At 41.2% G+C, this 288,358-nt stretch overlaps 5 protein-coding genes and 1 pseudogene across 10 annotated transcripts; 4 read left to right on the top strand and 2 right to left on the bottom strand.

Moving 5' to 3' along the window:
* Positions 1–80,418: 80,418 nt before the first annotated feature.
* On the bottom strand, positions 80,419–98,733 carry abhd5a (abhydrolase domain containing 5a). Of its 3 annotated transcripts, none has more exons than XM_051956433.1 (9): positions 98,598–98,733; positions 97,707–97,787; positions 92,121–92,219; positions 91,678–91,763; positions 90,526–90,901; positions 85,382–85,536; positions 84,601–84,712; positions 84,272–84,458; positions 80,419–82,769 (listed from the first exon to the last, which is right to left on the bottom strand). In XM_051956433.1, exons 1-9 carry the CDS (start codon positions 98,627–98,629, stop codon positions 82,680–82,682), a joined length of 1,218 nt encoding a protein of 405 aa, XP_051812393.1. In that variant the 5' UTR covers positions 98,630–98,733; the 3' UTR covers positions 80,419–82,679. The 3 variants fall into 3 exon arrangements, with proteins under 3 accessions (XP_051812393.1, XP_051812394.1, XP_051812395.1); XM_051956434.1 differs by having other exon boundaries at positions 92,121–92,192; XM_051956435.1 differs by lacking the exon at positions 92,121–92,219 and having other exon boundaries at positions 98,598–98,732.
* A 105-nt stretch (positions 98,734–98,838) lies between these two features.
* Positions 98,839–144,317, top strand: ano10a (anoctamin 10a). 2 transcript variants are annotated; one of them, XM_051956418.1, is made up of 16 exons: positions 98,839–98,930; positions 100,942–100,997; positions 104,313–104,467; positions 104,556–104,753; positions 105,805–105,939; positions 107,243–107,362; positions 107,685–107,869; positions 110,624–111,008; positions 111,750–111,805; positions 111,930–112,004; positions 112,306–112,494; positions 112,621–112,812; positions 113,284–113,412; positions 128,906–129,022; positions 131,366–131,382; positions 142,625–144,317. In XM_051956418.1, exons 3-16 carry the CDS (start codon positions 104,332–104,334, stop codon positions 142,671–142,673), a joined length of 1,983 nt encoding a protein of 660 aa, XP_051812378.1. In that variant the 5' UTR covers positions 98,839–98,930; positions 100,942–100,997; positions 104,313–104,331; the 3' UTR covers positions 142,674–144,317. The 2 variants fall into 2 exon arrangements, with proteins under 2 accessions (XP_051812378.1, XP_051812379.1); XM_051956419.1 differs by lacking the exon at positions 131,366–131,382.
* A 1,337-nt stretch (positions 144,318–145,654) lies between these two features.
* On the bottom strand, positions 145,655–224,795 carry snrka (SNF related kinase a). 2 transcript variants are annotated; one of them, XM_022218848.2, is made up of 8 exons: positions 224,533–224,795; positions 223,055–223,768; positions 178,855–178,996; positions 164,575–164,787; positions 158,281–158,415; positions 151,501–151,702; positions 150,893–151,002; positions 145,655–150,496 (listed from the first exon to the last, which is right to left on the bottom strand). In XM_022218848.2, the coding sequence occupies exons 2-8, from the start codon at positions 223,641–223,643 to the stop codon at positions 149,308–149,310; spliced, it is 2,580 nt and encodes an 859-aa protein (XP_022074540.2). In that variant the 5' UTR covers positions 223,644–223,768; positions 224,533–224,795; the 3' UTR covers positions 145,655–149,307. The 2 variants fall into 2 exon arrangements, with proteins under 2 accessions (XP_022074540.2, XP_022074541.2); XM_022218849.2 differs by having other exon boundaries at positions 223,055–223,764.
* Positions 224,796–231,292: 6,497 nt separating this feature from the next.
* pomgnt2 (protein O-linked mannose N-acetylglucosaminyltransferase 2 (beta 1,4-)) lies at positions 231,293–260,675 on the top strand. Its single transcript, XM_022218846.2, has 2 exons — positions 231,293–231,612; positions 256,957–260,675. The coding sequence occupies exon 2, from the start codon at positions 257,051–257,053 to the stop codon at positions 258,857–258,859; it is 1,809 nt and encodes a 602-aa protein (XP_022074538.1). The 5' UTR covers positions 231,293–231,612; positions 256,957–257,050; the 3' UTR covers positions 258,860–260,675.
* LOC127536371 (uncharacterized) lies at positions 242,144–250,312 on the top strand. 2 transcript variants are annotated; one of them, XM_051956421.1, is made up of 8 exons: positions 242,144–245,228; positions 246,303–246,538; positions 246,624–246,803; positions 246,883–247,395; positions 247,608–247,709; positions 247,866–248,068; positions 248,301–248,418; positions 249,714–250,312. In XM_051956421.1, exons 1-7 carry the CDS (start codon positions 244,989–244,991, stop codon positions 248,342–248,344), a joined length of 1,518 nt encoding a protein of 505 aa, XP_051812381.1. In that variant the 5' UTR covers positions 242,144–244,988; the 3' UTR covers positions 248,345–248,418; positions 249,714–250,312. The 2 variants fall into 2 exon arrangements, with proteins under 2 accessions (XP_051812381.1, XP_051812380.1); XM_051956420.1 differs by having other exon boundaries at positions 242,151–245,228; positions 247,866–248,064.
* A 2,752-nt stretch (positions 260,676–263,427) lies between the features above and the next one.
* Positions 263,428–267,364, top strand: LOC110968843 (6-phosphofructo-2-kinase/fructose-2,6-bisphosphatase 1-like; annotated as a pseudogene).
* The last annotated feature ends 20,994 nt before the right edge of the window (positions 267,365–288,358 follow it).

Genomic DNA, 288,358 nt, shown 5'->3' with positions numbered 1-288,358 from the left:
AGGAAATTAAATCTCCTCTAATGCCTTTAATACAGTAGCGATGGACTCAGACGTAGCTGACTGCAGAGGAATGAATTCAAAAAATCTTTCCTGCACACTGTGTTTGTCATCAATGTAGCGTAGTACAAGCACAAGTTGTGGCTGTGTTGAAATATCTGTTGTCTCATCTGCCTGGATTGACACAAAAACACTCTTTTGGGCTTCTTTAATTATTTGCTCCCTTGCAACAGACAACATACAGTCCAGGAGCTCATTTTGGACAGTTTTTGAAGTACCCTTAAAAACAGTGGCAGTTTCAAGGTGCTCTTTCAAAGCTCCATCCAGAGAGGCAACAAAATCCACCAACCCACGAAATATCCCAGGGTTAACGGAGCTCTCACTCTCATCATGGCCACGTAAAGCCAACTCAAAGGCCCCACAAAATTTCACACAGTCTATTATCCTGGACAGTATGTGACAATTTTTTGTCACCTCTTCATTGTGCTTTCTAATGCCAACTCTGTAGCCCTCATCTAGTTTTTCAGCAATGCTAACATGGCCAAAAAACTGTAGCTTCATGCTGTTGTCAAGGTGGCTACGGCTACCTTCATGCCGTTTGCATTTTTCAGAGAGATGTTTCAGGTCTCTGACCCCCGTTGTTGTCCACAGAACTTCAGTGCCAACACTTTGAAAAAACAAGCAGGGAAAACAATACAGAGCATTGCTAACTTCACATCCAGCTAGCCAGCTGTGTTTAGCATAACACAGGCGGGAGAAGCCCCGGGTGTAACTCCGTCCACGGTCACTTGCCTGCTGCTGGATTTGTAAATCAGGTTGCTCTGGTCCTAGCTCCTTTATCCTTTTTTTTTCCTCCAGCGAACGCCTCGTAAAAGGATTATTTCGTAAAGAAACAACCAAATTTTCTTTTGCTGCCACCATCATCTTCTGTCTTGTTGTTGTGGTCTGTTTGTCTTTCTCCGTATGTGTCTGTGTACGCTGCCAGGGGTGACTTTGATTGACAGGTATCATCAATCAATCAGATCAGATGAAAAATGACCACCCAAACACGCTGATTCGCCAGGGACGCAGAGAGCTGTGCCAGGAGGACAATCTTTAAGTAACCAATTAGAGACCAGTATTAAGTCACATGAAAGCCAAAAGTTTTAGAATGTACATGCACGCTTATTTGTCAGGCGCCCCTCGCTATTGAAACGTGTAAAACAATCCCGAAAAAAAACCCCAATATGGAATGGAAAGGCTTAAAAAAAATAAAAATGAGACCCATTGTATGAGTGAACACTGTGCAGATGTGTTAATTACTTTAAATACGTATTTATGTTTACTGAGTCAATACCTTTTTCACAAAATCTTGATGGGGGTGGCGCCCTAGCGCCCCCTATTAACAAGCCGCCACTGATTGGTTCTTCACGGGAAATTTCAATGGTTATCATATAGTTCAGCAATATGATTAATGGGTCATTGTGTAACAGCTGGTAATGAAATATTGCTGCTGCTTTTCTCAGGTTTTATAAGACGTTTTTCATAGCTTGCTAGCTTAGCAGCGGCTAGCTGGTTAGCAATCAATAGTCGACCTCTGATCACTGATCCTGTGTCCGGACCACGTTGGCTGGCGAAACATTCATACTATTGATGTGGATCTGTTGTAGCTAACGTATTCGTAGTCATCTACCAGCAAGGTGTTTGAGAAATAAAACTTACCAGGATAGGGTACGCAGCTTCTTGTTACGCGTGAAATACAATCTGCATTTTACAACGCACGCACGCACGCACGCACGCACGCACGCACGCACGCACGCACGCACGCACGCACGCACGCACGCGTAACATAATAATCATGCGTGTACACACACGTTGCTGCGAGTTGCTTTGATTGTTTTGAATTGATTCTGACGCCATAGTGGGTGTGCGTGTACGTGTGCGTGCATGCGAGTGCGTGCGTGTGTGTGCGTGTGTGTGTGTGTGTTGGGAGCCAGACTGAGGTCAAACTGCTAAGTGTAGAGCATTAGCATCATGTCTCACTGTTTGTTTTGGACTGGAAATTCTCACAGTCCAGTAAGCATCTCCCCAGATACCAGGCTGCTGTCTGCAGTTTAAGGCATGAATCATCTGTTTCATCGCTGTGTGCCGGTGTGTGTTAGCCAGCGCATGTGCTTCAGTGTCTGAACTTGTGTGTCTGTGTTGGTGTGGGTGGGTGAGTATTTTTCTTGCACACTCTCTGTTGGTGGATTGTCGCCCCTTGTCTGAATCACAGCTCAATACTTGCAGTGTTGGGGGTTGCGACACAGAAAACCACACAGCTATTAAATATGGACACTGACTCACTGGTACAGCAAATTAATAAAGTCTGAAACACACACACAGACACAGAGCTGAGGGTGCTCAGGCTGCTGTCTAGAGCTTTTATTTCACTTCCACTAGATGAAACATTTTTCAAGTGACTACATTTCCAGGTTTTACCCTAAAAAAAAAAAAAATGTCAATGGTGCTGCTGTCATTTTGTTCATCTTTCTCTGGCAAGGTTAATCACGCATGCACGCTTTACTCAATGCCTTGCTGCACATTTGAATAGTGACATACATTCACACCTGCCTATAGTGCAGCCAGGAGACTGCATTTCAGCTAGACATGTTTTTAAGAAACAGTGCTGCTTACAACTTCTGGGTGAAGGTAAAGCACATATAGGCAATCAAGCATTACCTCTGGGATGTATTTACAGATTCAGTTGGGACATACACTACCAGTCAAAAATTTGTACACACCTTGTCATTCTTTCTCATTCATTTTTATTAATTTCTACATTTTAGATACATACTGAAGACAACACATCTCTGAAGCAAGATAAATGGAATTATATAGATTATATAAATATATATATTATATTTTAGTTCCCCAATGATTCCACCTTTTGCTATGATTACTGCTTTGCACACCGTTTGCCTTCTCTCAATGAGCTTCATGAGGTAGTCACCTCAAATGGTTTTCACCTCACAGGTGTGCCTTGTCAGGGTTCATTTGTGGAATTTCTTGACTTCTTAATGGGTTTGGGACCATCCGCTGTGTTGTGCAGAAGTCAGGTAGGTACACAGTTGACAGTAATATTTGACATTAGAATCCATATTATGGCAAGAACCAATCAGCTAAGTAAAGCGAGTCCATCATTACTTTAAGAACTGGAGGTCAATCAGTCTGGAAAATTGCGAAAACTTTGAATATATCCCCAAGTGCAGTCACAAAAACCATCAAGAGCTACGACAAAACTGGCTCACCTGAGGACTGCCCCAGGAAAGGAAGACCAAGAGTCTCCTCTGCTGCTGAGGATAAATTCATCTGAGCCACTAGCCTCAGAAATGGCAAGCTAACAGCAGCTCAGATTAGAGCCCAGATAAATGCCACACAGAGTTCTAGTAGCAGACACATCTCTACATCAACTGTTCAGAGGAGACTGACCAATCAGACCTTTATGGTCAAACAGCTGTTAAGAAACCACTACAAAGGAAAAGCAACAAGCAGAAGAGATTAGTTTGGACCAATAAATACCAGGAATGGACATTAGACCAGAGGAGATCTGTTAGGATGACCATATTCTGTTTCTCTGAAAAGAGGACACACTTCCAGCTCGCGCGCGACAAAATTTTCAGTGCCGCCCCCCCCCCATTTTTAGGGGTTTTCTGTGGGTCAGGGGGCTTTCTGTGCTTCAAACTCAGTTAAAAAGATATTCTGAATTCCCCAGAAAAGAACACTTTACCTGGATATACAGAAAAATAGCCCAAAACACTCACAAACAGTTGCTTTGTGGAGATGGAACAACGAGACAGCAGACGTGAGAGAGTCGAGGTAGTTTACTAATTTATCTCCACTTCACAGCACATCTGAACTCAACCAACCTGCGTAGTTTTTGCGGGAAAAACAATAACAACCAGCTTAACCCTGGAACCGGAATAACGCACTACATTCACTCCAATCTTAAAGGCACAAGTCCTCTTTGGTGAATGTCTCTCATGTCTCACAAAGTGGGTCCACCACACAGGCCCCCCAGAATTCACCAAAACCAATACCAACAACAGTGCAACCACAGCAACCGTAAAGTGCAAACTCACAATCACATGAACAGACACAAAAGAAACAGTCAACGTTGTGGGGGGCGGACCACCCGGCCGAAACGGCTACATGTCACTGGAGGGGGGTCGCCCAAGGCCGGGACCCCGACCGCCAACGGGGCCCGGTCCGGAGCAGGAGGGCGCCCCCGCCACGGGGGCAGGGCCAACCGAACCGGCTCCCCCATGTCCATGTGAGCAGGTTTAAGACGGTCAATCGTGACCCGCTCTGGCCTACCGCCCACGTCCACGACAAAGTTCTTAGTGCCTGCCTGTAGGACACGGAAAGGCCCGTCGTAGGGGGGCCTCAGCGGCGTCCGGTGGCCATCATGTCTGATGAAGACGTACTTCGCAGACGGCAGGTCTTTGGGGATGTAGGACTGGGGAAGGCAGTGGCGAGACGTCGGAACAGGAACGAAGGCGTCGGCGACGCCACGGCCCTCAGCACGGTGGGAGGTGGTTGACCAGGGAGTCGCGGCGTCCGGAAGAAACTCCCCGGGGAGAGGCTGACCGTACACCAGCTCGGCGGACGAGGCCTGGAGGTCCTCCTTGGGGGCCGAGCGGAGACCAAGCATGACCCACGGAAGGCGGTCAACCCAGTTACCATCCGTAAGACTGGCCTGAAGAGCGGCTTTCATGTCCCAATGGAAACGCTCACACAGTCCATTGCCCTGCGGATTGTACGCTGTAGTGCGGTGTATCTTCACCCCCAGGTGGTCAGCGACCGCAGTCCAGAGCTCAGACGTGAACTGAGGGCCCCGGTCGCTTGTGATGTCCCCAGGCGTGCCAAACCGGGCCACCCAGCACCCGACGAATGCCCGGGCAACGTCCGCTGCCGTGGTGGAAAAGAGGGGGACAGCTTCCGGCCACCTGGTGGACCTGTCTACCATTGTGAGCAGGTGAGTGTATCCGTGGGAGGCGGGCAGAGGGCCAACCAGGTCCACATTCACATGATCAAATCGCCTCTCAGGAACCACGAAAGGTGCCAAAGGGGCTTTGGTATGTCGGTGCACTTTGGCACGCTGGCACGGCACACACGAACCAGCCCAGGCCCTAACGTCCTTCCGAAGGCCAGGCCAAACAAACTTGCCGCCCACCAGTTTAGCCGAAGCCTTCACGCCGGGGTGAGAAAGACCGTGGATGGCGTCGAAAACCCGACGGCGCCAGGCAGCAGGCACCAGAGGGCGCGGACGACCGGTGGAGGTGTCACAGAGGAGGGTTGCGTTGGCCACGTCGAACTTCACGTCGTTCAGCTGCAGGGCCGTAGGGGCTGACCGGTATGCTTGTAAGTCAGAATCCACAGCTTGGTCTGCTGCCATGGCAGCATAATCAAGCCCCAGGTGGACAGAACCAACGACTGCCCGAGAGAGGCAGTCGGCAACAAAGTTGTCCTTGCCGGACAGGTGCTGGATGTCGGTGGTGAACTCTGAGATCGCAGAGAGCTGCCGCTGCTGACGGCCAGACCAAGGCTCCGAAGACTTGGCCATGAAGAAAGTCAGTGGTTTGTGGTTCACGAAGGCAGTGAACTGCCGGCCCTCCAACAGGAATCTAAAGTGTCTGGTGGCGAGGAAAAGAGCCAGCAGTTCCCTGTCGAAGGTGCTATACTTGCGTTCGTTCTCCCGGAGCTGCTTGGAGAAGAAAGCCAGCGGCTGCCAGGCCCCGGCCACCCACTGCTCGCACACCGCCCCCACTGCGTAATCAGAGGCATCCATTGTGAGTGCGACGGGGGCCGTGGGAGAGGGGTGCACCAGCAGAGCAGCACTGGCCAGTGCGGCCTTGGCAGCGTCGAAAGCTTCGTCCATTTCAGCGGACCAGTCTAACACGTCCTTAGGCGCCTTGCCCCGCAGAGCCTCATAAAGCGGACGTATGAGGTGGACAGCACGGGGAAGGAAACGGTTGTAAAAGTTCACCATGCCGTTGAATTCCATCAGGGACCGTACTGTGTGGGGGCGGGGGAAATCGGTGACGGCCTCCACCCTGGCAGGAAGGGGGACGGCTCCCTGTGGCGTGACATGGTGTCCGAGAAAGGTGATGGACGACAGGCCAAACTGGCACTTAGCCGGGTTGATGATGAGGCCATGGTCGGTGAGCTGCTCGAACAGACGCCGAAGGTGTGTCATGTGCTCCTCCGGGGAAGCGCTGGCCACAAGAATGTTGTCCAAGTACACAAACAAAAATGGCATGTTGCGCAGCACAGAGTCCATAAGGCGTTGAAACGTCTGTGCCGCGCCTTTGAGGCCGAACGGCATGCGTAGGAACTCAAAAAGTTCAAAGGGCGTGATGACAGCCGTTTTCGGCACATCCGCTGGGTGGACCGGCACCTGGTGGTAACCACGAACCAGGTCCACCTTGGAAAAAATGACGGCCCCCGCCAGGTGGGTAGAAAAGTCCTGTATGTGTGGGACGGGGTACCGGTCAGGGGTAGTGGCGTTGTTCAGGCGACGGAAATCGCCACAGGGACGCCACCCACCATCAGCCTTGGTAACCATGTGCAGGGGGGAAGCCCACGGGCTGTCCGAGCGGCGCACAATGCCAAGGCGCTCAATGGTCGAAAACTCCTCCCTGGCGATCGCAAGTTTGTCTGAGTCAAGATGTCTGGCCCTGGCGTAGACAGGTGAGCCCACGGTGGTGACATGGTGCTCCACGCCATGCTTAGCAACAGCAGACGAGAAGGTGGGTGTAGTGAGGTCGGGGAACTGGGCAAGCAGGCGTTCATACTGGTTGCCGGAGGCAAGTGTGTTCACCAGGCAGAGTGCTCCCGCTCCCCCAAGCGTGCAGGGGTAAGAAGCAAAGGAGATCGCATCGATCAGGCGGCAGCACTTAACATCCACAAGCAGGTTGAAAGCACAGAGGAAGTCTGCACCCAGGAGCGGTGTGGACACAGCAGCCACAACAAAGTCCCAGCTGAAACGGCGCCCGCCAAAACACACATCCACTGACCTGGTGCCGTATGTACGTATGGGCGTCCCGTTGGCGGCGTCCATCTGGGGTCTGTGCTCGCTGGCCAAGGTGTCCGCGACCTGAGCCGGCAGGATGCTGTGCTGCGCGCCTGAGTCGACCAGCAGCCGCCGGCCGGACAATGAGTCTGTGATGAACAGCAGCTTGCAGCCACTGCCGGCGCCCAGAGCTGCTAACGAGCGCCGGCTCCGGCGTTTCCCCGTACCTTGAAACTGCAGGGCTGGCGGCACTGTTTGGCTTTGGCTCCAAATCTGGCATGATAATAACAGAATCCGTCGTCTCGGTGGTGTCGAGCTGTCACCACAGCCGCGGTGTCTGCATAGTCCTCCGTGGGCGGTGTAGGAGCGTCCTGGCGGGGCAGCAGGGCATGGACGAACTGCTGGCAGTTGGCCAGGAAAACCCTGTCCGCTTCTGCAGCTAGGGCACGATAGTTTTTGCCGGAGGATAGAGGGGAACTGGCCAATGCTGTGCGAACAGGCGCCGGGAGTTGACGCAGGAAAACGTGTGTGAACAGGAACGAAGGATCAGCCGATCCTAGCACAGCCAACATCTTCTCCATCAAATCCGACGGCTTGCCATCACCGAGGCCATTGAGAGAAAGCAGACGGTCAGCCTTCTCCAACTCCGACAGTTCGTACAGCCCCAGAAGGAATGTCTTTAATGCATCATACTTGCCGGCTGCTGGCGGAGCTTCCAACAGCATCATTGCGCGTGCTGTGGTGGAAGCATCCAACGCCGCTACTTCGTGGAAGTACTTGGTTGCATCCTGCGTAATTCCCCGCAGCTGGAATTGGGCTTCGATGTGCTGAAACCACGGCCGTGGGTTATGTTGCCAAAAGTCGGGCAGCTTGACTGTCGCAGCATAGATGTTGTTAGCTCCCCCGCTAGCCGCGTCGGTAGCGGCGACTGGTACGGGAGCTACAGAGGCGGCGTCGTTGTCAGACATCGTCCGTACACGTCGGGGTCACCAATGTGGAGATGGAACAACGAGACAGCAGACGTGAGAGAGTCGAGGTAGTTTACTAATTTATCTCCACTTCACAGCACATCTGAACTCAACCAACCTGCGTAGTTTTTGCGGGAAAAACAATAACAACCAGCTTAACCCTGGAACCGGAATAACGCACTACATTCACTCCAATCTTAAAGGCACAAGTCCTCTTTGGTGAATGTCTCTCATGTCTCACAAAGTGGGTCCACCACAGCTTTATAAATAATATATTTATTAATTTAAAGCAATTCTCCTAAACAATATAATCAGTCACATAAAAATATGGCATGCTCTAGTCTTTAATAGTTATTGACTCAAGTTGTGTAGGAACACATGTATTCAGGTGTTTAACAAAATAAGAAATAATCATCTCTCTTAAGTCTGAAACTTACACCTTAGTTAGGAAAAGTGAGGTAGAGTACCATTCTTCAAAATAACCTCCCAATTATCAATTATGTAAAAATAGAAATAATGTGTCAAATATTAAACAAAAAGAAAAAAGAGAGGTAGTCTATTCTTCAATGTTCAGTTAGCCCATTCTTCAAAATAATGTGTCTAATGGCAAATGAAAAAAATATAGAAATAATGCCTCAAGTCAACAGTCCTTTTTTCCTTCTTTTTCCTTTTCTTGTTAGCTACAGAGACATAAGTCCCAGCTTTGCAGACTGTACATTCTGCCTCCCATTTGACACGACCCGGACGAAAACAGGGGTACTTTTTTCGCATTTCATCAGTGAAATGACATTTGCGTTTCGGCATTTTCTTTCAGTTCGAGTGTTCTCTCGCAGTGTGCCTACCTGCCTGTCAGCCTGCGAGGAGTGAGTGAGTGTGGAGCGTTCCGGGGTTCGGCTCAAACTCCGCCTCTCAGAGCGTGTTTCCAAAGGAACCATTCAACGTGAATGATTAATACACTGGTCTGTGACGCGCTCAAGCTCGGCAAGATCAAAAACACGGACATTTGAAGGACTTTATAAACGCCGGCCGGACAGGCCGGACAGCCTCTCAAAATAGGACATGTCCGGGCAAAAGAGGACGTATGGTCACCCTAAGATCTGTGCTTTGGTCTGATGAGTCCAAATTTTAAATCTTTCGTTCCACCTGCCGTATCTTTGTGAGACCAGAAAAGGTGAATGGATGGTCTCTACATGCATGGTTCCCCCCGTGAAGCATGGAGGAGGAGGTATGATAGTGTGGGAGTGCTTTGCTGGTGACACTGTTGGGGACTTTTTCCAAACTGAAGGAACACTGAACCAGCATGGCTACCACAGCATTCTGTAGTGACATGTCATCCCATCCAATTTGCATTTAGTTGGACCATCATTAATTTTTCAACAGGACAATGACCCCAAACACACCTCCAGGCTGTGTAAGGACTGTCTGACCAAGAAGGAGATGAAGGAGTTCTGCATCAGATGGCCTGGCCTCCACAGTCACCTGACCTAAACCCAATCCAGATGGTTTGGGATGAAATGGACCTCAAAGTGAAGGCAAACGGGCCAACAAGTGCTCAGCATCTCTGAGAACCTCTGCCCGCTATCCCGACAGCACTGCCCACTGTTTTCAAGTCACTCTGCTGCTTTGACATATCTACTGTTGCCATGACAACTACATACCACATTTAAAGTGATCATTTTAACCTGAACCACAAGCTTTCCATAAACCTTTTGGAAAGCACAAATTGTGTTGCGTGCCACACTATCTAAATACATTTACGCTATAAGCAGTCAAAATGGAACTACTGCAGAAACTAGTCAGGTCACATAATCTGATGAATCACAGAATGGGCGTAACACCTGTTGTCATTTAACTCCAGTAACTCCAGAGTGTGTGACCAGACACTTTACCAATGAGTATTTCTCACACGGTACACAAGCCCCCACATGCCAATTAAATGTAACATTTGTTCACGCAACCAGTCTGTGGTTTTTTTTTGCATGTAGCAGCCATTTTACACATGGATGTGACAACAGCGAGTGTTGAAACATGCACAGATTTGACATCATATCTGGGCTGTCATGTCAGTAAATATGAGTAAAATACAGACTTTGCTTATCCTGAGTGAATGCACTGCCAGAAACACAGACGTAGGGGGGTAATTCACAAATTACTGGAGATCCCCAGGTAATATTAATCCTGTGCAAATAGAACATAAGTTTAAATGTGTGATATGGAGACCGTCACCCATATGACGCAGTTTCAAGGCAGGAATGCTCAGCAGTGGGGTTAAGTGCACAAATGTCTAGTTATATTTCAAAGCTGGAAAAAGTCTAACAAAGACGCAAAAACAAAACTATTTCCAAAAAATTATCTGAAACAACTAATTTAAAAGCAAAAGGTGCAGCATATTTAAAAGCTTTCCCTCCCAACACCCCATCGTATGTAAGATGACACTAGAATACTCTTGTCGGGTTTGATTTTTGCACATAATGTAATCAGGTAAGGAGGAACTGATCTAAGGGTTGCTCTTTAAAAGCTAGCAAGTAGGAGTGTCTGCACACATACAGCAATGGTCACTAACAAAGTGCACAGAGCACTGAGCTACATGAAATAACTGCATCCTGCAAGAGAATGTAAAGTGGAATGATATGCAGAATAACGTGCACCTGCATTCTGTAGCAGCTCATCACCATAATCCAGGAAAGGTAAAAAACAAAACAAAACAAAAGAAGGTTGCAGCTATGAGATGTTCCCTTGTCTTGAAAAGGATTAACTTCATATTAATTCTAGCTTTAAGACAAGAGATTCAGGGATTCACTGTAATGCATGGTTTTCTGTTACAAATGACGTCTGCACAGCAGAAGAAAACAAGACTACGCAAAACACAAGTAATAATTGGGCCTTTAACATAAAATTTTTTTAACAAAAACTCCAAACTCCTAATTGTTTTTCTTAATACTGGACACCTATAAGACAGTGTGGTTTGGCTGTCTGTCTCTTTGTGTAACCCTGTGATGGACTAATGATCAGTCCTGGGTGGTCCCTCACCTTTCACCCATTGGAAGCTGGGGGAGGCTCCAGTCCCCTGTGACAGGATAAAGCAGGTAGAGCTAATGGATAATGGCTGGAGGTTGCTTTTTTTCTTCAAAACACAATGCAGCATGGGCGTAACGGACGCGGGGTACGCGTGGGACATGTCCCCCGCACTTTTTTCAGCCGTTACAACAGCTAAACCCGTTATTAGCATCCAGTAACGTGTTTTCCCGAGCCGTCTTTGAATGCACCATGAGCGCATGGTAACGCCGGTGTTCCACAGCAGACGTGCTGCTGTGCTGAGCAGTGTTGAACGTGCGTCTGGAGTAATGTTTAGCAAACCAGTCAGAGCCAGCAAGAAGCAAAAAACTTTACACAGTTCTTTCCAAACAAACCATGTAAGTTGTGTGACCTTGTTGGATGCAAACAATGTTAGACTTGTTAGCTAAATGATGACAAGGTAAAACGTGGCAATATATCAATATGTTAAGCTAGTTAACAATAATTTAAATGTGGTTGCTTCTGTTACATTACTGCTAATTAGTTTATTCTTGGAATAAACCCAGTCCTCTTTTATTTCTGGGCAGAAGATGTGCTCACAATTGCTCTCCATGTATTTAAGTCTTTTGGTCCCAAAAGAGGAGAGCCAGGGAGGAGAAAAAAAGAATAGGCTTTCTATGGTATAAAAGTGGTTAAATTTACAACTATTTTTACTGCTTCTCTTTCAAATTCTATCTCAGAATTTTGATTTTCAGATTTTTTTTAATGATTATTTCCATAACAAAGAGCAGAGTCAGGCAGGAGATGGACCAGAGGCAGCGGCCAGCAGTAATGTTGACCATGCAGGGTCTGCAGAGGTGAAAAAAAAATATATATATAAGTGGCTGAGAAAAAAATATGTATCTATGGGTTAAAGTGATTTTGAGGTTAAATTCTACTGCAGTTTTTACTCTTCCTAATGCTATTTCAGAATTTTTCTTACCACATTTTTTATGTTTATTGCCATAACAGAAAGAGCAGAGTCAGGGAGGAGATGGATCAGAGGCCAGCAGCAGGGACAAGGATGTAGGGTCTTTACAGGTAAGGAGAGATTATAACTTCCCGAAAATAAGATATCTATTGCAGGGAGAAACCAGGCAGTACTGATCATTTCATGTTCAGTGTTTGGCACCTTTGGCTACTCGTCCAGTAGATGTTGAAGGGACATTGTTGTCAACTCAACTAGAGTTTGGCCACTAAAACTTTAGATTTTATAGTTTAAAGTTTTATACTTTATAGTTTAAAGAACTAGCCTAGTTGGTCCCCTGGTATTGTACTGTGGCTGTTAGGGATTATGTGGTTCTTTAGCCACTAAGGACGGTGCAATTAAATGTAAGAGAATGATAAATCGCTCTGAAAAATTTGTCTCCCTCACTTCTGAGATGGTGGTTACGCCCATGCAATGCAGTACAATAACTACTTGTAGCTGTTTATTTATTTGTTTATTTTATGACTGAATCCATTGAACCACCTCAACTAGTTAATATATATAGTCATTCATTAATTAATTTAAAAACTGTCTAAAAAACTAACTAGATGATTGTATAATTACAGTGTATTGAACTCTAATTTCTACAGGACGGCTGTGTACAGTACATTTAAGCATCAGCAGATACTGCCAGGAAAATGTATTGTATATCTAAGGAAAGAGGATGCTGGATACTGTTCATATTGTAAAACTCATTGAGACAAATGTAGGATTTGGAGAAATATCAACAAAACTGCAGTGATTGGTGTAGATAGAGCAGCATTTTCTTGGTGTTTATTTTTCCTTCCCTGTGTATTTCTGTAGGAGTGTCAATCCAACAGTGTGCTACAATTTTAGTATGAAGATTGTTTGGCTTGTCTGCTTCATTTTCCACCCTCCCCAAGCTGTGGGCAATTCTCTCGTATTCAGACAGCAATGCCAGGAAGGCAGAGTGAAGATTAATGTCGGATTCTTTCCAGCATGTTGCAGCCATATAGGGCAGCCTTTCTTTTTCAGCTGATTAACTCTCTGTTCAGCCATCTGAACATGATGAACAGGTATGTGTTCTATCTGCAGCCTTTAATGAGTGACACACATTGTCAAATCATTGTTACACATCCCAGATCCACTGGTGACCTCGGTGATTAAATCTCTGGCAACCAGCTGCAGGCTCCTGGAAAAAACCTAATGGCTTTCTGTGCTCTTGCTGGCATTGCCTATGTCTTGATTCTCTACTGTAGTACTCTGCCTGCTAGTACATGTAGCTTCCAGCGCACTTAAATATAATATATTATGCTATAGCAGTGTATCATGGTCATGTGTAAGTCAACACAGTGCAACATTTATAGTCTCTGTGGATGCTTTGGACATTCTGTTTAAGGCCAAATGGCTAGCACATAGACCTGAGGGTAAACTGTTGATCATTATTTATTGCTCATAGGGAGCCTGGTTTGCATCATAGAAAACAGATGCAATTAGTGTTTGATTCAGAATCCATTGTCCACTACCGGTCAAAAGATTTAGAACACCCCAATTTTTCTAATTTTTCATTAAAATTCAAGTAGTTCAAGTCCAATGAATAGCTTGAAAAAATGCAAAGGTAAACTGCCAGAAGTCAAAAAGGTAAAGTTACCCAAAGCTGAAAAATAATGTACATTTTAGAATTATACAAAAAGGCCCTTTTCAGGGAACAAGAAATGGGTTAACAACTTAAAGCTTTTCTGCAGCAATGAAGCTTCAACTTTGAGAGTTGATGCTACCAAATCCTACAGGTGTCCCAACTTTTCTTGATTACTTACAACGTCCTCTGTCTGCAGGAGGTCTGTCAAACAACATCCTGATACCACCCTTAACCGCATGATCTTCTCACTACCGTGAAGACAACACAAACAACCATGGAGAGACACAAGAACAGAGGTAATCTGATGGATCCGGATCAAGGCAAACTAACTGTTAGGGATAGTTTGGTCTCGGTGTTTTCAGTGTAAGTGAATCCTGTATTTCAACTTCTTCAGCACTGTAGTTGTTTGTTTTTTTTATGGCAAGCATCCCCAAGTTCCATCAGAAACAGTTCCATAACAGTGAGACCACGATACACAACATTAGGCTCAGTAGATCAGAGAATTTTAAATTGCAGTGAATCTCATGTTCCCTATTACAAGGCCAAAGTCAGATCTGAAGAACTCTAGTTGACATTTTTATTCTCGTCTAATCGAAACTGTAAACTCCAACGTGAAGAACTGTGATGGGCCTGGCTGTACTTCCTCTTCTTTCCCTGTGTTTTCCCTATTTTTGTGTCTCTTGTGGTTCTTGATCTATCTTGCAGTCTTTCTGTGTGTGACTTGTAGGTATGTTGCTCCAATCTCTCTTTCTCCTGGTTGCGCACCAATCAGTACACAGCTCATTATTTGCAGTGTGTTTCCACCAGACTGTTCTGCCTGCTACAGTGTTGTTTATGGTTCAGCCTCTGTGCTCTGTTTTCTCCTTGTGTTTCTGACTTTAACTAACTTAAAGGTCTTCTATTGTGATCCACTTCCTGCCTGCTCTGCTCAGCTTAGCTGAACTCCAGTGCTCGCCTCAGACTCCTATCTCCAGCCTGACTTTCTCACTGCCAGCCAACCACACCACACTCACCTTGCCATACCAGCCACCTGTCGTTTGCCTGCCAGCAATCAGCTCATCTTGCCATTCCTCCAAACTCCCAGTCTGCAAATCTCCTTGGCCAGCTCTTCCGTCTGCTACCCTAGTTTGCTGCCTGACAGCTGATTCCCTACCAATCCATTCCATCTTCTTTGTTGCAACTTTCAGCATTTTACAAGAAACCATTCTTAATCAGTGCCAACCTGTGTGTAACTTGACTTCTGCTTTTGAATCCAGAAAATCCCATTGAATGTAAAAATAACAGCCTTAATACAATGGTTCAGCCTCGTCTTTGCATGTTGCATGCTTGGTAACCTATTGAAAATGACAGCAGGTGGTGTTTTAATACCAAATAAAATCTTGTCCTACACACCAACCTACAATTCTTTCGTTATCATTTACTCATTCAGGAAGAGAGAAAGCTGAAACTGAGAATCACCATAGTATGAAATGCAAAGTCAACATACAACAGTGGTAATAGTGCTGTAAATCATGAAATTAAACAAAAGTGTTGGATATTACATACTCAAGGGCAATGCTTGTTATGCTTACACTGATTAATTTAGGGTTGAGACTTTAAAGCGTTACTTTTTATTAATTAATTACAGAAAAAATATTGCGTGAAAAATATAATCACCTCCATAATATAAGTAATCACACCTTTCTCAGTTCCCTAATTTTTGGCACACTGGTAACAGTGATGCACACTCCAGCCCAGTAGGTGGCGGTAATGAACCTAAAGTCTGTTTTCCAGCCATGAAGAAGATACACAGGATGCCTGAGTGATGTCAGCACAAGAAAGTTTGGTGATGGAAGATGAGACGCATTGAGTTTAAAAAAAAAATCTTCCTGATGACAGCTTGAATAATAGCCTGGTTGTATGCAAACTGTGCAACTAAGAGTTGTCTGATCACTTCATCCCACGATATCACCTCAATGCAAAACATGTTGCTGTTAGCACTAGAGCTAAAGCTTTGTGTTCATTTTCTCTCCCATGGAAATGAGTCACATCTGAATATTACGCACCTGGTGGGCAAGTCACTTGCAGGCCTATAGTGGTCATATGACAGCCCCTTCAGACCTTCAGTCCAGTAGAAGCATTGGACCAACATGGCAGCTTGGTTACAAACTTTCTCTTTTATTACGAAAGCCATTCAGCAAAAAAATATTTCTGAAAGCATTTGAGGCGAGAAATAAGCTGCTTAAATTGTCCTCGTTTTAATTCAACGACGGCTAAGTGTCTTAGGAAGGAGTGAGGCCACCATGTGAACCTTGGAACTGATTCTACAAGTGTCTGGAACTCAAGAAATTGACCACCAATTTTCCCAAATTCATCCACTCATTTGGTGTTTTGATTATGTTGGAAAGAACTGTCTAACACTTCAGTCCTAAAATTTTCCTTAGAAGTTCAACTGAGTTGAAATGTGGTGATGCAAAGTTACTCTGCTAACAGATAGCCTTTTCGGTAATGACCCTTTGTGATCGGCCCTAATGTGGAGGGATTCAATGATTGTCTTCCGGATAACATTCAAGTCAGTACTCTTCCCTATGACTGTGGTTGTATGTACTGAACAAGAATGAGACACTATGTATTAATTTGCAGTGACCCTTTCCTCTAACAGTACAAGTGGACTCTAACCATGTCAACAAAATATTACCCACAGTTTAACACAGGTGCTAGGTCCTATCAATGTAGAATATCAAGGCTTAGTTTTCTTCTTCAATTTGTTACCCATCTGCATATTTTTAAGTGTGGGAACAATTTTACCACCTGTTGCACTCAAACAACTGAGGAGCAAGCACTGAATGAAAAATGGATCCTCCACTGATGCATAACATTCAGTGTTTTTCCTGACTAAATCTCAAAAATAGTTTCATTACTATGCATTCTAATACATCAAAACAAGAGTCAATACTTGCTTTCTTTGTTAAACTTCAAAAAGCTACCGGAGCAGCTGATTCACCTGCTCAGGAGTCTGCAGGGAGTCACAGAGCACCGGACTGTTGGCTTTGCAGTCAGAAGTTACAGTGGATGTCATCAGCACAGGCCCTTCTACTACCATCAGGAGATTCCGAAAAACAATCTTATCCTGACATCAAAGAACACTTTGACTCGTGGCAACAGTGAGATTTAGACTTAAGAACTTCTTTTTTCAATTTGTTTTATTCTTTGATTTGCATATGCACAGTTTATGACCATTAGTACATTTTGTTGGGCTGTAGTTTCCAATTGACCTTTTCGGGAACAACAAGTGCACTACTCCAAATGGTCCCAGCATTCTTATTCTGGTCATTCACAAGTTATTTTAGCACTTAAACCAGCTAAATGTTGATACAAATCCCTTCTTAGTGAAATCAGTTGAATGCCACTCAGGTAAGAGCTGTTTTTGATCTGGAAGAGCAGCAAATGATGGGAAGATGAATAAGATTTCCCATTAGGGAGAGCAGAGTAAGCAGTAAGTTTTGACTGGATAAGTTTGATTTGTTTACACTGGGAAGCGTCGTCTCTCTGTGTGTTATAATGCTGCACCTGCTTCAGCTTCAGATTTTGGAGCTGTTAATCAGTCCTGCGAATCAAACCAGCGTGGCTCGTAAATGATTGAAGCTGACTCGGGACTGATTTTAAATGAGTGTTGATGAAGGTTAAATGCAAAGCTACTACGCTGCTTTTAGTTTGCATGGTCCAACCTGCTTGAATACTCTGCCACATCACATGAGAGGACCTCCATTATCAACATCATTTTAAGGCAGTTTAAAACAGAACTTTTCTCCTTCACACTTGATCAGCTTTATTGCTTTTAATGTTGTTGAACTTTTGCTTCCAGCCTTACTTAAACTGTATTTCACTGTAGGATTTCTGATATATGTTTTGATATACGTTTGTAAGGGTTTTCTCCAACAATTATAATCATAAGATTATAATAATGTTTCTCCACCAATATTAATGTAGGGTTAATGTTTGCTCAAATGAGGTTAATTAAGGGTTTTATACAGAATTATTATCTAGTCTACCTGATATTCGACCAGCAAAGTATTTAGATTAGACAAATATAATAATTAGCAGATGAAACACTTCTTGTTGCGTGTCAAGAAGAACTTCAGGAATTATAAGGGGAATTATTTAGCTTGAGAGGTTAGGTAAAAAATTGAGGTAGCTGGAATCTATACAAGTTAGGGACCAAAATGTGAACAACAGAACAATTGAGGCACTGAACTTATATTTATGTACATTTATTAAACTAAGCTAAACAATAACAACAACAACAACACACATTAAGACGAAAAACAACACAAAACAAATAAGAGGGTTAAATGTGAATGATGGAAAAAGGGAAGGAAGAGAACACAATATTTCAACGTAACACTGGGATTAATATTACACTTGAAATATGGAGTTCTGAGGGAAAAGGGATAAATAGACCACACCTGAAAGCAGCCGTCAATTTGATAGTAAGCTAATTTGTTAGCCTGTAAATATTATCTTTGAAAAGATAATTTGAGAAAGTTGCACCAAGTTCCAGTGACTGAAAGGTACTTGCGTGCCGTGATGATGATGATGATGATGCTGCCTTGGTGGATGGTCCGGTCGGCCTTGGTTGATGTGGGTCGGAACAACAGTGGACTGAGTGGAGCCTCAGAGTGATGGATAGCAAGTCGACTTCAAAATTCAGGAGAACTCATGAGAACTCAGAATGGTGCTTTCAGATGTGGTCTTTTAAAGTGTGCCTTTGCATATCATTAACTCAGCCGGGGTCTGGTACATCCTCTGTCAGGGAAGGCTGAGGTCCAGAGGTTCCCTTACAGAGTTACATTTTCAGGAAATTTCTGCAACTTTCCAAAATATTAAAATTTGTTGAACATGGTTTATCTAGGAGCATTACTGATAGATAGCTGATTAAAATGGTACCAAACATGCTCATATGTGATCGGTAGACATGTTAAAATTCTGACATTGATACTAATCAGGAGGAATAAAATATTAAAAGTAAGGCAAGAGGTAGATTAATCATGAAGTCATTGACAAGATCACTTGTTTGGTGAAATGGATGTACATAAAAGAGTTTTGTCCAGAATTGGGAGATGATTGTCTTTGTTAGTTTTGAGGTGAGTCCAGAGTTCCTTTGTCTATGAACGGAATGTCTTTGAAGTGGTCCTCCAGGTTCCTGAGCTTTTTCCTTTCTGTGGTTAAGGAATCAGTCAGAATTTTTATTGCCATCAATTTGGTTCTTTGGAGGCTTGGTGGTACTTGGGTGTTTTGAGCCAGTCTCTTGCTAAGACAGGTCCAATACACATCCTGGAGGTCTGTATTGGGGGGAATCCTTTAAAGTCAGCTCTCGGCCTCGCTTTCTGCTGACTTGGTGCTTCGCACCCCATGCCAGACATGTCCCACATCTGGCATGGTGTCCTGGTGTCCCTCTTGCTTCGCTGATCAAAAGGGGAGCCCGTCTCCATCCTGTAGCTGCCGAGGTGCTAAATCTGTTCTTGTCCTGTTTCACTGTATAATGATGGCTGGTGGATCCTACATCACCATGCTGAGTACTACCATCATGAGTGCTTTAGCCAGTCAGATATTTCACAAACTTGGAAAAAATAGAAAACACACTTAACAGTACTTAAGGCATGTGCAAAATAATATTTCACAGTTCGTAAATGCTTTTTGTGGTCAGTCTTTGACTTCCTAAATTAGGGATTTTGAGCGACTCTTTCTGGCAGGTCACCTCAATTTCTGACATATTTTTAGCATGTCTTGTGGGCAGTGGCATCTTTAAGATCTCCCCACAGATTTTTACTCATCTTCCAACAGGGGCCTGGAAGTTTCACTGCAAAAGCTTCCCCTTGTACTTCTTGGTTGTGAATTCTGAGATCTACTTTGGTTCATTGTCCTCTTTTCACTTTCTTAACTGGCTGAAAGACATCTGCATCCAAAATTTGCTGATATTTAGTGGAACCCATTCTTCTCTGCAGTGTTCCTGCATGTTTAAGAATTGGCTGACTTAACTGTGATGTCCAAAAGGATCCATTCCAACTTCATTTGGGGCACAGCACCTGTTAATCTTGTTTACATGTTGCTTTGCAGTGTTTCAGCATTCTACCATGTAGACCCTGTTTGTGCTGCTCAGTGGAAGAATGAACTACCACTCTTTTCTTCCATGTGTATAAAGGCTTTGTGGCCTTTTAGGTTTTCATCATGACTTCCATAGTTCCCCTCAGCTGCTTCAGAAAGCTGAGACTGGAAGCTGAAGGTACTTTGATATCTCTTCATAGCTCTGCTCTGCTTTGCAGATTGTCACTTTGTTTCATTTTGAAATCCTCAGTCAAGTTGCTTCGAGGTAGTTGTTGAGTGTTAGCATACGGTTTAAATCTATCAGATTTGCAACTGTCATCAACTGACAGCTCCTAATGGCAATTCCTGACCTGCCTCACAAGTCCTAATGAGTCATTTACACACGTGGACAAAATTGTTGGTACCCCTCAGTTAAAGAAGGAAAAACCCACAATTCTCACTGAAATCACTTGAAACTCACAAAAGTAACAATAAATAAAAATTTATTGAAAATTAAATAATCAAAAACAGCCATTACTTTTGAATTGTTGATTAACATAATTATTTAAAAAAACAAACTAACGAAACAGGCCTGGACAAAAATGATGGTACCTCTATAAAAGATTGAAAACTATTTGACCAGAGTGACATGATTAACTCAGGTGTGTCATTTAATTGACATCACAGGTGTTTCCAAACTCATAATCAGTCAGTCTGCCTATTTAAAGGGAGACAAGTAGTCACCCTGCTGTTTGGTGAAAAGGTGTGTACCACACTGAACATGGACAACAGAAAGCGAAGGAGAGAATTGTCCCAGGACATCCGAAAAAAAATTATAGACAAACATCTTAAAGGTAAAGGCTATAAGACCATCTCTAAACAGCTTGAAGTTCCTGTGACAACAGTGGCTCATATTATTCAGAAGTTCAAGACCCACGGGACAGTAGCCAACCTCCCTGGACGTGGCCGCAAGAGGAAAATTGATGACAAATTGAAGAGACGGATCGTTGGAATTGTATCCAAAGAGCCCAGAGCAACCTCCAAAGAAATTAAAGGTGAACTCCAAGGCCAAGGTATATCAGTGTCAGATCGCACCATTCGTCGTTGTTTGAGCCAAAGTGGACTTCATGGGAGACGACCAAGGAGGACACCACTGCTGAAAAAAACTCATAAAAAAGCGAGACTGGAATTTGCAAAAATGCATGTTGACAAGCCACAAAGCTTCTGGGAGAATGTCCTTTGGACAGATGAGACCAAACTGGAGCTTTTTGGTAAGGCACATCAACTCTATGTTCATAGACTCAAAAACCAAGCATACGAAGAAAAGAACACTGTCCCTACGGTGAAACATGGAGGAGGCTCAGTAATGTTTTGGGGCTGCTTTGCTGCATCTGGCACAGGGTGTCTTGAAAGTGTGCAAGGTACGATGAAATCTGAAGACTATCAAGGCATTCTGGAGAGAAATGTGCTGCCTAGTGTCAGAAAGCTTGGTCTCAGTCGCAGGTCATGGGTCTTCCAACAGGACAACGATCCAAAACACACAGCCAAAAACACCCAAGAATGGCTGAGAGAAAAGCGTTGGACTATTCTAAAGTGGCCTTCTATGAGCCCAGATCTGAATCCCATTGAACATATGTGGAAGGAGCTGAAACATGCCATTTGGAGAAGACACCCATCAAACCTGAGACAACTGGAGCTGTTTGCTCATGAGGAGTGGGCCAAAATACCTGTTGACAGCTGCAGAACGCTCATTGACAAATACAGAAATCGTTTAATTGCAGTGATTGCCTCAAAAGGTTGTGCAACAAAATATTAAGTTATGGGTACCATCATTTTTGTCCAGCCCTATTTCATTAGTTTGTTTTTTTAAATAATTATGTTAATCAACAATTCAAAAGTGATGGCTGATTTTGATTATTTAATTTTCAATAAATTTTTATTTATTGTTACTTTTGTGAGTTTCAAGTGATTTCAGTGAGAATTGTGGGTTTTTCCTTCTTTAACTGAGGGGTACCAACAATTTTGTCCACGTGTGTAAGTGCAAATGAGTGCTTCATAATTTATCCTTCTATGTTTGAGAGTTGCTAATTCTTTTAATTAGGCCAGTGTTGTACATTTTGCGCTGTCGAGAGTCTGCTGGGGTTTGTCTGGCTTCGATACAAGGTTGAGTCAGTGAGTCTTACATTCATGTATTAGTCAATCAATAAACTGACTCCTACATCCAGATTGTTCATTTCCCCACACAAGGTAGTGGGCCACAACTTTTCCACATGCCACAAATATTGTTTCCTTTTTTTCTGTTTTGAACTTTATAGAATCAAGGGATTGTTACAAGGCTTGTTTTTTTTCTCATTTTCACTTCAAGAATCCAACAAGATATGCAAGTCACTTAAACAGTTGTTTATAAATGAGCTGAAAGTCACTATTAAGCTCTGTGAAAACAGAGGGGAGCTGATAGCTCTCTGTAAATCCATCTGTCCACCAGAAGCCCATTTCACAGTGTCATGCTGTTTCCACATTGTCTTCTGTTACACTGTTATCATAATATATATATATATATATATATGTGTGTGTGTGTGTGTGTGTGTGTGTGTGTGTGTGTGTGTGTATATATATACATACATATACACACACACACACACACACACACACATATATATATATATATATATATACACGCATAAAAATGCTGCATTAAAGATTCTGCCTTGAAAGAATATCAGAATGAACCGTCAACAAAATCCACCATGTACAATTTGTTTCTAATTTAAGATTGTACATGATCTTTGGCCCTCAGGATACGTCACTTCTGGTGAAAGTCGTAAGAAAGTGAAGGTTGAGATAAATGAAAAGCTTTCATAAGTTCTGTTAGATTAGCAATTCTTTGTTGCAGACAAAGTTAGTAAGGGTGAGTTTTTTAACTTGCTGACATGTTTGGACTACATCTACAGTCTTCCTCAGAGCATCATCTGACATGTGATGACGTGTGGTTTTTATCAGGTGTCCGGCCTGACAAATCTGTCAGAATCTCTCAGGCCGGTCACACCCCCCGCTGTCCGATGGTCTCTGGAGGATGGAGTCTTAGGTGTGTGAGATAGAGCAGGTCCCCTTGTCCCAGTTCATGAAATTATTGGCCAGCTGTTTGATTTCAGTGTTTTTTTAATCCACCTCTTGTGCTTGTTGGTCTCCAATGTTATGATTTTGTCCTTATCCCACGTCATCACACGTCAGAGGACTCTCTGAGGAAGACTGCAGACGTAGTCAAACATGTCCGGAAGGTAAAAAATTCACCTTTACTAACTTTGTCAGCAAAAGAGAAATGCTCATCTAATATAAGAAAACAACAAAATGAGCATAATCAATCTATTTAGTATGTTCTGTTAACTTGCATATGTGTCTCTACATCTGCCTGTCTGTCACCAGCCAACATTCCTGCTTTCAGCTGGGACTCCCCTGGTTGCTATGGCAACCCCATTCAGGAGGGTGAGGGGGATCTCAGCGCTTCTCACCTGAGCAGTTCCAGACTGACATACGACGATAGAGACAGACAGACATGCTGTGGGCAGGCGTGTCTCATCATCATTATCACAGCCATGGAGATATCACCATGGAGACCTGCGTATATGTGGGCGTGTCGTCGTGGGTGTTGGAGAGCACTGCCTCGCCTGGCAAACGTTGGAGTGGGAAGCTACACACCTCACCTATACAATATCATCGCCATCATGTATTATGGATCCTCCCCACCCCCTTTGTTCGTCGCTCCCCTGCTGTCGATTGGAGTCACAGGGTATTTTTAGGCGTGTATTTCTGTTTTCTCTCTGCTTGCACATAACCCGACACAGTCAGCTTCACATTGATTTTGCCGTTCGAGATTTCTCCTGCTCCCTCTCTGTCTTCTATCCCTCTGTCTCTCTCCAGCGTTCCCTCTCCACATTTCTTCTCCTTAGATTTCCCTTCCATCTGTTTTTTTCAGCCACCATCCCCATCCTTTCCATTCATTCTCTCCGCTTCTGGCACTTTGCGGTCTTTCCAGCACTCTTTCGTTTCTTCTATTCATCTCTTGCCTTTGTCGCTCCTTCCTCTGCTTTCATATTCCCTGTGCCATGTCACAGCAGCTGAGGCCTGCCACGAGCAGAATATGTGACTACCTGGATGTGTGTGTGAGAAAGAGAGAGAGCAAGAGAAAAAGGTAGAGAATGTGTGTGCACAATAGGACCAGCAGTCCTGTGGGGTGGGAGGCACAAACAACATCCGGAGGGCAACAAACGGCATTTTTACACTGGTGCTAAAACATATTCAGAGAAGAAAGGATGGATGTGGAGGGGTGGGGTGATGGAGGGAAAAAGTATGAACAGAAAAACGCGGCACCTTTGGACGATCTTAAAAACATCTCTTTTCCAGATGCTTTTTATTCTTGTCTTCATTTTTATGTTGCCTGTGCTCACATTTTTGTAGGCATCTGTGGCACTCTTCAAGCTGTGAAATCCCACCAAGGATGGCCTCTGGATAATTTAGTCTCTTTTCATGCTGCAACAGTCAGCACAGGACTAGACCACAGCTGTATTGACATCCTTGCCTGGTGTATTTAAAAGGAAAATCCATTTTGCAACACTTTTAAGCTGAAGGAGGAAATAACCTCTGGGGGATGTACCATGCATTTTTTGTTATTTTTGTTTAGAAATGAAATATAGATGTAAAAATCTTTAAAGTAAACTACAATAATATCTATAGAAGTTTCTCTACCACCACTTTTGTGGCTATACATTGTACATATTGTAATCACATAGGTATCAACCAAAGATGGGATGGACATTCAGACTACAACGCAGTACAGGAGAGAGAAATATTGCATATTTGTCCATTTCATGTGTTCAAACAACTACACAAAAAAATAAAAATATAAAACCCCAGAAAAGTTCCTGTCTTCCAGTTATATGTAGCTTTTACTTTAAGGACAGCTGACTAAATCCCGTAAGAATGATAATTGTTGAAATTCTGATGTGTTGTTTTCCTGGTTGCAGAAGGTCAGTGTATTATTGTTCCAATTTTACAAAGTGTAGTTAAAGCAGCGGACAGTGAAGTTGTACTAAAATTACCTTATTTTTAAGGGTGATGTCAGTTGTAAGTGCTGTCCCAAAATGCAACACAATCATGTTGTTTTAATCAGTTTATATATTTGTATTCACTCACTATGTGCTTCAGGTATGTAAGAACAGGTCTTCTGTCATTTGATAAGATACTACTACTTTTTGATATTAGCCTTTATATGAAGGTCAAAATGCATCATGAAAATATATTTTAACATGTATCTCACCATAAAATGCTGGCAGAAGAGGTATCTTTTCATGTGTGTGGCATATTGTGTGGAATCCTTTAGGGAAATACATGCACTTATTTCCTTCATTGACAACCAGTAGCCTCACTGCAGAGGCAGCAAACACTGACACTGTACCTCAGGCCTGTCAAAGTCTAAGATCACCACTGCCATCTTGCGCACAGGTAACCTGCGCATCATCATTTAACCACTACTTTTGAATCACTGCAATGAAAAGAAAATCCATTGTGCTGTGCCTTTTTGTCATACAAAGTAGGATGTAATGTCAGCTCTTTGTTGGAAACAATGTGGGAATTTGGTGGAATTTCAAAATTGGATTACTCTTTGTTGCACATAGAAATGACTAGTATCATCAGGCAGGGTAAGTGCTGCCGTTTGTTTTTATGTGCAGTCTGTAGGCCTACATTAGGAAGTGAAATGATTTTGTGACTTCAACTGAAAAGCAGGAGTGTCAAACTGAGTGAGTAAATTTGTAAAGATATTACTTTGCAGAGGTGTAATGTGTCTTTATAATACGCAACAAGAATAATTAAGAGCTCTTTTTTTGTGATGTGACATTAACATACTGTAGATATTAACATATCTATACTGAGTAATTCAAGCAAAACTAATAGCTGTAGAGAACACAGAGCTGCTGAGCTGTGTGCAGGTTGCAGTGATGATTAAATTATTTTCTCTCACTGATAGTGGAACTGTTGGAAAGGTCAAGCCATTTAGTTTCATTTGATATGCACTACATTTCACAGTAATAAATTCTTGGAGAGCAAGTAAACTGAGAAGAAAGGATGTGGATGCTAAGTGTGCCGTCAGACTCGAAGAGTTAAGTACAACAGTAAATGACAGCATCACCGTTTGAAGGCACTTCAGTGCATACAGCAGAAGGTAAACCACAGAATGTGTGAAGCAGCAAGCAGTTTGTTTTGGTCACAAATCTAAGCTAAGAGAACAGTTTTGACTGGGGAGTGACACAAGAAACTTAATTTGAGTACATGACTAACATTTACAGGGCTGGACATCAGCTTGGTGGTTTGCAATGTCACCTTGCACCTAGAAGATCCCCGGTTCATACCATGACCTTCCCAGGATCTCTCTGCATGGAGTTTGCATGTTCTCCTGGACATGCGTGGGGTTTTCTCCGGATACTCCATCGTCCTCCCACAGTCTAAAAACATACTATGGTTAACTGGTGATTCTAAATTGTCCGTAGATGTGAATGTGAGTGTGATTGTTTGTCTCCATATGTAGTCCTATGATAGACTGTTACCTGTCCAGGGTGTCCACTGCCTTTCACCCTCAGTCAGCTGGGATAGACTCAAGCTCCCCATGACCCTAATGAGGATTAAGTGGTGTGTAGACAATGAATGGATGGACTAACAGATACAGCATAATCAGCAGGGTAGCTAAAAGGCTAGATACACAGAAAAATGCATATAAAGTGTGCTAAGAATAGAAACCATGAAGACGATAAATATTTACTCACCAAAAAATTTGATGTCAGAATTCCTTGAGAGTCTGTTTGTGGATTTAACTGAAAAACAAGCCATGATAGAAAAATGAAAACTCATGAATACATACTAACAAAGAGCAAAAATGTGTCAGAAATGTCTATTCTGTCTGTTTCAGCAGAGTCAAGATAACAAGCATGCGATTCAAGTTTGTTGGTGAATGACTTCTTGACTGTCTCAGCTTATCAATCAATGCTTATGGCACAAAAGCACAACACATAAATACTCCAGTGAGACTGCACTCAGTCACAGAATCTCTGCGGCTGGCGAGAGCTCTGTCCTACTGCTGCTGGACTTGTCTGCTGCCTTTGACACCATGAACCATCAAATCCTCCTCTCCACACTCTCTGAGCTCAGCATCTCAGGTTCTGTCCTGTTGTGGTTCAAGTCCTACCTCACAGGCAGATCCTTCAGAGTGTCATGGCGAGAGGAGGTGTCACGGTCACATGGCCTATCAACAGGGGTCTCTCAAGGGTCAGTGCTTGGTCCCTTACTCTTCTCTCTGTACACCACCTCACTTGGTGCAGTGATCCGCTCCCATGGCTTCTCCTACCACTGTTACGCTGACGACACTCAGCTTTTCCTCTCTTTTCCACCTGACGACACAACAGTTTCAGCTCGTATATCAGCATGTCTGGCTGATATCTCCACATGGATGAAGGAACGGCACCTTCAGCTAAATCTGTCTAAGACTGAACTCATGGTCTTTCCAGCTTGTCCATCTGTTCAGCCTCAGATCAGTGTCCAACTTCACTCAAGCCTACTTGTGCCCACAAACTCAGCCAGAAACCTGGGTGTCATGATTGATGACCAGCTGACCTTTAAGGTTCACGTGGTCTCAGTTTCTCGATCTTGTCGTTATGCCCTCTACAACATCAGGAAGATCAGACCCTTCCTGACCCAACAGGCCACAAAACTTCTGGTTCAGGCTCTTGTGATGTCACGCATTGACTACTGCAACTCTCTTCTGGCAGGTCTCCCTGCATGTACAGTCAAACCTCTACAGATGATCCAGAATGCAGCCTCACGTCTGGTCTTCAACCAGCCCAAAAGAGCTCATGTCACTCTCCTGTTCATCTCCCTTCACTGGCTTCCAGTTGCAGCCAGAATCAAATTCAAAACTCTCCTCCTGGCTTACAAAACATTTACAAGAACGGCCCCACTACCTGGATTCCCTGATCCAAGTCTACTCCCCTGCACGCCCACTTCGCTCTGCGTGTGAGAGACGCCTGGTGCTTCCAGCCCAGCACGGCTCGATATCTCTAGCCAGACTCTTCTCCTCTGTTGTTCCCAAATGGTGGAAAAAACTACCAAACTCTGTGCGTTCTGCTGAGTCCCTTTCTACTTTTAAGTGACAATTGAAGACTCAAAAGTTCAGAGAACATCTAGGCACTTCATCCGACTCCACCTTAGGGGAAGAATAAGTCAGGTGGTCCAAAACCCAGCACTTATTTAGCACTGACAAAGTTGAAATGACAAAAAAAAAAAAAGGGGGTGGGGGGGTGGGGGTGGGGTGGGGTTGGCACTTCGTCTGCAACTTGATGGCAACACCTTTGACCAATCGCACTTGAAGCACTTTTTGCACTTACTAAAGGTTTTTCCTTATGTCTGAATTCTTGCTTGCGTTGTACGTCGCTTTGGACAAAAGCGTCTGCTAAATGAAATTGTACAATTGTAAATAAAAACAAAAAAATGTCTTTGGTAATGGCTTTCAGCTTTTACTCAACATTACCTGAAATACATCAGTTGTCATCCCTGTACCTAAAACTCTAATCTCTGTTATAATGAAATGTTTCTAAAAACTGGTCCAAAACAATTCTTCCATACATTACTATTCTTGGATCTTCTCTAATTTGTGTATAAGCTAAAAATGGGCTCAGATGATGCAGTGGCCTGTCTTTTGGTAAACCTGCTAAAATACCTCAACATCCCTGGAAACTACAGTCCCTGACAAAAGTCTTGTCGCATAAGGATATAGTAACCTTAAATGGCATATAACTTTATTTCTAATCAATCAGTTCTCACAAAAAATGGTTCATTTTAATGTCAAGGGCTTTCACATTAATAACTGGGTGCAAAATGAAACCGTCATAAAGTGTCCTGATGTTCATGTCTTGGCAAAGCCCATGACATCTGTTTTTGCAAGGACAAAAGTCTTGTCGTGTCTTTAAATGATTCAACCAATCACAGATTAGAAGTTCACCTGTGACAAATACTGTAACTGACACATTCCCAGGTGTGTATAAAAAGAAACCCAAGACACAAGACCTTCATATGAAGCCCAACCTGACCCTGACAGCATGCCAAAGATCCAACCACAGACCAAAGTGCTGATCATCAAGACCCTGAAAACCAAGTCTGCTGCTGAGGTGGCCAAAAGCTTTAATGTATCCAAATGTCAAGGATAAGAAAAAGATCTGAAGAAACTGGTGACGTTTATGACAAGCCCGGATCAGGCAGACACCTGTTAGAGAAGAGCATTTGTTGCTTCGACAGTCCAGGGTCAGCCCTTTTTCAACTGCAACAGAGTTACCCGTGAACTGGTCGCCAGAAATCCCTGTATCTACAAGAACAGTTTGTCAAATTCTCACACGCGGTGTTCTCCATTGTCAAATTAGTGCACAGAAACCAGCATTAAACAGAAGACAACAACAAATCGTGTTGCATTTGTCAAGGTCCACAGCTTGCAGGAAGGTTGGACAATGAAAAGTGGCAGAAGGTTGATCTTTCTGATGAATCATCCATTGAACTGCATCCCAATTAACACAAATCCTGCAGAAGCCGCACTGACCCAAGATTCACCAAGAAAACAGTCAAGTTTGGTGAAATGAAAATCATGGTTTAGGGTTACATTCGGTATGGGGTGTACGAGAGCTCTGCAGAGCGGATGGAAACATCAACAGCCGGAAGTATCAAGAAATTCTTGCTGCCCATTACATCCCAAACTGTAAGAGAAGGCAAATTCTGCAGCAGAATGGCGTTCCTTCTCATACTTCAGCCTCCACATCAAAGTTCCTGAAAGCAAAGAAGGTCCAGGAGCTCCAGGATTGGCCAGCTCAGTCACCAGACATGAACATTTTTGAGCATGTCTGGGGTAAAATGAAGGAGAAGGCTTGGAAGATGAAACCGAAGAGTCTTGATGCACTCTGGGAGCCCTGCAAGACTGTTTTCTTTGCCATTTAAGATGACTTTATCAATAAGTTTTTTGAGTCATTGATGAGACGTATGGATGCAGCCCTCCAAGCTCTGAAAGTCATACACAATATTAATTCTTTTTTGCAAGACACCATGACTTAATGTTCTGATGTTTTTATAGCATATTTGTGTATTCAGAATAAAGTATATGTATAATTTCAACATTATTTTTGTATGCAACAACACTTTTATTCAAGCAAAATCTGAGCTTTCTGTCCTAATTAAATGATAAAAATCAATGAATAATACAAAACTTTATTTTGGCATAATAAATATAATCTAGAGGGCTTAGCCATTAATGTGAGCCTTTTGTGATTCCAATTGATCAATTACAAGTCCAGTTGTTGTTTGTTGTTCCTACAACTTAGGAGAAGCAACAAGACTTTTGTCAGGGACTGTATGCTACACTTCTCTTTGTTGATTTTAGCTCCACCTTAAACACAATCCAATGCCTTCATGTAATCAAGAAACTAGAGTTACTACAGGTTCTGTCAACACAAGTATAATGGATCTATAACTTTTTGTCTAACAGATCATAAGCAGCAACGGCTGCAAATGTTCTTTCAGTATTATTCTGAGTACCAGCACCTCACTGGGGTCCATCCTCTCTTACCCTCTACTTCAAACATCCACATGAAATGGCCATCCATGCACAGCTCAATAATAACAACGACGCTCTCTCTGCCTATCAATATTCCATTTCACAGTTTACCACATAGTCAGAAAGTAGAAGTGGTGGAGTCTTTCAGAATCCTTGGCATTATACCAAAAAATAGCTTCAGCTTCAATCGGCATCATTTACAACAAGTGTTGTCAGCAAAAACTTACAGTCACAAATCCCATTGTGTCACATCTTCACTGATTCACAACTTGCACTTTACCCAGATTCATTTTGGCTGTAGGTATTGGTTACCAAGTGTAGAAGGGCTTGTTTTAGCAGCTCTATTCCTATAAACATTCATCCATTCATTATCTGTACACCGCTTAATCCTCATTAGGGTTGTGAGGGAACACGCTGGACAGGTCACCAGTCTGTCACAGGGCTACATATAGAGACAAACAGTCACACTCACATTCACACCTACGGACAATTTAGAATTACCAACTAACCTCAGCATGTTTTTGGACTGTGGGAGGAAGCTGGAGCAGGGAGAACATGCAAACTCCAAACAGAAAGATCCAAGGCCCAGGGTACGATGCAAAACAGGGATTTTCTCAGGGCCGTGCAGAGACCTTTGGAGGAGCAGGTGCTCAAAGTTAAATCGGCATATTATATTTATTTTGTCTGTACATACAAATGTTCTAAACAAATACTGATATCTTTAAATGAGAGGCTGAGAAAATCCCAATTCAAATTCTTATAATTACTAATGTTATTGTATTTATACTGCAATAGTCCAAAATTATGTGAAAATGCATTTACATAGTTTTAGTTAAATAAGACAACCTATGCCTCATTGCCTCTAGAAACAGGAAACACACTGCAACTCACTGACAGTACAATAATTCATATCTCTGATGCACTTTGCCCATGACAACAGGAAAAGAAACAAAAAGAAGTCTGGCATACTTTAGCCTCTCAGCATGATGTGTGGTTAACTTGTGGCTATAACTGAGGAGAGGTATGTGTAGAGCAGACACACACACAGGATGATCATCAGTCATCTAGAATACATCGTACACAAAGAAGTCCCACTGCAACACCTCCTCACCATCAGGACCATCAGTTGTTGAAGTCCTCCCTCGGGTCTCCGGTTTCTAGACTAGTGGCGCTAGCGCTGAGCTACAGGGAACATCTGGACACGTCAGGGCAATGAGGGACGTCTATGGGGATCATGCGACCAACCGAGGGTAGATCTGAATTATTCTTATTTCTATTTTTGTTTTACTTATTTATTATTTTGGGCCTCAAATGTTTTTACACACACACAAACTTACAAATAAAAAAAACAAAATTAAATAAAATTAAATAAAATTTAAAGGCCGTCAAGGGGCAGGTGCTTCAGCCCCCTCTGCCCTCCCCTGCACGTGCCTGCATCACATGTTTCATTTTTATCAGAAAACCACAACTTGGGGTTTTCCCTCTTCTTCAGTGTGTTACTTTTTTAAATCCATCAGCAAAATCACAGCAGCCAGAGCCCACGTCATGTGAGTTATTCTCTCCAACAGAAAAAAAAAACACTGCTGGAGTTCCTTTTTATGAATTCTAATATTAAAACGGTGTCATTCTGCACATCAAACATTTCTGAGTTCTCTCTACTTCTATTCACAGTTGTGTTGTTTGCACAGAGGTGATTTTATAAAGCAGAGAAAAATTAGCCCACAGTGAGCAAAAAATAAAATAAAATAAACTATAAACTCTCACATTCTTACCATGGAGGGAACAAATGGCACAAGGCTTCCTACAGCTCTGCATGACGTGGAACAAACCCCCAAACCAGCATTTCTGAAACAAAGAAATGTTTTAAAATGCATGAATAACTCAGTCAAACATTAGGAAGAAGAAGAAGTGATCCGGCAGAGTGTGCATTTACCTGATAACTGTTGGGTAGAGTTTAGATGTGTAAACGTAGGCGATGTTGAACGCTGCACTGACCATCAGTTTTCTCAAAAGTGCTAAACATGTAACACTCAACAAAGTCCCTATAAACACAAATACAACTGTCTCATTATTCTCAAAACATCCTGCAGGCAAACACAGAGTGAATTCCATTTTGTACATTTTGCCCAAAGCCTTGACGAAGATGCAGAAACAAACAAAACTTTGTCCAGCTACTGGGAAAAAAGTGGAAAGAGGTCTTCACTAACCGTTTTCAGTTCCACCAGTAGGAATAATTACTCAGCCAAGGAATGCGGGTTATGTGACGATCAACGTTTGTGTGTCTGTCTGTCTGTCCGTCAGCAACGTTACTCAAAAACAGAAAAACAGATCTGGATGAAATTTTCAGGGAAGGTCAGAAATGACACAAGGACCAAGTGATTAGATTTTTGCAGTGATGCAGCTTATAGTCTGGATCCACAGATTTGTTTAAGATTTCTGTATCATTCCGAGATAGCAGCATGCATCACTGTAACCATGACAACAAGTGAACACTATGTCAGCTGCCTGCTGATGATCATATGATTGAGATCCTACTACAATTTGAAAGCTGTGGACTTATCAGGACTTATCCATCAAAAATGATAAAAGGAACAACTGATTAAATTGTGGGAGTGTTTCTGAGTCCCATCAATTCTGCTACATATTTAGGTCATGCAATGTGGAATCCGTACATAACATACACATGTATAACACACACACCTGTGCTCAGCGCAAAGTCCTTTTTTATCAAACATTTCATCTGTTGGAAATGATACGACTGAGCAGACATGGTGAAGTACTGCTCTCTGAGTGCTTTTATTGTTTCTTTATGTCTCATGAGGTTGAGACATGAAGACAATGAGAGAAGTGAAAACAGCTGATCAAATGTTCGTCACATCACAGAGAAGTCAAAAACCACCTCAAGCAAGCATGAATTTTGTTTTGTTAACTTGTGAAGTTTATTATTCTGCTGTTCCATCAACCATTTCTAATGCAATTCCTTAAAATAGGAGAAGCACTCAGAGAGCACAGTACTCCTCCAAGGCTGCTAATTCCCCCTCATGGCATTGTCAGAAATGCATCTGTAAGGATACCAAATCGCATACTAACCCTAACCGTAACAAGAAAAAGTACAAATCCTTTTTTTTCTAGCTTCTTCAGTATGAATGTTGTCCTATTTTTATACATATCTGGAATAAAGCTGCAACGATTAGTTGATTTATCGATTAGTTGTCAGCTAATAAATGAATCATTAACTATTTAGATAATCAATTAGTAAGTTTAATTCAACAAAAAAAGTAGAAATCTTCTGATTCCAGCTACTAGACTCAGATTATATATATTATTTCTTTACACATTTTGGAAATAGAACTGCAACAATACATTGACATGTCAATAAGTCGATTAATCGATCAATTATTAATCATCAACGATTTCAATGGTTCGATTAGTAAGTTTAAGTAAAAGTCAGTGGAAAACCTCTGATTTCGGCTTCACATTGAATATTTTTTTTATTTTTAACACACACTGGTAATAAAGCTGCAACAATAAGTTGATTAATTGATTAGTTGTCAACGATTAGATTAATCATCAACTAAGTTCAACTAAAAAAGTAGAAATCTCTTGATTGCAGCTTCTTAAATCTGAATAATTCTTAATTTCTTTTCATATATTTGTAATAGAGCTTCAACAATTAATTAATTAATTGATTAGTTGTCAGCTTTTAGATTAATCATCAACTACTTGGATAATCACTTAATAAAGTTCAAGTTGAAAAAAAAATCCTCTGATTCCAGTTTCTTAAATCTGGTTTTATTTCTTTGCAATTGAGCTGCAATTATAAGTTGATTAATTGATTAGTTGTCAACTATTAGATTTATCAACTATTTCCATAATCAACTAAATTCAAGCTAAAACAAAAGTAGAAACCTTTTGATTCTAGCGTCTTGAAGCTATTTTCTTATTTCTTTTTATACATATTGTAATAAATCTGCAAGTGTAAGTTGATTAATCAAATTATTAAATTATTCAACTATTCACTAATTAATTGATCAGTTAAAGTAATATATTTCCGTGTTTCTTTACCTATGTCTAACAGAGCTGCATTGATAAGCTGATTAATCAATTATGTGACAACTACTTAGTTAATCATCAACTGTACATGTGAACATTTTCTGATTTATTTCCTCCCATATGACAGGAAACAGAATGCAAATTACTCTTTGTGCACAGAAAAGACACACAGGTATTAAGACACCCTGATAAAATAGTTGTTTTTTGCTCGTATCAGCACTTGACACTGTGACATTTGGCCATAAAGAGCTTTAAATCCCTCTTGTGTGAACTAAAATCACAAAATTTCATGACTAAAGTTAAGTAAAAAAGGGTTGGCATTAGTTCAATTTGCATTTTGACAATAAGAAAAAAAATCTGATGGATGAACACAGAATAATTTAATCTCTAAATTAGGGATTTATTGGGGTGGCCAATTATCAGGGCGTGTTATTAGTATTTTTAATGAACTGATTGTGAATATAACATTAACTACTACTGTGTTCTACGGTGAAAGTGACTTCTTGTCATTGCAACTTTGTATTGGAACTTATTTTGTTGATGCTGCTAGGCTAACGCTCTCCGTACAGAATAATATTGCACAGGATATTATAAAAATACAGAATATTCATCATATTTTACAGAATAAAACAGTAGAACTAATCACAGCATAAAACACTCCAAAATAAATCCAACATTATGAAAAGTAAAAAGTCAGATTATCTTTGAAGCCTCATTAAAGCAACAAATTGTCAAAAAATTCTCTTAAAAACATTTAAAACTTGATTATTTAAGATAGTCTCCTCTGAAAATAATCCTTGGAATATTTAGAAGCTGCATCACCTGAAAATAATTCAAATTCAGCTAATTTTAGGAATCTTCACACACACACACACACACACACACTGCTTTGTCAATGAATTCTAGAGCAGAGTTCTAGAATTTTTCTAATGTTTTTCAATTCTCTGTTCATCCGATTCGTTTCAAACTGGATGTGTGTGAGTCTTTGGGACTTTGAAGAAGAACAGTGTTGAATTAATTTCTTCATTTTAATGTGGAACCCCTTGATTTGGCTTTTTTGTTGAGAATATAAAGAAAATGAACTTTCCATTTAGCCAAAGATGCATCTACTAAACACTGGTTTGTAAGGGATCAATACTGATGCAATCGCTAATTTGACCTTTTTATATTGTACAGCTGTTGACATTATTTTGTTAAAATCTGTCTTCACTTTGATAGGAAGGAGTCATATTTTTGTAAATGCTTACTGGCTCACTTAGATTCTCAAGATTCAGTGAAAATATCTGGAATAAATGTCTCAGAAGATAAGACAAAATAAGCCTTTAGTAATCCAGCATAGGGGACATTTGCATTGCTATAGCACCAAAGATAGTGCCAACGTTTTTGAAAAAGTAGTACAAAAATAAAAAAGAACAAAATAATGCAAGATGTACAAAAGTACTGATTATAAGAGTAACATTATTGCACATGCCAGTGGTATTGCACAGTTGCTTTCATAAATGGAAATGTTGACACAAGTATCAAGATTACACAAATTATTATCTATTGCATACATTTTATTTAAACAGAAAATACCTGTGGAGAATTTGTCCTCTTAGCATATGTATACCAAATAATATTGCACAGGATAATATTTCAAAAGTACAGAACATTCATTATATTTTACAGAACAGCAGGACGAATCACAGTATAAAACACAGAAAAAATGTTGTTTGTCTCCACTGAAAATAATCCTTGGAATATTTAAAAGCAGCATCACCTGAAAATAATTCAAATTCAGCTCATTATAGGAATCTTCAAAAACCAGAAAACTCTGAAATCAGACATGAAGTCTTCAGATCTGATAAACACATATGCAGAAATATATATTTTTTGTTTTATTTTTAGTTTTTTTTATAGTTTTTTTAGAGGTTGGAAAGGAAAGGAAATGGGGAATAGAAATAATAAAAGATGGAAGGAAAGGGAAGAAATAAAGAGGATGAGGGTGAGAGGATGAGGGTGAGAGAGGTTGAAGAGGTGAGGAGGAAGGAGGCAGAAGGGGTGAGAAGTGGATAGGTACTGATAATAAGGGTGCTTTCACACCTACGCCTTTCGGTCCGCTTAAAGCGGACTGGAGTCCGCAACACCTGCAAGTACGGTTCGTTTGGGCTGGTGTGAAAGCAGACCAGATTTTTTTATTTCGGACTAAAGAACCGGACCGAGACCACCTCCCGAAGGTGGTCTCGGTCCGCTTCTATGTGAACTCCAGTTCGGTTTGCTCCTGGTGAGAACACAAACCTGTCTCCATTCAGACCGGCTTGATGGCGCAGCAGACTTTTTGGTCTACGGGAGCTTCCGCAGCAACCTGCACAGGGAATTTTGGGATAACGATAACGTCTTGCAATGCATCTTCTCCGTGCCAAAAACGACTGTGTAATGTTCTCGTACCGAATGCGAGATTCATGCTGGAACAACAGCAGTATCTGTGCTTGCTGCATAAAGCAATGATACGAATATATGGCAACAAGAACGAACAGGAGAGCATAGTTCATTGTTTACGAATAAACCTCGATCCATGGAATAAACACAGCCTGTTGTTTTCTTCCGGGATTTTTCCCTCTTCACATGCTGAGCCAATCAGCGTTCACCTACATCATCTAAAACACCTCATTTTGTGAACAGCGCCGCCAAACGACTGGGGGGAGATATAACATTCATCGTAGTTGGTTCAACTGCGAAAACACTGGTGTGAATGCCAACTGAACATGTTGAAAATGGCAACATTGTAACAACTTTTGGGTCCAAACGAACCACTCTAACGGACTAACAGGTGTGAAAGCACCCTAAGTGGATAGGTAGTAGTGATAGGGAAAATAAAAGATAGAAGGAAAGGGAAGAAATAGAGAGCATGAGAGTGACAGGTTGAAGAGGTGAGGAGGAAGGAAGCAGAAGGGGTGAGAAGACGGAGGAAGGGGGAGGCTATGGTGAACTAAGCAGCCTCCTGTTGTTTTCTGTCGCCTTTGAACCAACTCCAGAAGCTCTTTTTCTTTTTCTTGGCCTTCTTCTCCTGCTCCTGTTGTTGGTCTCTCTGCTCAATCACCTCTTCAGAGAGACTTTTTGTTTTTCTTTTGGATCCAAAGGTCCTGCAGTTCCTGATTATTTTGTTCCAGTTGTCTGATTCTTTCTGATTCTTTCATCTGTCTCTGTTTGTTTCCTGAGCAGCTCCTGATTTTCTTGTTCTTTCAGAGCAACATCTCTCCTGAGCTGCTCTAAACTTTCATGCTCCATCTTCCAGGTCTGTTCTTTATTCTTCATCTCATCGTGGGCTTCCTGCAACTGCACCTCAGCTTTGAAGAGCTCAGTCTTCCAGATCTGTTCTTTCTCCACCATCTCATTGTGGGCTTCCTGTAGCAGCACCTCAGCTTTGAAAAGCACCGCTGAGAGGCTGTCATTGATGTTAGCGATTCAATGAAGTTCCTGGTCTCTGACGGCGATCTGCTCTTTCAGAAACTCGACGCGTTTCACCATCTCTTGATTGCGGTGAGATTCTTTGGAAAGCAGATCCCAGATCTTCTTGTCACAGTGCTCTTCAAGCTGGGACTTCTCTCTCTGGACTGTTTTAATGTCATCGCTCAGTTCCCTACAGGCCCGTCTGAGGGAGTTGTTGCCGCGCTCAATCTGCTGGAACTTCTCCTCCAGTTCTTTAGTCTTTTCAACCACTGCTTGTTTGTCCTTCTGCAGTTTGCCATTTTCATCTTTCAGACTATTATTCTTATGCATCAAAAATTTGACTTGCATTTTCAAGTCCTTGTTTTCTTGGTGGTCACGTTCTCTGCGGAGGTTTTTTGCTTCCTGCAGCATTGCTAGGAGGCCCTCGTTCTCCTGCTTCAGCTGTGAGACTTCAGCTTCTCTTCTGTGAGATTCTTGGAAAAGCATTTTCTCCAGACTTTTGACCTGGAGGGATCTCTCATTATTCTGGTCTTCAAGCTGTGTCTTCTCTGTCTGGAGTGTTTTAATCTCATCTATCTTGCCCCTGATGACTTGTTTGAGAGAGGTGCTGACATTCTCAATTAGCCCGATCTTCTCCTCCAGTTCTTTACTCTTTTCTACCACTGCTTGTTTGTCTTTCTGCAGTTTGTTGTTTTCTTCCTGCAGATTTTCGTTCTTGTTCACCAAGAACTTGACTTGCATTTTCAAGTCCTCGTTTTCTTGGTGGTCAGGTTCACTGTGGAGGTTTCCAGCTTCCTGCAGCTTTGCTAAGAGGTCCTCATTCTCCTGCTTCAGTTGGGAGACCTCAGCTTCTCTCAGTCTAAGCTGCTCTCTGACGTCATCTTCTGCTTCCATGATATCGGCCCAATTCATGGTCGTAGTCTGGGTCTGGGAAGAGGCCTGGTCTCGCTCTGGACGACCGACTGTTTCACCTCTTCTGCCTTAACGACATCGGCCGATGTCACGGTCGGAGCTGGTGTCTCTCTCAGGATGACTGGTTGTTTGGCCCTAGCTTTGCCTTTGACCATGTTGGCCCATGTCATGGTCGGAGCTGGTGTCTCTGAAGAGGCCTGGGTGTTTTTGTGGTTCTCAGACTCCGGCTTTTCTCGTGGCTGCATCATTAGCCTACTCTGCTGAGTCAGCAATTCTTCCAGTTTGCTGGATCTGGCTTTGCTGGCTTCTGCCCACATGAGGAATTGCTCCTTTTCAGCGAGGAGCTGTTGAAGGCGTCAACCCATGTTAGTTGCTCACTCTTTGAGTTTCTCATTTTCTACCAGAGTAGAAAACTTTCTATGAAATCCAGGCCGCTTACTGGCATGTGAAGCAGCCTGTTCAGGAGTGATGGTGAATTGAACTTTACGTTCTGCTCGTTTTCCCTGAGACATGGTGATATAAATAAGTCCTTAATCTCCAGAAATAAAGAAATAATGCAACTAGAAGGTAGTCCTGTAAACGATTGGCTCGTCGTAAGGTGGTAAAATCTCGCAGTTTGTCGATGCTGGTCGCCATCCGATCGTTTGAATAAAACAGCTGCAGACTATCGAAAGTACGTGATAAGTTCTGACCTGCCCTACATTTAAAGACTTCAACACTTTGTTTGCTGTTTGTTGGCTCCCCAGAGAATCACTGAGTCTGAATAAATCTGCATGTGCGGGTGACTGACTGTCTGTGTAAATGTGTGTATATACACTGCTCAAAAAAATTAAAGGAACACTTTGAAAACACATCATATTTCAATGCGGGGGAAAAACAAACTGGATATTTACATTGATATGGACTGGTATAATGTGTTAGGAATGAAAAGATGCCACATTGTTTGATGGAAATGAAAATTATCAACCCCCCAGGAAGGCTAATTTCAAGAAATTCCAAAATCAAAGTGAAAAACTGATGTGGCAGACCGGTCCATTTTCTGAAATTCGTTGGCAGCAACTCAAAACGGTACTCAGGAGTTTGCATGACCTCCATATGCTTGTATGCAGCCTGACAATATCGGGCAAGCTCCGAATGAGACGACGGATGGTGTCCTGGGGTATATCCTCCCAGATCTGAACCAGGGCATCACTGAGCTCCTGGACAATCTGAGGAGCAACCTGGTGGTGTTGGACGGAACAAAACATAATGTTCCAAAGGTGTTCTATTGGATTTAGGTCAGGTGAGTATTGTGGCCAGTCAGTGCTGTCAATTCCTTCATCCTCCAGGAAGTGCCTGCATCCTCTTGTCACATGAGGCCAGGCATTGCTGTGCACCACAAGGAACCCAGAACCATTGCACCAATATAGGGTCTGACAATGGATCCAGGGATTTCATCCTGATACCTAATGGCAGTCAGAGTGCCGTTGTCTAGCCTGTAGAGGTCTGTGCGTCCCTCCATGGATATGCCTCCTCAGACCATCACTGACTCACCACCAAGCCGGTCATGCTAAACCATGTTACAGGCAGCATAACATTCTCCATGGCTTCTCCAGACCTTTCCATGTCTGTGACATGTGCTCACGATGAACCTGCTCTCATCTGTGAAAAGCAAAGGGCACCATTGGCAGACCTGCCAATTCCTGTGTTCTATGGCAAATGCCAGTCAAGCTCCATGGTGTCAGGCAGTGAGCACAGGACACTAGAGGACATTGGACCCTCAGACCTTCCTCATGAAGTCTGTTTCTGATTGTTTGGTCAGAGACATTCACACCAGTGGGCTGCTAGAGGCCATTTTGTAGAGCTCTGGCAGTGCTCATCCTGGTCCTCCTTGCACAAAGGAGCAGATAGCTGTCCTGCTGATGGGTTAAAGATCTTCTGCAGCCCTGTCCAGCTCTCCTCAAGTAACTGCCTGTGTCCTGGAACCTCCTCCATGCTCTTGAGAATGTGCTGGGCAACACAGCAAACCTTCTGGTAATGGCACGTATTGATGTGCCATTGTGGAGGAGTTGGACTGCCTCTTCAACCTCTGTAGGGTCCAGGTATCGCCTCATGCTACCAGTAGTGACAGTGACCCTAGCCAAATGCAAAACTATTGAAAAACAGTCAGAAACACAAGAAGGGAATAAAATGTCAGTGGCTTTCATGTGTAAAACCAATCCTGTTTTGAGGGGTGTCTCATTGTTACCCCTCGAGTGAATCTGTTGGTAATTTCATGAACACCAAAGCAGCTGAAGCTGACTAAAAACCCCCTCTTTTACTTACTTGATCAGATCAGTATCCCACATGTTTGACTGATTTGATGCAATACTTAGATTAAAAAGTGTTCCTTTAATTTTTTTGAGCAGTGTAGAATATTTTTAAAAATAATAATAATAAAAAAAACAATTTCCACAGACCACACCACCTATGCCTGGCATTCCCTATCCATGGGAGAGGTGTCTTTATTTGCCGTTTAGTAATTTTCTTTGCCATAACAGCAGTAAGTACTAAGTCTGTGAGTGTGGGCGCAGCGCTCAGACACCACCCGTCTGCAGCTGTTCTGCACCCACAGCGATTTAGAAGAAATGCTACTGGTTGAAGCCACCAGTCACCATGCAGTGCTAGCATTAGCTTCACTATCTGGAGCTCCAAAAATGGTGTTTAACAGAGCCCTAGAAATAGGTGGCTTGCAAACACGTGACTTTAGCGGTGGCATTAACTTTCCGGTTAATTCAGTGGTGGTCAGGCCAACCAAAATGGCTGCCACAGAGCAAGGAAAACGCAACTCTTTTTTGGAGTATTTTTGTGCTTTAAATTCTAATTCTCAAACTCGATACATCGAAAAACTCAAATTTTGTGATGGCATAGATCCGTATGCGTTATCCAAGAAGGATTTGACCTACGAGTTGGAAAAATATCTGCCAGTTCAGTTCCCTGATATCTCAAACTATCTGGTGCTACAAACAAGCTTTTGCACTGCTAAACAAATGAAGGCTTGGAAAAGCATGGATTCATACAATTTCTTTGTCTGTGGATGGGTTAAAGAAGTCAGAGTTAAGATCCTGAAGGACAAATCCTACATCATAAAAAGGAAGACAACTTTTACTTTGAGGAGGAAGACATCATGGGAATCCTACATAACATCCTCAACCACTTTGTCCGGATGCTGGAAAACCTCTTCCAGTCTAATGCTGGCAAGGTGGGCTTTGATGCCTCATGGAAGGCATACCAGAGTGAGCTGGCACTTGAAGAGGTGTTCTACGGCCACCCGCTGTCTCCCTGTGACACTCAGCTCAGTGCTGCACTGGGAACGAGCACCACCAGGCCAATGTCCCTGACCTACTGGAGGGGCTTCATCGGTGTCTTGCCTCACTCGGCAGCTGCTGCGTCCTCAGATCCTCCGCCGCTGTCCAACTGGACGAGGGACGACCTGCAAGTGCAGAGGATTGAGCAGATTTGGCCACTCTGCGACGTCTTGCAGGCGGAGCCACTGCTGGTGGGCGAGGCACTGATGAATGTTTTCTTTCAGGACCTGTACAAAGCCAACAGGGGCTTTGTGCTTGGCAACCTGAAAGTGGGCCAACCTCCTCCCGGGCGCATGAAGGGGACCATGATGGTGGCCGCTCTGTCCAAGGACCTGGCAACCAGGGACGCCTTTCCCACACCCTTCGTCTTCCGGCAGGCAAGACAGCTGGTTGAGGGTGCTGGGAAAGATGTTGCAGAGTGCCTGCAGCTGGGCTTTGGAACCCTGCGACTCAAGTACTTCCCGGCCATCAAGTACAGAGATGTCAGGAAGAGGAAGATCCTGACCTGGAACTTCCTCGACTACATCAAGCTGTACGATGGCAGCGGTGCGCCCTCCATTGCGGGCCTGGCAGGTGCACTGACAGGTGACGTGGCTCTAGAAATAGAGCGACAGAACCTGTCATACCACCAAAACCTTGAAAGGTACATTGAGTACGGGATGCCCTTGATGAAGGCCTGCCTGACACGACTCCCTAAGACCCTGGGACGTGCAAAGACCCTCAACATCCTCACCTTCCTGTCCGGGGTGGGGATGTTGATGAATGGGGACTTTGTGTGCTATAAGGAGTTGGGCAGGCTCCTCCAGGAAATGGACTTCTCCCAAGCTCAGCTGCAGGCACTCCACATACAGTCAAGATTCCTGCTGCCGAAAGTCTTTGGCCTCTCTGTGTGGCGCCTGCACGACCTCATTCCATACCGTATGGGCCCTCCTCCCAAACCTGTCGCTGGAAGGATATTCCACGAAAAGGAGGAGGAGGAACAACTTATGGATGATGATGTGTAAGCCATTAACCCGGATGAGGTCCGGCCAGATACATCCAGGGGGGTGTTTCTGGCCGCCAGTTCCAAAAAACATTGGACAGCGGCAGAAATGGCCATCATTGATTTCAGCCTGAGCAGAGAAAAGGCCTACCATAAGTACTTGCGAACGTGCAAGGAAACAGGTGTCCCCGCAAGGACCAAGAGTGCCTTCACTCACAAGTGTCAGCTCATGAGGACAAAATAAAGAGTCAGATGCCCCACAAGTTTCCCTTTTGGAGACTCTCTTTCAGTTTTTGCTTTTTTATTTATTTTTTTGCACAGATACACAACCCTACACACTGACATTTACAGACACTGCACAGACCCACTTTACACTTTTATTGGCACATAACTGTTGTAGATAGTTGTAAATTTTTAGCATTTTTTGCACAGATACACAACCCTACACACTGCACACACTCACATTGCACTTTTATTGGCACATATTCATTGTAAATAGTTGTAAATTTTTATTATTTTTTTGCACAGATACACAACCCTACACACTTACATTTACAGACACTGCACACACTCACATTATACTTTTATTGGCACATATTTGTTGTAAATAGTTGTACATTTATTGTTCTGTTAAAAAAAACACAAACCCCCCCCAAAAAAAAAAAACTCCTCCCACATTGGACTCTACCTTGACGAGGTGTGGAGGCTTATGTGTCCCAGTGGTCCTGTGGACTCTAGTCATGGCCTCAACTGAGCAGTCTACTCTGCTCAGTAGAGACCATAACTAGGGTCCACAGGGCCACTGGGACACAACCAAAGAGTCCAGGGCTACCTGCAATAATACTTACCTGAAAAATACTTACCTGTAACTTAATTGCAAACAACGGCCTCCTAGACGAATCCTCGACCTACGAAAGAAATAGTCAGATTATTAAATAAGTACAGATTCGGTCTCTAAGACAGATATTGCATCAGAGATATACACACTCCAATAGTTAGCCAGTGCCTTACCTTTGCCCTACCTTTTCCAAACTGTGTCCTTTGACATGGTGGTGCCATCGAGATAAAATTCCTGAAAAGCTAAACATAACAGTTTACAAAAAACTTCACTACAAAGGAAGGGTTTGTAGTGAAGACACTCAGTCATGTCAGACACTCAATCAGTCATCTCACTCACTCATGTCACATATTGCACTCACATGCTAATTACTTGCTTCACTTACCTTTTCTAAGCCTGGGCCTGACTTTTTCCTAACCTTAACCACTCTGCTCTTCATGCTGGACACTGGACAGATGCATGGAAGCTCCCTGGCACCACCTACAGGAAACACAAGTTTTCAAAATACTTTACTTGAAAGTACTACCAATCGACTCCCAATGACCTGAAATGTGCTCCTAAACACTTTCTGGGGAACACTTTTTGCCTTACACACTTAGGCAAATTTCCGGTTCCGACCGGATCCCATTCATTTCAATTGGAAAATTTCCGGACCCAATATCTCTGGAACCGAACCTCCTAGAGACTTGGAACCAAGATCCGTCTGCCATAATACGACCCTTCTGAACACGCCAGTCTTTTCCCGAGTCTCGACGACCTTCCTAGCCCGAGATACAGATGAAGGACTCATTTCAAAGTGGGTCTTTTGGGAATAACTCCGCCCCCTTAGGTCACAAAAGCACCATTCACATATCCACGGATAGATCACGGATAGAGATGAGACGCATCCACAGACACCTCAAACATCCATCTATGACATTCCTATCTAAAGCTATTCACGATTGAAAATGAAAAAACCCACTTGGAGTGGGTTTTATCCTTATACCTAACCCTAACCCTGACCCTTCAGATCTAAACCCTAATGGGGCGCTAACCCTAAATCCTAATTTGCTTTGAACTTCAAGTATTAATTTTAATTCATGTTGATTTATATAAAAAAATTAAAAAAGGGTTTGGGGTTGAATTAATATATTACTACATTAACCCGTTAAAGTACGCCGGCCCGCGGGCGGGCCGTTTTTTTATCGGTATACGCTTTTTTTAAAATAGAAGGACACTGCAAACACGATTATACAAACACTATACACACATAGAAAGCTGAGATTCTCATGAATCCGCCGGTATAAACCACTTTCAGATGTGATTACCACAGCGGGTAATATAAACACATTTATCCAACAAACAACAAGTCATGTAAACGTGCACAGCTCACCTGTCGACGCAGTTTGGACGCTCGTTTCTGGTCATAAAAGAAGATAATCCACAAAAACTGGCCAGAACCCAAGCTTAGCCATCCAGAGGAAACAATCCAGTATAATACTTTGGCCAAAACATGTCTCGAAATAGGTAAAAATCCAGAAAACGATCGGCTCCGTGCGCGTGCACGCGGCGCGTGGTGGCGCTGTGCGTTTCATATTCACTGCATCTTTCTATTATAACTTTATCATACACGGTCCTATTCCCTTTGTTCGCGATTCAAAATGGATACTGGAGGCTTCTTTTCCGCTTCAAACCGGACTTCAACCAATCAGGTGACTCGTTTCCGCCTACTTCGGCGATATAGCCAACCATGGCCGAGTCTGACAGATATCGATTATATCACTTGATTGACTTGTTTCTCAGCAAATCACGCCGGAGGAAACGTTAGATTGACAGGCCTGGTAGCCAATGAGCTTGCTGAATGGCTTGAATATAAATCCCGCCTCTGCCAGCGGCTTTATATGATATTTCATTCGTGAGCTCCGGGCTCCACCTGCTGTTTCTCTGTATTCCTCTCAATCTGTGTGTGTGATCGACACTGAAGCCTATCTGAAGTGATTTTTTGAGTTCTTTATGAGTTTTTGGAATGAAAATAATGTGAAAATGAAGTGAAAATGAATTTATACCATTCTGTAAAGAGTGTGCACAGTGTATAAAGAGTGTATCCAACATTGACAGGGGCGGAGCATATCAGTACAAATACATGTGTGAAACACTCATTTCTTGTAGTATTGCTCTGAAATTTTGACCTGAACTATGTAAGACCCCAGGCTTTTGCAATATTGTGTTTTCAAGCTCTTACAGTGCTGCCACACTGATTTTCAGGTGTTTTATTAGGGAAAAAATGTAGGCGAGAAAAATATTCATTCTAATTCAGTGTGTGCCAACATGAAATACTCTGTGCCAGTAGCACCTAGAGTAATTCTGACTGCACTGGGTGAAAATTCAGGTTGTCAGCTTTCAAATGAGACCCCAACCATGCATGTACTCCAAACAGTTCAAGAACAGCATTCAATTTACTTTCTGTAAATCTCAGTAGAAATTTCGGGCGGAAATTGCCCAGACCTTAATGAATACATCAATAAACAGATTGTTTCATTTCATAATAGGACCAAAGGGTTAAAAACAGGATTAATATTTTGTTTGGGATCATGTTTGTTAAAAAATTACATTGGCAAATAAAAATTACAAAAATACGTTAATATATATTCAATTCATAAATTTATTGCATGGACAAATTCATTGAAAAACAATACATAGGCAGTCAGGGGTTTAAAATGCATTTAAATGGCCATTTGGATACATCCACAGTTTAAAACTGAAGTTTGAAAAGGCGAAGTTAAATAAATTCGAACGGAAAAAACCAGAGGTTATAAAGGGAAGGGAGGAGCTGACAGAGCTCATTCTGCAGCTGACCATCGTAGAGGCAACAGCTTTCCAACCAGCAGCAGATTTTTGAAGTGTGCTTACCTGAAGAAGACTGTATATCGTCGAAACGTTGTTTTAACAGCACACTCTTCTTTTGTTAATTGTTTTATTGTAAATTAGTTTAATTTCTTTTTTCTAAAAAAACAAGTTTTAATTTTTATTTCTCATTTCTCGTGTTTTATCCTTTTCGTACTCGAAAAGCGCCCTCAGTTGTTTAATGTCTTTTTTAAAAAAGAACAAGTTTCAATTTTTATTTCTCGTTTATCGTGGTTTATCCTTTTCGTACTTGAAAAGCGCCCTTAGTTGTTTGATATTTATTTTTAAAGAAAATCCTTCTTTTGAAAACTAAAAAACTAAAAAAAACTACAAAACATGGATGGAGACTGGACAGTGGTGCGCCGTGGCAGAGGGCGCCGGCGCGCCCGCCAGCCACAATGGGATCAGGGTGGTGGGGATTACCGTAGGTGGGAGGACCGTGCACCATCCTTCTCTCCTCTGGGAGGGGGACATTCTCCTATCCTAACCCTAACCCTAAGCCTGACCCTCTCCCACCCACTCCCTTTCTCTCCCCGAAATGGGTGGAGTAAGATGAGTGCGTGGGCAGGGGGAATCCAGCCAGGGCTGGTACGGGCCCCCTCGACACTCTTCTTAACCTTCAAGAGGACCCCGAAGCACCCTGGCCTCAATGAAAAACATCATAACAAGAGATTTCAACCAACAGGAACCACCGACGAAGATGGGAGAATATAAAAAAAAATTTCACCAGAGAATGAAACACGAATTAACAAAAACTCTCTTTACCTCTTCCACCCACTCCCTTTCTCTCCCTAGAATGGGGGGAGTAAGATGAGTGCGTAGTCAGGGTGGCTGGTCAGGGCAGACCACAAGGGGGAATCCAGCCAGGGTTGGTACAGGCCTCCTCAACACCATTCTTATAAGTTTTTTTTACATTTTTTTCTTTGTTGGAACAGCAGCCCCTGTCAGGGTTCAGGAGACATACAATGCTCAATTTGAGCTCTCCCAGATTTAAATTTTGCAACCCCGAGATAGGTAAGGTACCTTGCCTTTTCAAGGCTACCACTACTGGAGGAGAGAAGAAGTGCAGTGCTCACTTTGAGCTCTTTCCCCAAGGGGGGACAAACACCTCCCTGTAGCTTGCTTTCCCTGGCCAACCTGGAGGCTGAGTCCCTTCTGGCCGTGAGACTCTCAGTCATGGTGCCGTTTTTGAATATTTGGGGGCGGAGCTTGGACCGCGGGGCATGCTGGGAGATGGCCCCTCACCACAAGCAGACACACCTACTCCTGGCCCGACTAGATGTTTGGCGCCTAATTTGCATACAAGTACACATGGAAACCAGGAAGTGGAGGGAAAGCCCTTAAAATCACCAATACAGGACCAAAAGACATAAATGACACCTCTAACTTATACAGAATTTAACCAGGAGCACAACTAAGGCGTTACTGAAACCTCAAAACTCACATGGAACAGAGGAGAAACAGAAAGAACCAACATCACCTTGGGAACACCATAATAACAACTGGTCTTGACAAAATGGACCCGGACCCCAAAACCTAGACCAAAAACATCTCCACGCTGTGAGAGACAGTCAATTGACTGAGATGACCTCTGGAAGCGAAGCGAAGCGCAGCAGCGGCAGCAGCGGCAGCAGCGGCAGCAGACCAGTGACAGAACTGGCGGCAGCGGAACCGGCAGAGACTGCAATGACAACAACGGCAGCAGCAGCAGCAGCAGCAGACCAGTGACAGAACTGGCGGCAGCGGAACCGGCAGAGACTGCAATGACAACAACGGCAGCAGCAGCAGCAGCAGCAGACCAGTGACAGAACTGGCGGCAGCGGAACCGGCAGAGACTGCAATGACAACAACGGCAGCAGCAGCAGCAGCAGCAGACCAGTGACAGAACTGGCGGCAGCGGAACCGGCAGAGACTGCAATGACAACAACGGCGGCAGCAGCAGCAGCAGCAGCAGCAGCAGCAGCAGCAGACCAGTGACAGAACTGGCGGCAGCGGAACCGGCAGAGACTGCAATGACAACAACGGCAGCAGCAGCAGCAGCAGCAGCAGCAGCAGCAGACCAGTGACAGAACTGGCGGCAGCGGAACCGGCAGAGACTGCAATGACAACAACGGCAGCAGCAGCAGCAGCAGCAGCAGCAGACCAGTGACAGAACTGGCGGCAGCGGAACCGGCAGAGACTGCAATGACAACAACGGCAGCAGCAGCAGCAGCAGCAGACCAGTGACAGAACTGGCGGCAGCGGAACCGGCAGAGACTGCAATGACAACAACGGCAGCAGACCCGACAAACAAGAACAGCACCGGCAGAAACAATAAAAGCTAATTCTATTCTTAGGTGAGATCACGACCCCCACCTCCCTTCCCTCAGTCTCCCCTTGCACACACACAACAGGAGACAATGATGGGGGACAGAAAGAGACCGACCGCTACATGACTTCCTACACTCCAAGCCTATCTGGACAGGTCGTGGCAAACCTAGCGGTGATAACAAGCGACCTGTTTCCGTGTAGGCGGTAAGTATGCGACCCTCCTGGGTTCCGATTCTAGGAACAGCACGCAGGATGTGGTGGTCCAGGGCGGCAGGACCTTAATTGCAGCCCAGTCTTCTATGAGGAGTAGCCTCACTCACGCAGCAGCCCACAACGCACCACACACGCTGGATCTGATTTTCTCCCCCTTAAACCTCAATTGGACTCCTTCAAATTGTCACAAAAACCAAAAAAATTACCATCCCCTGGCTCACATTAGGCAGCCAGGCGTGGATGCACCGGGACTTAGACCTACCACCATCAGGACATTCACCGCTGGATTTGAAGCAGAAGAAAATTATCAGACGTGGCTACGACAGGACCCAGACCAACCCCCTTCAGGACACACACGGCTGAACTGGGACCAGGGGAAGAGAACTCAGCAAAATCCATAGGATAATTATTTAAACAACTGGAAGCCAGGACCTGGAAGAAACCCACAAAACCCTTAAAAAATATATTTAAAATAGACCTAAAATAGAAAATCCAATTGGCTATGGGACACACCCTGGGGCTTGATCAACCTCAGCGGGGCCGGCCTTGGGTGAGAGTGTCTAGTGATAATGGCTGAAACACTCTGTGATCCTAAGGTTCACTACTGATGACTGTGTCCTAAAACTCTTAAACGTCTAGGCCTAGATTAGCAGCACTATTAGCATCTTGGAGACCAATAATGACGATCCAGTCTCCCAAAACAGGCTATAGATTCAATAATAGGTTTAGATCAAAATACACTGGGACCGTTAGCCACTTACCTTATGGGCTCAACCCCCTAACCTTAGAACTTAAACCTAACTTATCTTGAATCAAACCGAAACCCAGGAACCAAAAAACCTAACCTTAACCATAATCAGACTTTATGCGAACTCCAAATTGGACGCCTGACCCCAAGTAGCCTCATGCTAACCCTGACCTGGAGGTCTAACCCTAACTTTAACCTACTGGAGCTTATGCGAACCCTGGAAGAGATGCCTAAACCTAGACACATTGGACCTGATTCCAAGCAACCAGACGCTAACCCTGACCTGGTGATCTGACCCTAACCTCAACTATAGTGGAACATATGCTAACCCTGGAAGAGATGCCTAAACCTAGATGCATTGGACCTGATGCTAATTTCAAGCAACCAGATGCTAACCCTGACCTGGAGATCTGATCCTAACCTCAACTACAGTGGAACATATGCTAACCCTGGAAGGGATGCCTAAACCTAGATGCATTGGACCTGATGCTAATTCAAAGCAACCAGATGCTAACCCTGACCTGGAGATCTGACCCTAATCTCAACTACAGTGGAACATATGCTAACCCTGGACCTAGACGCATTGGATCTGATGCCAATTCCAAGCAACCAGATGCTAACCCTGATCTGGAGATCTGACCCTAACCTCAACTACAGTGGAACATATGCTAACCCTGGACCTAGACGCATTGGATCTGATGCCAATTCCAAGCAACCAGATGCTAACCCTGATCTGGAGATCTGACCCTAACCTCAACTACAGTGGAACATATGCTAACCCTGGACCTAGACGCATTGGATCTGATGCCAATTCCAAGCAACCAGATGCTAACCCTGATCTGGAGATCTGACCCTAACCTCAACTATAGTGTGACATATGCTAACCCTGGAGGAGATGCCTAAACCTAGACGCATTGGACCTGATGCTAATTCCAAGCAACCAGATGCTAACCCTGACCTGGAGATCTGACCCTAACCTCAACTGTAATGGAACGTATGCTAACCCCAGAAGGCAGGTTGAAGCCTAAACCTAATGGGCCTGATGCTAATCCTAACCTGGAAATCCCCAATACCGATCCAGAACCCACTAGGAGGAATCGAATAGGATGAATGAAATGAAAGTCACGTCCACCGCCTTTGCAAAAGAAACCACCGAGAATAATACTTACCTAAAACAGGGCTTACCTGGAATAAGACTCACTGCAATAATACTCAGCTGGAAAACCACCTACAAACAACAACCTCCGAGACGAATCCTCAGCCTAAAAAAGAAATAGTCACATTATTAAATCAGGACAGATTCGACCTCTAAGACAGATATGGAATCAGAGATGTACGCACTCCAGAAGTTGGCCAGTGCCTTCCTTTGGTTTACCTATTCCAAACTGTGTCCTTTGACATGGGGGTGCCATCGAGATAAATTTCCCCTAACCTAACCCCTAACTCCTAACCCTAACCTGACTTTTTCCTAACCTTAACCACTCCACTCTTCATGCTGGACACTGGACAGATGCATGGAAGCTCCCTGGCACCACCTATAGGAAACACAAGTTTTCAAAATACTTCACTTGAAAGTACTGCCAATCGACTCCAAATGGCCTGAAACGTGTTCCTAAACACTTTCTGGGGAACACTTTTTGCCTTCCACACTTAGTCAAATTTCGGGTTCTGACCGAATCCTATTCATTTCAATGGGAAAATTTCCGGGCCCGATATCTTCGGAACCGAACGTCCTAGAGACTTGGAACCAAGATCGGTCTGCCACAGTATGACCCTTCTGAACACGCCAGTCTTTTCCCCGAGTCTCTACGACCTTCCTGGCCCAAGGTATGGACAAAAGATTAATTTCAAAGTGGTTCTTTTGTGAATAACTCTGCCCCACCACGTCACACAAGCACCATTAACATATCCACGGATAGATCTCCTCGAGACAAATCCAGAAACACCTCAACCATCCATCTATGACATTCCTATCAAAATATATTCACGATTAAAAATGAAAACCATCACTGAGTAGCTTATATATATATATATATATATATATATATATTAATTTTCAAGCGAAAAATTTTTTAAAAAGCGATTTAAACAGTATAGATTACAATAAATACTGCAGAAAGCTCATTTGGAAGCTGACTGCCAATAAATACATATCTCTTCCACTGCAGGGCCAATTTCTGTTTTTTTCTTGAGCTTTTTTTTCCTGTGTACATTTCTACCTTTTACTGCACTGTATTTACTGTATTTTGCTGTGTGTATTTCTGACTGTTATTGCACTGTATTTAGTGTATTCACTGTACAATGGAGTGGCAATTTGTGGCATATGACAATGCTGAGGAGCTCAGCAGGCTGTGGTCCAGGTCTGGCAACATGGAGGACTTCTTGGCCAAGGAGGAGCAACAAGTGCACAATTAAAAGCGCTGCAGAATGCGATGATGGGGGTGTGCATAGCCACCACAGATGGGGGCTACAACATAAACCTCACCTGCGTTCCAAAGCGCATAGCGGGCATCCTGGACCCCAGGTACAGCAACCCCATCTGGGCAAAGAACGCAATCCTTGAGGTATTAAACGGGGTGGTGGAGAAATTTAAGCAGCTGCTGAAGGGCCTCCCCTTGGAGGACAAACGCAGGCCGTCCCTTCAAAAGACGGTCTTTTCAGACCTGGCTCATGCGGAAGTGCTCCATCAGGACCAGCATTTCGTCCTGTCTCTGCTGGACCAGGCTGTGAGCCTGGCATCGGCTGACTACCACTTTGATGTGGTCGTGACCCTATTGCGCTTCGGCCAAAGAAGCCCAGGCATTAATGTCCAGGAGATAGTGGACGTGGAAGGGGTCAGGGCCATGTCAGTCCATGCCGCCTGCAACATCACACCGGTGGACCCTACCTTCATGCTGTTGTGGTCCAGGGCAGGCTTACAGGACCTGGCGGGGATGGCTGGGAAGCTATTCAGTGTGCTCGGGATGCACGAAGCTGCAAACTTCCAGTCCAACCTGGACGGGAAGCCTCTGGATTTTGCTCAGAACCTCTGTAGGTTGTGTGTGACGGACAAGATCCAGTTTTTGCAGTTATATGTTGACTCCCCACATGTGTACCTCAAATCCCCATTTAAACACCCAGTGTCTGGCACCATTGTAACTGCGGGATAGTCACACCCACAGTTCAACAAGGCCATGATGAGACGGGCCGCAACTTACATCGAACACATGAGGGACCTGGTTGACAAAGTCCCGTGTTCCATGGCCCTCCGCCTTGAGATGGTGGCCTTATTTTGGGGGACGGAGGGAGTCCCTGTAGTCCTGGACCCACAGGAATTTTTTAGGCGTGACCTACTTTACGGTCTCCTCAGCAGAGAGCCCATGATTGTCCCCTTCAAACTGAAGCTCGGTGGATGCTAAAACGTGTTTCTGCTGTTCTTTTCAGGTGAAACATTCGCAATGTTTATCAAACACACCAACTCATACCTGGTTGTTGATAAAAGAAGATGGAGAAATAATAACCATGCACTGCGACTGCATGGCAGGGTAAATAATCCTTCAATGTGACAGTTTTGCTAGTGACAGTGTATATATGCTAGCCACATCTCAGTTCCTGCTTTAATTTGTGTTTCATGTTGGTCTGTTTACTAAGCACATGAAGATGGTAGGATTAGATATTATAGATATTACTCGGGTTAAAATCGTACTACTCTGACTGCTTCGTTTGCCTATCAACAGAAACCATCATTTTGGACGAGAGTAAACAAGCTAAAAACAGTGAACGTTAGCTTGTTAAATGGGTAGTTAGTGTTACCAATCTTTAAAGAATGGGTCTTAAAACCAACACAGAAAGGCTCTAAGCATGTATATCATAATAATTCACTAACCTTTAACGAAGTGATCACCACAGACTCTTGCATTCTTTGACTCCGCTCCCTTCGAACTTAAGGAAATGTTAGCGAGCCATTTTTCTCTGCGTCTTTTCGTAAAATCCTTAGTGCGAGGCCCTTTTTTAATCTCTTCACGAGGAACCCTGAAGTATCCTTTATCAATTTCGCGATTTGATCGATTAGAACAACCTAAAACAACACACGCAAAAGGCATTTTTGACCGATGAGTGAACGTTAGCCACGCTCGCTGCAGTCAACAATCAGCTCTGCTGACCACCATTTCATGATTTTCATAGGTAATGAGGCGGATGTGACGTCATTTTCAAGCCACCTATTGAATCTGTAAACCCATCCATACAGAATCGAACGGGAACTACAAACAGCGCTGCTAATGATTAGCTGGCATGTTAGCATTAGCCCGACGCACAGCTAGCTGGAATTTCCTTGGAAATTTCTACAGTAGCAATAAAAAATAAATAACAGTAGCAGTAACAAAATGAAAATAATTAAAATCCTACTAGAAAACGATCATGAAGACAACTCTTGAAGATAATATACAGTAGAAACCTCATTCGTCTATGAAATATACTTTGTAAGGTTAGCCGTTTTTCACTACACCACATTAAGCAACATTACTGACCTTGTGGCCTACAATACTGGCTAACGTAGTGGGAAAACAAGACAAGCCATGCTTCTGCATTAAAGTCGGGAATGAATATTGCAGCAGGCTCATGTTCATTCGGCTTAAACCTATTTTTGAGCAATGAAAACGGTTACTTACATGTCTGTAGCTTCTCTGTGAAGACTAAGTCAACCGAAGGAAGGCGCCAGTGTTTGAATGATGCCCGGACACGTTCGTCCTGCAGGATGTGGGCATGCCCGAAAGCTGTAGTTTTAGTAAACTCTCTAAAATTGAGTTTGCTTAATCGATTTTTTGAGAAGTTCAGTAAAATCAATTTTAGGATAGAAAATTTTAAGTTGGTTAAATATTCACACTTATTACTTATCTGTAACTTTCAGAAACACAAAATAAAATTTAAATTGAATTATTGGAGTAGATATGTTTTGTAAAAATAAAGTAATATGAACTTCACCAACGAACTACTATTTACAGTGTAAACATCTTCTAGCTGTAATGCTTTGTTGGCCTAAGCCTCTCTGTGGATAATGCATCATCTCACCTTCACATTTGGGGCCACTCTATGAACATGAGCCACAAAACCAGTCATGCTCTTGGTGTAAACTCCAATATGTCTAATCCTGTCTAATTTGAGATCTTTCAATTTTGTGTCTACCATTCTGAAAATGTCCACTCCCCCTGTTATGTGTGTGCAGCTGGTCACAGAACAGGAGCTCCTCTCTGGTGTCCTTCCCGGCAAAAACCACTGACTGGGGAATCCCAGCAACATGAATTTGCTGCAGTGAAAATTGTTCCAATATTTTATCTGTAACTGAGTTTCAAATGTTCGCTGCCATGTCTTTGTTTCTGACTCAAGTCTGTTTGTTGTTTCCTCACCTAAGACACAGAGAAACACTTCTTTTAAACATGGTTTTATCAGCTGCTGACTGATGGAATGGGGCTTCTTTGTCTTGGCAACATAGAGGCTGACTATAATTATAATCCTTTCAGTAAAAAAAATTCATCTCCACATCAGTCACCCATGTGAAATTTCTGCCATTCATCCAGCATGATAACATGAAAACACATTTAAAATCTGTGTAAAGGAAATTCATAGATTTGTTTCTAGACGCATCATACAGTTCAGGATTTAACTGCTGAAAACAAAAAACTGTGCACTACATAGCACTGACTTATGGAGTTGACTTGGTTAGTAGTGAGACCAAAAATCATTCATAGCATGACGACTCTCCCCCTAATACCATAACACTGTATAAACTAGAAAAGCATTTGAAGAGTTCATTTCCAAAAACAGGTAACTCCGTTTTTAGAAAACTAATTTTTTATTGTTTACTTCTAGATAATAATAATAACACTAATAATTTTTTTTCTCTATTTTGTCATGTATTTTTGTACTGAGTCAAATCCACTAAACTTCAGTTTGATTGATATTATCTTAAGTAAACTATTAAAAAATGAGTTTATTTATCAAAATGGAGTTTTCTGTTTTTGCAAATGAACTCTTCATTTGGAGAGCACAGTACTCCACCAAGGCTGTTCATTTCCCCACATGGCATTGTCACAAATACAGCATCTTTTTTTTCTTTCTTTTTTTTTTTTTTTTTAGAAATGTAACATTTGTTTATTATGTGTTTAGAAGTTGATCAATATTCTTTCCAGAACAAAATATATTGGTATCATCTGCAAATAAAATAAAATGCAAAAGGTTAGTCACTTTACAAATATCATTTATGTAAAGTAAAAATAATTTTGGTCCCAAAATTGAACCTTGTGGAATTCCATATACTATCTTTTGTAACTCTGATTTATTGTTTGATATTTGAACATATTGGTACCTATTTGTTAAATAATCTTTTATCCATTTATTTGCGATTCCTCTAATTCCGTAGCGTTCTAATTTTTTCAACAGGATATTGTGATCAATAGTGTCGAAAGCTTTTTTTAAGTCGACAAATATTCCTATTGCATACTCTTTGTTTTCTATAGCTGTAGTTATTTTTTCTACCATTTGCAGAATAGCCATTTCAGTTGATCTATTTTTCCTAAAACCGTATTGGTTGTCTGTTAGAATGTTATATTTTTCCAGAAAGTTTGCTAGTCTTTGTTCATAAAGTTTTTCTAAAATTTTTGAGAACTGAGGTAAAAGGGATATTGGCCTATAGTTGGAAAAACTATGCCTATCACCAGATTTGTAAATGGGTATGACTTTTGCTATTTTCATTTTTTCCGGAAATATACCTGATTGTAGTGATTGATTGTAGATATAGGTTAGTGGTTTGACAATATGATAAATAATATTTTTAACTAATTTCATATCAATATCATTGTAATCAGTTGAGTTTTTACCTTTAAATAATTGGACAATTTTGAGGACCTCATGCTCTTCAACATGTTTTAGAAACATGGAATTTATATTATTTTCAATAAGGTCCAATCCCACTCCTTCTTTAGATTCAGGTTCTTTTATTGTTTCTGCAAGATCATACCCCACTTTAGCAAAATACTTATTAAATTCATTAGCAATCTGATTTTGTTTGATGGTACATTTATCTGTACTCTTAAAATATGTTGGAAATTCCCTCGTACCTGTTTTCCTTTTAATAATTTTATTTAATACATTCCATGTACCTTTTGTATTACCTTGATTATATTCTAATAAATCATTGTAATATTGTTCTTTACTTGTTCTCATTATTTTCAGAAGTTTATTTTTGTATTGCTTATACTTGACATTAGCCTCTTCAGTTCTAGTTTTAACAAACTGTTTGTATAGTAAGTTTTTCTTTTTAATTGCATTTTGCAATCCTTTTGTTATCCAAGGTTTTGCATCAAATTTTGACTTTTTATGCAGATGGACAGGACAATGTTTATCATAAAGAGAGTTAAAGATTAACAGGAAATTCTCATACGACTCATTTGGATCAGTTGTTTTCAATACTTCATTCCAGGACTGCATAATTAAATCATTCTTTAAAGCATTTATTGCATTGAGTGATTTACACCTCATAGGCTTTTTATCATGTGATTGAGGGCTGCCACACTGACCTGTATTATTAAAAAACTTGTTAACTCCTATGAAGACCGGTAAATGGTCACTAATATCATTAATTAAGAGCCCACTGGTTATTTTACTGTCCATTACATTGGTGAAAATATTATCAATTAAGGTTGCACGAGTAGTTGATATCCTTGAAGGTTTAAGGATTGTGGGAAAAAGACCCAGGCCGTACGTGGAGTCCAGAAAATCTCTATTTTTCTCCGATTTACCCATATCCATTAAATTAATATTGAAATCTCCACATACAAACCTGGGACCTCTACCCCCAACCCTACCAAGTAATTCCACCAGTGTGCTATTAAATAAATCAATGGTAGCTGTACCGGGGGTTCTGTAAACACAACTCATTAACACTTTTTGCAAATTTTTAAGAAGCATTTCAACTGTAACACATTCCAAAATATTATCTACTGCGGTAGACATTTCTTTAACAAGGTAACATTCAAAGTTTTTTATTACATATATAGCAACCCCACCTCTCTCTTTATTTTTCCTGTTAATAGCAAAAAAATCATAACCCTCTCGTTGTATATTGCACTCTTTATCATCTTTAAGCCATGTCTCTGTTATTGCTATTACATTAAATGCATCAAACTGGTTAAGGCAGTGTATGATTTCATCTAAATTTGCTTGAAGGCTACGACTGTTAAAATGGATGATGGATAACGTGTCATGTATTGTCACTTCAGTTCTTAAATGTTCTGGTGTGTAGTACTCACAGTTACAATTGTTGTTTATGTTAAAGTTATCTTCCGGATCTATGTCTTTTTCCATGTCATACATTTTATAATTAACAGAATTCCCTTTTTGTATTCCTTTTACGGTTTGGTAATCCATGCGTCTCATTAGAATCTCCATCCTCTCCGTGCATAAAACGGAGAACTCGTCATTGTACTGTTCCACCATATGAGTTTATTTTCGCCATGTTTATTCCAAAAGGTGCTAGTCAACTTGTAGTGTTATTCTTTCATTATCCTTGTCATTTGTAGCAGTCCAGGTCGTGCAAATTCCTAATCCATATCACTTTTGTTGACTCCGGAGGTCCATTGGTTCGAATCATAACTTTACCATTTCTAGTCCAAGTTGCATACAGTTTATACAGTGGATGAGAAAGAAATATTGGATATAGTTAAAGAAGGTAAAAATAAAAATCTACTGATGTGAATGACATTGATATGATATTAGTGAAAAAAGTCATCGAGGGGATTTCAAAACCTTTAACATAAATCTGTAACTTATCATTCCAAACTGGTTCATTTCCAAACAAAATGAAAATAGCAAAGGTAATACCTCTATACAGACGCGGTTTTACAATAGAGGCAAGGTAGGCAACTGCCTGGGGCCCCTCCAACTGCAGGGACCCCCAGACCAGCAGCCCACTCTCCATTCAGCTGGGAATCGGGGCCCTGTGGACAGTGATCCCCAGCCATTGCGTTTTTAAATAGTAAATTTGTATGTTTAAATGGGAAACAAAGACAACAAACTAAAATACAAAGAAATAAAGTATCCGTGTACACTCCTCCCATTTCTTTTAATAATGGACTATTCCATCCAGGCCATGATCGCGAGTGCTTCAAAAGTGAAAGACGGACGCGGACATGATAGCAGCCTGCACAGTGTAGCTGTAACCATCATAGATATACTAGATGCCTCGCCGGCCAATGAGCGATGCGTCAGTGCGCCGCCATCTTGGAACGGGAGCAAGCGGGAGTAAACAAACCAGCGATAAGAGTGTTTATCACACACCGAATGCCAAAAAGCTCAAAATGCCACAGTCTTGTGTGGCCTGGGGCTGCACAATACAACGCAACCCAAACACAAGGGCACAAGGAATCACATTCCACAAGTGAGTATGTCCTTTCCATTGAACTTTTCACAGATTTCACCAGATATTGTAGCAGAAACCTATGGTATGATACCAAGACGTTGTCAGTCTGTCACTTCTTGATGTGGCTATATCTTTGGAGAAGTGCACACAGAGATGGCAAATTGGGTTTCAGAAATAAACTCAATACTGAACTTAGAAAAGGATATATTGTTTTTGATGAGCAGTTAATGAAATCAATATTATATCTAGCTTTTTTTCATGCACGCATGGAACACAAGTAAATTGAAGAATTTAGGCATGGTTCCAACTTTGTGCCAGCTATAGACCTTTTCGCAGTGACGTCAGAGTCTGGGACACGTGACCATACCTTCCTTAGCAACGCACGCCGCCATTTTAAGAGGGGGCAACAAAGTCATTAGCAACCGTGATTTGACCGCCGAAACCACGCGGTTTTGACCCGGAGAAAAACGTTTGGTGATTATTTCGGAAATCTTGAGCCAAAAGCCAAGCTAAGATATAAAGAAAAAATAGAACTGGTTGGTTTGCAGTCATGTCCGTATGAAATTGCACTGGGATCATGGGAAAACGACCCTACTACGTGTCCAGATCTTCATTGGCACTCCATTTACGAGTACCTTATCAACAGCCCAGGCATCCACACAATGGAGAAGATGAAGACTTATAAAAGCCTGGACTCATACGTTTTTTTGAGGTATGCTTATATTTATACGTTTTTGTGCATACAGGTCAATGTCAGAATGATAAATGCCTTGTAAGATATGGCTACACCAGCTCCGCTATGCTAAGCTAATGTTAAGCTAACGGGGTGAGCCATTACACCTTTTAATTTCAAGTGGAAGTAGTGTATGTATATTAGTTAGATGTGCATTATCAAAACTAAGAGTCAGATACCTGTAAATGAGCTCTACCCACCCAGGCCCAAGGGTATGAGGTGCTAACAATAATGAGGACAATGCTGCTGATTACAGCATAGTAGTTAGCAGAACGAAAGGGAGGAGAGAAGGTTTAAAAATAGCAGTGTGAGTATAAAGACCCCTGACTTTTTGTGGGAAGCACAGCTAGCACTAGCCTAAGCTAAGTAGCTAGCCCTCAACATTTCAGATAATTATAGACATCATAAGCTGCAGTCAATTCCAGCCGCTTTCAGTACAAAAAAATCGCTAATATTCTATTTGTAAATAAAAATATGATGAGAAATACAGGGAATATTGGACGGGCATCGCGAGGTGCATTTCCTTGAAAACGACCTATTCTTGGTAAATATACCGACTAGACAACCCACAGCAACAAATTTAATTCTCTGCCAGGGTGGGTCTAGTTACCCTCCATAAGGCTCGAGGCTGGATTCTCCTAAAACTGGTCGGACCAATCACCATGAAGTGTAGAGTCAGAAGGCGGGTGTAACGAAGTGACGACAGAGGCGTGATGATTCTGACAGAAACAACCAGTGCACAATAAACAGTTATCTTTCGACTCGGCTTTGACCACAGCCCTTAAAGATTTGAAGCTAAAATTCAACTTGAAAGATAAACAAAGGACGGCATTTAAGTGTTTCATTGAGAAGAAAGACGTATTTGGACTTATGCCGACGGGATATGGCAAATCTTTAATATACCAGTTGGCTCCGCTGGTTGGGAAGCTAATGGGACTTAGCCACAATCCACCGGTGCTCTCGGAACCCTATGCTCGGAACTACGTTAGCCTATTCGTTGCGTTGATTGGTTGTATACCTACCCAATTGCTGCAGAGGGATTTGATAGACAACCTTTTAGCCTGCCTCCCTCCCTGTCGAGCTTCCCTAGACCCTTGTGCCGTCAGAAACATGGGTATAGCATGGCTAGGCTATGCATATGCAGTATATATATATAGATATATAATATCCATTCTTTGCTCACCTGATACTCGTGTTTACATATTCGAAATAAATATCTCAATCAATCAATCAATTAGTTACCGATGATCAGAAATCACAGCAACATAGAATATGTCCATTTAATATAGATGTCCCCACAATAAAAAAATGACCTTGCGCTGAGCACAGGTGTGTGTTCTACATGTGTATGTTATGTACGGATACTGAATCGCATGAGCTAAATCTGTAGCGGGTGGCGGGTATTGATGGGACTCAGAAACACCCCCACAATTTAATCAATTGTTCCTCTTGTGATTTCTGATGGATAAATCCTGGTAAGTCTGTAGCGGTTGATTTGTAATAGGATCACAGTCATTTAATCATCAGTAGACAGCTGACGTAGTGTTCACTTGTCATTGTTGCAGTGACGCCATGCCACTATCTCGCAATGATACAAAAATCTTTAACAAATCTGTGGACTATAAGCTGCATCATTGTCAAAATTGGCTCACTTGGTCATTGTGTCATTTCTGACTTTCCCTGAAAATTTCATCCAATTCCATTTGTCCATTTTTCACTAATGTTGCTAACATACAGACAAACAGACAGACAGACAGACAAACCAACGTCGACCGTCGCATAACTCAATTGCATTCCTTGACGGAGACACTAGTGCATGAGTAACCACACCTATTACAGTCTACAGTTTGCTAGGTAGCTATGCTAGTGCATTTTCTCTGGATGCCACAATTTACAGATAAACTCTTATCGATGAAGCTCATGTCCATATCTAAATTTACTTAAAATAATAAGATGAAGATGTGGATTGATTTTGTGAGGAGCCACATTGATGGATAGCTGAGGATCACCACCAATACCTGCCTCTGCAGTAAACATTTTAAAGTCAGTAGTGTTACAATAATCTCCCACCTCAGCCTTCATCCTATTCTACTGATATCTGACGCCATCATTGACAGTACACCAATGAGTAGAATCTAACTTGTCTGCTTAGTTTTTTTTTTATTGTAGGTACTTATTTATTGTAGGCCTGGGATCTTTCTGCATGGAGTTTGCATGTTCTCCCTGTGCATGCGTGGGTTTTCTCCAGGTACTCCGGCTTCCTCCCACAGTCCAAAAATATGCTGAGGTTGATTGATTACTCTCAATTGTCCGTAGGTGTGGATGTGAGTGTGATTGTTTGTCTGTATATGCAGCCCTGTGACAGGCTGGTGACCTGTCCTGGGTGTCCCCTGCCTTCACCCGGTTTTTCGCTGGGATAGACTCCAGCCCCCCCCCCCCCCCCCCCCTTAGGTAAGCATAAAGCTCTATGTATTAAAAAATGCCTCCTCTAGAATTAAAATGTACAGACTCTTTCTTTCTATATTTGTTTATACATCATTCACACAATCAAGAATGAGGGAATCACAGAAGACACAGGATTACAACTGCAAGACAGCACAATCATGTTTTCAGGTTTAATTTTATTTTTATTTTAAGAGTTTTATGCAGCTGTTGCCCAATAGAAACAACCAAAGAACAATTTAGGGTCATAACCCTAAATTTGAGAAAATCAGCACTAATGGATGGAAACAGATAACATTAATTCTAAAATTTCATTTTACTAGCTTTAGATGAAAACATAAAGCCATTTCCTTTTCCCTAAACATTTTAAAATGCCAGTCTAGAAAATGTATACGAGATAGAAGTAGACAAAGCTGACTGCAGGAGCTTGCCAAAAATATTACATAAGTTTGTATGAACAAGACTGCATTAAATTTCTCCATAGTGATGATAAAACTGTCCAAGAGTGGATTTGACTAAAACCCCGAACAGATGAGGTTTTGCTAAATCCAGGACCAAGTCTGATATTTATTTCGATGCTGAATGTCAGCTTTCCACACTGCTGTTTACTGTCTGTGTTTGTTTTCCACATATCATGTCGCACAACACATTCTGTGAAGCAGCTGACTGATTTTAAAACTGTATAACCACTGACCGCCAGTTGAGTTATTCTGTTCATAAGGCCACCTACGCCACAGTACATCGTTGCTGCTCTCCAAGAAGAGGGTTCCAGCAGAGTAGAGTCCTTTCTGCTCTTTAGAGTAAGACTGAGCTCCATCAGTCATCCTGGCAGGAAGAACATCTCCACATTTCTCTACACAGCAGTGCCTGGACTCCATCACAGGACTCCATCAGTATTTTATTAACTTGAAAATCCTTTCCTGCAAACTCTTAGTAACTTGAGTCACCTGATAAAATCTTGACATCCATCTTTCGCTCAGCCTCTAATTGAACCTCAGCTGTGTTAGTAGTGGTCAGTGTTGTCTACGACAGCATTTCTTCTTTGCTAAAACCAATAGGAAATGTCAGTGTGACTAAATCACAGTGAGAAAATAATCCAGAATTTACAAATTCATCACCAAGTAAATTTGATGTTGTCCTCTGTTTTTGGTTCATTATCATGTCACAGTGATTGGTTGCCAAACACAAGGAGACTAAATTAATCGTGTACAAATACTTGCATTTACTCATTGTCACTTTGGTTCAACAGAAGTTAGTTGAATACCATATTTCCCCATAGTTATCTTGATGTTCAAATAATACTTTGATGTGTGAGAATTATGCAACACAACACTCATACTGTCCTCTCTGAATCCCAACTATGGAGTCAAAGAAGACAAAAAAAAACCAATTACACTTGACAATACAAAGTAATTAAAGCATATTGATGATTTTGGCTTAGCATTAAAGGTTCCATTTTGTGATTTTCTGCAAACTGTTCAAAATATGACATCACCATGATTTTATAACCCCTGGTTTTAGGGCTCTAAACAGGCTTTTTGCTCTGAAAACCAATGAACTTTTGTTTCCGCTCCCTTCACAAAGAAATAGAAATAAATAAATCATTCAGAACTGTAAATTACCAATGGCTGTCACATCCCTTCTTCATCCCTGTATCCTGTGAAAACATCATCTGTTTATTTTGTTTGGATGTTGCTTTACCTCCTCACCAAATTGTTCCAGAGTTGTACCCCGCAGAATGAAATCCAGAATCTTTTTCTGTTTGTACAGATTTAGTGAATTTTGAAGTTGTATTTTCCTCTTAATTGATGTCCCTCTTCTCCATTCCTAAACTATTTCTGCGTATTTTGTGGCAAAACATTATCTTTTAGCTTTGTACATGATTTATTTGGTTTGGAATTTGACTATATCTGTGAATTTTAAACATTTTGACTGTATGAAGAGCGAGTGAGTATGATCCTGATGGCAGACATTGTGAATAACCCGTGCTGCCCTTTTTTGAAGAATAGTTAATGAATAGATTGAACTTCTGTAATTATTACCAGGATCTTTACACAGTAATTGAAATATGGTAAGACAACGGAACAGTCTGGGATGCGTAGTGATTTATGGTCAAGAACATGTTTTGCTTTGTCTAAAACCGAAGCACTTCTTGAAATATTAATATAATGACTGTTAAGGTTTTGCAAAGGAGCTCAAGTGCAGGAAATAACAGACGGAAGGTAAGATGTTTAAAGGAGATTTATTCTCAACTCAAAAACTACAAATCCCCAGTAGGGAACTACAATCAAGTTATTCTCAACTCAAAACTACAAATCCCATGTGAGGAACTGCATTCACTATTCGAGGAGGTCTCAAGAAGAAATGCTTCAAAACAAGACAGCACAAACTAGCGGATTGAAGGTCAAATAACCAGTATGGCTAATTACAAACTCCAAGGTACTCAAAATGGTTCCGATTCTTGCGAAGGTCCAAAAAGTCAAATTCTAATTAATCAAACAGTCTTAGCTTTCAACAACGAACAAATAATTCTAGGTTCCAAAACTTAACGCAAACTCGGATGCTCGGACTGGGTTCCAGCGGTGGCGAGCAGCTCAGCGGCCGAATGGTTGGAACGGCTGGAGAATGCGGCCAAAGGTGAGTTGTACTGACGCAGGAGCAACACAGTTGAGTATCCTCTAGTTGAAGACAGGCAGAGAAGTTTGGTGGTGATCCTCGACGATAAGCAGTTAGAGACAGCTGGTCTGGGAACTGAGATAGAAGAGCAGAAAATGGAGTTAGTTAAACCATTACTTTGACAGAGGTGAGAATGGCTGGCTGAGTGTCTTTACAGAGTGGGTTACAATCCAGCACTGAGGAGTGGGAGGAAACTGCTTAAAAGGCCGAGCAGTTCAAATCTGATTGGACGTCACCAGCTGCTTCAGCGTCACTTGATCACATTGATGAGATGAGGAACACCTGTTGCCTCTCCAGCCTGTCAAGCCAATCCTAGAAGGGAGAAAGATAGAGGGAGAGAAGCACAGAGCAACACTAACTAGGACCAGCTGTAGCTGGCCTGACAATGAGAGTTTTCACTGTATGTCATCAGGCACTTCACATAGCAAGTTGAAGACTCCAATATATTTTAACGAGATACCCATCAAATCCAAATAAAAACCCTCTTTTTCAGATGAAAGGCAGCAGGAGCAGATTCCACAGATCAGAAATGTATCGCTCTTCAGCCAAAGATCCCTGCAGACAGGACAAAACACAAACTACATGAGAGAGAACACACAAAGTTAGTGACATGCTATCTTTTGCATAATTACCTAAATACTAAATGACAGTATTCTTGTTAGGCCAGCCTTTCTAAGCTAGATGTAACAGGGTGCAGTGTATTGCAGAGTTACTGATAATGCTCGCGTACACTGTGAGAAGCAATACTGTGTGACAATTTGCCACTGACAGCACACACCATAAACACAACGTGAGCCCATCTGCATGAAATGGATGAAACCTGATACCTAGTGACACTGCGGCTCGCTAGCCGTCCTACTGTTTCGCTACGTGGGTCGATGCAGAGACGAGAAACTCCTGGATGTGAATTTCAATGCTTTTAAACAGAACTGAAAGTAGCTTGCCACAAAGTCAAAGCTTAAGACAAGAGATGGGTTTGCATTGTGTGTGTGTGTGTGTGTGTGTGTGTGTGTGTGTGTGTGTGTGTGTGTGTGTGTGTGTGTGTGTGTGTGTGTGTGTGTGTGGCCAGTGAACTAATTCATTAATCTGGTTGACAGTTCTCTGTGAACTCGGCAGTACTGTCGGTGGTGAGGAATTGCAATGAGACAAACTCGGTGTTGTTTTCGGCAGAGTAGTGATGCTACCCTGACATCTCCGGCACCGTTAAAGGCTTTTAAAATGGTAAGATTGTGTTTTGGAGAAAGCGAGGGAAGACAAACATGAAGACAGACCAACAGAAGAGCCAAGACAAACACAAAACACCAGAGAAGACTGGACAAATGTCAAGAAATGCACAAAAACATGTCAAAATATTTATTCACAAATATTATATGTCTGCTTTTTGATATTTATCATTGAACTGAATCTGATTTTGGTTGAAGTGTTTCACAGAAGACATTTTATCAAGTCACAGTGAACAAACCACAGGTGTGACAGTAAGAATGGCTATGTTACATTTTCATGTTCCAGTTTCAGAGCACTACCTCGTATTTGACCTTACTGACACACTTGCAGAGCCATTGTGAATGCTGGTTGTTCTGCATGTGCTTCTTCTACAAATACATGTTCAAATTCCTGCTGAGAGCAATTTTGTTGGCTGTCTACATTATTGACATTCTGTAACTGCCTCATTATATAGTAGCTTTCATTGTTACTGAGTCTGATGTCCTGGGCTGGACTGTGCACCCACACATACTGTGAAATTTCAGATTATTTAAAAATGTCATATTTTCATGTAAACTTGGAAATAATTACACAGAATTTTGAAACATTTAGAAACACAAGTTTGGACATGTAGACGAAAGAAGAAAAAATCAGATTCTGCACTAGTTTTACATCAGCAATCCAACTAAAGCAGATGAGTCCTCAGATTTCCTCCAGTCCGTCCACTGAAGCATCGATGAGATAACACTCGTCAGAGGTTTGTTCAAGTTAATCAACTTGTAGTCATTGTTCAGCTGAAGTGTTTCAAGTTTTCTGTTGAACATGGCTTGTTAAGTAGCTTGACGTCACAACTTTGTGGAAGGGTAAGAAGTGAGTTATTGTTATTTTAACCAAAGAGTTAGTTTGTCAGCATGAAATCATGACTAGATTGAAGGTTTCTAAGGGGGTGCACTCTAAAAGACTTCACAACTCATACTGCAATTCATACTGCAGGAGGATAATGAGGCCAAACACACCTGGAAGGTTTGAAGAAGCACTCAGCGACCAAAAACTGCTGAATGAATGGACTTTCCTCCACCGTTACCAGAGATTCAACTTTTCATTCAAAATCTCAAGCTGTTATTGACATTTGAAATGACATGAGTATCAAAGTGTGAGAAATGTGAAATGACACTGTTGACTCTCTGACCCATTTTGTCTTTCTTAAAGGGGAACTTCGGGTTTTTTCAACCTGGGGTCTGTTTTCATGTCATTTCATACATGTGAGTGATGGAGAAATTAATTTTCGACATAGCTCCAGGATTTAGCCAGGCAGGCAGCTTAGCAGCTCAGCTAGCAAAAAGTATGGGGCAACTTGCCCGCCCCCCTCACGTCAAAGTCCGCCCTAACGTGCTTTTTTTCCCCCACACTCACCGGCTCGGATAGTCTCAACAAGTGTCCCACAACATACTAGAGATGAGAAGTGAACGAAAACCTCCAGATTACTTGGCGATCACTATTTGTTGTGGTCTGTATCCAAATCTCAGGACGCTAGAAAGCAAATCTTGTTCCGAAATTGCGCGATAGCTCACGAAATCGCACGATAGCTCGCACCAAAACACTGGTTTTTGCGCGAGCTATCGCACGATTTCAGAACGAGATTTGCTTTCTAGCGTCCTGAGATTTGGATACAGACCACAACAAATAGCGATCGCCAGGTAATGTGGAGGTTTTCGCTCACTTCTCATCTCTAGTATGTTGTGGGACACTCGTTGAGACTATCTGAGCCGGTCAGTGTGGGAAAAAAAGCACGTTGTGGCGGACTTTGACGCGGGGGGGCAAGTTGCCCCATACTGTTCGCTAGCTGAGCTGCTAGCTGAGCTGCTAGCTGAGCTGCGAAGCTGCCTGCCTGGCTAAATACTGGAGCTATGTCGAAAATTCATTACTCCATCACTCACATATATGAAATGACATATGAAAACAGACCCCAGGTTGAAAAAAAAACGAAGTTCCCCTTTAAAGAAGTGTGAGTGCATGAGTCCTGATTTCTTTGGCCTTGTAAAAACCTGAGCAAGTTTTGTTCATACAAGATACACTCACACACACCCACACACACACACACACACACACACACACACACATATATATATATATGTATGTGTGTGTGTGTATGTCTGTGTGTGTATGTGTGTGTGTGTATGTACAGAAGTTTCTCTCTTCTCTCCTTCTGTTGCATTTATGATAGAGAAATGGCTGAGGACATGTCCACTGTGGTCTATACATGTGTAATTTCTATCAGGTGGAGTCAAATCAACCAAAAGTTAAATCCTAGATGAAAGAGTGTAATGATCTCAGTTATGCAAGCAGCTCTGTGAGGCTGTGTAAGTTAAATATTATGCTAACTTACAGTCAAGCTTTAAATCCACTAGTGGCTGGTGAGAATATCAATGTTAGTTTTGCAAATTTTCAGTTCCTTACCAGAATACTGGACAGAACTGTATACTGGAGCGAAACCAGAGACAGTATACAGGGTGTCTCTAAAGTCTGGACTCATAGGAAATCTCATTAACTATAAATTTTTTTGGCTCCACAGATTAAATATGGTTTTGTCAAAAGAAGAGAGATTGGTTCGTCTCAGTGGATGTGAAGGACAGACGTATGGAAAGATAGCTGATGAATTTTATGCATCTCATCCAAGGAGGATTCCACTTGGCTTTTCCACGGTGGTGAAGGTGGTTAAAAAGTTCAAAGAAACGGACAGTGTCACGAACAAACCCTGTTCTGGACAACCAAATGTATCAGAGATTTGGTCATGGCTAAAATTCATGCTAGCCCCAAAAAAATCACTTCCCTAACTCTTATCCTAAGCCTGTCTTTCTATATGTCCATCCATGATGGCACCAGAGGAAAGCAACCAAGTTATGAGGGGCTAGTAGTGGGGGGTTACTAGTGTGCAGCCACATTATACTCACCTACCAACAGATCACTCTATCACTGTGTAACTATCATTTGCAGCAGGCCTGCAGACAACAGCTGGTCCTCCTTGTTTCACTGCCATTAAGCAAGCTGTCAGTCACAAAGCTAGATTACTGTTCGTCTGTCATTCTTAGCTCAAAGACAGGAACAAATACAAAAAATCATGCCATCTGACTGTCTTCCTTTTAAAGTCACTGGATTGAGCACCTTTAATTGAGACAATTCACCTTGTGAGTAAGCTGCACGAGATGTGCAAGACCACATGTTGATACTACCAGGGAGGTAGGAGCACAATAAAGAGGAGTTATTGTTCAAAGCTTCCTATAACCTGTAATCATAAATAATAAAGGTTCAAACCTCTGTTTAGTCAGTGGCTGTTAAGTTCCCATTTTATGTCTTTAAGATCTCCTAACACTCATGAAAGCATAAGAAAATACGCAGACAGAGAGATAGAAGAACACCCACACCAGTTACTACATCCTCTTATTCCAAAATTTTCAAGCCTTCCCATCCTTGGAGGCATTATGCCAGTAGGTGGGTATTATTTCTCTTTTTCATCCCTTCAGATTCTGTCATATACACACAGGAGCACCTAAGGGTAGTGATGATTCATAGAAACCCAAGCCAGAGTGGGATGGAATAGGTGAGAGGATAGATAAAAATCCTTGTTTAACAAGCATTTTAGTAGCTCTGTATTCCTGGGTGTCTGATGCTTTGAGGCTCTACATCTCATTCGGGGCTGCAAATGGGTAACGGCACCTTGGGGTAACCTGCTGCCTCCCTACTTTGCTGTGTCACTGTGGCTGACAAAATGATGACTGAGGGCTTATGCGCATACGGTGGTAGCACTGATCTCATTCTGCTGAGGTCACCATCAGCTACGCCCTCGATGATAAGAAGAACCACATTTGCCCCGGCGGGTGGTTGTCTTCTTTCATGGCAGCTGGATGCAGAGGGCGACTTCAGTGCTCCTCTCTATTTCATGACTGTAAATTCCAATTAGAATGAACATGCCCAGCTCTCTGTGTGGACGAACAGCGGCAGGTTTGTGTGTGTGAGTCTGAGTCAGACAGAGAATGATCCACACACAGCTGGCAGCAGAAGACTGACACACATACAGACACACACTGTCTAAGTGTTCCCTCATTACACAGCCGGTCCTTGCTCATGACCTCTGCTGACCTGTGATGAGAGCTGCTGCATGACTGCCATCTTGAATGACACAATAAGCAAAAACAGAACATTAATTCACTTCTGATTCTGAAATTACAAACACAGTATCAACTGTAGATTTCAAGGATCATTCAAAACATAATGCTTCTGACTCTAGGGGTGTGATAAGGCATCAGTTTGCCTTATTTTGCACATAGATATAGTGTGTGCTAGCTATGACTCGCTAGTTTGTGCTAAGCAAGGCAAAATAGATGCATAACTTATATTAGAGGTAGCATACAAATGAATTCCTCTTAAGCATCACTGAATTAACACTCACATTAAGATAAACAAAGCCACCATAAAGATCAGTTGTATTTTATACAGTTCAGGCTGCCTCCTCTAGGCCTGAGAAACGACAGGCAATGCAAAGTACCAAAAAATGGAGGTCAAAAGTTGTAGCTGAAGTTTAGTGACAGGACACAGACTCCACTTCCTGTCATAGGTATATAAATGTCTGCCTGCCTTAGACACCATTTTATTCTTATTTGCTGCGCCTCTCCTACTTCTACTGCCTACCATTTGCCTCTCTACATACTTTGGGGTCTGCCAGCCTAGGAGCTGTTCCTTATCCGTAGCCTTACCTCTCATCAACATAATCCTATATGCTCACTTTGAGGCTGGTTCTCAAAAGTGAGTCAATCCCTGCAGATCCCACTTTAAAATGCCCAGCTTTACAGCAGAAAAAACACGGTTAAAAGAACTGCTTTGGCTAATTTCCCTCACCCTAATGCAGCTAAAAGTTATCATAATTAAGAACATGGCTGATGTCAGGTGGGGGCCTTCATAGGACAGTCCATGGTTGGGGTCACTTAGAATTGTCCTTATTTTTGAAAAAAAATGTTTTTTTTTTAAAATGAAGATAACATTAGATGAATGATAGATCAAATCTAGACATTATTAATGTGGTAAATGACTATTGTAGCTGGAAACAGCTGATTTTTAATGGAATATCTCCATAGGGGTACAGAGGAACATTTCCAGCAACCATCACTCCTGTGTTCTAATGCTACATTGTGTTAGCTAATGGTGTTGAAAGGCTCATTGATGATTAGAAAACCCTTGTGCAATTATGTTAGCACAAGGACAAAAGTGTGAGTTTTCATGGAAACCCAAATTTTTGAACGGTAGTGTACCATGTTCATATTGCTTGCACGAAATAAGTGAGAGTTTGAGCATCTGCTGTTCAGCGACTTCTACTTTACCTGAAGACCATGTTATCCAGAAAGCTCCACTCCAGAACAGGCAAGTTATTTGATTGCTTTGTCAACTACTGCTCGCTGTGTTGTCAAGGACAATATGTTATTTGTAGATACAGAAAAAGTTGAAAAGTTAGTAAAAATGGAATACTGACAAAAACGTGGTATATGTGCCACGCTGAAGGTTCCATACTTGAAGGACCGGGGCCTTCGTCACTCTGTTTTGCCACAATCGCTTCATCCGGGCCAAACATTGTACTATGAGGGTGCCTTTTAAGTATGGAACATGTACTATTCAACCCTTCTCCTCCTCAAATTTGCGTCAGATTACTGTTTGGGTTTCTTTCCTCACCCCTGCTCCACCATTATCTTGACTCCAGTAGGGGGATACTCATGCATGGTGTAAGTACCCACTTAAAATGATCGCAGCATGGTGGGGTATAATCACTGAAGATATGCATATGTTTACCCTTTTTCTCATTTTAGTGTCTCCTGGTTGAAAAGCATCTACCATGTACTGTACATGCCTTTTAAAAAGTTTTTAAAAGTTATACTTATCTTTACTAAGGATTGGTAGATCATTTAAATATCTCAGTGATTATTTCTAGATGTTATGGTACAGCTTGGGCTGTTGCAGTTACGCTTTTGCGTTTGATAACTAGATTTTTACATGCAAAGGCATTTAATCATGCAAATTTCACTCTGACTTTTGACACATTTTTTCTGCTTACAAATGAAAATTTAAATTCATTAGAAAGTAAATGCTGTCCTGCCCAATTATACCAGAACTTACAACAACCTTACCATTCCAACAAAAGCTACAAAGTAATGTACGCCAGAGGAAATGCACATGCATCATTAAAGCAATAAAAAAGGATAAGCAAGAATAAATAGAAGAAATTACAAATGGAATTCATTATGTAAGGCTCTAGTTTTCACAGCTTTAAGGGTTGTACAGCGTTTTAGCGCATCCTGGCAGGACTGTTAGGGAAGACATGGCTGGGTATATGGACTTCTTCAAATAAAGACATACAATTACTGGCATACACATTCTTATCAGGCATTTCATTAAAAACAAACAAGCAAACAAACAAAACGTTAGAATTTTAGTTGCAGGTTCAAATGTCCATTTAAAAAAATATATTAAGATGTTATTGTTTTATATAACAATGGTTTCATATTGCAATAACTCAGCATTGGCAAATATTTAAATTGTATCTTCCAGTAACCCATATAATATTTTTAAGCTGTATGTGAAACACATGACAAAAAAATCCAGATTTTTCCAATTTGTATGAATATACAGCTAATTCCAAACAAATTTGAAAGCACATTTACTAATTGTGCCACAGCGGATAATTTTCCTTCTGCTTTTAATAATAATTTGTCCACTTATTTACTTTGGATAATATAAGGAAACTTTAGGTAAAAGTTCCGTGTTTGTGACTTGCTTGAGACAGTCTGGAGACTTTACGATTTATCGACGTGTTCAAGTTTGGCTCTTTTCACAGTTTTAGCAGCAGAACTGTTCTGTACAGGTATGAGTCACCGTTCTACAGGAATAAAATCAGAGAAGCTCACACGCTGTGCTACCATGGGCATTGCTCAGACTTCACACCTCAACACTGCACTTAAAGACCTTCTTTATAGGTTATCCTTTCTATGCGCAACTGATGAGATGACATTTGGCTGTGATGTAACCTAGAAGCAATGGATGAAAAGCTATCAGAGTTCCTTGAATGGTACAACCGCCTTTAAGTCATTCCACTGTGTTGGCAGGAAGACTAAAGAGCGACAGAATGTCAGCACTCAGACAAAGCTACTGGGCTTGTGAGTGGGCAGCTAGTAAACTATGGGTGTGTTCATGCGCCCGTTTTTCAACATTTTCAGTAAAATCTCTGACAGAGAGTGCTAAAAACTTGATTTTTAAAAAAAAAATATTGCAAAACTCAGTTGGATAAGCTAGTGTATCACAAAAAGCAAAATGCAACAGAATGCAATGAAAACTTGCACTGAGGCTTCCACACATCTGATGAGAGAAAAATAACAGACGAAACACAAATGTTTGCGGAGCAATGAAAAAACCCTAAGCTTCTTCACATTTATATATGAAACCAAACTAGGTATTATATTTCCGTCATGTTTTCTACATTGTTTTCCCCACTTGAGAACAGACTGGTGTTTCTTTAATGGGATCGTGTTGTTGCAGCCCCTTTATTGAAACTGATGAATCTTGACAAACCAACTCATGCAATTTGCGTAAATGCAGTCAGTGGAAACTGATGTTTAGGTTTTTTTACATTTTCTTTTGCAGATTTTTTTTTTTTAAATTTTCACATTGCTGTAGATGTTATGACTCTGAACAAGGGGAGAAATAACCACAGCAATGATTCAGTGTGAAGTCTCCTCAACAGACAACTGTAATGAGGAAAACTCTGCGATTTCTCGGGAAAGTGGGAGGAGCCAAAAGCAGCTGATCTCAAACTAACAAATTGAGGTGCATGTAAATGGTAAATGGACTTGCTCTTATATAGCGCTTTTCTACTCATCAGAGTACTCAAAGCGCTTTTACAACAATTGCTCCCATTCACCCAGACACACACACATTCACACACTAATGTGCAGGTTGCTAATCAACCTGCAACATCAGTCAGTATACATTCACACACCAGTGGAACAGTCACTGGTAGGCAATTCGGGGTTCAGAATCTTGCCCAAGGAAACTTCGGCATGCAGCACATGACTAGGCGAGAGCGGGAATCGAACCGCCAACCATTCGATCATTGGACGACCCGCTCTACCACCTGAGCCACAGCCACCCCATGTGGAGAGCACAGGTCATGATCATGGTCTACATTAAACAATACAGGACACAATGTGAATTCAACAACATTCTAAAATGTTTTTACCCTTTTTAAACACAATTCTTTACCAATTTAAGCTAAAATTGGTAAATGTTTTGCCACAGGCTGAAATTTTTTAATTCCATCTGTTTTTAAGCCTGATGTCGTTCATTATGCATTTATCTCATTTGAACTTTTAGCAGATCACAATAGTATTTCCATTGAACCTGTCATGTACAGTACAGAGTGTTCTGAAAAACACAACTGTTTATTACAGATTCTCCTGATGCATATTCAAACATATCACATAGAAACTTTTCCAAAACCAAACTCCTCCTAGGTTGGCTATGTTGCATGCAACCCTTCACCTTTTTTTTAAAGCAACATTTTAGCATTAACTGTTATCCTGTCATTACTGTTTGTGACCAGTAGCTGCTGTAGCCAGTTGTTCTTAATACCTTTACACAAAATGTAGTTCAGTAAAGTGAGGCTGAAACACCGGACACTCCCTCTGAAACCAGTTTATATACTTCCTGTGATACACTCAACATGTTTCCATCTGAAAATAAAACACAGCTCTATTCCCTGGCAACAGCACTCAGAAGTGTTCTCTCTGTATACCCATTCCTTTATTGATTACCTGGAACGTGAACAATCATTGATTGGGTTGAAGATAGCAATGGTGATGTTGAATAATTCAGGCAATAAGCAGAGCAAAGTGCTTTGTAGTGAGAGGCTGATGCATCAACATTAGGAATCTAGACTCTGAGAGCAAAGCGAGACAAAGTCACAGTCTAAATGGTAATGTGGTTTGTGTGAATGTGTGTGTTTACATGTGTGTGTGTTTTGTGTGCTTGGTAAGTCACAGAAGGTCTGGCCTGCCTGAGGGCGGTACTCACAGCTCGGTGTGAAAGATATGGGGGTGGCACTGCCGCACAGCCTGAGAGGATACGCTGTCTGAGGTCTGAGATGGAGGGAGGATGGGAAACAGAGAGAGAGAGAACGATATTGCCACATATATACAGAGGCAGCTGTGGAGCGCCTGATAGAGTGAGGGGGAACGGAGAAAGAGTGAGGAGAAGAGGGGAGGGGAGGGGAGGGAGATAAGCGCCTTAGAGGGTGGGAAAGATAACGACAGATAGGGAAAGCAGCATGGAGGCCAAAAGTGAGCGAGCGAGACAGACACAGGAAGAGAAAGAGAGAGATATAGAGGAGGCGAGAGGCTGAATTTAATAAATTAGATCAGGCGCCTCGCTGGTTTCCTAGCAACCCAGACAAGACGAGCCGGGTCTGGCCTGGTCTGTGCTCCAGAGTAAAGGTCTTTCTCCTCTGCCTTTCTTCCTCCTCATCCTCCTCTCACTCATATCAGCACACAATCATAGTCTCAGTCACTGTTACAGACGAGTACATTTAGAGGCAGATTCATGTACTGAGGTAAACGGTGTCATCGAGTACAACTCACGGACAATGTTTTTGCCGCATAATCCCAAAATCTACAACGTGACCACTTACACAGCAAGGACAAAATATAGCTTTTGGGTACTATTTATAATAACTCAAGTATTGATATGCACATTGTCACACAGTGATGTCAAACTACAAATCTGTTGCATTAGAGGAACAGCTCTACTATGTTCATTTTCCACACATCAAAGCTTGCAGGAGACAAATGTTGAATGAAACTACAATAAAGCTTCAGACAAGGACTAAAAAGTAGATCAAATTTTGGCTACACAGAAGAAAAATGCTACTTTTTAAGTGAGTGGTTACACAGTCAAATTGGGACACGCCCACTGACTAAAGGGTCTTTCTTTAGTTTTGCTATTTTCAATTACATAGAACAGAACTGCAGACAGCAAAACTAAGATGAGGAAACATGTAGTGAACAAAGCAAAATGTGTTTTTTACTTTAGATTCTTCAGAGTAGCCACTGATGACAGCTCTGCACACTATTGTTAGTATTTTAACCTGTCTCTTTGGGTTGTCTGATGGAGTGCCTTCCAGTTTACAGGTTAACTGGTGGAATTGCAAAGTAAGATTTGTATGTACAGACGTGGTGCTGCTGTATAGCTGTATGATAAGTGACGTTATGGCAAATCCAAACACAAAAACCAATGAACACTGTGATGAAATTGGCTCTCATGGAGACTGTTCATTAGATATACCATCCCTTTGAAGTCAAAAGTTAACAGCATCTTCGATCAGAGACCACACCAGATGCTTCCCAGTATTCAAGCACCTCAACATCCACTCCTGGTAGAAGACTTTGTGAATCAGGCCTTCATCGTAGAACAGCTGCCAAGAAACCATTACTAAAGGAGACCAGGAAGAACAGAATTGTTTGAGAAACACAAAGAATGGGCATTGGACCAGTGGAAATCCAGACTTTGCTCCAAAGGGGAGATTTTTGCCTGCAGAGGAGGCAAACGGATGCTATCTGCATGTTCAGTTTCCACCATGAAGCATGTAAGAGGAGCTGTGATGCTGGAGGGGGGATTAGACGGTGACAATGTAGTACATTTATTCAGAGGACAACAATTAACCAACATGGCTACCACAACTTTCTGCTGGGACTCCAAAATCTGTTATGGAAATTTCAGATGTGGAAGAAAGACTTGCAAACAGAAGCGAGTCCTTTCTGAGATTTACTGGATGCCCCTTAGCAAGTAGACCCAGTCAGTCACGGTACAGTGGCTGAATGACTGCCTCAGCTCCCTCAACAAACATCTTTATACATTTGGATGGAAGTAATTGCATTACTAAATTAGTTATTTGGCTCCTTGTCTGTCCTTCAGATCCTCAGAAGAAAACTAGCTTTATGTAATTTCCGCCCTTCCCAAGTGCATTTACTTGGGTCACAGACTGGTCATCTTGTGGCTAAGGGGTCAGTTTTATCATGTTTGTTGCCCAATAAACAATGTCCTCTATTGCAGACATGAGTTCTTATGAAAATCTAATTGTCAATTAGCTCATGCACATACAATCCAAGGCTGACGCGCAGTGTTCTTGTCTTTGTACTGTCAGAACAGGCAAGTAATCAGGAACACTCACACATGTCCAGCGTGAACAGTGCCTGTCTTACTCAGGTAAATGATAAACTGAGCAGGTAACATGAGTAGATCATGAAACGCAAAATTTCCCTCACAAACACCATTCCATCTTCGCAGAACCGTCATTTTTATTTCAGCAGGACAATGAGCCAAAACTCACCTCCAGGCTCTGTAAGGGCCGTTTGACCGAGAAGCAGAGTGATGGAGCGGTGCCTCAGATGACTCCTCAGCCCCCCACCGGAACCCAGCTTAGATGGTTTGGCATTAATTGCAGTGCATGGCGGCAGCTGTTAAGCAGTGATTATATAGTTTTGTTGTTGTTGTTAGCATGGTTCTACAGTACAGAAAAAGTAAAAACCAAGAAAAAAAAACATTGAAGTAGCAGGTGTGTTTTAAAAAGACACACCTTTAGACTGCTACTGTATACAGATACGACTACTTTAAAATGCTGTCTATTCAGCTTCAACTCTTGTCAGTTGTTTCCATTGGTCTTCTATCTGCATGTTATGTCTATATAATTTTTCTTGCTCCTGCATTTGTGACTAAAAACTGAGCATTCTCCTCTGTTGAACTGTACACTCTGGTCGTGTATCGCTGTCACATTGCCCAGTGCTAAATGATACCAGATGGGTAAAAGCATTATGCTCTACAGGAATTTCATTAATGTGACTTTCATTAGAGAGGTTTAGTGACTCAGGATGATTTAAATGCTGTTTCAGAGACTCGTCTGTCCAATGATGGTCAAAATTCTCTCCTACTGGGGAGATAAAATGGATACAGCAGTGAACCAAATACATTTAATGTACAATGGAGTTCTCAGTTAAGGTTGAGAGACTGGCCCTTAAATGCTCAAATCTGCTCAAAGTAATCCAGTGTGATTCTGTGTCATACTTGTGAGAAAATCTGCCACTAAAACACACACACACACACACACACACACACATATATATATATGTATCCTCAAGTGCAAAGCTGCAAGTCTGGGTAATTTGAATTGAAAGTAGGTTTAAATAGTTTTAATGTAATGATGAAAACAGCAAGACATATGAGCACACAAGTCTGTAAAGGACAAAAATATATTTTTATGAAATATTTAGTCAGACTGGCTTTACATAGTGTGATGTTAGCTGAACCAGAAGATAATCAGGCTGCATGTACACTCGTATCAGTTCTGTCTTCTCCTGTGGGGGCTCACGTCAGCACTGGACCTGAACAGCAAAGGAGGACAAACCGTGTCTGCGATCTGCATGAAGCTGTTATATAGTTGTCTGCTGGAGAAGCTTTATGGCATGACACAGCAAAAGACTTCTGAAAGCTCTGCTCTCTTCAGTGGTACCGAGTATATTCTCTGCCCACTGCTCTGACTCCGTACCTGCTCCATTATTACCTCAGAGAATCAGCGACCTTCATTCTGGACCTGATTTTCTGATGATGATGCACATCCTCACATCTGATTTGGCCATGCCTGGATAAGTCTTTGAAAACTCCAGCTCCAGTAATCAATCCTGTGATTCATCAGTGGGATATTCTCAGTCAGCAGAGTGACTCACATGTTTGTTCTGGCCCCACCCTGCCACGTTGTGTTTAATGGTCTCGTGTCAGAGGGATGGCATTACTGTAGCTTTATAGCGCGTACCCTGAGGTGTGCTCCCAGTTAATTGCTTGATATCCAACTAATGCCACTCATACACCACCCAGGAAAGCTCTGGTTTCGCTATCTCAGTGGGTGGGGATACATTTTCACGTGTAATCAGTCAACTGAGGGCTCCAAATAAATTCTCAATATGAGGCAGAAACCTTGTAGGATGTAATATTCTTATACAGATGCATATCCTTGATGAAGCTAACTAATAAAACAAATGGCATTCCTTCTGTCTCCGAGGCTAATCAACAACTGCTGTAGCACCGAGAGGAAACTTCATTACACCCACTTCAATCATTCTCCAAACAGCTGAGTGGCACAAAACTGCCCCCACTGGCTCCATATGACTCGGAAATACTTTCACATGAGCTTGCATATTTCCCCCTGTATCGATCAAAGGGTAGGGAGAATAAAAACAGATAGGATGTCTTTTACGATCGATGTTTGTGTTAATGTTGAGTCCGGATCTAAGCGTTGGAAACAGAGAGGGGTTGGATGGGTGTACATCCGCCTGACATCCTCCTTCCATCTAACACTCCTTTCCAGAGGAGGTTCACTGTCCTCACTATCCTCAGACAGCCTTTTGGTAATTGCCAATGTGGAAACATATCTCATGTCACATGTTTGGTGTCTGTCTGCTTTCTCTGCAAATGAAATCAGTACGTGGAAATGAGTAGAGATGTTGGTGCATTAAAAAAAAGTGGGGAAGACTCGACATTGCCACAAGCTGCACCTCTACATATGAGTGCTCTCTAGTGGCAGTGAGGGGAAACAGCAGAGGCTCTTTGCAGAACACGAACACACTGGAATGATTTCTCTCACTGGCAGAGGGCTGACAGCTCCAAAATGATAAGGGGAGCTGGAGGAAAAAATATTGATTCATCTGTCAGCTTTGCTCCATTAAAATGAAAAGCAAAAGAGGGGGAGAAGCAGAATGAAAGTGTTGCATCGCAGATTAAACATATGATGCAAACCCAAGGTAGAGGAGAATTATTCATGGGTGGCAGAAGACAGGGGAGAAAGTAAACCACGATCATACTACGGCAAACATTTTATTTGGGTTTACATCTTCTGTACAGTTAAAATAGGGAAAGACTGTTGGAGCCAAAATAATTAACACAAAAAAGATTCTTGTACATGTTTACAATGGTGTGAAGTGAGAAAAAAGAAAAACAAAAAAATGTTCTCCAAGAAACATCCACATTACTTTGTTCTTAAGGCCTCTTTAAACTTTCACTCTCTGCCCTTCATATTATCGACAAGGATAACGTTGGAGCATTTAAAATAGGATCCATTCAAAAAACCTCCTCGGCCTAAATATAGCCTTTCTAAACCAGCACTACAAGGCACGGAAGAATGAGAGTCTTGTGATTCTGTAAATGTAAAAGATTTAAATTTGCATTGAATCTTCAGTTGCTGGCATTAAGGGACATTACAGTGATTTAGTATTGCACCTTAATGAAATAAGGACAGGTTTACAAAGTTGCCTACATCTTTTGGTAGGGCTGTCCTGCCTATAAAATCCTACTCACTCAGTGTGTTTTCTGCTCCTACTGGAAGCTCGACATGTTTTTTTGGTTTACTTCAAACAAAACTAACCATCATGCTGACATTTTAGTACTACAGATTATGGATATCAGGACAAAAATATTTTTTAAACTTTGCATCATTTACTCAATTTGTCTAATATTTGTGTTTACAGATTTTACCAAATAATCACTATTATCAAAATGCTTATTGGTGTTAACAGTAATCTGATATGTGCTATGTTCCTGAAATAATTTGAAGTCAGAATTTTTAATTAGTCGCAATTGACTATAGAAGCAAAGCATTAGATTTATTTTTTCCTCACAAAAGGATATTTTTTTTCAGGTTAAAGTCTTGCCCACACTCCTGGTCTCAAGCAGCAGGTACAAATATCCACCAATCAGAGCCTAGGACTGTAGAGTCGACATCGCCTGAGAGGTTAAACATGTGAATCACCACTGCTCATAATTTCCAGAACATATTATGGAGGCTGGTGTGGAGTAAGAGGATTCTGTTCAGAGACATTTAAGTGAGCAAAGTGGATGACATCATGTCAGAACTGGCTCAATAGCCTCCCCATCAAAAGGCATTTGGGGTTCCAGTAGAGTTCAGCAAAAAAGTTTTTTTTATAGTTTTTACTTTAATGTATTGAAAATAGAAATATAAGACCTAATCTCCATTGAGGGTTTAGGAGAAAAAATCTGCTGAGACTAACCAACCTATAAATACAGGCAAATACGTTGCCATTGTTGCAATAATACTGTCTGGTCCACTGCAGCTCAGTAGAAAATCTATGGCCTCTCTATGCTGTCACACAAGCATATTGTATTTGGTGTGTGAGTCAGGGAAAAATAAAGGCAAAGATTGTACACTAGCTTCAGAGGGTATAACATCTGAGTTCAAAACAAAGCCCCAAATACATGCACAGAGGAGAGATGCTACAGAACAGGCTACTGTCGATAGCAGAATAATCTAAAGCCTCCTCCTGGTGTCGATGCAGTGGTACTGTAATCTGAAGAGGTTACTTCCTATGGAATCATATGGATAAACCGCAAACCACAGCACAGAACAGGAAACATTGAATTCATGCCACTGTGACTGCTTTTAGAACACCGATAGTGTTTCAGTCTGATATGTAACTAAATTATTTATTTTTTATGGCATTATAAAATTAGTCTCCTACACATTAAATGTAACTGTGTTTATTTTACCAAAATGTACAAAACTATGATATGCGTTTATATTTGAAAGAGATTTACATTATTAAAAAAACTGTTTTAGAAGCTTTTTTGTGCATGTTTGGATCAGATGACCACACCAGCTATAAAATAAAAATAATGTACGTTCACTGAACATTAAGGCTTTGTGGTTGTGTTCAGCAGAATATCTGATCTTCTTCACTGCATTTGAGTGAGGCAGTTCTGTGGATACTGTGTAACTAATTCTTCACTTAACTGACCAAGAAGCTATCACACTGATTATCTTGGTGTTTCACAGTGGAATGCAAAAGAGGCACGTGGCACATTCCCATGGGCATTATTTAAAGATTCTGATAAAGAGCATTAAATAGAGGACTTGGTCAATTACGTTAACACAGAGCCTGTATCCGTCACACTTCAGTGATGTATAAGTTAAACTCAGATCACTGCTCATTTGAGAATATTTTTATGTACAAACACTCCTGAGGTTCCACACCAGCTGATTCTGTGATCTCTGTTATTCATGCTCCCCTTTGTCTCCAAAGTTCAACAACAAAGTTCATCTCTGCAATCAGTCAACTTTATCACACACTTGTAAAACTCTATGGTTGAAGTCGTCAGCCTGGTCAGCGTACACGTAGTGTCCAGCTCCACGGATTGTCTGCAGACAGGATGGAGAACCGGAAGGAAAGCAGGTGATTAAAACAATAGGAAATACACAAGAGACGTCATAAAAGAACAAGTCATGTTTTTACTAGACAGAGTTGTGTCTAACAATTTATTGCATTCACTAAAAAACAAAGAAAGAAAGAATTGGAGCAGCTTTTCTTTAAGAAACTATGTAGTTGGCTAGGTTTCCTCCATCCATATAGCATGATGGTGCCACCACCATGCTTCACTGTAGGGATGGTTTTATCCAGGAGATGAGCAGTTCCTGGTGTTCAACAGACAGTGCTTAAAGCTCTGTCCACATACTAGTGGTCTCTCAGTAGACCAGAGAACCTGGTCTGAGCCTAAGCAGGTCTTATAGCTTTTACTCAGCAGCCTCTGTCTAGCTGCTCTACCATAAACACCTGACCGATGGAGGCCTGCTAAGACGGTCATCCTTCCAATCAGGTATTTTGCATCTCTAAGGTCTGTTTAAAGGACTATTTGCTGACCATAACTCACCACACACACATAGAGGTCTTCAGAGAATTCATGGGTAGTGTTTTGTCCTGGCATGCAGTGTAGACCGTAGGATTGCTTAGACCTTATACATGTGCCTTTCTTAATTATGTCCAACAAATTCAGCTTGCTAAAGGTGGACTTCAGTTGAAATTCTGGACATGTCTCAGAGACAGTCCAAGTTAACAGGATGCATTAGACCACAATTTCAGCCACAACCCATTGTCTCAATAATTTTGTTAATGACAGTTCAGTTTGTGATTTTTACAAAATTGGGGGAAAAAAATCTGAAAGCAGGTTTTCTTTTTGTCAACACTGGACAAAGATTTATGCACAAAAAGTGAAGGGGTCTGAATACTTTCCTAAGCCACTGCACATGCATTACTGTATGATTATATATACACTTACATAATTAGCCAATGCCCTAGTGCGAGTGTATGATGGGACAAGATACACAAAAGCTATATGAAAAAGAATACAAATTTAGCTGTCTCACAAGTTTGTGTCACAGGTGATTGGGCATAACTTGTTCGTGTGACAGATGGATTTTAGAACTAAATCTTTACTGGTTGAAGATGAAGAAGGTCAAGGGGGTCACAGAAAATATAGTGATAAGTACAAGTAATTGTAGGAGGGAGAATTTTAGATTTCTTAAAAAAACAGTAGCTGCAAATGTTTGTAATGGCTCTTTTTACTTTGTATAGTCTTAAAATAGAGAGAGCTTCATTTTTGATATACCCAAATCCATTACAACCAAACACATTTGATTTGATGTCCAATTAATCAAGTTGAAATCTCAGCAAAAAGTTAAAAGTAGGCTTTTCAGTGAAAAGTATTTTACCACATTTCTTACCATGCAGTAAGTTACACAAATACATTAAATAAGAAATACAAGACAAAATTTTAGCCAATACTGAGATTTTTATTTTTTTTTTAAATGTATAAAGAGTAAGGATAGAAGAAGGAGAGCAAAGAATGTTACTTTAATAAACTTACTATGATCTCCACATGAGAGTGTGGTCTCATGTCTTTGATGCTGCTGCCTGAGTTGCTGTCTATGCTGGAGCGGGAGCCGTAGATGATGGTGATGGGGATGTCAGGATGCAGCCGGTCTATCCTATGCAGCATTGGCCTCTTTGCCCAGCCATAGGGACCAGTCATGTTCTTAAAAGCCGTTTCTCCACTGGGACAACACAACAAAAATGAACATTTAATGGGCACATAGTACAGGATAGAGACATTTAATTAACTGCTGTGCAGGCATTGAATAAATTACTTTCATCACAGTTATTAAGAGGAGTAGCATTAATGAGAAGAAGACAGACCTGGGGGTTTGCACGTTGAGGTGGTAGATGTACTGTGGCACGGTGTCATCACTGAACATGGAGGAAAACTTCTTCTTGAAGTCGGGTCTCAAGGTCTGGACCAGAGTGGGACCTGCGAGTTCCACAGAGAAGCAAGTAGCCATGAAGACATGAGGCAGCTTCATGGCATTTTGTAGGATTATTAGCTAAGAGGAAGGTTGGAGGATCAGGAGTAACCAGGGCTTGATTTCATTTCTATTCCGAGTTGAAGCCAAAACGTTTTAAATCAACATGAAAAGATTGGTTTTATCGTTTCACAGCCTTTAATCATCAGTACAGCTGGTTTTATGAAGAGAACATTTACAATAATACAGTATCATAGCTTAAATACTATTAATATTTAATGTCCCATCTCTCTTTTGTCTTAAAAAACCCTTATTCAACTATTTCGCGATACTTATTATGAGCAGTTTCATTCAGTTTCATATTGCATGCATTAATTTTCTTTTTTCTATGCTCCAGATGTTCAGCCACTCTTTTACATGCATACATCTTCTGGTCTCCATTCTTCTCTTTTATAAATAAAGTAAAATATTGTGATTGTCAGCTCTATCATGTTTGATACAACTCTATTTGTTCTATTCCTTATCATTGTGCCTTTTCCCCTCTGACCACATGCCACAAGAGGCACCGATTTCTCCTCAGGGATCAATAAGGTTTTATCTAAACTAACTGGTTGCATGTTTGCTGTCAGAACTGTGGTGCTGTGTTGTCTTTTACCACCTTACTTCTCCAGTCTTACCCAGTGGTCCTACCAGCCGTAGACCAGCCAAGGGGTTGAAGGGCCTGAAAATAGCACCAAGGGCTTTGATCCACACAGGGATGGGGCGGTCAGGCTCTACTGAGACCGGACGCTCAGGGAAACCCCAGGGTTCCACCAGGATGATGTGCTTCACTCTGTAGGTTGGACACCAACAAACACACATCAGTTCACCTGTTCTTTGTTGTTTAACCCACCACTGAGCCTTGCCATGATGCTACTCTGGTAATGCCTAGATGTTAAATATGAAGCTTTATCAGTTTAGTTCTGTCATGTTTCTTTTCCTTTCCAATTTTTTCTTTAATTTACAACCGGTTTCCCATCAGTCATTTAAGATAAGGGAATACAGTGGTGGAAAAAAGTTGTCGACAGACTTAAAATTTTACACAGTCTGAAATATTATCATGAAATATTTGTGGAAAAAGCTTTTTAGTGTTTCTAAAGGTGTGGCTGCATTAGACAGACACAAACAAATAAAAATTCTATGTTTTTTTGCTTATTATTTACAAGAAAAACTAACAAAATTAAATTCTACCAACATGACCCAATATTTAAAATTTCTTATTTTTATGGAACCAATCCATTTTAAGTTCTGAATGTTTTTTTCCTTAGGATTTGTTTAGTATTATGGCTGTGATTGTACTAAAAGAAACTGCACTTGAAGACCTAGGAGTGATTCTTAATGCAATACACATGCAAATGCATGGGCTGTCTGAAGCACTGTATAACATTTAGCTGATAAAATCTACAGAGCCTGTGACTCAGTAAGACCAAGCATCACAACCGTCCTTTATGACTAGTAGCAAAACCAATTGCACAAGTGTTAAATCACATTATTTAAAAAAAAAAAAAAGGTACAGACGAATCTAGGTTTATTGATATGTTTATGAACACATCTAAGTTACAATTTGCAAACATGTTTTGTAATATAAAATTGTGTACATAATGTACAGAACCACTTACAGCAGGTATAGCAGATAAAATTCAAGCTGGACTGACATTTACTTTAGAGATGTTTTTGTAAACGAGCAGGTCGTTTTCTATTTCACCTCCAAGTAAGTGGATTTGATATTACAGCTGGACTGAGGAGCTGATTATATGCTGTCTAATGTCATGCGTTGTTGCTTTAATGGACTGTACCGGCAAAGACTGTGCCACATTACTGTTCTACAGTCCATGTGGTCAGTACAAGGTTTTGTTATCCACCAGGAATGATAGTAGAAACTAAGAAAATAAAACATAAGCAGTGCAAACTGAATTTTCTCGTAATTCAGGGACACCTTTAGTATTTTAAGCAACACAGATAGACTAAATGACTAAAGGTAATGTCAAAGGGTTGCTCACAGTAATACAAATGAGAGAATTCTCATCAGATTGTGATGCTCCTCTCACCTCTACAGAACATTTTGCAAAATGTATTCTGATTCATTGGATGTAGACTGGGGCTAAACGCCTGCCGTTTCCACGACCAATCACATCTGGCTTTTTTTCTCTCCTTCCACTATCTGCGTTACTGTTTTCAGAATCCCCTTTTCAACAGGAAGCAACAACAACACATCTGAACAGTGCCCTTCACGCTGGCAATGGGGAGTTTTGAAGAAGATTTGGATCATGCAGTGCAGCTTGCCTGCTTGTTTATTATAATGGAATTAGATACTTCAATGACAGCGCTTGCCTCGAGTCGACACATGAAACAAAACAATACTCCCCGACACTTTTTGGCAGTGGCATGGTCATGGCATCTTGAGCCTAGCACCAACATAATTCTGACTGAGTGGAGGAAATACAAAAAAGCCTCAATGTTACTTTCCCTATAGCAGAATCACACCGAGCTGCTGTGGAGCACAGTGGAGATACCGTAGGTCCGGCTATATGAGACCAGGCGAAATGTGAGGTCAGGCTTGTGGTATTTATGATCAGAAAAGAGAAAAAAAGTGAAGTAAAATAGTATGGTGAATACCTTACAAAGTCATACAGAACAAATCCAAAGTCTCCTGTAGACTTTGAGCAGGTACTTTACAGCAGTGGGAAGAAAAAAAATCCCCTTTAACAGGAAGAAACCTGTGAAAAACTAGGCTCAGGGAGAGTTGTAATCTGTCTTGACTGACTAGGGCTAGGTTAAAGTGGATATGTATTCAGCTTGATTTCCAAATACTGTAAAGTCGTTTCGATAATGTGCTTAACCTGTATTCATAGCCTGTCCATGTGACCGCTGTTTGACTGTTGTAGCGATGATAACATGGTCCTTGATCGAAACAGCTCAGGTTAATACAGTGCTGCTGTTGTTGCCCAAGCTATGAAAATGAAAGTTGTTTTTCACTTTAATATGTGAGATATGAATGAATAGCTGTACATTCGTCTCTGCGCGTCCAAGGAGCAACTGTCCTCACATCCACTGAACACCACACTCAGGACACGCTGCACCAGATGCCATGCAAATCTCTGCCAGCTGCTCTACACAATCTATCATGACACACAGTAAGAATGGTTTTTACTGTAGGACCTCAACAGTGTAAGTATGCACCAGGATTTCTCCTTAGGCCATAACATTAACAAAAAGCACAGTTCAGCTTAAATAAGGACATACGTATGTCCCTGATCAAGAGCATCTCAAGTTATAACTTAAAGGCCATTTGGAACACTGAGATAACAATAAGAAGACAGGAAGAGGGAGTTTTATTCAGCGTTACTGATGATGGAGGGTGATAAGGGAATGAGGACATTTTATCAGACGTCCCTTAGGGAGAGCTGGGCGCCTGCTGGGAGCTCAGAGCTGGAGACGCAGTGAGAGGAGATGATTCAGGAGAGATAGAGTCTAGTGGGAGGAGAGGGAGGCTTGGAGGACACTGCTGTTATCACGAGCTGCCAGCACCTACAGGCACACCACTACAGCTGTATCCTGTACCCATACTGGCATGTTATACTACAGTCATGTTAACAGCAAAAGGGCAGAAGCATTATTCAAAACACTGTTCAGTGCAGAGTCATTTTTCTCCTCTGAGCAGAACCTGAGGCAGGTTCTACTTCATTTGTTCTTAAGTCTGCTTACTATTAACACATTAAAGGATTATTCAGATTTACTACAAACTTTGGTATTTACTGTGCAGTCTCCACGCCAGCTCATCTTGCTCCTACCCAGTTTAAATCTGTACCTGTTCAGGCTCATATAATATATGAAGTAAAGGCTTTGGAGGAATTTAAGAAAAGCAAATGGATGTCTTTGTGTTTGGTCAATGGATTCAGAAAAATCACCCATGATAGATGCTTCGAACATAGACGTTGCTGCAAAGAAGCAGCAAATTCTAAAATGAGGATGCTTCACACACATCTTCAGATCTATAGAGTCTCCACAGCTTCAAGGTGAGCACCCAAGATTAGTGCCACCAATTCAGCATCTGACTGAAGGTGAAATATGGACACACAACCTCACCTTCCTGAGTTACTGCATTGAATATTGGCCAGAGAAGTGTTTTTGCAGGAAATTATGATGTCCCAATAAGGCTAACCTTTGGCCTTTTACATCTAAAATGTCATCACTTCATCATCACCTGAGTTTGGGCTGAAAACATGTTTTATTAGGTCAGCATCACTTTTAACCACCAAGTTCTAATGGTTTTTATTGAGGCAAATGAAATGTTTGCGTGAAATTTGAAAAGAGCAATTACGATCACAAGCCACATCTGTCACCATGGCAGCGGCAGATGAAATAACAGCGCTACCCAAAATTTCCTGCTAGACAAAGACTAAGGAAAATGTGTTTTGTTGTGACACAGTTATGACACAACCACTGAATGCATTAAGCATCGTGAAAGAGTAGCATTTTTTGGTACACAGAACGCAGATGAAGAATAAGAGCGTGTAGAACAACATTCTGAAAGAAGCTTCAGAGCAGAAAAGGTAGGAATCCCTTCTTCAGGTCAGAAATTTACAAATAAAAAATTCAGTACAAACAAGTTCCAAAGATTTAAGAGTTGCAACCTTACCGTTAGGGTGAAGTGACAGACTTTGTATCAAGGTAACATATATACAGCTATTTATGTGATCACAACCATATCTGTGGGAGGAATTGTGATTCAGGTTGTGGATTGTTATTCTACTCCAAACACACCATTATATGATCTTCTGGCCAGCTTGCCCACCATGATGCTTTGCTACGTTCTCCAGTTTGCTGCTCAGTAAGTAGTGTATAGTCCGACTCATTGGCCGTATTAACCTATCTTTTTTAAAAATGGGAGGCATAATGATAATAATGTCTTGGATAACTACAGCACATAATGCTGAACTGTGTCATAATCAATGCCAACATTTGTCACTTTTAACAATTTAATGACAAAATTCTCAAGCTGGGATATTGTAGATCACATTTCTCAAGTCTATGAACGAATTACTGATCTAACTGCTGAAAAAGTTCAATAAGAAAAAGAGTTTGACCTTTTATAGTGTACTTCACTGCTTCAGTAAATATTACAAGCTGAAAGTTGAATTGATTGACTGATTATGTGACCAACGGAGAGTTAATACAGGTAAAATCTTATCGAGAGCCAAAACACCAAACATCCTCTGGAGCTTGTTTTTCCAGTTTAAAATATTTTTCTGAAGTTTTCTGCTGCATAAAGAAATAAACTCAGTTTCGCTTAGTTTTTAAATGTTGTTCAGAAAAAAGCTGGAAGAAAGAAATTCATAACAAAAGTAATTGCAAATTGCAGCCCCAGGAAAATCAAGATAAAGTCAGTAATTCTTATATATAATTTAGTGATAATCATCATGGTATTATTTCATCTGTCACTCACTCCTTCATTTAACAATTTCTTTGCTGACCACCAATGAACATTTGGAAATGGTGAGCTCCTGTGCAGTGCACCTCATACACCCACAATGTAAGGCTAAAACAACCTGACTCAAGCTAATGCCACAATTCTGATCTTAAAATATTTTTAAAAACCTGCCATACTTCAGTATTAGTCAGTAAATGCAAATCCTTTAAAGTTTCAGATGGAAAAACATTCACATTTCCTGACTTTAGTGCACCAAATGCAGCCCATATCAACAAGATCAGCAGCAAAGAATGACTGATCCCTTTTAAATTACTACAGAAAGATAAGAGAAATCCCATAAGCTGCACCCACCTGCCTGGATATCGAATAGAATATGCCACAGCCAGGTATCCTCCCAAGTTGTGGCCAAGCAGTATCATGGACTCCAGACCCATTTTAGTCCTCCACTGCTCAATAGACTCCACAAACTGATCCTCTGCTCCCTGGGCCTCTGTGTAGAACAGAGGTCTGGTGCTCTGACCGAAGCCCAGCAGGTCTAGAGCGAAGACGGGTCGACGCTGGGAGAGAGCATCCAGGTTCTGAGCCCAAAGACCAACACCACCTCCAAATCCATGCAGTAGAACCATGGGAGTTTTACTTTTAACACCCTCACTGCAAAAGGTAAGGGTCCAAAGCAGATTGCCACTGGAGATGGGGATGAACTGTTTGGTAAAAGCACTGCTGACACCTGAAAAGAAAAGAAAGCACAAGAGAAGAGAGGAATATAGAGGTAAAATTAATATAAGTTTAAGATTATTTCTTCTGTCTCTAGTGTAGCAACACTCCCCACGATTTAAATATTCTGAGCATTATGATTCACTGAGGGTTTGACACACTGCTGTAACAGCCTTGTCTGATTGTGTTTTGGATACAGCCGATCCATTTTCCACAAAGCTGTGATTTGACGTAGAGAAAGCTCTTTTTTGCTTAGAATAACAAAGGAACTTTTGACCTTCTTCTTTAGTTCTGATAGCAAGTTTCACTCTATCATAATGCTAATTAGTCAGTAATGCTCTACTGGAAACTTAAAGCAAACTAAACAGGTGAACAGTGGCGGCAAGTGGAAAAGAGTCAACATGACCAATGGCACAAATTTGCTTACATTTGATTGCTAATTTTTAAATTACACAGAGTCAGAATTAGTTCTTATTTTATTTGTTAGAATTTGTGTTTTGAAATATTTCTACATCCTCAAAGTTTCTGATTTCTTCTAGGTTTGACATGACAGATTTTTGACCACCATGTAATAAAACGTGGAAGTTATTTGTTGTGGGTTTTGTGATGCAAAATAAAGTGCTGTGGTGACAGACCAGGAGATGTCCAATATGAATGAGTGACCACAGCTGGAGTGTAAACGGTTATGGTGGCACAAAATGGTAATGGTAAATTGCTAAATAAAGCACTAAAACACACTAAGATGGTCTGATGTGAAAACTAAAAGTCAATTAAGAAGTAAATCCTTACATCGCAGCATGCTGTCCTCTGCAGTCTGCAGCTGGTTCATAGACGTGGGACACCATGATGGCAACCAGTTGGGGATCCAGCACCACCTGCACACATGCAGAGGAGAAATCCTTTCATAAGTATGGATTGGTTCCCTTAATTTCTTCCATTTAAGACATATTTTTACTGTATATATTGCATATAAACAACAAACAGGTGCTCTGGTAACCTGACGGTTAGCTCTTGTGCTGTCTCACTGCTCCACCTCTCTCACCTCATTTCCTCTGCCTCTCTGCCAAAAACTTATGAAAATGAATAAAAGCATGAATGAATGTGTAGCATTTTAATTTATTAATGGCATGAAACGTAAACTTAATTTCATCATGTTTTGTCATCATGCCCAAACCAGACAAAATGTCATTTCAAACAGATGAAGGTTATCCATCCATCCATTATCTACACACCGCTTCATCCTCATCAGGGTCATGGGGGGCTGCAGTCTATCCCAGCTGGCTGAGGGTGAAGGCAGGGGACACCTGGACAGGTAACAGTCTATCACAGGACTACATATACAGACAAACAATCACACTCATATTCACACCTATAGACAATTTAGAATCACCAGTTAACCTCAGCATGTTTTTGGACTGTGGGAGGGAGCTGGAGAACCCAGAGAAAACCCACACATGCACAGGGAGAACATGCAAACTTCATGCAGAAAGATCCCAGAGACATCTTTCTGCATGAAGTTTGTATGTTCTCCCTGTGCATGTGTGGGTTTTCTCTGGGACACGAAGCGGGGATCTTCTAGCTGCAAAGTGAAAACAGCTAACCACCACGTCACTGAGCAGCCCAGATGAGGATTAGGTGAATGAAATGTTGTTTTTGTGTGGATGCTATGGAGGATGTGATACTTTCATTCTGGTTTCATCTTCATGATATCAGAAAAAAAGCTTGTATTGTAATTAAACGCTGTGGTTCTGTTGGGTAACAATTCATATTGGACTCTGGTGTCTTCCTGCTATGTTATACACAAAATGATAAAAAGAAGATGTGCTAATAATTTTTGTGGGATCAAGAATTATTCATTTAAGAATTATGAATGGAATCATTCAAAGTTAAGGCACAAGTTTAAAAAGCACATCATAAATCAGCAGATGACTGCATCAGAACTCTGTGTCTAAATGGCGACATTTATTGTGAGAGCATCACATCTCATGACCTCTGCATCAGCTGCTTGATGTGGGGAACTCTGTAGAAAGCATACAGTCAGTGCTTGTTTTGGGAACACAGATCTTCCAGAACACAGAGAGGGTATTGTTCTGGTGAGACAGTGGAGAGAAAAAACCATGGAACCATCAAAAAAATCCACAGTGCCTGGAGAACATTGGACAACGCCTAGACGCTAGCTTTAAAAATCAAACAAATCACCTTATTTACATTTGATAATTACAGCACCAACAATAATTACTTAAAATCAAGAGATTAAAGTGTATGGACACAGCGGTTTGCCACAGAAACTCTCACTTTGTCTCTCTCATTGACTGTCCCTTCACTGCCCTGTGTTTTCCCTTCTGTCTGTGGATTGGCACGGTGTCTGAAAATGGAATAAGGGCTAAAAGCCTTCAGCTAAAACCTAAAAGTAATCCAACTATTTCTCTACAACTCAGTGAGGTGTTCTGTCTGTCTTCACACACTTCCAGTGTCACTGCCTGATCTGAGTAACTGACATCAACAACAAATGATTTATGAGTAACTTCAATTCAAAATAAAAGAAAGACAAACTATATAGCTGATACTGAGGTAAAACATGAAATGCTTTACGTATCACTGTGTTACAACTAATGTTACAAAACACTGCTTGGTAATTTGAGGAGAATGCCACAACAGTCACTGCTGAGGAAAGAAATGAAGCAGCAGCAGTGGTAGAAATAGGGAGGCAACCTGGTCCTATCAGGCCTTAACTTCATTTTCTCCTTTCCACAAGCTTTTAAATCGGTGTCATGAAACAAACTAATTTCACATGACATTCCCTACCACGTCCGTGCACAACCCTCCCACTCCCTGCAGCATTAAGTAGTAAATGTTTGCATGCAAGCCAAATGATGGCTTAATGTGATGCATATGGTGTGTCTTATTTAGTGACAGACACAATCATTGGGAGACTTTTACGGGTACAGTGCTGTGAAAAAGCCCTCATGTTTCTATTTTTGTATATTTCTTGCACTTAAATGGTACAGATCTTCAAACGAATATTTATTTTCATTTAATATTAGACAGAGATAACCCACAAAACTGAAATGCTGCTTTACATGATGATCTAGTCAAAATGTATTGAAAACATGTACCACTCTTGTGAAAACGTAATTGCTCCCCTGAACCTAATAATAACTGGTTGGGCCTCCCTTGACAGCAACAACTGCAGGTAAATGTTTGTTGCAGCTTGTGTTCAGTCTTTTACATCACCATGGAGAAATTGTGACCCACTCTTTTCTGTAAAATAGTTATAATGTGGCCAGATTTGATGGTTGTTGAGTATTAACTACACTTATAAGGCCTTGTCACAGCATCTCAATTAGATTCAAGTCCAGACTTTGACTCGGCCACTCCACAACCTTAACTTTGTTCTGTTTGAGTCACTCAGAGGTGGACTTGTTTATGTGATTTGCATCATTGTCATGCTGCAAGAACCCATTTGCGCTTGAACTTTAGATCATGAACTGATGATGGGATATTCTCCAGGAGGATTTTCTGATAGAGAGCAGAATTCAAGGCTCCATCAGTTATAACAAGTTGTCCAGGTCCTGTGGAAGCAAATCAGCCCCAAACCTTTGCACAACCACCACACCATGTTTCACTGTCGGTAAGATGTTCATTTCATTTCAGTTTTATCTATAGTGCAAATTCACAACGTATATCATCTCACAGTGCTTAGCATAGTAAAGTACAGACCTTATGAATTCTAAGCAGAGAACGAAAAACCCAACAGATATTTTTTTGCAAATTCCAAACAAGCCTTTATGTTCTTATTGGTTAGGAGTCGCTTGGACTTTGTGAGAAAATGGCATCATGGAAGAGGTGCAGTGTCTTCCTTATTGTGGAATTTTGTAGATGGACAAAACAAATGAGGCCTACAGTTCTTCTGAGGTTTGTCTGGGGTATTTTGTGACCTCCTGGATTAGATATCAACGCACTCTTGGAGAAATTTTGGTAGGCCGCCCACTCCTGGTCCATGTTTTCTCCAGTTGTGGATAATGTGGTTCTCTGGAGTCCCAGAGCCTTAGAAATCACTTTGTAGCCTTTTTAAACTGATTAATGGCATTGATTTTATTTTGCATATGTTCTCGAATCTCTCTAGAACGTGGCATCGTGCGCTGCTTAAGCTACTTCACAACTCCAGACAGGTTCTATTTAGTGATGCAAAGCCGTTTGTATCATATATGATGCATGAGTTGCTGAGACCTCTATCTCATCAACATGATAAGTAATTTCCCTAAAAACCTTTTGCATGTAACCTAAGCATGTTTTCTGCCTACTTGTGCATTATCATTCCACTACTGGCAGCTGAAGTCATACTTTACCCTTTTTCAAAATGGCTACTTTCATAAAATCCAGGCATGTAAATACATATGGGATTAGTCCATATGTTCAATGTGAGAATCTACTGGGAGATGGAGAAAAAGCTTCCTGAAGTTGTTGTTCTGTTCTTTCTTTTAATTTTATCTATTATTACATATTTTTTTTTGTTATGAAGTGTGTCAGATCACTCAATGCTCTTAGTAGACTGGAGCAAATGGAGTTTCACTGGAGAATGTTGTGAGCAAAAAGTTGCCCAAAACGCCTAATGTATCATATATGATGCAAACAATATATCATAAACAAAATGGCACAGCAATTTTTTTTTGGATTTTGTTAAAAGGAGTGATAAACTTGTCAATTCCAAAAATGTAGAACTTTCCGGCTATTTTTTGATGAGTCAGGCTTTACAGGGTTAAATTCAACAGCCCTGGCAGTAACCCTACGTTGGTGTGGATGGTGAAAATGAACCCAAAGGCTAAATGAATTTGGTCCTTGGTAGATGGGTAGCTCATGGGGAAATGACTTTTTCACATACAGCAAGGTGGGTCTGGACAGCATTTTCCCTTTGAGAAATGAAATAATCCTTTAAAAACTGCTTTTTGTGTTTTCTTGGGTTATCTTTGTCTAATAAAAGTAGTCTGATGGTCTGAAATGTGTAAGCGTGAAAGATTAAAAAAAACATAAACAAGAAGATATCTGTAGGGGGAGAATATGTTTTCACAGCACTCTACACTACTGGTCAAAAGTCTTGAGACACTTTGTCATTTAAATAAATAAGGACCTGTCTCAAACCTTCTGACCAGTAGTGTCGATGTTTTTTATGTTTATACAACACTACAACCAGTAATGGTTGAACACAAATGTCCATTATGTATCATGTAGTGTTAAACCTAGCCAATATGTCTGTCACCACAAAGTCAATTTGCAACTATTTTGATAATTAATTAATTGGCCGAGTCAGTTTTTCAAGTCAAACATTTCCTGCTGAAATGTATTTTTTTTAAAAGCATGATTGTTAAATGAACACTTTTCCAAAAACCTGAAAGTAAATCTTATTGCACGACTGTTGTATTAAACTATATGTACACCTAACAAACTGGCAAATGTAGGCATTTATGTCCTATCTAGATGCTGGAAAGTGCATTGTGATAGCACCTCAGTAACACCAATTGCTTGATAAATCACTGAGTTATTATCTTGTAGGTTCCTATTCTCTACCAGCAGTAAAGCTAAACCAAACTTAGGTGTATATTAATGAGGTTTCTCCCTCAGAAAAATACATCAGTCTGCATGAATTGGAAGTTAACTAAAATAGTACTCAATTTGTGACTTAAATATCCCATATTGTTAACCTTTTCAGCATTAATGAAAGTCTCACATGACCCCAAAATGTATCTTCGAATTTCTCAGCTTTAAATATTGCAAATATAGTTTAATTGTTCTGTAACTGGTTGTTTCAATGTCTGTAGCTATAAATACAGCTAATCTGCTGCTATAAATGCCCACATCAATAAGAACTCTCTTAAGGTCTGTGATTGACAGCTGACAGACATGACTGTGTGTGAGATCAGAACCTTCTATGGCTTAAAAAAATGTATTTCCATCATAAGTTTGTATATCGAAATTATAGTTATAAAATCTGTATTTTAACACGGCAAATGAAATAGCTGTAAAGTGATCTCTGGCTAGCATACAGCCTTAATGTGTACAATTCCAGGCACTATTTCATATTTGTTTCATAACTTGTAGGTGAGAACAAATTTATTGGGAATGGCTGTATTAAAAAATATATATCTGAGCACAAAGAGCAGGAATTTAGTTAACTGATGCAAATGAGTGACACAGCCGTGGTTAGGTTTAACACAAGCACAACAGCCTGCATCTGTTTATCGGCAGAAATCAGTCTTAAAGTTTCTATCATCTCTGAATGTCCCCAACATTATAATTTCCACATAGTTCTGACCTGTAGGTATACAGTCAAAGTTAAGGATTTTCCTGTTTTTGCGGTGACATGACCACCAACAATAAAAGTAATCCATCAGTACTTCAGTTCCTCAGATGCTTCTGGTGCATGAAGACTCTTGTGTTCACTCTAGCGGCCAACAGTGGAACATTTGGTGTGCTTTGACCGGCTGAGACCTTTCAGAGTTAGCAAAATCAGCTCTAGAAAGAAAACAAACCTAGAGGACTGTGAGGCAGCAGAATATTTTGTATGGGTCACTTTGGAAGTAGCAGACAGTGAAGGAGCAGGTTTGTGCAAAGTTTGAGCTGAATGACTATCGGTTCATTCACTGGAATATAGTAGCTCAGTAAAATTCTTACTGGCTTGTAAAGCTGAGAGGCTAAATGGCTTCACATCTTTTACTCACATCTCAAACTACAAAAACAAAATAAAAAATGGATTTCCACCATATGAGGCCTACATCCAGGGTTAGTGGGGTCACTGTGTGGATGGTAAGGACCAGCATTACCTTATTGTAGTGTCCACGTATCTCCACAGGCTGCTGGCCAGGCTGTGTACACCAACAACAGACACCATTCTCTGAACAACCCTGAGGCCAGAACACATTGAAACCAGAAGCGGTTTAGGGCAAAGGACACTGATGAGAGAGCAGTTACCAGACAACACTGGTGAATCTCCAGAGGTCAACAGTAAAACATGACATTAACACTTTGTTATCTCCTCTGAAAGATTATAAATGGTTGATTAAAACGAACTTTTGTACACAGAGTCCATTTATTCAAAATCTACAGAAAGATGGAGAACATAATATATTCAACACCATGTTTCTGTTTAGTGTCATAATACTTCTGAGCATTTTGTATGTGGTCGTGATATTTGATCACTCAACCAACTTAGATGTTTTCTTAATTTGTTATTTATGTTGTTAGAACAGCATGCAGGTCGTTCACTTAGGTTATGTTTATGTTGTAAATCTTTAAAACCTCTTTCAACCATGTTAAGACATTTTTGCACCTGTTTCCAAATGAAAAGTGGATAAATTACTTATGTTTTAGTGCCACTGAAGAAACATAATTTCATAAATGGCCACAAGACTCCTTAAGGCTCCTGAAAATATCCTCAATCGTCTGCTGATTGAAAAAAACATTACGAGCTCTGGCCCGAATACATGCCAACACACGACAGGCAGCAACTGTTTACCTCAACTTATTCACTGCCTCTTGACAGCTTATTTTAACTTCGACAGCTTATGACAACAAAATGTGGGTACTTTTTGGAGTTTAAAAGAAAACAGCACCACCGTCACATGAATGAACTGCTGGATAACATATCTGCATAGTTGTGGTGATAGCGTACTTCAACATACACAGACATGAGGAGGGTCAGTGGAAATACTCACCCTCTGTTTGCGGTGCCCCCTTGCTCAGCCATACTCCAACAACCTCTGAGAGGCTTCTGTCGATCACATGGTCACTGACACAATCTGACGCGAGTTGATGTAATTAAGGGCATTTGATTTAAAATTAGTGGCAATTCCACCGAGCGGTGCTTTTGCTACTATACGCTGTTAGCAACTCTATGACTCGTTCTTACCCGCCCACCGCAGTGATGCCTCTCCGCTTTAAAAGCCGACACAAACGCACCCAGTTACCGAGGCTGAGGAAATGCGGAAGTGGCTTCTCTGTCAAATATCTACTGTAAACATTGCTGCTCAGGAGAGTAGAGGGCTTTGGTAAGTAGTTAAATGACATTTGTGCTGCTGCTGTACTTCATTTGAGTATTTCAAATGTAGCACAAGAGTATTTTCTGGGCGCTGACAGCCTTTGTACACCGTAAAGGGTTCCTTTTGGCATAAAACCGTAGTCTTCCTGCAAGTCATTAAAAGTATTAGCTAAATTCTTTCTCAGGGTTTGGTTTAGCCAGCCAGACTTTTACCATTCATGTCATTAAAGGGCTTTTCCATGCCCCCTCGGTGTAGTGTTGTATTTATGAGCTAAGTTTAAAAATATGCAAAAGTTTAATTAATTTGTTTTACCAATCTGTAATCCTATATTATTATGTAGCTTTCATTAGAAAAATAGTACAACAAAGTAATTACTGTAATTACTTGTCAACATAAAAGTATTTTTAAAGTTATTTTTGGAAATGTAATTGCTGCAATACGTGTGAATCAAGCTGGGGGGAAAAATAACTATTTTGACATATTGCAATTTCCAAATGAATAAAAAATGTTGTTACAGGGTCCCAGTATCACACTGGGTCACTGTCAGAGCTTCCTCCTTTCCCCATGACTCAAAAAATATTTGGTTCATTTGTCTTCTTTCTGCTGTCTATGTTGACTCAATAATAAGGTTTACCAGGATGCTTACATGGAAGAGTGGCATAATTAATCCTATTAGTTAAATCTAGTCTTTTCCTGGTATGGTGGGTTACAATGAGTGTGTTGTGAAAAAGTGTACATATTCCAGACAGTACAATGAGCAAAATTTACAAAAACAAAAGCATTACAGTCACAGGGATGATTTACTTTGGATGCCAACAGAAACACAACAAATAAACTGTTTTGTAACTGTTGTCATGTTACAGTTACATTTCCTCCATTAGATATTAGTATTATGTTATCAAATGAAACTCAGCTGTCTATAATTACTTTGTAATATATAAAAAAAAAATCACAATGTTTCATTTGAGTATGGAACTGAGTGCACATGGACAGGGAATTTTACACCATTGACTGCAATGGATATATATGAGCAAGACAGTCAAAGTTTAAGGCGCAATGTAATAAACAAAATAGCATGGTCCAAAGGTGTGCATAATGCATGCTAACAGTTGTCTGGAAGGGCAGCAGTGGTATGTACTGTGTGTACAAAGTGCTGCTGAAGGCTAAAAACTCCACAGAGGACCATTAAACAGTCTGTGCATATCCAGTCTGTACACACCCAAGACACCTGTGTGAGTAAAATGTCTTTTTTACGGCCTGAAGGAATGTAGCAATGCACTAGACTGTAAAATGGAGAATATGTGAGCACCTGAGAAAAAGAATTGTATAGATTTTTAGCCCCACATTGATCTATGCTCAAACACCATTAGGACAAATACTTCACCTATGTATAATAACTATAAAAAAATATGAAGAATGACATTTATCCAGCACATTCTCGCTCAGACTTCCCTAAAAATTAAATAACATAGTTAACTTAAATCAACCAATTAAATCAACTGTAGGTGAATTAGATCTAGCAATAAAAATTACAACAACAAAAAAATCCATGTGTAAATATATTTTAATATAAACGATTATAGAAACATGCAATAAATAAAAACAAATCAGAAATGTATTATTTATTACAGGTAGCTTGTATTCTGACTGTTGTATCAGAATTTCGCTCCAAATCTGCAGGTACCTGTCATAGACTGTATGATAAAGATTATTTATCTTTATTATACAGTCTATGGTACCTGTAAATGATTTATTGCCCTCTGACATTATTTCAATAATCCACTCATTTGCAGTGGAGTTTAAAACATGGCGACACGCAACTTAAAACAAAAAAAGCGGAATGAGATTTAATGATCGGTTTCCTTCACGTGGAGCACAGATTTGATTTAGTCAGCTGATCAAGACTGGAGTGTTGGTGGGTGTGACAGCTGGAGTTTGCTTTGCTGCTGTGTGACGTGGAATAAGTGAAGTCCACCGGGAGCAGCAGACTTAAAGCCGCATGTGTATCTGACTGTTCCAGATCAGCAGGGCTTCCTCCTTGAGGCCGGAGCACAGCCGTTTCCTTCACCGATCTGAGTGAGTACCGTGCTGTCCCCGTACACCGTGAAGGCTAAACTGGTCACTCCTGTGGGTTTATATTAGCAGTGATCTGCTGGAACACCGCTGCCTTTCACTACACAAGCCCCTCCCTCTGAGTGTATGGCAGCTGCTCAGCTGTTTCTGTCTGTAGACTGGATCTGCTCACTGCTTCACTCCTGACAGTTTATGAATGACATTTATTCACCCCACAGTGGATCATAATTCCAACGATTCCTCTGGTATTGATAAGATAACTTCATACATGGGAATCCACTGTGTTTACTTTGGTGGGGAAAGTTTAGACACACCTTGTGCAATTCTGTCACTGACATTTCCTGCATGTTTTCTTCAGTTCACCACATGAACTGCTAGCTTTTCCTATTATGGACTAACATGTCTTTTGTCAGAAAAAGTCACCTTCCAGCTTTTAGAATGTGAAATTAATTCTTGATAATGTTAGTGTTGTTTATGCATATTACACGTGTGTTTTATATATATATATATATATATATATATATATATATATATATATACATATTTAAATTTATTTGTAGAGCACTTTACAACAACATAATAGAAGACCAAAGTGCTTTCCAGACAGAGTAATAAACAAAACAATATATATTTTGGATTACTAAAAAACCATACAACCCATTAAAACACATAACTACGAAAACCATAAAACCATAAAACAGTCCTAGGATTCGAAAGCACACCTAAATAGATGGGTTTCAGTCTGGACTTAAAAAGCGGCAGGTCGGTGATAACGTGGAGCTTGAGTGGTAGCGTGTTCCAGAGTCTCAGGGCAGCAACATGTGTGTGTGTATATGTGTATATATATATATATATATATATATATGTCCTGACTTTGTTTTGCTTTATAAAATTTTTCATGGCCAAGCTTCCCCTCTGTTACAAGAATTTGTAAAGAAAAATTCCAGCAGATCAACCAGCGCAGGCTCTAGAAGAAATTGTGTTGTACCTTTTAGGAAAAATACTCTTGGGCAGTCAATGTTTACTTTTCGTGCATCACAAACCTGGAATATTATACCAAGTGCCATTCGTGAACAACCACATCTTAACTCATTTACTAAACATCTCAAAGCATGGCTATTGGAAAATCAGATCTGTGATCATAACCCTGTGTGAATTTGTTTGCCCATTGATTGGGCTTGTTCTTGATGACTCTGTATAATTTGTTTTAAATGTGTAGATGTGGGCTTCGTGCAATTTAGTCATGTATAATAGTGTTTAAAGATCATGAGCAATAGTGATAATGGGATACGTGCAATAGTGCTCGAAGGGACATGTGTAGGATAATTATGTGAAATGTAGACAGGGATATGTGCAATAGGGATTAAGAGAAACGTGCAATATTATCATGTTCAGTGGTGGCAATGTGAAATGTGCAATACAATTATATATAATAGTGTCAGAGGCATACATGTAGTGGACTCATAGTCACAGTGGGATAAGTGTAGTATAGCAATGTGCAATAATGATAGAGGGACATGTGTAATAACAACAATGAGATACTGGCAATAACAGTCATGTGTAAATGTTCATTAATTATTACTGCTTGGTAGCTGCCTTGGTCTCCCAGTTTTTATCTGTTATGTGCACTACATTTCATCGCTTGTTGTTTGTTTTTCTTTTTGCATGTCTTTGTTCAGTTATGGTTTTATGTTATTACCTCCGCCAAGGAGCTTATGTGACACCCGGTGTCCTTCTGTCTGTCCTTCTGTCTGTCCTTCTGTCTGTCCTTCTGTCTGTCCTTCTGTCTGTCCTTCTGTCTGTCTGTCTGTCTGTCTGTCCGTCTGTCCGTCTGTCCGTCTGTCCGTCTGTCCGTCTGTCCGTCCGTCCGTCCGTCCGTCCGTCCGTCCGTCCGTCCGTCCGTCTGTCTGTCTGTCTGTCTGTTAGCAAGATAACTCAAAAACGCCTGGGCAGATTCACATGAAATTTTGAGGGGATGTAGACTATGGTAAGAGGAAGAGCTGATTTAATTTTGGTGGCAATCCGGAAAGGATCCTGGATTCTGGATCACTTTGAATTTTTTAGTATGTTGTAGTATGTGGTCCAAAATATGACGAAAACATCATAGGTTAGTATGTCGTCCAACAAATTGGAACAAGGTGTCCAGATAGCTCAACTGGTTAAGAAGGTGATTTGTAAACAGACCTGTGTCAGAGACGCAGGTTCGATTCCAGCTCATGATCCTTTACTGCATGGGTTTCCTGTTTTCCTCTCTATCCTTGGCGGAGGTCTGCACTCTCTGAGTGCTTTTCTAGTTTGTGATTTCTTTATCCTTGATCTGCCGATGAGACTCGAGATGGAAATTGACCATATGGCTACAATCTCTCATATTTACGTGGAAATGACATTAATATGAACTGTCCCATTTTTAAAAACAAACAAACAAGCAAATGTCCTTAGCCTAGCCGCGCTAGACCCATGTCTGAAGATGCAAGGGTCTAGGAACTCTCGACAGGGAGGGAGGTGGGCTAAAAGGTTGTCTTTCAAATCACTCTGCACCAGTTGGGTAGATATACAACCAATCAGCGCAACAAATAGGCTGACGTAGTTCCTAGAGCGCCGGAAATCAGAGGATGCGGGAGTTCTGTGAAGCCTTATTTATACAGTCAATGGGTGAAGCTCAAGTATATTACAGACATGTTAACAGAAAGATTATTCGGAGTCGGTGCTAATGGAGCTCAACGACTGTTGTCGTTTTTGTTGTCGACCCTGGCAAAGAATTACATTTGTTACCGTGGGTTGTCTCGCACAGACACAGCTAGGCACAGGCACAGCTAGGCGAGTTGTTTCCGGTTGTTTCTGTCAGAATCGTCGCGCCTCTGTCATCACTTAGTTACGCCCGCCTTCTGACTCTACACTTCATGGTGATTCGTTGGCCAGTTTTAGGAGCATCCAACCTCGAGGCTTACCGAGGGTAACTAGACCCACCCTGGCAGAGAATTAAATTTGTTGCCGTGGGTTGTCTAGCGCGGCTAGGCTACTATTTTAGCTGATTTTTAATGGAATATCTACACAGGGGTACAGAATAACACTTCCAGCAACCATCACTCTTGTGTCGACTTGACTCCACCTTCTTTTAGAATTTATAAACCAATAACTAATGTTACTTTTGACCCCAGATTTTACACATGGTCACATCAATCCTTATTGAACACAAAACACAAAACAAATCTGTGAAACTGAAGATGGTCAGGTGTGGGGCATGTGGAGAATTGAGGTGGAATGACCCATGCGTAACATTTTGTACCTTTTCTGTTCCCTTCTGTCCCTCTTGTGCAGGTGACCTGGGAGGGACAGGATGCAGCAGGAGCTGTCAACAGACAGCAGTGGCTCCAGGTTCACTCCTCTGGTGGTGGTAGAACTAGCTTCAAACGTTAAGGAGGAGACCATCGCATGGTTGCTCAGCAGGATAAGAGACCAACAGCAGAATGGAGGTGTGGAAGTTCATCTGCTCCCCTCTGTTAGTTGTTTCTGTTGTTCTTTTATTACACTCAATGTTATTAACCCTGTCCTTTGTGCCAGGTGCTCAGCTGTTCTTGGAGCAGTTGGGCCCTTCAGTCGAAGCCCAGGAGAAGGAAAACCCCAATATATTTCTGGTTGGGGCCTCATGGCAGAGGCTGCTCTCTGGTGCTGAGGATGTGGGCCTCTTCAAGGAGTACAACGATGGGTCCATGAGGGGCTTCACACGTGCCAACAAACACAACTTCAAAGACTTTAAAGGTAAAGTCTGACATGATCTCAATGGTGCTAATCTACACACTGCCCCACAACACTTCCTGCCACTGTCCTATTTCCAACAAGAAAAGTACTCAAAGAGCGCAGTACTCCGCCAAGGCAGCTCAGTCGTTGTATGACTTCTGACGGATGAAATCTCTAAAAAAATTCATAGTCCACAGTGGTGGATTTGTAGTAGGATCACAATCATGTGATCGTCAGCAGACAGCTGACATAGTGTTCACTTGTTGTCATAGTTACAGTGATGCTGTGCTGTTATCCCACAATGACACAAAAATCTTTAACAAATCTGTGGATCCAGACTATAAGCTGCATCGCTGCCAAAATCTAATCACTTGGTCCTTGTGTCATTTCTGGCCCTCCCTGAAAATTTCATCCAGATCTGTTTTAAAGTAATGCTGCTAACAGTCAAACAAACAGACAAACCAATGCTGTTTGTTTGTCACATAACTAAACAATAAAAGCAAAATCACACAAATTCTGCACATTTAAGCTCCATTGTGCTTTCCTGTTTGTAAAATATCCAAATTAAATGGGCTCTTAAATTGAAATGTAGCTTCCTCTCTCTTTTCACTTGGAGAGAAATGAACCAAATATTCAGTGGGATATTTAACTAGATAGCAAATATATAATGTGTAATTGTACATCATTTCTACCTGTACTTTCAAATTAAATTTTAATATTTAGTCCTTTGTTCATTGCTGCTGATCATAAAGGTGAGTAAGTTGACGGCTGTTTAGTAGCTTGATCATTGTTCATTACCACCACTGTTCAAACGTGTGCCAGAATTCTAATCATAACTACTGCAAACTTTCAAGCTCCAGAATCAAAAGAGGTGAAGGATAATGAATCGTAGTGTCAGAACAAACTGTTGTCACTGACGCACTCTGCCTGCAGTATTGGTCACAGTTTGAGATGACTGGCCTCCCCATCAGCCTCTGAATTGTAGCAGTATTGCTGTTGAACGAGCCTTTGATGTGAATGTCACTGTGGCTGTTTGTTTGCGGTTTGTCTCTGATCTGGCCTGTCTCTCCAGGGGATGGAGATGGCTTCCTCAGTATGGCTGAGTGTCAGTACATTATCAAACATGAGCTGGAAACACTGCGAGCCAAAGATGAGACTCATGTACCAGGACACAGCCAGGCCAAGCTCTACCCCGGGAAATCTATAAGTGAGTCTCTGTCCTCATCTCACTCAGTTGTAGAGTCAAATGAGCTTTGTAGTGATCCATTTACAGATGTTTCTTTAATTGTTGTCGAGTTAACTCAGTGTAATAGACGAGAGAGCAATTGCATCGGCTTATTTTCACCAGAAATGTTATTTTAACCCATTAATAAATTTACAATCTTTAGGCTGTGGACTGTTTGTTGGACTAAACAAGAAATTCAAAAGCGTCACCTTTGACTGTTGAGGCTAAAAGAGTTCATTCTTTAACCTAGCTGAAAGTAATAGTTAAGTGCAGCCAACATTCTGTAGCATAAGTATCAAATAACAGTTGTTTAATGATAATGTTCGTCAAGAGAACCAATAATAACGGCAGCAATAATTATTGGTTGTGTTATACAAATGACCACCAGTTAATAAGCAGCAGCCACTGAATGATGACTTTTACGTTGGTGATGTAAAAGCAATAATGCTTTGCTCCTCTCTAAAATAGTTACTTTTTCAGTTCCAGCTATTGACAGGATTTTACTATTTCAGCAGCTGCTGTGGCACATTTACATTTTCTGCAGTGTGACTCAGAGATTCTATAGTAGTAGTAAAGTTGTTAAGTTGTAAGAAAAGAAGGCAGCACAACTCAGCCTCCACCTCTCCTTGGAAACAGACTGAATGCAGCCTGTCTCCCCTCTACTGCCTTTGTACCTCTCTCTCTCTCTCTCTCTCTTCGACTATCTCGCTCTCTCTGTGGCTGCAGTATGGAAACAATAAATATGCAAATGCAGTGAAATATTCCCAAAGCGAGATAAGGAAGCAATGAACTTGCAGTAGAGATAGGATGCCTCTATTCAGCGCTTGTGTTTGACAAATCGTGTTAAAGCAGAATGTAATCATTTTCGACAAATGATGCACTCAAGAAATGGCAGATGAAATGATAGAGCTTTCATGTACTTGTATTTAGTCACTGTGTGGTGGACAATAGGAATTACTGCTATAGACAGTGGATTGTGTAGAATGGGCAAGCTCCCAGCTATTGTTTGCCTGTCCTTGTTTTAGAAAATTAAGCTGCATGTTTACTTAGTTGGGGAAGTGAGTTCTGACAAACAAAAGTGAGGGGTAAAAATACTGCAAGGACGTTTTATCATCTCCCCAAAAGTCAGTAAAGCATATTTCACATATTTTACAACTCTGATGAAACAGTATTTTACACAGTGCCTATACATATTTTTCTTCATCACAATATAAATCATTAAACTGATGAAAATGTTATGATGCTGACAAAGACTAACAAGCGTGTTTTCTTATTTATGTCTTAGTTCGCAGACTGCTGTCCAAAGGGCTCCTGATCCAAATTTTTCCTCTGCATGAAAAGGAGGAACTAAAGAGGCTCTCCTTTTCCTGGTATAAAAAGGTGAAGTTGTCCCTTCAGCCTCTTGGTAAGTGGAATATGTACCACTATCTCTCATTGGCTCTCTTGAAAACATTGTGAGAATGGAGAAAAATTCACATTATGTAGGATGAACAGTTGCTTTGTGTATAGTGGGACTGTGTTCAGAAATTTCACTGTTCCCTATAACAACGTATAAAGACCTTGAAATCCTCTTATTGTTGTTCCTTAATTTGGATGATTCACTTGTTGCCTTTTCATTTCCTCTAAAGTTTAGAATAGTTTCCCATTTTGTCAGTTTTGACTGAAACTCATGTCGGTGTTCCCATCAGTGCAGCTACATACTACTTTTTTTCATTCTCTATCCTCAGATGACATCCGACACTACTATGGGGAGGGACAGGCCCTCTACTTTGGCTTTCTAGAGTACTTCACCTTTGCCCTGGTACCTATGGCCCTCATTGGAGTGCCTTACTATCTGTTTGACTGGGAGGACTACGACAAATATGTAGTCTTTGCTGTATTCAACTTGATCTGGTGCACTGTGATCCTAGAGGTATGGAGACTGATTTTACTCCCATATAGATCATTTTATCATGATATCAGCTTTTTGGACAACGTGGTTTTCAGTCACAAGCACACATGGTTGTGGGACAAGGGTCTTTGTAGGATATTTAGATGTCCCAGACAAGACAATGCATGGTACACAATGCACATCATTGACATCTGAACATAAATGAATAATAGGGTAAATCAGTAAAATACGGTGTTGTTTTCAGTAAAGATGCTCGTACTTTAACCCCCAATGCTGTATTTTGTTGATGCAGGAGTATCTTTATTTCACCTAATCTTTTTTTTGCATATCAAAGGACTACAGGACAGTTCATTCATTATGCTTTTAGTCAGTTCAGTGTTGCTTCTGGCTGTGTATATGGAACTACATCAAAAACGATTATTTTCTACCATTTTGGATATCTCTTTAACACTCAGATAAAGTGCAAGATGTGTTTTTAATAGAAATCAAAGTTTTCCTGTAGTGCAAATAAGTTCCTGTAAGAGAACGTCTTTGGCTGAAGCTTCATTAATTTGCAATAAAATAGAAAAGAAATTGACTCATGCAGAGCAGCTGCAATGAAACAAAGGAATTATTATTATGAACAATGTGAACAAAGAAGTAATCAGACTGAGTGATAGTCTGAGTCTGTGTTTTCAGGCAGGAAACAGCTGGACATTTTTTTCTGAACCAATTAAAGAAACCTTAAATTTCACCCTCCGTCGCGGCAACTTCAGCCTGACTGAGGTTTAGGTTATCTTGCACTGCCTCAAGGGGAATCTGTTGAACCTGTTGTGTCAGCCCCTGTACCTGTTGCATCATACACCACATCTGCTGGCAGGGATAGTTGGCTTTAGTTTGTGGATTTGCAGGGTAGTTTGTGTCTCAAACAGCAGACTGATCTTCACTGCTGCAATGTCACAGATGGTGTTCAGCAGGTCTGCTGCAAAGCAATTCAGCATCTTCCTCAGAGTACCTGGAGGGTACATTGGCCTCACCTTTTCCTGTATAGACAGGACCATGTTGTGTCTGATTTAGCAGCAGCAGGTGACCTGATGGATCTTGGTAGACATAGCAGTACAGACTCCATTAAGAACAGCTTTTTTGACAGCAACAGCTATTCTACTGAGGTGCTGGGAGTGAATGATAAAGAAGGTGAATGGAGAAAGTGTGCAGAAGCCTTGCAAGACTTTGGGAACCAGCTTCATCACTATCTCTTGTGGTCTGCAACCAACAAATCTGGTTAAACTGGAACATTATTTTAAATATTGAAAACAAGGAAGCATAGCCTCTGGTGAAACAAGCAACCTTCTGTCTTAGCCTCATGGCTCTCCTTTGCATGGTGGTGTTGACCTCCCACACCAGCTTGGGAGAGACTAAAATCATTCAGTTCTAACTCCCACACCTGCACTCTCAGTATGCTCTTGCATTTCTCTGCCAGCGGCTTAGACATGTCTTTAGCAGCTTTGAAAGTTCAGCCATCAATGCAATCTTTGATTTATAGGAATTGATGCAGCAGCAGATCTGCAGAGTGCGTTCCTAGATGTGTCAAATATCACCCTGCTGGCTCTGTAGAGGTCTCTGTGTCCTTCAGTGAACTCCATTTTTTTTTGTTTTTTTAGATCACGATGTAGACAAAGGCGGTTGTGTTTTTCATGAAGATTTGAACTAACTGATAAAATGTTTCTATGTTTGTAAAGCAAGCACTGATCATACCTGGTCAGGGCACGAGAGAGGATAAACAGAGAGAGGAAATAAAATATAAGCAAAAAATACAGTCTTATTGGTTATACTCCTCACCCAGCAGCTGATTCTCTAATCTCACCATATTGACCTTCATCAGGTTCACATTAATTGCCAAAACAGGCTGGTCAGTTTGGTAAAAGGATTGGTTAATGTCGTACTTACCTCGTCAAACATAAAATGTGCAGCTAGGCCAAATGTATTCTTTACTCTGGAAGAATTAAGAGACCTGATGATTCCCATAAGTTCTAATTTAGTGTACCCATTGTATAAAGTGAACATACAATATATTGATGCATTGCAGTCCAAAAACATTGCATAATGATAGCTAGAGAATCAGAAGAACAGTGGTTAGCAGCATCTACTACTTCAGTTTTAGTGGGTTTTTTGTGTGTCCAAGTAGATAAGTTGTTGGACAGAAATAGTCTTCATTGATCAATTGAAAAAAATAGAAATAAGCCTGTTTTTTTCATTTTTAAAATGTTTGTTTAAAACCGTGTTCATCCCCCTGTGATGTCCCTACACATGACTACACATCACCTTCTCTTTTGGAGTACATCTGCTTGAATGTGTGATCATGACAGATGATCATATGAGCATGATTCCCAAGCGCTAGCTAACATGTTATTTAAAGCCTGTATTTACACTTTTGACTTAATTTAGCTTCAAGACTGTTCAGCACCTCATAATCATCCCATTTCTAAAGCCCAGGCATTCTTCTTGTGTGTTTAGTATATAGATTTACAGTGCACTCAGACCCCGCTCCATTTTTCACATTTTATTTTGCTGTCTTATGCTAACATCATTTAAATTAATCTCCCCTGAATTTAAATGATGAACTGTTTTGGCCTCAACTCTAATGGGAATACAACTCCAGGGCTTTAAAAGGAGCAGCTGGAATATAAAACATTGTCTGAATACTGTAGATTGTATTAGCATATTACAGTAGTGACTGAAAGAGGAGCAAACTATTGAATGCTGAGTAACTGATTTGCTAAACCTTTCCTCCACCAGTTATGGAAGCGATTCAGTGCCTCACTAGCCTACAGCTGGGGCACACTGAGCAGGAAAAAGGCCTTTGAAGAACCTCGACCTGGATTTCATGGTGTCCTCGGGTTCAACCCTGTAACGGGACGTGAGGAGCCACTTTATCCCACCGCCAAGAGGCACCTACGAATCTACCTTGTGTCCCTGCCTTTTGTCCTGCTCTGCCTCTACCTGTCCCTCTACGTCATGATGATCTACTTCCAGATGGAGGGATGGGCGCTGTCGGTCCATGATGAGGACCCCACGTTCTGGACAGGAATACTCATATTCATTCCCAGTATTATCTACGCTGTGGTCATAGAAATCATGAATCTCATCTACAGATACGCCGCTGAGTTCCTCACCGAGTGGGGTGAGTAGTTTTATCAGGTTCTAAATCTGTTTTAGGAGGTTCCAGTATAGAAACAACTTCAACTATATATTACCATGAGTTAAAAACTCATGGCATGTATAACACAAACATGATAAATGTGTTTTCTGCCTCTCAAATATGACAGTTAGTTGCTTTTATTTTCACAGTAGGGTATTTGTCTTGAGGTTTAGAACTATTGGTTGGACAAAACGAGCAATCTGAAGATGTCCAATAGACTTTTTTCACTTTCAGTCATATTGTATAGACTAAACAGTAAATCTATTTATTGAAAAATTAAAAAAACTTAACTGACAATGGAAAAAGGCTGCAGTTGCAACCATAGATCAAATCAGTAACTTAGCTGCACATTTATTTAACAGAAACCTTTACACAAAAGTGACTTACAGGAGCTGGTCAGACCTGTTTTTGAAAAATGACCTTGCTCTGAGGAACAGCCAGTCACTGCTACGCTTGTGAGTTTTAACTAATGTTATTTTTAAAAAACTCTTAGAGACTGACATTTATGTTAAAATCCATATAGTAGCTCAGATTATTTTTGGCTGACTAAACTTCTGCTTAGTACTGTGGATTATACTTGAATAGCATTCATTGACCTTGCAAGCTAAAATGCAGCGATCAATCATCTGTGATACTCTGCTTGAATGCATTGCTATAGATTTTGGTGAGATTTAAATTTTTAGTGCTGACATGCTCCAAATATTTTCCTCACTGTGTGTTCAGAAAATCACCGACTAGAGTCTTCATACCAGAATCACTTGGTCCTCAAAGTATTAGTAGTAAGTATCTGTAACTTATTTTTGTGTTGCATAACATTCTACGTTTCATCATTTGTTTATCAGGCTACAGTTTTTCTGGTCACCACCTGACTTATCATAGCTGCTCTGTCTTTTTTCTCTGTAGTTCAACTTCTTCAACTGTTTTGCGTCGCTGTTCTACATTGCCTTCGTTATGCAGGACATGGTGCTGCTCAGACAGGTAGGCCGACCTTCCCACAATTCAGCTTTTTCTTTTTTACTTCATTCGATCGGCCACTTTTCGATAATTTTATTTGCTTAGGTTGTTTACTTGTGGTCTGTGGTTTATTTCTTTTTCTTCTTTTTCTTTCCCTATTCTATTCATATTTTCTCCTGCCCTTGATTCCTGTATTCCTGTATGTCTTCATACCTAACCACTGTTCCTACCTTTGTGTTTTTCTCTTATTTTGTCCTGCCTCCTTTCTCCCCTCACTACTCCTGGCTTCTGTTGTGTCTTTCTCGTCGTTCTTTTCTTTACACAGAGTCTGGCCACCTTGTTGATCACCAGTCAGATCTTGAATCAGTTCATGGAAGCCTTCCTGCCTTACTGGCTCCAGAGGAGGCGCAACAAAAAGATGATCCGCAAAGTCCAGAAGAAAAGAACTTTGGAGGAAAAAGAGCTTCCTCTGGTGGAGCAAGTTCGACTGGAGGCCGACATGAGCACCTACTTGGTCAGTAAACATCATCTTTATTAAAGTGAAAATCTCACCCAAAAATAATCCATACAATCATCCTTTAAATTGTGTGTGTGTGGGGCTGTGGGTGCATGCCTCTCTGTGCTTTTTAACTTCTTTCAGGGCACATTTGATGACTACCTGGAGCTGTTCCTTCTGTTCGGATATGTCAGTCTGTTCTCCTGCGTCTACCCTCTGGCTGCTGTCCTGGTGGTGTTGAACAACATCACTGAGGTTTATTCTGATGCCTTCAAAATGTGTCAAGTGTTCAAACGACCCTTCTCTGACCCAGCTGCAAACATAGGAGTGTGGCAGGTGAGACACGCAAACACAGTGAACCACTGTGTCACATTGCTTTGGTGACTTTCATGGATTTGTCAGATTATTCTTGACACACAAGGCAGTTGATGTTATTTTTATGAAAAGCTGAACACAAAGGATGTCTGATGTTCTTTATTTTTAAAGCACTGACCAAAGCAAAGGTTCTGATGTTACTAAACCGCTTTAGACCAGTAAATGCTGCACATATCCTCCGTATCCTTGTTGAAATACTAAGCTTCCTTCTGAAATGTCATCTGAGTGCACTGTCCATGAGAACATTATAGCTCCCTTGGGGCAAAATATTGTTAGCCTTATTTTTAACATGCAGTCGTAATCTGAACAAGCTGCTTGATTAAGAACAGCATCCTGTATCACTTACTCTACAGTCTGCCCAGCTGGAAAAAATGGTTTCTATTTTTGGAAACAAATCATTGACTGTTGCTGTCTCTCTGCCTCTGTGTCCAGCTTGCCTTTGAGGCCATGAGTGTGATAGCTGTTGTGACCAACTGTGCACTGATCGGCATGTCCCCACAAGTCAAAGCTTACTTTCCGGAATCAGAGACACAACTAATATTATGGACTGTGGCTATTGAGGTAATTCATGTACACACAAATCCACACAGACACTTCCATGTACATACACACATAAAGTATCGACACTACCATTCAGTAGTTTGGAGTCACTTAGAAATGTCCTTATTTTTGAAAGAAAAGCATTTTTTCAATGACGATAACCTTAAAAGAGTGATAAATCCAGTGTAGACATTGTTAATGTGGTAAAGGACTATTCTAGCTGGAAACGTCTGATTTTTAATGGAATATCTCCATAGGGGTACAGAGGAACATTTCCAGCAACCATCACTCCTGTGTTCTAATGCTACATTGTGTTAGCTAATGGTGTTGAAAGGCTAACTGAGGATTAGAAAACCCTTGTGCAGTTATATTAGCACATGAATAAAAGTGTGAGTTTTCATGGACAACATGAAATTGTCTGGAACAGTAGTGCATGTACATAGAACAGTAGCGTAGTGTTTATGTAGTAGTAATGCAGTAATATTGTAATTGTTTAGGATCACAAAGCAAGGTTACCAGCCAACCTATATGGAGTAGGGAAATGTCAGTTTTCTTAACAGGATTGTTATAGAAAGTGATGTTTTTTTTTTTCCCAATATTAGCCATCAAATCTGAATCTACTTGGGATATTTTGTTGTTTGTATCCACCTGTGTTCTACATAACTGCTGTCAAATCCTTCTTACCTTTTAGAAAACAACTGCCACACTGACACGCTGTCTTCAGATTGTTCTAACATTATGCACACACCTAACACACAACAGCTCTGTCATCATTTCTTCTTTTACAAGACTAATTTAGTGTAGCTCAGGATGTAAAACGCTGGAGCACAGAAAAGCTGTGTTGCCCTTCTGTTCCTTTTGCAATTGTGTAGATCTCTGACACATCTTGGCATTACTTATGATGTTGTTTGCCTCATTTTTGGATGTGTGTACTGTGCTGTGACATTGTTAAAATTATTGACAATCGTGACTTCAAGTTATTCGGTTGAAAGTGGATCCCATTTTTTTATTTTTATGGCAGAAAACTTGACTTGTAGCAGGAAGTGTGTTCTTAACAATGGCTCAGTTCTGTCAGGTGTCCCAGTAATGCACAATACCAAGACACTGATGCAACAAATATGATTAGAATACATTCTTTTATAATGTAATGAAATTACACTTGTGTTTTTCCTGTTATGACACGTGAGTACAGTGTCTTTGCTTCAAAAATAGTACATTTTCATTCTGTCCAGGTTGGTTGACTATAACAATGTTGCTAAAACGTTGGTGTTCAGTGCTTCGTTAATAGCATTAAAATTAAAGTTAAAGCTTCTCGATACCCCATGCAGTTATTTTTACTTTGTGTGATTAGGGTTTTTAACTGAATCATGGAGGTCCAGCAGGTCTTTGGCTGTATACTCCTCAGCTACAGGGTGGTTGTGGAAAGGCCAATGAAGATTTTTGCACACTAGATGGAGCCACAGTCCAAATAAGATTCACAAAGATCTGTGAGTGAGGCATGGAGGATGGGTTCTGGGGAGAGAGATTTTGTGTACATGAGTGTGTACACAGAGGGGTTTTTTTGCGCTGTTCATTCACCCTATCGTTGTTTGGATTTTTATGTGTGTGTGTTCCTCTTTGTGTGTTACATTCAGAATTCACACCCCATATCCTTCCTCTCTTGAGTCTGCTTCTATTAACATTAATGCCAGCCTGCTCCCTTTTTCTGTTCTCACACACACACACACACACACACACACACACACACACACACACACACACACACACACACACACACACACACACACACACACACACACACACTTCATACCTCCTGAGAAAAAGCCCAAAAATAGCAGCAAACAGAGAAAAAGTGAACCTGTTGTGGGTGGATGGGTGAGTAGGGGGGGAGGTTTCTTTAGGACATTCATAGAGAAAACATTTGTATGTTTGTGTTGCTTTAACAAGCTCCTGGGGGATGATTATTCTAACCATCTAGTTATTGTCTCAGACTGTAAAACGCTCTCTAAAGTCTACTATATCTCACTATACAGCATTTCTCTGCTCATGCCAGGCCAGAAACTGGGTCATATTGATCGTCTGCATGTTTGATTGAATGTGTGGTCTGCACCCACAGAGCTAAATGATAAACTCCATAGTCCATGGAAAACTTGCTCACTGTGTGTGATCCGTCTTCTTCAGCAGCTGTCAGGATAGCCATTTGTTAAAATAAATCTTCTTTTGGTGGGAGTTGTGTTTTGGTGAGCGATAGATTTGGTTGTTTTAGCCTCAGTTTGCTGTCACGCTGCCGCCAGTTCCTGCTATTAAATCTCAGATATCTTTTTTTATCCATGGAACCCCATATTCAGAAAGACTTTTGTTGTTGTGACTTTTGTCACTCATGCTGCCTAAACAGCTCTGACCTGTAAAGGCATTGATAGAAGACCTGCGGGGGTGTCTTGGTGTTTCTGGCACCATAATGTTGTGTCCTGTAGGTTACATGTTGGGGTCTTCATGGACCAGGCTTGTTCCCGTATATCCTGTGGATGCTGTATTGAATTGGGATTTGGGGAATTTGGAGGATGTGTGAATTCCTTGGGCTCTTTTTCATGTTCCCTGAGCTGTTCCTGACACATTTTCCTGCTGGAAGAAGCTGCTGCCATGAGGGAGGGCCATTGCATTGGGGGGTGGGGGTGCTTTGTTGGCAGCAATGTTTAGGCGTGTGGTGGTGTTAAAGTAAAATCCACATGAATACCATGCCCCAAAGTTTCCCTGCTAAACATTCCATTGTAACGAGATGATCAGTGTTATTCACTTCACTTACCAGTTGTTTTAATGTTGTCATTGATGGTGCATACTATTAACAAGGAACAACCAAATGAATACAGTCATTCTGATTTTACTACAGACACCATGGAGGCCTGATAACAAAGCCTTTGTGTTAAACAGGCTTCACTGTGGGAGCCACAGGTCTTGTACTCCGTTGATAGCAACCTGCAGCTTTTTACAAATGCAGACAAGGTGACGACATGCAACGGCCCACAGTATGTGATAGCTCAAAGTTAATGTAGCTTTGCTCCATGCTAACAGTTGTTATTGAGTATTAAATGTCAGATGCTGAGGCTGATGAAAATAGTATTCATTTTGTGGGTATTTTGTCATACATCAAACTATTTGACAAATTAGTGATTTTACTTGATGGTGCACGATGAAAAGTTATAGGATCATGAAAGTCATTGGACTTTTTCCTGAGGAGCACATGAATATCTGCAGCTATTTTAATTACAATCTGTTCTATACCTATCAAGACACTTAACATCATAAATGCGCCTACTTGCTGAGAGATTTCAATTTGAACTAAAGTCAGCTGACTGGTCAACGTTACGATCCACAGATGCATGAGATTGTCATTCCTGGAAAAAGGGCTGTATATAGAAGTTATTAAGTATTCTTATTAGTTGGACTCAAAATTCCATTTCCAGGGCCTCACATTATTAGATTGTATTTGTACAAAGCACTTCTCCAAAATCTGTTATTGTATTGTTCAAAAACACTGAAAGTATCTTACACCATAATGTCTAAAGCCAGGTGACAGTAATTTTAGCAGCAGTTAGTCAATAAAGCAGACAGAAGTGTAAACTTGAGCTTTTCAGTATATTTACTGAGGACAGTCATTGCCTTTTTAGGAAAAACTCCAATATTTCTGATGACCTGCTAAGCTATACCTTAAGGAAGAATAACAAAATACCATGACCTTTGTTTTTCATCCTCAGCACAAACGTTGCATGTTTAATCTCTGCTGGTAAAGCTGTAACACTGCGTCTATGAGGTGTAGCGTGAGCAGCACATTAGCCGAGCAGCAGCCACATCATTGCTTCATATGCGTCTACAGGAGGTGTTTGGGCACAGTAGACTGTAGATCCCCTGGGTTTTGGCAGTGCTCAGAAACCACTACACCGTGATTGTAGTTATGTCACACAGAAGAAACAGCTTAAAGCATATCGTACGTTTTGGCCAGGTTGTAACTGCAGATTTCACTCGTAAGTACTAATTTCATTGTATACCTGTTATACAATAACAATAAAGGCTTTCTATTCTATTCTATTCTATTCTATTCTATTCTAAGGCAGGAGCTGTTTTATGGCCTGTGTACAGACCTGGACTGATTAAAATGTGAAACTGAAAGATAGTGTTGAAATGCCTCTTGTGTAGACACTATGCAAATAAAACCATCACAATTGTTCTGCCCAACAGTTTTGTATTGTTTGGGTTTTATGTGCATACTCTATGAGCTGCAGGCGGTGCTTCAGGCTTTTAGTCTTGCTGATTAAAACGTCCAAGGAGATGCTGAGAGAGTCACACAGGGAGCATGCCACCTCTCATCCATCCCTGCCACCTTCAAACTGTCCTCCAGGTTGAATGGAAGTGAACATGACTTTTTTATAGCAGTAGACTGTGCGTTGGCCCTGGGGGAAGTGTTCTGTGTTTGACTTATATTTTGCTCCCTCACCTGAATAAGGAGAGGAGACGAGATGCTGCTCTGGTGAACACACAAAAATAACCGGGTCAGCTCACAGCATGTGTGAGGCTATTGCTCTCTGTGGTTTTGTATAACAGTGATCCATGCTGCTACGTGACGACACACTCCATCAGTTAGAACTGTCATGTATATGTTTGGATGTGCTTTTGTCTATGGTGTACACCACAGGCCTGTGATAAAAGGATGAGATCAAAGTGGAGATAAGAGGAATGAAAAGGAGTCAATATATAAAGTAAACGGGAAGACAGAAAGAGTGAACAAGGAACGGCTTGAGAGAAGAACTGACAGGTCTGAGGAGATAGAGCAGAGGAGGGAAAAGAAGGGAAACCAGTGTGTGTGTGTGTGATGAACCTGAGTCACTAGCTGATTGTACATCTGAGCACGTTCCTGCCTGTTACCATCCAGCACATTTCCTAGAATAGAGCAAGCAGGCTATTAAAGAGATGGGACAACAAGAATAATGAGAGCCAGGATGTATAATGTTAAGTGTACCAAAGGGGAGCTTCACATGAATACACATGCATGTCCCTTATTGACACAACATCCCATATATTGCCGTCATAAAAGCACTTCTTATCTAAAGCCATTACTGCACCATGGAGTCCATGCATTTTTAAATACGGCCACCTCTAGGGGGAAATGAACGTCTATCCCACAATCTGTTAGTGCAGACAGAAAACAACAAATGTGTTTTTCCTGTAATAGTTTTACATTTCTCTTGTTAATTCAGTCTACGTCTCTGCAGTTGTTGAATCTTGATTATTTAATAAGAGATTCACACAGTCGAGGGTTCAAAATCGAAACACTCAGCTCCTCTTATCTTGGTTGTGGGGTTGGGTTGGGAGCGGGCAGGAGGGCAGTGCCTCAACGCTTTCCAGCAGCGGTGCTATGATACCTGGGTAATTACTGTACAGGGCTTACACACATCAGTGAGCAGTAACCAGGCAACCAGCCAGCCTGCCACTGAAACAGACTTTCTTTCAGAGTCACGGGTCTGTCTGTTATAATCAGCTCATTTCATTGTAGCCGAGCCAACAGAACAGAGATTTTAATCTGTGTCCACCTTAAAAATGAAGGGAGACGTGATCGTGGCCTAATGGAACAGTACAGGATTTGTCATTATATGTGCTATTTCAGTTTAGCTGTACAGCAACCAGCTTTTTCTCATATGATTCATACCTTTAGCTAAAAAAACTAACAACAAAGAATCGATAGCCTGTGTTCTGTATTGCATGTTGTGTGGCTGATCTGTTGACGTCTTTGACTAACCTGAGGCAACAGTGCAAAGTTTCCCATCAATCCCAAAAAAACGTGTCAGTTAGCTCAAGAACTCAGAAACTAAGACATTAAAGAACAACCAGAGTTTTGCCTTGCATGATATTTGTAAGGATTTTCTTAATTTTTAATACAGTTTTTGAACAGTTTTCAAGCTGTCAAGTACCTATACATTTGATCTGTCTTTAAATACTTAATAAAGTTGATGCTAATATGTTTGCAGGTTGTGGCCTGTTTGCACACTGAGCAGACCCAAGGTCAAAGTTTTCATTTATCTGTAGTTGTTAGCTCAAATTAAATCTGGTCAGAGCTTCGTCTTCTAATCTGGCACTTCTGCTGCTACATGCTTTGCTGTTGCCATAAGTGTGATTCATTTGAGTTATGAGACTGAACCAATTGGTAAAGTTATGGACCTTTAAACTAAAACAATGAGCTTAAAGGCACTTAATCACTAACCCTGAGTGGGACTGCTGCATCATTACAACAGGTAACGTCTCTCATAATAATGTCCCTTATTGTTATGAAAGACTGATTTGTGCAGCTTGAAACTCACAAATACATAACAGAGAAAATGAAAGTGTAACACTAAGCCATAGCTTCAGTAAGTTGATTGTAATTACATGAATTTTGTTATCATCTTCTACTTTAGCTTAGTGTGAACATTTCAGTCATTGTTCTGCTTGAATCTACACTCGTGTCCTGCAGTACCATTTCCACAAACAGCTGGTCGTTACTGCAGCTCTGCGTGGTGATAAGGGTGTCCATGTTTGACACTGTTCATGTGTGTCTATGGAACTGTGTTTTCTCCAAGGTTATTTTCATCAGCCTACCACACAGTAATCTCATTACACTGTTTTTAGATAATCAGATTAGTTTGCGCCCTCCGGCAACTGCATGAGGCTCACCAATAACCGAGTCCACCCGAGCATCTCACTGTGTGCTCCACTGGCTTGGAACCTGGTGTACCAGGCAGCTTAATCTTCTAAACATATATTATATAATGGGATGCTCGCAGTGTACAGGTATTATTATTTTTAGTTATTTTATTTTTAAAATAGTATAATAATATTGGGTTAGAGCTAGCACCACAGAAAGGTGTTTTTAATTTGGGGTCCAGAGACTTCATGTGACCATAAATGAGGCAATAAAATTTCTGGTGGTTTTATCATAATAAATGAGAACTACATTAAAGCTGCATTAATCAGTGTTTTTTTTTTTTTTTTAAATGGGGTTAAAATTTGAGAAATGAAAGGTTTCGTTCAGTGACAGACAGCACTGCAGTGTTTTTAGTATCTTTCTTCACATTGTTAAGTGGGTCAACTTTACAGTATGTTTTTCACTATCACAGTTCTCATCGTGTATTTCCTTCAGTAGTTTCTGGAGACCACACCAGAGCTACGAGGAGACTTGGGCTGTGTTCACTCTTGGCATTAGCTTGTGTCTTTGGTGATCTAAACACAAGTGGACGGCTCTAGGTACATGTTGTGAAGGCACCCACAAACCGCTGAGGACACACTGACATCTGATCTCTCAGACCACATTTGAAGGTGGTCTGCACTGCACACAGCAACATTTTTCCAGCAGTGTGTATGTAGCTGTGTCACACTCTTGTAGGCCACATTGAAAGACAGTCTACTTGTATCACATTTTATGCAGAAGTGGAACTACATAGTCATTGTCCTTCTGATTTATCTACAAGAGTCACAAACATCTTGGGCATTTGTGGGTTCACCTTAAACATGTCAAGAAATAGACACAGTCTGTATTTTTTTATTTTATTATGCCTGCTTTTAATTTCCAGCATTTGACAGGGAAGGTGCATTGCTAAAAACAATATTGCAATTGTGCTATGAGGGACATATGTCGTGAATACGCAGTATATACACTACCGTTCAAAAGTTTGGGGTTTTTGAAAGACAAGCATTTTTTTTTAATGAAGATAACATTGAATGAATGATAAATCCAGTGTAGACATTGTTAATGTGGTAAATGACTATTCTAGCTGGGAACGGCTGATTTTTAATGGAATATCTCCATAGGGGTACAGAGGAATATTTCCAGCAACCATCACTCCTGTGTTCTAATGCTACATTGTGTTAGCTAATGGTGCTGAAAGGCTCATTGATGATTGAAAACCCTTGTGCAGTTATGTTAGCACATGGATAAAAGTGTGAGTTTTCATGGAGAGCATGAAATTGTCTGGGTGACCACAAACATTTGAATGTTAGCGTAAATTGAATTAAATTGTATAAAAATGATAATTCTTTTTTTTAAAAAAATCATGCAATTGGTCTTTGCAAATGAAATGGAAAATATGTCCATGTTTATTTGCATCCAGACTGAGGAAGTGAGATCTGATCACAAGCGGTCAGTCAGACACACGTGGAGATGCATTCTAACGCCAGGTATGAAGTGGGCTTTAGAGCTGGACCGACACTTATCAGGTGGCCAGAAGCATGGATGCAAATGAATGCTAATGTCATTCTGTCTGTTAGATGTGTAAAGAGGTTGCTGTATACTAGCATATTCATCATGTAAACTGTATTATGTTAGCCTAGCTAGACAACCCACGGCAACAAATTTAATTCTCTGCCAGGGTGGGTCAAGTTACCCTCCATAAGGCTCGAGGCTGGATGCTCCTAAAACTGGCCGGATCAATCACCATGAAGTGTAGAGTCAGAAGGCGGGCGTAACTAAGTGACGACAGAGGCGTGACGATTCTGACAGAAACAACCGGCGCACAATAAACAGTTATCTTTCGACTCGGCTTTGGCCACAGCCCTTAATGATTTGAAGCTAAAATTCAACTTGAAAGATAAACAAAGGACGGCACTTAAGTGTTTCATTGAGAAGAAAGACGTATTTGGACTTATGCCGACGGGATATGGCAAATCCTTAATATACCAGTTAGCTCCGCGGCTCCGCTGGTTGGGAAGCTAATGGGACTTAGCCACAATCCGCCGGTGCTCTCGGAACTACGTCAGCCGATTCATTGCGTTGATTGGTTGTATACCTACCCAATTGTTGCAGAGGGATTTGACAGACAACCTTTTAGCCCGCCTCCCTCCCTGTCGAGCCTCCCTAGACCCTTGTGCCGTCAGAAACATGGGTGTAGCATGGCTAGGCTAGTATTATGTAATACGTCAAAGTGAATTGATACTGACAAACACCTCAGCTAAATTCACTTAAAAATTAGCCATCTAATAACACATTCAGGTCAGTACATTTAATGCAGTCACTGTGAATACCAAATCGATGATTTATTTCAGTTTCAGTCTGTGAAAATTAAAAATTAATCTTTTGAACACTGCTGTGAGGAGAATTGTGTTTTATCCAAATTTGGTTTGTATCTTAAAAGTCCAATCTATGCTTTGTCGTCCTCGTGGCATGCCTCTTTAAAAGCCAGGTTACTAAGTATCCTAATGAGTTTAATGAGCAGCAGACTGTACTAACAACTCCACAGCATGCAAAAGTGCATGAGTTAAAATGACATATTCTGCTCATGTCAGATTACACATGAAATGACACCTTTTTCTTTTTTATTTTCTTGGTTCCTCATCAGTTGGATTGATGGTGGATTGAAATGCTAATTTTCCAATTAACAGCGAAGGGGTGCCATGGTAACAGCATTAAGTGTTGAATACTGAGCAGTGGAAATAGCAGTTATACTGTGGTTCTCTGATTTGTGTCTTTTCACTGGTGTAGCTGCTCTTAAAGACCATTGTGTCTCAAGATAATATGTCCTGATTACTCATTACCAGAATGACCAAGATAACATTTAGCGTAAAGGCTGGGCAATATGGCCAGATCATACGTTTCAGGAGGTTCTTTTTCCTTATTGACACATCAGGATTTTTTTTTCTCTTGTCATAAACCCAAGACAAAAATGCAATTCCAGAACAGCTAATTAAAATTCTACACCTTTCCATAAGTAGGATTGTATATGCAAGACCAACAAAAGGAAAACACCACTAGCAAGCCTGTAACTAAGCAAAAATAACAGAAGCATACAATGAAGCACCAAAATACCTCCAAATTATGTTTGCTGTTTGGTGGGTTAAACTAAGAATTAACTGTTTTCAGTATCCTAGTAGAAGCAGACTGTGTAAGTGGATACCATGTCATTTCTGAGCATCTAAACCCACAGTGGCAAAACATTTCTCCTTTTTCCTTACGTGCTTATGTCTCAGATGATGGAACAGTTTGGCCTTGTGGTCTCTTCAACGTAGGATGGATAGGAGGAGTGTACTGCAAGGAACATTTTACATAGCCAGACTTTCTTTGGGTTAACCCAGGTTTTTGTTAGCAGTCTCTGTACACACTGCTATAAAAGGTGTCGTTTGATCCTTTCACACAACATGGGCCACCAAGTTCAGTCAAGAGGAAAAAGTCGCTATAATGTAGAGCTATGAGGAATATAAAAGTTTATTACAGTATAAAACACTGTTGCCAGGAGAAAACTATTAATTGCATAACATGATACATTACTTCTACTACTCAGTGCACTCTTAATGCAGTTGCTTATTTCTTACATGGCAGGTGCACATTGGAGTTTTTACATTTCTAACTCTACACATCAAATGATCCTCAGGAATGAATCAACGCAACGAATAGGCTGACGTAGTTCCGAGAGCACCGGCGGATTGTGGCTAAGTCCCATTAGCTTCCCAACCAGCGGAGCCAACTGGTATATTAAGGATTTGCCATATCCCGTCGGCATAAGTCCAAATACGTCTTTCTTCTCAATGAAACACTTCAGTGCCGTCCTTTGTTTATCTTTCAAGTTGAATTTTAGCTTCAAATCTTTAAGGGCTGTGGCCAAAGCCGAGTCGAAAGATAACTGTTTATTGTGCGCTGGTTGTTTCTATCAGAATTGTCACGCCTCTGTCGTCACTTAGTTACGCCCGCCTTCTGACTCGACACTTCATGGTGATTGGTCCGGCCAGTTTTAGGAGAATCCAGCATCGAGCCTTATGGAGGGTAACTAGACCCACCCTGGCAGAGAATTAAATTCGTTGCCGTGGGTTGTCTAGCGCGGCTAGGCTAAAGGATACATGTAAATCACTGCCGGCCAAATCAAAGTGAAGTTAATATTACTGATTAAATACACACGTGGACAAAATTGTTGGTACCCCTCAGTTAAAGAAGGAAAAACCCACAATTCTCACTGAAATCACTTGAAACTCACAAAAGTAACAATAAATAAAAATTTATTGAAAATTAAATAATCAAAAACAGCCATTACTTTTGAATTGTTGATTAACATAATTATTTAAAAAAACAAACTAATGAAACAGGCCTGGACAAAAATGATGGTACCTCTATAAAAGATTGAAAACTATTTGACCAGAGTGACATGATTAACTCAGGTGTGTCATTTAATTGACATCACAGGTGTTTCCAAACTCATAATCAGTCAGTCTGCCTATTTAAAGGGAGACAAGTAGTCACCCTGCTGTTTGGTGAAAAGGTGTGTACCACACTGAACATGGACAACAGAAAGCGAAGGAGAGAATTGTCCCAGGACATCCGAAAAAAAATTATAGACAAACATCTTAAAGGTAAAGGCTATAAGACCATCTCTAAACAGCTTGAAGTTCCTGTGACAACAGTGGCTCATATTATTCAGAAGTTCAAGACCCACGGGACAGTAGCCAACCTCCCTGGACGTGGCCGCAAGAGGAAAATTGATGACAAATTGAAGAGACGGATCGTTCGAATTGTATCCAAAGAGCCCAGAGCAACCTCCAAAGAAATTAAAGGTGAACTCCAAGGCCAAGGTACATCAGTGTCAGATCGCACCATTCGTCGTTGTTTGAGCCAAAGTGGACTTCATGGGAGACGACCAAGGAGGACACCACTGCTGACAAAAACTCATAAAAAAGCCAGACTGGAATTTGCAAAAATGCATGTTGACAAGCCACAAAGCTTCTGGGAGAATGTCCTTTGGACAGATGAGACCAAACTGGAGCTTTTTGGTAAGGCACATCAACTCTATGTTCATAGACTCAAAAACCAAGCATACGAAGAAAAGAACACTGTCCCTACGGTGAAACATGGAGGAGGCTCAGTAATATTTTGGGGCTGCTTTGCTGCATCTGGCACAGGGTGTCTTGAAAGTGTGCAAGGTACAATGAAATCTGAAGACTATCAAGGCATTCTGGAGAGAAATGTGCTGCCTAGTGTCAGAAAGCTTGGTCTCAGTCGCAGGTCATGGGTCTTCCAACAGGACAACGATCCAAAACACACAGCCAAAAACACCCAAGAATGGCTGAGAGAAAAGCGTTGGACTATTCTAAAGTGGCCTTCTATGAGCCCAGATCTGAATCCCATTGAACATATGTGGAAGGAGCTGAAACATGCCATTTGGAGAAGACACCCATCAAACCTGAGACAACTGGAGCTGTTTGCTCATGAGGAGTGGGCCAAAATACCTGTTGACAGCTGCAGAACGCTCATTGACAAATACAGAAATCGTTTAATTGCAGTGATTGCCTCAAAAGGTTGTGCAACAAAATATTAAGTTATGGGTACCATCATTTTTGTCCAGCCCTATTTCATTAGTTTGTTTTTTTTAAATAATTATGTTAATCAACAATTCAAAAGTGATGGCTGATTTTGATTATTTATTTTTCAATAAATTTTTATTTATTGTTACTTTTGTGAGTTTCAAGTGATTTCAGTGAGAATTGTGGGTTTTTCCTTCTTTAACTGAGGGGTACCAACAATTTTGTCCACGTGTGTATTCTTTGTTTCTTGACAGCAAATCAGGACCAAGCATTAAAACATTGCTATGCATTTTTTGCATCACCATCTGAATGATTACAGTGTGTGCTGCTGTAATTGCACAGTTTGCAGCTCAGCAGGTTTGCAAATGTAATGTATCCCCCCACTAGAGAATCTCGCTGATAGAGGGTATGGTGAGGAAAGGGCACTTGCGGCTGATCTCTAACTCTGAACATAACATCCTCTGGAGCCCCCTTCATGACATTGTAAACTCTGGCTTTAGGCTCAACATGCTTTGCTGGTCCATTAGTCTCGCTTTGTAACACACCTCTCAGATGTCTCCAAGGAATTTACAACTTGCTATATTGTCATGGCTCCAGACAGCCATTTCTCACTGCTAGTGTGTGTGCTTGAGAGGCACCAGAGAGAGCTCAAAGCTCCATTTTTCAGTTCAGACATTTTTGAAATAGTGCGAGAACGAACAATTTTAATTACTTCAATATATCATCATTAAATATGATATAAGGGATCTTTTTTGCTCTAATTAGAGGCTCTGTCTTTAGTCTGAGCTCAGCCTGGGAGTGCACCTGAATAGAAAGGACAAATCAAGCAGGTGAAGGAGAAGATCAGTCCATTCAATTTCTGCTGCCAGGTTAATGTACTCGATGTAGCAATGACAATACAAATAGCTTTCAGAGAACATCTGAAGTTTGATTGCATCCATAATGTCAGACAAAACTTAATTTATTGTGGAGCCCAAAAACTCCCCGAGTCAGTTTCTCCTTTCAGTCCATCCTCTGTCTGTAGCCTAACCTTGTCCTGCTGAACACTCAATATATAAATTAGCCTTGAATAGCATTAGCAATCAGCTAAGAGCTAGAGTGTTTATTGTGCACTTTCAATCAATCTGACAAGTCACTAAGATCAGGGGTTTCTTAGCTTGTTCTGCTTGCTGATTAGTGAAGCTGCAATGCTGCCTGGAATGACAAAACATCTTAGTCTAGACTTCCGTCAGCCAGAAATGCTGCCTTTGCTTGAGAATCATCCCAATTAGCAGGACTCAGAGTTGCCATTTCTTTTAACTGCTGTGAAATCCTCATCTATTTTTACCTGTGCATAAATACAGGGTCTCCCTAAAGTCTGGACACATAGGCAATCTCATTAACTATCATTTTTTTGCCTCTACAGGTTGTATGTGGCTTTGTTGAAAGAAGAAAGAGTTGAACTGGTACTTCTCAGTTGACGTGAAGGATGGACAAAGATCGGGTTAGAGTTTGGGGAGTGATTTTTTTTTTTCAATTCAATTCTATTTATATAGCGCCAATTACAAGTCAAATTGTCTCAAGACGCTTTACAGAACCCATACAGCTACCTGAACCCCAGAGCAAGCCCTAAGGCAACAGTGGCAGGAAAAACTCCCTCTTACAGGGAAGAAACCTTGAGTAGAAGCCAGCTGTTTATGTGGGGGGACCCATCTGCCTGCTGACAGATGATTTTTAGGGCTAACATGAATTTTAGCCATGACTAATTCTTTAGATTCAGCTGATATATTTGGTCATCTGGAACAGGGTTTGTCCATGACACTGACTGTTTTTAACCACCTTCACCACCGTGGAAAAGCCAAGTGGAATCCTCCATGGATGACCAGCATTAAATCCATCTGCTATCTTTCCATACGTCCATCCTCCACATCCACTGAGAAGTACCAGTTCAACTATTTATTCTTTTGACAAAGCTATATTAATCTGTGGAGGCAGATTTCCTGTGTCCAGACTTCAGAGACACCCTGTAGTAAGCATAATAATAAACATCTTGGCTACAAACACGACTGGACGGTTGGGTTATTTTAGTTGAGTAAAATTAAAAGTGAAGTTATGATGTCTGACCTGGCAGATTGATCATTTTCTTCTACTTGGTTAACATACTGGTGAAAGCTAATATCAACATTGCTATGGATGACTGGTGCAATGTGTGGGAAGACATTAGAATGAACATGTTACCACCAAAAGCTCATTATCATCCAGTCCTACCCAAATCACTCAGTGCGATAAGCCCGAAACCCATTTGTGCGCAGCAGTGTGCCCTCTTATCTGCTCTCACTCTCACACCATTTGTTCCATCTACTGTAGCATACATGAGTCCATTACTGTGATGAGGAAAAGGGTACTGAATCAAAGGAGATGATGGCGGTTGGCATTCCTCCAGACGGACTGGCACAGGTGTGTGATGTGTGTGATAGTGAGTGTGAGTGTGTGTGTGTGTGTGTGTGTGTGTGTGTGTGTGTGTGTGTGTGTGTGTGTGGGGGGGGGGGGGGGGGGGGGGGGGGGCACCTTTTTAACTGTTTCTTACTTTGCATGGACTGACATGTGTGTCTGTGTATGGTGGCCAGCTGGTAACAGTGTTTGCTCAGCATACATGTGAGTAAATGTGTTGCTGTCATCTTCATGGGAAAACATGCACTCTGCTGATTCAGATGTGTACAGTTCAGTCTATCTGATAACTAGAGCTCTGAATCTGAGAAGTGAAAGCATTTAGTAGCTCAGTATTCTGGGTAATAGGCCATATTTAGGTTACTTGTCTCTATGTACCCTCATATGCTACTGTACTCACACACATATCTACATATACAAGTCAGACATGTGCTCTTGTATTTAAATGAATACTTTGTAATGCAACTATGAAAAGAAGCAATCATTGTGATGTTTAGGATGTCATTATTTGTCCTTATTCAGCTTCAAGGACATGTACAAAGGATGTCTGTCTCAGCCAAACGTTCCACTCAATCACTCCCCTTCTCCCTTTGTCCTCTCTCATTTTACAGCAGTGTCCCCTGAAGGGCACTATTCTGTAAAAGTCTCATCAAGTTATGTCCATGTATCTTGCAAAACATGTTTTCCTTTCTACATTTAGAAAAAAGCATTCAAATAAAAGTTTAAACGATTGACTCCAAAGTATTTTAATCCCTGTAATGCAATTGTCATTGTGTCATTTCAGCATGGACTGCTGGCCTTCAAGTTCATCCTGGCCTTCCTCATCCCAGATATTCCCAAGCATATCCAGATCAAACTGTCACGTCTGGAGTTTGAATCACTGGAGGCCCTCAAGAAAAAGGTAAGATCTCACTGCTTGGTTTTTGTATAGATGGAATTAATATTCAACATTTTTGCCATTCCACACAGTTCTGGGGGCGTTTTTATCACACCAAAATGGCTACAAACTGTGGAGGAAAAAATCATTGCAGTGTTGCTTTAGTCAAATCAATTATTTATCATCCAGCTGCTGTTTTTTGCTTTCAGGTTTGTAATTGTCAGCAGCTTTGTTTCCCCCTCTTTGTATTAGCGAAAGCATTCCTGATCAAGTGTTGACTGTGTCAGCAACAAATACAAAACTGTTAAGTGCCTGGGAGCAAACAAACTGATCTAAATTAGCAGATGATGAAAATAAAGAGAATGACCCTCAGATATTATTAGTCATGATTAAAGTTAAACAGGTTTCCCATCACGACGTGAAAAACTGTCTGCGTGTGCTTCTTGAAAACCCTCAGTCCAGACAGACAGACAGACAGACGGTAGAGGCAGCGCTTTAATGTCCTCACGTCACTCAGCTCTGACAGTGTCACCCTCTGATGGCCTACACTCGATCACGTCTAATGCCATTAAACAGGCAGCACCATGTCTCAGTGACTGCAGTGGAACCAGTGAGAGCTGCACCACTGATCACACTGATGCACATCTACAAAAGCACAGTATTTACAGTGTGTGTGTGCATCCAGTGACCCAAATGCAAGCTATTGTCTGTATGCTGGAAAAATTAAATTTCCTCAGTTACATTATTTCACCAGATAAACCGCATGTAAAAACATCTGGAGATCCATTGTTGAACTCTGTATCTCTCACCCATGCAGTGATCTGACCAACATTTAATTAAAAACTGATCCATCATTCCAGCCCCAAGGCCATCATCAGCATATTAATAAAGCTTAGTCCAAAAAACGCAAACTTTGAAGAAGGAGCCTTCAGATTAATACTATCCAGTTTAAAATATTAAACTCATGCAGGGTTCCCTCCAGAAACCAAATCGACCTTAATGCAGTTTCACATGCAAGTCCATAACGAGCTACACCGCCAACTAAACTATCCATTTGTCCATTATCTATACATCGCCTAATCCTCATCAGGGTCGTGGGGGGCTGGAGTTTATCCCAGCTGACTTAGGGTGAAAACAGAGGACACCTGGACAGGTCACCAGTCTATCACAGGACTACACATAGAGACAAACAATCACACTCACATTCACACCTACAGACAATTTAGAATCACCAATTAACCTCAACATGTTTTTGGACTGTGGGAGGAAACCGGAGAACTTGGAGAAAACTCGTATATGCACAGGGAGAACATGCAAACTCCATGCAGAAGGATCTTGGGATGACGTGAACCAGGGATCTTCCAGCTGCAAGGCGACAGTGCTAACCACCAAACCACTGTGTAGCCCCAGCTAAACTGGTTCAGTAAAAATCAGCCTGAAAGTTGAGGTTTTGTCTTTATAAAAGTGAACACTATATTTATGTATGGTTTTGTGTATTTCAGGTAAGATAGCTTTAAGTTTTTAGCAGCTTTTAAAAACAGTGATAAAACTCTGGAATGATCAAAGCATCCAAAGAATTGCTTTCACCTTTTTCAGTTACATTCAGTTACCAAGCCTATTCTGTGACTTTCTGTCCTAATAACGTGACTTCACCAGTTTGTCAGCATGATGATTTACTCAGACACCAGGAAGTCCATATATTTTGCAGCTGTGGTGAGGCAGTTACTCCCTCTTCAAAGTCTGACCGATCCGATTCCAGCCCAGACAAACTAAAGTGGAAGTCTCATGCATAGGACCATAACAACATACTGGTCTATAGCTTCTCATTTAGCATTCACAATGGGCTCTTGATGCCTGTCCCAGACCACTTTGTTGAAGACAAATGGTGTGCCCTATGTTAATAGTATTGATATGGCTCCACAGTAAAGCATTAGCTTGCTCGGCACCACGGCCATTTGTTTGATGTGGACTGACAGGGCTGAGTGCTTCTCTGATGAGCTCTTTGGCTTTTCGTTCATCATTTCTTTCACATGGTTTCTGTTCGTTTTCTTCGGTATGTTTGCAATTTATGAGTTTAACATTTCCCATAGTGTCCCCATCCACAGCATGGTCCCTCTCTGACAAATGATGTAGACAAATAGATCTGCTTTTCTGGATCTTCACCACTGATGTCAAAGATGCTTTTCCAAGATAAAACCACACCAAACCTATCTAATAATCTGCTGATGTTTATTTCCAGCCCTGGGTTGCAGTCATAATTAAATCCATACTTATCCTTAATTGGTGCCTTTCATGTGTAAACCCAAATACATCAGCCAGGGAGGTTTGGTTTAATCAGCGTTGTTCTGTGGTCTCTTGGTTCTGCAGAGACAGCTCCATGGAGGGTAAGTAGCTCAGGTTGTGTGTGAGTTTGGAGACTTTTATGACATTAAATGGTTTTGGGTTTTAACAGTTGAGTGATTGGATCAAATGACTGCTCATCTAATGTTCTAACTGGGGGGATTTTGTTGTGATTTAACATCTGTGATACTGTATTTAACAATGTAGTAAGTCACCATTTCCACTGTCACCGCAGCCATGATGATAAACAGTTATAGATAATGTAACTGTCAGCATGGCCCCAAACATCAATGTCATCACATCTGATTGACTGTATAACTGCTTAAAGATGAACTGAATGTCCTGGGGCTTAGATGTTTTTCTTTTCCTGACTGACGTTCAGCTCTGTTTGCAGTGGATGTTTGACCTTGGACTGAGAAACATGTGCAGACAGTATTCAGACAGAGTTAAAGTAGCTACATTAAAGTTGTTTTGTGCTGCTTAAGGCAATCCATTACTCTAATATATTGAGTTAAGTCGTAGACATACAGTCCAGATTGTTGGAGGACAATCTGGTTGGTTAAAAGACAAAAAACAGTTGCAGCGTTATTTGGTGTTTTTGGATATGGGTTGCTCTAATATTATGTGTTTTTCATAGTAGTTTGACCATTGAAAGTGTAAAAGCAGGACATATAAAGAAGTTTTTTTTTAATCAAAAGCTGTAGTAGCTTTAAATGAAGCATTCTAAACAAATCTAGTTCTGTTCAAAAGTTTGTGGTCACTTGGAAATATCCTTATATTTGAAAGAAAAGCTGTTTTTTCAATGACGATAACATTAAATTAATCATAAATCCAGTCTAGACATTGTTAATGTGACAAATGACTGTTCATCACTCCTGTGTTCTAATGCTACATTGTGTTAGCTAATGGTGCTGAAAGGCTCATTGATGATTAGAAAACCCTTGTGCAGTTCTATTAGCACATGAATGAAAGTGTGAGTTTTCATGGAAAACATGGAATTGTGTGGATGACCCCAAACTTTTAATTGGTAGTGCATATGTTGATGTCTTTCCTCTTATGTTAGATGTTTTACAGATTGAACAGATTTTCTCCTCAGCTATTCAGAACTAGAACTGTGACATTTTGTATTGTCCAAGATATAGCAGTATAATTGAGCAGTTTTTTGATAGTATATCTGTGAGCCATTTTTAAAGATTCTGTGAAGCATGTTGCTGGTTTTAGTGTTTTGATTACATTTTGAGAACATGAACAACATGGAAGCAGACTAATGTGCACATCAGTGGAAATTAGTCATGCACAACAGTTTGTCAGAAAGAGTTCTCGGTGGCTGTAGCCAGAGAGGCTGTTTAGCATGCGTGAGGTGAAAATCAATTTGAAGCTAGAGAAATGAGACTCTTGTATAATTTATTGATGCTGTGAGTTATGATTACCTGTTAATTACATTTACAATTAGAACGGAGTGTTTGATTAGAATAAAATGCAAAAAATGCCCTTCCTGACCACACTGTTCCATAGAATAATAAAATGTGCTCATTGGCTCTGTGTTCAGACACAGAGAGGTGCTGCAGGATAAAGTTGTTAGGAGGCCTCACATTCCCACAGGAGACACTTGATCACACAGATTAGTGACTTTCTTGGCTGCACTTCTCCAGCTACAAGTCACCTTGATCTGCAGCACCATCTGAGCAGATCAGTCACAGCAGAACGAGACCCTGTCATAGCCCAACCATGGCGTCATTAAATCAACAATAGTTACATGTCATCTCAGTGAATACATGCTAAAGGTTTTACAGTACAGATTTTTCATCTTGTTTACATAATTTTAGTTGGAATGTCTTCCTATATGTACAAAAGTTTGGGGTCACTCAGACAATTTCATGTTTTCCATGAAAACTCACACTTTTATTCATAACATAACTGCCCAAGGGTTTTCTAATCATCAATGAGCCTTTCAACACCATTAGCTAACACAATGTAGCATTAGAACACAGGAGTGATGGTTGCTGGAAATGTTCCTCTGTACCCCTATGGAGATATTCCATTAAAAATCAGCTGTTTCCAGCTAGAATAGTCATTTACCACATTAACAATCTCCAGACTGGATTTATCATTCATCTAATGTTATCTTCATTGAAAAAAAATGCTTTTCTTTCACAAACAAGGACATTTCTAAGTGACCCAAACTTGTGAACAGTAGTGTGTATATACTGTATCTCCACAGTACTCCTGCTGTACAATATTGTTGGTTTGTCTAAGTGCTCTCCATGGTTCTCTCACACAAATAACCACTTAACTACCTGCTGAACAGCTGATCAGACTGTTTATGATGTTTATTTGTGCAATTTACATAATTAAATCTGCTTCTCCTGGTGCCACACCTAGCACTTCAAACATTGCACTTTTACATATTTATTAAGCTTTAAACTGTCCTAATGCCCTTATTATGTATCAGTAATGTCTTTTTATAGATTGTGTTTTTGTTTTGTACATGTGTACTGAGGGAGTGCCTTTCAAACTTTGGCTGTCTTGATCTGCAGTATAATGACAAGAACGTTACTTATCTTATCTATTCAGGGTTAGGGCGAGTGTTGGTTGTCCTGGCTGATGTAGATGCATACATGGGTTTGATTTAGCAGCCCTTACTGAGATGTTACATTACATCCATCCCATAAAACCTGAAAGTACCTGAAACTTGCTTTTAGTGTGGGTTCATGAACAGGAACTTGTATTCAAAGCAGAATTAGTGATCTTAACATTCATTATATAGTTTACATATTAAGCATTTTTGGCAGGCTCTGGATTGCTGTTGTAAATAAAAAAAGCCCATTGAGACTTTTTTTATGTTGGGCTTGACAAGTAAACCTTAGCATTAGCTAATTTGGTGAGGGCAAATTTGGATAAGTGGAAGGTACAGTTAGATCATAGAAGGTCCATCTTGGATCCAGTTTCTCGTTGACACAATGCAGGGAGTCCTAAAGCTCTTATTGAACATTTTATCTCTCATTAATATTTTTCATTATTAAAGACCAATTCTATCACATACTGAACTCTGCCAAGGATAGTGAAAAGACACATCTGTCTGAAACATCATGTTTGGATCATCAGTGAAACTGCAGATAAAAAAAAAATCCGTTGACTGCAGAACCTTAAAGACGTGGACTCCTACTTCAGCCTTCTATACATGAAATCAGCTTTTAGTGCTTGTTACACTCATGCTTGTGAATCAGGACTCTCATTATTTGTTACCAAGCAGAAGGACTGGATGTACAGCCGGGACATTGTAGCTGTTTTGCAGTAGTGATTTAGAGCTCACTTACACATGACAGTTACAGATTCTTAACATCACCACTAAATATCTACCCTGAAACAGTCCTGGATTGTAGCCCAACGACGGCTGGTAACAGATCTGAACTCATTCTTTGACTTGTAGTTATGTATATATATATATTTGTACTTTAAAAGGGTGAAAGAAAACTTTATTAGATTCCATCGGGGTCTGAAAGGATTCTGACTCAATAAACTGATTTGATTTTGGATTTAGATGAGATAAAATGAAATCAAACTCCAGCTCTAGTTGAAGGTCAGATAAAGGTCAGTGTGGCTGAGGACTCTAAGAAAGTCAGAGAAATACAGGACTCTCCTGCTGTAAGTTTAGTAAAGAGGTGAAAGCTAAGCCTTAAATAAAGCTTCAAATCTTCCATCAGTGGGAGTCAGCAGTCGGGGATGAAGACTCAGCAGAACAGGTCCTCAACAGACACACTTCATTCTACACAATTCATAACTGCAGCCCAGACCCAGACAAGGCATTACAGTTCTGCTGTGTAATGTGTTCCCCTGCACATCTAAACACACTGATAATTTATTTTCCCAGAAAAGAGCGGAGTATCTCTCAGTTCTATTGGAGCTGCATGGCTACAGAACACACTGCAACAAATAATTACACTCACATGTGTCCAACATTTCAAGATTTTTGACAACCCCAGTACAGAAAATGAGCAGCAATTGGTCAGGAGTTGTATCACACACACTGACCTGTCAGGCAATCACTTTATTAGTTTAACTTTAGCTGCAACAGTCCTGATTTAGAGCACATTTAGAGCAGTCAGTAACCCCCACATCTACTGTGGTAGTATGAGCTGTGATCAGAATGCAGAAGGTGTATGTTAAAGGGAAGCATAGAAGTTGTTGAAGTGTGTTTACATGTGCAGAGTAAAGTAGAAGTGGAAGATGACTGTGTTCTCTTCAGTGCTTGTGTTTGTGAGTAAGCAACTTCAATTCATGTTAAGACAGAAATTTTGTGTTTGGATTTGACTTCCTTTTGACGTCAACGTCTCCATGATATAAATGTGAAGACTTAGCTAGGGCTCAACAGATAAGGAGGCTGTATTAGACCTGAAGTAGTGCATTGATTTTACAGTAATTAACCAAGACAGGTAATTGGAAAAATACCAAATGTCAGCTACAATAATCCACCAGGCTGATAATCCGTCTATGCCTAATTCATGGTTAGATAAGGGCTGGGTTCAGGCTTGGTTAAGGTAGGAAAGAAATGAAGATCAATCCAGTTTCTGCTGTAAGGATGAAAATGCGTGTGTGTCCATCCATCCGTCTACAGTGGTGGCCAAAACTTTAGACCAAAGTGTAAAACTGAATGTTATTGCATCAAATTATTCCATACAATCTTGACATATTTACTGTGAATTACCATTCATATTCACATTTATTAACATCACAATTGAAATTTTGTTACACATAACTAAAGAGAAAGAAAATGTTTTCTAAATTCCAGGTGGTCTAAACTTATGACCGTTTTGTTTGTGCTTCAATATGCAAAGAAAATTAGTACTAAATTGAGGTCAAAACACATTTTTATTTAACAACTACCAATAATATAGTCATGTGAATATTTTGTAGGGTATCCCTTCTGCTTGGTGAGTTCTTGCAGCCTGCGAGGCATGGACTCTACCAGTTTTCTGTAGATGTCTCCAGTAATTTTTGACCAGGTTGACTGACAGTCTTTCCACAGCTCCTCTTCATTTTTTATATGAGTGAACTTGTCCCGATAGTGATTAAGGATTTCCCACAGGTTTTCAATGGGGTTCAAGTCTGGAGACTGCAGTGGCCAGTCCAAAACTTTAAACTTCTTCTTGTTCAGCCACTACTTGGTCTTCTTTGCTGAATGCTTCAGGTCGTTATCATGCTGGAAAATGCCTCGCTGATGCCATAATAGCTTCTTCATACTCGGTAACATTGACTTCTGCAAGATGTGAATGTTCTGCTCTGTCTTCATGATGCCTTCAGCTCGATGTATACGACCAACCTTGCCTGCTGACATGCACCCCACACCATGATGCTGCCACCTCTATGTTTCACTGTGCCACGCAAGTTTCTTGGATTGAGAGCCTCTCCTGCCTTTCTCCTAACGTACACTGTGCCATCTGATGCTCTCATGTTGTAGAGGTGGCAGGTGGGACCCTGGAGAAAACCCACACGTGCACATGATGAGCATGGAGTCTCCATGTAGAAAGATCCTGGGAAGGCCGGGACATGAATTGGGAATCTTCTAACTGCAAGGTGACAGTAGCCTAGCTGGGCTAGACAACCCATGGCAACAAATTTAATTCTCTGCCAGGGAGGGTCTAGTTACCCTCCGTAAGGCTCGAGGCTGGATTCTCCTAAAACTGGCCGGACCAATCACCATGAAGTGTAGAGTCAGAAGGCGGGCGTAACTAAGTGACGACAGAGGCGTGACGATTCTGATAGAAACAACCAGTGCACAATAAACAGTTATCTTTCGACTCGGCTTTGGCCACAGCCCTTAAAGATTTGAAGCTAAAATTCAACTTGAAAGATCAACAAAGGACGGCACTTAAGTGTTTCATTGAGAAGAAAGACGTATTTGGACTTATGCCGACGGGATATGGCAAATCCTTAATATACCAGTTGGCTCCGCGGCTCCGCTGGTTGGGAAGCTAATGGGACTTAGTCACAATCCGCCGGTGCTCTCGGAACTACGTCAGCCTATTCGTTGCACTGATTGGTTGTATACCTACCCAATTGCTGCAGAGGGATTTGATAGACAACCTTTTAGCCCGCCTCCCTCCCTGTCGAGCTTCCCTAGACCCTTGTGCCATCAGAAACATGGGTGTAGCATGGCTAGGCTAAGGTGACGGTGCTAACCACCAAGTTTGGGTTTCAGACCATCTGAAGACATTCTGGCTGGTCCTTGATTTTTCACAGGGCTGTTTGAAGTCCAGGACTTGGTTTTAAGGTGACTGTTAGAGATAGGATTTGGTTTGGTTGGAGTTACTTGTGATGGCTGAAACTACAGTAAGGGGAGGGCATTATGTCAATGAATGTCCTCACAACAATAGCCAGACCAACTTTGTAGAGTCCTGCTTCCTGTCCTCACTGATCAGTCCTGACATGTCAGACCATTAGAGGGACATACTAACAGATGGTGGCTCTGGAGACAAAGCTCTGAGGACAGCAGGGTGAGAAGGAGACCGTGTGTTATGTAAGACATCATTCACAGTGAACTGCGGGAAGAGAAGGTTCCAGGTTTTCCTCAATGGCATGTGTCATTTTTTACCTTTTTCTTTGCCGTACACAGACATAAGTTTCACTGTTCAAGTATTGTTTAGTATAGAAAATGTACGAAAAAACAGTGGAAATAAAACTATTTGTTATGACATAAAAACACAAAAAAGCAGCAAATCCAGAAGCTGATTGAGAAGCTGCCAATAGCATTTACAACAAACTACCAAACTCAGCAGACGAACATCAGCGTGAATCCAGCTGTAGACATCATGTTTGTTAACTACCAGGACATTAAAACACATTCATTCTTTGTTTTTTTTCCCCCCCTGAGAACAATCCAGCCCTTCTGCTTGTTATCGAAAGGATTTACTGTAATTGCTCCGTTATGTTCCTGAGGGAGTCGGTATGTTGAGGCCCTCCACTGCCCCTGAAGAATCAGCGCTGAAGTTAAACGGCTGCCTCAGCACAACCTCCCCACGGATCAGTCTTTGGGACAAACTTTAATAACATCCCACACTTCTCAACCTCAGATGTAATTTGCCTGCTCTACTTCTTGCCAGAAGCACAGAAGAATTAATTGATTAAAACGTAACTCTGCCAGGATCAGCATCGAGGGAGGAGGGACGTCTTCAAAGTCCTACACTGTAATATATTAAAGAGAGAGCAGGAACTGTTGGACAAGCATCGAGGCCAAGTGGAGCCAAACACTGTCTGCATCGTACTGTAAAGGCCCCGTCACACTCTAGCGTATAGAGCCAGCGTCTGAGGAACGTATGGACTTTTTGGGAATATGCTGACATATGCTGAAACACGCTAGGGGTACGCTGGAATACATTTCGACTACGCCGGGGTACGTCGGTGTACGCTGATGGCCAAAAAATTTTTTGAACATGCACAAAAATTTTCAGCGTATGCCGACGTATGAATTTTACGCTCCTCATACGTTCATCATACGCTGAACACGCTAGAGGTACGCTGAAGGTACGTTACTCATACGTCGAGTACGCTTCTCATACGTTGAAATTCAGTGGGTCAGGAAACCTCGTGTTAGAGGAGCGTATAATGAACATGTGTCTGACGTGTGTCTAACGAATGGCTAACGCTATGATGGTAGTTCTAACGACAGTCTAACGTACTCAACTTATGCCTAACCTGTTCTGAGCGTACAGCCAACTTATCCCATGCGTATTACATGCATATTTCCAGCGCATGGGGGTATATAAAGTCTCACATTTCCAAATCTGTATCAGTTTGTACCAGCAGTTCAGAGATGGAGAAATGTATGATGAACTGCTGGACAGGGTTGGTCCCAACATCACCAGCTGTGTACGCTCCTCATACACACGTGGACAAAATTGTTGGTACCCCTCAGTTAAAGAAGGAAAAACCCACAATTCTCACTGAAATCACTTGAAACTCACAAAAGTAACAATAAATAAAAATTTATTGAAAATTAAATAATCAAAATCAGCCATTACTTTTGAATTGTTGATTAACATAATTATTTAAAAAAACAAACTAATGAAATAGGGCTGGACAAAAATGATGGTACCCATAACTTAATATTTTGTTGCACAACCTTTTGAGGCAATCACTGCAATTAAACGATTTCTGTATTTGTCAATGAGCGTTCTGCAGCTGTCAACAGGTATTTTGGCCCACTCCTCATGAGCAAACAGCTCCAGTTGTCTCAGGTTTGATGGGTGTCTTCTCCAAATGGCATGTTTCAGCTCCTTCCACATATGTTCAATGGGGTTCAGATCTGGGCTCATAGAAGGCCACTTTAGAATAGTCCAACGCTTTTCTCTCAGCCATTCTTGGGTGTTTTTGGCTGTGTGTTTTGGATCGTTGTCCTGTTGGAAGACCCATGACCTGCGACTGAGACCAAGCTTTCTGACACCAGGCAGCACATTTCTCTCCAGAATGCCTTGATAGTCTTCAGATTTCATCGTACCTTGCACACTTTCAAGACACCCTGTGCCAGATGCAGCAAAGCAGCCCCAAAACATTACTGAGCCTCCTCCATGTTTCACCGTAGGGACAGTGTTCTTTTCTTCGTATGCTTGGTTTTTGAGTCTATGAACATAGAGTTGATGTGCCTTACCAAAAAGCTCCAGTTTGGTCTCATCTGTCCAAAGGACATTCTCCCAGAAGCTTTGTGGCTTGTCAACATGCATTTTTGCAAATTCCAGTCTGGCTTTTTTATGAGTTTTTTTCAGCAGTGGTGTCCTCCTTGGTCGTCTCCCATGAAGTCCACTTTGGCTCAAACAACGACGAATGGTGCGATCTGACACTGATGTACCTTGGCCTTGGAGTTCACCTTTAATTTCTTTGGAGGTTGCTCTGGGCTCTTTGGATACAATTCCAACGATCCGTCTCTTCAATTTGTCATCAATTTTCCTCTTGCAGCCACGTCCAGGGAGGTTGGCTACTGTCCCGTGGGTCTTGAACTTCTGAATAATATGAGCCACTGTTGTCACAGGAACTTCAAGCTGTTTAGAGATGGTCTTATAGCCTTTACCTTTAAGATGTTTGTCTATAATTTTTTTTCGGATGTCCTGGGACAATTCTCTCCTTCGCTTTCTGTTGTCCATGTTCAGTGTGGTACACACCTTTTCACCAAACAGCAGGGTGACTACTTGTCTCCCTTTAAATAGGCAGACTGACTGATTATGAGTTTGGAAACACCTGTGATGTCAATTAAATGACACACCTGAGTTAATCATGTCACTCTGGTCAAATAGTTTTCAATCTTTTATAGAGGTACCATCATTTTTGTCCAGGCCTGTTTCATTAGTTTGTTTTTTTAAATAATTATGTTAATCAACAATTCAAAAGTAATGGCTGTTTTTGATTATTTAATTTTCAATAAATTTTTATTTATTGTTACTTTTGTGAGTTTCAAGTGATTTCAGTGAGAATTGTGGGTTTTTCCTTCTTTAACTGAGGGGTACCAACAATTTTGTCCACGTGTGTACGTTAGGCTGACGTTCCGCATACGTCGGAGGTACGCTGATATACGTTAATCATACGTAGGTATACGTCCAACTCAAATGCACATCACATCACATACGCTCACATACGCTGACGGTACGCTAGGCTCGCGTTACTCTAACGGTCATTAACCGAAAATCGACCACATACGCTGAAAAGTTGTGCGTATAAACAATTTTTCGAAATATTCGATACGTTCCTCAGACGCTGGCTCTATACACTAGACTGTGACAGGGCCCTAAGATTCTACATCAAGAGTTTGTGTAGTAGAATGCAAAATGACTGCTTCATAAGGCAACAACAGAAAAAGTGTCACAAGGAGTCAGGAGACTGTAAAACTAAAGTGTGTATTTTGAAAGAGTTGCAGTCGTGTGTATGTGTATTATTTGGTGTGTCTATACATACATAAACAGCATGTCTCTAACATAGGAAATGTCATTTTTGCCTCCAGCGGTGTCTGCAGTCAAGATGTTTGTTATACTTACTACAGGGTGTCCCTAAAGTCTGGACACATAGGAAATCTCATTAACTAACATCATTTTGCCTCTACAGATAAGACATGGCTTTGTTGAAAGAATAAATAGTTGATCTGGTACTCCTCAGTGGACATGAAGGATGGACATATGGAAAGATAGCAGATGGATTTAATGCACATCATCCAAGGAGGATTCCACTTGGCTTTTCCGTGGTGGTGAAGGAGGTTAAAAAGTTTAAAGAAACAGGCAGTGTCATGGACAAATCCTGTTCTGGACGAAAAAATGTATCCACTGGATCTAAAGAATTGGTCATGGCTAAAATTCATGCTAGCCCCCAAAAATCCCTTCCCTAACTCTAACTCTGTCTTTCCATGCGTCCATCCTTCACGTCCACTGAGAAGTACCAGTTCAACGCTTTCTTCCTTCAACAAAGCTATTTATAATCCGTGGTTAATGAGATTTCCTATGTGTCCAGACTTTAGGGACACCGTGTATAAGTTACATACTATCTACGTTGTGTCAGTGTGCTGTAGAGATGAGATGCTAAGATTTAGATCTGAGGTCAGAGTTCACAGAACTTCTTCCATGATCTTGTCTTCCTGTACTGCACATCTCTATTTACATCTTTTGTGCGAGCTGATCTTTCCGCTCCTGTCTAACATTGTAGAAAACTCCTAGCAGAAAGACTTGTGTTGTTTAGACAGCTGTGAGAAGATCAGATCTATGCATGAGGATCAGGTTTTTGCTTATGGTGAAACTCCAGCCAGCACTGATAGGAACGTGCTCTGCTGTCCTGCTCTAGTCAAACCCATGATCCTCTCTGAGATGTATGCCGCCAGCTAAGCAGCACAAAGAATACTTTCTGTGTGTTTCCCTGTATGGTCCAGAGACCTGACAGACTCCATCTGCAGGACGCTGTCCAGACCCTGCAGCCTGCTCACATGTAATGCTATTTTAAAAACCCTGCTCCCCCTCACCGCGCAGCACTTAATGTCATTTTGGGAAACAGAAAGCTGCCTCTGGGACGCTTATAAAACACCAGCAGGGAAGTGGTGTTTACATTTTTGGATTTAACATGACCTCTGCTGTGTCCTCTCAAGCCTAGAGAAACTAATTACTGACGGTGCACACTGTGGATCTTTCCACCTGTCATGCAACGTATGGTTTTACAAAAGCACAGGCTACACACACACACACACACACAGTATGCACTGCACTTTTCTGTCATTTTCCCGAGTGAATATAAAGACGCTGCTGTTTGTCGTGTGTGTTTCAGAAAATGCTGGAAGCCGTGGAGCTCAGTAAGACTTTCCAGTGAGGAGTAGAGGAGGCCCTGCAGACGCTGATGATGACTCCTGTTTACGTATTGACAGACACTCCTCCTCACATGTATGTATTATGTTACTTTTGGAGTTTGTGTGGCCGGTTTTTATGCACAGAGGTTCACTGTTATTCTGCAATATCTTTACCAAATTACTAAAGGGGGCTGTTTACACGGTTTTACTGTTGGAGGGATGGAACAGAGGAAGGGTGCAGAGCTGTGTACCAAATGTATCACGTCGGTCTGTACATTACCTGTACTGTTATGAGGTGTTGTGTTGGGGTTGTGTACTCGTGGGATAAATGATGGGAAATATGGGCCAGGTGTTCAAATCACAGAGAGATGCTGTAAACATGATATAGTGTAGGAAAAAAATAGTATTTTATATCCAAGAGTGTTGATGAAAGTCATTTTCTGTTCTGCTTGTTCTGCTCTTTAGCCACTGAAGTCACTTTGGGTTGGGTTCAATCAGTGCTGAGGTTCTGTAGTGTATGCACAGTCAACACCTTCAACAGTGATACTGACTTTCAGTATTAAAGCTGCTTGTAATGAGAAGTTTTCATCCTCCGCACTTCAAACCTGGAATTAAAGAAAGGCCTTAAAGATTTAAATGTTAGAAGCAACCAAAACACTAATTGTGAAATGTAGTCATGACTGAAGAGTCATAGTTTGGTGTATTTTCACAGAAAACGAACCAAAGAAAGTATTTAACAGTGGCTCATGGGCCATAATTGTTACGGTTTAGTCAATTAAATGCTGCTTCCTGTCGATAAGAAAAGACAGAATAAAAGGAATTCAATTAAAATGTGTAAGTAACACACATGAAATTCATTTAAATGGTATTTTATCTGCAGCTTTGCTAACCCTACGAGCATGCATTTTGGGTGCAGCTCTACTCAATAATTTCTGTTCAGTAAATGTAAACACATCAACATAATGAGACCTCTGGCTGTTGGATCACAGGAAAATGTCTGAAACGGAACTTAACATCATGTACTGAATCTGTGGAAAGCTTATCTACTTTATGATAATAAACATATCTTGCATTTATATTTATGGACAACAAGGACAACAGTCAAGCCTGATTGAAATAAATCTTACAGACTCTGCCCTATCAGGTTCCATTCTGTCAGCCGTGTGATTCTGATCTCATTTAATATGCTGATAGAGTGAAGTTTAGACATGGCAAAGCTCAGTAACACCTTCTAGAAATTCAAACTACATAAAATCTTATGGATGGTTTTCATAGTAAAATGTTTCAGGCCATAAAATTAAAGATATTTAACTTTCAGTCAGTGTTCATTGTGATTAAATCAACCAATAAATAACTTTGGCCTTCCTTTCCTTCTACACCAGAGATCAGAATACATGTTCGTTTCATTGGGCTGTCTTTTCTTAGCATGTAGCTGCTGTATTCTCTTATAGCTAATGTTGGTTAGTTGCTTCCAGTGTAGAGGACTATGACTTGAAGTTTAAAACCATGCACTCTTGTAACACCCCTGGTGCCTTGAAATGCAATGCAATCTTGTTTTTATATGCTCCATACACTGTCCTCCAGTATTTACCTTTAAAATCGTATTGAAGCTGTAACAGCACATTGAAACCCAGCATCCTTGGCTTAAATAAACTCTTACACAAGGAAATGAAATGTGTGTCCAGCTGTACCTGTTTGTACTTTCTGGATTTTAGAGCCGGAGGCCTGAAACGTGCTCACTGATCTTCCTGCCTCTGGTTCCTGCTAGAAGGTCCACTGTGTTTGTGTGAGGAAATTAAAAGGCAAGTTCATAGAATGATCAGCTCTGAATAAAGGCGCAGCGTGCCATCTGGTCTGGATGCTTCTGGGTTACTTGAGTAGTGAGGCGGAGAGTGGAGGCTGCCAAACATAGAGAGTAAAGCTCTCCGGTGTCATGCTGCATGTTAATCACCACCGACTGCTTGTCAACACCTTCAGTGACCTGGATCAAACGCTGCCTCCAGTCTGACCCACATGGCTCCAGATCTTCATCACAAGACCAAGTCTGTGATTAAAATTGACATATTATTATTAGATCAAACTACCGTGTGACTGATGAGAATCAGCTCAGTTCTGTGAAGCATTTTAGCGTCTTTCAGCTAGTTTTGGTTTCATAACACAAATTGGCAACTAGCTTGTGAACATAAAGCATTTTTCAGCTAAAAAGCCGATATTTTTCTCATTAGTTGTAGATTAAATCTGACCTAAAGAAGACTAAATATCGGATTTCATCAGGTGGACACAAACACATCCACAAGCGTTTGGGATTAACAGTCATTTACAATGTAACACTAGTGTTGTGTTTGCAGCTTGTTTTTGTTGCCCCCAAGTGGCATAAAAGTTAGAAGTGGAGTCTTGCAGTTCTGGGGAGATTGTTGAAACGTAGGTGGTTAGCATCCCCTTGCCCCCACTGCCGTCTTTTCTTTCCTCTGGAACAGTGTTGCATGGCTCCATTGAAGCCACTTGGTGCCTCATTTCCACATCCAGAGCTCTGTGTGAACATTGTTTTTTTCGTGCACACAGCTAGCGGACTGTGAGGAGAAATTCACTGAATTAACAAATAGATTAGATTAGTATCACTGACTCCACCTTTAACGAATCACAGCTTCATACTGGAGCACAGTGGTGAACTACAGAGCGGGTCACGGTAGAACAAATCGTTTATGTGTGAATGAATACGTGTTGGATCTGACTGTTAAACCGCTCACACATTGGTTTGTAAAGCTGATCTTCTACAAGCCTGCTGAAAGGGTGGAATCTGTGGGGAATAGAGTTCTCCTCAAATCTTCAGAAACATTAAATGCTCTATTATGGACACATCCATCTGTTCCTCACATTCTCACAGAAATATTTGTCTCCCACAGATCAAGAACATCTCACTTCAGGTGCAGAGAATAAATGCAACACTGGAGAATCATTTGTGACACTCAGTCTGAGAAAAATTTACCAAGAAAGACTCAGGAGACCAGAAATATGAGACAGTATTCCACATTTTATTTTTTTGGATATTACCATAGCTATATGTAACGTCTGACAACAGGTATCAACTACAGAATAATACACTGAATATTTCTGTCAGTTCCAGCCCATCTTTTTTCCCTCCTCTTTCTTCTTCTGTTGCTTTTTGGTCCAGTAACATTCCTGCTTCTGATTCTCTCTTCGCTCGGTGTCTTTGAATGTCAAACATTAAACACATGCACGTCATTCACCTGGATACAGCTGAGTAAGACAACAGTCAAAGAGACCTGACAGTATGAATAGAATCGTGTGGTTTCTTCTCACACGGCTTTTTTAGCTGAGACACCCATACAGTATTACTACAGTAATTATCATAAGGCTAGATTATTGTACAGCTATGCACCAAAAGGTTCACTCTGCTGTTCTAGATGGAGAGAAAGAGCACCATATTTACAAATCTATTTACATTTGGTTTTTAAAAAAAATCTCAGACAACAACCAAAGAGAAAAAAAATATTTAAAGGTTCCTTTTTTTTTCTTTTAAATCTAAAGCAGCTGCTGTGAGGCTGCACAAGTCTGGAATTTAAAAAATGAAACTAATGAAAAAAGTGTTTCTGTACAGATAGCTGCAACACACGGTATAGCTTATTGCCAATGCCCTTAAAGAATTTCCCCATTTCCCCCTTTCCCTCTCTCATTTGTTCATCTCTTTTCCAGCTCATGTTAAAGCTGGAAGTAAACGTTTCTCTCCTGTGTGAAAGAGTTCCTACTGGAGCACACATTCCTCACTAAATGACACTTCATGCAGACCCCTGTCAGTTTAAAAAAAACAAAAAAAAAAACAAAATGAACATTTTCAAACAGCAGATCACTCAAAATAATGTACAAGTTTTAAAAAATAAACTTTGACTTTGCATCACACTGTATGTACATACTCTACTAACGCCTCATGTACAGTAAGCTTTGGGGAACCTCTGGATCACAACATGTTCTCTATCAGCAAACACAACGTCATGTGGATAAAAAAATAACACCTCATTTGTAAATCTGTGGTCAGCAGTAACTTTTCCAAACATGGTGAGCACCGTGTTGCTACAGAATCAATACAGCGCTGCACTCACATGCTCCGATGATAAACCGCCAGCTTTCCTCTTCCTTGTTTAAAATCTAACAGAGAGCTGCCTCTCTAATGACGTTTAAAGGGTAGTGACCAGCAGTCTGCACCAAGCTCAAGTCACCCACAAATGATTCTCAAAAACAACAGAAAACAGATTGTCTGAGTGCAACATGGAGTCCAAATAGATTCTCGTCTCAGATCAGATCCTCTGGATGGATTCGTGTTCATGGAGTCCAGCTGTGCTCTCTGCTGCTAACATTCACAGACGACCCCCGGTTAGAGGTGAGGGAGGGCCGTCATTTTCAGGAGCGTTGGTTGGTATTAATGAGGAGACGCTCTCATTCCTCCATCACTGTCAGCTCTGCCTAAGACTTCTCAACCACCTGGAGTGTTCAGACGCTCACTCTGGAAAAACCAGCCGTCATGTGATCACAATGAAGTCATTTAGAGAAAAAGTCAACAACAGAAGAATTCACTTTTCATTTTTACAAGGAAAGAAAGTTAAAATTTTAAGATTAGATTGAATTATTAGGAAAAATATAAATAAAGCTTTAAAAAAAACTTCTCAAAAAAACCCTGTAATGTCAAGAGTAAATTCCCTACAGGTTAAAAGGTCAGAAAGAAAGAAATGAGATCTTAGAAGAGGTGATTACAAAACTGAGCTCATTCTGTAAAAAAGAAGCTGTACTTAATTCAGTTAGAATGTCAGCAGAAATCGTAGTACGAGCTGTGGTTTTATAAATGGAACATCTGCAGGACGGAAACTAGTTGGTCAAAGTCTAAAACTTTATTGATAGTGGCTGCATGAATCAGTAACGGTACTCAAAACAGTCTGCACGTGACTTTAGCTTAAAAAATGGAATCTTTAGTACACTTCTGCAGTGTTCATCAAATCTGCCTCATAACGTCATTTAGTTTGTGTCTGAGGGTCAAATCAGTAGGACAACAAGGCTCACAGTTCTGTATGAAGCGCAGGAATGTGGCATTGTTGTCAGCCTAATACTTCAAAGTTACACGATCTGAACACACACACACACACACACACACACACACACACACACACACACACACACACACACACACACACACACACACACACACACACACACACACACACACACACACACACACACACACACACACACACACACACACACACACACACACACACACACACACACACACGTACGTTCGGGAACACTTACATCCTTATTTGTCAAAGAAAAGCAGTATTTCAATGAAGATAACCTTAAAAGAGTGATAAATCCAGTGTAGACATTGTTAATGTGGTAAATGACTATTCTATCTGTAAACAGCTGATTTTTAATGGAATATCTCCATAGGGGTACAGAGGAACATTTCCAGCAGCCATCACTCCTGTGTCCTAATGCTACATTGTGTTAGCTGATGGTGCTGAAAGGCTCATTGGTGATTAGAAAACCCTTGTGCAGTTATGTTAACACATGAATAAAAGTGTGAGTTTGTTTAGAAAACATTAAATTCTCTGGATGACCCCAAACCTGTGAACGGTAGTGTATGTTCATTTAATTTCTGAGTTGATGATTTTCCAGTTGCTGTAGCAGCTGTAATGAAGCGACATTAAAAGGTGTGAACAGCATCTCAACAGTCCTGCTTTTGGTTCAGAGCTGGAGAACGTGACGGCTGCAGTCACACACCAAGCAATGTAGTTTTTCTACTGCCTAACTCAGGCAAGATTTAAGTCCTGTGGGACTGAAATGCAAGATTTTTTATAACCCTCTACAGGGACTGAATACGGTGTATCAAAGTCCTGCAGATATCCTGCATGTGGACCATAAACTGGTTCATCCTTCCATTGCTGCTTCACCAGCTCCTGGCTGCGTTTGGTGACTAATTAATCACATTGTTTGGATGGTTGTTGTGTGCAGCTGTGAATAAGCAACAAAGCTGCCACATAGATGTTTAAAAAGTTGCTTGGTGAACAGTCGTAGGCCGTATCATCTATGCTGTGACTGTAAACCTCGTGTTACACTGTACTGTATATCTTGGAGAACCCTGCAGAACATCATCATAATATATTTATCATTAAACTTCTACTTTGTCTTCAAGTAGAATCAGCTTTTTCCAAAATATGACTTCATTTTGAAAACATGACTTCCTCCTACAATGACATTATAACGTGCTTGTCAGAACGCTTCACACTGAGGTCCTAACACTCTGTCTGGACTCTGCCTGCCTTTAATTCAAACCTTCCTTGTTTGATTATGCTGGAAAACCAGCGGATTCTAATTAAGAACGTAAAAATGCAGTTGGGAAACATAAAACCAGGATAAAATGATGAAGTGAAAACACTAACAGATGTTAAAAACAACCAGCAACAGGCAGCAGAAACACATCCAGGTAGCAGAGCACAGAGCGAACAGGAGAGCTGCTGATGGGAGCTCAGCTACCGGCCACCACAAACACAGGACAAGAGGTTCAGAAAACAGGATGCACAAGACTGAGAGACAAGATGGAGAAGTGTGAGAGCTGTGTGGAGGTGGCTGAAGGTCCATGAGGGCTTAGAGAGCTTCAGATGACCTGGCAGCAGCTGGCTGGAGCTGAGGTACAGAGCAGGCCATCCCTGGAGCCCCCGCCCCGCTGGATGTTGACGGAGATGGTCTTCTCACACAGAGGTAGTTGGAGCACGCTGTTTTTCAGTGCGCTCAGGTTGCTGTGAGCGTCCCTGCCGCTCGGCCTGTGCAGGCCGGGGGCTCCATGCGGTGCAGTCTTGCGGTGGTGGTGCTGCCCAGAGTGGGTGTGGGTCAGGCTGCCGGTGGAGGTGGTGGTGGGGAGGGTGATGGTGTCCAGGCTCCCCGTGGAGCCGATGCACATCCTCCAGGCCGATTTCTCCTGGATTTTCACGCTCCCTCCTGAGAGGCTGCGAGGGTCTATGATGAACTTCCCCCCTCCCCCTCCTCCCCCACCCCGACTGCCCCGCCCACCGCGGTGCTGCTGCAGCTGGGAGCTCAGACACAAACTCATCAGCTTCAGACTTTCCACCAGCTCCGTGCTGCGGCTGGCTGTGCGGGAGGACCGGGACAGAGAGCTGAGGGACGGGTTAGTAGTGCTACTGTTGTTACAACAACTGGAGGGGCTGTCTTGTCCTTTGTTACCCCCTCCTCCTCCCCCACTCCCCCCTCCACCACCGCCACCCTCTCCTCCTCCGTTACCTCCTGCTCCAGGAGGACTCCCTCTGTCTGGACCAGAGGAGCCTCCTCCCTCTGTGGGAGGCTTCCCCTGCCCTGAGCTGCTGCCTCCCCCGTTTCCCCCCTCGCTGCCTGGCGGGCCCTCGCTGCTGTCCCTCCTGTTCCAGCCGTAGCTGAAGCCCGAGTCTTTGTCCAGGCGCCTCCGGTGGCTCTCCGAGTCGTCGTCACTGGTCTCAGAGCTGGAACACGACGACCCCCTCCCCTGGCTCTTGCGTCGGTGGTAGCGCTTCTGCGTGGACCCCGGTGACGACGAGGATCCGGCCCCGGCGCTCAGGTTGCCTGCGTTTCCAGCCATGTTCATCTTGAGGCGGCTGAGTTTTGGCGGCAGGCCCTCGTCCATGTCAAAGTCGTCGTCCGACTCCCCCTCCTCTTCAAAGATCTGGTTTAGAACCGGGGCGCTCTTCCTGGAGGTGAGGCGGTTGGTGATGGAGGGGGGTTTGCGCCGCAGGATCACTTGCGTCGGGAGAGGAGACGGGTCCTGCTCTTCCTCCTCCTCTTCATCCTCCTCCACCCTGACGACAAACAGACATGGAAGATTTCACTCAATTTATCAGATCAGAGAGAGATCACAAAGCAACAACACACTACTCTGATCCCAGGCAGGACGACAACTGATGGCCACATTTATTATCAATGAATTATCCAGTTATCATCCTAATAGCTCTATTGATACTTTGGTCTACAGAGTCAGACAACAGTGAAAAGTGAGCATCACAGCTACTAAACACCTTCAAATCTTTCCTTTTGGTCTGGATCACTGAAAAACCCAAAACATTCACATTCTTGTAGCATTAAAAAGAGCTAAAAAGCAAATCTTTACATGTGAGAAGCTGGAACCAGAGAAGCGTTAATGTTTATTGATTAAACATGACCAAAATAGTACTGCTTGAACCATAAATCTATCAGACCTGAACAGGCAGGTCCGCTGCTTGGCTGCTGCTGAGGTGGAAGGGGTGGTGGCCCTGATGGTCCCAGAACCAGAGCCAGGAGCAGGACCTGAGGCGGCAGCACAGGCTCCCTGGAACGAAAACACAAGAAAAGAGCAGCCAGAGGCATTAACACAGGCTGAAGCATCCAGGAGTGAGGGCAGCCATCTGGATTCTCACACTTATTGTCATCACCACAGATCACAGACACACAATCCAATCACTCCCTGCACGCCTCCTGCCCCTCATTCATCACATACTGTCACCTTTAAATCATTATACACTCACTCTCATTTACATATAGTTCTGCTATAAACTGAAATACAGGTTTGCTAGCAGCTGCTGTGCTTTGAGAGCTGAAAATGAGTGACGACAGAATCAACCAATCAGATGTGTAGGGAGACATTTACATTACATCATTTCAGCCTGATAAGTTGCCCCATTTGTAGCTCAAAGTCAGAAATCGGCCACAGATCTTGACTGTTTGTGTGTAAAAGCCGGAGAACACCTGAACCTTTGAACCGTAGTACTTGTATTCATTTGACACATTTCACCACATCCACTGATGAACGTGATGAAGATGAGCGAACCTGTGCTGTTGGTCCTGGAGAGTCGGTCACCGTGGTTTCTTCCCGTCGGCCCAGCTCCATCATGCCTTTGGAGCGATGTCCGTTGAGCAGGTTTTCTGCGCTGCGAGCGGGCGACTGAGGGCCTCCTGCGTGGGAGATGGACGAAGCTGCCAAACTGTCCTCGATGTCCTGGTGCATGTCCATCCTGGTGGGCCAAGACTGCCTGCAGAGACAAGACGGAGATAGAATAAGACGGAGGGAAGTCACTTCTGAGTTTAATTTAACTGTGGCTTTCACAGTAATCAGCTCATAAGATAAATTATCTGACAAGTACAGACAATGTGGACAGCTTCAAAGTCCACATCTAACTTTAGAGATGCTGCACTTTTTAAATGTGTTGTTCCAATGAAATATGTAAATAGTAGCTGAGCTTCACCTTGATTATCCTTAAAGTGAACATAATTTGTTGGGCCCTTCGAGGCTGAAATCTAAGAGATTGGGGACCCTCAGCTTTGGACTGTCCTTCTTGAGGAAATAAGGCTGCTGAATCAGTATCTCCTTTTAAATTGCTTCTTCAAACCCATTGTTACAGGCCTGCTTTTATGTGATGTCATATTTATTTTATACTACTGTTTTTATCATCCAATTGGTTTATAACTTCTTTTTGAATTGTTCATTTAATTCTCTTTTAGCCTAAATTTACTTATTTATACCCATAATTTACTTATAACTAATTTACCATTTATGTATAGAGTGTGCCTTTTTCTATTCTTTATCTGTAGCTGGGAGTCACCAATCAACATTTTGCTGTGTGAAAACATAATGAAAATAAAGATTCTTGATTATTTGGCTTGTTTATTATTACTACTATTATCATCATTTTTAGCCTTGAGTTTATAGTTTTGTCCTCTATTTTTCTTTTATTCCACTTCCTCTTCTTTCTGAGTTTCCTTCTTATCTTTTTTCCCTGTAAAGCACTTTGTAAGCTCTGTTTTTAAAAGGTGCTACATAGATAAAGTTATTGTTATTACTACTACTATGACTACTAGTAGTAGCAGTATGATGGTAATGATCAAAATATCTGTTCCGACAACAGGTTTTCTTGGTACAGCTGTGAAAGCTTGTGGGACAGACTCTGGTATCTAAACTACTACACAGAGCATTAGCTGGTCGTGTGTCATCAGGAGAAAGCATAGAGCAGCATAGAGGTAGAAAGAGAGGCCAAGTCTCCCAATGACAAAGAAAACTAGAATGTAAACATTAAAAAGAAAAGGCCCTAAAATCAATCCTTGAGGTACTCCACCAGTTATTTGTGCCTGAAGAAATGATCATCCGTTACTAAGGAGAACTCTGCCAGTAAGATAAGAGGCAAACCAGTTAAAACCACACAGTTCAATGAGAATCCTCCACCTACAAGAATTCAGTTATCACCTGCATCACAAGCAGAGCTCCAATCACCTAGTATGCAAGGATCCAGATGGTTTATGAACTATATTTGATGCATTTTGTCAGAAAGCAAGATCAAAATTAGCTGTAGATGTAAATTAATGACTAACAGTCAGTGAGTTTGTGTCTTTCCTAATGGAAATCCTCTGATCAGAGTGACAGAAGCATTTCTGATTGCAGGTCATTTATGTCTGTGATGTGCTTTGTTCAGTGTTTGTTGTCATCTAACAGAGGTGCTGCAGAGGCCACACTCTGTTTCTCTTTTCATTGTCAGCTAACCCACAGCTCCTCTATTCTGGCATAATGAATAATGCACCGATTAAATTGTCTGCCCTAACCTGGAAGAAAGGAGGAGCAGAGTTTGTGAAGATGATTAGTCAGCATGCAGGGCACAGAGAGAGCTGAGCGGGTCAGTCTGTGGAAAAGCTGAATAAGACGACAACTGGACTAATGCTGCAGATAATATTGTTATATCTGTAAAATAACAGAATCATTCCTCTGAATTACACCAAGAATGTTCTAAAAACTAACAATTCTCAGCATTCATTGTGAAACATATCTATAGCACATCCCACACTGTGTCTCAAAGCCTCTGATTTCACAGTAACACTATCACTCACTGAAGGATATTGTACTCTATTAAAACTTAGCATCCATGTCTTTCAAGGTGACTCGTGTAATAAGCTGCATGTTCACTCCATCAATTTGAATTTGAAATTAAATGACCGGTTGAATTATATGTTTGTTTTGTCTTTACAAACTGTACGACCATAAATGAACAAGAATAGTTTAAATTCCGGGTGCTTTTAAACCCAGGCAGCTTAACAGGTACTGAGGAGCTCATCATGCTGTTTAGGTTTTGTAATTAAGGAGAGGTTCCACAGTGATGGGATAAATTAGAATCCAATCCAAGAGAACACCGTTGGGTTATTTTCTAAAGAAAGGCAAAGCAACAAAACCCCTCCAGCAAAGAGCAGCTCAAAAAGAAACAGCAGAGCATCTCTCCAGGAAGGTGGCATTCTCCGTGTCAATCTGGTTCTTTCATCAAACATTAAGTTAACAAAAAGATCTTAATCTTACAGTAAATAATTCAATCATAAACAAGCACCCTGCTGTTCATGTTGAAGTGATGACGTTATTTTAACGTGCCACAATATTGAATTATTTTACATTGATGTTGCACCTCTGCCGTACACTGTAAACTTACTGATTAGATTCTGAGGACATCTGAGAACATTTGAAAGTTAATACATCTGAACACCAGGTCATATTTTTCACATAAACATAAAAGTAAACTTTAAAATCTTTTAAAATTAAATTAATTAAAATTAAGATCTCTGCCATTTGTTTCAAAAATGTGGCCAGCATGTATATTGAACAGAACGTTGTACAATTGACTTAATTATTTCAGCACTCATTTACTGTATTTACTTTAAGGTACCAATACAGTTATCCACCAGACAGACTTTGAACCTAACATAGTGTATTTCTCAGCACATATCTCCTGTTAATTTAAGCTGCCTCCATGACTTCTGCCTCTTTATATAATCCCAGACTGAGGGCATGATGCTGCTATCAGGGCTCTCTGGACTGTAACAGGCTTAGCTCTAACCAAAACTCAGAGTTTGGTTAGACATCTAAATGTAACTGTTGCACAAAGCTGCTTAGTGCTCGACTATGTTAACTGGAAGTAATTTGCTCTGAATACAGGTGAAATTTCTTCAAACTAAAAAACATGACAGACCAAACACTGACATCACACCTTCCGTCCATTAGAATATGGACTCCTTTAAAATTTTATAGTTGCAATGATATTGTACTTGTAAATTTTAGCAAAGAGCACACACACTCTTTTATATTATCAGCAAACCACAAATCATGAGCCACGTTTCCTCCTTTTCGTCCTCCTTTTTGTCAGTTGATGCTACAAAGCATTAGAGGGGAAACACAGGTCCTAGTTGTACATCTGTGGTGTGTTTGGTTTCATTATCCAGCTGCAGAATGAATTCAGAACCAATGATAGCATCATGTAATGGATAAGAACTAAAACCTCTAAAGTTCCTACAACTTTTGCATAGCACTGTAAGGTGAACGCCAGTTACAAGCATCTATTTGATTTGATAATGTCATCACACCTAATGATCGAAAATGATACAACTTTTCCAGCCACGTGGAGACACTGGAAGAGCTGCGGTGTCACTCCTGCCCTCCAGGATCTGCTTGGACCTGTATTAGGTCCATGCTGCCTTTCAGTAAAACAACGTATTTGATGAAAACAAACAATTGTACCACCTGGTGAACTTTTTCCTGGAGGGTTTGAGTTGACGGGAAGGAACTGAAACAAACAGTGAGGCTGAGCGCTCCCCTGACAGCACACTTATGAGTCAGAAAACAATTAATCCCATGAGAGGCATCACTGCTCACTCAGCACACATGAATGCACTCACTGACTTGGAATCTCATTTGCATGGGCAGCACATCTATGCACACAAACACAGACAGATCTAACAATACATCCACACTGAAGTGTATACGTCTGTTTGCTGGTGAGAACAATTTATGTTCTTAGGACACTTCTGAACTTTTCAGTTTGCAATGAAACCCCAAGACTAAAAGTAATTACCATGTTCTTTACTGTTTCTTCTCTTCCAGCCAGCAATCATGTGACAGACAGACAGGTTACAGAGCAGGGAAAACCTCCTGCTCTGCTGCCTCCTCCTCTCCATTATCACTGATTCTCTGCTTTAACACAGACTTGTTTTCAGTGACTCTTATCTCTTGTTAATGCTGTCGTTCAACTAAGCAAGCAGAACTCTGACTTGATAGAGCTGGAATCCTTGAGCTGCTTTAATGAGACAAACAAGTATAGAACAATGAACAGTGTAAAGGTGCTTATACTGAAACTGATCACAGAGCGGAGAGCTGAATTTAAAGTACAAGTTTGTCTCACTTGAAAAAAGGCCAAATTTTTGGTGAAAAACGATAAATAACGGTGCATTTATGGTTCTAGTTCTTTTCCTGTTAATTGTTTACTACATGAAATATCAACAAGTAACACACACAGAGTGTCTACCAAGAAAATGCCAGAAACTGTCGATCAACTCACTTCATCAGGACAGGATGAGGAACCTTGGAGGACCAGTGTGCAGGGTGTTTTGTGTTTTTTCCCCCAAAAGTCTTAAAATTTCAAAAATAATGGAAAATGTCCATCACAAACGCTCAGTGCCTGAAGCTGCATTTTCAACCGTCTGTAAATGAGTATTTTTGCTTGAAAAATCACAGATTCAGTTCTTCACTAATTTAATAGCTTTATCATCTGTCAAAGTAGTTGCAGATACATTTTTGTGTGGAACAAATCCATCACCAGATCATGTTTCAGCTCAAGAGAGGGTTTGTTTTAAGGTTTGGTGTATGTCGTAGTATTTTATTGGGCTATCAGAGGGCTTCTACTGTTGATTTCTCTTTGATATTTAGGTTTGAAGTGCACACTAGCAGTCAGAAGTTTGGGCACCACTTCTCATTCAATGCTTTTTATTTACTTGTATTAATTTATACATTGTAGATTAATAATGAAAATTGACACTTTTTTGTTTACAACATAATTCCATATGTATTCTGTTATAGTTTTGATGTCTTCAGTATTAATCTACAATGTAGAAAATAATGAAATAAAAGCCATTGTATAAGAAGGTGTGTCTAGACGTTTTGACTGGTGGTGTATGTTGGTGCTGTGTGTGTATGGCTGTGCATGTGGCTGTGTGGCTGGCAGCAGGACAGCTCCTGGTATGTGACTCAATCTGAGCCAATTAACAGAGGTCTCCTTTAAACACATTAGTCACTATCATCTGCACAGCAGGTCAGATTCACTTAACCAAGATGTAAAGGGGTAAAGCAGGGCAATGGAGCAGATGGTCATAATTTTACTACTCTGACTAACATCTGATTTCACACAGTGACTCAGGTACTCACATACAGCTCTGCTCAGTGTTTGTGCAGGTCACTGTTGCTATGTAGACAACACTGGAAAACGTGATGAGTCATGTCTCCCCTTATATTTAGTCTTGTGTTAATTGGTCTTAGTCGGCTGTGATCCTTTAAATTCTTCACATTGCACCTGTGTGGCTTAAATCTATATCATTCATTCTTAATCTCAGTTCCCTTAAGGTGTCTAAAAGTAGACAGTAGCTGGAAAATGCTTTTCAAGCAGTTCTCAGACTTAGAGGACCTTCTGCAGAGCAGTAAGAGGAATGTACAGGGAGCTGTGCCAATGTTTCACAACCACAGCTGTCTTGCTGAAGCTTCCTCGCTCCTCTTTTCCTTATTTGTTCCCGTTCTCAGTTGCTCTTCCTTTTATAACCAGAGGAACAATGTTGGCAAGGAAGCAAATCAGAAATACTTGGACAGCCGAGGGATAAACTAAGAAATGTTTTCTTAGTTTTTAGCAAAATGATGTCTGACAGCGTCCAACATCCGTTACTTGTCTCATCAGGGAATTTAACTAATTTAAGACATAACAGTCAGAATAATGATGGAAAATGAGCATCAAAAATACATTAAGGCTGAGATTCAAAACATTGTGAACAATCTGTTCATAGTTCAGGCTATTTCCTCCACTTTGTCTCCCCTCAGCCCAGCAGGTTGAGGTGCAGTGAACCCAGAAATGGAAATGAAACCTTTAGAGATCTAACCCAGTCTTAAGTAACTGTGGCTGAGCTATGCAAAGTGGAGCTAGTCAGGCTGCAGTCTGAGGCAGCAGAGCGAGATAGGTCAATTACCCTCTTCTGGGCTCATGCTATGACTCAGATACTCATTATGACAACAAGCAGTGATATTTTGTTACTCACACTCGTCGCTAGTTTGCTAGAATAAAGAAAAAAAATCTGGATTTCTGCCTAAAAACTGATGGTTTTACTCTTACTACTCAGAGAGTGTTTTTATGCATAGTAGTGTGACTCAGCGGATGTAGGATGCGGCTATAAGCCACTGCTCATTGTCACCACTGTCCTTCCTTCCGCTACACATGTGTTACTGTTTTCTTCACGGTGGGAAACAACAACAAACTCTGAGCAGTAACCTACTGCACTGGCGATGATTTGGATCGTGCAGTGAGCTTTTTATGCGGTGACTTTTCCACTTTAATGACAGCCCTTGTCACCCTGCACGCAAATGTTCAACTCCAAAAACTCCACTCATCACTATTTAATGGAGTACTGAAGCCACATCCTTCACTTTGCCCTGCATTAGATGACTTGTAAAAGAACGCAAAGAAGCCAGAGCGCCCCCCCCCCCATATTAGAATGATGTTCTATAGAATGATCTGAAAAGTGAGACTAGTGGAATGCTGGTGTTCTTTACCTGAAGTGTGCCTTGATGTTGCTGGGGCTGGAGGATCGGGTCTGGACCTCCTTCTCCTGCTTCTCCCTCAAGATCCTTTCTGCTAGCAGGTAGTATGTGGCTGTGATGTGGTTGTATTTGTTGGTTTCCAGGGCTCTGAAACAACAAGTCAGACAACAGGAACATGTGAAAATGGAAACGACAAAGAGGGCTGAGGACACGCAACACGGAAGTGCTGGACGTCAACAGTAGTGACAATCCAAAATAACTGTAAAAATGGTATGGCATTCTGTGTTTGTTTCCAGGGAGTCACCTGTAGTGCAAAGTCTCAATAAAATTATCTCCATATGTGACCATCACAAATGACAAAAGTAGACAATCATGACATTTGAGAAACTAGAGCAAACAAATAATTGGCATTATTGTTAAGAAAACACACCATAAAACAATTATTTCATTTGTGAAAGTGTTGCAGAACAATTATGTGGCCATCAGTGTTGTTGCAGCTCTTTTGGAATCTGTATGTAGATTTGAAATGAAAATTTAAGATGAAAAGCTAGTGATGCATGAAACTAAAAAGACCATAATTCTTTTATAAGCTCAGGTTGAATACCAGTAGAATCCCCAAAGCAATGGAAGATGTAAAGTGTCAGACAGAAGCAAAGAACAGTCATTAGAATATACCATTTAAAACATTCTTTCTTTGCGTAAGTCTCTTATATTTAATTTCATTTTAGTTAGAAATGTAGAATGTTTAATATGTTACTCCATACAATGCAACCTCAGTACTCAGTCAATCCAGTCAAAAGCATTAATACCAAGTGAAATATTTCAGCAGCATCAAGAGAAGACGTTTCCACAGGACTATAGCAAACCACTGATACACAGGATTCAGATGCATTTATCCTGGAAGAAGAGTTCATTTCTGTGCAAGACTACACCCAGAATGCAAATGGAAACCCTATAGAGACCTGAACAAGACAACTCAACAGAGAAGGACATCCTCCTGCCGCTGCACTGGCAAGGTGGAAGATAAAGCTGAAAACACGCAGTGGACAGAATGAATGTCAGGTGTGTCTAGCAGTCGATGCCAGACCAGGCATGTGGTGTCAGGGTTTGGTTTCTATTATCTAACCACAATATTTAGATTAACACAGCTCTACGACTGCATTCCACAGAGACACTGTCTGAGCAGATTTAATTAAACATGACAAACCTCTGGAAGTACTACTACAATTATCTGGCAGGGGCTAGCTGAGAGAAATTCAAAGGAGGCAAACATCTCACTAATGACGAATGATGACTGTGGAGGAAACAAAAGAAAAGCTTTCTCCCTCTCAGTAAGATTTTGTCCACTAATAAATGATCTTATTAATTGGACTGCCATGATATTAGATCACTACATTTGTCCAAGTCCCCATGTTCCATCGTGAAATGAAAAAACTGCCTTAACTGATTGTATGACCTCTGTGACTTTAAAGAATCTTTACCCAAAACAACATCAAGATGTCTTTGTGAAGCATGACTTGCTGACCTCAGTGACCCAGAGTTCATGCGTACAGTCTGAGAAAAAACACATCAGTGCATTTTTCAGACTCCCTGTGCAGCCAGTAGGATTAGAGCTTAAGCTCTGCATGTTAATGAAATTAATCGAGTCCTTAGGACTGCTGCCAACAGCTGTATACACAGGAGGAGTAAGAACGTTTGTTTGTGTTCTTGCTACTGTATTTATTTGTGTTTGGAAGTACTTTACTTGCTTTACTCTGAGGCTAAGACACAGGTCACTTTTCAAATGTAGTGTAAATAAGCAGGAAAACCTATTAAGAGATGTGAAAATATGTTGTATTCTGACAAATCACTCACTACACACTGCTCTGGTGTTGTGTTGTTACACTATACTATACTCCGGCTGTTCATTACATAGGAAAATTCAAAAAAGGAAAGTGACAGGAATATCATACCTGTTCAATCAGAGATTATTACTCTGCCGAGGAACGCAGTGGAGTTATGTGACGATCGGCACTGTTTGTCTGTCCGTGTGCAACATTACTCAAGAACAGACAAACGGATTTGGATGAAACTTTCAGGGAAGGTCGGAAATGTTGTGATTAGATTTGGCAGTGATGCAGCTTATAGTCTGGATCCACAGATTTGTTAAAGATTTCTGGATCATTGTGAGATAGCAGCACGGCGTCACCGTTACTATGACAACAAGTGAACAGTACATCAGCTGCCTGCTGACGATCACATGATTGTAATGCTACTACAAATCCACCACTGCAGACTCAACAGAACTTATCTGTCAGAAATCATAACAGGAACAACTGTGGGAGTGTTTCTGAGTCCCATCAATTCCCGTTGCCCGCTACATATTTAGGTCACACGATTCGGTATCCGTACATAACGTACACATGCAAAACACATACCTGTGCTCAGCGCAAGGTCATTGTGTTTGTGGGTACAGCTATACTAAATGGACACATTCTATGTTGCTGTGATTTCTGATCATCAATAACTAATAAACAAATGTCACATTTCTAAAAAAAAAAAAAAAAAAAAAGAATGCTGCATTTCTGACAATGCCATATGGGGGAATGAGCAGTCTTGGTGGAATACTGCACTTTTCTTGTTATTTACTTCATCTGCAGAGAAAAGAACATATGCTTTTAAATTTTTCTGTTTTATTAAATTATATTTAATAAGAAACCTTTTTTCTTTGCTTTTTTATCTGTATCTATTTAATTTACTGTTGATACCTTTTGTTGGGAATGTTGACTCAATAACTCCAAAATATCCATGTTAGAAGTCAATAAAAGCCAAAGGGCACAGCTGCTGCCTGTCCTGTTCGACTCTTTTTAAGAAGATGCACAAGACGCATCACTGTTGGGGGGGGGGGGGGGGGGGGGGGGGGGGTTCTCAGCTTTTATTTACATTTAAAAGTAACTTTAAGTTAAAGTTTGCTAGGGATATGAATAATGTCAGTCTTGACTGTATATATGTTTACATATACTTTTTTCATATAACACCTGTGCATAGGTATAAGGTTGAGGCATGAGGAAGAATCTGGAAATAATCTCCAGTATAAATTCAGAAAGTTGTGACTGAGGGAAGAAAACAAGAGCTGAACTATATTTTCTGTCAGTATTTTCTATTGATAAATGTGATGCCTCTGCTCTATTTAATCAAGCAGGGGCATCACTAATGGACTGATGTATGGCAGCCAATTGAAACTGTCTTCTCTGTACTATAGCTGAATGAGTATTATAGTGAATAAAAAGACTGCAACTCGTAGCATCTGATGTGTGATAGCAAGGCAAGGTCTCTGCTGTATGACACTGACTTCAGCTTATGATAGAGCTACTGCATGAGACAGGAGAGTGGAGAATGTACAGTGAAGCACAACTGCAGGAACACAGCATCACACACACTCTTACACAACAGATCCATCAAAGGCTGATGCTCAGTGGGGATGAAAAGCTTGTAAAAACTGTGAGTTACAGTTTATCTCTCTACTATTATCTCATGAGCTTATGTAGAGTGAATCACAGCTTCTGTGGATGTTCCCAGTGACAGAATACAACTAAGAGTGTTTAAAGTCTACATTCCAGAGGGAAAAAAACTGTACTTACTTACTCTGCAGCTATGATCACCGTTTAGTTACTTTTCAGGTAAGTCACATGACAACACAAAAGTCTATAAAATACAGCACACTAGAATTAAAGCGGTAGTTTCCAACTTTTTGGACTTGTAAGCCACTAAAGCCAAGCTTCTGCAGACTGCTGTCAAGTCCAACTCAAAACAGCTGACTAGCATATGCTTCTATAAAAATTATAATAAATGGTATGCAAACAAAGATACGCTCCACATATGCACAATAGTAAACATGACGGAAGTCTCTTAACAACAAAAATCAGAAGTGCTTTGCTTGTTGCGCTTTGTTGAAAAATGTGGAAAAAGTTTTTTAAAAAAAATGAAAAGAAAAGTGTGTGTGCAACTGTTTGTCAAGAATATACTGAGGACGTGGTTTACAGTACAAACTTACAGCATGAGCATAAAGTTTCCTCTGTAGACTGTTTACTTTCAAGTCCCTTGCAGAGGGTGGAGAAAAAAGTAAAAATTCTGGACTTGTGGCTCCTTGTCAAATTCCAGGTGTCTAAATCCTTCACATGGTTTTATTTTTATAGCTGCTCAACAGAAATACTTACACTTTAAGAAAGAAATCAAAGACAAAAATCCAAAGACGTCAACTAGATGTAGGTATCAGAATCTTGTGTGTGTGTTTCATTCTATTAATCATCACACAACTCATCAGATTTACTGGATCTTGTGAAACATGAGCAAAGCTCTAGTTAGAACATACTGAACTGCATATGAAGTAGTTAAAACTGATGTCAGTGACAGACACCACCTTCCTGCAAAATGCATACATTTTTTATTTTTATTTTCTATGGATTTAGCTCAGAAACATACAATTATTGTGTTAGTACTTTTACATCAGTAAAGCTCTGTTCTATTGGCGTGCCTGCATGCAAGCACACAACACACACACTCCCAACTGCTGTGTACACAGAAACATAATGAGTTACTTTGTGGTGCTGTTGTTCTGAAAGGAAGACAAAGGCTAAAGTATAAAGTGAGGCAGTGCACACTCCACTTATTATATTTTGTGTGTGTTTTGTGTCATCACACCACAGGGAGCTCCATAGAGAGAGCTGAAGGTGAACTGTGAAACACAACTGACAAGAACAAGTGTGAACTTGAAATCCTGACTCTGAAATCAACAGCTGTTCTGATTTATTCCTTTAACGTTCTCCCATGCAGCCCTTTGTGTTTCTCAGCATGTAGCAGCACTCTGGGCTTCTCTGATAGCTGGAGGGTAAAGAGTCAACGGTTCTTTAAGTCAAACATCTGTCAGCATGCTTCAGGCTTTCTGTTAATGTTATGTGTGCTGTGTTATGCAACTCCTCATATGTTGGATAGTGAAGTGAAACAGAGAACAGGTTGACTCACATTTTATGGAGCCGCAAAATGGAACAGTCCAACTGCCATCTATTCAATTCATTCAGTTCAATTGAAAGGCATGAAACATTGCCAGAACATCCAAATATAATTTGTTCAAATGTTTGAAAGTATAAATAATAATGATATTCACTGTCAGTGTCAGATACTGATGCATTGTCTTAGGAAGTCTTAGGAAAGTTCTTCTAAGACAATGCTAACAGGCCATTTGTTGCGAATGAAGCAGGAGCTATTTAGTAAAATTAGGTCAGCATAAACATGGAACAATCACAAAACAAAAAAAATTCATAAAATCTGTATAAATCTTCAGTGACCATGTGTCTCAGAAAAATCAGTCAAGTAAATAAATAGCAAAATGAAACGAGTACAAAATGACAAACAGTAAGATATGATTGTTGTCTGTTGACGCTACAGAACACAACATAATTCAATGAGGGTCATACACACACAAGGTAGCATTGCATAGTTACAACCAAAACCTAAAGATTCTAGTTTAAAATATTTTTTTTTAATCAGAAAAGAACTGAGAACTAATTTTCCTTTAATTAATCACTTGCAAGACAAAGTACAGCCATAAAAGAAGGTTTCAAATCTTTCAAGCCTGAATTTTATAAAAGAAGAAGTCATATTAGACAAAACAGGACTGTGGCTTTTAAAGACTCCCAGTAGAAAAGCTCTTATTTTGACAATCCTTGGAGGATACAATTACAATGTATTTTACAGCTCTCAGTATGTCAAAATCTATAGTGTGTTTATAACTTTATATTTTGCTGATGGCTTGTTAATGTGACACAAACTGGACCAGGTAAAACAGTTGCATGGTGGAAACGAGGCTTTGACAGGACTGATAAGAACACTGTGTGAAGAAATGCTCAGAACAACAAGGGCAGAGAACTCTGGTAAAAACAAATGCAAAAAAAAAAAGAGATGCCACAAAAATGTACAGCACCTCTAATGTGCCACTCAGTTTGCTGCAAAAATGCATTCAAGAGCACAATCCTTAATAACTTACAAACATCATATACTTCTGAAAAATATCTTTTGATTCTTGATCATATCCAGTAGAACACTGCAGTTTTAGACCCTTTGATGTGCTTCACACTTATGGATCAACACCTTAAACAGGACTTCCTGGGCTGTATACAACTGTCTCAAATGCACGTTTTCCTTGATATGTTGTGAGTCGGAGTTTTTGTGTGCCAATGTGTAGCCGTTGAAGGTGTTCACATAAAAAAAAAAAAAAAAACCACATACTCCAGTTTGTATAACAAAGGGACAAGACAAAGAGCAGCTTACTCGACTATGGCCTCTCGGTCAGCAATGTCTCCCAGCACCATGCGCTGGATGATGCTGTTGTGCTCCTCCTCTGACAGGTTCTTGTGGGAGACGAGGGGAGTGTTGTACTTGGTGGCTGGGGACGGGTCGACCCCCTGCAGCCAGGCGTGGCTCTCAATCTCCTCCAGGGAGGCTCGCCGCTTAGGGTCTCTCTGAAGCATCCGGTCTATCAGACTGAAGAGAGAGAGAGTAAATAAAGAAACAGTCAGTAAATAAAAATACCAGTCAGTGACAGCTCGATTAAAAGTAATCAAGGGATGCAGTCTCTATCTAACCCAAATCCCTTTTGGTTCTGGCTGAGCATTCTTCCTGTTTTGGAGTGTAAAGAAGCTGTACCCTGATGCTACGCTCAGTGTGAGAACAGATTAAATGAGTGACAGAGACCTTAGAAATAGGTGCTGCTGGGTCCTGAAGACCCCGTCTACATGCTGGTGAAAAACTAGTGATATCTGACAGCTTCCAGGGTACAAGACGGTCTCCACCTGCTCCACCACCTGCCCTTTCTGCCCCAGGGAGCAGACCCATCAGAACAACTCATGAGTGAGTGGTGTGACTCAAGAGCTCTGCTCCTCACTGTCGTTAGACCTCACAGAGTGACACATCACCCTCGACTAGAGTGGAATTGTGACTTCAGTTCGTTTTACGTCAGTTCTGTTAAGTCCAGTGTCTGAACTTTTCAAATCAGATTTTTTTTTTTAAAAAAAACAACAAAAACATCTGCAATGAAGATAAATAATTAAGTTTTCCTATGAAACAAAACATGTTGGTGGCTTTGGTTAATTTAATGTACACTTTGGTACTTCTGTTGGGCTGCAGAGCTGACATCACTAAATGTATAATTACACAGATATAAGCACTGTTATTTTTTTCTAAATAAAAGTCCTAAAGAAAACATGTATGTGACTAATGGCAGCCACAACCCAGTGGTGACATTATTAGTAACACTCAAGTGTCTACTTATTAATTTTATATTCTTGTGTTAATACTCCAGTTTTGTAGTGGAATGCTACCATGGGAATGAGGCTTTTACTCTGAAGGATTTAGGCTACAAGTTTTGCAGTTGCTGTTTGCAGAACATGTACATAAGAAGGATTCCTTGGTTATATCAAAACCATAAGGATTTCAACATGTGGGTGGTTTAGTGAAGGTTTGTATAACTGTTATGAGTTTACTTAATTTTTTACTCTGGAGACCATGTGCATCAATAACAACAGTACATAGCTCCTTAACTGTGGCTCTCTTCACTGTAGTCAGTAGCAATCTGTAAAAACATTTGCCGAAAATCAGAATTGGATTTGCACAAAAGCTCTGTACTGCTGTTTCCCAGAGGTGTCTTTGCACAGTGGCTGATGTTAAGGTCGTCTATTTGCCAGGCAGAGTGACACACTTCCATTAAATGTATTTCCTCATGTGGAGCAGTTAGAAAGTGTAACAAATAATAATTATGATAATTCTTTGAACATTTTTCCCTACTAACAATCAGGCAGAGTTTGGGTAAATCCAGTATCAGATATACCTAATGACAACGCATTTAAACGTACTTGTACGCTGTTGTGCCCATTTACGCCATCTGTCCAAGTAAAGATGCTGAACACATATGCTTAGATTGAGAGAGATGATGTGTCAAAACATTTTGCAGATATGACAGTCATTTGCAAAAGGTATTGTAGTTCTGCCACCAGCCTTGCTGGTTTGGATGCTTCCTTTAGAGGTGTAGCCAGCATTTTAGCTTTCTGCCTCACCAGAGCTTGCTGTCTCAAACCCATTTTGTTGTTGTGCCACACAGTATGTGGAGCAAGAGCAGATGGAGACACAGAATATATGGTGTACAACATATAGTGACAGACTGTGTGAGACATTTGCTTCAGCATAGTTGAAGATGTCAAACTACATCTGGTCAGCTGGCAGCTTAAATTCCACACAAATGACACTGTTGAAAGCTGGGATCTCAGTTAAACAGGATTAGGTGGGATATGGAATCTAGTGAGAGGACTACAGTTACTACAGGACAAAAGCATCATCCATCCAGATGAAAGCCATCTTCATCATGTGTACAGTAAGTGAGACATATAAACATAAAGCTCAGGATTTACATGTGGCATATAACAAAAGACTGACAAAGGAAAAAAAGAAATTACTATGTGACCGGAAAACAGGAAAAAATAGCTTTCTCTACATGAAAGCGATCTTTAAACAACAAAGTAAATCTGCTCTTTTCATGTCTATAATATATCCTACTATTTGTTCACCATGCATACACACTTGTAGAATTTTAGTGACATGCACAAAGAGTAAGTACAAACCTAAACTTTAGTCCTTACATACATTGATATACAGACTACAGCAAAGAAATCGGTGCAACCATGCCAATGTATTTCACCTCATTTGGCTTCACTAAAATCATTTTTCCAACTCCACCTAATCCCCAAGTGTATTTGTGGCAAAGTATGAGCAGACCATGGCGATGGAGGCTGCAGGCTAACAGGCTGGGCAGAGCAGCACTCAGCTGTCCGTCATGCTGGGGATTAGTCAGAGCTAGCCAGTCTCCCCTGGGACCACAACCAGCAGCAGCAGCAACAGCAGGAGCAGTGGAGGGGAGACAGAGGCAGAAGGGAAGGCCCAACTATCTGACAGCAAACACTCTGCACGGCTGGTTCAATAACCCTACAGACACATACACATTTACAGATATATGGGGATTTTTTACACCATGTTGAGATGCATTTGAGTGAGATTCATGTATTTTGTCAGGGTCAGTGCTCATGAACCTGAGTTAGGTTACAAAATTCATGTTCATCTCATGCCTGGGAGATGTTGGAAAAGGGAGTAGCCACAGCTTCATATACAAAAATCAAGACAAATTGTTCCAGTAAGTGATAGAATTCCAATAAATAATAAAATAAAATGGCCAGTGCAGTTTGTTCTGAAACAAATCTAAAACTGCATTCTCAATTTCTCACTGGCCAGCTGTCATTCCAGCATCACACAGTCTTACTGAGTAACCATCAGCAAAAAGCAGTGTTTAAGTATTTACCTAGTTCAGCATTTGTAGGTGGTATAGACTGTGACAAAATTACAGGTGTTAAAGTGTGCGTGAGCCAGAGACTAAGTTCTGCCAAAAACCGTGAGTGAAGAAACTCCACTCTGTAACATAAATGCACAATCTCAAGTGGACAAGTGCCTCTGTAGTGCTGTCATATCAGTCCCAGTCATATGTCCTCTAGCCAGCTGTCAATTTCAGGAGTTGCATTCTTCCAGCCAGGGCTTTTCTTGCACAGATTTTTTTTTATTTTTTTGCCAGCACTAAAGGAAAATCCCCAACACCTAATGGTTAAGAATTGAGAAAAAAAACTATTTTGTTATAGGGTCATTCCATATCATAGACAAAAGACGGTTGCACCACCATCTCAGATTGTCTTCATTTTTTGTTATTCTGCAGAAGGGTAAAAATGACTGAGAAACCCAAAGTTACAGCCTCACAGGCTCACTGGTTTTCATTTTACAGCCTGTTGAAGGGAGGGGTCCTTAATTTTTAAACTCCATCTGTCATTTTTTGATGATTTCAAACCCTAATATCTCAGGAAGTACTCCATATATCTTCTTCAAATTTTCAAGTTCTTTTAAATGTATATAGATGCATAAAATAAAGCGGTCAGACAAGTGTTATGATGAAAATCTGTTGAGGCACAACCATTTAAAAAGTGCATAAGATTACAATAAGCTCCAAAATGAAATGCATTTATTAGGTACTTAGCATTACTCTGCTGGGTCAGATAGGTCAGATTTTGTTGTCTGGGTCATATGCAATTTTTTTGATACATTTTTGGGACACTAAATGTGCCTAGGGAGGGCGAGGGAAGCTGTCAATCACAGGTCGTTTGCCAAAATTCACCATATTTAGGCTGAAATTACTCCATGTGGACAAGGTCGCACATTTTAGAAATTTTGTAGGTTTGAAGATACACATGAAACCTTGTAGAACAAGATGACATGGTCATTAATATCCCCCGCCACATGTGATGTCTATGAGTCTATATCCAAGATAGTGATCAAGGGCCATAACTCTGTTAAATATTATCGCACAGGTCTCATTTTCGAACTTGATCAAGGTGTCCATGATGTGAAGCTACACACTAAATTTCGTAATCCTAGCTGTAATAGTTTCCGAGAAAAGCTGTCCCCTTCATCTCGGACGGACGCCAAACCTATATCCCCCTTTTCCACTTCATGGAGGCGGGGGATAAAAACTTAAAATGAACTTTGGTTCTTGCTTTATTCATTCTCCACAGCTTATACCAATAAGGACGTTTTTCTCTTTCAGGTGGTGCTGCAAACATAGTGAACAAATCATATGTGTTCTTATGTTTTAGTTAGTGAACCAGGTGACACTACAGAATCCACAGCTGAGTCAGAAGACATATCCCCTGGGCAGTACGTAGCATGTCTATATGATGGCCAGTGGTGGCTTGGCAATGTCAAGTCACATTCCTCAGAGCATGATGATTTTGAAGTACAATTTATGCACCCGCATGGACCAGCCAAGTCCTTTTACTGGCCAAAACATACGGATGGGTGCTGTCTGCCCAAAGAACATGTCCTGTGTGTTGTCCCAGTGCCTGATGCAGTTGGTTTAGGGAGGCGTTATAGGTTTCCTGGTGCAAGCATTTTGAAGAGAGTTGAGGACTTGTGGGGATCAAAGTGAAAAAATGTTGTCTAAATAACTTCCATGTCTCTAATATGTTTAATTTAGTGACATTTGATTGTCTAGTTTGTGTTTAGGTTGTAATTTGTAAGAAACCACCAGCTAGTCAAAAACGTCTACCCCTGTACACTTTGTGCCTCATTTTCAAGATGTTGACAAGCAGAACCAAAGTTCTTTTGTAGTTTTTTTAAAGTTAAGATAAAGATAAAAAATTTTGAAACTTGTACAACCCTGTCCACAATCTGAAATTTTAGTTCAAAAATAGTCATTTTTTGCTAACGACCAATGTTTGAGACATTATTGCAAGGTTGTGAAAAACATTTTCAGTACTAGTCATGCTTTGATACTTACTTTATGTTGCATCCTACCAAACTGAACCATTTTTGAGGACCAAATGATCTCTCTTGACCAGGAAATGCCACTATGAAAAGCTCATCTGAAGAATTTTTTCACATATTGAGAGGTCTGGTATACAAAATAAATGAGACATATACCTTGCTTGAAGCTCAAAATATTATGTACTATATACATATTTTAGTCCTGAAAATTTCAAGCAGATATCTTGAGAGGTTCCTGAGATATAAAGTTGTGAAAACTGAAAAAAATTACAGACGGAAACTAAAAAGCATGACCTTGCCCCTTTGTGGGCCTGTAGAACCATAAGGATTGGGATTAGGACCTCAAAATTTTGGCTTTCCCAATGAAATGTACCAAAGAATGGTACAAAAAAATATAAAGCAATTCTGAGGTGGTGGGTGCAACCACTTTTCTGGATTTTTGTCTATTTGGTATGGAATGACCCTGTAGGGAGTTTCATTCACTCAACACGATAGACATGTTTGTTTATCAAATATAACATATGTCAAAAATAACAGGAAATACACATTTCTGTCAAATTAAGTAAAATAAACACATTGTCTTTACTGTACGTAGAGCAATCATGCTTGCTGTCGTGTGTAGTCACAACCCCAAAGACCCATTCTGTGGCACATATAAACCCAGCCAGTTAAACTTTTATTCAAATCAAATTAATAATTTAAGCTTTAACAATATTTTCAAATCAGGACATCCAGCTTCTGAGGCAAATAGCACATGGACAAAGTGTATTAAATTTAGAATGACATTCTGGTAAATATGGGTGGTGCACTGGATGAGTTTTGGATCACACCAAAAATACCTAATTGAGACGTTCTTTATTTTTAATAAAATGCAAGTGAATTCCTCTGCAAACCGTGACCATGACTTGTGTAAAAGGGCCTTTATCTTATACAGAGAGCTATACTGATGCTTTAGAATCATTTCTGTTACTCCTATACAGTACATAACTAACATACAAAGTGCAAACATGCCCTCCACAGCATGTGCTGTGCTGCTGTACAAACAAAAACGAGTCAGTGGACAGTAACCAGTATGTACACGCAGAAAAACTGTGTCATCTCTGTGCTGATGTTTTACGTTACCTCTTCCATAACCAAAACTTGGGCATGTGTGCTGCCACATACTGTGTCTGCACACATGTCTACACACAACAACATACAAACAACTATTTTTTCAGTCCACTATAATTACAGCACAAGGTGAAAAGAATGTCTTCTTGAACTCATATATGTGCTACTCTAACCAGCACTTGCCTTCCTTACAAATGGCTGCTGTGTCTCATTCCTCTCTCACTCTCATTCCCTGAGGACCTTCACAGAAAGAGGCTGTAAAGTACTTGCAGTCAGTCACACAAGGGTGCCTCCTTTTATATTTCCTCCCTCTACAGGTTACACACATTCACACTTGTGTATAATAGCTAGTCCACACATTTTCTGAGGTGTGTTAGAGATCCCACAAACCCACGAGCCAGAGAAAGTGTTAGAGTGTTAAAGACACGGCAAAGGGAAAAATTAGAATCAGAGCATTCATGGACATTTTCAGCTTTCCTCCAGAATTAAAGTGTAAAAATCCGCAGGCAGTGAACTGTCTAAACACCCAAGCTGACGGTACATCTGTGTGAGTCCCATGTCGTTTGTACAGTAACATCAGCATCCAAAGAAACACTGTTCTGTTTTGTCATTGATATAAAGATGCAGTTCAGGCACCATAGACATCACGTCATGAGGCAGACAAGAAGTGAAGTGTGTTTTTTTCTATATGTTGATGAGGGTGGTGGTGACCGTGGCAGGGAGGGCTGGTGGATAGTAGGCATAAAAAAAGGACTATTTTAAGTCTAATCCCCAGAAATTGAAATCAAGGATGACAAAAACAAACAACGCTCAGAGGAAGAGGGTGTGGGATTGCAAAAGTGAGCTGGTGAATAATTAATTAATTGAAGCGTGTAAATGCATTTTGGTGAGTCAACAGGGAGTACAGAGCAGAAAGAGACACACATCCACACACAAAGAGACAAACGGGGGAATGAAAACACAGAAATATGAAAGGCTGTGCTGATCCGGTGAGGTGGCACACAAAACAGACCAGAACAGGACAGCTCGCCTTATGGGAATTACCTGGAGGACGAGAGCCTCAAAAACCACGCCAGCTGAAGGCTCACAGTAAACTCTGACCTCAATTACACCAATACTACAAACTGAGCCCACTCACAACCAAACATACCAGCCCTTATTACTGGCAGACAAGACTTCACAAATCAGTCCTTCTCCCCTCCCATTTTCGGGGCCTCTCACTCTTTTCTCTTCCTTTCTTTCTTCTTCTGTCAAAGGGTGTTATATAAAATAAGCAAAGGTCAAATACAAGCCAATTAATTTTATAGCCTGCAGCTGGCTGCCTTTAAAACAGCAGTCCACTAGCTTTAACCGTCACCAGCTCCTCCTGCTATCCTGAAAAATACCACATTACATTTAATACTATGACATTGTTAAAATGGCTTGTTTTCATTGATTTTAAGATGTTTGTTTCTTGCACCAAAGCCTATCTATAACAGCAAATCTAGCTTTGGGACTAAAAGAAACATTATGATATCACATGTTAAGTCTTGGACTCTGGGCTTTAATGTTGGTGTCAGTTTGACACAAGTCAGAGCTCGGAGCATGAACAGGAGGAGCACATGCAGGCACGTGATGCAGTACGAGCTCCGTCCAAGTACTAAATACATGGGTGTAAACAATGCAGGATTTAAGAAAAATGGCCCTGCAAGTGTTCTACGACAAAGGAAGTGCAATTATTCACACATCTCAAGAAAATACGTAATTAGCTTTGATATATAAAGGTCAATCCAAAACAGCAGATTTGCATGTGCTTCTATACACTAGCAGTCAAAAGTTTGGACACAACTTCTCATTCAATGGTTTTTATTTCAGCATTTTATACATTGTAGATTAATACTGAAGACATCAAAACTATAAAACAATCCATATGGAATTATGTTAAAAAGAGTTAATCTTCAGTATTAATTTACAATGTAGAAAAGAAGACAAATAAATAAAAAGCATTGAATGACAAGGTGTGTCCAAACTTTTGACTGGTACTGTACATACTACAGATAGGGATGGACTTCCATGCAAGTGTTCCACACACGTGTATATATTTATGACAAGTAGATATCACTATTGACACTAATGTAGCGGTACGACGTTATGATTTATTGCTCTCGTTATAAATAATTGGGGCACCACCCTAGATCTCTAGGGAAAAAATTAATATTAATAAAAAATTAATATTCATAAAAACTTTGATCAATCTCATATCAAAAAGTCTTGAATCCTCGTTTAAATTGACCACATTCTACACAAAGAAACACAAGACTGTAATTTGGTCTATAATGAGGTATTTATTAACTATTCTATGAAAATAATGACAAGTGAACTATGTACAAGGTAGATATGGTGTGTGTGTGTGTGTGTGTGTGTGTGTGTGTGTGTGTGTGTGTGTGTGTGTGTGTGTGTGTGTGTGTGTGTGTGTGTGTGTGTGCGTGCATGTGTGGAATGTGGGAGTGTGTGTGTGGTGAGAAAAGGAAATATGGTGAGGATTAGCCAGAGCTAACCTGACGAGGTAACCGGTAATTTGGATTAAGAATTCTAATGATTTGTAAAAGAATAAATTGATTAAATGAATTAAATGACCAAGCGGTTAGTACATCACCCATAGAATGGAATCAGAGCAAACTCAGCTGGAGTTATTGAAGTGAACCGTCATGGGGCTGGGACTTGCGAGGCCTTCAGATTATGCACACGGTCTGGACCTGCGGGTTCGGAGCGGTGCGTCGTCGTTGTGGTGGCCGAGATGTCCTGCCGCGGGTTGATCGGTTCTGTGCACATGGACCTGGTTCGACAGGTCTCAGCTGAGTGTTGCTTGGCTTAAAAATGATGGTTCTCAGGCTTTAGCCAAGAAAAATGGGTGTTGATGAAAAACGGTCAAAATTAAGAAAAATAAATGCTGGTTCTGAATCGGTTCTTCAGATTAAACGAATAACGAGCAAAATGTCTCCTTAAGTTACAAAAATGTTAAAAGATAAATAGTTAACAAACTTAGATGGTGAGGGAATTTCAAAGATAGAAAAAAACGCGCTTTAGATAGAGAAAAATGAGAGAGACTTTGGTGGGCCTCTCAGGGCCAGATGAGGAAGAGAGGGTAAGGTACGTAAGAGGCAAGAGAGAAGAGTCGGTAAGAGAGAGCAAGCGAGCGAGATGTGGGCTACGGCTGACTTTATCTGTGGGTCCAGCTAAGGGGAGGACCTGGGCGGAGAGAGAGAACTTTTAGGCGCGAGTCTGGTGGAATTTGGAATCTCTTTGTTCTCACAAAGTAGAGAAGAAAGAGGAGTCCAGAATGGATTAAAATATGATATTAAACGCGCAAAACACGATCTGTCTATCCCACCATATTCAGTTGTGTGAAAGTGAAATGTGTAGATTAATACATATGTTCATATGATGTGAATCATTTCATTCATAACTATATGTTTATGTTTATGACATTAAAAATATGTATCACAGTGAAAATATAACAACAAGTCAGAGATTTGGTAACAGGTAAATACAATGGTCATCATTCAACCTAAATGGAGAGGAAATTCAGAGATTAATAAGGGAATTCAGTCCAAAATCATAGTATCCTGGGGAAGAAATGATTAAACATCACAAATTAATAAATCGACTTCTGTAACAGATATAACTATCAAATTCGGATATGATGTACAACATAATCTCACTATAACTTTGGTAATCAGGAAAGAGCAAAATAAATTTTAGAAATATGAACTTTGAAGTAATTAGTCTCTTCAGTTAAAGAGTGTGTCTCTCTCTGTTCCAGCCTTCTGCCATAAAGTTTTACGACTTGTTATCTGAGCTGTGGAATGCAGAGACGTCTCCGGCTGAGGGTCTCCTAAAGCTGACAAGGGATTTTAGCATGAAAGTTCATTAAACAAACATCCATAGCATATAATTGAAAGTCATTGTCTTTTAAAAAGAAGAAGTTATTCCAGGGGTTTAAATGTTCACAGGAGCTCCATCCTTCTGTGAATGAAAACCTACAGAAATACAAATGTCTCAATCCTCCTATAGAGATGGGTGTTGGTCAGTGCTGGAGAGAGGGACAGCTTATCTGAGTTTTGATCAGCTCAGGAATTCCAGGGCCTTTGCAGTCTTGCTACACTAAATGTAAATATAACTTCCGTTGTTGACAAGAAAACTGCAAGATGTAGTATAAATTGTTGAGACCCTATCAGGCAAGGGAATAAAAAGAAAGCTAAAGAGCCGTTCAGGTAAAACTATGGAAATGACCTTCCTACCTACTATAATCCCATTGTCCTCTCTGTAGGTTTTCTTACCTTCTTCATCACTTCCCAGACTTTTAAACATATGGCAGCAGTCACACTGTTCTCCCAATTAGACACAAGTTACACCAAGAGCAGATGTTGCAGAACCAACGTGTGTTCCTCCAGCGGCCACAGTGTTTAAACTAGGGCCTCTCCTTATTAAACAAGATGTGTACTAATCAGCCACAACATTAAAACCATCTGCCTCAGTCCCATTGTGTGGCCTACAGCAGCTCTGACTCATCGGTGCATGGACAGGAGCCCTCTGAAGGTGTCTCGCATCGGGACGTTGACAGCAGAACCTTTGGGTCCTGTGGGTCACTGCAGCGCATCTCATGAATGTTCGACTGAATTAGGATCTGGGGAGTTCTGGAAGCTGAATTAACACCTTAAGCTGTTTATCTTGTTCCCCAAGCTGTGTTGGAGCAGTTTTTGTGGCGGTGCTGTTGCCATGTGGGGTGGTGCTCGATTTGCAACAACGTTCAGGTAGGTGGTACATGTCAAAGTGACGTCAACATCAAAGCCAAAGACCCAGGCTTACCAGAAGAACACACATTTCTGGGTGGAATTACTACACTGGAAACTATTCAGCAAACACAATTTAATTATTCCAACTTCACAAAGACTGAACATCATTTTCTCTAATCAAACTACCACTAGTTGTTTATACTTCTCTCTTGCCAAAAGTAAACCAGGTAGTGACATTTTATCCTAGATAAGAAGGAGCCTTTATTGGATATTGACTTAAACCTTTCTATTGATTGGCTAATGCTTTTAGTCGTACTTATAAAACGACTATATATGATGTGTGTCTATCACATCAGCACTTCCCTTTTGAAATTGCATACTTGAGACATTTGATGATTGCAAGTCATTAATTTATATTTGGAACTATTTAACACAGATCTCAGCAGCGTGGTGGAAGAAAAGTTCATACAGCCTCATATCGGACAGTAAAAGTGTCCCAGTTCAGAAGAAAGGCAAAACATTGCAGCGTATTAGATGAACAGCCATTTTTGAAATAATAGACGATTTGTTGGGACAATGTATGGATCACGATTAGCTTTTTGTCCCAAGAAAACTTCATAGTGAATTGATTTGCTCTCAGTGAGTTTCCTCCAGTAAATATCGTCTTCTTCACTGCTGCTTAGTTAACTTTTGTCCATTTTACACTCATTCATTTCTCTGTCAAACTGGGTGTGGAAAATGAGTTTAGAGTGACTGCATGTTTAAATGAAAAATTGATATTTCATTTAAATACAGATACAGACAATTCAATGAGTGACATGGTAAAAATATAAGCCTGACACTCAGCATGTGACAAATTTCTCTTCTGCTCTGAAGTCAAAGCCCATCAGATTGCTCACAGCTGCTTCAGCTTAGCACTTCAATCTAGTCAGATCTGTCCTTCGACTCAGAGGAGATAAGCGTTTATTTCCTGTGTCTAAAAATACTCTAATGTGCTCTGAGAGTGTGGAAATACAGAATTGGCCTTCACAACGTGTTGAGCACATTGGCTCTGATGCCATCGCCCATGTCCATGAAACCCACTCATTAGCCATTGCGTCAATTGAAAAATACATGGCCGTCTAATCAGAATTAGAATGGGTTTTCATTTTTTGAAACGCTGTAATTTCCCGTTTTTACAGTTTGTCAGACCTGATCTACTTTAAAGAATGTGATGTGCATAACTGCCTTTTATAATTAGTGCAGAAATAGTTTTACTGAGCCATGAGACACAGGAAATATTGAGGAAATAATGAGTTCAATGCAGTCAATGTGAATACATAAAAGAGTCAATGAGAACAGCAAATTAGATCAAGTTAAAAGAAATATATAAAAATCCCGGCCACAATTGCTGAAAAGACTGTCCAGCTTCAAAAATCACCCCAGTGCATCTTCAGAGAATTAATTACTACAAAATTAAGAGCATGAGCTACAAACACACATGGTTAATTATGCAACTGTTAATTTATTTGCCTCACTGTCTAACTTATTATGAGGGTGTAGCATGTGTTGTGTGTGCAGTTGGACTGTACTGCTCAGCAGCTGGGCTGCTCAAACCACTGTAAGGGTTTTAATCTCTGCCAGCTACTGGAGCAAATTGGTCTGCAGGGCCTGGAATGAATCAGTGAGGCTACTGCTGGGTTCCAGTGCCTTCCATTTTACACTGCAGATCAGAAGAAAGAGCTTCACAATGATTGATAGCAAAGTGGTATATTTTAGTCTTTATTGTACATTTGTAGCAATGCCAAATATTGATGCATCACAAAAGTAAAGGCTGATGCATTTTGTTGTAATGACTTGTCTTACAATATTCTAACTAACATAAATATGAAGTTGCACATGTGGCGGCTGACACTGCACTATGACACCTATAACTGTTGCATATCACAAAGTTACACTGAGCTTAACAAAAGTAGATCTGGCTACTGAGCAGGGTATATTTTGTATTTGCAATTACAAATGCAAGAGTTTGTTGGCGTGTATTTTCTACTCTGATTGTATGGATACACATTTTTATGTTGTTTGTGACATTGTTTAATATCTTTATAATGTGTCAATCAAAAATATAATAAAGAGCTGATATGAATACAGGATGTTCCTATGTGGCTAAATATGCTGTATTTTTGTGTTGTGGATGAACTCAGTCATTTCACTCTACTATTTTTTGTGAAGCAGGCCAGTAATGCTGTTAAACAATTGATGAGAGAAGGTCATTAATGGTAACATTATTACTGTAAAGTCTTAAAACTAGATGCAACATTAAACAGAACAGCAGGCTGCCATATGGTGAGTCATGGGTTCCATCCAGTCAAAAAGCATGAAAAGTATTTACATATTTTGCTTTGTGACAAATGACAAGCTATGACTCATTTATGCCAAAAAACAAACTTTGAGAAGGTGACATGTGACTTTCGGTGAAGGTGGATAACTTGAATGTGTTATGACATATAAATATACAAAACAGGGTAAAGACAAGGTGGAAGTGTGGCACTTGCTGTACAACGTGGCTGGTCTGTGATCGGGCCTCTGGTGCAAGCTAACAGCAGTTTCGTTACAGGTCAATACCCCCGACTGCAGACCATTTCTGCTTAATGGGACTGGCTCTTCTCCAAACCACACGTGTGTGAACTACAAGCCAGACAGACAGAAGGGCAGAACTGGGATACAACTTTTATAGGGACAGATACAGGGGTAAAAAAAAATAGGAGCACTAAAAAGGTGGTTTGACAGCTTCTTCCTCACCTAGATCCCATTGGACCAGGCCTGGATCAAAAGCTAAGACTTGTCAAAACTGGGAAGAGTATAACCATGAGCTTATTGATTTATACCTATTCTAATGTCTAGATGAAGAAAGCAGTGTGAAATTACCATTTTTGACTCTCCTTTTGTGTGTAAGCAACTAGAATCTCACCTTTCTTAATGTAACTTCATTCCTCTCTCTTGCTCTGAGCAAAAAACGTAAAAAGTATTTTCCTGGGCAACATAATATTTTTCAAGGCACTGCATTGTTTCATTCATTTCCCGTGTGTTTTTCAGGGCTGGAAATGTGTCCAAGTTTTCCAGCACATGTGGGAACAGTATTCAGGCCTGGCAACGATTGAGGAAGCACTCTAGAAAGCAAAAAGCACAAGACTGAGCTGGATCATGTGTTACTGTAAAAGTGTGACCAAAACCTCAGTGTTCAATCAGCTGGATTTCCAACAGCATCTCAAAAAAACTACATCCAGTGGATGCAGATGGGATGAAAGGGAAAGAATGCTGTAAACATAAGACTCACTCTTTGCAGGCGCTGGAGACGTGGGCCGGTACAGTGTATTTACAGTCCATGATCATAGTGAGGGTCTCACTGTCATTAGCTTCCTGGAAAGGTGGTTGGCCGCATACCAACATGAACAGGATCACACCAAGACTCCAGATATCTGAGACAGAGAAATACAGAGAAATACACAATTTTAATACAAATACAGGTATTCTTTTGTTTAGAATAGCAAACATGATCCAGACATTGGCAAATACTGCTAACAAGTCTATTCAGTCAGAATGGGAATAATCACATGTGCTGGGGCCAAGCACGACCTGTGATGGGGGCTATATTTTCCTTTTCTCCCAAGAAAGATCAACTAAGGTTATATTTACAAAATATGAACACTGTCACGATGACCTGGGTTACAATAATAATAATAATAATCTGTAAATACATATGGAAGGTTTTGCTACTGATGGAAATGTTCTACTTCTTCCCTTAACCCACATTCTCCATGTTTACACATATTTTAAGGTGCTAAAACATCAACTAAACAGCCAACTGGAAAAGTGGAGTTATCAATTAAAGGATGTGAAAGATACTACTGTATCTACTACTGTATCTTTTCAGAGTGTAAACAGGGATTTGTTGAGTATGATTTTTTTTTTCCAACTGGTACATTTGTACAGTATATTGGAAACTATACGCTCATAGATCATGATCTATTCAAATTGAAGCTCCAGGGCAATAAAAGATACTGCAGAGACATCAGGGACAGATGATCTGTCACCACTGACATCACTTCAAATGATGCTTAAGTGGGGAAGGTGTCTCCATGTTTTTTTCCTCGTTATCTTGCTCTTCTCATGTCTTAGGAAAGGATGACTATGATCAGAAAGATCCCACTGAACGGAAACAAGGAGACAATTAAAGGAAGTGGGATGTACTCTAGACAATCTGGTAAACAACAGTGATGGAGAGAAGAGTGAGCGCTACAGTAAATCAATCCGTTCTTTCTTGTCTTCTTCCTTCCCATTGCATTTTAACCCAACCTGTAAAATACAGACTTCTGTATACCGTCTTTGCACAAAGGCAGCAGCGTGTTTTTGTGCATAAAATGTCCACTTCACTGAAACCCAAAACACGGTGTCATGTACGACGCTATCACGTAGAAGTGTGTGTGTGTGCATAATGAATGTCAAGTCAATTAATCTGTACATGTGTGTGCTTATTCGACTGTACATATCTGCACTTGCTAGTTGCACCCACAGAAAGTAAAGTGTCAGCATGAAGAAGCGATATGCAATACAGAGTTTATGTAACATGCATACGTATACACACACACCTTTTGCTCCAGTAGTGGTAATGGAAGCAACAGCAGGAGGGTGAGAAACAGCCTCCAGCAGTTGGAACAGTAACACATTCTGATCATATAGTATGCAGTGTTCTCTCTCTCCTACACACTTCAAAACACAGGCAAATATTTAAGCAAGTTCACTGAACACTATTCAAGTGCAAACAGTGCAACTATGAGTCAAACCATACTCATATAATCACACAAACATTTGTGAATTAATGTGTAACATTTCCATCTCTGATCCCCTGTTCAGCAGAGACAGCCAACTCACTCAGGCTTGAAGGAAACTTCACTGCCGCTACTTTGAAATATTGGCAGCTCTGAAATAATTACCATGATGAGGATTTCTAAGTAACTATATAATTAAGCTCAAATGATCAGATGCCCTCGACACTTAAAGGTGGAATTAGTGATTCTAATCCAACACACTTTTTTGGTCAAATTCAGTGAATATCTCATCATAGTCTACTGTATGTTCTCTTTGATTTTGTTTGTGCTGTAAACAGGAACCAAACAAACAACGGGGTTTGGACTGATCCACACAACACTATTCTTGCCAAACAGCAACATCGGGTGTTCATGCTCCTGTAAAGGGCACGATATCGAGAAGAGATGGAGGAAAGAGAGCAGTGGGAGTGAGAGAGATGGTAAATCTGGTGCATCCTAACATGTTGAACTCCATAGCACAGAATTAGTAAAATTAGTTCTGCTATGTTTAATAGAACTAATAGGTGTGAGTTAAGGTAGCAGGAGAGCTGGAACTGTCTGGAGCTCGTGTCCTGGCTCTGGGAAACTGTGTCATCCTCTGCAGCCTAGCTTCACATGCTAACCCATAACTTAGCTATCAATAGTAACATTTTTTGCTCTTTCGTTTGCTACTCTATCTCATGGCATTTGTCTGCCCAGGTTTGGGAAAGGTTTCATGGCCACAAAGATCTAAAAAACACAAGTCTCCCTTACTGCCAAAACTGTTGTTGTGGCTATAGTGAACAGAATTTTGAAAACAATAACATGCAGATCACGGAGGAGGAGGAGGAGAAAGTCATGTGACATGCACAGCAGAAACAGGAGGTGGACCAAAAGTGTCAAGTGAGTTAGACTACAAGAATGCTATCCCATTGGGATAATTGGAGTTGATGTACAATTTGAAATGTTATGTGGGTAAACACTATCCTCCTTGTTAGCTGGGCTACAAATCCATGATCCTATCTCAGACACTATAATTTTGTGAAAACAATTTGTGCATCCAACCCTCTCTTATATTTGTTGTGCTTTGAAAGGTGTATTCGCCTGCCTGAGTGTTGCTCATTTTAGTGACATTTAACCGTGTCATTTTTGTTTTGCGGTGAGAAAGAGATCCTAAAACTCCTGTAGTACGAGACTGGCCTAACAGTGCAACATTCTAAACTGGAGGCTCCATCTTCAGAGCTGATTTAGCTAGGTTAGTATCAGCACTGCAGAATTGATCCTTAGGCTAAGCAGTGCTGTGTATAATTCAACTAATTGAGTGACCATTCAGAAAGGGAACAAAATAAGCCGGAGTAAGTGCTTTTAGGGGCACATATTTGAAGAAACAGCTCACGTAATTGAATGTTAAGGCTTTGTTCAGTACAAAACAATTTTAATACCATCCATTAAATCTCATCTTAGGGCACACCCATGTTCTACTAACATGGCTGGCTGACACTACTGCTGAAGCCTATGTTTGCAGAGCCATCCTCAGCTCTGTTCCTCTCCTCTTGTTTGTCAGCCACTGGGGTCTAAGTCTCTGCTACATTAAGCATGGTGCAGTATGGGAGAGAGTGTCCCTCAGGCGTGTTTTATACCAATTTCATTTACCCATGTTCACTCAGCAGTAGTGACAGACAGGAAATATAAACAGTGGACACAGCATGCATAGAGCAGCAGCTGCAACAGACAGTGGTCCACAGTACCAGCCTGCCCTCTGACAGCAGAGTCCCCACAAGCAAAACACAGGCTATGTGGCAGTTTAGAGGATCATTCCTGCTATTCTGTCTGACTTCCAGATGGCATTTGCTACAAGAGTAGGCAAAAGTGAAAGGCATTAATAACACTGAGCCACTGCTAAACCTTAACAAATGGGGTGTTATAGGGAAGCAGAAGCTGCTAGTGATTTTTTTTCTGAAATGAAAATGCATCAGTGCACTCACCATGTCTCTCAACCCATTTACAAAGTACCTGCAATGGTACGACTTGGTGCAAATTTGGAATGGCTATTAAAGAACAGAACAAGCATTTTATTTCAGCCATGTTAATGGACTAAAAAGCTGCCTCAGCAGAAGATCACAAAACAACAATGTGTACTTCTGTATTACAAGCACCAATGAAATCTTCAGCTAAAGTGGTGAGGCAGATGTACTGCAGTGTAAAATACATCACTGGACTTGACGTTGTCACATCTGGAGTATTTCGGTAACCTAAAACAGCTCTCCCTCAGCTTGTACCATCTCCTCACCTGCTAAAATATTAACAGAACATGGATGCTGTGAAACGTAAGCTTGATATGACATCAGAGGATGAGCTTGCCGTTCAATGTGCCAATTAGGTCTAGTGACTGTGTTGACACACCCATAATCAGGCTATGCCTCTGTTATCTCACTGAGGAAGGCTGCAGCTAGGTGTGTCTCAGCTAGGACACATTACAGCTTGTAGACATTTCACCTGAGTCCTACAGACAGCAGATGTTCAGCTAAACATAGTCTGTGGTCAGTGTCTTAAAGGGCAACCTCACCTATTTTCTACAACTGTTCCATTTTTATAAAATGGGAGGTACATCCTCAGAGTAAAACTGTAAACACAGAATGTCATATTACATTAACTTCTAGATTTTCTATTTCTACATAAGGCTATAAGTGTCTGTTATTCTAACACAAGCCACTACAACAGAATGGATGTCATGAAACAACCGAGTATGTCTGATCAAGAGTGGGGTCATAGAAAAGAAATCACAAGCCAGCAGCGAGTGCGTCCACCATTTACACTGTATAGTGCTACTCATCTGCAATGGATAAAACTAACGAAGTCCTCTACCTTGGCTTGTGGAATGCAGTCCCACTCTTTCTGGAGGAATTTGTGAAATTGTGGGAGATATTGGGGGACAGCATCCTGTTGTCACACATACCTATCCAAAGCTGTCTGAAATGATTTCTTACAAGATGCCAATTCTCATTTTCTTGTTTCCATATGTGACATTCTGTCATTTGAGAAAAGCTGCATTTAATGCCTGTGTGATGGGGACGTTATCTCATCAGGGTCCTTTAAAGCAACACCTGACCAGGGTGTGGATTAACTCAATGGTCGAGTATTTGTCACCTGTTGAACAGCTCAAAAACATTTTGTGTACAATTGTCTCAATATAACTTTTTAACTAACCATAACTATGCCATTTTCAACTTTTTCTGTAAATCAGAGAAGACCATTTGCTATATTTATTCTTGAATTCTATAATATATCTTACAACCCTACTTCATGTTGCCTTTATGACCTCCTGTTCCATCATCTGAACATGTTTTGTAGAATCCAGGCTCTATTTTAAAGACTTTCACACAGTGAGGTATATAAATTTTGAATACAGACTGTTGTGATCGTGCAAATTCACGCAAAATCAATCAATCTCCGCGAATTTTGCACGGCCTTGCAATTTGTCCAATCACTGCAACTTCCTCACAATTTTGGCCTGCCTCCCGTGAGTTCCACCAATCATAGCAGCTCCCAGCACAAACGTAATGCACGTACGTCACCAAATTCACTTCCTTGTTTCTGGTTTAAAGATGCAGACATGTGCGATACTAATATCTCTCATTTACCAACAAAACTTACTGCTGAAGACTGTGATAAACAATTAATTCACTGATGTTCTTCATCAAAGCGGAGCTAAACAGTTTTACACCCGTGAAATATCATCGATTGAAACACACTTTTTTTTTTTTAAACATGAAACATATTAGAACGGCTGAAATGAGCGGACAACAGACCAGACAAATCACCATGATGGAAACTGTTGCATCCAGATCCGTTAGAGCACTGAAAGAATGAGGCAAATTAGATTAATTATTCCACCAAAGAACACGGTGGAGTTATGTAACGATCAGCGTGTGTGAATCCTTCCTCTGTTACCAACATTACTCAATAACAGACTCAGGGATTTGAATGAAATTTTCAGGGTCGCTCAGAAATGACACAAGGACCAAGTGATTAGACTTCGGCAGTGATACGGCTCAAAGTTTGGATCCACGGATTTGTTAAGGAGTCATAGCGGCACGGCGTCTGATAGCAGCACGTGAACGCTACCTCAGCGTATTTAGGTCACGCGATTTGGTATGTACACATGCAGAACACACACCTGCGTTCAGCGTGAGGTCAGGTAATGAACAGTCTTGGTGGAGGACTGCGCTCTCTTCTTGTTAATTGACGTGACAAGCCGTGAGCGTGTGTGCGAACACATGTGTGCCATGAAATGAAATTAACTTTTTAAGCCACTGACATATGTCCAATTATGATTCATTCAATAGTAAATTTGCATTTTGTGCCGCAAAGCTACCAACCACGTCATGTTAAACCAGTATCTGGCTGCTGCTAATGTCCCACCGTGGTGTGCCAGCTTTTGTGGAAATGGGTTGGAACGTTAAATAATTAATTTCAGAATAAATATTGTCAATTACAGTGTTGAAACATGCAAGCTGGAAAAAATGCAGCTTTTTAGCAGTTGTCACTGTCTCCCACAATTTCACCACAACAAATAAGCTTAAAACATCGTAACTTTTATCGCAATTTTTTAGAAAAGCTGCCGCGAATTCAGGCATTTTCGGCCGCAACAATCACGAGAAACGCCTGCGAAATCCTGGAGGGACTGAACAGCAAAGGCATCACAGATGTTCTGAGTATGGGATGCGTAAGGTGCTGGAAGTAGTGTTGTGAAAGAGAAATAGTTGTATTGCTAGATCAAGGAAAAAGCTGAAGAGAAGGTAGCATTGTCAGGCAAGGTACCAACACCATCACACTGCAACAAATCTCAACAGTAACCAAAAGGAGAAATATGCTCCCAACCAATAGCTGTGTAAACAGAGAACTTAATCAAGCTATACTCTGACCAAATCCCTACCCAAGTGTCTTCCATATGTGCTTATTACTTCCAACATGTGACAACAAGTGAAATAACAACAGCAAAACAGCAGAATAAATTAAGCTGTTTGTCTTTCACAAACAGCTACACCCTATAAACATGTAGGGCTTTCATTACTAAATCAAAATCCCATTTTCCAAACTACTCCTACCTCATACTATGCTGACATGGCAAATTTGGCCTGACTCCTGAGCAGTTGAATAGCACCGTTGAGCCAAAGTGCTACGAGACCGATTTGAGGAACAAGTTGGTATGCTAAGGACTAGAAGTAGGAGAATTATTTCAAAGAGTGTTTTACCAAAAAACAAGTCTGAAAATGAAACTTTTTTTTCAGATCTAGCTGATATAGATATGAACCCTAGAAATACAAGTTGCTGTTGCCAAGCTGCTAAAAATATATTTAGATTTCTCTACCTCTTGATATTTCTGGTGCTCCAACTTAAGCTCGGACACTCACCAAGAAGGACTAAAGATGTCATGAAGTGAAGCAGATTTACCCTAGCAGGAGGAGTACAGTTCTATTTTCCCCTGTCTCAACAGCCTATTTTATGTCTTTTTTTATATTACTGGGCACAGGATGCTTGGAAGACTGGCTGCAGCAAACTCCAGCAGGGGCAACAAAAAAGAAATCAATACCTAAAAAGGATCTGGGTCATAGCAGAGGAATTTAGTGTGGCCTTGTGTGCTTTGGACTTCATTACAATTCATCTCCCTGGGTGGTCTCTCTCCCTCCTGTCAGTGTCCAGGCCTTCATCTGTCACAATCACTGAGAACCACTACAGCAGCAGATAAAAGTCCGTATGACACAAAAGCAGGATGATTTCGCTCAAACAGCCCTGTTCAAAAAAGAAAAAAAAAAGTCTTCATTCATTTCAATGAGACCAGGAAATTATTGCCTCAGGGGTTCGTGTTGGAGAGAACACTGTTTAGCCAGGCTACATCGTCAAATACATGCAATCACATACCAGGTCGAATACCCTGAAGCCTGTACTGTACCTTGAAGCAGTATATCAAACTTCAAATCAAACTTTATCTATATAGCACTTTTTATACAAGAAATTGCCGTACAAAGTGCTTCACAAATTAAAAACGATTAAAAACAATGCTTCCCCTTCTACCCGTTCACACCCCCTCCCCCTGCCCCCAGGCTGGGTACAGACGAACCAGGTGAGGAAACACCGCCTGAGAAGCTGTCTGCATCGAGAGCAGCAGGTCAGCTACGGCGGCCAGGCACGACACTGCGCCCAGCGGACGTGTGGGAGAGACACCCAGACTCCACTCATGCACACACGGCGCCCAGGCCGCCACAGCCGAACACCGCTCTCCATGCAGAGGGCTCCCTCTCCGAGGAAACACTGGGACAAGGGGAAAGACTTGAGCTAAATAAAACAAGATAAAATCAGAATAAAATGTAAGGTAGAACACAGGAATAATAATAATAATAATAGTTATAATAAAGTAATACAACTTCATGAAATGAATATACTAAGTTATGGCTTCCTGCATCAGAGTCAAGAGGAGCAAATTATTACTGACTTACTTCACCTTCTGCAGTTATCAGGTCTAGAATATATTAATATTATACAGTGGTATAGCAAAGGTAGCATGCAATCTTTTCTAGTAGCACAGCAACATAAGAGCTTGCACGCTGATATTTAATAAATGCTAGTCTCATTTCTGGAATAAGAAATCCAAATTGGTTGTAACAAGGGTTTAACACTGATGCAAACAACACTAGTGATGACATCAAGTCAGGGAACTGAACTTGTGTATATAATTACAAGGGTAACTGCACCTCAATGCAATGGCAATTAGTGCAGTAATTACCCTCATTTGTTTATCCTGCGAGTCTCAGACTTTGGATTCAAATTCTACAAACTGACTGCTGTCACCTTTTCTCTCAGCAGGTGGGAACTGATCAGACTTAAGGAGATTGGAGAAGTGTCAGAGACTGAGAACTTCCCAAGACTGAAGCGACATCCTCAATATTCACTCTTCAGTTCCAAAGCTTGGAGCCAGAGTTCCATCTGGTTATGCAGGACTGTATCAGCCAGTAAGCTGCTAGTTTCATTTGTTGCTGCTTGCTCTCCAGTGCTTTGGTAGCAACAGTGTTATGACTGAAGTGCCTCATCAGCTTCCAGCCGCAGCAGTGAACTGGTGCACATAGCTGGAAAATCCATCATTAATGGCCAAATAAAACAAGTGCCCAAAGTGTGGAGCTAAATGCAAGTTTGCACAAGTAGGACAATTTGCTGCTACGATATTTTTTGCGTTCTCTAGCCCCCAAGTCTGCATAGTCTCATTCAACTTTTCACTTCTCTGCTGTTGTGTTTGACTGACATGGCCTGGGTTAAGAGGATCACTGATTTCAAATGCCCGTCTTCATCGATGTAGTGGACTGTGCCTGTGTTGCAACTCTCTGCAGCTAATACAGTCTAACAGTAAGCTATTATAGCCACTTTGTCTTTCTTTGTGTTGTATCATCGTTTAATGTGGCAAGTAAGTGTACCTCTTGAAGGGATGTAATAGCCTGATTCAGTGTAGTTCAGTCACTCACAAAATCCCTCACAGCCCGCGACACCCATAGACATCACATCCTTTTCTACCAGAAAAATAAATTGCCAAAATTATAAATTCTGTACACTAATCACTTGGAGGCTCTATTGGCTAACAACAATGCACTCCAACCATTTGACTGGATTTGTCAGGTGGTACAACTCTGACATTATACTGGACTTGTATTTGAAACCAGCCTTACGATATCTACAATGAGCAGTGTCTACTTTTATGTATATTTTTCCACACTGGACTGCTTTTTGCTCTCTTCATCATCTTACATCACCATTCCTCAGTGACTGCTTATTCCTTTGTTTCACCAGCAGTCTTTCTGAAGTGCAAACATGTGGTATACAAATAAATACATGTGAGCTCCAAAGAAATGGTCCCCAACACATAGGACTTTGTCAGTTAATACATTTGTAACAAGTTACATTCTTAACATCCAAAACCAATTAATGATTCATAATAAACTAGGCACAACTGAACAAATTCGAATAAAGTTTGGTATCACCTGCTGTACAGTCAGTTTACAGGGCTTTCCCTTCCACAGAAATGCTTGCCCTCAATTTTTCAGTGATCTTAAATAGAAAGGTAAGTAGCGGTGCAACGGATCATCGTTGATCCGTGATCCGTACAGATCGTTCTCCAGAGTTCGGAACGCACGTGGTCCGCAGATCGGTTGATGAAAAAAAAAAGTTGTATGTGGTCACGTGGAAAGTGCATATTTAATCCACACTAGTTGAGTGCACGGTAGTCATGGCTAGCAGAGGAACTTGAAAAACCTTCTGCTTCATTTAAGTCACCCATATGGGAGCATTTTGGTTTTCTGTAAAATACAGTGATGATGGAAGAAAGGTGGTGGACAAAACCATAACTCTGTGTAGGCACTGTGGTACGAGAAAGCCGTATGAGAGTGGAAATACATCGAGCATGTCCACCCATATGAAGCGACATCACCTGGATGTGTGACAGGAGCCAAGACGAAGGCTGCATTTTTTTTTTTGCTGATCCGAAAATTGATCTGATCCGTGACTCAAACCGTGCTACGATCCAAACTGTGAGTTTTTTGATCCGTTGCACCCCTAAAGGTAAGCTAGCAACTAACAACGACTTTTGATCAAGTACAGCGGGTGTCGCTAGCTTCCTTTCACAAATATGTTAAGGATGCAATTAGCCCCCAACATCCACCAAACCCCTGGCTCCCAGACAGGACCTAAATCCTCTGAAAAGGGGAAAATTCTGGTTTATAGTAAGGTAATATCATCATTCTTTCATTTATTTTGTTTAAAATTGAAAGCATAGATGGTATAATTAAGGAAGTGATGTAATGTACTGATTTTCTAGGTCTTCATTGTGCATGAACCCATCCCTAGCTCAAAACTGTGTATTCCCACGCAAAGAGCAACACAAGTAGTATTGGCAAAAATAGTAAGTATAAACAGGAAAAAGCAGTAGAAAATGCCACACAGCTCCCAGCACTGTGTGTTGGTTAAAACAGATGCACAGCTAAATGCCAGATTGGAAAAAAACAGTGTTGTGAAGATGAATTTGGATTTGTAGAGTAGAAACCCACTAAATAAACTGGTAACCAAGCTCATTTTACAGCAGCAAGAATATAGTTTTATAACCTGCACAGTGTAATCTCAAATCATCAGTGATTTTAAAAAAAACTCATTTTTTTTGAATGGGGAAAAAACCCTAAAACCCAAATTCACTTCTGAAAACATTTTAAAACAAGAATTATGACAAAATGTGGCACATTTCTCATTAAGTAAAAGACACACAATGATATCAAAGGCAGACAAATGGACGATTTGATTAATTATTTGACTGCAAAGTCTTATTCAACAACTGGCACTGCACACTGTCACCTCTGGCTCCTGATTAATGAAACAGTTTTATCTTCTGGCCAAAATGTTCAGAAGTTGATTTAGTTGCTTTATCTGTTGCAATTAATCTGATGTTACTGGCTCTTAGAAAAATGATCTAAATCTAGCTACAATCCACTGAGAATTAGGAAGCAAAACTGCTGAGACGAACTACAAAAAGGCATGGAGAAAGCATGCCAGCATTCATTAAAAAGTAAGTCAGTGCAACATCATTAAGTGCTCTAACATTAACACTACTTTTGGTTAGCTGTCTTTTATGTTGCTATCCAACCAGTGTGACTGTGGCAATGTTCTCCACTGAATCTGTCTCCTCTCAATCCAGACACAGAACGTTTAGTGAAAAACATTGAATTCAAATTATTCACTGATGTGCTGTAGAGACAACAGGTAGCTGTGTTAAAGCAAAAAGAGAGATATCAGTTCTGTCCCAATAGCCAGAGTTTGGAAATGGTGGAAAGTGTGTCAGCTGTTTTACTCCAGAGCAGCACTTTTCAACCTTGCCATAGCACATTTTCCTATCCTGTAAGTATAAGGTATAAAAATGGGCCAAATGACACTAAAACTAAGAAAGTAATAATCAAATGAGACCAATTAAGGAAAGCACAGACATCTGATTAAGCGCAGCTGATTAAACAGGGAAGGAAGTTTAATCTATCTAGAAATGCAAAAGTCATCCATGGAGTTTTTCCATTACTGAGCTTCACATCAGACAAATATTTTCTGGTAATTTTCCAGGATTTATAGCTGTAAGATTGCAAATTATGCAAAAAGGCACAAACACGGCAACCACAGTCACTTTAAGAGATAGGCTGTCACCAACATATATGGAGCTGTCAACCTGAAGAGCACCTATACACTCTTCAGTCCTTCACACACACATGCTCTCATCGCGTCCACATAAATGCTGCTGTCACTGACAGGCAGAAAGTGTGGAGAGAGCACTCTGGGTGACAGCTGATGATCTGCTGAAGATCTCTCTCTGTCACATACAGACTTGTTGCAGATCCACTTCTACAACATATGTAAGAGACTGCTGCATCACACATGCTCTGCTACATATTGCTCCTTATTTGAATCTGTAAACGTGTGTTTTACTGACATGCTGAAAGTTGTTTGTACTAGATCCAGTAATTCTCTTTGGAGGTGTCTACTTGGCATGCAGCTTACATAATTTTGAAGGTTAATCATCTTTTTGTTTTGCTCTTTTAATATCTTCAAAGTCCCCTCCAGCCATTCTTTAACACATTTTAAATTACTCTGCTTTGAATAATATCTGCATCTCATATGGCTTGCTCATTTTATGAGTTTAACTGCTCAAAAATACACTTAATGTTTTTCTACTTTAGTGGTGTTCAAAGTGTTTTTCATTTTTTCTCATTTACACACACACATACACACACACAAAAATGGAAGCAGGGCTGCTGTGCAACCTGCTCAGATTTAAACAGATAAGAACCCTGACAACTGAATTTCCCTTCGGGGATGAATAAAGTGATTCTGATGCCATCAAGGGAAACTATAGATTCATGTTTTGTCCAAAGGGAATGAAGATCGAACCCTCAACCTTGTGATATGTGGATAACAGTCTCCAACCAACCACCTGAGCTACAGCCACCCACTAGATCTCTACTACTTCATCATGAAGTCAATTCTCATTTAATGCATGCTGGAAGCTAGCTTGTATATCACCTATCTAAGTTGGTTATTGGACGGAGATTGACTTCCATAATATTTGTCATGGCACATACTGTGCATGTACACTACCAGTCAAAAATATGGACAGACTTTCTCATTCAAATGAGTGAGAAAGTGTGTCCAAACTTTTGACTCTTAGTGTACATGCATTTCTTAAAAGAAAAGTTCAAGGTCAAATAAACTTTCTCCCACATATATATGATTGTAGAAATGCATTTTAGCTATTTTCATTCCTTGATACATCTGACATATTAAAGAATTCATACAACTGTATTTACATATGTCTGTCTTTTGGGTAGCATCTCAAAATGTATGAGATGTCTCTCTAACAGTTAAAAGTCTTCACTTATGTGAACTTTCACAGGAAACAGTGAGTACATTGTTGCCATAGACATCGGTGAGTTACACTGTGAGCTGCAACATGAGCTACGTTTTTAAGCCTATAATTGTTTACAAAGGTAGGAAAATTACGGTGTGAGTCAAGTTCACCAATTTTAGTTAATCTTTTGTGGATGCGACGTGTTCTTGACATCACACTGACACATATCTCTGTTTGTGTCTGATTAAGGGAGAGCCAGAAAATGACTAAGACATCTGGACTAACTTTACTGCATTGGTCATCTGATGTTGTTCACTCCAGTCTACTTTTGTCATGTGTATCCTGATGCTCCACACCACCAGCCACACTTTACGTCACCCCTTCAGCCGACTCTCAATCACAGGAATCCCTCCAATTCATGTGCTGTTCACTACATAACCTCAAGTTACATTTGAGTACCTCTTCATATATTGGTCATTTGCTCAGTCTTTTGCTACATATCCAAGCCACTGTTGATCTTATACTATTTTTTCTATTTCTTAAATGTATTTTTGCAGAATCAAAAATGTGTCATTACTTGTTTATTAAAGTCTGTACATGTTTCCATCTCTAGGGAGGGAGTAAATCTCCCACAATCACTGATTAAGACCTATTAACACAACAAACAATAAGCTTACTTGTAATAGATGTAGTATTGTTACACCAACTTACTCATGCAGCAGCCTGGGATTTTTCATAGATTCTAAGATTCTACGCAAACCAAGAAACGGGAGATTTATTTCTCTTGTCCGTATTTTTTAAAAGTTACTCTTTAAAATTAGCATTGGAAATAAGATTGACTTTCTGTCACATCTACAACTGTGCTTATGTGGCTCATATGAAATTTGTTTCATATTAAGTGATGTTAGTCTGGAATATGGAATATTTATGTAACCTACTACCTGACAAGTCTACAAAAAAGAGACAGAAAGACAGAACATGAGTGGGTGAGTGAAAGAAACTAAACCTAGGCAACTTGTTTTGGAACAATTTCATCTGGCTCCTTCTGAAAACAGAAAAGACACCAGAAAACACACACTCTCACAAACACACAAAACAGTTCATGGCAATCAGATCTGGCTTTGCACTCATCATATAGAGCTTTGACTGTTGATTTAAACTAATTAGTTAGTAGTAATTAGACAGCAATTGCAACACAATGTCAACCAGGTGCTTGTTTCTGATGCAACATTGTCCTTCCTGGAGCTGATTTATCAGAATTTCTCACTGATTTCAGAGAAAGCAGCAAATTAGGTTGGGTATATGTAGTGCAGACACAACCACACACAAAACAAGACTTGGAGCTCCTGTCTTGTATCACATAAGCTGATCCTCTGTAATTTGGAGAGGTTCAGTTGTGCAGCAGTCTGGAATGAATGGGTCAGGTGGAGCCAGAACACATGTTCATTTTCTTGCATTACTGTGTGTGAAAGTGACATTTTCCTTCTCTTGTCTGACTGACAGAATGTCTGAAGCACATCCTGCTCTGCAGCTACAGTCTTCGCTAGTGACTGGAGAGCCATCACTGCACTTTGCTTTCCTCTGCTAGCTTGTTTTAAAATTCATCACACACATCTCTCTTTTCAACATGGGCTTGGGGACTAATCAGTTCTGTGCTTGAGATCCACAACTAACGGTGCTGCAAAGTTTCTAAAGACGCCCATTCTCAAAATATATTGGAAGCAAGTATGAAGGAAGCAACAACAGTAAGTTTCTAACTACAATATCATGGGAGGGCAACATTATGTGTGTGTGTGTGTGTGTGTGCGTGCGTGCGTGCGTGCGTGCGTGCGTGCGTGCGTGCGTGCGTGCGTGCGTGCGTGCGTGCGTGCGTGCGTGCGTGCGTGCGTGCGCTCAGAAAAAAAAACTAAAAATAAATTCAAGGCAAGGGCCCTGGAAAAGATCAAAAGCTGTCATGGTGCTAGTTTTATGATGCATCCTCCTCACACACACATCCTCCTGGCATGTCTCAATGGGCTAATGATTCTGCTGTATCCTGCAGCAAATCATAAAAATGTACACAATTACTGCATAAAAATTGGCTGGGATTGGCACAGTGTGACAGTGGCTTTGAAAGCTGGAGGCAATGCATGATAGAGTGGCGTTACACCTGAATTCCACACAAAAAGCACTGTATTATCTGTATATCCTATTCCGTGCCATTCATCATGTTCTATCTACTTTTTATTCTCATTAACACTCGGGTACTGTGGCATCTATAGAACCGGACAATAAATATACCAATTCATTTCTTTGACAAGAATATCATGGGACCTCAAAGAAAATAAGTGAGGATATCTTACACCGTGCCCACGCAGAAAGCATTTTTGCTATATTTTTGAGTCATCCATCTCATGCGTGTTTGACAGGAAAGTAGGCTTCTATGGTGGCTTGTCATTCATGCTATAAGGCTTTAAATCTTTTTTTTTCTGTGTAACACACACAACTATACAATAAATGGGCTCTAAGCACTTCTAAAACACAGATGATCTACACTCAATACCTAAATGCCTCCAATGTAGACCCACAGATGGATCACTCGCTGCCACTGCTTTGTGAAACATCTTGCTCAAACTACATTTTCTGTGTCGACACAATGTTACAGAGAATCTTGGTAAAGACCTAAACCCAGACTTGTAAGAGAGCATCGGTAACTAGACAGACATGCCAGAGCTCTGCACTCTGCTCTAATGAGCACAATCCCCTCGAAGACAACTGTGTGAGTCTAAAAGGCTTCAAATAGATTGGATTGTCTGAAAAGTTCAAAAGTGAACACAACTGTGAAAGGGAGTGTACTCAACAAGCAGCAGATCAAAACATTCCTTTAATTATTAATCTATTGTCCAATGTGTTAAAGTGAGAAGTTGTTGTAGTTTTAATAGCTTGAGTGCTTGTCTGGCTGGATTAACAATGTATTCAACCCTTCAGTAGGAAAAGACTGCTTTGGTTTGACAGTTAACTGTTGGAGTTTATGTTTGTGTCAGTGTCATGCTTGTCTGGTAATTGGTCTATAAATGTATTTAAGTGACCAACTGTGTTGTTACAAGTTTAAAAGGACCAGATTCTCTCACCTAAAGTTATATCTATTGTTATACAACTCACTTCAAATTTGTTTTGTTGAATACTGAGGAAGCAATAAAAGCAGCACATATTATTTTAAAGAGAGGTCTTCATTTACCAAAAATTACTTTCAACATGGGATTTAAATTCAGTATTCAGATTTGTAACCGGATTCCCATTCAACAAAATCCTAGCAAACCCAGTTATGAGAACTTGTTTCCTGCACGATTCCAAATGTCAACTGCATCAAAGGTGCATATATTTAGTCCTCATCCTGCCAGTAAGAGACAGTGCAACAGATGTTAAAAAGAACCACTGCACTGATCAGAAAGAAAAAACAGTTCTAGTGTAAAAGAATATAAAATAGCAGGTTATGTGTGGAGGAGAATTGTGCACATGTGGGGTTAGACTGAATATCTCAGTGAGTGGCTGAGACATTGAGAGAGAGAATGTAGGAGAGGAAGGACAGGAGAAATATGCTGGCTCCAAGTGGTGAACAGAGATGCTTTTGCTGAATATGGATGAGAGCCAGAGTTCCAGAATAAAGTGCAGCTCTCTCCCAGGCATCTTCTGCCTCATGTTGTCTTACATTAGCATGACGGCTGGGAGCTTCTCCCCTGCCCTGAATATCAAAGAGACTAAAATCCCTCATCCCTAACCTATTCATATGGTATTCACTATAAGATTGTTCTCTAGCATTATGGGCTGGAACTAACAACTACTGTCACTAGTGGTTAATAACACATAGAAAAAAATCACATATTAACTTAATATGTAATTTTTTTCAACCGTCTATAAAATATTACAGTTCCTTAGAGCCAAAAGATGGCACACTGAAATTGTTTGTGTTGTTTGTAGTATTGATGTTTCATCATCAAAAATTCCAGCAAAAGCTTTAAAAAAGAAATCCAATGAACTCCACCTTAACATAGCTTGCATGCAACTCTATACTTTTGCTTAATCTAGAATGTATTAGGGCTGGACCCGAATATCCGAATACTCAGTCGTGACATTGGTCGTCAATTTGTTGGACATTACGATATGCACCAATCCTAATATTTGGCTCGTCACTGCCTGCCCGCACTTTTCCCTCATAATGTCTCCCAGCATATGAAAAACACCATATGGACATGTTATTAGGGTAAAAAAACACACACACACAAAAAAAAAAAACACAACTTGATTCCACTGGAGCGGGTCTTACAGAATATACAGGAGTGACAACGATTCCTGAAAAATTGTGTCTTGAATTAATATGTAAATATATGCAGAAAGGTACCCTAAATTGTAATGAGATTACCTCCTCCATATGTAGTAGCTGTGGTCTTAAAATGACATTTCTACAATGTATTGTTATTACATTTACAAGAATGAGTCTACACCAGGGATGTCAAACTCATTCCACAAAGGGCCGGTGTGGCTGCAGGTTTTTGTTCCAACTAAGCAGCATCACATCAGACGTGACTCATTTAATCAACCAATCTCAGTCTCCAGACAGGTGATTGGTCAGACTGTGTGCTGTAGATATGTTGGAACTAAATGCTGTAGCCTAGAGCACATAGTCTGACCAATCACCTGTCTGGAGACTGAGATTGGTTGATTAAATGAGTCAGGTCTGGTGTGATGCTGCTTAGTTGGAACAAAAACCTGCAGCCACACCGGCCCTTTGTGGAATGAGTTTGACATCCCTGGTCTACACACTTACAGCCATCAAGACAGTATAATATCCAAATGAAATGAAATGAATTATTTTGTTCTAACAGTCTGAACACAAAGGCCACTTAGGTGAGGAAGAGCAGCACATATTTCCATGGAGGAAGCAGAGGTATGTAAAAAAAATGGATCCAACCAGAAACATTCAATAATTGAAATGAAGCGCTGATCATATCCTGATAATTCTTGTAAAGAAGGTTGACACACTTCAGGTATGGCAAAGACAGACTGACCAACACTGACATCACCAGAGCCAAATCACTAGTGTGGCTGAAAACGCTGATTCTAATGGTACGTGTTCACTGAATCCGTTTTTCCCGCATGTAAACGCACCACGTCTGAAAATCGCCTGCTTAGTGGGCAGTCAATAGTGGGCCACTACGTGGTCACATAACAGCACTTTCAGCTTGAAAAAATTACCAATTAATGGTACACACAGTGCCTCAAAGATCCAGACAACACTATTTCAGCATATCTTGTGCACATTTGTGCTTTGGACAGGGGAAAGGAATGTGACATATAATAAGGGGAAAGGGGACAATCTGCCAAATTGTCAAAATATGCTAACTATCAATCTAAATTGCTTAAAAATGTGAAGTATCTAAACAACCATAATCTGTCTCCATGATTCATGGACCCCACCTCTAATAAAGCTACTTAGTCCAGGTTTCACTTTTATTATTACATAATTCTCTCACAAAAGTAATTCTGTGAGCAGTTTGTTCCAACTAGATGATGTATACTTTGCTCCCAAAGTAGTTTCCCATAAGCCACCAGCCTTCTGATCTGGTCTCATAAACATGTTTCATTTAGTCATAGCATGCAAGTGAAAAGTGGGTTATGCAACCATAAACAACCTCAGGCCCTCCCGGGATCTGATGCACTGTGTGAGACACTAGACTGAAGCCACAATCAGGTCAAAGAGCTCGACCCAGGAGTGACTTACGGCCTACACACTGATGTACACACTCACAAACATATAAAAGCTTTCTCTCTTAGAATTTACAACTTCTGTCAGTACTAGTAAGTTGCTTTATCAATCTGTACCATTAGTGTGTTCTACATTGTTTTTCATTTTGGAGCTTATGTGTCCCAGTTTGACCTAAACCAGAGAAGGAGAGGGGTGGCGGAGGAGAGGCAGAGATCCCCCGGGACCACAGGAGTACTACCTCACACCTGGCAGCATCTGTTACCATAGCAACACTTTCTCCCCATCGCAAATTAGAGATTGAAACATGCTTCTGTCAAGCCCTCTGACAAATCTGTCCACACACACACACGAACAATAAGATGGCAGACCTACAGCACACATCGATATCACACAGCCTTCAAAAGTCAAGTGTGTAAACCTACATTTCTATTTTACATTTACATATTAAGGAAGTGTGCTCCCAAGTGATTCACAAACAGAGGAAGCTTGAATTCATATTTACTTCAGTAACCCAAGCAGTCAGTCATGAGTACAACTTCACTCGGCATGTATAAATACAATAAGGAGTGGGAGACTTTTAAAATAGCACTTTTATTTCTGTATTTCCATCTCAGCCTCAACAAACAAACAATGCTTCTAGAGGAAACGGGAAGGAAAGAACTCAGTCCCTTCTTCCATTATCCTCCCCTTCCCCTCCTCTTCTCAGCCTTACTCTGGCTCATCTTTGCTTTCATGTTTTAATTATTTCATCTTGACTAGCTATTGTTCCATCATCCTCTTGGCCTCCATACTAGAGCCTCCTCAGTGGAGTTACAGTACTTGACCTGAAGCAACCACTCCTTTTCCCCCCTCCCTTCTCTTTCTAACATTATCTATCTTGGTATTATAGCCCACCATGTTCCACTTTTCATGTCCTCCTCTCTTCATTCTCCCAACTGTCCCTCCCCACAATACACAAACACATATATTTGTGAGCTCCTGAACATCCTCTCCTCCTCTTCCTCCTCCACTCTGTATTACAGCGGCACCATGATGCTTTAATTAGCGATTGTGGGATTTTGTCTCTTGGCATCTTCTACTCTCCTACTCTGCATTCAAACGCTTTGCTCTGATAAACCACCAAGCAGCTTGAAATGACACCAGCCACAGTACCAATAATAGGGAAGTGTGTTGAAGGAACTGGACCAGATCAGTGCTGAGAAACATTATAATGAATAGCTTGAAGGCTTTATACTGTAGCTGTTCTTAGTACCAGCATGAAATTATCAAGGCCCCGCATCTAAAATAACATTACAGTGTTGACAAAACTATTTTCCCTTACAGTCCATTTAGTAGCTGTTCTGAAAAGCTTTCAACATATGCATCCCTGCTGATCAGCAGATCCAGTTTGCTTGATTGTCCGACATTACTTTTACTGTACTGTAAAACAAATACATTTCAAACTTAGATTTCAGATACTGTAATGAAAATATAATGCAATATATAGTAAAAGTCTTCAGATACAGCCAAGAGCATCACATTTATTTTTGAAAATAAGAATTTATACAGGATTTAAACACTCAAATATTTGATTTTGCACTGTGCACATAAATAGATTTCCGTCTGCATGCCGTGTTGATACACCTGACTTTCTGCACAGCATCTTAACGGCAATCAACTGTGCATCTTTAAGGTCTGCGTGTGTGAAGCAGCTGTGAGAATAACAGCAGAAAAACTAGAGCAGCTCTGCATGTGACCACAGAATTAAATTTAGTTTTAGTTTATCAGACAATGCAAATTAGTGATAACTCATGTCCAAGAATAAAACAAGCTTAACCAAGGTTATAGGTCTGTTACCATTTAGAAGATACAAGGTAAAATCCCAATTTCTTATGCCACAGTTCTCCTGTGAACCAAACATTTGAGAAAATGTGTGGGAGATTTTTCCCTGCTAGTTCATAGTCTATATTTCAGGCTGCTCCAAAGGGCTGGTTTGCAATATTTCCTTTAACTCCCTCACTCAAATTAACATCAGAACATTCTTAAATACTCCCAAACAACTGTCTAATTAGCTTTTCCAGCTAAAGTTGTTCAGTTGTTGCCTGTGTCACCGTAGTTTAGTGCAGCTGAGACTCTCGCCAGCTGAAACAGCACATGTGAACAATAATGCTCAGAAAAACATATTCACTGTCTTATTGTCACTTTTTTCAGACACGGTATCTAAACAAAAAAAGGGTTTTTTTGGGCCAAGGTATATCATGTGATGAATGTGGAAGTTACAGCGACACAGTCTGGCCACCACACTTAACCTGTCACACTGCTCAGTACTGTCCCTTGGGGCTTTGTCCAGAGCCAGCAGACGTCTGCAGTGTGTAAGCTTCATCAAAATCTCTGGTGGCCCGTACAAGAAAATATGGGCCACCAACTCCTGCCAAATCTAAATTTCTGGTAGCCCGTACAAAAACTAGTGGCCCGTACTTCGCGTTGTTTACATAAAATTAAAAAATAAATATAACTTCTCAGGAAGTCAATTTCTTTTAATGAGCTCTTCTCTTACAACCTGCTTACCATTAGAATCAAAAGAATCAGTCTCTCATTACAAAAAAAAAAAAATCAGTCTCTATTCATCTTTACAATCACAACTTAGTTGAACTAGATGTCCATCTACATCAACATCTTCAAATTGTGCCAGTCTCTTGAGCCCAGCAACGACATCTTCCTCAGTCATTTCTGGGTCGAAATCATCCAGAAACCCCTCATCAACATCATCCTCCATGCCTTCCTCTTGCCATTGAACTTCCTCCTCCTCATCAATATCTTCCTTAGCAGCTGCCTGCTGCTGGTCTTCTGCTTCCTGCTGCTGGTCCTCTGCTTCCTGCTGCTGGTCCTCTGCTTCCTGCTGCTGGTCCTCTGCTTCCTGCTGCTGGTCCTCTGCTTCCTGCTGCTGGTCCTCTGCTTCCTGCTGCTGGTCTTCTGCTTCCTGCTGCTGGTCTTCTGCTTCCTGCTGCTGGTCTTCTGCTTCCTGCTGCTGGTCTTCTGCTTCCTGCTGCTGGTCTTCTGCTTCCTGCTGCTGGTCTTCTGCTTCCTGCTGCTGGTCTTCTGCTTCCTGCTGCTGGTCTTCTGCTTCCTGCTGCTGGTCCTCTGCTTCCTGCTGCAGGTCCTCTGCTTCCTGCTGCTGGTCCTCTGCTTCCTGCTGCTGGTCCTCTGCTTCCTGCTGCTGGTCCTCTGCTTCCTGCTGCTGGTCCTCTGCTTCCTGCTGCTGGTCCTCTGCTTCCTGCTGCTGGTCTTCTGCTTCCTGCTGCTGGTCTTCTGCTTCCTGCTGCTGGTCCTCTGCTTCCTGCTGCTGGTCCTCTGCTTCCTGCTGCTGGTCCTCTGCTTCCTGCTGCTGGTCTTCTGCTTCCTGCTGCTGGTCTTCTGCTTCCTGCTGCTGGTCCTCTGCTTCCTGCTGCTGGTCTTCTGCTTCCTGCTGCTGGTCTTCTGCTTCCTGCTGCTGGTCTTCTGCTTCCTGCTGCTGGTCTTCTGCTTCCTGAGTCACAGTTGCACTGGGCTGACTGTGGACCACCAGCCTACGCCTTTTTCTCAGTCTCTCCATCAGAGCTGGTCTCCTGGGTGCTTTGGCACCACTCAGCCAGCTGTCTATAGCTTGATCTGGGTCAAACTCTCTGACTGAGGATGTACACAAGGAAAGTCGCTAGAAGTTGCTAAATGATGTCATCGCCTAATCTGCATATTTCCCAGTTTGCATGTAATTGTAATCAACGTTGTAGGAGAGAGGAACAATGGTGTGTAAGAGACCAAAAAGTGAGTATAAAACACCCAAAATATGTTTTTGTACTAGAGGCTAAATGCTGTGGTTTATTTTAGTATGACAGAGAAGAAACATTTTCATTTATATCCCGCTCCGTAAGTCTGGATGGGATCTGTAGTGACTGCGCATGCGCAATTCATCTGCCGTCTGGCCGCGGAGTGATGTGTCCTCTAATCAGACAATGGGACTGCTGTGGGGTTACTGGACTGACAGCCTGTGCTTTGGGAGGGGGAGAAGCTCACAGCAGCACCTGCTGCTCGTTGAAAACAGTGACTGTAGAATGATCCGAGTTTTCCTATCAGAGTCTCCAAAACGGCAGAAAAAGTCGCTAGATTTGTCGCTAGTCGCTTTTGACAAAAAAAGTCGCTAGGAGCTTTGGAAAGTCGCCAAGTTGGCAACACTGCCTGCACAGAACAAAGCGAAAGGTTAGAAATCTTTCAGTTTATTTATAAAATGCTTGTCGCCTGGCCGGGCGATGAGAAATGTATAAATTGTATCTGTTTATCGCCCGGGCATCATTCTGGTCGCTTCGGGTGACTTGGCGACCGCGAACCTTACACACTGAGTGGCAGCATCCAGAAGCTGACCAATCACAACAGGGTGGGTTCAGCAGTAGCAGTGACATAAGGAGACTAAATGTGCTAAAACACCGTGAAAAGAGGGGCTGTATAAGAGACCTGTGTAGGACACACACCAATGACAAATTAAAGGAAAATCTAACTTCAAGGCACTACAGTGAGCACATCATGGGCAGAGCATGTGTTCTGCAGTCGGGTGCATTTTGCTTTCAAGTTTTGGGTCCACTTGTCTAGTTTAGACAGAAGGATCAATCCAAATCAACAGTTGTTTTGGGTGATGATAACCTTTAATAAAACATTTCTATCCTAATGGGATAGGGTACTTCCAGGATGACCCCCATGCATGGGGCACAAGAGGCCACTAAATGCTTTGATGAGTATAAAACTGATGTGAATTATATACCTCACAGTCACAAAGTATTACAAGCATAGCTAATCAATGCCTCAGACATCTAAAATGTACTAGTTTGAAGCAACATTGGGATCTATGCCATCTACCCAGGCTGCACGTTAACCCACAAACACGTTAGTCTGCATATCAACCAGTCAGTCATTTAGCGTGCCAAGCAGCCAGGAAACCCTACCCAGTGGCCCGTAATAATACAGACTGATGGGCCTCATTGCACACAGCAGCACCACCTCTAACTTGTCATGGATCACTGAAAGGAATAATTACACTTAATTATATCTCTTTTCTTGCCTGCTTGCTGTCCTTTTCCTACCGTGGAATCCTATTGTGACAATAGTTCATCCAGGAGCTGTGTCTTTGGTTACAGCGAAGGCAAACTTCATTTTCTTTCTTCATCTCCTCTCCTTTATCATGTTCTTCTTACAAAGCAGCCATGTCTCCAAGTCCTTATTTAATCAGCAATGAAGAGAGAAGTGACAGAATTTGGCACCGAAAATACCCACTTGCACATCAACTGGCAGTGGAAATTGGAGACTGACAACAAATTAGAACACAGCTGACTGTCTCACTGTTTGGCTCATCTAGTGCTGGCCAGATGCAGTGCAGTGCTGGCTGCTTTATCGAGGATTTGAACTTTTTGATAAGTCAGCCAGAGAGTGCCTGTCCCGCTCAGCAGCTCAGTGTGTGTATTAATAGCAGTTGTGTCAGATCCAGAGCAGACCAGACATCTGCCAGCTCGACCTGGACTGTGCTTCAGGAAGTGAACAGGAATGGAGGAGATGACAAAGGAATACAGAAGAGGACGTGCCAAACATCTCATCGCAAGGATGAAAAGCCATACGCATGTAGAGCCTGGAAGTCTACTGTGTGACGCATCACCCATCCACTCTGCTTCCATCTGATGACACACTGACCAGGCTGTAAACGCTGGGCTGAATACTGGCCTGGGCAATTACTGGATATGATATTCAGGTATTTTAACAAAAACATCATAAAATAAATCGCTCATTACTAATAACTGGTATCTTTATCTGTCCTCACATATCAGTTGACTCCTACTTCAGACATTTTCACTGATAGCAATTGATAACAATAGTGCATCATGATATTCCCACTTAGACAGGTTTGTAGTCGACCTTAATTCAGAGTTTGTCTTTTAGAAATCAAAAAACAACACTGATCTTTGTCAAATCTGGCTGTATATAGTCTACTTTAGTAAATGAAAAACAAGCAGCAGTAAATGGGCACAATAAGTATTCTTTAAAAACACAGCAGCCATAGAAAAGTGCTTTCGAGAATAATCCAGAGCAGCATTGTTTTTCATATATTGATTGAAACCAAAAACAAGTGAAATCAAGCTTCCGTATTCTTGCAAAAGATTCTATGACAACATTATATTATTTCACTGATCAAAACGTAGCGGGTTCCTACAAATACTGGAGTTAATTCGTCCACAAACAGATTAATCTCATCCAACTGATGGACAGAAAATTAACCACACCTATTTTGATAGTTCATTAGGTCACTTTTCAAGCAGAAATTACACATTCTTGAATTGAAATCATGATTTTTTTTTCAAAATATCTTGCATTATAATAAATGCAGGCACGTAGGAAACTTTGATCTGTTATTTTAACAGTTTTTTCCGATGGAGCAGAGACCTACCAAAAAATAATGAGGCTAAAAATACTTTTCAGATTAATCAGCATAAAAATAATAGTTCGCTGAGGCTCCATGTCATACTCATACATAGGGCCAGACATATGACCCATATTCACATTAAATCACAGAGATGAAGAGCAGTAACATTTGGATTTAAAACTGCTTAAACAGCATTCCTGAAGTCAAGCTAACCTTATCCTAACAATTGTTTGCTAGTAATGCTGGCTACAGTCCAAACAGAACAATGCAAAGACTCTCCCTATCACCATCATCAACCTGCTATTTCAGATACCTCCTTCACAGCATAAAAGCCGCAGCTATACTCCTGTGTTAATTATTAGGAAGTGCACTTTAAGTTCGAAGGACTCGTGTTGCGAGAAGGCTGAGCAGAACCAAAGCATGTCGTGAGGGCATCAGCAGCTGCGGCATAAGTCTGACTGCAGACAACAAGTTCATCTCTCGTACACTGCTCTATTCCTTTCAAAATCACTGTCGTCTGGCTCTACAATAAAAGAAGGAAAAACAACAGCAAGTGCACAGCAGTCACAATCCTGTCGAGCAGAGACCCAAAGGGTGTCAATCCCACCTACGAAGTCACATCTTAATTTTCAGCTCAAGTCCAGAAACTAATTGGCACTCTCCCACCCTCAGAGTGATGAGACCCCGCTGTGCCGTCTGCGCCAGGGAACCACACAGGCCTCGACGAAAGTGAGCTACTGACAAGTAGTTCCCCAACTGTCAGCTTACTTTTCTTGACAAAATATGGCGGACTTCTACGTACCCTAAGGGGCTACTGTAGCAACTACATCACAGCTGGTGTGTCAAAGTACCTGGGTACTACAAACAACTCCACAGACCTCGAGTTTTTATTAAAATGTTAATCAGTGAATGGTGAGTGAAAGACACAGATGCTGTGAGGGGTAAACTATTTGGCATTGGCTGATAAATTGATGCTTATGAGGGTTCAATACAAAGCTACGGCTGACTGGAATGTGATGATGGCACTAGCTGAAAATTTAGGGGACTACTCAAATTGCTACTCTTTATGATGTGGGGGCATAAATGTCTGCACCAAATTTTATACAAATCCATCCAACAGGTGCTGAGACAATTCGTCCAAAACCACAAACGTGATTCTAATCGGTACTACTGATTGGAAAGTCAGAGGATCATCAAATTTAGGAGGATCATCTCCAATAATTACAATCATGACAGGAGAGTCAATAGTAAGAAAGAAATGACTGGTCCTCCAAGTAAAACTGAAGCATTTCACTCGTTAGCAATGTGGACTTAGGGTTAGGGTCATCCTGAAATTCAGTCTGGCAGTGGAACCTTTGACTCAGACCATGTCCTCATGTCTTCAGATTGAGTGCAGTGCACAACCTGTGCCACCTGTCACCCCATCCATTCACATGTCTCTCTCGCTCTCTCTCTCAGGAGCCCAGCTAGCTTTGACTAATCCCTGCCATAACTGACTGACAGCTGACCATTTGCTCTCCTAGCCACCATGCCTAAGTAGGCCTCTATCCTTCCTTGGCTTTGTAAATCCCTCTGTCACACACGCGTGTGCACGCACACACACACAGTAATACAGATGCAGATCAAGTTACCCACTGTCTTACACTGCAATCTCTTAAATTAATGCAAGAGGTGCAAGGGGCCCTTGGGCATAGCTGCTCTACAAGTTCAAGAATCTGAGACTACAGCAAGAAGTTCAGATCCACAATTTACTGTGTACAGGAAGAGCAATTTTCACATGTAGCGTGCTCCTGATGCTCTAGGGAATTTTCTGTTGCAGCAGATATGAAGAACTAGACCAGACCTGCCAACTTGTGGTTTCATTAGAAATACAGGTATTAATGGAAATTGAAGATGAAGCATGCCTTCTGACTTCATTCACATGCAGCCCTCCTCCACAGCCTTCTTTCCCCCATGGCATTCAGCTTCAGTGTCATCTAGAGTTTAAATGGAACACACAGTTTTGCAGCCAATTACCACAGTAGTGTGAGTATAAGAGTGTATTTGTCAGCAAACTGCTTTTAAAAAAGGTCTTTGGTCTTATATTAGAGGACTGTACAGCTACATCTTGAAATCTTAAGATATTGTTTATGGATGAAGAGTACAACAGTCTTCTACAAACAATTACAGGTTGCTTGCATTCTTATGTTGCTTTCATAAAAAGGATTACTCAGCATGGTTTTCTCAGAGTCAATACCGATATCAGCTATTACTAATCACAGTCCACTAATCTACTACTAATCACAGGCCGGTAACTGATAATGAAATATAAATTTGAAGTAAAAAAATGTTTTTAAAAAATCACTAAAATGGATTTGCTTATTTATGTTTTGCAATTGTTTAATTAAAAAAAAAAGTATTTTTACCATTTATCCTTCAATAGTGATGGGGTAATATTCGAGACCAATCAGATAGTGGCATAGGTAAGGCACTGATAGGAGCAGCTGCATCAGAGCCAAAGCAATGCAGTTTTAAATATATTTTTTAGGGATTCTTTGAAAAACAGAACAGCAATAATCTGAAATATGCTGGATCCATCAATCAGGCAGGCAGATAATTTGCTGACCCCAAATGCAGACTACACAATATCAACACGGTAACAGCCCAATCTAAAACACAACTGATTATTTTATCAAGTATGGTGTATCATAGTGAACAACAACCAATGCTGCATCTTGGATGCCTCACAATTGCCCCTGCCAGTCAGTTTTTATTTTTTTACCTTCTCTTGCATTTTCTGACAGCTTCCAAAGCATGACTAACAATGATCAATAGCAGCACAGACCTCCCACGGCATGGTATGACAGTATCCTCCAGACTGCTTCAGACATTACTGTTTCTTACATTCTTACTGATGAAAGTTGGTCCACAAAACATCCTTCCCAATGGCATCACTCAGGTATCAAAAGATGGCGAGCTATGACTGGCAAGTAGGGATGGGAATTTCACCTAATTTCTAGGGCTGGCCCGAATAGTGGTTTCTGGCCGCCGAATATTCGGGCCCTATTAAAGACGAATATCCGGATATTCGTTCCGCCCCGCCATGTCCAACCGGGGGGGGTGTCCAATATTCGGATCCGTTCGTGTGGTTCGTGCGGCGGCGCGGCAGCGGCAGCGGAGACGGCCCGAATAGTCGGATCCGTTCGTCTGGTCTCCCGGGTCCACATTTTGCCCTGGTTTAGTCTTTGGCTAAACTGAAGAATTCAGAAAACACCGGATTTCAGCATCTTGTCTTGTGTTTATGCAACGAAGTAAAGCGTGACTCCAGAGTCGGCAGCCACGCGGCCATTCGGGTGGTGTTTACAAACATGAATGGAGGAGCCGAAATGAGGCGAAGAACACGGCAGAATGAGCCGAAATGGGCCGAAGTCGATTAGTCGCAAATAAAATTTGCGACTAATCGACTAGTCTATAAAGCCAGAAAACGTGCAAGTTAGCGGCCGGGGGTGGCGGGGGCCGGCGAACCCGGCGACAGGCTCTGTGGTCGGGCAAAGTGGGGCAGACGGGGCGTCTCGGTCTCACCACCGAGAGCCACACGGGCAGTATTTTGACGCAGCAGATGACAACAAGGTCACCTGTGTAAACTCGCTGACCCCCAATTTCCACATAACCCCCAATTTCATAAAATAGACCTGAAGCGAACCTCCAGCGCCGTGGCGCACACCGGTGCTTCAGGGACGCGGTGCTGGTGCTCTGCAGCGCGTGCAGTGGAAATTGTCTGATAGAAGAGAATGGGTTCTAAGTGCTGCACAGTACGATTCAAGAGCGCGGCACGGCGCTTTCGCGTTATGTGGGAGCGTAATCTTCCCACTTTACCTTTCCAAACTTTCTTCCCCAAACTGTGTGGCCCCGCCCCCTGCTACGTGTGCGTGTGAGGGGAGGGGAGGAGAAGCAATTCTCTCCCTGGCTGCTCAGCCTGTTTACAAAAAAGTCGAGGCAGAGGCACGAAGAACAAGGTGCATGATGCTTAATGCAGCGTTTAACCGACTAGTAAAATACTAAACGTTTAATAATGAGTAGGCGGTTAAACAATTAAACGACTAGTCGTGCACATCCCTACTGGCAAGGTATTCACATGTAGTCATTTCATGTCATCACAAAATCTGTGATTCTGGAATTGCCTAAACTGAGACAGTGGCCATTAGGCATGCAGCGATTTTTGAAAAACATGATTTAAATCGATTTTTTTTTATGATTCCAATCGATATAATTAAACCATTAATCGCGATGTGGCCTCCACGCCAGCAGAGGGCGCACTCGAACTAAACTACGTTCTCTATATGTGGCGCCGCTCCAGCTACAACAGGAATGCGGAGAGCTCAGCATACCTATGCAGAGCCAGCAAAGCGTCAGTCATGGCGGGTGTCGACCTCGAAAGCGAGCTTAAAATTGCGGAGGCACTGAGCAATTTCAAGTCCAAGGTATGAAAACATTTTGGCTTCCCAAAGACAGTAAATGAAAAAGGGGAAAAGATAATAGATACGACAAACACAATTTGCAAACTATGCAGGAAGTTGGTTCCCTACAAAAAAAATACAAGCAACATGTCGCAGCATATCGACAGGCATCATAAAGAAGCAACTCATCCAGGTACAGCAAAAGATAAATGTTTAGTCAAAGGGCAGTCCATCCTGCCATACGGACGTCCCCTCGACCCTGCAGGCGCAAGGGCCAAAAAGATTACCAGGTCTATTGCTGTATTCATGGCTAAAGACATGAGGCAGTTCTCAGTTGTTGAAAATGACGGGTTTAAGCAAATGGTAAAAATACTGGAGCCTCTATACAATATCCCGGGCCGTACATACTTTGCAGAGAAAGTAGTGCCAGCGCTTTACATGGAAACAAAAGAGAAGGTGAAGATGCTATTGAAAGAATTGGATACCACATCGATTACAACAGACGGCTGGACATCGAGAGCGACCCAGAGTTATATCACTATCACAGCCCATGGTATTAATAGCGACTGGGAGATGGTAAACTGTGTACTTCAAACTCGCACTATGTTCGAGTCGCATACTGAGCACAATATAGCTGAAGTTCTAACCGCAGCTGTGAATGAATGGGATCTAAAGAGGGCTAATCACGACATTGCCATTGTTACTGGCAATGCGAGGAACATGGACGTTGCCGTGAAAGAGGCTGGCGGCTTCGCTCCTCATATCAAGTGTTTTGCCCACACTTTAAACTTGGCTTCTCAAGCGGGGTTGAAAGTGAATGCTGTGAGCCGCTTACTGGGTCGGGTACGGCATGTTGCAGCCTTCTTTCATCGGAGCACTCATGCATGCGGCGTGTTTAAAGCCAAACAGAAAGCGCTGGGGCTTGCTGGCAACAAGCTCATCGTCGATGTCACAACGCGATAGAACAGCAGTCTGGATATGCTTGAAAGATACCGAGAACAGCAACCAGCTATTGCTTCAACCCTCCTCATCGAGTCAGTCCGAAAAATGCTGGTGATCTGGATACTTTGAGTGCCTCAGACATACGAGATGCCTATGACATTGTGAAGCTGCTGAAACCTCTTAAAACAGCCACCACTGTGATGTGTGATGAAAAGAGCCCAACGGTGTCTCTCATTGAGCTCTTAAAGGATATTATTGAAAAGAGCATGTCACCCAGTGAAGGAGACTCATCCACAGTGGCCAGCATTAAGAGAGCCATCCTCAGCAACCTTTCCAGCAGATACAGCAATGAGCATCACTACCTGCTGGAGTACAGTGCATTAGACCCCAGATTCCGCACCCTACCTCATCTAGAGGAAGCAGAGCGCCAGGACGTGTACCGCAGGCTGAAGGAGAAAGCTATGCAGTTTTACAACCAGGTATTAACTCAACAATTTATTTATTTATAATACTGAAAATTGAAATAATGTTTAATTGCTTATTAAAATCTACAGTTATTTTCTTCCTTGGTTGTTGAATTAGTGGCTTGGTGGTTTATGGCCTTAGTCTTTACCTTTTCAACTGCAGGGGATATCGTGAGTGCGCAGAGATCTCAGCTATTGCCTGAGAATGTAGATGTGCTGGTATTCCTTAAAAAGAACATGTAAAAAAGAAAGAAAAGGGAGAACAGGGGGGCAAGGGGGCTAACTTGGCAAAGGCCTATTGTAAAAAAAAAAAAAGAAAGAAAAAAAACAGGATTTGAGAGTTGATAAAACAGTTTCCACTTTTCAGTCATTTGCTGTGCAGGTAAGAAAAGAGGATAAGAAAAAACAGTATTGTTTAAAAAAAAAGAAGAAGAGAACTGATACAATTTTTTTGTCATTCGCTGCTAGGTCTAATTTGTATTGTAAAGAGCATAAGAGAAAACACTACAGTATTGTTAAAAAGAGAAATAATAATAATAAAAAAATCAGTCATCTGCCTGTAAATTAATTTTGTGTTGTACATGATTCGAATCATGATTTGAATCGTATCGCGAACCCTGAATCGTGATTCGAATTGTATTGTGAGTTGAGTAAATCGTGGCATGCCGAGTGGCCATATATTCAGACAAAAATATTGTGTAATATGAGTTAGACATTAATTTTGTTAAGTTAGCGAATGCTCTCAAGGCCATTCATAGGGAATCTTTCAGAGTCAGTTGGCACGTAAATTGGTTTGTTGGACCAGTTTAACCTGCAGGAGTTTCTGAACATTCTTGGAACAGGAAATATGCCACTGGAAACCATTTCATAGCATCTCCAGCGCTCGATTTAAGGCCGAGAGGTCCGGTCGCCCAAATGACATTATTTGGGCCACCAACATACGTCAATTTAGACATTTTTAGGAGCCAAAATCAACTTTTAGTGGCCAAAAAAATTAATCCTACTTTTTTTTTCTTTTTTTTTTTTTTTTTGGGGGGGGGGGGGGGGGGGAATCCAGTTCCTCCTCCACGTCAACTTGTTAGCTGGAGCCGCCGAGCTATCACTGGTCGCTGGGCAAAGTGTGCCTTAAAACCCCCCACGGCCGTGAAAAGTCACCCACGAATGAGCAGCGCATTGTCCGGAGCTCCTAGCGGGCGACTGGGACGTTGACAGCCGGAACCGGTGCGGTTTGTCCCGGGCAGATGAGCGGCGAGGAGCGGCAGGTGTTAGCCGAGCAGCTAGCGGGGGATAGCTAGCCAGCTGGGGAGTCAGAGCAGTGTGTGACCGGGTAGAGCAGCCAGCGGACCCGCCGAGTTAAAAATGACAGCTCCGGTGGCTTGGTGCTTTCCGTTCGCGGTGCTCAGGCTCAGTTGGTGCTGTCCTCCGGATGCCGCCACCACATTCTGGGCTGGTTCTGGATCCGACGGAGTCTCGCGATGTTAACGACATTAACATCAGCGACAATAAAGTGTTCAAATTTGAAATTAAATAGGCAGAAATCCGTGGATCTGCGGAAAATTGCCATCCCTGAAACTTGGATTTGGAGGTCAGTAGCCCAAATCAAAATATTTGGGCCCCTAACCAGTGTGTTTTTTGTCATTTTTGGTCGCCAAAATCGGTTTTTAGTCGCAAATGGCAAACTGGCGACCGTCTAAATCGAGCGCTGATCTCTTCACATCTTTTCTGCAGAAATGAGGCAGGGAGAAAATCTGTCAAACAGCCAAGAATTATAGTTGTCACATGTGATGAATTCAAAACATTTGAAACAAACTGTCAGAGAAAACAAGTTCTTTAACAGTAGCAGCAATCGACAGACAAATGCAGGTATTATGTATATCCATGTACAAAAAAAGACTTCAAACTTAGGAAAACATTCCCAACAGGACGAGTGCAGAAGGATTTTTCTGTCATTAAAAAGATGTTTTCTTACTATAATTAATAGAATATTAATAGTCTGTGCTAGATCCAATACAGTACTTTAGACTGGAACGTTACCTTTTACCCTAAACAAATTTACACACAACTTCCATTTTGTGCTCTGAAGGCATTCCCACTACTGCAAATACAGTGCCTTGTGAAAGTATTCGGCCCCCTTGAACTTTTCAACCTTTCGCCACATTTCAGGCTTCAAACATAAAGATATAACATTTTAATTTTTTGTCAAGAATCAACAACAATTGGGACACAATCGTGAAGTGGAATGAAATTTATTGGATATTTTAAACTTTTTTAACAAATAAAAACCTGAAAAGTGGGGCGTCCAATATTATTCGGCCCCCTTGCATTAATACTTTGTAGCGCCACCTTTTGCTGCAATTACAGTTGCAAGTCGCTTGGGGTATGTCTCTATCAGTTTTGCACATCGAGAGACTAAAATTCTTGCCCATTCTTCCTTGCAAAACAGCTCGAGCTCAGTGAGGTTGGATGGAGAGCGTTTGTGAACAGCAGTCTTCAGCTCTGCCCACAGATTCTCGATTGGATTCAGGTCTGGACTTTGACTTGGCCATTCTAACACCTGGATACGTTTATTTGTGAACCATTCCATTGTAGATTTGGCTTTATGTTTTGGATCATTGTCCTGTTGGAAGATAAATCTCCATCCCAGTCTCAGGTCTTTTGCAGACTCCAACAGGTTTTCTTCCAGAATGCTCCTGTATTTGGCTCCATTCATCTTCCCATCAATTTTAACCATCTTCCCTGTCCCTGCTGAAGAAAAGCAGGACCAAACCATGAGGCTGCCACCACCATGTTTGACAGTGGGGATGGTGTGTTCAGTGTGATGAGCTGTGTTGCTTTTACGCCAAACATATCGTTTTGCATTGTGGCCATAAAGTTTGATTTTGGTTTCATCTGACCAGAGCACCTTCTTCCACATGTTTGGTGTGTCTCCCAGGTGGCTTGTGGCAAACTTCAAACCAGACTTTTTATGGATATCTTTGAGAAATGGCTTTCTTCTTGCCACTCTTCCATAAAGGCCAGATTTGTGCAGTGTACGACTGATTGTTGTCCTATGGACAGACTCTCCCACCTCAGCTGTAGATCTCTGCAGTTCATCCAGAGTGATCATGGGCCTCTTGGCTGCATCTCTGATCAGTCTTCTCCTTGTTCCAGGTGAAAGTTTAGAGGGACGGCCGGGTCTTGGTAGATTTGCAGTGGTCTGATACTCCTTCCATTTCAATATGATTGCTTGCACAGTGCTCCTTGAGATGTTTAAAGCCTGGGAAATCTTTTTGTATCTAAATCCAGCTTTAAACTTTTCCACAACAGTATCTCGGACCTGCCTGGTGTGTTCCTTGGTCTTCATGATGCTCTCTGCACTTTAAACAGAACCCTGAGACTATCACAGAGCAGGTGCATTTATACGGAGACTTGATTACACACAGGTGGATTCTGTTTATCATCATCAGTCATTTAGGACAACATTGGATCATTCAGAGATCCTCACTCAACTTCTGGAGTGAGTTTGCTGCACTGAAAGTAAAGGGGCCGAATAATATTGCACACCCCACTTTTCAGTTTTTTATTTGTTAAAAAAGTATAAAATATCCAATAAATTTCATTCCACTTCATGACTGTGTCCCAATTGTTGTTGATTCTTGACAAAAAATTTAAATTTTATATCTTTATGTTTGAAGCCTGAAATGTGGCGAAAGGTTGAAAAGTTCAAGGGGGCCGAATACTTTCACAAGGCACTGTACATTATACCACACCAATTATCACAATCCTGTGAGCCAAGATGTCAAAAAAACATTTTGCTTCTTTTTTTTTGAGGAACAGCGTTACCCAACAACACAAATGTTTTTTCAGCTTTATACTCCATTCCTTATCAACACTTTTATCGTTAAGACATCTTTGGTATGGAAGGTATTAGAAAAGTTAAGCATGATGACAATTTGTACAATTAGTCGACTGCAGACCTGCTTAGGCTCCATTAAGGGGGAGATGCAGAACTAGTAAGGGGAACTGTACGGCAGGGTCAGAAAGTAAGACTTAACAGTAGAAGTGGCATGGAAAAAAAGGTACCAAAAAATATTTAGGCTTGCTTTATGTTTTAACTGAAGGAATGCTGCCCATTGCTCACAGCAGATCTTACGTCTGTCTGCAGACCTTTTTTTCCAGTGTAACAGATGCTTGAGGGATGATGAAGTGGCATGCTTCATGTAAATGACAAATACAGCAACTTTTCCAGCTCATTCAATCATAAAATGCTTTCTTGCAATATAGTATTTTGAATTTCCAGAGTTTCTGCTCAGGTTTTTACTCTACACCAATTGAAAACGTTAAAAACTGTGTGACAACACACTTGGTGTCAGGGTTTCTGTACGCACTTGAAAAGACCATTGTCTGAACAAATAGCCATTTATGATGTTATTAGTCACACTTTCTCAACAATTACTAGTAGAAGTGTCTGCTGGGAGAGACGCCTTTTGATTAAGGTCTGATTATAGAGTGGCCACACTTCAGAGGCGACAGGGAAAAGTGCTGCTTTATTCTATGCAAGAAAAGAGGCATGAATAAAATGCAGCTCTATTTGAAAATTCATTGAGTCAAGATTTAGCAAGATAGCAGAAACACCAATTAATCCCAGAAGCCAAAGGGTTTCATTTGAATAATATGATGAGTTACTGTGTTACTGTTGCAGTGTCACACTGAAAAAATAAATACATAAGAACTGTGCACACACTGTGGTTTGGTCCAGCTACCTTTTGTCATCCTGCCTGAGGAACCTGTTCAACCACACTCATTTCCTACGACTCTTCAGTTGGGTTAAGATGCTGAGTTTCACAATACATACCATTTCCAAGTATCTCATTTCCAAGTGTCTTTGAAACTGTTAAAACTGTCATACTGCAGTATGTATATCACTGTGAGTACATGCATTAATCCATTCGGGTCCATCATTACGAAATGAATCAGGCACAGAGAAAATGCACCTCAGAAGAAGGGCAAAGCATCAGTGTGCTATTATTCATTTACTGTTTGTCTACAGTGTCAATCCAAATACCGTTTTCTGTGGATAGACCAAATCCAACCACAACAAGAGGAAATCTTCTGACTTATTTGCAAAATCAGCATCATCTCATCAGCTCCCTATTTTGGAATATGGTCTGCTTTTTGCACAGTGGTTACATTAATAAAGGCCAGGCCCCAGAGTTGACTTTAAGCACAGTGCTGCTGGAGAGAGTTCAAATTCATGACACACAATCCAGAGTGGAGAAATGACAGATATACTGGGACAGAAACCACCACAGAGGGAAAATATTAGTTTAATTTATGAAGCTAAACCAGAGTGTATTTATAGTGTTATACATCATTTCTTTTTAGGGTCCAAGCACTGAGTGATGTGAAGGCCTTCTGGTATCTGTAAGGATTGTCCAAATGGATAAAAGCACCCCATAGAGCAATGCTGTAAGTCAACATGAAGTAAGCCATTTTAAATCTAAATCTTTTTGCCATTTGCACCTCCTGTACTTGAAAAACTTCTCCTAAAGAATTAGAGCAACTTCAAACGTGGTCAGTGTCAGATATTTGTGGATGCAAAGTTGTCAAAATTGTGACTTTTTATTGAATGCTGCTGCCATCGTGCCTGGTGAACTTCAATGTTTTGGCAAAAAAAATTGAAGTTGTTGAAATGCAAAAATGCATTGTTGAATCTGTCACAAAGTTCACATGTAACAAAACATCATAGTTCAGTCCAGATCAATTGCAATATAGTGATTTGTTTTTAAAACCTATGCTGGAACCCTGCTTGGCAGTGTTCCTCCACTGGACAGTACATGCACACATAAAGTACACGAACACCAAAGTTGTTGAGTCATTATGTCTTATTTAGTCCTGTGTAATTATGACAGGATGTGATGCTTCTCCTGAGCTCACAAATATAATGATTAAAGGAGTAATCATATAAACTTACTTCTATCTATCCCTGGTAGCAAGACTAACAAACACTTTGTTTTCAGTGGAAAATGGTCTACATAATGAGGAAGGTGGTCTTTGGCCCAGTGGTGGGAACCAGATGAATGTGTTCTAATCAAAGCCAGCCAGTCTGTGTCAACACGGGACTGTATAATCGCCGCATCCTGCCTCTCTCTCATCCTCTCCTGGCCTAGTCCAAACAATAGCATGGATTAACTGTTCTTCCCATCTACTGGCAGCAGGCAACAGTAACCAGGACTGCAATTAAGAGCCCCTCTAGCTGCTCTCTGGAGACACAGTTCCAATGCCCTCTTGGTGCCATCACTAAAGCCCGCTAAACAGCTCTGCAGAGCACAGATACACAGCACAGGGCTCCAGACTGCGACTAAATGGTCGCATTTTGCGACCACAATTTGAGCGAGTGTGAGTAAATTTTTCATCTACTCGCGCATGTGCGACCAGTGAATTTCCCAATTTCTTTTTAAAATATTATTGAATATTTTTTGTTACTGACAAACGTCTGCTCCACACTTCAACCCAGTAGACAGTAATGCACAAATGAGCTGTTTGCCAACCAACATCAACTCCAAAATAAGAAGACAGGAGACAAACACCAAAGAAGAAGGTGGCGGTGGGCGGGCCAATGTGTGTTTGAGCGAGGGGTGAATGACGGTGAAGCTCCTCATGTTTCGCAAAGCCTTTATTTACGTTCAGCCTTATTTTGAACACAAATTCACCTTTCTGTCCTTCACTCCTTTCTTGTCCCCATTCCAGCTGCTTCTAAGTTTAGACACATCCTTTGCTAGACAGCAAAAGCGTGGAACCGTTTTCTGTCATCTTTACGTGAATTTTCGGACTTTTCGGCTGACTCTTCGTCATGTCAAGAAACCTCGTCTTAAAGAAACACTTCCTGTGTCGCTGGAATGGTTACAAAATAAAAGCCCGTAGCATTAAAAATATGCCTTCAAAATAAAAGCCTGGAGAGAACGGTTATTTTAACACTAGCAAAACAAACGCTTGCAAAAAGTGATGAATTGATCAGCAGACCTTTATAAGAGTAATTCACGTGATTTGGTATAAATACATAACGTGCACATGCATGACACATGCCTGTACTCAACACAAGGTCATTTTTATTACAGATTTCATCCTTCGGAAATAATACATCAACTGAGTAGCCTTGGTGGAGTACTGCGCTCTCTGAGTGTAGGGCTGCAACTAACGACGCGTCGACTAATCGTCTGAGCACGATAGGTCATCAAAAGCGGAAGTGAGCCCGCAATGCAACAGAAATCAGCGTCCGACCGGAGCGCGGAACACGGACGGACATCGGCGCTGCATCGTGCATATATTTTGTATGTACGATGCAGCGCGGATGTCCGCGTTTAGATACAGCTGTATAGTAAACGCTGACATCCGTGTTTAGGATAGGTCGCGGATGTCCGTGCTGTTTCGTGCATACATAATACATGCACGATGCAGTGCCGATGTCCGTCCGTGTTCCGCGCTCCGGTCGGGTGGTAATTTCTGTTGCATTGCGCGCTCACTTCCGATTTTGATGATGTATCGTGCTCAGACGATTAGTCGATGCGTCATTAGTTGCAGCCCTATCTGAGTGCTTTTCTTGTTATGTTGTGTCAACTGCTGCACTGTAAAAAGTGAATTGAAAACAGTTTCTGCATTTATTGTAAAAGTATTTATACAGTGAAAATGAGAGGAAATGTGAATATTTACTTTGCAAGTCAATTTTGGTGTGCGCCCCTAAATTTTCTGCTTGTACTCCTAAAATTTTAAGCTAGGGGTCACTGTGCTCCTAGGAAAAAATAGTTAGTCTGGAGCCCTGCAGCACCATAAATAGGATGATAGGAGTAGTCAAAGGCTACTTGTAGACAGAAAGGTTTTGTAAGTTAAGGGCTTTCCATCAGCTAAAGCGCATAAAGTGCACAAAATGTTTAACCTCTTAATACACTGCTCAAATAAATTAAAGGAACACTTTGAAAATACATCATATTTCAATACGGCGAAAAAAAAACAAACTGGATATTAGCATTGATATGGACTGGATAATGTGTTAGGAATGAAAAGTGCCACATTGTTTGATGGGAATGAAAATTATCAACCCCCCCAGGAGGGCTAAATTCAAGACATTCCAAAATCAAAGTGAAAAACTGATGTGGCAGGCTAGTCCATCTTGCTGAAATTCCTTGGCAGCAACTCACAATGGTATTCAGTAGTTTGTATGGCCTCCATGTGCTTGTATGCATGACTGACGATGCCGGGACAAGCTCTGAATGAGACAACAGATGGTGTCCTCTGGTATCTCCTCCCAGAACTGGACCAGGTTATCGCTGAGCTCCTGGACAGTCTGAGGAGCAACCTGATAGTGTCGGATGGAACAAAACATAATGTTCCAAAGGTGTTCTATTGGATTCAGGTCAGGTGAGCATCAGGGTCAGCTAATGGTATCAGTTCCTTCATCCTCCAGGAACTGCATGAGTTCTCTTGCCACATAAGACTGGACATTGTCGTGCACCAGAAGGAATCCAGGACCACTGCACCAATGTAGGGTCTGACAATGGGTCAAAGAATTTCATCCTGATACCTAAAGGCAGTCAGAATGCCATTGTCCAGTCTGTAGAGGTCTGTGCGTCCCTCCGTGGATATGCCTCCCCACACCATCACTGACCCACCACCAAACCGGTCATGCTGAACAATGTTACAGGCAGCATAACGTTCTCCACAGCTTCTCCAGACCCTTTCATGCCTGTCACATGCGCTCAGGGTGAACCTGCTCTCATCTGTGAAAAGCACAGGGCACCAGTGGTGGACTTGCAAATTCCTGTGTTCTATGGCAAATGCCAGTCGAGCTCCACGGTGCCAGTCAGCGAGCACAGCGGGCACTGGAGGACGCTGGGCCCTCAGACCACTCTCATTACATCTTTTTCTGATTGTTTGGTCAGAGACATTCACACCAGTGGTCTGCTGGAGGTCATTTTGTAGAGCTATTGCAGTGCTCATCCTGTTCCTCCTTGCACAAAGGAGCAGATACCTGTCCTGCTGATCGGTTGAGGACCTTTGACAGCCCTGTCAAGCTCTCCCAGACTAACTGCCTGTCTCCTGGAATCTACTCCATGCGCTTGAGAATGTGCTGGGCGACACAGCAAACCCTCTGGCAATGGCACGCATTGATGTGCCATCCTGGAGGAGTTGGACTGTCTGTAGAACCTCTGTAGGGTCCAGGTATCGCCTCATGCTACCAGAAGTGACTCTTACCCTAGCCAAATGCAAAACTAGTGAAAAACAGTCAGAAAACATTAGGAAGGAAAAAATGTCAGTGGCCTTCACCTGTAAACTCATTCCTGTTTTGGGGGTTGTCTCATTGTTACCCCTCTAGTGCATCTGTTGTTAATTTTATGAACACCAAAGCAGCTGAAACTGACTAAAAAGCCCCTCAGTTACTGACTTGACCAGATCAGTATCCCACATGTTTCACTGATTTGATGCAATACTTAGATTAAAAAGTTTTCCTTTAATTTTTTTTTAGCAGTGCAGAATCTTTAACCTGTCTCTGTGTATCAGTTGGTCTGTGGGGGTGAGACATAACCCTCTGTGATGAAACTAGTAATTGCTAGAGACTGCATTGCACCACCTCTGGTGAGATTTATACATAGAATGTGATTCTTAACCCTTTAAGCTTCAGTCAATTCCAGCCGTTTTCAGTACAAAAAAATCGCTAATATTCTATTTTTAAATAAAAAAAATTACGAAAAATACAGGGAATATTGGACGGGCATCGCGAGGTGCATTTCCTTGAAAATGACCGATTCAGGGATTTTATACCGACTTCAGGACATGTTTTGGATAAAATAGTTTACTGGCTTGTGTCATCTGGATGTAAAAGGTTGGATTATGGCCGTTTTTTGTGGAATATTTTTTTGTGTGTAATAATAAACCCGGAAATGTGAGTCGCGCTGTGTGCGTTGAAGCCGTGTATAGAGAACGGATGGATGAATATTTGTTTTTGTCGGACAAATGTGTTTTTCTCACCCGCTGTGGTAATCGCATCTGAAAGTGGTTTATACCGGCGGATTCATGAGAATCTAAGCTTTCCATCGGTGTATAGTGTTTGTATAATCGCGTTTGCAGCCGTCGGACATTCTTGAAATTCGTATGCAAATTAATAGATGTACCGCCGGCGGTACACTGAAGCTTAAGGGGTTAACATTGTAATACATATGGTCTATTCACTTTTATCTAAAGAAAAAACCTTATCCAAAATAGCCCAACTTTATTTTGCCTCCAAGTAAGCAGATAAACATGGTTCTACTCTGCATGGACAGCCACTAATAATCCTAAACTAAATCTTTCTGGGACCTGGGCTGCACATGTGCAAACAATAGGCACTTTCACCTGAGAACAATCACTTTCAGAGCTACAAACATACAAGGCTAATGGTTTTAACCAAAGCACCAAAAAGCCCCACAACAGCCACTGCAACACTTGACTAAACTACACTGTGATGCAGACAAAAAACATAGAACCAGAAAACAACCATCAACAGCTCCAAGTACTCTCCACCCCACAACTGGAGAGCAATGTGGTGGTATAACATGGTCGAAAGTAGTACCTATGCAATTACCATCAGTGGCACTAAGTGCATCTCACACAACAGCCACCTGGCAGAAAGCAGAGATTGCTAGGAGCACTAAACAGCTCAGCACAATAAAGCATGGTGAGCTGCATATGGACAATCGATAATTCTAAGTGCAGGGTGCAGCAGTACACTACAAATTCATGGAATAAAAAAGGAAAATTATACAGCTACAAAACAGTAGAACATAAAGCACATAAGGTACACTTTGAACTAGATGATCCAGGCTCTACATGTGCATGAATTTGCCCAGCAGCATCTGGAGCTGCACTGGAAATCTATTAAATACTGGAAAGAAAAGCATAAGATAACTGATGACTCTAGGTTTTCAGATGCTGACCTACTCAGTGGAGTAGGATTACAATAAGCTACTACTACAGCAAACACTGAACTGTTGAGCTAAGAATATATCAGCAAAGGGATGCTTGTCAAGACAAACAGAATTTAAATTTCACCATGAAGACCATGTAAAGATGCTGAACATCACTTTGTTCAGTCATGCCCACCTTAATTTACACATCCCTATGCAAGCTGTTTTTACAAAATGTCTATGAGGGAACAATAGCCAAACTTCTGTCCAGCAAATGTGCAAAAATAACAGCAAGAAAATGTTAATTAATATATGCTTCCATTCACTGTTGTTTTACAAATATTAAATGCTGGGCACATCACAATTATCAGTCACTGACTCTGATTTAGCAGTGTCAACCTTAAAACAAATGAAAACTAGGGGAAATGTGATGATATGAAGTAGTTGGATTAGCTATGTTCATTTCATATGACTCGTGAAATGTGGCAGTTTTTTTTTTTTTTTTAAATCGCTCCACATGGATCTAATCTGTTTGTCAGCTGATAGTTTTCTCTTTTTCAGATATTTAAGTACAGTACTTTAATACCACAACTTTGTTTCCACTTGGTTGCATTTGACTGATTAACAAAATTTCCAATTCTGCAAAGGGAAACTGGCCATAAAATTAGTTGAATGGAAACACATTTGATGTTGCACATTGCAACAATATTGCTGCCAATATCGCCGATGATTTCAACAATTTTAATGCTTGGTCTTATACTTCATCTCCTCCATTACACAGCATGACAAGGCCAAGCACCAAAAAACCACTGCATAAGAAACAAAATCTACTCAAATAAAAACTAACGAGGAATAACTGTACCTTACAGTTTTACATTCCACTTGGTACCAAAACAGTACCAATTAATGACCTCAATTCACAGTATTTTTATCATATCCTGGATTTCAAGCATTCAATTCTACATTGTCAGTCATAACACAGCTCATATTACAGGCCTGACCACTTGTGGCTTCTGTACCAACCACACATTCACCTAACTTTTGGGTAACACTGCACCACAGGTAGCCATCAGTAGCAAGAGGTAAGATAGACCATGTAGAATTTTTAGTCAGACTCATGTGCCTCGATATTCCCTACATCACCTCACACCAAAGTAACGCCTCCAGTCACCTCTTAAAGATGCAGCACCAGTTTGATGCAGTGAACAGTTGCTCAAGCAGAACAGAGCCAAACTGCAAAGAAATGTACTATTTCCTCTACTGTCCACAGTCAAACATACAATATCAAATCTCTTGTATGCGTGGGTTTGTCATTGTGTGTACGTGTCTGTAATGTTCTACAAAAAAGTAACCACAGTTTCCTCAATAGCTCTGCCGCACCCTTCAAGTTTGTGAAAACTGCGACTGAAAAAGGGGAAGCAAATAACATCTATTTGACTGTCTTTGAAAGCATTCTCTACATGCATACATAATCATGAGGCTGATTTCAGACTCCTACAGGATTAAACGCATCAACTGAAAAACAAGCTTAACTGGCTACATTTCATTATCCAGTTCAAGAGATGGACTAAGTCATATGGTTTTGCCATCAGTACCTGATGTGTATAGATGTCATGTCATGGAAGGACACACAATCTGTCTGTCTACACTCTGTCAGTCCTCATAGAAAATCAATGAGACAGTTAATTCAGTGCAATGGGACACCCATGGACATCAGTGCTAGTGAAGCCGACCTTGTAGCACAGGACCTATGGCAATGCAAAATGATCAGCACTCTTAGGAACATACTGCTGGAACACACAGCTTGATATTTAAAACAAGTTTGACTCTGAATATTCTGCTACACAGGGCCTTAGCACATGATTGACAGAGCAAAGCTATTTAAACTCAAAACAAGTCCTGGGTAAACACGTGTTCAGGCTTTGTAAGCAAACCAGCAGCCAAGGTGTTTCAGCACGGCGTGACAGAAATGTGTGAAACAGGTGCTCGCCACACTGCCAACCTCATTACACCGCTGTGCTAAAGCTGGGTTTTAATACGAGTTTGATAAAGATGTCCTGTGTAGTTTAATGCCAAAAGCCTATGTTCTAACAGAGACAGATTTTTGTAAGAGGTCACAGAGTTAACAGGTGGAACAGACACTGAGTTGGTTCCACTGGGAAAAAGCCTCAAGGTTCCAACTTAAAACAGTCAATGGAACATGCAAGATGATAGGACTAAAATGCCTGGGTGAAAGCAATATACTTTCATAAATGGGCTGCATCAAAGATCTGGCTCACATCCTGTCTGATAGTACGGCACTGTAACTGCAAAGACATGTTTAACATCATTCATCAGCCTACATGTTTTGCTTACCTACGGCTGGAGCATCATATTCATCACCCAGCAGTATTTCCGGTGCAGAGTAAGCCAGAGATCCACAACTTGTTGTCAGCTTTTTCCCCGGCTGAAACTTGTTGCTGAATCCAAAATCAGTGAGCTTGACCAGTCCTTGTTTTTCGAAGAACACCACATTCTCTGGCTTGAGGTCCCTGTGCACCACATGCAGCCGATGGCAGTAGGATATAGCATGGACAATTTGGGCAAAATATTTCTTAGCCAGTTCTTCATTCAAACCCTCCTCATGTTTCATGATGTAGTCAAACATATCCCCTCCATCACCTAGCTCCAAGATGAGGTAAAGCTTTGTCTGAGTGTCTATCACTTCATACAGGCGCACAATATTGGGGTGCTGTACCAGCTTCATGCATCGGACTTCCTGGAAAAGGTGGCCTGTCGCCACAGTGTCCAGCTTAGTCTTGTCGATCACTTTTACCGCTACCTTCTCGCCAGTGAAGACATGGCGTGCCAACTTGACCACTGCAAAGTGGCCACGGCCCAGCGTCTTGTCCAAGTCATACAAGCCAGCGATCTTGCCATCATAGCCTCGCTTGAAGCCTGCCATAGCTGGAGAGGGTGTAGGGGAGAGGGAAGCCCCTGCTGTCGGCAGCAGCGGGTTGGCCGAGTTGTGTGAGTCCAGCTTACTTCAGTTCATCGAAGGCTGAATGAAAACCCCATGGCTCCAGCTTCCTAAGTGACATAAAACACAAAATTATTACAGCTGCAAAAAGACACTGATTGCATGACAGAAGTTAATACTGAAAATGAAACGCACGAATCCCATTGTATTTGTAGTCCAGCAGAAGTACCTGCCCTCTCCCTTACACAGAGTTAAGCATAATGCAGAATAGCGCTCGAATGTGTGACAGAATGAAATAGGTTCAATTAAGCATAGGGAACAAATATTCCATGAGCAAAAATAATGTGCACGTTAGTGCGAAAAGCGGTATGCTGAACGCCTCCTTGCTGAATGTTGAGGGGAGGCGCCGGGCTTGTTTTGACAGGAAGGCTGCTGCACTAACGCACTTGCTAGTTTATCCTCATGTCCTGTCTCGTGTTGCTACAATGAAGATTAAAAGTTTTCTCTAACCATGATGACTAAGCTTCCTTCTACCACAGCAGAGTTTCACGGACAAGTCCAGAAGTCATCCGTATAACGGGCCCAGTGACAGCACAACCAACTAACGCTAGCCTAACGTAACCAGGGGCTAGCTCGTTGTTCATTGATTGATCAATGTTAGCTTACTGGATGACTGACGTTAACTGCTTTTGGTCGTTAAGGTTAGAACGTCACAAGCCTACCGTTCAGCAACATCTAAACAAACTCATTTTTACCCTTGTAACTGAGGGCTGGACACACAGGTACACAGGTGTTGCTTTAAATATCACACGGCTAGCCGCAGATAGCATGTAGCATGTAGCAAGCTAAAGTTACTACGGCTCGCTCAGCTCACCTCTCCAGCTTCTCTTCGGTAAACATAAAGCACAGATTCCAGTATTCGCCGGGTAGCTTGGGGCGTTCGGGTGCTGTTTACAGGGGCCTATCGCAAATTATATATGGGAGGACGAGGGTGGTACAGCCTCTTCGAGATGACCGCGGCACTCAGAAGGTGCCTATGCCTAGGGTTCATCCGTAAAACAAGGCATTGCATCGTTGGCAACGGCTGCCCTAATCGGAATGGTTGTATCCTCCCAGCCGAGGCGGTGGGGCTGTGATGCTGCCTTCACGTGCGGAACAAAAGCATCGAGATTTCCATACAGTCTGACTTTTCCCAGAATTACTAAACTTCACTATAATTAATGAAGTAGTCTATTTATTTTTCACTGTTTAAAGGATAATAATCACAAATATCTATAGATTAATGAAGACATAGTAAATAAACTTCACATTACATTTTAACTAAACCATAAGATGAACCTCTTTATCTTTTCAGGAACCAATAGAAGTGCAAAACAGTCTTATAAACTTGGAGGTTTTAACATCATTATTACCTTTAGTTTTTACCTGCGGAACAAGTTGTATATATTTACAATTAGGCAGCTCTGTATTTGGTTTTTACGAGGACTATTTGAAGGCATCATATGAGCATCACACACCGCATTCAACTCTGACGTCAAACAAAGTCTTTGATGGGGAATGGGCGCAGAAAAAGCACGGATTGGGTAGAATAAGTATGTATTTGATAATGCTGTGGCCGCTTGGCTTTAATGAAAGTTAGAGTTTTAAATTAGAGGTGTTTTTCCACGTACGTATAACAGGGCATGCAATATATCGTTCTTCAATCAATCTATAACTGAATCCAAAAACGCCCAAATCCTGCCCAATGTGATGCAGTCCGCAAGATTTGTGTTCCATAATACAGAATTTGCTCACTAATCTGATTTGTTCTGGTTTTCAGCACTGCATCCACTGCTTGTGGGTGTTGATTGCTCTTCCCAATAAAGATCATACAGTGACACCTAGTGACAGATACTCAGAAAATGTTTTGCCTTTACCATCTCTGATTTAGTGTTTGCTTTGACTTCTGCCATTTTTTTTAAACAATCGCCCATATGTGTCACTTGCTAAGTCATAAGTAGGCTATTCCAACAGTACAAGATACAGCCTTGTAAGAAAATATTTAAGATCAACAAATACATTTCCACACTTATATTTGCTCACAGAAATGTAAACATTATGTCTTTTCCACAGCAGACATCTCAATAGAACAAGGACAGATGCTTAGCAATACTTGTGCTTTTCCTGCACTGATGACAGAGTTGACATGTGACATACTGTGAAAACACCTGTTAAATGACAAAACCAAAGAAAATGCAAACAAGCATAAATACAATAAATGCTTCCCCACAGTTGTACTCCATAATACATTTCAGCAATTTAACAACATTCTATCATATTTTTCAGGCTTTGTGGAATCTGTAAAAAAAATTCTCAGCAAATGTCACTGACCTTGATTGAAGACTGAAATGGTTTAGGCTTAGAGGCGTTCTCCCTCGAATTTGTGGGTCTGTTTGTCTTTGTCCTTGTACTCTTGTTTGGAGAATCTGGGGATCAGTTAATCACGCTCTATCTGGTGGTACACAAAGCTTCGGACGCTGGACTTTCAGGCCTCTTGGGCACTTGGTTGTGTGTGTTGTTATTTGTCAGTAGCAATGCTTCGCTCCTGCCATGTGAAAGGGAAGCTAATGAAGGAGAATTTTCTCTTTTTGATGACTTACAAGTCATCAGACATCTAAAGATGAAAGCTGTCAGTCTATCTGTTTGTGCCATTTCTTTCTCATCACTGAGGATTCCAGCAGTCTTTTGTAATAAGTGTTGACAAAACTAAGCAGAAAGAAACTAATTTTAGCTATATTTCTTCAGAGAAGGTAATATGACCTAAAATACTTTTCATGGCTACTATAGAGGTCATGAGTGTAATTTGAGTGACGACTGGACACGTGGCTTAAAATATTGTCAGTTTCAGCATTTAAATATCTTTAGCAATACACATGCTATTATAAAATGTGGATACATCAGAGCACACATGTGGACTCCACACAGAAAGGTTGTTGGATTGAGGTCTGAGCTGACTCAGCCACTCCAGAACATTCACCTTGTTGTCTTTAAACCATTGCTGTGCAGTTTTGGCTGCATGCATTGGGTCATTGTCTTGCTAGAAAACAAATCTCCCAAGTCACCTCTCTCTTACAGACTGATGATGTTGTCGCCACCATGCTTTATGGTCTGGAGGGTGTGTTTGTACTCATGTGCAGCGTTTGGTGCCAATCAAACATAGCGTCTAGTTTGAGTCGAGACTTAATGTGAGCTACACCAACAGTAGCTTTTCTTACTACTCTCCCATAAAGCTGGTCACACATTTTTTTGCGGATGGCCTGCTGTAAGAATAGTTATGCTTGTGCCATATTCCTTTCATTTCTTCATAATGGATTTAACTGAACTCCAAGGGATATTCAGTGACTTGGAAAATTTCTTGCATCCACCTTCTGACTTGTGTTTTTCAACAACCTTTTAACGGAGTTGCTTGGAGTGGTCTTTGTCTTCATGGCAAAGTTGTAGCCCAGAGTACTGATTCACTGGGCCTTACAGATACATGTGTATTTATATTACAATCACTTGAGACAGATTAACTGCACTTAGATGATCTTTATTTTAGTAATTGTGTGACAATTAGCAGCACCTGTGTTAAGCTTAGTGAGCCAGTTTAAAGGTAGTGAGGTAGTGAATATGCAGTCACTTATTTTACGTTCTCATGTTTGTAATTTATTAACATTACCATGTAATGTAATGTTTTCACTTCATTTGTTTTCACTTTTCATGAATTCTTGTTCAAAAAAGTCTAATTAAATTGACCTATATTACAGTTTTACTCAATCACTTTGGTACATTTCTTTAATCAGACCTGAAAATCTCAAAACTACTTGTTCAATCTTCACATCATTGTGTCACTTGTGCACATCAAAAAAGCAGTTTCTCATTTCATTGAACAAGTTGCAAAGCTTTGGTCCATCCATGCAAATGATTTTGTACAATTCTCTGCTGTTTCCTGCGTTATCAATTGCTTATGTCATGTTGATCAAAATATATTGTAATGAGTCTCTGTTGAATAGTCTCACCCTCCACAACATTTAGGCATCAGTTCATCGCATAATTTTTTACATGTAAAATGGTTGAACAAGTTGTCATAATATGTCAAGGATACTTCTATACATTTCCATTAGACTTTTTTTCTAAATCTGTCCTGAATTGGTAAATTGCTCCCAGGTGAATCTTGACTTTCTCTAACAAAAGGAAATGTGTGAAGGGTTAGAGTTTTCTGAAATCGCTCCCAGACGCAAAAGAAGATAATTGTGATGTGGATGAGAATTTGTGGCTCAATACACAGGAACATCAGGAGGTGTAGGAAGACTGCACTGTAATTCCTACAGCACTGCATGTACAGTTTTCCCTAAGAAGACTATCCTATGTTCACATTTCCGCTTTTGTTTTTTCTTTGTACTATGCAGCGCTGTTCTCCTTTCTGTATCACAAAAACGTGGTCTGTCAACAAGTTACAATACAAACAGTAAAAGTGTAAATGTGAATCTTGTCCAGTGTCTTGCTAGCAATCTCCCACATATATGAAGGTGTAACTTACAATTTCCAATAGCTGTCATCAAAACTTTAGCCATAGTTGGGGGAAGTGGGGCTGCGGGCCGGTGGGGCGCCGTGGGGGTCTACTATGGCCCGTTCTGCTGCGCTGGCCTTGGGGCTCTGGCTGTGTCGGCGGGGGTTGCTCCAGGCTCCTGGGCTGGCTCTCCGCTTGGTGGCTCCTGCGGGGGGGGTGGGCCTCCTTAGGCTGGAGGAGACAGTTCCCTCCTTTTGGTGGAGGTTTTCATGCATGCCAGACCCACCACACCGGCACTTACCAAAACTCAATAGAGTTTGTTCCTCCGGTCGCTGAGTCAGTGGAGGTTGCTGGGTTAGTGTCTGTGGATCTCACTCTGCTTTATCTGTCCTTCTTGTGGTCTTCTGACATCTTCATGATTGATCCAGTTGAGATTTTGTCGTATTTGGTGTTTGTGAAGGGTCTTAGATTTGTAACTGGTTTTAAGGTGTGAATTAAAGAGCACAGACAAATAAAATGCACCTTTTCTCTTAGAACACTGTCTGTGCCTCACCTTTCTGTCTGCCCTGTGTTTGTTTTATGTTTCACTTGGGTGTGCACAGCCCTCAATGGCATAATGTAGGAAACAGCTTGAAATAAACATGATAGGTTAATTTGCCATGAGGACAGGTGATGGTCACAGTCACAAAGAAGAAAAAAATTGCATGGAGCTTAAGTAGTGACACCATGGTTGGTTGGTGTCATTTTTGAGCGGACTTGCAGACAAAAAAAAGAGAAAAAAATAGCTTCAGGTTATAATTAGAGCGTGAAAGACAAAGACGAGGAGACCTGAGCTTTCTTTCTGAGATAATATTTATGCATACAGATATTCCAAGCAGCAGTAATAAGAACAACGGTGCTGGTGGTATTCCTTGCTTTTCTTTTTTCAAACTCAAGGTGGGAGTGTTGCTTTGTATTTGATTTGTCACCACACTCACACTCACACTCAAGACAGGAATTGCTCCTTAGCAGATCCACAGGATTTTGTATATGAAAAGAAAACTTCTCCAATAGATGTTTTATGATCAGCTCATAATTCCTTGGGATCACATCTATCAAAAGACCCAATCCACTCTGACAATAATACATTAAGAGTGCACTTTTCTCTTTACGAAGCCATTAAGGATCTAAAATTTCATTACGCATGCTACTTATATAGAAACCTTTATCTTGTATTATTAAAAGAACACACAGGCACGCACGCACGCACGCACGCACACACTGCACAGTGGATAGTGGTTAGCACTTTCACCTTGCAGCAACAATATCCCTGGTTCAAATTCCAGGGTGGGCCTGGGATCTTTCTGATCTTAATGCATGTTCTCCCTGTGCATGTGTGGGTTTTCTCCGGGCACTCCGGCTTCCTCCCACAGTCCAAAAACATGCTGAGGTTAATCGATGACTCTAAATTGCCCTTAGGTGTGAATGTGAGTGTGATTGTTTGTGTGTATATGTAGCCCTGCGACAGACTGGCGACCTGTCCAGAGTGTCCCCTGCCTTCGCCCGAGTCAGCTGGGATAGACTCCAGCACCCCCCGCGACTCAAGTGAGGATAAAGCGTTGTATAGAGAATGGATGGATGGATTCCAGAAGCATTAATCAAGGTCGTCCATGCCTGTCTCCTTCATCTGTAACTTATTTGTTTTCTGCATCAGTTGGGCCGGTTTAAAATGTTGATTAGGAGGGCTTTCAGTTTATTGACATGTTACTGTATTTCTTATCGACCAGTGTTTCTGCTCTGACCTTTGATGGGAAACATGCCTGGCTACTGTATATGAACTGTATATCAGTTTGGTTTTCTTCATCACCTATTGAAATGGAGTCACCTCCCTGGACTTTAAAGTCTTTAAATTATTTTTAAAGCACAAATAGCAGGGTGAACAATTTAAACCACACAGACAGGCTTTTATTGTGAAGCCTAACGATTGTTATCAACAGGCTTTTGTCTCTTTTTATTAAGTTTCTTTTATGCCATGTAAGATTCTCGAGATGTTTGATGTTTGTGTCTTGTCATTTGTTCCTATTTATGGTATAACTTTTGCTCACGGTGGAGCACAGTTAAGCTCTTTAGCATTGCCTTTATTGCTTTCAGAGTAAATTGATAGACTTTTTACCTCACTAAATATCAACCACATCTATTTTCAAGTTGTAGATACAATACTTCATGAAATTTGAGTAAATTATACACTCAGAATTATATAATACTCTGCCTAAATTATGGCCTTTCTCAAGTGTGTTTGGGAAAGAGAATGATAATGAATTTTATTTTATTGAATTTCCCTTTGGGGATAAATAAAGTTCTTGTATTGTATTGGAATGATCAGGACTGGGAGAAAATGTATGCTCTTGGGTCTCTTGCACTCCATCAACCAAAGAGTTAAGTTAATGCAGTTCAGAATACTCTATCTGTTATGGACCCCAGCAGATTACAGAGGACTGGTTTGTTAGAATTATGAGATGTTATTTTCCATATGTAGTTGACATGTCCACAAACACTATTTTTTGGATGAAAACTTATACGTATATTGCAATAGCAAAAAGCCATATGCTTCAATAATTTTCTGGACTGTTATGTGCTTGATCAGTCTCAGGTCCTGCTCAGATTCCCCAAAGCACTGAAGGACTGGCCACCGACTGCAGTAACGACTGGAAGAAAACGGGACACCCTTTAAAGATGGATTGATTAGTGGTTGCCTGTAAATGACATATTTTTGTAATTAATGTTGCTCATTGAATTCTATTCTATTCATCAAAATTTTAAATAAGCCAATAAAAGAAAAACACCTTACATTAAAGGACAATGATATTCAAATATTGGATAATCTTCCACTGTGTGATAATCTTAAAAATGTTGTGGTTCACTTTAAGCACAAGTTATTAAAAACAATATTTTTTACTTCATTACACTGCTGCTTTTACCTATAATAGAGTCCCTCCATACATCTTTCACCATTGTGTCAGATTTTTTTTAAAGTGAAGATGCAGTGATTATCAGTTGCACATGTGACAATTAGAGAGGTCGAGTGTCATCGCGAGATCTGAGCGCGGGATTTCCCTCAGCGGTAGGTGGAGACTGGACACAGCAGAGTGGAGTCGGTATCCAGGCAGCTGCTCTGTCTGTCTCTGCTTTTCTGACAGCTAGGCTAGCTTGTAAACAACAGCAAAACGCTCCGGTTGTGTCTCAGAGAATTTAATGACTGAACACGCAGGTGTTTTTTTTACTACTAGTCTCCGTGTCCGCCGGTATTCTTCTTTTCATTTCCACTACATGTCTTTGGTTCCCGTTCAGGAACGACTCTGCAACATACTGAGGCGCTGATGTTGCCTAAATGAGCTAACCTCTCAAGTGTCTTCAAAGACAAAAGCAACATTTTCACTGGCACCTAAGGTAAGAGTTCTTGTGCACATAAATATTGAATTGGTTTGTTTTGCACAGAATATTGCTGTTGTGTCGGTAAATTTCCTTTAGCTTGACTGTCACAGGGCTTTGCCTTTTCAGGTACAGCTGTGTATATCAGAGAAGCGTGTCCAGCGGCTACCTCTTAGAGAAGAAGCTACCTGCTGATGTATAGGCAGGATATTTTAATAAGTGTGTCTGTGTCTGTATGTGTGTTTTGTTTTTTTGTTTGTTTATGTTTATATATAAAAATACAAGTATACACACACGCACGCAAACACGCACATACGCACATGTGGTTATCTGTTATGCACACATTCATTTAAAACATTTTAAATATAACTTAAAGATGAACTTGTATTTCTTAAGTCCCAACCTACATTTTGCATGATCATTAATACATTATTTTCATGCATTTTTATACAAATTTCAAGTACCAAAGATATCCATCTATTTTCTTAATTCAGGTGAAGGAAGTAATGAGACAGTAACAACTGACCTCCCGTAAATGATCATCCAAGGCAAGCATTATTGCCTTCATAACTGTGTTTTTCTTTAGAGACAAGCTTTAAACATTCATCACATCAATTTCTCTTTGTAATATTCATTACTCAGTATATTAGTAATAATTACACTGTGTTCAGTGGACATTTGTCTTAAACACTGTACTTAAATTCTCATCAGTAACTCAAATGTTAGAACAATTACTATTAGCTATTATTTGAAGCATTGTGCTTTTCTCTGTAGCATTGTAGCTGTATAGTCTCGGGCTAATGCGTTTTTGTGTTGACAAGATATGTTCTTGTCTGCTTACAAGTAATGACACAAGACCTGTGAAGGTAAATATAACATAACACTGCTTGTGTTGTGTTTATGGTCTATCCACTCCCAGGTGAGATGTTATTTCATGTCCCTGGAGTTTGTAATACTCTCCTGCATGACTCAGATAACATCTACAGTTGTGGCAAACACTCTGCAGCTGAATATTTCAGTTACATTGATGTGGTTTATTTTAAACCCACTGCCATCCAAATGCTGGCCTTGACCCCCAAATTGGAAAGGGCATGTTTTTATAGGCTGTTCAGAGTCATCCAAGGCATCTGAGCCTTGTTGTTTTCAGTATGCTGGATGTCAGATCCTGATTAACTGCACTGACTGACTGTCAATTTAGGATGTATTAACTGTATTGTAATGTGATCTTGACCCACAGCTTGCTGACATTACTATATGCAATTCTACTTCGTATACCTTCATATCCTTTGTTTTTCCTGCTCTCTTTTGTGTGTGAAATGAGTGGAGATGTTCAACAGGGTCCTCTGTTTCAGCCCTGGAGCTCTCCCCATTACACTGTCACTTTGATCTGCATTTCTGCTCTTGTCTTTGGGAATAATTCAACGCCCTTCTTTGCAACTTTCCACAGAACTGTAGCGTTTGAATTTTCCTCAGTGAATACTCTTGCATTTTTAAGGGTTAACTGATATTCCTGAATTTTTAAATTCTTTAACTGGTGTTCAGAATTGACATGCTGGGCTTTTCACAGCGGATATATTTGCCTGCAGTATGGGATTTAGTGTTTTATTAGCAGATTATTAGGGTAAATCTCAAAATGTACTTAAATGTGCACTTCAACATCTTTGCATACATGTTTATACCATACCAGGCATTTTCAGGTGATTTTAGATTAAAAGGCTTGTGATGAAACTGATGTACATGTGCTTCAAATCTACAGAGAAACGCAGTGTTGGATTATCGGCACAGTGACCTCAATGTAAAACAAGAAGAGCTGCATCCAATAACAGGATCTTGTCCTTTTAGGCTGTGTTGGTCTGCAGGCATATATGTGCTGCAAATGGCTCTCTGTGTTGATTTTTTGAAGTTCAAGTTGATATCCTGTTCCAACTTTTCCTATTTTCTGTTTCTTTATATTGTGGATTTAAATGTAGTACGCTCCGTACCGTTTTCATGCCTGTTTTTTGCTGTTAGACATATATTAGGTCCTGAGCTGGCATGGCAGTTCACCAGATGTACGTTTGCTAAACCAAAACATTTGTCCTCCTCCTTAAGCCAGGAAAAACTGAAAAATTCAGTTTGAAAGCACTTCTGGTAAAGAATTAATGTGGCCTTTGTGTAGTTTGCAGTTGTCTGCATTCAACTTAAACTGAAAAAGCACCAACTTTCCTCTAGAAATACAGTGGGTACGGAAAGTATTCAGACCCCTTGAAATTTTTCACGCTCTGTGACATTGCAGCCATTTGCCAAAATCAAAAAAAGTTAATTTTATTTCTCATTAATGTACATTCAGCACCCCATCTTGACAGAAAAAAACAGAAATGTAGAATTTTTCCAAATTTATTAAAAAAGAAAAACTGAAATATCACATGGTCAGAAGTATTCAGACCCTTTGCAGCGACATTCATATTTAACTCACATGCTGTTCATTTCTTCTGATCCTCCTCGAGATGGTTCTGCTTCTTTATTGGAGTCCAGCTGTGTTTAATTAAACTGATTGGACTTGATTAGGAAAGACACACACCTGTCTATATAAGACCTTACAGCTCACAGTGCATGTCAGAGCAAATGAGAATCATGAGGTGGAAGGAACTGCCCAAGGAGCTCAGAGACAGAATTGTGGCAAGGCACAGATCTGGCCAAGGTTACAAAAGAATTTCTGCAGCACTCGAGGTTCCTAAGAGCACAGTGGCCTCCATAATCCTCAAATGGAAGAAGTTTGTGACGACCACAACTCTTCCTAGACCGGGCCGTCCAGCCAAACTGAGCAATGGTGGGAGAAGAGCCTTGGCGAGAGAGGTGAAGAAGAACCCAAAGATCACTGTGGCTGAGCTCCAGAGATGCAGTCGGGAGATAGGAGAAAGTTCCACAAAGTCAACTATCACTGCAGCCCTCCACCAGTCGGGGCTTTATGCAGGCATGTTATTTGGTCGCGGATCCGCGAAAATTCCCGTATCGAGGTATCAATTTTGAGACCCAACGTGAATTGCCCAAATTCGATGAGAAAAAAAATATGGGGTGTAAGGGGTATAGGGTTGGATCGCACGTAGTTGTCAACAGTGCGCTGGCAAAAGCACGAGTTGGAAACAACGATTGGAGAGCATTATCGAAAGTTAGATGTAGCTGGGAAAGCGAGGTGCATGGTGTGCGACGATGAGACAAAATACAGCGACAGAGGATGCCAAGCGCTGATGGACCACATGAAAACGAAAAATCATGCCAGGAAATTGTACAAAAAGCGCTCTAACCACCAAATGCCCAGCAATTTTTTCACCCGGCGGAGGGAAGAGACGCGACAACAGGACCAAGCATACGGGATCAGTAGTGTGTACTTGCAACCATAGACATAATAAAGAGTAGATGCCGCTCGGACTGCTGCGCAGCGAGAAATACGGCCGCCCTCTTGGTCCGGTCACCCGCTCCACTCAGCGCTGTTTGACAGCGCATTTAATCCATCTTAACTCTGAATATTAAAATGATTTTCACGCGTTTTTATTTTTATTTTTTGCTGCAAATGTCATACATGTAGCTATGATACAGGACAAATGGTTCAGCGTATTCTAATTTTCATATCGGGATTAACAGTAATAGAATATTCTGATGTTACGCTCGACTGTAGACAGGTATTTTGCAAACACTGTAAACACACACACACTAATATATGTTAGAGAAGCAGATAATGGCAGTAAAGTCAATTAGTCTATTTTAATAATTTGAAGAGACAATATATGATTACGCTATATATACATATACAAACAAAATACTGACTAGTGACCACATATTTCTATATAAAACAATAGATAGAAGTTATATATCAGAGAAAATGAATATATATAAATCATAGATGGAGTATTAATATCAATATGTCAGAGAAAATTATTATATAAATCATATATAGACTATCAATATAATTCATACATATATATTAAAAAGATATATCAGAAAATGATAATATAGATATATATTGTTTTATATAGAAATGTGTTCATTAGTCAGTATTTTGTTTATATATGTATATATGGCGTAATCATATATTGTCTCTTCAAATTATTAAAATTGGCAAAAGCTCTCTGTCCAATTGAGAGATGGCCTGGCGGCCATCTCTCAATTGTCCTTCGACCTTCAAAAAATTCCTGGATCCAGACGGTGATTCGGATCACCTACAAAATCTAATCGATTCTTACTTGTGCTCTTCCGGACATCCTGTAAAAATTTGGTGAAAATCCGTCCATGACTTTTTGAGTGACAGACAGACAAACAAACTCCGGTGATTACATAACCTCCTGGCGGAGGTAATAACAAAGGAGGGGCTTCAGAACAACTCTGTGACCGTTCTTGACTGGCCCAGCCAGAGCCCTGACCTAAACCCAATCGAGCATTTCTGGCGAGACCTCAAAATGTCTGTCCACCAACGTTCACCATCCACCCTGACAGAACTGGAGAGGATCTGCAAGGAAGAATGGCAGAGGATCCCCAAATCTAGGTGTGAAAAACTTGTTGCGTCATTCCCAAGAAGACTCATGGCTGTACTAGCTGAAAAGGGTGCTTCTACTCAGGACTGAGCAAAGGGTCTGAATACTTCTGACCATGTGATATTTCAGTTTTTCTTTTTGAATAAATTTGCAAAAATTTCTACATTTCTGTTTTTTTCTGTCAAGATGGGGTGCTGAATGTACATTAATGAGAAATAAAATGAACTTCTTTGATTTTGGCAAATGGCTGCAATGACGGAGAGTGAAAAATTTCAAGGAGTCTGAATACTCTCCATACCTGCTGTACTATGACACTTGTTTGTTGTTTTTTCTTCCAGTGAGCCATTATGATCTCAGTAGGTCAAGCCAGGCCTTCTCGTACCTAGGATGGTGATCATTTTGGTAAATGGTATGTAAGGCTTATAGGAGGCTTAGATGTCTGACGATTGATTGACAGCTGTAATTAACAGTCAGCTGATCTGCTGTTCTCCATGGTTCCTGAACTCATCCTTTCCCAGATATTTGGAGCTTCTGCTTAAAAAGTAAACTGGGATTTTTGTCCAAACGTGTGGTTCTACTGTGTATTTGTGGTTGTGAAGTTAGACCAACTCGTAAGCTTGTGCTGGCTTAAGTCCGAGTCAGCAGGGTGTGCTTCCAGAGTGTGAAAGGCAACATGCTGTTTCCTTATTTGGAGGGTCCTGGATTCAAACTGAAATGGCACCGACAAAGCAAAAAAATCATGCAAATTTGAGCTTCAAACCGGCTCCAGTCCAGCACAGTGAGCGAAGTCACCTCACTACGTCCAACCTTGTATTTGGGAGATTACGGGTGCACCACAATGAGGTGGAGAATGCTAGAAAGCATACCTTGACAGCCTTGACAAGTGACAGAAAGGAGAGATTTATGTTTTATTTCACACTGCATGTTTCAGTTTTGCAAAAGAAAAGGATGAAAACTAACCGGCAGGTTCCCAAGACCTGTCTAGGAGAATCATCTAGGACTGTCATCTAGGGCAGGTTCACAAATGTGCAGACAGTTGATGGGTCCTTAAATTTATTTTTGGCATTTTTAGTTTGGATTTTCAGAGAAAAACAATAAAGAGAATATTCCATTATCTACACATGGCTTAATCCTCATTAGGGTCATAGGGGGCTGGAGTCTATCCCAGCTGATTTAGGGTGAAGACAGAGGACACCCTAGACAGGTCACCAGTCTGTCACAGGGCTACACATAGAGACAATTACACTCGCATTCACACCTATGGACTATTTAGAATCACCAGTTCACCTCAGCATGTTTTTGGACTGTGGGAGGAAGCTAGCCTAGCCATGCTACACCCATGTTTCTGACGGCACAAGGGTCTAGGGAAGCTCGACAGGGAGGGAGGTGGGCTAAAAGGTTGTCTATCAAATCCCTCTGCAGCAGTTGGGTAGGTATACAACCAATCAACGCAACGAATAGGCTGACGTAGTTCTGAGAGTACCGGCGGATTGTGGCTAAGTCCCATTAGCTTTCCAACCAGCGGAGCCGCGGAGCCAACTGGTATATTAAGGATTTGCCATATCCCGTCGGCATAAGTCCAAATACGTCTTTCTTCTCAATGAAACACTTAAGTGCCGTCCTTTGTTTATCTTTCAAGTTGAATTTTAGCTTCAAATCTTTAAGGGCTGTGGCCAAAGCTGAGTCGAAAGATAACTGTTTATTGTGCGCCGTTTGTTTCTGTCAGAATTGTCGCGCCTCTGTCGTCACTTCGTTACGCCCGCCTTCTGACTCTACACTTCATGGTAATTGGTCCAGCCAGTTTTAGGAGAATCCAGCCTCGAGCCTTATGGAGGGTAACTAGACCCACCCTGGCAGAGAATTAAATTCGTTGGGTTGTCTAGCGCGGCTAGGCTAGGAGGAAGCCTGAGAACCTGGAGAAAGCACATGCATGCACAGGAGAACATGTAGACTCCATACAGAAAGATCCCAGGAGCAGGCCGGGACACGAAGCGGGGATCCTCTAGCTGGAAAGTGACGGTGCTAACCACCAAGCCACTGTGCTGTTGCACTTCAAAAGTAAAATCATTCTTTATTGACACAAAGCTATTGTGAATTTTGAAGGTTCTAAATTGGTTATAGTGAGTGAGAAGAGTTGCAAGCTTTTGGGAACCTAAGATTCAGGTTTCTTTCTGACTTAATATTTTATTTGGCCTCCTTTCGATGTCACGGTCAAGGAGAATGCATTTGACAGAGGTCTCAGTCAGTTAAAAAAAAACTGAACACATCTAAGGATTGGAATAACTTGTGGTCCATTTTAACACAAAAATTCACAGACTTCATAATACGTGAGACTTAACAGATTTGTGTGGTGCAGCCATGTTTTGCTCAAAACCACAGAACTTTATTTTCAATTCAACCCTTCCATATATATAACATATGTTGTGACAAACTCCAGGGAATTACATATAAACTGATAAAACACAAAGTGCTTCCCCATCATTTGAAGACTTAGCTGCAACATCCAAACATTTTTACAAAGCATCTATGCCAAATGAATTCAAAAAACAGTGTGTCTTAGTGAAAGGACATTGTATTGGCTCAAGTATGGGTGGAGTTTATATTTGGAAACTTAACAATTGTGTCTTAAGTTACTCTTTTTGAAAAGAATTCTCAATGTTGACAGGCTAGTGACTGTTTTCTGTTTGTTGTGAGCCATTCAGAGTTAGTCAATAAAGTGTTTCATTAAGGCATTTTTTTCCAAGGGTTTCTGATGGCTTCTGTAAGGTGTTTTGCTTCAACAGTGAAACTGAGATCATAGCATTGATCATGAGCTAAAGAAGACCGTCTGGAAATGCTAATTATCAGTAAATGTTGCAGAGAGAGGAATGAGTCAGTAACTCAGTCAGCTGGCTCATGCCTACACCCACAGAAAGTGACCCACTGACAGGCGTCAAACTGAGCAAAAATTTTTGTAAGTAGCTAAGTGCTGTTAGATTGTCAAATGAGTAAAGGAAAATGCATAGTGTTCAGGCATATAGTGTCAAATTTTCAAGAGGAGAACTTCTCCTCAGCTGAAGCAGTGACAGTACAAATCTGCTAGCAGGTGCCCTCAGATCAAAACTAAACTATTTTCTTGAGAGGATGTGACATAAATTTTGTTATCTGCTCATGGCTACCTCGGTGCACACTCACATCGAACTGTACACATGGACAAACGTGTGAAAACATGCTACTGTTGGCAGACAATAAATATATTATAAACTGAGTTACATGCATGTTCTTGGTCCACATCTGTTTTGGAATAAGTCTGCTCTTTACAGTAGTGAAGCATCAACAGTGTTCAAGAGTGTCTGTCCTTGCCACCATATCCTCCACACTTCTGAATAGGATGAAAATTGTTGCGAATTCTCAGGATGCCCAAGCCTCCAAAACGGATGGGATCAACAACTTTAGAGCTTGGACATTGGCAGATATCTCCAAGTGTACATCCAGCTTTCATGTTCTATTTATGTCCATTTTCTGGAATATTGCCTGTTGTCCTGGGGCAGCACTGAAGTGCTTGCTATACTGAGGTGTTTTTAGAAGATGTCCTTCTCACTTTGTTCCTTTTTGTTGGTCTGTCACTTACACACACACACACACACATTTTGCACATTGTCCACGCCAGCCTCTGTATCTTCTGTGTCCCTGGGGGAGAAGATACAGCACAATGTAGTATACAGTCTTTGTGTTTTATCTGCTGTACTGCAGAAGGCATAGTAGGTCACTGTTAGCAAATGATATAAAGAAACAAGAAAATGTTATGAAGTAGCTGACTATCAATCAGGCAGCTAATCAGTCTCAGCTTGGAATAGGCAAGTAGTCAGAAATGTGATGTGTCAAACACAGACCAGGGGCATTTTCTGACACTCACTGCCAGTCATTATGAAGCAGCCAGCTTTTCACCCCTAGACTGGATGGTGTGGCACTGCGTTTATATAACAGGACAATGTGTGTGTGTGTGTGTGTGTGTGTGTGTGTCTGTCTGTCTGTCTGTCCAAACGTGTTTGAGAAAGAGATGCAAAGTGAGAGAAAGGGTATGAGACTTGTCTTTGTACAGCCAGATAATGGCTGCTGGGCCATTAATTCTCCCTAGTGCCACAGTGAGCTCCAAGCAGCTTGATCCAACCTGACAGGCCACATTTAGTCCAGGAATAAAGATGACAACGAATAAGGACACAGCATCACGGCCAGAGGAGTTAAGCAATCAAGTGGCCGAAGGGAAAGAAAAGCAGGTTGAGGGAAAAAGAAAAGGAACTAAAGTGATACAGGCTTTGTTCTTCTTTTCTTATTTAGCATTTTTTGAAGAGGTATTTAAGGAACTTGGAGTGGTTTAAAAGGAGAAAAAAATGGGGGAAGAAATCTAGAGAAAGAGAGAAGGTTAACTCCAAAGAGGGAGGGATGGTAAGCTGCTAGGAATGATGAACACCTGGGACCGACTGAACAGCTACAGTGCAGGGCCACTTCTCTCCCACAGGCTCCTTGGCTTTGGCTTTCTAGTGTTCTCATTAAAATGCATTAGACTTTCCAGGCTGCCCTGTGCTGCTTTCCACCATATCATCGGGGTGCTTATCATCTCCAGAGCAAACAGATATGCTAACCTAGTAACACTGGGGAAGCCGGAGCTTCAGTGTCAGCATCGAGAGCTGAGAGAGCAGTGACTGACAGACAGTTTATGAGGGGGTGTGGTGGTCTTGAAGGGATATTATTTAAGATGAGGAATGAAATGTTTAAGAAGATATGACAGTTTTGCATCAGTGGCCTTGATGTTTGAAGGGAAGCTACACTCAAGAAAACTGTACTCTAATGCTTATGTAAAAATGTGGCTATTGCTGGACAAATAAGATATTTATTTCATTTTTGAGGAGAAAAGAAGTACATAAAGCCTGGCAGCAAGCTTCCAAACGCTCCAGTTTGTGTTTGTATGAAAACACTGAAGTACAGTTTGAGATCTGCTATAAACATGGTTCCTGTTTTCACTTTCACTTAATTGAATTGAATTACTGGATTTCACTTACTTCCAGAATTTGCTGATATTTAGTGGAATCTATTTTCCCTCTGTCTGTGCAGTGTTTCCTGTGCCACTGGCAACCACACTGCTCCAAAGCACAATATTTCCACCACCATCAAATGTTTCCTTCCTTTATTTCTTCAAACATACCTTTGTGATTATGTCCAGTCTTCTCTGTTTGCACTTATTTCTAAATCTGCTGTGGCTTACCCAGATGCTGCTTTTTGCAGAATTCAGACATTCACCGTTACAGTGTTTGCAATTGTGATGCTATAACTTTATTTCAACAGAACTTTTCAAAACTGGAGTTACAAGATGTTTTACAAAAGGAGCCACAATGATGCTGTACAGTGAAAAGACAACAATATAATCTGATGATGACTTTCCCAAGTAGACCCTGTTTGTCTACATGGAAGGACAAAAATATACAAAATCGGATATCAGAATATCTGACAGAGATACAGACAGGAGATGTAGGAGCAGAGAGAGGGGATCAAACTGTGGACATTGTGGTCATGTGGTACGCATCTTAACCATTAAATGACTATGTAGTATTCTTCTTCTCCTGCATTGATGTTTATTGTTATCTGGCAAAGCATGAGCTTTTGCTTTTCTGTTTCATTGGCCATCGTTCTACAAGTTGTATTAGAACTTACAGGTAAATTTTTCTCTTTCAGAATTAAAAGAAAACTGTCAGATCCTCTCTTTTTTTGTGTGTCACTGATCAGACCTCATTACATTTTATCCTGCAATGCTTTGTGAAGTGATTAACTCATGACTAATAGAAAATTAACAGGACCACATTATTGTACATATATTATAGGCTCTCTCTCATTTGAATAAAACCTGCTTGCCCCCCCCAAAATTTACAGCATCCGGGTTAAATTTCAACTATCAACTGGACTTATTTTTTAGCGAGTGGTGATTAGATTGCATTTCCAACTCTCTTAATATGTCCATGGGTCACAGCCATAGGTGTCAGTTTAGGGGGGGGGGGGCGGTGGGGACGTGTCCCCCCCACTTTTTGTCAGGGGTCATTTTGTCTCCAACACATTCAAATTGTTCACATGTAAGCCGTTGTAAACCCAGTTATTTTCAGTAGTATAGAAAATTCCGACGCTCCTGAACGCACCATCCGCACTCGGCCGAGAGTTGCACACCTTCGTAAGGTTAAAAAAAAAAAAAATGCGCAGATGCTAAATTTGCGCCTGTGCCAAGTGGAAGCTCCGACCAGAGGCGTGCAGGGGCAAAATTTCGGCGTGGGAGAATTAGTACTATAGCGGCCCACAGACCCATCTACTCGCATGTATCGATAGCTCAACAGTTTATGCTTCTGCCTTCGGTGCGGTGGTTGTGAGTTCTAGTCCAACTTGTGGCATTTTGCCGCCGTTCTTCGACATTTTCTCAAAGTGCTGTGGTCTCCGTCCCCCCCACTTTTAAAAACAAACTGACGCCCTTGGTCACAGCTCAGCAGCCATCCTTGTAAAGGAAATCTGACAGTAGTGAATCTCCAGCTTTTACTCTCTAGAGTAAAGACTCATAACTTGGTTAGCTTTTTGAGTCGAAGGAACCCAGTAGCACTGGTTTCTACTTTAATGTGGAACTATATCTAGCTTCAGACTACACTGACAGGAGTAGATGTCTTATGAAAGCAGCACTGTGGAGTATTACTAATGATGCAGTAGGATGGTGACAGCCTGTACCTTAGCATCAAGCCAACAAGAGATAGATTTTATGCAATGGACAAGGTTGTTGGCTTCACTGTTGACTTGTTTTAATTAACTTCCAGCATTCATTTGTCATGTTTCATACCTCAAGCAGAAAGTCACCTGTGCATGTTTAAACATTTTTTTCAATTTAGACTAAAGATAGCTGTATTATACTTTGTTTTACTTGAGGGTTAAGGCTCTTCAAAACATTAAGCATATTTATATGTATACACACACAAATGCAGTTGTGTAGCCATAATTTGAGAGGACATAAGATGATTTACATTCATTTCAAGGGGATTTACTCAAGTCAAACTTAACTATGACTACTACTTGCCTAACCCTAAGCCTTACTGAAATTATGTCTTCACCTTAAAGTTTAATCATTTACATCACACGTCATTTTTTCCCCCTAAACAAGACATGTCCACTTAATGTGACTGCGTAAACAGATTTAGGACCCACAACAGGAGTAGTACCTGGATCTCTCACACACAAACAAACAGCCACTATTTTTGTACAAAATCATCTTACTTGGGAAAGATATTTTTTACATCCATGCATGAATCTATGCTATTTCATGGATACTTTCAGGCAGCTTGAAAAGTGTTATACATGTGGGCGGACTGCCTCAAGGTTTATTGGGTAGAGAAATCCAACTGCGTAAGTGCTGATGTACAAAATGGTTTTCTAACTCGCCTGGTAGTCTATGTGGTGGTTTTCAGCTCAACCAACATGTAAGACACAGTGGTGTGCAGTGGAGTGTGTGAGCTCTTTTTGAATTTTTATTTGAATGTGAAGAAAATGAGTGTCAAAAGTAGAGCATAATTTTATCATAATGAAATCAACCTTTGACTACCCCCTACTCTTGCATTTATTAAATCTCTTGTAATCATTTGCAGCTTGGAAAATAATAGTAGTTGCAAAGTCAAATGTTGATGTAACTGGGCTAGCAGGGACCCCAGAGCTCTGTTGTTACAGGCTCACACAGCGGTTGTTACTTTAGAACTGAGGCTGCTTTGCTCTAGAAATAGTAGCTCTGTTTCCTGACTTCATAATTAATTTGAGCACAGAAGTGTCCATCATTCAGCAAGGTTTTAGGACCTCAATCAAGGATGTTATTAAAACTTTATTAATTAATGTCTTCACATGAATAATAAATCAAATGACTACAAGTAATGTCAAAGTGGTTGCTCATGGTGATGATTACAGTCTTTTTCAGCCCGTCCGCTTTGGTTTTAAGGGCACATTTACTTGTCTTTCATTGCTTTCAGTGACTCTGCATCCAGCTTACCGATGAAACAGCTGGAGTTGGTGAATCCAAAGTCAATAAAGTATCGTGTCTAGCAGCAGTGTTGTATAGTAACGAAGTAATAATACTTAAGTACAGTACTTAAGTATGATTTGGCAGTACTTGTACTTTACTTGAGTATTTTTTTTCTTCATGACTTTTTACTTTTACCCCACTACATTTTTGAATGAAAAAAATGTACTTTTACTCCACTACATTTTCAATAAGCTACTTCGTTACTGCTACTTTTACTTAAGTACTTTTCTAACAGGATTGAGTAAAAATATTGAGCAGTTCAGAACTTTGCTCCGTCTCCGGGCCACGAGCCGGCTAATGAGTGAGACTTGTGCTGCGTTCATGTGAAGCCAGTTTAGTAGGAAATACGACTTTCCCAGTGCACAGGACTGAAGGTAGTGTCGTATTTACCACTGGGAAACGGAGACATTTACAAAAAAATAACCTTCCAAAATGAAGGATAGAGGCGAAAGATTTTTAAATAATCAGAAAAATCAATCAAATTGTGAAAAGGCAATTGATTGATTTACACATTTATTTACATTTTATTTATTTGACGTGACTGTGAAGTTTCAATATATTTTCCCTTGCACATCTTCTATAAGATTATTTGAATAAGTCAAACAAATATTTTACTTTTTATTCTGCTTAAAGTTCCCTTTCTCCCTCAATAAAATTACATAAACCACTAAAAACCAGACAGACAACCTCATATTTACGAGTTCCTGAGGAGAAAGCTCGTCTTTACCAGAGAACATGAACGCAGCACTAGCCTGCCTGGGTGCCTGGACCAAGCTAGCTTGGACCCGCCAATTAAGCATTTAGCGCTTGGCTGGCACATGCTTACAATGGCTGAAAATGAGACGGAGGCGAGTGATAAAGACGACCATCGCAGTGATGAAGAAATTCCTTCACTGGATAAAGACGCTGAACATCCATGGCCTTATCTTCACTCCCTATTTGATTGTGTTGGGGTCAAGTCAGATTCTTTCCGCATGAAGTGCATGCTTTGCACTCCAAAGCTAGTTGAAATATTGGCTTACAAAAATTCACCGTCAAATCTACGGAAGCACGTGAAGGTAAGGGCAAACATATTTGGTTATATTGGCTTAGTTAACAATATTCTTGCATGATGGTGTTATACTGCTATCTTTAAATAATAGTCTTGCGTAAGTTAGCTTCACTCTTGGCGCGCCCACTAGCTAACATTAGCCTCACAAGCTAGCAAGACGGCCTATTTGCATTAGCCAAAAAATTAGAAATAAATCACTTAATTTTGAGTTTGTTGTAGCTTGTTTCTCACAATGTAACGTTAAGCTGTGGCTACTGGTGGTTATGAGTTATGCTACAGCGGAGCATTTTTGTCATTATCTGGTTCAATTTAGATTGTTATTTGTGTGCTTTTGCAACGTCACATGTTTAGGCCTATACCTTGACCTGACTTTCGCCATCTGACTGTTATTCAAGTTAACATGATAAAATCTTATTTTAGTTAACTGAACATGTTTTTTTTTTCTTTCTCTGACGTTTCGAAGCTCCAAGCTTCCTCATCAGAGCCTTGTCGAATGGAAAAGATGTCACATGTCTGTGAACCCAGGTGTCATGGCTGATGAGGAACACCTCGGTTCACAAACATGTGACATCCTTGATTCTTCTCAGTCTACAAAAGGCTCCTATGAAGAAGCTTGGAGCTTCAAAACGTTAGCCAAAAGGGAAAAAAAGAATATGTCTAGTTGAACAATGCCTGGATTATTGAGGTCTTACATTTTTAATTCTTATGAGTAGATGTGAATTGGTCTAAGATCAGGTTATTAGGAAAAAAAGACAGAGCTAAATGGATAAAGATGCAATAGTTTTAAACAATAATCAAATTGTAAACAACACCAATATAGACCTGCAGTGCATACCCATAAAATATATAATGAGGTTATTTTACTTGTACCATTATTAGAGCTCTTATTGAATAATTATTTGTGGGAGTTGAGGTTTTGAGATCGAGAAGGCATTTGATGTTTTAATTTAAAGGTTTATTAATCAGTCTCCCTTGTTGTCATTACAGTGATTTATTTGGGACTTGCCGTAGATTTTTTTTTCCTATTTTAATTTTTGCATTAACAAACTGTAACATGAAATGTTCTAATAATCTGTTTCAGAGGATGCATCCAGAAAGCCTTGCCAAGTACTCTGCCCTGACTTCTGTTAAAAGAAAGCGAGCCGCTGAGACGTCCACGCAGGTGCAGTCAACACTGCGAACCCAGTGGAGCATCTTTCCTCAGGGTTCCTTGGACAAAGCGGTCATGAAGTACATCATTACTGGACTCCAGCCCTTTTCTCTCCTTGAACAGGAATCTTTCAAGATATTTGTGAAAGACTTGATTCCGAATTCTAGGTACAAATGTTAAAATTGTGCTTTTATATGAAAATCAACAAGATAATCATAATTTCAAGGTCACCTGTTTTGTTGTTAAATGCAGGCTGATGACTCGCGTGAAGCTTAGAGCCATGACCATCGAAGCCGCAACAAAGATGAAGAAGGCCTTGACGGACAAGATGGGTGAGGTTGCACACATCGCAACCACCACAGACTGTTGGACAGTCAGGAGGCGTGGCTTCATCGGGGTCACTGCACACTGGATCAATGAAGATCTAAATAGGTGGGCATTTTTGTCAGCTAAGGTTTTCATAATTTGTAAATTGTCAGCAGAACAATTTTTCCTCAAATCTCCTTAACAGATGCTCAGTGGCCCTCGCCTGCCGACAGCTTAAAGGCTCTCACACCTTTGACCAGATCGCTGCAGCTCTAAACGACATCCACACGGAGTATGATATCCGTGAGAAAATTGTGAGAACCACCACGGACAGTGGTTCAAACTTTATAAAAGCCTTCAAGGTGTATGCAGAAGAGACTGAGAGCACATCTGAGAGTGAAGAACGGGAGGATCATACAGATGAAGAGAGTGGAGATGATGTTGAAGTGGAGAATGTGGATGTAGCGGATCTTCTCTCGCAAGATGATGGGATGGAGTTTCAGCTTCCAAGGCACCAGCGATGTGCCTGTCACCTAATCAATCGCATCGTAATGGCTGATGCCCTCGATGCAAAATCGAACGACACTTACAAGAAAGTTTACCGATCCGCTTTTTCAAAGTGTCATGCACTGTGGAACAAGTGCGGAAGATCCACTCTTGCAGCTGAAGCTGTAGAGGATTCTTGCACTATCCAGATTCTACGTCCAAATACCACAAGGTAGGTTGAAAGTTGAAACATTTACCATTTTACACTGGCAGTGATAACTATGATTTAAAGAAAAACAGAGCTTGAAATACTGCAAACATTGCCATAAATGTGTACATGTTACTGTACTTTTTTCTTTCTTTTAGCCTATTATATCAAGGACAATGGATGTTCTTGGTCTTCAAAAGGCTTATTAAAAAACACTTTTTCTTCTCTAACACCAGATGGAACTCGCTCTTCCTCGCTGTCGAAAGGCTGCTAAGAATCATCAAAGACAAAGGAGAGGGGACCATCAGAAATCTTTGCAATGACTTCAAAGTTCCAATGTAAGTAATTAATTTCTGTTGTCAAATTGTTGGTTTTGAGCACATATCCTAGCTCGAGAGTTAAGTGGGTTAGGTTTCAATTAGAATATCCTAGATAAATAACAGACTGCAATGGATATGCATGGTTAATCAGCTAAGATACTTTTTGTCTTACAGGTTCAACCCGGCAGAACTGGCGTTTTTGGGAGAGTATGCCATTGTGATGACTCCAGTTGCTCAAGCAACAAACATCCTCCAAGCAGAAACCAACGCCCAGATGGGATGGCTGCTACCGACAATCACGTTGCTGTCCGTTAAATTGGACAGAGTAAAGTTGCAGCTGAAATACTGCAGGCCTCTGGTGGATGCACTGCAAGTGGGTAAAAAAAATCATTTACTGTACAAAAGAGTTTATCATATTTATAGATACATTTGGAAGTGCAAAACTAATGCAGCAGCCACTTCTAAAAGTACTAACGTAACAACTGTACTATTTTTTTTTAAATCTATATTTTTTATGTTAGTACCAACTATACTTCAGAAAGTATAGTTAATAACCTTTTTGTCATAACTATGCAAAGTTAATTCTGTCTACAATTTCTATTCCAACAGGAAGGTATAAAGACTCGGTTTGGAACAATGGCAAAAGATCCTGAGCTGATTGCGGCAGCAATTCTTCTGCCCAAGTTTCGGACCACATGGACAAAGGAGGAAGCTACCATCAAAATGGGTGAGGCAATTAAATAGCACCCAATTCTGTCTGGCAAAAAAATTAAGTATTTTTTTACTGAAAGGAGCTGTAGTACGCTTTTTTTTTTTTTTTTTTTTAGCAATTTCAAAGTCATCCCTAGGAATTAATATGAACCTTCCCCACTTTAGACATCAGAGACTCATTTTGAATTAAATGTAAGGTTTGCTGTTTTTTATATCTGAATTCTTTGATCCTGCATTACCCTCTGTGTCCACATCAAATCAAATCAAGTTTATTTGTCTAGCCCATTATCACAACAGTTGCTTCAGCGTGCTTAACAAAAAAACAGGAATAAAATACAAAAAAAAAACAAAAGCACAAGACAAACAAAAAAAGGTTGTCAACAAAAAAAGTCCTGGAGTCCAAGCTGAGTTTAAACACAGCAAAAACGATTGAGAGTAAACGTAGTGACTTAAAATCAAATAAAAATGCCTTCTGCAGGGATGTAGAGCAGGAACAGGAAGCATGCAGGAAAGAAGGCATTGTTACAAAAAGAAACCATGGAGTCAGATAAAACATTCCAAACAAAATCAAGATAAACACCATGGATCAAAAAATCAGAATAAATACTTTCTTGAAGGATAAACATAAGATAAAAACAATGGATCAAAATTAAGAATTAACACTTTCTGGTAAAGGTAGAAGAAGCAGAAGCATACAGTCAGAGTCAGATGTCCCAAGTTTCTGTTCATACTGGGAAATGTCCTCTATGACACTGACGCTGTAGTTCTCAGCACTGATGATGTGGTCCCAGGAATTACAGTTCAGGATCTCAGCGCTGATTATATGGATCCAGGAATTAAAGTTCAAGGTCATTCAGGAACTGTCCTCCTTGACACTGACTCCTTGGGTCAGTGGGGCACATGGGGGCAGCAGACACAAAGCAAAAGAAATGAGCAGAGTTGACCTTTATTTCCTGGTTCAAACTGCAACAGTGGCACAGGACACAAGGGCTACTGCATTTTAGGCGAATAAATATGGGGGAAAGCGAGAAAAAGGAGCAGGAAAGAGAGGGCTCTGATGTAAGGACGTAACAAGAACAGATTTGCCTGAAGTCGCTGGTTTCCTCAAGTCTGGGAGGGGCTGCAACTCAGAGCAGAAGATTCAGAGAGAGAACAAACATGCCTGGACCAAGCAGAAACCTAACTGAGGAAATAACTATTTAACATGGTTAAAACTTGCAAAAAGTGCATCTCCCATGATACAGCTCCTTTAATTATCTTTGTGTAATATAGAAATTGAGCTTTTAAACTTATTTTTTTTCTGTATTCAAGGAATGGACTACATCAAACAGCACATTGAGCAGTCTTCTCCAAGTGAGCAGTCAAGGGCTTCTTCATCGGATGATGAAGACTTCTTCTCACCTCTGCAATCATCTCACTCGCAAGATAGTTCCAAACAGCTTGATGCCTATCTGACCTGTTCAGCGGATCACATGACTGTGCTGAAATCTTACCCAGCTGTCTGCGCACTGTCTGTCAAGTTGAATACCCCTCTTCCAGCCTCCGCAGCATGTGAAAGGCTTTTCAGCATTGCAGGACTCGTCTTTGCCCCAAGAAGAGCAAGACTGAATAGCAAGAACTTCGAAAATCAGCTTCTTCTAAGGATGAACCGCAAATTTTTGAATTGGTGACAGGTTTTTTCATAGGGCTGGCCCCTGGTCGCGTGAACTTGTTCTATTGTTCAAACTCATTGTTTAAACCAGATTTGGTTGATGCATCAATTTTCTTACAGAAAATCCCGGACTGTAAAAATGTATGAAAATGAAGTTAAAGTTTTCAGTTAAGTTGCATCTCTTTGTACAATTTTGTTTTTTTTACAAAAGGTGGCATTTATTTCCATAAGTTACCTAAATAAACCAAATCTTTTTGAACGAGTTTCCTTATCACTTAGATTAAAATCACAATTATCAAAAATGGGTGAAAAAAATTTAGATTTTCTCTTTTGGACACATTGTTTTGGCTGTTATTTGCCTCAGTAAAATATTTTATATTTTGTACTTTGACTTTTACTTTTACTTTTACTCAGAGTAAATTTACTTGAGTACTTTTGATACTTGAGTAAAAAAAGTATGCTGTACTTTTTTACTTTCACTCAAGTAAAATTTTCATGGGAGACTTTATACTTTGACTTGAGTCATTTTATAGTTGGGTAACTGTACTTCGACTCAAGTAAATTTTTTCAGTACTCTATACAACACTGTCTAGCAGTTAAAAGGATGCATCTTTTCAAACTTCTAAGGTGATGGCATGTCTGTATCGTGTGTCTTTTGGTAGCTCTTTAGCTTCTTGTGTTTTGTGTCAGCCTCAGATGCACAGTATGTGTTGTATCACCATCATCATAGGTATTGGATGATAAAAGGCTTTGAAATGAAATATTAGGCTGTAAATTAACACTGTGGCAGGTTTTACATCTAACTTTAGTTTGAGAACTCATTGTCATGATCTAGAAACCAGTTTGAGATGATTTGAGCTTTGTGACATGGAGCATTTTCCTGCTGGAAGTAGTGTCAAAAGATGGTCCACTGTGATCATAAAGGGATGGACATGGTTAGCAACAATATTCAGATAGGCAGTGGTTTTTAAACAATGTTCAGTTGGCACTAAGGGGCCCAAAGTGTGTCAAGAAAATATCCCCCACACTATTACACAACCAGCAGCCTGAACCGTTGATCCAAGACAGAATGGATCCATGCTTTCGTGTTGTTTCTGACCATCCGAATGTTGCAGCTGAAATGGACACTCATCAGACCAGGCAACATTTTTCCAGTCTTCTATTGTCCAATTTTTGGTGAGTCTGTGCAAATTCTAGCATCAGTTTCCTGTTCTTAGCTGACAGGAGTGGCACCCGGTGTGGTCTTCTGCTGCTGTAGGACATCTTCTTCAACGCTAGACATGTTGCATGTTCAGAGGTGATATTCTGCATTCCTTGGTTGTAATAAGAGATTATTTGAGCTACTGTTACTGTTCTATCATCTTGAAGCAGTCTGCCCATTCTCCTATGACCTCTCACATCAACAAGGCACTTTGGTCCACACAACTGCTGCTCACTGGATATTTCCTGTTTTTCGGACCATTCTCTGTAAACCCTCGAGATGGTTTTGCGTGAAAATCCCAGTAGATCAACAGGTTCTGAAATATTCAACAACCATGCCACGTTCAAAGTCACTAAAATCCTCTTTCTTCCCCATTCTGATGCTCAGTTTGAACTTCAGCAAGTTGTCTTGACCACGTCTACATGCGTAAATACTTTGAGTTGTGCCCATTTGATTGGCTGATTGAACAGGTGTAACTAATAAAGTGGCTGGTAAGTGCATCTGCCAGGGGTGATCACAATAACATTAGATTTAGTAATAATATGTTCATTCCTCTGCAGAAGAGACTTGATGTAATGATTCAAATATCAGTTTGTGGGATTCCAGCAAAAATCCTACACTTTGCATCTCTTGTGTCAGTTTTCTAACTTTCCTAGAAGCCTATACAGTGGGTTTCAGCTCTAATAATGTGTACGGCACAGTGATGTGCAGTGTGCATTTCTGGTATCGGCTCTGGGCTGTTTTTAGTTCAAATTTCCCTTTTCTCACACACTTTTCCATGTGCACACAATACAGATTTGTCGAATGCATTTTCAATCTCTAGAACCTTTTTTTATCACAGACTCTTCATTTACTAGTGTGCAGCTGTTATTTTACTGTGTCTCATATGTATTTCAACTTATTTAGGTATGGTAGCAGAAGAGACTTGGTATAGGCAGATATACAGTGCTTTAAGACTCAGATTGGGATTGAGGCCAAAAAACTTGTTTGGAGCACCATGGCTAGAATTGACCTGGCTTGTGTATCTTCACGAAGAGGGTTTTAGCAGCGCTGGGAATAAAGAGTGCATGTCTATGTTCAGACATTTGTCAGCAGCACAAGGAAGGATTCATCATCATTTGTTGACATGGGCTGCAGTGTCTTTTGCAGGTAATATACTTTAGACTATGTGTTGCTGTGTTGCAGTAGTTATGACTTATTGATTTGGAAAGGAGGGAAATCTGATTTACCTTTTGCTTGTGAACATGAGTTTCACAGTAATCCGGTAAACAACTCCTCTGATTTCCTGCCTTAACCCAATTTCTCTAAATAACTTGATTTCTTGTCAGTGTGTTAAGGTAATGACAGAGTATGAGCATGCTGGCAAATGATCAGCATCCAACATGCAAGAAATAATAAACATTACTGACTTCCTGTCGGTGGAATCCTATTATGATGATTTGATTAAACTGGAATTAAATCTCAACAGAATTGGGTATGAAAGTATATTTTGATAGGTCCTAAAATTTCATGTTAATTTTGATTAAATGCAATATAACTGACTGTAATCATTCCTCTTGCATACTGCTAGATTCTGAAAGTATACAGACTGTCACTTTTTGGTGAATTTCTTGTGTTTATCAAAAACTAAAGCCTTTAGACTCTTACTTCACTACACTGTAGAAACACCTTTGCCAGTAGTTATGGCATTTGTCTTTATTGGACACTAAGTGGTGAAAGACGGGCTATTAATAGGGTCTGTAAATGGATTATCATATGTCACATATATGTGTATTGAACCTGGAATAAAATTAAGCATTTTAAAAATGCATTATTAATTTATTATTTAATTTATTAAGAGAATTGATGAGGAAATAATGTATCTAATGTAAATTTATAGAAGGACCATTAGCACTTATTTTTACTTGGCTTATAGGTGTGGCTTCGATGGAAATTTCACAGTGGTGTGATTTGAAAGTCATACCAGAGTCAATGACAAGAATTTTCAAGATTATATTTGTCACCTAATATACACTTATTCTCCATTTCAGCTTACCACCAACCGCTGGGTTTAGAAAACCATGCGTACCGTTGGTCTGTGTGAAGTGTGACTGTTCTCCTCTAGTTAACCTTTGGGAAATGCCATATACATGGTTTTAATGCGTACACATTTTTTATGCATGTGGCACCAGGAGTCAGAATTAGTGGATTAATTAACAGTGTGTACACTCAGAAATAGAATATGAAATCATTCCCTTACATTAGCACTGAGGAACTGAGTCTCCACTCATTTTTAATGATATTTTGAACGGTTGTGACCTTTTCCCTAATTCGAACATTCTTATTCTCGGGCTGTATCTTAGCTCGCTCCATCACGCTGCTGAAGAGATACAAAAGCTCCTTGTCTTCAAGGTCACTTTAAATTCCTACATGTACACACACAGATGTCAGATTTTGAAAAGTGGCCTGTTGTTTTAGGCTTCCTTTAGCTACATAACCTGGTCAGATCCAGAACGCAGCTGTCCAGGTCTCTGTTTGCTGCCTGTAACACGTGGCGATGCAAATGAGGGCGTTTTGTGCGTGCTGTGGTGTCTTGCAGTGCCTTTGACATTTCGAAGCTTTCGGTTTCTTGGCTCGTGCAAATTGCAGAGGGCATTCACATCCATCCCTGTGGGAGCCTGTGTGCAGTGAGTGGGATTAAGCAGGACTGCTGGCTCTGTGAGCCTTGCACCGCCCTTGTCCTTGTGGAGTGAAGGAGCATGCAGGCTGCCTGCCTAATGTTAGCCTCACAAGCAGCAGCCTCTTCACACTTCATTTCACTTTATTTTGGCTGCTGCGTCAGCATCAAGGCAAATACTACAGTATATAGTGTCTATGTTGCTTTAATTCACATCCACTCTGCTTCACTGTGACATTTGTCAGAGGAAATATCATTAAGCTCTTTTACCAGCTCATTATGTTACAAGAGACTTCTTTTTTTTTTAGAAGGAAACAAAGACTAATCTTTTTTTGGTGGTCTTTATGACCTGCATTGCTTTCTTTTTTGACTTTAGTGCATTTATTTGCATAGAAACAATGGATTTTGTCCTTGCTGTTTGCATTTGCTCCCTGTCCATATTCACTTTTTTTCTCTTGATCATTTGTCTCATTCAACCACACATGCTCTCTGAAAAAACAAGATTGTATTTCACCAGTAACTTGTGTGTGTGTCCTACCTAACAGCAGTTTTTACAGGAAGGTCAACAGTGAGGGGCTCTCAGGGTCAGGTGCTTGTCTGTAGATTTTTGCTTTTAGGCATCCTTCTGTCAGAATGCAGTTCAGGCTCGGTGCCCAGATAACTCAGCTGGTTGAGAACATAGACTGTATATATAGTGGACGTAGCATCCGGCTCCAGAATTGAAGCCAACCCGGAAGTGTCAAAAACTTGCGATATCACGCCGTCCGCTAGGGTTGGCTCCAAAAAGCTTTTTCTCCATAGACCCCAATTCATTTTTGGAAAAAATAAAATTTGATAGACTGATTTTCTACAGCTCAGGATTTTTCCCGTTAGTTTTCATGGTCAAAATGAGAGATCAGGTGGCCGATCTTAAAATAAATCAATACTGAATTTTAAATAAATCGTTAAAGTTGGCGGAGCCAGGGGGCGTGGCTATACTTGATAGACAGCAACAGAAGCCTCTGCGGTAAAACGTGGGCGGGATAAGAGAGTCCTCAGCCAATCCTGCCCCTAGTTGCTCTCCGGTCCAGTCTGTTTGATGACGCTTTTTACGTCACTGGCTCCAAAAAATCCAAAACGGCGACCAGGAAGTAGCAAAATCTGGGCTTCATTTTCTCGGCGTTGAAACCAACGGGTGACGTCACGGTTAGTTTACGCCTGGTTGAGAAGGCGACCCATGAACAGGGGCTATAGTCCCCAACGCAGTGGCCATGGGTTCAAATCCAGCTCATGGCCATGCACTGCATGTCATTCTACCACTCTTCTGCCTACTTTTCCTGTCTCTCTCCACTGTCCTACATAATAAAGGAAAATAGGCTAAAAAAAAACATAACTTAAAAAAATGCAATTCTGGCGAAGACTTTGTACCTATGTTTTTCTGTACCTTTCATGCAAATGAGGTGTGCACAAAACACCTTATCCGAAAAGGAAATCAAAAGCACCCGCCATCTCTCTGACTGTTCCAACAGTTGGAAAAGTCTCAGATTCTGAGGATTTTCTGCTCCTCTGTTTAAACTTAGTGAATATTTTGAACAAAACAAAACATTTAAGAACCTCACTTTGGACTAACTTTCTTTCACAATATCCATCACTGACAGTTTAGGAACCAATTGTTTAACTCGATGTACAGAAACCAATTTCACTGTCAAACCCTATAAAAGCCCTCACTGAATGTAGTAGACTGTCAGTGAAGGCTGCTTAAGTGCTTAGATTTGAAAAGAAATTCACATATTCGATGTGACGAAAGGCATGTAAGATATTCATTGAATCCCCACTCTTCTGTCTTTTCTGTACATTGCTGCGTTTTGAACTGTTCATATTGTGCTTATGTGTTTTCATTCGGTTTGATCACAGTTTGACCCTGCTGTCAGTGACATATTGTACTTGCATGGATGTCAGAAATAGCCTAGGGACTCTGCTCAGCTCCTGCAGAGCAGAGACAGCACACAGGAAAATGGAGGAAGAACAGAAAGAGAAAGAGCATGACAATGTGCACATAGTGTAAGACAGCAACCGGAACAAAATGATACAATGTACTGGATAAAGGAGAGCACTATAATAAAGGTTGGAGCAGTAAGATAAATATTTGACATATGGGTGATTACTGACCTAGGAAAGAGACAATAAATACTTTGACAACATTTCTTCAAGCTAGCCTTGGGTCATTGTGGCACTTTGCATGAATAGGTACAGTGTGAGTGTGTGTGTTCACCTAGGCTGTTGTCTTAGTTTAGTTTGACCTGGTTTAGTTTACTTTCTGGTAGAAGGCCACTTTCAGAGAGAAGAAGAGTTGCTCTCTAAATCCTATTTGTCACATGCTGGATGTCGCACCAAAGCACAGCTTTGAGTTCACCGCTCTCCTTCCTGCTGTCTGTGCATGTAGATATATGCATGGATTTTTACAAATAAGAAATGACATGGCAGATAATTGCTTAATGTGAAAACCTTTGGTGTAAGTTAGTTAAACTTGCCTTCAAAAGGGCCTGCAGCCTGCAGACACGAGGCAACTAGCATGCTAAATTTAACATGCTAGTTGCCTTGTGTCTGCAGGCAGCTGCTGACGATTAGCCGTTGGTTTGATTTTGAGTCGCTCAATGACTCATTTGTTCTCTCAGTATGCAGATGAGAAGAGTTGAGAGCAATACTCTTGTTCTTTTCTCTGTGCCTCCTCACAGTGTAATTTGTTTTGACATATCGAAGGAGGGTCACAGGGGATATAAGGTTAAGAAATGTCTCATTTGTTTGCCAAAGTAAACAGCCACTATTCCCCAAAGTGAGAGCTGAAACCTGCTCTGATGAATCACTATTGTATTGCTTACATAAAGAAGTGCACTGCAGTGTTATAGGTCTAACTATTGATTTCTTAATTATATCAGTGCTCTTTAGTATCTCTTGCAGGACTTTTTCTTGTATTTGTAAATTGGGTTCATGATTAAATTCTTTTTCAACTTGTGTCCTTTTTTCTCTTCCCTTTCTATGCTTTCTCCTCATCTACCCTGTCTTGAAGTCGTTGCCAGGCAGCGGATGTCTCGTCCCCTCCCTCTGAGGTCAGAGGCCAGCTGGAGTTGGGAGGTGGGTCCTCAGCAGCAGCAGCAGCAGTAATGCGGGCTTCCGTGGCAGGCTGCAGGATGAGCGTGGGTGCGCTCCTTAACGGACTGCTGGTCTCTGTGGTCGCAGCTCTGCTTTGGAAGTACTCCAAGCTGAGCGAACATGCTGCTCTGCTGGAGGAAGAGTTGCATATGACACAGCAGTCACAGGAGGTCTCACAGGCTCGCATCGACTACCATGTAGCCCTGCAGGCTCTTCAGGAACACGGCACCCGTATGGTCTGCAGCGGCAAGATGCACACTGACCGCATCTGCCGCTTTGACTACCTCTGCTACTGTTCCGAGGCGGAGGAGTTTGTGTTCTTCCATTCCAATTCCTCTGTCATGCTGCCTAACTTGGGGTCTAGGCGCTTCCAACCCGCCTTGCTGGATTTGTCCTCAGTAGAGGATCACAATACCCAATACTTCAACTTTTTAGAGCTTCCAGCTGCTGCTTTAAAGTTTATGCCCAAGCCTGTGTTTGTACCAGATGTGACGTTGATCCTAAACCGGTTTAATCCTGATAACCTGATGCATGTATTCCATGATGACTTACTCCCAGCCTTCTATACCATGCAGCAGTATTCAGATTTGGATGATGAGGCTCGTCTTGTGTTCATGGAGGGCTGGGGCGAAGGTCCACACTTTGACCTTTACCGACTTCTCAGTAGCAAGCAGCCGTTACTTAAAGAACAGCTGAGGAACTTTGGAAAACTAATGTGTTTCACTAAATCATATGTAGGCCTGTCCAAAATGACTACCTGGTACCAGTATGGGTTTGTTCAGCCACAGGGTCCAAAAGCCAACATCTTGGTCTCAGGGAACGAGATCAGGCAGTTTGCTAAGGCTCTGATGGAGAAAATGAACATCACAAAGGTGGATGAACCAGAAAAGGATGGAGGGAGCGCTGAAGATGAGAAGGAGAAAGAGAAGAAGGATGAATACATCGTTGTGTTTAGTCGTTCAACAACAAGGCTGATATTGAATGAAGCAGAGCTAATCATGGCACTGGCCCAGGAGTTTGAAATGAGAGTGGTTACAGTGTCCTTAGAGGAGCAATCTTTCCCCAGTATCGTCCAGGTGATCAGCGGTGCTTCCATGTTAGTCAGCATGCACGGAGCTCAGCTTATCACCTCGCTCTTTCTCCCCAGAGGAGCTGTTGTGGTGGAGTTGTTCCCTTTTGCTGTGAACCCAGAGCAGTACACTCCATATAAAACCCTTGCGTCTCTTCCAGGCATGGACCTTCACTATGTCTCCTGGAGGAACATGAAGGAGGAGAACGCTGTGACCCACCCAGATAGACCCTGGGAGCAAGGTGGCATCGCTCACCTCGAAAAAGACGAGCAGGAACGAATCCTAGCAAGTAAGGACGTCCCCAGGCACCTGTGCTGCCGCAACCCAGAGTGGCTCTTTCGGATCTATCAGGACACTTTGGTGGACATCCCATCCTTCCTGGAAGTCCTCAAAGAAGCCATGAAGGTCAAGCCCAACTTGAAGAAGACCAAGGTAGCCAGTACAGTCCACCCAGGCCGGGTCAGAGAGCCTCAGTGTCAGACTTCAGTACAAACCTCTAATGAGGCAAAACTTACAGTCTCTTGGCAGATCCCGTGGAATCTGAAATACCTTAAGGTGAGAGAGGTGAAGTATGAGGTGTGGATCCAGGAGCAAGGAGAGAACACCTACATGCCTTACATCCTTCCCCAGCAGAACTACACTTTTTCAGAGAACATTAAGCCCTTCACCACCTACCTGGTGTGGGTTAGGTGTATCTTCAACAAGAGCCTTCTGGGTCCCTTTGCAGATGTTCTTACGTGCAGGACCTAGTATGGAAACAAGGCCAGTTTGGTGCTGTGCAGTTTTACACAAAAACAGAGTAATGCTTGTTCCAGACAATCAGAACACACAGGGAACTGGTTGCTCCCAGTTTTTCCAGTGGGGGTTCGCTAATGTCAGAAGGCTTGTTTCTACAGATCAGGAGCAGGCTGTTGAGCTCTTGCACAGTGATGATTCCATGCCCAGCACAAAGTGTGCAGTGACTTCTGGGTGAACTACTAAAGAGTAAAAACAGCTATTGAGGAATGGAAAGTATTTTTTCTGTATTTATGAAAGAAAGAAAGTGCTAAACCATGTCCCTACTGATATACCAGAATTGAAATCAGCAGATTTATTTATGTGAAAAATAATATATAATCTTTTTTAGTATTAGTCAAAACACTGGTTCTTTACCTTTTACAGTATGCAATGTAGCTTCTCTGTGGTGAGCAAGAGAAATTTTAGAACAGCAGGATTTTTTATGTTTTCTGACTTGTCCGATGTCTAGCGTGTGTGCGTGTGTGCGTGTGATACCTCTGTGGCTTAGTTTACCTACAGATTGTTAGATTCCATACACCGTTAATTACGGAACTTAGCCAAAACCAAAGCAACTTCTCCCATATAATTTTCAGACAACTATTACTCATGCCATATTAAGTTTTTGTGTTACAGATTTCGCATACTTCCCGTGTTTGCTAAGAACTATAAAACCTCTAAAAATATTTCAGAATTTACTGTTCATGAAGTAGTGTGTGTTTTTGACCCTTAGAGCTAAGTTATGCGGTAAACAGAACACTTTCTGGATAATTTAATATCTTTTAGGTTGCTCCTTCATTTGTTATATTTATAGCACTACAAATCTTCGCCCACAAAAAATTTGTCTGTTTTTGTGTAGAAATGGATAATTTTTTTCTTATTGGCACTAATTACAACTGTAATAATGCAAATTTCCTGTGAAGCGTATATTTTTTACACCAGGCTGTAATTAGCGTTAAGCAGTTTCCCTCCTGTACCCAGCAGTAGGCTGCTGGACAGTCTGATTGCACTGCCTTGTGTAAAAAGCATTTTCATTAAGATAACAAGGTATTTTGCAGCTTAGGATTCCTCTGTGTTGTGTAAAACTCTGTTAATTAAGATTAAATCCCCAGTTATGTGTCTTTTTACTTTCTTTCCTCAAAGCTTTTCTAGCTGGTCTGAAAAAGTCTAGTGTTGAATTTTAGAAGGAAACAGCAGTCCTCTAAAGCTGCCTGTTAAAGTTGTTTCAATGTCATTTGCAAAAGAAATGCAATTTATGGGTAGCGAGACGTCAGAAATGTGTTTATGTTTTAACCCCTTGGACTGCAGATGGTAGTATGTGCTAGCAGCGACGTAGCTAGAGATGGTTTATGGAATGGCACAAGTTAAACCAAACACTGCCACTAACATACTGTGTTGTATTGTGCCATTGTTGAGATGATGTCATGACATTTTTCTTTTTGTATCTTTTCCTTTTACCTGCTATCTCTCTCTCTCTGTCTCTCTAACCTTCCTCAGTTTCTCCCCATTTTCTAAAGTTCTTAAATGCAGTTTGTTCCGGTGCATGTCTAAAAGATTATGTTATGACATTGTTACGCGTGCAGGATGTGATGGATTAGTTTTCCCTGCAGGGATTATTAAAACGATTTTGATTGTGGCATGTGTGTGTTTATATTGTTGGTTAGATTTCCTTGTGCCCCTGCCCCACTTCTGTATGTGCTGAGTGAAGCGAGACTCTCTGTTTTCTACATTAGCAAATAGCTGGAGTTTCTTTTTCAGTAACTGTGATTTGAATAAAGAAGCTTATTTCTTATCGTGTCTGTTTTCTTTCAGCTGTGCTATTATTAATAATAATGTTGATAATAATGTTAATAATAATGCTCCTGTTGTTTTCATTTACGGGCGCCAAAAAATATTGTTTCCTTATCGAAAAAAAATGTAAAAATTCAGCAAAAATATTTCCCCAAATTTCTGAACATTTGCAAAACCTTCAGGAAGAAAATTCCAATAATTCCTTAAAAGTTTCCCTTAAAAGTTATATATTTTTTAAATCTCCCAAATATGGCAATTTAAAAAAAAAAATCTAAAAATGAATAAATCTTTCAAGAAATATCTACAGTGATTACATGTATGTCAGTAAAACTTCTATTTTCTTAAGAACATTTGCAGTAGGATCGCAATCACGTGATCATCAGCAGACAGCTGACGTAGTGTTCACTTGTTGTCATGGTTACAGTGACACTGTGCTGCTATCTCACAATGATACAGAAATCTTTAACAAATCCATGGATCCAGACTATAAGCTGCATAACTGCCTAAATCTAATCACTTGGTCTTTGTGTCATTTCTGACCTTCACTGAAAATTTCATCCAAATCCATTTTTGAGTAATGTTGCTATCAGACAGAAAAATGTACACCAATTGTCGTGTAACTGCTGCATTTCTAGGCGAAGTAATAAAATCAAACTGAACATTGCACCATGAGATGAACATAGTCTCACCTACTAGTTTTAGCTCTTAAACAGAATATAGCTTTACTGTCATCTGTAACACCTTCCTCAGGGAAATTTTGTTTTTTCTATTGTGCACACAAAGGTCAGTGGTCACAGTCACCTGCATGGTAGCTTCTGGCATTCCAGTGTATTGCCCAAGAACACTTCTGCAGTGCAGATCCTTGTTGAAGTATGGTTTTAGCCTGTTAGAGCAAAACAAATGAGTTGACCATTTTTATCCTACGGTTTCATATATTACAAGTGGAGGGAAGCAACAGGCTCCTCCAGTGTGAGTAAAACCGTTTCAATTATCGTCACCATTTAATAATTAATTTTGCTAAACCACTTATTCTGTTGCTGTGGGCTCGAGCCAATCCCAGCATGCATCTGGCAGAATGCAGGGAGAAATCAGAACTGCTTGCCAGTGCTTTTGTGAGACTAACCGCAGTCCACAGTCCAGCTCACTGAAAGCAATTAGACAGTGGATGGAAACGCAAACTTCAAACACAGAACACCAGCAGACTTGGGGCTGGCAATCACACCTATGTTGTATGCAATAGAATTCTTTATAATAGTTCTTGTATTATTTTTGTGGATTTGGCTATTGGCTATTCAACGAGGTAAAAACACAAGCAGCCACACAGTTGTAATGTTTTTTTCCCACATTATCTAAGCCATTTTCCTTGGAGGAGAAAACCTAAAATATAGCAAATAATTCCTCTTTGCACAGGAAAATGTGTTTGGCGTAACATGGAAGTAGTCCACAGTGAGCATAGCTCAATTTCAAAATGCTGCTTTGGTGCAAAAATGACGTGGCCACATAGAGGGCAGACAAGAAAGCCTTCCTCACAAAAGCAGTAAACAAGAAATTATATACTATTTTGTGTGCATTGATTACTTGAGGAAATAAAAATTTGAATGAGAGGAGCATCTGAATCATGGCTGCATGGTGGAATAACTCATCAGTCTGTGTTGGGGCTAGGCCGGGAACCAAAGTGCAGAAACACAGACACAGGCCAGGCAGAGTGCAGCTAAGTAAATGTATTAACACAATGAATATTAAAAGGTGAACAGAGAGTCTTTGGAGAGTTGAGGCTGAACTATAAGAAGACATATCAGAAGCCGGGTTCAGGCAGGAGAACATAACTGAGGCTTGGATTAAAGAGCGAACACAGCAGGCTGAGTCAGGAGCAGGAGGCTGGTGATTTAGTCCAGGCTCACACATTAGTTATGGGCTGATTTTGGAAGGGAAATCTGTTATTTGTTGACCCAGCGTTTGGCTGCCATTATCTGCTCATATGAGGGTTGTACAGATCCAGCCTTAACTCTCCTAAGCTACTCACAGACTCATTTGGGTTACCCCAAATAACATCAAGCATATTTGATATTTAGGAGTGATGATGGGAATGGGGATGAAGATCATGAACAATCAATGTTAAACTTTATAGGCCATCAAACTAACCTTAGCTTCAGATATTAAAACTGATTCTTGCCTCTGTTGCCAATCAAGAATAAACAGAGTTCCCAAGCATTTTTCCATCTAGGCTTGTTTGTTTGTTTGCTTGTTTGTTTGTGTTTTTGCTCTCACTGTACAGTATTATTTATGTTAAAGCAAGTTGTTGAAACAGTTTTCCCTGTGTGACCCCATGAGACCATGTGAGGTGCAGTATTGCTCGCCTCCAGTCTTGTAGTGTGTATGCGCATGTCCAAGATTTTAGAGAAGAATATCTGAAAAGTTTCTCCCTATATGAGTGATGCAACCCAATTTTCAAAATCTCATCCCATAGAGTGTGGTTGCCCCTTTGCTGAGGCTTGGACTTAGGGGTGGAGCAGAGCAGGCTGAAACAGGAGTAGGCAGGAGACTTGACTGAGGTCTGGTATGCAGAGGTGAGGCGAATATAAGCAGAGGATGGGCTAGGAAAGTGGCTGGGTTTGCCTGGCAGTAAGTGAATGTAGAGAGGGTTTCAAGAGCATAAGGAGGGAGGCAGAGGCAGGTCAGGCACATGTGTAACAGGGTCTACGAGTTAGCGATGAGTGGAGATCTGAGCTGGGATTTTACAGCAGTGGAAGATAATGAGTAACAGGTGACCTGGCCTCCCAAGCAGCTGTCTCCACTCCTGCAATTAACACACCGGCCCACAGAACTGGCACAGAGAAAAACAGAGAGGAAGAGAGGCTGCCAACCACACTGAAGCAGAGGGCATAACAGATTGCTTTTTAGAGTTACCATGAGCATAAAATCACAAAGCAATTTTGTTGTTCAGTTTCTCCATCTTCAGGTTTTGGGTTTTGTTCAAGGAAACAGTGAAAAACTGCAGTATTGCCACCATCGGTTTTGTCACTGATACAAAAGAGTTTCAACAAAAATCTATTTTCTTACACACTTAAACGCTAAGCCGATGTTTTCAAATTTAAACAGTGTGTGTGTTTGCATGGGCACTAATATCCTGATTATGATTGACTTTTTAGAGCACACAAGTTACACTACCATTTAAAAGTTTGTGGTCACTGTCTTACAACTCAGCTCCAAAGCTGTAACAAAAATGTGGAGACAACCACTGTATGGTTACCGAAGCAAAGGGTTGTAACAAAGTACATAATCCACAGTGCCTTAAAGACCCAAACAAAACCAAAACCAAGCATGTGTGACTGAAGCTCTAAAGGCAAAACAGCTCCTGTCAGTGAGCGCTGCTGGACTGGAAGGGAGAGCAAATAAATGCAGCTCAGCCACTGATTGCAGGTGTGGTTCAGTAAGGTGGTGACCCTCAGCTCCTGATCAGACGCATCTGGTGTAAAAGTGGAGGGTTGTCAAACACCCCCTCTTAAGACAAGACTCCTCCTATAAATCTCAAACAGCATGCATCAGCAATACACAACACAAACTTATTGCTATGATGAGTGGTCCCCAATTTCCCCCATCCCTGAAACTGTAAAACCTCCATACTGACAAGTTACAGTCTACTGTACGCAGTGTCTACACCATTGTACTCACCAATCCTACGTCCGACCCCCCTTCCCAATCCTGCACCCAGCAACCCTGGTGCCCGAAGAAGGACTTTAAGGGTGAGGGGAGGAAAACAGACCAGGACTAGGAAGACTATGCAGGTAATCCCCCTTTAGCATGACTCACAAGCCCGGGGCTATGGTCAACACTTCAGCCACCACATTTTGTGGAGCCTTTGATGTGGCGAACCTCCAGACAGTAGGACTATAAAAACAAATCCACCGCATCAGTCTGCGGTTCAGGCTGTGCAACGACTTGAGGAAGGTCAGTGGGTTATGGTCTGTGTAGACCACCAATGGCCCAACTGAACCTACATAAACTTCAAAATGTTGTAAAGCCCAGGTAAAAGAGCCAAAGTCACCTTCTCTATGAATGAGTAGTTCATTTGGTACGAGTTGAACTTCCCAGAGAAAAAACTCGCTGGACAATCGACTCCATCTGTGCCAGCTTGGAACAACATCACACCAGTCCCGACATCACTGGCATCCACCTGCAGCTGAAACGGCTGAGTCATGCAAGGAGCAGTGAGGACTGGAGGAGAACGCAGAACAGCCTTAACCCTTTAAGCTTCAGTCAATTCCAGCCGTTTTCAGTACAAAAAATCGCTAATATTCTATTTTTAAATAAAAAAAATTACGAAAAATACGGGGAATATTGGACGGGCATCGCGAGGTGCTTTTCCTTGAAAAGGACCGATTCGGGGATTTTATACCGACTTCAGGACATGTTTTGGACAAAATAGTTTACTGGCTTGTGTCATCTGATGTAAAAGGTTGGATTATGGCCGTTTTTTGTGGAATCTTTTTTTTTGTGTATAATAATGAACCCGGAAATGTGAGTCGCGCTGTGTGCGTTGAAGCCGTGTATAGAGAACGGATGGATGAATATTTGTTTTTGTCGGACAAATGTGTTTTTCTCACCCGCTGTGGTAATCGCATCTGAAAGTGGTTTATACCGGCAGATTCATGAGAATCTAAGCTTTCCATCGGTGTATAGTGTTTGTATAAGCGCGTTTGCGGCCGTCGGACATTCTTGAAATTCCTATGCAAATTAGTAGGTGTACCGCCGGCGGTACACTGAAGCTTAAAGGACACTCTCACAAGTTTGTTGACAGGGAGTAGACCATCTTCTCTTTAAGTAGGTCTGTGAGACGAGCAACCACACTGGAAAAATTTCTGCAAAACTCCTGATAGTAGCCCACCAACCCCAAAAAGCACATCAGCTCCTTCTTAGTGGCAGGAACTCGGTAGTTTTCAGTAACAGCCACTTTAACCTATACTGGCCACACCTGGCCTTGCCCCACAACCTTCCCGAGATAAGTATCCATAGTCTTGGCAAAATCACATTTTGCCAGGTTCACAGTTAGGTGCACAGCACACAACTTGTCAAAAAGGCTCTAAATGCAGAGGACGTGTTCTTCCCAGGAATCACTATAGATCACCACATCATCCAGATACACTGCACAGCCCTCCAGTCCTGCTACCACAATGTTCATTAGCCACTGGAATGTGGTCGGTGCATTCCACAGCCCGAAACTCATCACATTGTACGAGAAAAGGCCAAAAGGAGCAATGAAGGTGGATGCTTTAACAAACAGTGGAACCTGCCAGTACCCTTTTAGAAGAACAAATTTGCTGACAAAGCACACTGAACCCACCTGATCTACAGTCTTCCACTCAGGTAGTTGTCGACTTTCGTCACCCCATTTACTTTTCAATAGTCTGTACAAAATCTAGGACTCTTGTCAGCTTTATCTATGAGTAAACAGGGAGATGATACTACGGTTAAGTATGTATTAGGTCTCTTGCTCCATCACCTTATGTTTTGCATCTAATACTCTGTAGAATAACTGCCGGATTGGCTGAGCCTCGCCTACATTGATGTCATGTTCTATCAGACGTGTACAGGTTGGAACATCATTAAAGAGACACAAGAATTCCTTGATAAGAGCAAACAGCTCAGTGCACCGTTCACTGGATAAATGTTTAAACATAGACTCCAGCTTACCCAATGTCTCTGAGTTTTTAAATGGCTTCGCAACTGGCCTCCATCAGGTGTACCCACACTATCATCCTGATGTAACAGCAAGGAGCTAGCAGCTAGAGAACTCCCTGCACCTACCACCAAAACAGGTTTCGTCATCTGGTCTCCTGTCCCCCTTCACTGGAATGTGCCGTTGCTGCCCTCAAGGATGTGTGCAATTACTTCATCAGGAAGATGGGTCAGGTGATGGTTTTCGATACCACTATCACACCTCCAGAGCATAGAAACGTCATCCTCAGCTTCGCCAAAGAAAAGGTCTACAAGGTTTTCTTCATGAGGTCGATCTATGATGATCCAGAAATCATCGCTGAGAATATTAAGCCGGTGAAACTGAGCAGTCTGAACTACGTCGACTGTGACGAAGAGAATGCTGTGGTCGACTTCCTGAAGAAAACTGAAAGTTACAAATTGACCTACATTCCTCTTGGCGACAACAGAGACCAGGGTGTATCTTCAAAAGTGGGCAGCCACTCCCTGGTGAACCAGGTCCAGGACCACATCCAGAGCCAGATCGTGAACTACCTCATGAACATCCGCATTACGCCCCGCTCCATCTACCCGTGTCACCATGGCAAGAGCAAGCTCAAACTGGTGGGTCGCATCAGAGGAGACTCAGGGCTGTCTATTTGCAGTGTAAAGTTTGCCAACACTCTAGGTTTGTACCTGCGAGGTCAGTAAATCAGCGACCTGAAAGTTTGGACGAGTCACATGATGAGAACCATCCAAACGGCCAAAGCTCTGGGAGTCCAGTACGAACAGTGGAAGGCTCTAAACAAGATCGACGCTGGCATCTGTGAGGAGATAATGTATGAAGAAATTCAGGACAATTATCCCAAGGAGTTCACACTGAGAGACCTGGACAAGTACTGATACCCCAAAGAAGAGTCTTATGAGGACCTGGTGCAGCGCCTGAAGCCGGTCATCATGGAGCTGGAGAGGCAGGAGAATGTCCTGGTCATCTGACACCAGAGGTGGCTGCAGGCCTACTTCCTGGACAAGAGCGCAGGTGAGCTGCCCTATCTGAAGTATCCTCTGCACACCTTTCCCACTTTCACGGGAATAATAAGGCTTTAGCAGGTTAACACGACAGAGTTGAGTCTACCTTCTACGCTCCGGCGTTGCCAAGAAATAGTTCTGCTCTGAAACTTGGTGCATGACTGTAAAGAGACCATGAAACTTAGCCTCAAACAGAGATGTCACCAGGGGCAACAACGCCAGAATATGGTCTCCAGCAATGAACTGATGGGCCTCGGCCTTATGATCATACCAGCACTTTAGTATAGCCTGGGAAGAAGCCAGGCCCCTCCTAGCACTCTGCAGCAGAGCTAACGGGCCCCGCACAGTTTGCCCAAATACAAGCTCATTTGGACTGAACCCGGTGCTTTACTGCACCACCTCTCTAGCTGCCAGCAGCAACCACGGTAGGCCCTGTTCCCAGTCCTGGCTCATTTAAACACAATAGCTCCGTAACAGAGACTTCAACATCTGGTGAAACCGTTCTAGAGCCTTTCAACACCATTAGTTAACACAATGTAGCATTAGAACACAGGAGCGATGGTTGCTGGAAATGTTCCTCTGTACCCCTATGGAGATATTCCATTAAAACAAGAAAAGGACTCAGAGAGCACACTACTCTGCCAAGGCTGCTCAGACATTGTATGATGTCCAACAGATAAGTCCTGATAAGTCCTCAGCAGTGGATTTGTAGTAGGATCACAATCATGTGATCATCAGCAGGCAGCTGACGTAGTGTTCACTTGTCATAGTTACAGTGACGCCATGCCGCTATCTCACAATGATACAGAAATTTTCAACTACTCCATGTATCCAGACTATAAGCCACATCACTGCCAAAATCTAATCAGGTGGCCCTTGTGTCATCACAACACAATGTCTAGACTGTATTTCTGATTCATTTAATGTTATCTTCATTTTAAAAAAATGCTTATCTTTAAAAACAAAAGGATATTTCTTTTGAGCACTACTGTTCAAAAGTCCAAACTTTTGAATGGTAGTGTATTTGTTGTACATGGACACCTTAACTTAATTTGAAGAAATCTGGATATGCTACATACATGGAGCACTCCAATAGAAGTGAGGATGCTGTAACATCAAAGCACTTGTTTCAGTTTCGTGAACTTTCTCTGCTGGTAAAGATTATTGTGGCTGTGATCATGAGAAGTTACAAACTGCACACAGATGAGTATTTACTACAGGGAGATGCATGAACAAGGTTTTCATGATCCATGTAAATGCCACATCCTCAATATGATGAAAACTGGGATACTAGATGCAAATATACATGTAAATGCTTTCAATCTGGAACCTATTTTGAAAAAGATCCAGCTGAAATTTACCCCACTTATGGATGGCATGGTTTTAGTTTAACACTACATTTTCTGGAAGTGCGCAGAGATAAACAAATCTAAGGCGTCCGTGAACCTCCTGAATGAAGGGGCACTCAGAGAGTGCAGGGGCCTGTTTCACGAAGCAGGTTTAGTGAAAACTCTGAGTTTGTTAACCCTGAAATGAGGGAAATTCAGAGTTTTCCGTTTCACGAAGCGAGGTAACTCACCACTGAGACAGAGGGGTAACTCTAGCCTGTTTCACAAAGAGGGGTAACTTAAACTCTCGGTCAGTTACCGCAGTAACAGACACTATGACTCTAACCTGGTCACCAGCAGGTTTATCTCAGAAAACCTCGAGTTTCTTCTCTGTCTCCACCCTCTTAAGCCACACACTGTTTCATTTCCTCATTCATTCAGTCAGTAAGCGGGTGAGTTTTGGCGTAGGACAGCTTTTATTAACGATCCAGTGGATAAAGGAGCAGCATTACTGCGCAGAGAATTAAATATTCGTCAGTAGATTGTTATCAGACCGAGCATAAATGTTCTTGCATTTCCGGACAATTATCTTTTTCAGCGGTACTGTTTCATAATCGTTTCAAGTCCATAATCTACACAAACAACCTAATCCGTCCTTACATTTACATTACCAACCAGTCATGCTCTCACATCCAACAGATATTGTGTGTTGTGCTGCGGTTCTTTGCAAATGAAAGTTTTTTATTTAATGTCGGAGATGCAGAGCACTTCAGTAAGACAACTGTATGCAGGACAGTTAGAAAAGTGTTCCCGGCCCTGAAACGACTTTTACTCATCATTGTGGTTTTCCAAGGACATAAACCTGTCAGAGCATCAAGGAGCAGTTCCACAGGATTGCAGGTGAATGATGTAGAGATCTGTTACATTCATTTAAATCATAGTCTGTTAATGACATTGTGCTGCAACCTCAGACTGGGATTAGTCATTTGAATTTCTTTTAGGATTTCCCAGTGTGATTGGCTGCATAGATGCACACACATCCCCATCACAGCTCCCTCACATCTTGAATAGGAAGTCCATTCACAGCATAAATGTGCAGGTAGGCTACAGGTAGACTGACTACTGTTTCTAAATGTTAAAGACTGCATCATAGTTCAACATCTGTCATTCTCTGCACTGTCCAGATCATATGTGATGCTGCATACATCATTTCTAATGTGGAGGCCACGTGGTCTGGGTCTGTTCATGACTCCAGGATTTATGGAGAGTCTAACCTGAGCAACAGACTGCAGCATGGTCAGCAGCCTAAAGATTTTCACAATAGAATTCTCTTGTCTCCCTCCTTTAATATACTCTGATGTATCCACTATACATTACAGGAGAGTTTGATGGCCTTCTGCTGGGTGACAGGGGTTACCATGCCAACCCAGGCTGATGACCTCATACCCTGACCCTGAACCAGGCCCCCAACAGAACTTCAACCGGACTCACTGCAGGACCAGAGCCCGGGTGGAGATGACCATAGGCCTGCTGAAAGCCCGTTTCCAGAGCCTACGTCTCCTCAGGTTGACCCCTGAGAGGGCCTGTGATATTACTGTGGCATGTGTTGTTCTTCATAATATTACCACTATTAGAGGAGAGCAACACCCTGCCCTACAAACTGAAGACCCAGATGATGAGCCCATCCACCTGCAGCTATTCAGGACAGCAGAGCAGTCAGAGACACCGTATGCAATAATCACTTTAGAGTTTAAGTCTCCATCATCACCACCACAGCAAATAAAGACATGATACACATTTCATTTGCTCTTCTTTATTTCCTACAAATAAAAGAGATAGTTCAATTAATGTTCCAGTAGTTAACATAATTCACCTGTGACCATCACCCACCTCTAACTTGTGCTCTAGTATTTCAATTTTCAGATCTGCCCTCCTAATCTGTTTTTTGCAATTTTTTTTTCAGCAAATGCAGTTTGTAAATCCGTTTTACTGATAACAGGGAATACATAGATGACATTAAATTATACAGTTGCACATGAATTCCACAGAATGAAGCTCTGGTGTTTCCTGAACATCCATCTCACTGTGTCAGTCTGTGCAGTGGAAGTTGAGGAACCATCCTGCTGCTGTCCAGCCATGCTCTGTTAAAAAGGATGAGAATGTGCAATACTTCAGTGTAGGCTAAACGTCACACTCTATATTCCACCCAAAATGTGAATGGGAAGAGAACTATCAGTAACATACCTCTGTATGCCTTTCAGGACCCCCCTCTGTAAAGGCAGGCGGCAGAGTTTCATCCTCTTCATCCTAGATCAGTGACGTGTTTCATCCATCCATCCATTTTCTTCCACTTATCCAGGGCCAGGTCAGCAGGCGAAGCAGGTCGTTCCAGACGTCCCTTCCCCCAGCGACGCTTTCCATTCATTTCATTTATTATTTTATTTGAATGGGACAGTGCATATTAATGAACATACAACGATGTAAATATGCCAGATTTAGCTCAAGGCTAATTTCCATCTGTTGTCCCATGGGGTAAAAGACATACCACCAAAACAAGAACATACAGGACATTAAGCAAAAAAAAAAAAAAAAAAAAACACGACAGGACAAAACATACAATATAAAAACTAAACTAAACATTCAACCACAACCTACACTTTTCCCTCTCACTCATACACATATCATCCTAACATTTTAAAACTGACATGCTCTTGTAAGTTTCTGAATGACTCTCTAATGGTCACAGGAGTGTTGCTGTAACAGCCATTCTTTAAGTTGCCTCTTAAAAGAGACATAGGTGGTACTATCTCTAACTGTCATCGGTAGATCGTTCCAACTGGAGCAGCCCTTAATGGATAGTACATTTTTTGAGAATTCACAACCACGATATTGCACTTCACAGTCCCCCCTTACTGTGGAGCGAGTGTTTTTAAGCTGGACTTTTGTTTAATAAATCCATTAAGTGGTGGCGGGGCTAAGCCGTTCAGAACTCTATATATGAGACAATTATTTTTAAAGATTTTAAAACTTTCAAATGTTAAAAACTTGTATTTCTCTACTAGAACACATATATGAAATGACTGGGGTTTTTGATCAAGTATCTTAATAGCTTTTTTAAAAAGCTGCTCTATTGGTTTAAGTGCAATAACACCAGCAAAGGACCAGACTGTGAAACAGTATTCAATGTGAGAAAATATATAGTGAAGGTAAGACTTAGCTGCCTCTGTAGTGATGAATGGTCTGATTTCTTTAAAGTTTTGTAAATTAAATCTGATGGTATTTGCAACCTTTTTCCCATGTTTTTTGAATGTGAGGTTGGAATCTAATATGACCCCAAGATATTTAAAATGGGTTACTAATAACAACTCCTCTCCATTCAGAAATACATTAGATTGGTCTTGTTTTACTTTTTGTTTACTGAATATCATACAGACTGTCTTTTTGGAATTCAGCAAAAGACAATTTTGCCTAAGCCAGAGATGTACTCTGTTAAGACCTTCTGTAAGATTTGCACTGATGGTTTGGATATTTATACCATAAGTGAACAACACAGCATCATCAGCATACATCAACATATCAAGCTCAGGGCAAACATCTGGTGAATCATTGATGTATAACGAAAAAAGTAGAGGACCTATTACGGAACCTTGAGGGACACCAACATCACTGCTGAGGCACTGGGACTGTACTCCCTTTGTATGAGCACACTGTTTCCTGTTTGCTAGATAGGATTGAAACCAAGCAAGTGAATCTGCTGAAAAGTTAAAGTGTGTTAATTTGCTTAATAGAATACGATGGTTGACTGTGTCAAACGCTTTTTTTAGATCTAAGAATACAGCGCCGACATATGTATTTTTTTCTTAACATAAACTTTATTTTCTCTATAAAAAAACAGGTTGCTGTCTCTGTGGAATGGTTTTTTCGAAAACCAAACTGCATTCTATGAAGTGAAGTAGGTCCTTGGTCGAGATGTTCAATTAACTGATTTACTATCCACTTTTCAATGACTTTAGAGATTGCTGGCAGAATGCTAATTGGTCGATAATTTGAGATTTGCGTTTTACTCCCTGATTTAAATACAGGGGTTATGATGGCCTCTTTCCACGCAGACGGAACTGTTTTTTGATTGATAGATTGATTAACTAAAAGAGTAATAGGTTGTACCAGTGCCTCAGCATGAGTTCTTATAAAGTTAGTGTCAATACCATTTACGTCCCTGGCTTTAGACTTTTTTAGGGCAGAGATGATTTTTGCTACCTCAGTCTCTGTTATATTCTGCAGCTCGAAGATGGGGTTCACAATATTTAATGATTGAGGTAAGTAGCTGGATGTTGGGAACAACTTTGTTATTTCAGAAATGCTATCAACAAAATAATTATTGAAAGCATTGGTTAAAACCAAGGGATCACAGATCAATTTATTATTTATCTCTGTTTCAAGAGGAGCAGTCTCTGATTCAACATTTTTTCCTAGAAGTTTATTTAAAATTTGCCACGTTTTCTTTCCATTTCCTTTTGTACTTTCTATGATATTTATAAAGAATTTTGCTTTTGCCTTTCTTAAGGCTTGTGTAACTTTATTACGAGCTTGTGTAAATCTTTGTCGATCAGTAGACAGTCTTGATTTTAAATATTTTTTAAGCAATAGGTCTCTTGTTTTTAGTAGACTTCCGCAATTTTGATCTAACCATGGTAAATTTCCTTTCTGTGGTTTACGACTCCCCTTCCTTGAGAAGGATGACATCACTTCTTTTAATTTACTGACAAAAGATTTGCTACTACTTTCAATATCAGATGATAATGCTTCGTTCCATGAAATCAATTTTAGGGCATCATTGAGATTTTGAAACACATTTCTAGGTATGTATTCTGTTAAAGAGGAGTCACCATGTGATTTTATGTTTCTCTGTTTAGAAAGTTTACGATTAAATAGAATTATATTATGATCAGAAATCCCTGTCAGAAAATTAAAAGTTTTTGTTATTCTATCACATTTATTTGAAAAAAGAAGGTCTTCCTGGGGGATCCCGAGGCGTTCCCAGGCCAGACGAGATATATAATCCCTCCAGCGAGTTCTGGGTCGACCCCGGGGTCTCCTCCCAGACGGACGTGCTCGGAAAACCTCCAAAGGAAGTCTCCCTGGAGGCATCCGAATCAGATGGCCAAACCACCTCAACTGGCTTCTTTCGATGCGAAGGAGCAGCAGCTCTACTCCGAGCTCCCTCCGGATGTCTGAGCTCCTCACCCTATCTCTAAGGCTGAGTCCAGCCACCCTACGGAGGAAGCTCATTTCGGCCGCTTGTATCCGCGATCTTGTTCTTTCCTTCACTACCCAAAGCTCATGACCATAGGTGAGGGTTGGAACGTAGATGGACTGGTAAATCGAGAGCTTCGCTTTACGGCTCAGCTCCTTCTTCACCACGACGGTTCGGTACAACGCCTGCATTACTGCTGACGCTGCACCAATCCGCCTGTCCATCTCTCGCTCCATTTTCCCATCACTCGTGAACAAGATCCCGAGATACTTAAACTCCTTTGCTTGGGGAAGCAACTCCCCCCCACCCGGAGGGAGCAATCCACCGGTTTCCGGCAGAGAACCATGGCCTCGGACTTGGAGGTGCTGATCCGCATCCCTGCCACTTCACACTCGGCTGCAAACCGCTCCAGTGCGTGCTGGAGGTCACGGTCTGAGGACGCCAACAAAACCACATCATCCACAAAAAGCAGAGATGCAATCCTGAGGCTCCCAAACCGAAAACCCTCCCCACCATGACTGCACCTTGAAATCCTGTCCATGAAAACCACAAACAGGATTGGAGACAAGGGGCAGCCCTGACGGAGTCCAACACCCACTGGAAACGTGTCTGACTTAGTGCTGAGTATGCAGACACAGCTCTCACTTTGGTCGTACAGGGACCGAACAGCTCGTAGCAACGAGCCCGGGACCCCATACTCCCGCAGTGCCCCCCACAAAGCCCCTCAGGGGACATGGTCATAGGCCTTCTCCAGATCCACAAAACACATGTAGACTGGCAGGTCATACTACCATGACCCCCTCAGCAGCTCCGCAAGGGTAAAGAGCTGGTCCGCTGTTCCATGACCGGGACAGAATCCGCATTGCTCCTCCTCAATCCGAGGTTTGACTATCGGTCAGATCCTCCCTTCCAGCACCCTAGAGTAAACTTTCCTGGGGAGGCTGAGAAGTGTTATACCGCGGTAGTTGGCACACACTCTCCGGTCCCCCTTTTTGAAGATAGGGACCACCACCCTGGTCTGCCACTCCACAGGTACTGTACCCGATGCCCATGCGACATTGTATAGACGTGTTAACCAAGACAGTCCAACAATGTCCAGAGCCTTCAGCATCTCAGGGCGAATCTCGTCCACACCTGGCACCTTGCCATCGAGGAGCTTCTTAACTATCTCGGCGACCTCTGCCACGGATCCCCCCGAGTCTTCAGGCTCTGCCTCCTCCATAGAGGATGTGTTTACTGGGTTCAGGAGTTCCTCAAAGTGCTCTTTCCACCGCTTGACGATATCCCCAGTATGGGTCAACAGTTCTCCACCCTGACTGTACACAGCCTGAGCGAAGCCCTGCCTCCCTTTCCTGAGGCGTTGAACGGTTTGCCAGAACTTCCCCAAGGCCGACCCAAAGTCCTTCTCCATGGCCTCCCCGAACTCCTCCCACACCCAAGTTTTAGCTTCCACAACTGCCACAGCTGCCACCCTTTTGGCCAGCCGGTACCTGTCAGCTGCTTCGGGAGACCCCCAAGCCAACCAGGCTCGAAAGGTCTCCTTTTTCAGCCTGACGACCTCCCTCACCGCTGGTGTCCACCAGCGGGTCTTTGGATTGCCGCCACGACAGGCACCAGTGACCTTCAGACCACAGCTCCTAGCAGCTGCTTCTGCAATGGAGGCTTTGAACATGGACCACTCAGAATCCATGTTCCCAACCTCCCCCAGGATGCAGGAGAAACTCTTCCGGAGGTGGGAGGCCGTTCCTCCCAATCACCCCCCTCCAGGTTTCTCCATCGTTGCCCACGTGAGCGTTGAAGTCTCCCAGGAGAACTATGGAATACCCGGGTGGTACCCCTTCCAGGACACCACCCAGAGACTCCAAGAAGGCCGAATACTCTGAACTGCTGTTCGGCGCATACGCACAGACAACAGTCAGAGTTTTCCCCTCTGCAACACGAAGTCACAGACAGGCGACCCTCTCGTTCTCCGGGGAGAACTCCAACAAAGCGGCGCTCAGCCGGGGGCTTGTGAGTATCCCCACACCTGCCCGGCGCATCTCATTTTGGGCAACTCCGGAGTAGGAAAGAGTCCAACCCCTCTCCACGATTCTGGTTCCAGAACCCTTGCTGTGCGTGGAGGTAAGCCCAACTATATCTAGCCGGTATCGCTCCACCTCCCACACCAGCTCAAGTTCCTTCCCCGCCAGTGAGGTGACGTTCCACGTCCCCAGAGCTAGTCTACGCCACCAGGGGGCGGCACGCCCAGGCGCCCGCTCCTGCCTACTGCCCAGTGGACATAGCACCCGACCCCGACTTCCTGCCCTGTAGGTGGTGGGCCTACTGGGCAGTGGCCCCGTGCTACTTCTTCGGGCTGTGCCCGACTGAGCCCCACGGGACCCCAAGGCTTGGCCACCAGACACTCTTCTACGAGCTCCCCCCCAGGCCTGGCTCCAGGGGATAGCCCCGGTTTCCCTAACCCGGGCGAGGTAGCGGCTTCACCGTTTTCTGATTTTATCGAGGTCTTCTGAATCGCTCTTAGTCTGGTCTCTCACCCAGGACCAATTTGCCTTGGGAGACCCTACCAGGGGCTTATGCCCCAGACAACATAGCTCCCAGGATCACGAGACACTCAAACCCCTCCACCGCGATAAGGGGGCGATATGACGGGAGGACATGACATGTTTCAATACACTTCAACTACCATTTGGATAAATCGTTGGAGTGTTGCCTGCTTACAGTTACAAGGTCTGTTTTTGTGTGAAGGGGCCAAAAGACAAAAAAAGACACAAAAGAGAACTAAATTATATATATATATATATACACACACACACACACACACACACACACACACACACACACACACATATATATGCATCCATGACCTTTTATATCACCTGTTTTACAGGCATCTGCTTTCTTTCTGTTGGCTGAGCAGAAGTCTGTGTTAATTTAAATAGGCTTAATTATTTAACAGAACATGATATGGATGCAGACATTTAGGCCATGTGTGGATAAAACAACTGCACAGTCAAACAGCCTCTTAATATTTAGGCTACTTTACAATGTAAAACATGATCAACATGAAGTACCTCCATGAGATAATGTCGAAGTCTTACCTGTTTGAACAATGTTTTTATATTTCATTTTAAGCTGCTGCCACGTGCGCGTCTCCCCCTCGGATTTCACCTGAAATAACTTAACAGGCTACCATTCAGATAGTTTCCTCCTGTAATATTATTACGATTACAAAGGACTACATTTAAACTTACGCATTGACCTGGGCAGCAATGTTCTCCACGCCGTCTCCCTCTTTTTTGCAGCTGCAGCGGTGTTGCACTTCTTTCTAAAAACGTGTTCAAACTCGCCATATGAGCACTAAGGTTATAACTTTATGAACTTTTTTTTCTCCAAAATCAAAGCCCTGCATCATGATTGGATGAACTTTTTGGTATAATTGAAGAAACCAAACTCCATTTTCAACACTTTTAAAAAAGTCCCCTGAAACAAAAAAGTGTTAAATACACATTACACCCAATGACATGGCTTATAAAGTGAAAGCAAGAATTGAAACTGATACTCCAGTATATTATGATGGCAGTACAACTTATCATTGATCCATTATCAGTCATATTGACTTGTAATGTCCCTTGTGATAAGCATGGTTTCGCATTTCATATCATTGACTGTAATGTGTATTTAATACTTTTTTGTTTCGGGGGGACTTTTTAAAAGAGTGTTGAAAATGGAGTTTGGTTTCTTCAATTATACCAAAAAGTTCATCTAATCATGATGCAGGACTTTGATTTTGGAAAAAAAGTTCAAAAAGTTATAACCCTAATGAGCGCGTTAAAAATTTCCAGTTCAAAAACGGAAACATTCGCTTCCCCGTTGCCATGGTGTCTCGTTGAATCGGATCTCCATTGATGTTGTCTTTTCAGAGTTGCGGTGCACGCACTTAACTCCGAGTGAAACTACTCCAAGTTGATTAAACCAACTCAAATCAGCCGTTGTGAAACCGACAACTCAGAGTTTCCTATCTCAGATTAGATCAACTCAGAGTTGAGGATTAAACTCAGAGTTTGTTAAACCTGCTTCGTGAAACAGGCCCCAGTATTCCACCAAGGCTGTTCATTCCTCCATATGGCACTGTCAGAAATGCAGCATTTGTTTTTCTTGTTCTAGAAATGCAGCATTTGTTTATTAGTTATTGATGATCAGAAATCACAGCAACATAGAATGTGTCCATCTAATATAGATGTACCCACAAAAAAATGACCTTGTGCTGAACACAGGCGTGTGTTCTGCATGTGTACGTTTTGTACGGATACGGAATCACGTGACCTAAATATGTAGCGGGCGGCAGTAACTGATGGGACTCAGAAACACCCTACAATTGAAATCCAATGTGCGACTCTAATCCAAATCACACAAGTGGGGCAAACACGGGGTTCGATTTATACACCTCTCGAAGTAGCTGAAGTCTGCTCTATTATATGCATTATCCAGGTGAGGCACATGTTATAGTGTGATATTTTTTTCTGACAATGTTTTTTTTCTTTTTCCCACAAGTCCAGGGACTCTGCAAGCCTTTGCAGCATGGTCCTTTTAATTGAAGACATCTCTATTAAAAGATTTCTTCATGACTTATGTACCCGAGTGGCCTGTTTTAGGGTTTCTTGGACCGGTAAATATAATTTTTCGTTGTGGTGGAGGCTGATTTGACTGAAATGTTGCCATAATTAATTAATAAACTGGCATTCATGGAGATAGTGTATGGTTTTCTTTTTTCACATGTGGTTAACCCCACTTTAGTCCTCATGTCACATACTGTTTACTATCTTAGGGTGGTTGACATGTTGCCAGAACACACATTGCCCAGAAAAACGTGTTAAGAAGTGATCACAGTGGAAAAAGCCTGCAGCAGCAACAATGAGCCATCAGATCTCCAGAACGGTGGGCCGATGTGCCTGGTCAGTGGTGAGATTCAGCTTCTGCTCCTCTCTCCACTTCCCATAGTGCTCTCTGTTCCCAGGGCTATTTTCTTATTTTCTGCCAGCTTAACCGCAGAGACGAGATGCCGGCTGACAGGTGCAGATGGGCAGTGCTGGGGAAGTGACAGTGGCCTACCCTGGAGCAGGAGACGAGGGAGCCCACAGCAGCACTCAGAGACAGGCTGTTGTGTAATGGAGTGTGTGTGAGAGACACTAAGCCTAATTTAGATTTAGCAATCTTAATAAATTATTGTAATTAAATGTTTTAAATGAGCAAACGAATTCATCTGCACTTTTAAAGCATTTTAATATTAACTAAAATGAGGGTGTACAGTATTAAATTAACTGCAAATGAACACTATCCAAACTGTCCAAGAGAAACTTTAGCTGCTCTTGTCCACTCTATTAATAAATAAAGTATTTAGCTGGGTCTAGTATATGCTGTCAGTGCAAGAGGGGGCTGCAGCTTTACCTCTCTCCAAATTTCTATTCCAGAGGACTTTTGTTTGAACTTTCAGTAGGTTTTGCCTTTCCTCCAACTCTTATTACCCAGTGGTGTGCAGCTCCAGTCCAGTTGTTATGCACCGCTGTTTAAGGAAAACAATGGGATAGTACAGAAATGAGAAATTATGTGGCATTGTGTATGGTTGTATTTACTGTGCATTATTTTAAAAATCCGATTTCTAGCAGTATCCAGCTGTTGGCAGTGAGCACAGCTGCAGCTGCTCTGCCAGGCTGTGACAGGTAAAGCCGTGTCTGCATGTAGTTACTGATCACACCGGACTATATGGAGCCATGGATACGTCCAGCTGCTACCGTTTGAAGCTGCAGTGCTCCTGTGGAGTTGAGCAATACAACAGCTTCAATTCCGCTCAGCAAATACAAATATCTCTGCACACACACAACTACTGCATGTAGGCAGTCATTAAATGATATGTCACAACCTGAACTATAACAGCTACAACAACACAGCCAGAGCTGCATCATATTTGATGCTGTGTCATAATGCAGAGTGTCCCTAAAGTCTGGACACGTAGAAAGCCTCATTACCAATATATATATATTTTTGCCTCCACAGATTAAATATGGATTTGTCGAAAGAATAAAGAGTTGAACTGGTATTTCTCAGTGGACGTGAAGGATGGACATATAGAAAGATAGCTGATGAATTTAATGCACATGATCCAAGGAGGATTCCACTTGACTTTTCCACAGTGGTGAAGGTGGTTATAAAGTTTAAAGAAACAGTCAGTGTCATGGACAAAGCCTGTTCTGGACGACCAAATGTATCAGATGAATCTAAAGAACTGGTCAAGGCTAAAATTCATGCTAGTCCCCAAAAATCACTTCCCTAACTCTAAATCTAACCCTATCTTTCTGTTCATCCTCATGTCCACTAAGAAGTACCAGTTCAACTCTTTCTTCTTTCAACAAAGCCATATTTAATCAGTGGAGGGGAAAAAATTACAGTTAACAAGATTTCCTATGTGTCCTGTACAGCTCAGCCTTTCTACATGGGTCAGACAAACCTCAAAAGTAATAGGAAGTAACACAAAAATAGTCCAGACAAGAACTGTCCACTTGACATATAGAGGGAGGGCCATTTTTTGAAACTATCCCAGACACAGTAAGCCTTTAATTATGAAGCAAAAAACTGAATATAACCGGGCCAAGACAGTGTTTTACAAAATATAGAGAGTTTAGATTTTACAGTTTCTTTTTTCTTCTTCAGGTTGTTGGGAAAAGAGACAGACCAAGTAGCCAAGCTAAGCTGTTGGATGGAGTGTGTTTGCTTTTGTGATCAGTGCAAATGCAACAGTGCGCTGTAGCTGGAGTCAAAGCTTCATGCACCAAGCCTGACCAAAGCACGTGCTGTGTGTGAGCAGTTTCGTGCAGGTGAATAATCACGATCCCCCACTAGGTGTTAAAAACACATACAGCAGCCACATGTTGACTGTGATGGATAAGAAGTTAAATCAGCCTTATGTCAGTGACACTCAACACGATGATAACGGTGACCAGAATCAGGGACGGGTAATCTGTTTTTACACATGACAAGAATAATGGTATGTTTTCGCAAGTCTCAGGAAAGAAAATGTTTCTCATTTCCTTTGCAGGCATTGAATATTTAAATAACTCCCTGGAGTAGATTTATCATCATTACGGATGAAATTACATAAAATCACCCTTTCCAATGTGTTATATCCCCCCTCCCCCCTCCATCACAGTTATATTAGCTGTGGTGGTTACACAGAGCAGAGAAAAAATCCTTGGCGTGTTTGGAATTTTTAGCCTTTTCTGGTATACTACAGAAACAGACTAAAATAATACTCTGAACATTGTGGTAGCACACGTTGAGAGGCAGCTGTGTCACATTAACCTAATCATAGTTCCATCTGTCAGCAGAATGTACAGCGTCTTCTGTATGTGCCTAATTCACGAAGACACACTTTACAACAAGGGCTTATGGTAGCATCTCTTTGCAGCCATCACCTCAAACAGCAGTCCTTTTTTGCTTATACGTTTTCTGTGCCTTGATGATTAATATCTGATAAGGCACAGAAAAGGAAACACCCCTCTTTTTTTGTCCAGCTGTAATATGATCTAGCAGTTCAAAACTTAGACTGTTTATCTAGAATTTATGGAGCATGAATAGATTCTAGACAGCTTTCCTCTCAGATTACATCAGACATTTGACCCTGCAGGCTCCCTGCAGGCTGCAAACAGATACAGAAGGAGTCAAATGGATAAAAACAAACCTCGTTGGAATGTTACAATGGCAAAATGTAATGAAAAGAGGTGAGAAATGTTTATCTTCAGTGGACATGAAAGTCTTGATAGTGGAGGATGAACACAAATGAATGATTGTGCATTGAGTGTTATGGTTCAGATTGGATAAAATGCCTTTTATTTTTCTGTCTGTTGTTTTCCGTTTGTCCAACACTACCATCACATGAACATCAGGGTGATCTCAAAGCCTTAGTTTTTCCAGTTCCATATAAGCCATCTGTAGAGTGATATCAAGAATGAAGTAGAGTCAGTCTGATGCTGTGTTTCAGTCGTTTCCCCTGATCAAAGCTGAATAAATGACTGAATGCAGATGGAAAAGCACTGAGCTGCAGGTTCACTATAGTGATATGAAGCAACTGATTATTTCTGTGTAATCAAAAGATTAAAGACAGACTTATTATTGGATTTATTACTGCCAGTAGAACAAACCTTAGATTTCTTTTCAAAAACATCTCTCATCTCCAAACAGTGTTTTATCACCTTCTGACTGTCAGGCTAATTTCCAGTGCCATGTTTTTTATTCCTTCTGCCACCCTGGGCCATCTCTCCTGCTTTGTTAAACAAACTAAATGGCTCATCTTTGTCCCATTCTTCTCTTGAAATTTTGCCATCTACATTCTTCAAAGTCTTTAGCACCACTGGATCTCAGTTATTCATCATTATTAATAATTCCCTTTACTCCTTCTGTGTCCCAAACTATTTTAATCTCACCTCCATTCAGCTGCAGATCCAGAAACTGCTCAATCCTTTGACTACAGGCTCATCTCAAAATCAATATTCACCGTATTTCTAAAAGCTGGGAAACAGAAGGTTGTAAGTAAATCATTCTACTGGGTTTTTGGCACATCTACACACAAACCTGAGACCAGCAGGAGTAAAAGGAGACCTATCTGGCCTAGTTAGACTAAGTACATTTTAGATCTAGTTTTACTCAGGTGACAGGTTGGTTCTTGATTTCTCAAAACCAAGATAAAGACTTCTACTGTGCCACTCGGAAAAAACCTGAGATCTGTCTTTCTCCAGAGTGATCTTTACAGGGAATGAAGACATCCTCCCAATACAACACTTTCTAACCAGTAAGACATTTATGATCATCAAACTCCTTCATGATAAGAAATGGAACGCCTCTTTTTTATCACTGAAAAGTTACTTTTTCTTCAGCTTTACCGTTCTGTTACAACACATATGACGGATAGAGACAGTACTGGTGCTATTGCTGTTTGTTTTTTTTAATTGCCGTATTTGTCTCCAAATTTGACTAGGGCTGGACCCGAATATCCCAAATATCCGAATATTCGTTCACTACGGTAGTATACGGATATTAATTTTGGTATCCGAATATTCCCCTATTCTATTCTATTCTATTCTATTCTATTCTATTCTATTCTATTCTATTTGGATGAGTAAAACAGAGAGTTTTGGAAGCAATGGTGTCACATTTCTAATTTTTACATCCCCATTGTTGCTTTGTGCAGTGAGCATGCACCTGGTACCTGGACTGTTCACACCAGTTCATGTTTGGTTTGGACAAGCTGACAACTTAACCTACTATTGCTGCACCACATTACTGCCATGTAAAAGCTGATGCGTCTCTATCCACATCCTCAGTTTAAAGACAGCAAAAATAACTGACTAACACAATGTCCAGAATTCTGTGGGATCTGACATATTGTTAATGTACACTGGACTGACCTGCTTATGGCGGCATTTGTGGTCATTTTGACATTCTCATACAGAGATGTTTTATAAAATAATGGTCATGTAGAAAAGTTTTTTTAAACAAGATAAAAATATCTATGTAGACAAGCAACTGTATTATTATGGAAGCTGTTGACAAGTTTTCAACTTTCTTATCTGCAATTTTCTCTGACAAGGTAGTTTTAAACTGTGACTTTATTTTTGATTGAATAATTTATTTATAGGGACAGTACACATTAATGAAGATGAAATAGATGAAATATGTCGGATTATAGCAACAATGCTAATTTACATCCGCAGTCCCTAGGCAGGTAAAAAACAAATAAACAAAAAAATAAACATGGAGTAAAACATAGCACAGTAGGTCACAATTAAAGCACATTACAAAAAGCACACAAAGAAGTTAAAGGTCAATGGTCACAAGACTGGTTGACTTTCAGCCACTGTTTAAGGTGAGTTTTGAAAGTTGATAATGTGGGATACTCCATTATGGCGACTGGAAGACTGTTCCACATCTTACCAGCCTTCACAGAAGGAGCATTTTGTCTAAAGACTGTTTTTCTATGTGGGACCTCACAGTCCCCTCCAGAGGAGGCCCTGGTCCATGAGCCGTTGTTTTAAGAAAGTCAGACATGGGGGCCGGGATGACTCAATGTAACACCTATAAGATCATCCATCCATTATCTGCACACTGCTTAATCCTCATTAGGGTTGTGGAGGGCTGGAGTCTATCCCAGCTGACTTAAGGTGAAGGTAGGGGACACCTGGACAGGTAACAGTCTATCACAGGACTACATAGAGACAGACAATCACAATCACATTCATACCTACAGACAATTTAGAATCACCAGTTAATGTCAGCATGTTTTTGGACTTTGGGAGGAAGCTGGAGAACCTGGAGAACATGGAAACTGCATGTAGAAAGATCCTGGGAAGGCTGTAATGTGAACCGGGGATCTTCTCGCTGCAATGCAAAGGTGCTAACCATAGAGTCACTGTGAAGCCCCCTTGTAGATCAAACAAGCAAATTTTTAACTTTTAAAATTCTCAAAGCTCAATAAGCTGTAATTCTCTCAGATATTACAGACATGATATGACACTGGTTTTCTGTGAAAGACCTTGAACGATTTTTTTAGAGCGATTCTATGATTTTGTATGTATTTACACCTGTCAATGACTAACATTTAATATTCAATGTGTGATAATATCATGGAATATAGAAACATTCCAGCAGCACCAAGTGTTATGAAAGGTCTAATAAGTCTAAGATTGTTCAGGCTGAATTTCACTGTATTAGATATTCTTTTAATGTGGCTCTTATCAGCTCTGCCTCTTTAAATTCAACAACCTGCTTCACTCATGTGATCTGATCCCACCTGTTGTCAGAGTAGCTAATATTAATGCAGAGGGATGTGTTAGCAGTGTTACAGTCTGGGAGATTTACGTAGGTAAAGTTGATATTCTTGCACCGTAAATGAAAAGCTCAAAGAGAATTTTAATTGGAAAGGGTTCATCCTCTGTGCAAGAACATGTTGATTAAATTTTCTGCAAATTACGTTGCACTAAAATGTTTACATGTAAGGCTGTTTGTTTTTCTATTGCGCCCCTTGTGTACGTAACACACATGAAACATTGGATTAATGTCAGTTTTCTCATCCAGTCTCGTAATAATGCAAATGAACATGTTTCTCAAACTGTTTCTTTAAAATCACCTCATTCTAGCTGCTGTTGTGCTGTGTGTTGCCCTAAAGTGTCTTCCTGTCATATTCCTTGTCTCTGCCCTTTATTCGGAACATGCATCGCCTCTTTGCCTCTTCCAGGTCAACACACATGCAAACCTTCCCTGTTCCAACATTTCAGGAACAGTTGAGTAACGTGACCAAAGGGGATGTTTGTACCTTCCTCCTCATATCCAGAGCCGTGTTCTACACCAAAGAATTAAACTTTCATGCTGGTAATTACCTCTTTTAGTTTACAGTTTCATGGCTAACCTCTGCTTGACCCTGTTTCCCTAAAACTCTCCTCCATCACCATTAAAAACTCACAATCTGGTGAAAACACACTCTGGCCAAATGACACATTTGAAGTCAAATGTTCATCTTTTGTTCTCTTTTTATTACTCCGCCAAGGAACGCAGTGTGATGGTCGGCATACGTTTGTCCGTCTGTCTGTCTGTCAGCAACAATACTCAAAAACGGATTAACGAATTTGGATGAAAATTTTAGGGAAGATCAGAAATGACACAAGGACCAGTTGATTAGATTTTGGCAGTGATACAGCTTATATTCTGGATTCATGGATTTGTTAAAGATTTCTGTATCATTGCCAGATAGCGGCATGGTGTCACTGTTACTATGACAAGTGAACACTCCGTCAGCTGCCTGCTGATGATCACATGATCGTGATCCTAAATCCACCGCTGAGAACTTATCAGGACTTATCCTTTGGACATGACACAAGGAACACATTTTCAATTGTGGGGGTGTTTCTGAGCAGCCCGATCTCACGGGGATTCGTGAAACTGTCACGTAAATTTTTGTTTCGGCTTCGTGCGCACCAACACGATTTCGTCATGTTTTTCGTGCCGCTCACCACGAAATGCGCACCAATGTATTTTAAACGGCGGACTTTTCGTGCCACTCAGAACGTATTTCAAAAGAATGTGTATATTATATTTTTAAAGTAAAACCGCGGCGAATCCAACGCTATATTTTGCATGACATCGTCCCTAAACATAACCCTAACCATAACCCTAACCATAACCTAACCATAACCTAACCATAAGCCGGTGGTACACTTACCAATTTGCATAGGAATTTCAAGAATGTCCGGCGGCCGGCGGCCGCAAACGCGATCACACAAGCAGTATACGCCAATGGACAGCTTAGATCGTCATGAATCCGCCGGTATAAACCACTTTCAGATGTGATTACCCCAGCGAAAAACATTTCGTGGTGAGCGGCACGAAAAACATGACAAAATCGTGTTGGTGCGCACGAAACCGAAACTAAAACTTACGTGACAGTTTCACGAATCCCCGTGAGACCGGGTTGTTCTGAGTCGCACCTTAAACTTGAGGTCACCTGATTTGGTCTCCGTACATAACGTACACATGCATAACACACGCCTGTGCTTAGTGCAGTCATTTTGTTTGTGGGTACATCTGTATTAAATGGCCCATGTCTATTTTTCCAAGATTTCTGATCATCAGTAACTAAAAAACAAATGCTGAATTTCGACCAAAGACATGCTGCATTTCTGACAGTGCCATATGGGGAATGAACAGTCTTGGCGGAGTACTGCGCTCTCCGACTGCTTTTCTAGTTCAGGTAAGTAACAGCAGTGGATGATTAAACCTTAGAATTCAGAATGTTTTTATCTCCCAGGATCCAGCTGTGTCAGTCGACCTCTCAGCAGCTCTTATATTAACCTCTTGATAACACTGCTGATAATCTTTTTTCTCCACACCTCTGGTTGACTTCTTCCCATAATTGGTGCAAATGTAGACATCAGTAGAAATCAAGCCTGAACCCTCTAAGCGGCCGCAGTGACCTACAGTATGTGAATTGAGTTTTCAGGTAGGTTTTTCCACTAAGCTTTGTATTCAGACAACGCCGTTGCCGTACCCCCCCACCCCCCCCCCCCCCACCCCCCGTCACGATCCTCCAAAAGAGAGCTTGGGCTCACTAATGGGTTTCTGGCTTTTCGCAGAAACAACGTGCCGCTGTGAGGAAGGGTGTAAGGTTAATCTGTATGTGTTTGAAGTCGGGGTTGTGCCTCATTGACTCTCTCCTTCTCTTCTCTCATCACTCTCTCCATCACTCCTTCGTTTTCTCTCACACACACATATTGGTGCTTTGAACTGCGACTAAAGCTTGCTGTTGTCTCACTCTGTGTATTTTTTTCTTTGCCCTGCTTTGATCTGTGTTAAAAGGTTAAGGTGACTTTGGGGATTGTGCAGGGCAGGGAGTGTGTAAAGTTCATGCTTGAGAGTTTCTTTTGGTGTACTGACTGCATAATAAAAGTTTGCACTTTACCAGCATCGAGCATGAACACGATTGAGTCAGATTACTTTGTAGACTGAAGGAGACTGCTACTGAACACAAACTACATGGTGATATGGTAATTCTGTAATCCACTGACTTGCTAATGTAATCTAATCTTAATGTTTTGGATTACTTTACAAACCTTATACTAAAACAATGGCTGCTTCTTTTCTCTTTAAACTTCAGAGAACATTTTCAATGCAAATAAACTGCCTTTTGCATATTCAGCATGTAGAGTTGGTCAAATCCAAATGACCCTTACAAAAACAGTTCTGACACAAGCTACAGGTGGACAGTGTGGATTCTACTACACGTGGGAAGCTGTTTCTTTTGTTGTTGTTGTTGCTGTTGTTTTTTTAATCAGAGCACTTTGCTCTTGTAATGCTTCAGGGAGCGCAGAACTCCACCAAGGCTGCTCAGTCATTATATCATTTCCAACCAGGGACGGCTGGTATAAATGGGCTAACAGGGCTAAGCCCTCCCAAGCAAACACAAAAAAGATGAGAAAATTCTTCTTTTAAATAACTTACAACAGATTGTTTTAAGTTTAGGTGAAACCAAAGGTAGCAACAGCACCAATCAGCCAAAAGAAAAACATAGAATATCTCTAAATGGGCTTATTTTTTACAGTCCGCTTTCATTCATTTCGTTCTTGTAAGTGATTGACAGGTGTCATGTCCCGCCCCCGTGATTTACTGATCATTTGGGCTAACTTCACTCAGCCCACAGGCCGCTGACTTTTGACCAATAGCAGCGAGTTAACACAGCGGTGCTGCTATTTGTGCCAGAGTTGGGAAGGAGGAAGAAAAAGTTAAGCTATGGTGGGTGTTAGCATGAACGAGGTGGATTATTTGCTTTCTTGTCCATTTTCC

The sequence above is a fragment of the Acanthochromis polyacanthus genome, chromosome 12 (genome assembly GCF_021347895.1).
Source record: "Acanthochromis polyacanthus isolate Apoly-LR-REF ecotype Palm Island chromosome 12, KAUST_Apoly_ChrSc, whole genome shotgun sequence".
Lineage (NCBI taxonomy): Eukaryota > Metazoa > Chordata > Actinopteri > Pomacentridae > Acanthochromis > Acanthochromis polyacanthus.
The sequence above is the reverse complement of the archived record's forward strand: the minus strand, read 5'-3'. Positions and strand labels throughout refer to the sequence as shown.

What these genes read in the sequence shown, in the direction of transcription:
- abhd5a (XM_051956433.1), bottom strand. Translation starts at nt 98,629, where the DNA reads ATGGCTGAGCAAGGGGGCACCGCAAACAGAGG. An exon ending in TACGTGGACACTACAATAAG is followed by an intron (nt 92,220 to 97,706) that starts GTAATGCTGGTC and finishes CTGTATATGTAG; the next exon opens with TCCTGTGATAGACTGTTACC. An exon ending in ACTCTCATGTGGAGATCATA is followed by an intron (nt 82,770 to 84,271) that starts GTAAGTTTATTA and finishes TCCTGTCTGCAG; the next exon opens with ACAATCCGTGGAGCTGGACA.
- ano10a (XM_051956418.1), top strand. Translation starts at nt 104,332, where the DNA reads ATGCAGCAGGAGCTGTCAACAGACAGCAGTGGCTCCAGGTTCACTCCT. An exon ending in AGACCAACAGCAGAATGGAG is followed by an intron (nt 104,468 to 104,555) that starts GTGTGGAAGTTC and finishes CCTTTGTGCCAG; the next exon opens with GTGCTCAGCTGTTCTTGGAG. An exon ending in CAAACATAGGAGTGTGGCAG is followed by an intron (nt 112,813 to 113,283) that starts GTGAGACACGCA and finishes CTCTGTGTCCAG; the next exon opens with CTTGCCTTTGAGGCCATGAG.
- snrka (XM_022218848.2), bottom strand. Translation starts at nt 223,643, where the DNA reads ATGGCAGGCTTCAAGCGAGGCTATGATGGCAAGATCGCTGGCTTGTAT. An exon ending in ATATGATGCTCCAGCCGTAG is followed by an intron (nt 178,997 to 223,054) that starts GTAAGCAAAACA and finishes TCTCTGTCTCAG; the next exon opens with ATATCTGGAGTCTTGGTGTG. An exon ending in CTCCAGGACCAACAGCACAG is followed by an intron (nt 151,003 to 151,500) that starts GTTCGCTCATCT and finishes TTTTCGTTCCAG; the next exon opens with GGAGCCTGTGCTGCCGCCTC.
- LOC127536371 (XM_051956420.1), top strand. Translation starts at nt 244,989, where the DNA reads ATGCTTACAATGGCTGAAAATGAGACGGAGGCGAGTGATAAAGACGAC. An exon ending in ATCAATGAAGATCTAAATAG is followed by an intron (nt 246,804 to 246,882) that starts GTGGGCATTTTT and finishes TCTCCTTAACAG; the next exon opens with ATGCTCAGTGGCCCTCGCCT. An exon ending in GGAAGCTACCATCAAAATGG is followed by an intron (nt 248,419 to 249,713) that starts GTGAGGCAATTA and finishes TCTGTATTCAAG; the next exon opens with GAATGGACTACATCAAACAG.
- pomgnt2 (XM_022218846.2), top strand. Translation starts at nt 257,051, where the DNA reads ATGCGGGCTTCCGTGGCAGGCTGCAGGATGAGCGTGGGTGCGCTCCTT.